The sequence below is a fragment of the Antechinus flavipes genome, chromosome 2 (genome assembly GCF_016432865.1).
Source record: "Antechinus flavipes isolate AdamAnt ecotype Samford, QLD, Australia chromosome 2, AdamAnt_v2, whole genome shotgun sequence".
Classification (NCBI taxonomy): Eukaryota; Metazoa; Chordata; class Mammalia; order Dasyuromorphia; family Dasyuridae; genus Antechinus; species Antechinus flavipes.
Window position 1 is genome coordinate 50,286,159 of NC_067399.1, and position 288,358 is coordinate 50,574,516.

Below are 288,358 nucleotides of genomic sequence, written 5' to 3' on the forward strand. Positions count from 1 at the left end.
CAGACACATATCAATTTACAGTGGGTTATTAGAAATTCTCCCAAAGAAATTAAATCCTCCTAAATGATGGTCCGCTTGACTGCTCCATAAAGAAATTTAAAAACCTCACCTCTCAGCCCACTCCCCCCCATTTCTCCTCTTCCCCCCCAAAAAGGTGGCAGAAAGTCAGCAGAAAACTGTGGAAAGGAATGAAAGAAATTAGCAGGCATCAGTGAAGATGGCTAAGGAGAGAAGTTTAATTTAAACAGCAATTTCATCTGGGGATGAGTTGCATATGGCCTGAGGCTGAACGATATAAACAGTATGGAAGATGAGCATCCCAGAGAGAGGAGGCTGGGAGCGGGGAAGGGAATGAGAGCTCTGCTCCCCCCCCAAGTTCCTACATAGGCAATGAGGAAGTTAGCTCCCCAGGAAATGAAGGTGTCAAGCCAGCTATTTACTCTGTAGTTTAATGGTGTCACCCACACTTTTGCTCCTATTGGAGGATGATACAGAAGTGACTCCTAATGGTCTGCGGGGTGGGCTGCTTAGCCCAAGAATTAACTTGCTGAGGTAATGACCACTTAGCCTATATTCTGGTTTAGGAGAAATTATCCCAGGCTTAAACTGCAAATATCTTATCACTGTACCTATTACCCTGTAAAGAGCCAAGAGTCTGGGAGACTGCATGGCCTGTCCTTAATGAAGCCCTTAATGGGCCCAGGTTTGGTGGATGGGTCAGTGGTGAGGGTGGAGCTCGAAGGGAAAACAGGGCTTTCCTCCTGTCGCTCCTGTACAGGTCAGCTTTCCATTGGTAGTGCTTGATGGGCTGGGGAGACTCCCACTGATAGGGGCACTCCACTCCAAAGCACTTGGAAACTAGCCGCCATCCCCACTAGTCAAAAGCCTCGGATGACCAGAGCCAGAGGAGGGGTGGAGAGGCATTTGAGGGGAAAAGTATCCCAGCAGCCCCTTAGCTGACTTTCCTCTTCTATAGAGAACCTTTATGCTGGAGTTCTGCTATTGACACATCGGAGGCTTATTAAAAAAGCAAGATTGATAAAACATCCTCAGATGCTGATTGGGAGGAGAACATGAAAAGTGGCCTTTTTTTCTAAGAAAGGTAGGAGGGGAAAGCATTTTGACTGCTCTGCATTTAATAAGACTGTAGAAAAAATCAGATTAAAGCTAATACTCCATTGCTTAATTCTGTTTAAGCAGCTCTGAAACAGGTGATTAAAAGAGATGTCTCTGTTCTTGCCTCTTTCCAAGGTCCAACCGTAGAAGAGCATTGTGTTATTAAAGGTACGTCATGGTGAAGAGTTGGGAAGACTTCCAAGAGCTTCAAACTCTGATGAAGAGGGCCCCGGTCATTTTGGCTTTAGCTGGAGGCCAGGCCTTGGATCTGTCAGGCAGGGTAAAACTGTTTGAGTAGATCTTTTTTGTTGATTTTCCCCATCTGGTTCCGTGGGATTTCCTTGACTAACATAATTTCAGAAGGGATGGTATAGGCCGCCATGTATCCTCTGGAAAAGACAAAAATATTTGTATTTTTAGAGGGACACTAGAAAATAAGTACTTTCTGGTTATGGATTTGGAGGAGATAGGAACATAAAAAGGAAAGAATACGATTACCATCCTTGGATTGGGTGGATGTCCTTGTGCAGACAATACAAGACAGGTTTTTAATCACTGTTTGCTCGTTATGATCAATAAATATTTATTAAACACCTACTGTGCTAAGCTCTGTTAATATAAAGAAAGAAAAAATCAATCCCTGCTTTCAAGGAGCTCACATTCTAATGGGAAGACAATATGCTAACCATTATGTATAATGATGGATGGTCCTTTTCAGGATCATCATGCATGTTCTGCTGCTCTCTAACTGTGAATGTCTCAAGGCTCTGTCCTGGGCCTTTTTTTTCAGGAATTTTTTCATCTCTATGCAGATCACACCTAGCTCTAAATATTCAGCCTGTGGGTCTCTTCTGAATTCCAGTCTCAACATCACCGAATATTATTAAATCTCTTAAACCATTCAAACTGGATATGCTATCACTTTCTCAAATTCATTGTCTACAAAGTCAAACTCATAATCTTCCCCCTTGAGTTCCCCCCTCTTTTGAACTTCTTAATCCTATCGAGGACACCTTCACCTGTCTACAGTTACCCAGGTTTGTAATCCCAAAGTCATTCCTGATTCTTCACTCTTCATTATACCCAGTAACACTCATTTCCAGAAGTCTCACTGATTCTATTTCTACATCACCTCTTGCATCCATCCCCTTCTTTCCCATAATGCAATCAGCTCTCACCCGGACGACTACAACAGCCTCCTAATGGAGCTGCCTGCCTTTAAGCTGTTGCCTTTCTATTCTATCCTCCATGGAGCTGCCCCATTGGTACTCATAAAGCACAGCAGGCTTGACAGTGTCATTCTCCTGCTCACCAATAGCTTCTTATCTTAGAAGCAAATATCAACTCTTGTTCCTCTGTCTGGTGCTCAAAGTCCTTTTCCAATCTGGATTCATTCTGCTTTTCTGGACAGATTATTTCCCATGATGCACTTTGTGTTCTGGTTAAATTGCTTTCCTTCCTATTTTCCAGCCAACATCCGATGCCTTGGAACGGGCTATTTCCCAAATCTGGAAGGCACTTCTTCCTCACCTTTGCCTTCTGGGATGCCTGGCTTGCGTTAGGGATCAGCGGAAACACTACCTCCTACCTTAGATGAGGTCTATTCCCATCGCCTTAGTTGCCAGTGTTTGTCTTAGATCCCCAAATTCTTTTACATTTATCTCCTCCCCTGTTCGTGCTTTAATTCTCCTTAGTAGAGTGTAAGCTCCTTGAGGGCAGATGCTATTTTTGTCTTTGTGTTCCCTGAACCTAGCATAGTGTCTGATATAGTAGCCAATTAATAAAGACTTATTGAATGAATGAATGAATGATTACTATATACAACCCCTTTATTTATTTATGTACACCATATACATAGAAAGAACCTGAGGCTGAGAGAGGACCAAGTTTGCCCAAAGTCACAAAGCCAGTGATAGCAGGCAGTTCCTCTGATTCAATAGTCCATAAACCCTAGCAGGGAATCAGGCAATCTACATACGAAATGCAAAGTCCTCAGACAATGTGATGTCACAAAACAAAAATATACATTGGCATTGGTTCCCATGCTTCGCCATAATAACCTTGTCTTTCTTTCCATGAAAAAAGAATCGAACCTTACCGGGGCTGGGCCAATGTGTATTTTGACAGAACTTAACCATCTTCACCAATATGAAAAGCACACTTATTCAACATCTGAAATGGGTGATGAATCCAGATTGAGCCAACAAATATTTAATGAACAGCTACTATGTACTATGCATGAACAGGCATATAAATTCCTGGGAGCTGAGTTTTGATCAGAGACCACAAGTGACAAAGACAAATACTCAAGGACATTTTGGAAGCATTTTGAAGTCATTGGAGAGTAACTTTCCTAAGAACTGTCCAGGGTCAAATCTGAGTGTTCTGGCCATCAGAACTGGCAGAGTCCTAAAAGTTCATACTGTCCCTTCTCCTGGGGGTGTGAGCAAATCTGCTTAGAGGTTCCCTGAATGAGAGCACCTGTTGAATATCCAATTCTTTGAGGTTCCCAAGAGTCATCTAGTCCATAGTCTAGGCAGATTTGTTCCAATAAAGACATAGCGGTGAGCAAAGGGGAAGGGGATCTCTCCTCTCTTGATTTCTGTCTCTCTGTCTCCGTCTGCCCCCACGTCCCCTCCCTCTCCTCTCACTAATGATTATACTTCACTTACCATGAACTGATGACACATCATTTTGAGTTGATTTTCCAGTAATGGTGATAGATTTGATTGTTTCACTTCTGGCCAATGGCCCACATTTTACAGAATCAGACTCAACCCTAGAAGGGCACTTAGAGGTCACCTAATCCAATCTCCCATCCAGTACCGGCATCCTTTCTACAGCATGTCTGACAGATGGTCACCTGACCTCAGTTTGAACATTTCTAGGAAGGAGGAATTTAATTAACTCCAATGGCAGTCCATCATTCCACCGATGGACTCAGAGTCTTGGAGCTGTAAGCAGCCTGAGAGCTTCAACACCTTCACCTTAAAGTTTGTTTTTCCTTCTGCTTAACAATATCTGCCCTTTTGTTTGGTTCCACCCATTGGCCTTAAGTTCTATCTCCATGCAGGAGACCACTCTCCCATGCGAGGGGCAACCCTTCAGAAGCTTAAATACAGTCATCATGCTTCTCCTCTGAAACTTAGGGAATCATGGGAAGGATGTCAAAAAGGATGAAAAAAAGAGCAAAACTGCTTTCTCTCTATGGGGATCAAACCCTGACTTTATGAGGACCCTGCTCTAAATCAGAGAGCTCCATAGCTCCAAGGCCTCCAAAAGCCACCCCTCCATCTACCGTGGGCTAATGCATTTTGGTAAACAAGGACCCATTATTTACCGGCTGGATTTATTTGACCATGGTCACCTTAGCCCAAGGGGCTCGGGGACGGGTAAAGGAAGTGAAATGACCATTCTTGATCGCGTGTCCAATACGAACTGTTACCCATCATGGGCAAGTGGCCATTTGCCCGGCTTGGCCCAAGCTCTGGGAAGTTGCAGGGGATTAACTCTTTGGTATTTCCAGTTGTGTCATGTTGCATCGCCAGCAATTGGATGTGGCTGAGAAATCCCCAATCGCGGCCTTAACAGATGGTGCTGTTTATGAATAAACATGAGCCTAATAGCCTTATAGGTCTGTGTACATCTGCCCACAACCAGCAAGCATCAGCGGACACGACGGAGTACATTGGTGATATGCCTTAATGGCGCCATTATCACGCAATAACATGGTGCTGTTAATGCATCCTGCTGCAAGCTGACAGGGTTACAGCCATGGCTTCCTGCAGCAACAATGGCTTACCCATCAGCACCAGGGGATCCTGGGATGGAAGCTGCAATTTATGGCCCCTCTACTATGTGCTGACTTGTGATTGGATGCAGCTGTGAAGCCCCAATTGTGGGTGACACTGTTCCTGGAAACCCCTTGGGTGGGCAACCTTACATGGGTAGGTAACATCTGTGTGCCTTTGGCAGCTGTTGGTGGGATCAGGACTATTTCTGGACTTCCTTCCTGCCACAGGCATGGGAATGGACCTGTGAGGACGTGATTGTGTGTGTGTGTGTTCGCATGTGCACAATATAAACCTACACACCTCGTTACTGCAAAAATGCTGGCCAAGGTAGCCAGTATTGCTTTCTAAAGTGGATAGGGGAGAGCTGGGCTTTTTTTTTTTGTTTGTTTAAAAGATGGGCTTAAGTATTTATGGGGAGTTCTTCTTCCTGTGAAGTTCTACTTTTTATACAGAAAATTTCTCATGTGGATATTTATTACCATGGCCAGCAGAATGTCATGATGAGAGGATTTCTACACTCAACTCAATTTTCACATCTAATTCCCCACATTTGGCTATTTGGTAGTTTGCCCTCCATTCCTACTTTGAGTGTTTAACGAATGGGAGGAGAATCACAGAAATAGAGTTGGAAGGAGTCTTAGAGGTCATTAAGTCCAGCCTTCCTCAATGCCAGCATCCCTTCTAAACTATTTACAATAAATGATCATCCAGCCTCCACTAAACACTTCCAACGACAAGAAATTCCATTTTGGGATATCTGTAATTATCCAGATATTTTCCTCATATTTAGCCAAAATCTGATGCCCTGTAACTTCTACCCATTAGTTCTAGCTCTGTTTTCAGGGAACAAAAAAACAAGATCAATCCGTCTTTACATACGTTTGTAGAAGCACTTGTGCTTCGCCAAGTCTTCTCCAGAGCAAACATTTCAGGTTCTTCAATCTACCTTTAATAGATAAGGTTTCTAGCTTTCCTGCCATCCTGGGCCACCTTCCTCTGAATGAGTGTTCAGAAAGCTTACACTGATTGTGTAAACACACCCAGTGCCAAGAATATAATTCTTCCTCATCCCTTTCTCATACAATCCCTCTCTTCCTTCCTTCAAGGTGTAGCTCTAATTTTATGAGACCATGTAGTAACTGTTTCCTGATTCCTCCTAACTACTAGAGCCCTTCCCTCCCAATGACCTTGCATTTAATTTTTTCGTATGTATTCTGATTATATAAATCGGGACATTATTGTCCCAAGCTCCTGGTGAGCAGGGTTATTTCATTCATTCTACTTGCATCATCAGCACCTAGGAGAGAACCTGTCAGATAGGAGGTGTTTAGTAAGTATCCACTGACTGATTGAATATATTTGAGATGGTCAGTATGGTCCTAAATGTGCAAAAACAGACATTTAGTCCTGGCTAGTCTGGACTGAATGTCAAGTCTTGTGAAGAGGAACCTGGGGCTGTAAAAGAACCAAAGGCATGAACCTGTTTTGGGGAGAACATGGTTTGGGAAAGGGAGACTGGGAGAGAGAGAGAGTGTGTGAGTGTGTGTGTGTGTGTGTGTGTGTGTGCGCGCGCGCACAACAAAGGGAGTAAGGAAGGTGTTTTCCTATTGTGAATGATGAGTTAAGGTTCATTCCAAGCTGCCTCACAAAACATTCGCCCCTTTTAAAAAGTGTCTTTTGGACTATTACCCTAGGAGTATCTTCTGGGATCCGCAATAACCTCAAATTTCCTCAGTCTCTGCAAGAGACGCTTCTCTTGGGTTTTGATATTGGAGGACAGAGCGGAGCCCACTTTGGACAGCGGAGGACAAAGGCAGACGTGCGCCTGAGAATTCTACTGGTTCCCAAGGTTGCCCGCCTCAAACAAATGTCCTAGTGTCAGGTGTTCTCAGCTGTGACCTCCCCTGCCCATCCAGGGACACTTGACACATGCAGTCCACTCCCAATCCCTCCTAACCAATGACCATATTCCGGTTCCCTCTGGAATTCAAAGGAATCAATAACACAAGGCCATGGCACTCAGGCATAGTTACAGCAAACCCCATTAGAATGAACAGGCAATTAAAAATGTATTACCAGCAAATAAATAATTTGCCACATTCAGTTCCTTTTGTTTTCTGATTAATGGCTGAAAATATCTGTGCCACATTCTAGCAAGCATAATGATATAGAACATTTCACTGAAGCATCATTATGATTCCTGTATTTCTTTCCCATTGTCTCATGACTCAAAAATTCTCCTACCAGCTGCTGAGGTTTCGCTCTTAGACCCAACTGGACCAGCATCCTCCCCCGCCCTGTGCTGTGTTGACAGTCCACTTATTGTTCTGTATCTGCTTAACAAGCATTCATTGTTCACGTCGGGCTACCCACTGTAATGACTGCCCTGTACCCCTCTCCTTCAGTATGGAGAACCGTGCTACGAACATCAAAGGGGCTTAATAGATGTTACCTGATTTGAATCAGCGAGTGACACAATCATTCTCCGTATCTCATACACTTCTTAACTAGACAGATTTCTGAGCGTGTCACCGACAATAATACGAATCAATATTTTATTGTTGTCATTCAGTCACGTCTGACTCTTTGTGACCCCATTCGGGGCATTCTTGACAAAGTGGTTTGCCATTTCCTTCACCAGAATCAATACCTAGCCGTCCACAAACCCCGATCCCGAGTAAATCCAAATATCCTTATTAGGGGATATATAGTAGGACCCCATGGGATTGCACAGCAGGTAGCTATAGGACCTGCTGAGGGAAGGCTTCCAGGGTATAGCATTTGACTGGGTAGAAAAATAAGAAATTGAATCTAAATTGTGCACTTTGGGTCTAGCAGGATAAGTATAATTCAGAGTAATGGGGAAGTTTACCTAGGTAGATGATTTACAAAGGAAGATGAATAGCTAGAGTCAAATGAGAGAACACACAGGGTTAGAGAATGATCACTTTAAGAGTTGCAGGTCTTACAACTCCCCCTTTTTGAGAAGCAAAGACACTGGCTTTGGAGTCACTTAGCTGCTCTAGCTCTTAGCTTTCTCATCTAAAAAACTGAGGTTTTACATAAAGACTATCCATCCATCCATCCATCCATCCATCTGTCTATCTGTCTGTCTGTCTATCTATCTATCTATCTATCTATCTATCTCCTGCTCTAATCTATCTATCTATCCATCCTTATGTGTGTATTTATATATGTAAGGACTAGGTTCTAACCGAGTGACTGCTGAAGTTCCTTCCTGAAGACCATGACCTTATGATGCTGATAAGGACTCCATGCTTTACCGAACACGACACGGAGTCTGTACATCTAACTAGCCTAGTCTCACTGGTTATGGAACATAGCTGGACTAGTCAGAATGGGAAAGGATGAGGCTGAGAATAATTTAGAGACAGAAGCTCGATTCAAGAAGATGGATGAGCTCCCAGAAGGAGTGAGTATAAAGAGAGGTACTTAGACAAGTCAGGGCAGAAATTTCCCATCTTGGTCAAGAGTCAGTGGGGAAAAAGGAATCATGTTAATGGAGATGGGAGGCAGAAGTAGACCAGGATATCTGGAAAGTGAGAGAAACAGAGAGCATGGAGCACATCTATGGCAAACTATGGATGTTGGTAATCACAATGGAGACAGGTAAAGTTGGGGAGGTTGGGGGTTTTCTAGTAGGGGAGGAACAAGCATAATAGAGGAGCTTCAAGAATAAGAGCCTTGAATTTGTACAATTCAGAATCAGAAGAGGAAGTTGAGGTGAAAAGCAAAATGAGAAATGTGCATAACAAAATTCAAGAAGAAAAATCTTCTTGAAAAGCTTCACAACCAATATTTATTCAATACGGCCGTTGGCTGGGTTCCACTCACTGTAATTCCAGTAGAACACAATAAGTGTCCTAATGTTTGCATCATTTTTAAAGAAAATCACTCGTCAGGCTATTAGAGAAATTATTAAAATGAATAAGGAACCTCATGATGGTATTGAAGACGTTGGCTTAAATATTATTAATGCTCAGAAATCCTTGAGGAAGCAGATCAGTCACTTCATTGAAAAGCGGTAGTTTCTCTGGTTTTACATACAGGGTGGCCTCTGAATATGGATTCCTGATAAATTATAAACTATCTCCTGGGATCCTTTTAAAGCAAGTCATTTTTCGAAAGTTGTTCTCATGACTGGGCTTTGGAAAGTGGAAGGAACACTGGAATGAGAGAGAGAGGACCCTCGAGGATGGTCTTTCCACACTCACTTACTAGTTGTGTTACATTGGGTAAATTCTGTGGCCTTTCTCAGTCTCAATTTCCTCATCTGTAAAATGGACTGCAGGGGCAGCTAATTGTTGTTTTACAGTGGATAGAGCACCAGCCCTGAAGACAGGAGGACCCAAGTTCAAATGTGGCCTCAGACATTTAACACTTCCCAGCTGTGTGACCCTGGGCAAGTCACTTAACCCCAATTGCCTCAGGGAAAAGAATTGAACTGGAGAAGCAAATGACAAATCACTTTAGTATCTTTGCTAAGGAAACCCCCAAAAGGAAGATGATAATCCCTGAATCGAGAAGCCAGGTGGCGCGGTGGATAGAGTGCCTAGGTCTAGAATCTAGTGTTCAAATCTGGCCTGACATTTCTTAGGTGTGTGATCCAGAACAAGTCACTTATCCCTATTTGATTCAGTTTCCTCAACTGTCGAATAAACTGGAGAAGGAAATGGCAAATCACTTCAGTATCTTTGCCAAGAAAACCCCAAATGAGTTCACAAAGAGTTGGACCTAACTGAACAACAATGAAACCTCTGAGGGAGGGAGGTGGCCCCGTGGATAGAGTGCTGAGCTTGGAGCAGTAAAACTTTGGTTAAAATTTGTGGGACCCTGGACAAATCACTAACGTTTGCCTTAATCCAATGGAGAAAGAAAGGCAAACCATCCCAGTATCTTTGCCCAGAAAACCCTCTGGACAGTATGATTCATGGGGTCATGAAGAGTTGGACATTCTTGAACAACAATTGATAGTCTTAGAGTTACAGAATTTCAGAATTAGAAGGGAGCTCAGAGGCCATGTGGTCCAATCAATATCTGAAAAATGATCCTCTCTACAGTCAACAAGATTATCCTAGACATTGGGGATATGAAGAAAGGCAAAAAAATGAACTACAACAACAACCCAAAATATGGTCTCTTAAGAAGCTGGCATTCTAATGGGAGAGCCCACAAGTGAATATCTAGGTAAATATAAGTTCCATAATAAATGGAGGATCAACTCAGAAAGGAGTTGGGGAGACCAGAACTATTGATGAAATCTTCCCATTGAAGGTGGAGCTTGAGCTGAATCTTGGAAAACTAAGAGGTAGAAGTGAGGAGAGAGCATACCATAGGTATGGAGGACAAGGCTTGTGCAAAGTCATCTAGTGTTTTAGTTATCTCTCCCAGTTTCAGGTCACCTGCCATTTTGCTGTCTATAGGATGTTCTGGGCTCTCTTTCCAAGTTGACATCAAAACACACATGATTATTTTTGTGTTTGATCTGAAGATACTAGGAAATACCACGGACCCTCCAATCCTCTGAGACCTCAGACCTTTTGTCAGTCTTTGGTACCCAAGGATACTGTTTGAACCAGATGACTGGGAGTCATCTAGGTTTGCTAGGTGATCTGTTATTACCTCCTAATTTATTTTGGATATCAATCAACTCCCTATAACCATTTTTGTTCTGTTCTTTCAAATCCAAAGATCATTTTCCTTGGGAAAATGAAGCAAAATGTGATTTCAGCAGCTTCTGTCTTCCCTCCATTGCTTATTGTCCTTAGCCCATCCATCCCAAGCAGAGATTTTTAATTTTCCCTCTTTCTCCCCAATAAACGTGAAAACAAAATCCTTCTTGCTACCCTTGACTTTTTTTTGTCAGCCTTAACTCATTCTGACGTTTAACACTAGTGACCTTCCTCTTAAAGGTCTGAGCCACATTTTTGTACTCATCTTCTGTTACCTCGTTAGAGTGGAGGGAACCCTTTACTAGAACTTAGGCCTAAATTCTAATTCCCTCTCAGACAGTTGGGCAGGATATTAAATCTCTTTAGGTCTCAGTTTCTTCATAGGCTAAATGAAAATAGCATCTCTATTTCAGGGTTGTTGTGAGGATAAATGAGATAGTGCATGTAAACTGAGTAGTAAACTTTAAAACAGTAACTAGATGTCAGCTATCATTATTATTAGCTATAAAAATGTTTTAAAAATATAAACTGGAAAGTTTTGTGGCTCTGGAGACAAAGCCAATATTGATAAATTAGTACTGAATAGGCGTGGTACACAAAATAATGGGATATTACTGTACCATAAAACATTACAAATGTAAAGAAGTCAGATTATCATGGTGAGACTATCTATAAATTGATTCAAGGTGAAGCAAGCAGAACCAGGAAAAAATATACATAAATGGCTGTGACTATGTAAACAGTAGGAACTAAAAATAGGCACTCTGTATAATTATTTATATTGATCGAAGTTGACTCTAAGGGAGAGCTCAGAAAATATATCTTCTTCCCTTCTTAACAGAAGTGAGAGAATGAGGGGTATAAAATATTGCATATGCTAAGAGATACAGTTGACTTTTCCTGAACTGCTTTTTTTTTTCTCTTTTCTTTTTAACCCTTTATATAAAAAAAATTGTATCAAGATTTGCTAGATGGGGAGTGAAGAGGGATATATTTAGAAATGAAGATTATCTAAAAACAAAAAATGTCACTGATTTTTTAAAAAACCTATACTGGATTGGAGTTTCATGTACACCCACACTGATCTCTTGAGACCATTATCCTTTTTCTTCATTAGAATTTTCTTTGTGTCTTCAAATTTCATTTTTTAGATCTTCATTTCTCCTGAGATGACTTCATTATAGTTATACTTCATGAACCCTTTAATATTGATTCTTCCTAAACTTTGGTATATATGCTAAACTATTCATATTTTTCAGAGAAGTCATTTCCTTTCAATATTCCCATAATTTTTACCCCAGTTTATTATTTCCTTGTTGGCAAGAATCGGATCCAAATTAGAATTTTTCCTTTGTTAGTTCCTTTTCCTTTTGAAGGATGAAATGATCATTTAGGAAAGTCAAGAATTATTAGCTGCTCTGTTTTTGTCAGAGAGTTCCACCAGAGTCTGGATAATAAAATCTCCTATCACTACTCTATTTCTCTGTTAGGATAGTGGTCTGTTTTTTCAAACTCTTCATCATTTCCTCTTCCTCTCCAGATAGTATATAGGAGAAACTGAATATATTGGTTTTGTTCCTACCTTCATTGATTTTTCACATCTTCCATGTCTGGTACCTGAGTTTCCTTACATGGTAAGTTTCCTTAACTTTTATTAATTAATATACAAGTACTCAATCCACTTTCCCACCATCAGTTAGTTTTATCTCTTGTTTCTTTTACCTTTCCAGAGCAACTAACCCACTATGTTTCATCGACAATTGAGATCAAAGTTGTCTCCTTAGGTTGGGATTTTTAGTTCATCTTATTTGTAATTCTGGGGTCATGGATCTATCTTCCTTCCCTCCCTTCCTCCCTTTCTCCTTTCCTTCCTTCTTTCCTTCTCTCTTTCTTTCCTTCTTTCCCTCCTTTTTTTCTTTCTGTTCCTTTCCTTCCTTTCTTCCTTTCTAGTATTTTTTCTTCTGTGTCTCAACTGACAGTCTTCCTTCATCACTATTTCCTGTGATATCTAGGATATAAATAGGCACTATTTCCCTTTCAATTTAATAGTTAGATTTGCTAAACTCCAGGCAAATCATTCTTGATCAGGCTTTTTTAGGTAGGCTCCATTCCTGGTCAGAAGCCTGTCATTTCTATATTTTAAGCCACTATTCAAATTTAGTGGGAAAGAAATGTAAGATAAAATATATCAATCAAAATCTTGGACTAGAAACTAAGAAGATTGTATAGCTGTCTTATAAATATCAAATTGTCTTCTGAAAATCCTTGTCTACAATATAGCCATTTATTTCTCAGCCACTTGTATTCTCTCTCACATCCTTTGAAAAGGATAACTGGGACAAAGAAGCAGTTTGATTAAGATATAATGCTCAATAAAGAACAAACCCAAGGTACTGAGATGTTATAGTATGTATCAGTATATAAAAGGCTAATGAAACATTAATTGGTATTGTTTTGTTGTGTTTTTTTTCAGACTTTAAAATTATTCATACTCTTCTGTTGCTTAATTCAATTTAACTCAACAAACGCTTATTAAAGCCTGTTGGATGTAAAGCAGAGGTTTCAGGCATGCAGCTCACAATACTCCTGACTGTCCTTGAAACTAGATTAAAATTTAATTGGGAAATATTTGACAAAGTAAATAAAAATGCATACATAATGTAACATAACTAACATATAATGTTAACAAGTAGTTTTCTAAGTTGATATGTGGCCTTCAGGGATGCTTATTTGTGGTTTAGTAGCTTGCATTTCTTTCTTTTTTTTCTAAATAATAGCTTTTTATTTCTTGAAATACATGCAAAGATAGATTGCAAAGATAGTTTTCAACATTCACCTTTGCAAAACCTTGTGCTTCAAAATTTTTTCTCTCCCTCCCCTCTCCTAGACACTAAGCAAACTACTGTAAGTTAAACATATGCAATTCTAAACAGATTTCCATATTCAGCGTGCTGCACAAGAAAAATCGGATCAAAAGGGAAAAAAAAAAAAGCAAACCACCACCACCACCAAAAAAAAAAAAAAAAAAAGGTGAAAATGGTATGTTTTGAATCACATTCAGTCCCCATCGTCCTCTCTCTGGATGTGAGTACCGCTCTTTCCATCACAAGTCTATTGGAATTGTCTTGGATCACCTCAATGTTGAAGAGCCAAGTCCATCACAGGTGATCATCACATAATCTTGTGCTATGAACAACATTCTCTTGGTTCTATTCATTTCACTTAGCATCATCATGTAAGTTTTTTTAGGATTTTCTGAAATCACCTTGATCGTTATTTTTTAGAGGATAATAATATTCCATTATCTTCAAATATCATAACTTATTCAGCCATTCTCCAACTGATGGGCATCCGCTCAGTTTCCAGTTCCTTGCCACTACAAAAAGGGTTGCCACAAACATTTCCCCCCTTTTTTATGATCTCTTTGGGATACAGACTTAGTAGAGATACTGCTGGCAAAGGGTATACACAGTTTAACAGACCTCTGGGCATACATAGTTCCAAACTGTTCTCCAGAATGACTGGATCAACTCTATCAGTGGTTCAGTTTTCCCACATCCCCTCCAACATTCATCATTATCTTTTCCTGTCATCTGAGATCTGTGAAGTAGTACCATAGAGCTGTCTTAATCTGCATTTCTCTAATCAATAGTGATTCAGAGCATTTTTTCATTTGGCTAAAATGGCTTTAATTTCTTTCTCTGACCACTTATCAATAGGGGAATGCTTTGTATTCTTATAAATTTAATTCAATTCTTTATATATTTTAGAAATGAGGAGTAGCTCCCATTTCTAAAGAGTTTGACATCATCATTGTAGAGCACGTTACAAGGCAGTAAGGGAAATGCAAAGAGTCAGAAAGATTTGGGTCCCCATGCTTATGAAGTTTATATTCCAGAAGAATATAGTCTAATGACTAACTTCTGTATTGTTCAAAAAGCTTTGCACATATTATTTCATTTGATAATCTTTTCCCGGGGATGCTACATGGCTAGGAATCAAGGAACAACAGATCTTGGAAGAACCAAAATTGCAGGTGACCCAGAGTACAATGGGGAGGTCTCTGGTGGATGTAAGCAAGCTGAAATATTGTCTTTAATAACCGGCTTTCTTTGGTTTGGAGATTTGGGGCAGTGGATCAGTGTCCTCAAAGCATTGAGCAGAAACTTTCAAGGGAACGGGGCGGGGGGGATGGAGAGTGGGAGCGGGTCTAATCCTAAATGACAGTCAATACTGCAAAAGGAAAGTTTAGAAGAATGCTATTCTGTACCTAAAGAAGGAGAATATTTGCATTAGTTTTGTTGGCAAAAAAACTTTTTAACGTAATATAATCAAAATTATCTACTTTGCATTCAATAATAAACTCCAGTTCTTCTTTGGCCACAAATTCCTTCCTTATCCACAGATTTGAGAGGCAAAACTATCCTTTCAAGGAGAGTATTTGCAACACACACTAATCAGAGAGGGACAGACGCTTCCCTACAAGTCAGTTTGTGTGGGAGTCTGCTTGCATATGGGAAGGAAGAGCATAGCCCTTTAATTAGAAGAATATATAGATTTTAATAGATAGTAGTCATCTCCTAAAATTAGGTAATGGAGCCCAAACAACAGACAAACAGACAGTTACATTATTAAGAAGTCAAAACCCTAAGGAACACTGCAGTCTTTCTCACTACCGGAGTACACACAATCTCGGTACGTGCACAGGGGAGGAGACCAATCCATCCATTAACCAATAGGCGCTTGTTAACTGTCCACTACATACCAGGCACTGAAGATACAAACACAGACACGCAGCAGCTCCTGCCCTCAAGAAACCCCCAAGTTAGTGACTTTATGGAGGGAACACCAAAGACCTGAGTTCAAGTCCCAGCTCAGTCAGTGCTAGTTGGTGATCTTGGGCACAGGACTTAACAGCCCTGAAATAGTATTTTCCCCTGGAAAATGAGAACAACCCTTCTTCCACAGGTCTCGCGGACTACTGCCTCTCAGATGTAATGATGTACATATGCCATGTAAATGCCAGCCGTTTCACGCGTGCTCTCCCGGGCAGAGGAGCGGTAGCTTCGCCCTTTGAGAGGAGCTTTCCTTCCCCAGCTGCCTCCGTGTCACCAGCCTGGGGCCCTGCCCAGTGCTGACAGGCGGCTCCCTGGCACGGGTTCCGGCACCACGTGCCAAGCCCACAAAGCTTCCCGACCTGCCTCCAAACCCGACAATCGACACCTCCTGCCAGATGGACGGCTCGACGCAGGATGGCGCCTGTCACCGCGGAGCTCGATCGGAGGCGAAGGCTGCAAAATGAATCACTCTGAAGAGGGACATGTGTCTCCTGCCAGGGAGCATGAAAAGTGGGGAAAACAAATGGAAGTGACATTTAAAATAAAGGAGGGAGACAGGGAGAGAGGCAAGAGGGAGAGTGAAGAGGGGAGGCAGCTGGTCTGGAGCCTGGGAGCCTGGGGGGCTGGGAGAGGTTTGGGGCGGGCATCCTCGCCAACCTGGATGCCCGAGGGTGAGGGCGCCTGGCCCCAGGAAGATCGGCTCACGAAGCCCCCACGCCAAAATTGCAGGTGACCCAGAGAATAAAGCAGATGTATGATCCTGAATAGTTGCCTTCCTTTGGCTCGGAAACCAGAAGCAGCGGATAAATGTCCTCAAAGCACCAAACAAAAAGTCTCAGAGGGATGGCAGCTGTTTGATCTTAGATGGGAGCTAGGGAGAAAGGGGGCGTTAAGGGGAACTCTACCTAATAAATTAGTTTTGTAGGTACAAAAACTTTTAACTTAATATAACCAAGATTATCTGTTTTGTGTTCAATAATAAACTCCAGTTCTTCTCTGGCCACAAATTCCTTCCTTATCCACAAATCTGAGAGGTAAACTATCCTTTACAGGAGAATATTTGCAACACACAGGGTCTAATCAAAAAGATCTGCATTGTCTGGTTAGCATCTGCCAAAGACGATGAACAGAAAATTAATAGAACGGGTTTCTAGGGACCAGCCTGTCTCTTGGGCTTATTTAGGCTAGCTCGGTGATGGGCGAGAACCTCCTCGTCCTAAGACGCCCCAGCCACACTGCTCGGTCTCTACCGGCTCCCCCTCCGGCCTGGCCCACCTCCACCTCCCGTGTTCAGCTCCCCTTATTTTTTTCTCTTTCTGTATTAGAATGTAAGCTCTGTGAGGGCAGGATCCATCTCTCTCTCTCTCTCTTTTTTTGGTATTCTTAGTTCTTGGTACACGGTAAGCCCTTAATAAACGCTCTATTTAAACCACTTGACATTTATAGTGTTTCTCTTGCAGACTGTGTTTTTATGGACTGAGAATGTAAGCTCTGTGAGGGTGGGAACCATCTCACTTTTTTTTTTTTTTCGTATTCTTAGTTCTTGATACACAGTAAGCCCTTAATAAACATTCTATTAAACCATCAGTTGACACGGGTGTTTTTTTGTGTTGCAGACTATGTTTTCATGGACTGAGGTCACTGGGGGCCTGGGAGTGTGCCTCCTAATCTATGACAGAATGGGCAACACAGTTCAGCAACAAGTATTTGCAGTCGGCCGACAACCTGGAATAGGATTGCAGGGGAGATGAAGATGTGGCCCCTCTCCTCCTACAAGAGCTTATAGGATGGCAAGCACCATAACAAAAGGAAATAAGTAACTAAAACAAACGGTGGCCAGGTGATAGATGCCACATGCGAGCCTAGAGTCAGGAGGATGAGTTGAAATTCATCTTCAGACACTCATGAGCTGCGTAAGTCACTTTACCTTGTTTGCCTCAGTTTCCTCATCTGTAAAATAAGATGAAGAAGGAAAGGAAAATACTAGAACTCTAGTATTTTCTCCAAGAAAATTCCAAAAAGGCTCATGAAGAGTTGGACATGAATGAAAATTATTAAGCAAAAATGAGAGGTACAAATAAAATGTTACGGGTGTTCACAGGAAGGCGGGGGGGGACAAGGAAGGCTTTATAAAAAAGCTGTTGTCTGGGCTGAATCTTAAAGGGTTGGATTTCCAAACTATCTAAATAAGTGGAGCTACAGGGCCAGAAGAGAATCTCAGGCAGAGGGAACAGGATTAATCTCTGCAGAAGGTCAAGTGTGGGCTGTGCTTGGAGAACCCTCAGTCACCTAACTTGACTATGTATATGTATATGTAGGGGTGCAAAGAAAAATAACCCAGAAAAGCAGGTGGAGGCCAAAGCCTTGGAAGTCCCAAGGAATTTGAGCCTTCTTTTATAGGCAGTAGTAGCCAAAGACATTTTGTGAAAGGAGAGGGAAGGGCTGTGTATGTGTACTGTTGTTGCTGGGTTGTTTCATGACCCCATTTGGGGTTTTCTTATCAAAGATAAAGGAATGGTTGCCATTTCCTTCCCCAGATCATTTTACAGATGAGGAAACTGAGGCAGACAGGGTGAAGTGACTGGCCGAGGGTCACACAGCTGGTGAGTGTCTGAGACAGATCTGAACTCACCTTGCCCAGCACTCTACCTGCTGCACCCACCTTGTTGCCCGTGTGTATGTGACATGATCAGAAATATTCTCTAGGAAGACCAAATTGGATCAAAAGAAACCAGAAGATGAGATCGAGGACCTGAGAAAGCATAAGAGGAAGGGGCAGAGACACTGGGGTTAGAATTCACAGGATTTTTGTGGCTATGGAGAAAGGGAGGGGACATGGGGGATGGGAGACTAGGAAAAGTCCAGGGCTGCGGGTTTGAGGTTTACTTACATACCGGTTAATAAAATCAAAAAACCTTCTCAACTGCCAAGTTGAAACTAGTAGATTTCCTTTCTTGAGAGATTTTTGGGCTGTGATTTAGATTACATCTAGGAAAAAAAAGTGCTCTGTGCACGTGTATTAGGGGGCTAGAAGCAAATCCACAGGGTTCAGGCAGCCCCACTAGGAAGCCAAGCTGAATTCAGATCACCTGCTGGCTTCAAGCAGCTCTGGTCCAGTAACTCAATTAGAGCACCTGAGTAATGGCATCAATCAACCGACCCACATTCATTAAACCCCTCTTGTATACTGTTCTAGAATCTGGGAGCACATACACACACAGAATAAAAATGAAAAATCTCCAAAAAAGAAATCAAGGAAAAGTTCCCTGCTACAGGGCTGTTTGGACAGGGAAACCTGCCTGACTGCCACCATCCTGAGAAAGACAAAAGGACTGTGCAAGAAAAAAAATGACCGGAGGGATTCCAGTTGTCATTGATTAATAACGCAGCACGGGGCAAAGGGAGAAGGGCACCAACCACCATTTCAGCACCTTTAAAACACAAGCTCCTCCAGCCTATTCTCCTCCCTCATTGCCTTAGCAGCAAGGGCTGAGGAGGACCCCTGGAATGAGACTTCATTGGCAGGGGGCTGCCAGGCTGGATGGACAGGCCACTGTCCAGCTTCACTCTGGGGGGCTGGTGATGACGAGCAGAAAGGCAGGGATCACAGTGAAGAGCAAAGGGGATCCAGGACACGAGGGGCAGCGGGCCCTCGGGCCCCTCCTTCCCCCCTCTCTCCGGAAGCTGGGTGGGGTCTCCGGAGGGTGATGGAGCTGTCCGTGCAGGGTGAGGGTGCTTTGGGGAGCCTCACAGAGCTCAGCTGTGACTTTACAGGACTAGGATGTGCAGAAAAGGCCTGCCATGACCTAGCACGAGCAGGAGGCCAGGCGGAAAGGCCAGGAATGAGCGATGGTTCTGTAGCCAGGCTTTTATTTTTTATGTCACTGCTAGGAGAGAAGTTTGGAATCATTACCTCCCGTCACGTACCATCAAGAGTTTAATAAATTCCTCTGGACATCAACGATGACCCCTCCTGCCACAGGGCCCCTTTTGCTGGGGATGGAAAAGTGAGTGCGAGCCCAGTGGGGACAAGCAGAGGGAGAGCTTGCGGCTCACTGCTCCGATTCAGCTTCACGTTATGTGGCGGCTCTGAAGCAAAACAAGCTAAACTGATACAGTCCCCCACCACAATGACTACCCCAAAGGAGAAGGACCCAGCCTGGGGAGCACAAGGAGCCACAGCTGCCCCACAGCCCCTTCCCCTGGACTCACTCGGACTACATGCTCTTCTTTCCCCAGCACTACCACCGCGTATAGAGCACTTCAGGATACCAAGGACCCACTGCCCTTCCTGGCTCTCTCTTAAATGTCCTGGCAGCAGTGTGGGCGCAATCATTCGCCACTGGTTTCGGCTACTCATGATAGCCCCTGCCTGAGCTCCCTTCCACCTCTGTATCCCACGGTGTCTTGTTCTTCCTGCTTTTCTGGCAGATGATAACCCCGTAGGATTCCATGCATTTGCATTGAGTTTTATGACCTGGTTAAATCCTCCTGAAAGACAAACTCAGCTGTGAGAAGTGAAAGCTCTTTTTCTTTAAAAAAAAAAAAGTCTCTTAGCCTAGGTCCTGGATTGGCCCTCCAAGTTAGAAAGTATGATTAAACCCTGGGGAGAGCTGCAGAAGGGAGACCCAAGAATCTCTATCCAGGGGGGGTGGATGACCATTTAGCTGGAGACCTTCTTAGCATTGGGGGAAGGACCAGAAGACCTCAAAGGAAGATCCTAGAGAAAGAGCCAGAAAGAACAAATTGTGCAGGACCAGGTTTGTCTTACCCCGCCGATGGGAAATACAGGCTCTCAGCCTCCTCTGGACCTTCTTTTGGGTATTAAAGGGTTAACGTGTGATTTGCCTTGAATGCTAGACAGACAGCAGAACTTTGCACCTGGGGAGCCGGACTCTGGGAAGCTGTCTCCAGGAAGGCTCTCAGCCTAGGGTGCTTGAGAAGCAGCCCACCCCCCTTCTCCCTCCAAACCAAAGTAATTGTTTAATCAAAGCAGCAACCGGCCAACCAGAATCTTCCTTGCCTTTGTTAAACTGTAGTCTTCCAACTGTGATTTTGCAAATCCAGGGGAATCTTTAATTGCCCAGCTGTGCCGCCCCTGATGAAACAAGGATTCCTACTGTTTGTGAAATCATGTTGGACGCGCCAAAAATATCTTTAGCGCTAAGGAGAAGGAGGCGAATTGGGGTGGGAAGTGATGGGGGAAGGGGGAACAGGAGGAAGGTTTCTTGGGTAAATTGGAAATGGTCTTATATTCCTATTTGACAGAGGTAAAGCTAAAATTTAATCCACTTGCCCATTTCCACTTTGCTTGAAAAATTTCCTGCCAAGATTCTCTGCTTTTAGACCCTGGACTTTGTCCAGAATTGTGACCAGTACAACCTAACAAGTAGTTGTGGGGAGACTAGTGCCTTGATCCTTAAGAGGCTACAAGAGGCCAAGAGAGAACAGAGACCATCAAGCTCTTTCTGGGGAAGAACTGGGAGAGAACATTGCTGGGGGGAGAAGGGACTAAGAACCATGGCAAGTTTAGGCAAAAAGAAGAGGGAGATGAGGAGAAGGGAGGAAGAGCAGAGTCTGCTTATCAGGCTGTCTTTAAGGAGAAGGTCTTAGGCTGTGACTGTCTGGGGAAGGCTAGTGACGATGCAGACTGACACTAAGAATGCAGATGACCTCCCCATCTCTTGGCACCGAGGTGGTGGACCAGAGGTGCAGAACGAGGCACACATTTTTAGTATTTGTGAATTCTATTTATTTATTTGTTGCAAGAGAAGGCTCTTATTTGGCAGGAGGTGGATAGGTGGGTAGGGGGAGGGCAGTTATAGTAATGCCGAAAAAGAAAAGTGTGTCCAAGAGTGCAAAGAACAGAAAGAAGCGGGGCCAAAATAATCACAATCACGTGAAATAGAATGCACTTCAATAGAAACTCATGGTCTCATATACAACTTCTTTTTTCTGTTCTTTGGAGATGGAAATGTTTGTTGATATTAACATCCAGATAAGAAAAGAGAGACATTTGAAGAATAAGTGGGCAAAAGCATCCTATGTTTTAGAGAACTTGGTCTCTTAAGAAGGTAGGAATCCGAAGAGGGCAGAGAATGTCTCCCTTTGCCAATGCTCATCAGGCAAGTGTGGTATACAGCAGGGCAGTCACATTACGGGAGGGAGGAGGGCAGGCAGCTTCAGGGGTGAGGCGCTCAGGAGTCAAATTTGCTTTCAAACAAAGACAATTGAGGTCTCCGCACTTCTGTTTTGAGGGTGAAATAGAGCATTAACTCCCCTCCTCCCCAAGAGTGTTTGCATTTTAGAGCAGGCCTTTGGAACAGAGCTAATTAACAATCTTGCTCCTGATCTGGGGGCAAGAGAGGAATAAAGAAATAAGGAATCTGTCTGCTTCTTCACAAATATTCCTTCTCTATGCCTCTCATCCTGAATAATTTATTTCTACAGCTGGATTTACTTTGCATCTCAGTTCCATCCACATGGATTTCTCTGAGAGAGTCAAACACATTTTTCCCCCTTTGGATTTCTTCTCCAGATTGAGAAAGATATCCATTACTTGTTAACCCCCAAAGGTTCTGCTTCCAGGATGGACCGCCTGATATGTTCCCATTTGTCTGCCCACAACGCTGCATTCCGTACTTCAAGTCCAGGTTCCCTGAGGTCATACTGGAGGAAATACTTTCAAATTTGGCTTAAAAGACTTCTCAGCCCTCAAAAGTGAGAATAAGGAGCAGATTTATATCTTTTTAAGTGTAACTTCTATTAGGTACTCAAGGACTAACTTTTATATCAAGAAGAGAAAATGTGGGGATAGTGGACAATGCTTGAATTTTACTCTCATTGAAATGAGGGAAAAAGAAAAAAGAGGGAAGAAGACACACACATACTCAGTTGGATATAAAAATCTATTTTTTCCAGTGGGGAAAAAGGAGGAGAAGGGGGTATAAGAAAGGTAGGGGGAGTAGATTAAGGGAGGCAGTGGTCAGAAGCAAAACAGACAGGAGGAGGGACAGGATAAAAAGAGAAAGAGAAGGATAAGCAGAAGAAAATAGGATGGAGAGAAATACACAGTTATTGATCATAACTGAAGATGAATGGAATGAGCTCACCCATAAAATGGAAGCAGATACTAGAATGGATTAGAAGCCAGAATCCAACAATATGTTGTTTACAAGAGACACACTTGAAACTGAAAAACATATACAAAGAGAAAATAAAGCGCTGGAGCAGCATCTATCATATTTCAGTAGAAGTAAAAAAGGGAGGGATAGTCACAATAGCAGACAAAAGCAAAAACAGACCTAATTAAAAGAAATAATTGGGGAAACTATATTTTGCTAAAAAGTACCATAGACAATGAAGAAATATCAAAAACATTTAAGGGTAATTTTCTCTGATAAAGGTCTCATTTCTCAAAAATACAGGGAAATGGTCAAATTTATAAAAATAAGAGCCATTCTCCAACTGATACATGGTCAATAATAAAGAAATAAAAATTATCTGTAGTTATATGAAAAATGTTCTAAATTAGTTAGATTAGATTGTTGATTAGGGAAAAGTAAATTAAAACAACTCTGAGGTACCACCTCACACCTATGAAAAAATGACAAATGATGGAGAGAATGAGGGAAAATATGTACATTAATAAACTGTTGATGTAGTTGTGAACTGGCCCAATCATTCTGCAGAACTATACCCAAAATTTGTAATTATACCCAAAGAGTTGTAAGACTGTGCATTTCCTTTGACCAGCAATACCATTATTCATTCTATATCCCAAAGAGATTTTAAAAAAGATAAAATCTATATGTACAAAAATATTTATGGCACCTTTTAGTATTGACAATGAATAAGAAATTGAGGGGATGCTCATCAGTTAAGAAATGGCTGAACAAGTTATGACACATGATTGTGATGAAGTACTTCTGAGTTACAGTGCTTTCAGAAAAAATATGGTGAGACCTATATGAACTGATGCAAAGTGAAGTGAGAAGAAATGGGAGATCATTGTGCATAGTAACAGCAATGATGGAATGATCAACTGAGAAAGATATAGCTACTCTGATTAATTCAGTGATCCAAGGCATTTCCAAAGATGTCATGATGAAAAAATCCACTTCCATAGATAGAACTGATGAGCTCTGACTGAAAATTGAAGTACAATTTTCTTGTTTTTTTTGGTGATATGGCTAATATTACCATATGTTTTGCATATATAAATGATATCATTTTTGCTTGCCTTCCCAGGGGGTAGGGAAGAGCTGGGAAGGAGCGAGAGAATTTGGAATTCAAAGTTTAAAAAGAGGGGCAGCTAAATGGTGCAGTGTCTAGAGTACCAGCCCTAGAGTTAGGAGGGCCTGAGTCCATATGTGATCTCAGACATTTAATATCTATATCACCCTGGGCAAGGCCTCTCAAAACAAACAAACAAATTTAAAAAGAAAAGAATGTTAAAAATAAGTAAAAATCTTTTTAGAAAAGTATAGACTCTATTTACCTGAGCTAGAGAGAAATGGTTGTGAGGCGGGGGAAAAGAAGGCAAAGGAGAGGTGTTTACCTAGTGAACAATCCCCAGATCATTTTGTATACTGACCCTAGATGCTCATGTAGGCTGATCTAAAACTGGTTTAGGATAGTTTAGGAGATGCCAGGAATAATGTAGCAGGTGTGGTTCTCAAATACTTTCCATACCTTGCCCATTCTTTCAGGTCCTTGCAAGAAAGTGACTGGCCTTCACGAAGCTTGACCACGGCAGCAATCCGTTGGCCCCATGTCATATCTGGAACGCCGATGACAGCCACGTCTGTGGACAAAAAGAAGTGGCCTGAAGACACTCTGAAAAACTGAGGATATAGCAAAAAATATCTAGAAGGTTCAGCTAATAAATCAAATAATGAACATGGTGGAAGGATACCTTAATACTGTGCAGACTTTTAGAAGAGTTAGCAATATAGTCAGTGTTGGAAGCCCAAGTTGAAATAATATTAGTAATAGCTAACAAGTAGTATTCATTTAGTGCTTTAAGGTCTGCAAGACACTTCATAAATATGATTTAATTTTATCTTCACAACAACCACGGAGGAGGGGAGGTATTCTTATTATTTCCATTTTAGAGATGAGGAAAATAGGATGATGTGACTTGCTGAGGGTCACACAACTAGTAAGTATCTGAGGCTGAATTTGCACTCATAAAAATGAGTCTTTCTCACTTGAGGCCTGGCCTGGAGTCCACTGTGCCACCTGGCTGCCTGTCCTTTCTTATAGAATGGTAATTAATAGTCTATTAAATTCATAATTTTTTTCACCATTCTCCCACCAATGTGCATCTGCTTTGTTTCCTGTTCTCTGCTACCACAGAAGGGGCTAAGATAAATATTTTAGTGCCTATGGGGACCTTCTCTTATCAGTGACTCCCTTGGGGTTTTACGTCTTGTAATAGAATCTCTGGAACAAAGGGTATGGGCATTGTAGCCATTTTATTTGCATAATTCCAAATTGCTTCGCAAAACGGCTGGACTAAGTCACAGCTCCATCAACAGCATCCAGTGGGCCTATGTTTCCACAAACCCTCCAATGTGGACTATTTCCATCTTCTGTCAGTTTTTACCATTTTGGTGGGTGTGAGGTTAAACCTCAGGGTTGTTTTGATTTGCACTTCTTTTATTGTTAGCAATTTGGAGCCTGCTTTTTATATGATTGGCAATAGTCTACAATTCTGTTTATTCTTTTGGTGTACTCAATTGTTCCAGTCTATAGAAACAGTCTGTTTTAACAGTTTCTTGAAGATCTAGTAAAGAATGAATATAATCTTTAAAGAAAGCAGAGGTATCTTCAAGGTCAAAAATCACCAGTCTCTTTAGTCCCACTTGTTCTTTATCAAGCCCCTGATTCTTAACCAAAATGACACCTCAAATTTTTAATTCAGTTTTTCCCCCATTATATTAAACAAAATGATCGCTGAATAATTGACCATGACTGAACCCCTTAAAGTGACTCTGCTTCATTCTCTGGTTTTTCTAGATGACTTTATGGACTTTCAGGACATTCAGGATGATGATCTAGGATCCAGATTATGACATGATCACTAATACTATAACCAAAAACTCTTCAATATTTAAATTTTGATATTAAGAGGCTATGGCACTGAATAATGGTATAGTATTGCTCAAAGAAAAATCCAGGACAGTTATCAGGGTTCTTTTTCTTTTTCTTTTTTGTGAGGTAGCAGCCCTTTACTGAAACTATGGATGTGCTGGACTTTTGGTCCCTGCAGACTGAAAACAACATAGAGATGCATTGGCCGTAGCTGGCGATATGGGGTGGAGTGAGGGATACAGGATACAGGAGCAGCATAAATACTGCATGGGGCTGAGCAGCAGGAGCTTCAGGGGAATTGCCCTCCTCTGCCCCAGGCTTTGTTTCATCCTCAGAAAATCCAAGTCTTTCTAATATAAAATGATGCACAAGGAAGTGAGGAGGATGTGTATGGTGATTAGTGATGTGCTAGCACTGCCACTGGCCATCAGGAAAGACCACAAGACTTGCCAGACACAATGGCCTGAGCTGACCGAATCCTGAGCCCTGGTGGCGAGCTGAGGCTCACAGCGGTGCTGCCGGAGAGGTCCAGGGGGTGGTCACTTCTCCCTCAGGGCTTTTTCTAATGGTAATTTTCATCCCCTCCACTGAGCCTCTTTTCCAATGTAATTTTGTTAATGGAGGCATATACTCTGCAACTTACACTTCACATTTACAATTACATACAATTTACAAATTACATGCAACTTAGGAGATATTCTTTGAGAATTTAAGCCTAATAATAATATTATTATTTTCCCAATTACATGTAAAGATGGTTTTCAACTTTCATTTTTGTAAGATTTTGAGTTCTTTGAACTTACCAAAAATCAGTGTTTAGATTATCACTGAACTTGCCAGAATTCTAATCCAGTGGACTAACCCAGGGTCCCCTCCAAGCCACAAGAAGACAGTGGAAAAGGAATTTAGTGAAGGTAAAGAAGATTACCATCAGAAGCCAATGGGGTGACCATCAAAGTGATGGAATAATATGTCCCAAGGCGATGATCACTCATTGTTGGGATTATTTTAAATGGCCAGACTTGATGAATATGTGGAATTCAGGGAACCATTAGAAGATCTGTATGAACTGATGTAAACTAAAATGAGCAGAACCAAAAGAATATAAGGACTACAACGATGTAAATGAGAGGAAGCCAGCTTCAGAATAATAAATAAAACAACGTTAGTCCTGAAGGATAGATAGAATAAGCCCTCCTTTTCTCCACAGAGAGAGTGAGCTTGTCTAGGGTGGGATTACAAATCCTGTATGTATATATAGGATCATTGTACCAGGTATTTCTGCTTAAATTTTTTTTGGGGGGTAAGTGGTTATAAAGGAGGATTCAATCTGAAAGAGTTCCCTCCCCAACTGATGATGATGCAAAGACAAATGACATTAACAAAACTTAATTTTTGGTCAAATTTGGCCATGAAGAAGTGATGAGAAAATGTACTTTTCTCCTTTTTCTGAAGAGGCACGGAATTCTGGGTATGGAAGACCAAATGTATTATTTTTGATGTGTTGGTCAATTTTGCATAACTATCTTTTGGTCTTTCTTCCATTTTATTCTTTCCTATAAGGGATGACTCTGAAGAGGTGACAGAAAAGGCTGTTAGCTGCTCCAGAAGAGAGAGTGCAGATTTTGGAGTTAGGAATCCCTAAGTTTACCTCCTTTTTCAGACATTGAATACTGGGGTGCTCATTTTCTGTCTGCCTCGGTTTATTCAACCATAAAAGGGGCTAACAATAGCAACCACCTCCCAGAATTGTCATGAACATCAAATGATACGATATAGGTAAAATGCCCAGTAACCCTAAAAGTGTTCTACATAACTATTATTATTATTTCATTTGAAAGGGAAGATGATATAAAATTTAAAAAATTTACTAAAATTAAAGATCACACATACATTTTTTTAAACTCTAAAAATGAGCCAGTATGGTGGTGCACATCTGTGACCCCTTCTATTGCACATAGTAGGTACTTAATAAATGTTTACTAATTGACTGATTACTATTGGGGGAGGTGGAGGACAGTGGGTCACTTGAGTGTGGGCCTAAAACCAATAAAGTATCTCAACTAAGTCCAGCACTCTGGAGAGAAGGGCTACCAGGCTGCCTATGGAGAGGAAAAGCAGCCCTGAATGGAAAAATGGAGCAGAGTAAAAATTCTGTATTTATCAGCTCTGGCACTGGGCCAATAAAGGGTTGCTGCATTTCTAGTCCAGGTGAAAGAGGGAGTCACTTCGGATAACTGGAGAAGAACTGGTAGAGTAGACACTTACCCAGGATACTCGGATGGCTCAGTAAGTGGCGCTCCACTTCCAGAGCACTAATTTTATATCCCCCACTCTTAATGATGTCCACAGATGTCCGGCCCATGATCCAATACCTGTTTTCCTTATATATAGCTGTATCTCCTACAAAAAAGAGGCAAACTCTGTTAGTGTTTATTCCTTGAACAACACCGCTTGTTAACTTTGTTAAACTTCGGTTTACTGGATAATTATATTATATTAAGTTGAGGTTTTCTTATCTTAAGTTTTGGGATTAAATATGACTTTAAAAAAATTTATTTTAATAGTACATTATTTTCTCAATTACATGTAAAAATGGTTTTAAACTTTCATTTTTGTAAGATTTTGAGTTCTAAATTTTTTCTCCCTCCCTTACCTCCCCCTTCTGCTCATCAACAAGCAATCTGATATAGGTTATATGTGTACATTTGCTTTTAACGTATTTCCATATGAGTCATGTTGGGAAGGAGAAATCAGAACAAAAGGGAAAAATCATGAGAAAGAAAAACAAAACAAAACAAAAGTGGAAAAAGAAGTGAAAATAGTATGATTTGATCTACATCCAGTCTCCAGTCTCCATAGTTCCCTCTGGATGTGGACGATATCTTCCATCCAAAATTTATTGGGCTTTCTTTCCTTGGATCATTGAATCGCTGAGAAGACCTAAGTCTATTACAGTTGATCATCACACAGTCTGGCTGTTACTGTACAATACTGTCCTGCTTCTGCTCACTTCCCTCAGTATCAGTTCATGTAGGTCTTTCCAGGCTTTTCTGAAATCAGCCTGTTCATCATTTCTCACAGAACAATAGTATTCCATTACATTCATATACCAAAACTTACTCAGCCTTTCCCCAAATGTGGACATATACTTCATTTCTTATTCTTTGCCATTACACAAAGGACTGCCACAAACATTTTTGCACATGTGGGTCATTTTCCCTCTTTTATGATCTCTTTGGGATTACAGACCCAGTAGTGAGAAGACTAAACATGACTTCTATTTGATTCATGAAAACTCACCGCCTGAAACAGGAGTCTTAGCTGGCCGTCCCATTAGTGACGAGAACGGGGCAAGGGGTAATGAGACCTGGATGCCTGCAGAGGCGATGTAAAAAAGACAGTGCTGATCACTCAGGTCCCACTAAAGTCCTCCTTCATGTTTCCTTGTGGTGTGGAGGGGACAGTGACCGCCAGAGCCTAGGCCAGTAAGGCACAAGCTCTGACAGATCCCGTCAATCCCAGTGTCTTCCCTCTGCTGAGTATCTCCAATTGCTTCACACAAAGTTATCTTGTCTTTTCCATTTTCCCGACATAATGATGCTTTCCCTCACCAGGCTGAAAGCTCTTGGAGGGCAGGGACATGGCTTTGCCTTTGTCACTATCCCCAATGAATGGTGAAGTGTCCAGCATCTAGGAAGCATTTAATAAGTGCTTGTTGACTTGTTGTCCACAAAACTAGAAAGCTCTGTGTAACCAGGCCAGGGATGGACTGGGTATTTATCATCTGGCAGATGGTCTTCTGCCCATTACCCAAGAAACGGCCAAATGAACATAGACTAATTATCCCCCCTCTCAAGTGGTCCCCACTTGTCTCTTTTTTTGGGTATTCCCAAAGTACCTGGCACATAGTAGGTGCTCAATAAATGCTTGACGACTGACTCTCCCCTAAAAGATCTTTCGATCTAAACACTGAGCAGAATCTAAAATTTATATATTTTTTTCCACTATTCTTCAATAGAAGAAAGACTTAGCCATGGGAGAAATTAGAAAGGAGCAACCCAAGCAGGTTTTCTCTGGGAGTATCGGTTATTACTCTCAGAATCTATCCCACCATCTTCACTGTGTCCCTGACACAGTGTCTCTGGGGCTGGCTGTCTGCAGTGGGGCACGTGAGGTTGAGATCCTCAAATTAAGGAGTCCGTAAAGGCGGCCTAAAGCCAGGAGATGTGAATCTGATGACTTCTGAGAGGAGCTGGTAGTTTTTCCAGGCGAGGGAGTGGGGGGAGCTGTAATTATGAAAGGGCATCGATGTCACTGGGGATGATAGGAGAGGAAAGTCAATTCCTTCTGCAGGTTCAGAAGGAGGGTGGGAGAATGAAAGGAAAGAGTGAAGAGTACAGCAGGCATGCTCTGGTAATTAGCCACTCTTCTGGGTCCTGGGAAGATGGAGGAGCGGGGTCATCCCAGCACAACCTGGCTAAATGCTTAACAAACTGTTGCACTTTGATGGCTGCTTAACGTGATTAGTCCCGTTCTGCTAATGTGGCCTTGGCCAACCTGTGGGCCAAGGGCGGAGGGAGGCGGGAAGGAGTCCCCTGGCCTCTGATTTAAATTTCAGATTCTTGATGGGAGCACTGGAGGGGGGCTCGGCTCTAGCCTATATGTCAATCTTTCTTCTCTCCTTAACGATGCAAAGTTCCATTGCGTCCACACGCTGAGCTTGAGTCCCCACTGGGGTTTCACTGACAGCCCTTTCTGCAATGGTCGGAGAGCTCACACACGGGAGCCGGCCGTGGTATCCAGGTAGATCAACAAGCTCAGATGTACAGAAGGAGAGCAGGATTAATGGAGCCCAGGGAGAGTTAGGCCGAGGTAAGGAAACTGGCAATGGAAAGGCCTTTTGTTCCACGGGTGATTCCATGGCAGGCAAATTCCAAGTTAACCCAGGCCATCATAGAGGCTGCCCACTTCCTTTGGAAAAGTAAACAGAAGGTGGTGCTCCATTAGGAAGGTTTCCAGTGCCAGACGCAGTGTTTACAGCCTAGCAAAGCTCATGGTATGGTAGGAGGAGAATTGCACTGGAAGCCCTGCTTTTGACTTTTCTGAGTTCCTTAGTCATATGACCAAGCCATCTAACCTTTCCTGGGCTTGGCTTCCTCATGGGTAAGTGGGCATCATTTTAAAAAATACAATTTATCAAGCTGTTGTTTTCTGTTTTACATCACCCACATTTTCAGTGTTTTTTCCTTGCCTTTCTCCCAAAGGATTTTGTCCCTTATAAGAAAGATTTTTTGAAGAAAGAAAAAGAGGAAAAACAATCTGTAAAATAGATCAATACACCAGAAAAGTCTGAAAACATATATAACACATCCATGGACTTCTGGCCTCTGCAAAGAAATGCAGGGGGGTATCTTTTCTCTCATCTATGGGACCCACGCTTATTCTTTGTAATTTTGTAAATTTTCTCTGTCCTGCTCCTGCCTTTCAAAATCCCAAACCGTATATACTTCTGCTGCTGTCTCATCCTGGAACTTCCCTCAGTCCTGGAAGAGCATCCATTTAATGGAAATTTAAATGGAAAGATTAACATATAGGTTAAAGCTAAAAGCCCCCTGCTGCCCCTATCAAGAGTCTGAAATTAAAGTTGGTGGCCAGAGGACACCTTCCCTCCTCCCTCCGCCCAAAGGTTGGCCAAGGCTGTATTAGCGGAACAGGACTCATTGATCTTCTCACCCTGGAGCATCCCTCTGCCACTTAAAACAGTGCCTGCACACAGTAATTACTTAATAAATGCTCGTTTCCTTTCTTCTTTCTGACAAACATTCATATTTAATTGCTTTGTGGCTGTTCTTTCCATTTGCACTATTGTAGTGTGAGTGTGTGTGTGTGTGTGTGTGTGTGTGTGTGTGTGTGTGTGTGTTTAGCTCTGCTGACTTCCCACTGCATCAGTTCATGTGAGTCTTTTCCATGCTTCTCTGAATTCATCATTTTTTTTTTACAGGAATATTAATGGGGGATGCAAACTGCATTGGTGAAGAAATTCCCTCACCAATCTTTCAACATACAAGTATAGTTAGTATTATCCAGGTAAATCAGGGAAATGGTGAAAAAATGATTTACTTAGATTTTAAGAAAGTTTTTTTTTTTTTTTTAGAACAACCTTTAATGCTATTGTAATGGAAAATGTAGGGAAATACATTCTAATTCAGTCTTGATAGCCATGAATGACTCTTTGTGACTCCATTTTGGGTTTTCTTGGTGAAGATACTCAAATGATCTGTCATTTCCTTCTCAGATAAGGAAACTAAGGTGAAGAAGGATAAGTAATCTGTGCATAGTAAATTTCTGAGGTCTGATCTGAATTTTGATCTTCTTGATGCCAGGTCTGGCACTCTATTCACTACACCATCTGCCAACTCCAAAGATGTGGGCTAAGAGATAATATGTTTCATATATTATATACATATGTATTATACTAGGTTATATTTATTATGTTATACTAAAGTATATTCATGTATAATATATATTATATTATGCATATTATATACATATATATAATATATATTTCAGAAAAGGTTGAATGATCCAATAAATGGTCACTAATGATTTGATGTCAACTTGGAATGAATATTCTCTTAGGAGGACCCCAGAAATCAGGTATTGTTTTTTTAAACTGTTAAACAACATTTGAATTAATGACTTGAACAAAGACATGGATGGCAGGCTTATCAAAGCTGAGCAGAGAACTAAAGTAATGGATGATGGAGGCAGAATCCAAAGAGATCATAGGAGGCTATAATGTTGGGCTGAATTCATTAATTCATTCAATGAGCATTTATTAAGTGCCAGTCCAATCAATCTTCTATTCAGTCACTAAAGTGATTTTTCTCAAAAACACGGGTCCTGACTATGGACCATTCTGGAGAGCAGTTTGGAACTATGCTCAAAAAGTTATAAAACTTTTTTTATTAAAACTTATTAAAAGTTACCATGTTAAGGACACAAAAAAATAGTTTTTTTATTTTGACCCAGCAATGTTTCTATTGGGTTTATATCCCAAAGAGATCTTAAAGGAGAGAAAGGGACTCACATGTGCAAAAATATTTGTGGCAGCCCGGTTTGTAGTGACAAGAAACTGGAAACTGAGTGGTGGCCCATCAGTTGGAGAATGGCTGAATAAATTGTGGCATATGAATATTATGGAATATTATTGTTCTGTAAGAAACAACCAACAGGATGATTCAGAGAGGACTGGAGAGATGCATGAATTGATGCTGAGTGAAAGAGCAGAACCAGGAGATCATTATACATGGCAATAAGAAGACTACACGATGATCAATTATGATGGACGTGGCTCTCTCCAACAATGAGATGATTCAAACCAGATCCAATTGTTCAGTGATGAAGAGAGCCATCTACACCCAGAGATAAAACCATGGAAACTGAGTGTGGATCACAACATAGCATTCTCACTCTCTCTGTTGTTATTTGCTTGCATTGTTTTTCTTTCTCAGTAAAAAATAGATTGCATTTCTTTTCCTTCCTTCTTGATCTGATTTTTCTTGTGCAACAAAATAACTGTATAAATATGTATACATATATTGGAGCTAATATGTATTTCAACATATTTAACATGTATTGGACTACCTGCCATCTAGGGGAGGGGGTAGGAGGAAGGAGGGGAAAATTTGGAATAAAAGGTTTTGCAAGGGTCAGTGTTGGAAAAATTACCCATGCAGATGCTATGTAAGTAAAAAGGTTTAATAAAAAAACGAAAACAAAAACAAAAACATGGGTCCTGGGTCCAATCATGTCTCTCTCTTACTCAGTAACCTCCAACACTTCCTATTGTCTTCAGGATCAAATACAAAACCCTGAACTTGGCATTCAAAGCCCTTCATAACCCAGTCCCCTCCTAGTTTCTAATCTTTTTATATCTTATTCCTTAACATATACTGACCCAGTGACATTGGCAGGTGATAGATGGCCGTTCCAGGAACAAGACACTCTTATCTCTTAGATCCAGGCATTTTTTCCTGCTTGTGCCCTATACCTAAGATCTTCACCTTTACTGCCTTGCCTGCCTCCTTTAAGTCTGAACAAAAAATCCTTTCTTCCACAGAGAGCTTTCCCCAACCTCTCTTAATTGTGATGTCTTTCCTCTTTTAATTTTTTTCTGATTTTTCCTGAATGTAGCTTATTGTCTTCTCCATTAGATTTTGATTTCCTCGAAGGTAGGCCCATGTTTCCTTCTTTTTGTATTGCTTATTGCAATTCTTGTCACATAGAAGTTTGATTAATGTTTACTAACTAAATGTTACCATGTTAAGGACACAAAAAGTAAAAAATAGCTCCTGCTTTTAAGTATGTGTATAGACTATAGAGTATAAATATATGTATCTGTGTACAGAAAAGTGGACACGGAAATATACCCAAAGTAATTTCCACTGCATCCTAGGGTATGGGTACTAGCAATCGCAGAGTTAAGAGTCCCCTAAGATGCCATTTAATAGTGATAAATGCGGTCTTATACTTGAGTTCAAAAAACCAACGTCACAAATACAAGATTCGTAGAGTATGGTTTATGGTAAAACAACTGAGGGATTTCAGCAGACTGCAAAATCTATGAGTCAGTACTGTGAGAGAGCAGCTGAAAAAGCTAATGTGATTGGAGGCTTCGGTGAGAAGCCTGGTGTTCAGGAATAGTGCCATGACAACATCACTGTCTACTCTGTTTAAGTTCATTTGTGGGCACCACATTTTAGGAAGGGCACTGATGAATGGGGCAGTGTCAGGTGGGGAGGCAGCTAGGATCATAAAGGACCTCAAGACCATGCCTTATGAAGAAATGTTGAAGAGCCAAGGATAATCAGCCTTGAGAGGAAAAGATTCAGGGTGAAGTAAGATAATTGTCTTCAAATCTCTGACAGGCCATCACATGGACAAGGGAATAAACTTTTTTTTTTTTTTTTAAATTTTGCTTGATCTCAGCAGGCAGAACTAGAAGCAAAAAGTAGAAACTTCAAAAAGTCAAATTTAGGCTTAATGCAAAGAATGAAGAAATAGAGTAAAGAATGGTTACAAAATGGAGTTGGTCTGCTGTGAGAATCAAGAGAACCAACTGGATTCCCTTTCTTGAACACTGACTCCATCTTTTGTTGCCACATGTATTATCCTCCATTTTGTTGTTTTTCTGTAATTCATTCATGAGAAAATGGAAAAAAAAACCTCTTGTTTTGTAAAATGTAGGTGGATGCAATTAATCAACATTTCCAATTCTGGAACAGGAAAAACCTACTTGCCCCCTCCCAATTCAATCGAAACTCTTTCCCCTTCCAAGTTGGAAAATCCATCATCTTTCCTTCAATTAGGAATCAGATTACCTAATTGTGTATCCTGGTTTGTATCCTTTTAATCGTTATCTTTTAATGCATAAAAGTCTGTCTACCTCTGTATTTGGGGTCCACCACCACGCTTAGAAGGCCTGGTCCCAATTTGTTATACAATTGGCATGCTTTACTTAATAAAGTGATCTACTCAGAAAACTTTGTTTCTTCAGTCATTTCAATCAATCTGTCCATTACAGGAAAACTTTCAAACAATGAGAGCTATTTCTTAAGGACTGCCCCATAGTGCAGGACTTCATATAAAAGTTGAAGAGCATCTTGTTTGATATGCTGCAGAGGGGGATTCAAAGTCTCAGACAACTAGGGTTTTTCCAAATATGAGTTTCTGCCATCCTTCTGCACCCAAGTAGGTTCTTAGCCATTTAATTAAAAATCATATTTTGACCATTTCTGATGTGTTTAATCTAGAGTCCCCCCCCTTCCCCCAGTAATAGATATGATGGAATCAAGATGCAGATTGAGACATAAATTGTTTGGACATAGTCAAGCCAAGGCAACAAGGCATACCTAAAAGGGGCAGGTCCCGTGATTGAAAGAAAGGCAATAATTTGTTTTGCTTGATTATTCATATTTGTCATGAGCATTGTTTTATTTTTAATCCAATGGGGAAGAAGTGAGAATAAAAGGAAATAGAATTTTGCTGATTTGCAACATTAAAAACAAAAACGAGGGGGTAGAACTCAATGATGTTTATGGCTCCTTCCATTTCTGGATCCAAGGATCATGGAGTGATACTAGGCTCCCTTCTTTCCCTCAAATATGACATATTCATGGGAAGATGTGGTCATGGATGAGAAAGAAGGAAGCTATTCTTTAGTAGTTCTTTTTCTCTCCTACTTCAAGATCTATAAAAAGAAAACCTTTTCCACCCCCCAAAGGATTTTGTTCTTGGAATAATTAGCCAGGTGCATTTTAACATTTTAAACTTTCCCCTAAAGTATCAAGTCTGATGTTGGCCATTAGTGGCTCTGGGATACATACATCTTATTCTTTTGTGTGTGTGTGTGTGTGATATTTGTAATGCACTTCTGTTTATACATATCCCCTGCCTTAGGTGCTCCAAGGGTTTAGGCTAAGCAAGTCTGCTCAATTTTCTTTCCTGTGGGCCCCAGAGGAGCGTCAAGCGCACACAAAGAACACTTATAATCAGAAGGCATGGTTTCTCATTCTGACTCTTTGTGACCATGGACAGGTCATTGTGCCTTTGTTTCCTCTTCTGTAAAGTAAAGGGGTCGGATCCCTACGGTTCCTTCCAGCATTAGGAGCCTGTGATATCAGCACTCAATCAATATTTAGTGGCGATGATGGTTAGGAAACGGCCCTCCCTCTTTCCCCACCCCATATGGTGCCTTCTCTTAAACTCTCACTTTGGACCCTTCTGGTTCGCCATGTGGCCACAGGCACCTATCTCTCTGCTTCAGGCAGATGCCCCTGGGAATGACTGGTAAGGAAATGTAAGTACACTCTTTCCACCACAGATGACAGACAGAAATTACCCTCTGCACCGTACCAGCTGTTACCAGACTAACAACTAGCATGTCCAGAACAATAACACACCAGGCAGCTGCCATGCCAATGAGGTTTGCCAACTCCAATGAGACTTGTTAAAAAACGTGGCTTTCTTTTAAAAAAAAATCTTGCTATTCCTTTTAAAATAATGGCAGTGCATGCGACACAGAAACCAGACCCGGCACCAGCCACGCATCCAGAGCCTGTTAGGGCATGTTTATTTCTCACTCTGGTCTCAGAACATCAACGTTATACCATGTAATTGGATCAACGATATGCCAGCAGAATGCTAAAAATGTCCCTAACAGAGACGGTCAAGTTGGTGGCCCGAAATGTTCTCCCCTCTGCCCTGAGTCTTCTGCCATGTTAGATGGTGCCTTCTGTTCTCCACATCGATGTCGATGGGCCACCGTGTCCAGTTCTGTCCAGAGGCAGGCCACACGCTCCCATCGTTGAAGATTGTCACAACCTCCAAAGACTTACAAAACAACGTCCTCGATGCAAAAGGGATGCCTGACAGGCATTAATAGCCTGTTAATCATTTCCAAAGGTTGATAACGGCATGTGCAAACATACGCTTCCATTTCTTCAGTTTGGTTTTCTTACTCAAACAGTGACACTCAACCACCTGGTATTCTATAACACTCTCTCCAAACGATTCACAGTGCATTCATACATTTTCCTGTAGCTTGTCAGTCCTCGCAAGGCAGGTAAAGGCACAGAAAGGGGAAAATAGGGCTCAAAGGAGATAAGTGACTTAGGAAACTAGAATCTGGAAAAGAGAGAGACAGGAAGGGATCTTAAAGAAGAAAACGTCAAAGATGAAAGGGGCTACTCCAATTCCTTTATTTCACAAAGTAGAAAAGGATGAGGATTTTCCTAAGATTACATAAAGGTACTAAGTAGTAGAGAGGTATTGGAACCCAAATCTCCTGGCTGAATCTAGCCCTCTGTCTGCTACAACAAGTCATACTTGGCTAGGGTCATGAAGTAAATTAAGGACACAGTTAGGATGAGACAGAAAATAGCCTTTTTGACTCCCTAGCCCCCAGTGCATGTCCCACCAAAAAATATATCCTTTGAGGTTCAGCTCAAGCCCTCCCTCATTCATATAGTTGTCCCTGGCTATTCTTGCTTGGGATGTAGCTCTCCTTTTTAGGATTCATGCCACATTAGCACCAGCTGAAGGAGGGGAATGATTCATTGCGGGAAAAGAAAAAGGGATCTTCAAATATTTGAAAGTTTGTCATGTGGAAAGAGGGATTAGCCTTGTTCTTTTTGGACTGGGAATAATGAGTGGAAACTGCTAAGAGACAAATTTAGGCCTGATGCCAGGAAAAACTTCCTACCAAGCAGAGCTATCCAAAGGTATAATGGACTATCTGGGAGGCAATGTGTTCTTCAAGTAGAGACTTGAAGATTGGAGCTGAAGCTGGGTGACTACTTTTTGGATATGTTATAGAGCAAATTTTCCAGTATAGGTTAGCCAAGATGGTCAATGAAATTTCTTTCAACCCTGAAATTCTGTGATCTGAATCTCCACCATACTAAGAATCACTGCCATAGAGTTCAGCAATGTATTCATGTGAATGTGTTCCTATTACTTCTTTAACTAAATTGTAAACCCCAAGATATACTTCATTTATACTGGCTGGCATCACTACTCATTCAATTGCCGCTTAAGACCCAATCCTCACCCTTTTACTTGCCCATTTGGGAACTTCTATGGATAATAACTATATTCATGCTGACAAAAGAACAAGACATTTATGGACACACAATTCAATTGGATGAGCATTTATTAGATACCTAATAGGTACTAGGCAGTCTGCTAAGAGCTCAGAACACAAAAATGAGCCAGTTCTTGCTCTCAAGAATTACAATCTATTTTGAGGATTGAAAAGCATTCGAGGCAAGGAGTAATGAAAGCAAAGCAGAGGTCCCAACTATCTGAGAAAGGCATAAGGACTTTTACCCATCCTAGGGAAGTGGCAGCTGAAACTGGAAACAAAGGTGGAAGGCTGAATGAAGATAATAATATCACGAATATCCATGAACGTCTGTGTCGCAGAATTCTTGTGAAAACCAAATGAGATCATCAAAATTTTGTAAGCCAAAAAGTGTTACATAAATGCTGTTGGTGATGATGATGATAATGATGAAGACAGGAGTGATGAGGAGAAGGTATATGTCAGGCATGAGAGACAGCTTAGGGAAAGGCAGGAGATGGCCAAGGAACAGTTAAAGAGTTTATGTTTGGCTGTAGCACAGAGTGTACGAAGGATAGTGATGTGAAATAAATGGCTGGAGACAGATTGTGAGGACTTTACGCCAGGCTGGTGATTTTATCTAGATGTAGTAAAGATCACTGAAAATTTCTGAACAGGGAGGTGACGTAGACCTGTGCTGTAGGATGGTTATTTTGGTGCTTGTATAAAGGATGAATTTATGGAGGACAAAGACTGGAAGCAGGGAGATCAAGTAGGAGATGATAACAGTAGTCTGGACGAGTGGTTCTGAGGTGGATTAGAGTGGTTGCAGCGTGAATGGAGAGAAGGGGAAAGATATCCTGATTTCACTTTCAAAATCAAGATGTAGTGACTGATTGAAAAAATAAATCCCAACTTCAGAATCTGGTGGTTGGGAATATGGTGAAGCTACTAATAGAAACAAAGACATCTGGAGTGGGAAAGTTGAAGGGTTGTGTTTTGGCCCAATTGAGTTTGGACATGCCAACTGGACTTCAATGTGGAGATAAGATGTAGGACTGGAGGTCAGGAAAGAGCAAGGTTTAGGATTGGATGAGATCAACATGGGAGGGAGGGAGGGAGGAAAGGAGAGAGGGAGGAAGAGAGAGGGGGGATGGAGGGAGGGGGAGGAGAGAGAGGGAAGATTAATGGATTGAAGAACTATGAGGAAGAAAGCATCATGGAAGCCAAGAGAGAAGAGACTATATAGGAGGAGAGATGGTCAAAACTATGGGAAGTGGCAAAAAAGGTCAAAAGGACCTTCCTTCCCTTACAATGGTTCATTTTAAGATATGATTTATTATGACATGAGATTTTCTCCCCCACAGCAACTGTCTCTGAGTGAGACATACTGGAAATATATCTTAATAAATATTTGTTGAAAGAGATAAGTCCATCATGTTAGCACTAGTCAGCCAACTCACGAATGTTTGCCACTGGTCATGAGGAGAGCTGGCAGAGATATATTAGCACAAGTTCATACTCCCCAAATTCATGTCTTATTGACAGTGGGTCAGTGATGCTGCCACTATATCTAAAGAACACAATTATATCCAGTCAGGTCTCCTAAGAGTCCCCCGAAGGAAGGAGAAACACAAACAAAATGGAAGCCCTTCACATCCTCTCAGTGCCTAAGCAGATGTGCTGGTTCAAACTGTAATTGGTAAATGACACTGGTATCTGTAAGATACTGATGCTCTGAATTGTAGCCAAGAAGTAATCATGGCTTTCTGATACCTAATGATCCAGCTCTTAACTGTTTATTTTACCTTTCAAGGACATGAATAAAGCCACAGAGACATTAGCTCTGAGGTAAAATGTTGCCCTCAGTTGGAGGCACAAGCCATCTAATAAGATGATATAACAACTTTTAAATGGGCCTAGGACAGTGATTCCTCCTCTTCCTTCTCCACTTCATCTTCCTCTTCCTTCTCTGATTCTTCTTCCTTCTCCTTTATCTCCAAACTTCTCTTCCCTCTTCTCCACTTCAATTTCCTTTCCTCCTTTTCCTCCCTCTCTTCTTCCTTTTCCTTCTCCATCTCTTTCTCCTTCTTTCTTTTGTTCTTCTCCTCTACTTCTTTCTCCTTCTCTTCCTCCTCCACTTATTTCCCTTCTTTGAATCCTCTTACTTCTTCTTTTCCAACTTCTTTCCTCTTCTCCTCCTCCACCTCTTCCACCTCCACTTCCTTTTCCTCTCCTTTTCCTCCCTCTCTTCTTTCTTTACCTCCTTTCTCTTACTTCTCTCCTCCTCCTCCTTTCTCTTCCTTCTCCTCTACTTCCTTCTTCTCTTCCTCCTCCCCTCTCTCATTTCCTTCTTTGACTCCTCTTCCTTCTTCTTTTCCAACTTCTTTCCTCTTCACCTTCTCTACCTCTTCCACCTCCACTTCCTTTTCCTCCCTCTCTTCTTTCTTTTCCTCCTTTCTCTTACTTCTTCTCTCCTCCTTCTCCTTTTCCTCCTCCTTTCTTTTTCTTCTCCTCTACTTCCTTCTTCTCTTCCTCTTCCCCCTCTCTCATTTCCTTCGTTGACTCCTCTTCCTTCTCCTTGTTTTCCACTACTTCCTCTACTTTCTTCTGCTCTTCTTTTTCTTTCCTCCTTTCTCTTCCCTCTTCTCTTCTTCCTCCTTTTCTTCCTTTTCCTCTCCTCCCTCTCTTCGTCCTTTTTCTTTTTCTCTCCTCCTCTCTTTTTCCTCCTCCTTTCTTTTCCTTCTTCTTCTCTACTTCCTTCTCCTCTTCCACTTCTTTCTCTTCCTCCTCCTCTTTTCCTCTACTTCCTTTTTCTCCTTCCTTCTCCTCCAGTAAATAACAAGTACCCTGCAATTCCTTTTTCAAAGTGGAAATCTTTTCCAGTATTGTTTCCTCCATAGCCTACAAGCAGCTGCCATTAAATTTCTGGCTTCCTGATAGGTAAGGACAAACTATGGGCTAAATGGATACGTGACAGTTCACTTGGTCAACACTGAAAACAAACTAGAAAGTACAGCAGCTGTCAATAAAAAGTTAAAAAAATAATAATAAAAAAAGAAAGTACATCGGAATGGGCTGGATGGATGCTGTCTTTAACAGGTCATTTGCTTCTCAAATGAAAAGAGGGTATAAAGATGGCATTCTACTTTACCCACTTGAAAAATTCCAAATTTAGTTCTTGTTCCTAATCAAACACAAGAAATCCCTGGATATACTTTTTTTCCCTTTAAAATTTTTTGATAATAGCTTTTTATTTTCAAAATACATGCAAAGATAGTTTTCAACATTCATCCTTGTAAAATCCTATGTTCCAAATTTTTCTCTTTCTCTTTCCTCCAACCCCTCCCCTAGACAACAAGTAACCTGAATATACTTTCAACTCTAGTGGTTTAAGCAATGAGAAGTTGGCTCACCAAGGCACTGTGCGACACTGTTCTGTAATGGTGGCTCTCATTCCCATTAAGTATTTTTGTGATTTGTTTAAGAATGCTGAGCTCCCTAATGAATATAGCAATGGATAAGGTAGGTGAGTGGGTGGGTGGGGTGGATAGAGAGAAGTCTGTGATGTGAATGTCAGGGAGACCATGAGAGGGGAAGGCAGAAAGTCAAAAGTAGCCATTACTCACAATGTGACAACTCATTTCATTAAAGGGACCAAATCATTCATTTTAGAGTAGCAGTCAAATAAAAGTATTAAATTATTCCTTTAAAAGAGGAATGCTAAAATGGCCAGGTCTGTTGGCTAGGTAAGGGACTAACTGCATTAAAATCTGATTAGCTTCAGCAACTCCACTATCATAAAAATGGGTGCAATGATCTCTCTGGGATTTTCAGAGTTGGAGGAAAACACTTTAAATCAACAATCCCCATTCTTTCTGATGGCTGGTTCTTTTGGCTCACCATCTATCCTTCTAATCTCTTTTCACGTCTTCTCACCAGCCCAATTTTCATCTCTATTTTTCTAATTTAATATTTCACATAGTCCTGTCTCTCAGCTCAATTCTTATCAGATCTCCAGTAAGAAGAAACTTTTCTGATTATTGTTTAACCAAGTATAGGGTAAAATCCTTGTGAGTGGTCAGCCTCCTGGGATAATTAAGGAAGTGCAAAACCTGTAAAATAAAATGTGTATCTTCCCTGGAGATAGAATGAAATCCCCAAACTTATTTCTTGGTATTCTTAGGATATTTCCTTAACAAAACAAACTACGGGGGAAAAAAAAGGAATAAGAAGGAGAGACTTTTTGTGATTGTTGGGGGCGGGAGGAGAAGGGGGATGGCTGTCAACTAAAATTGCACACTCAAGTCCCCAGACTTTGCCAAGAAAGAAGAATATAGTAGTGACAGGATGTCAATAATCTGGAGCTCTCTCTGCCAAAATCTGAGCAACTATCAATTTCTTCACGTGTTTAATGATAATCCTTCAAAGGTTAGAGGGAAAATTTCCTCTGGAGGTATTTCTCACCTTTAAGGAGATAATGGTTATTGGAGATAGGGAAGATGATGAGGATCTGGGGGGGTGATGGGGTGGACAATAATTATTCAGTTTTAGAATCTGTGATAGAGAAGAGAAAAGCTGTCTGTCTGACATGCAATGGAGATTTTAGGAGAGTAGATTTCAAAGGGTTCAAAGAAAGGACAGATGGTATCCCATGGGCTAAAAGTCTACAGAGGAAGCCAGTCCAGAATGGATGGGAAACTCCCAAGAATGAAACTATGGAGCCACAAAGAGAAATGGTAATGAAGAGGAGGAAAAGGAGGTGTCTAAATAGATTAATATGAATGTACAGAGAACTCATTAATAATCAACTTAGATTTTAAAAAGACACATACAAAAGAAGCAAGAGTAAGTAAATTCAAGTATACCTTGTTTTATTGCACTTTGAAAATATTATTTTTTATTTTTTATTTTTTTACAAAATTGAAATTTGTAAAATTTGTGGCAACCCTGTAAGCAAATCTATTGACATCTTTATTCCAATAGTGTATGCTCACATGGTGTCTCTGTATCATGTTTTGATAATTCTCACAATGTCTTAAGCTTTTTCATTATTATTATTATATGCATTATTATGTTTACTACCACTGTGATCAGTGGTCTTTGCTATTACTATTGTAATTATCTTGGGGTGCCACAAACCACACCCTTGGAAGATGGCAAATTTAACTGATAAACATTGTATGCGTTTTGACTGCTCTCCCAACTAGCCTTTCTCTCTTCTCGCTAGATCTTCTCAGGCTCTCCCTATTCCCCAAAATGCAACAATATTGAAATCAGGCCAATTAATAACCCAACAATGGCCTCTAAGTATTCAAGTAAAAGGAGGGCTTAATTGATGCAGCAAATTTTGTTTTTATCTTATTTTAAGAAATTGCCACAGCCACCTCATCCTTCAGCAACCACCACCCTGATTGGTTAGCAGCCATTAATAATCGAGGCAAGACTCTCCGCCAGCAAAAAGATTACAATTCACTGAAGGCTCAGCATTTTTTCACAATAAAATATTTTTAAATTAAGATATATACATTTTTTAAAAAGACATAATATTATCTCAGACTTAACAGACTATAGTATGGTGTCAACAATACCTTTATATGAACTTGGAAACAAAACAAAAATTCATGTGATTTGTTTTATTGTGATATTTGCATTATTGCTGAAGCCAATAGGGTGAAGTGACTTGCCAGGGTCACCTGCTAGTAAGTGTCTGAAGTCAGATTAGAATTCAGGAAGATGAGGTTTGAGGCTTCTTGACTTCAAGCCTGACACTCTATGCACTATGGTGCCTCCAGGCTGGTGTCTTTGTCCAGCCCTCCCTCGCTTGAGCTCAATTTACTTGCAAGTCATGGTATCACTTCCCCAGTGTCATGGTCCTTGAGAATGAAGAGCAAACAATATTACAGTGGTCTGGAACTGACCAGTTCCAGATTATCTCCGAGGTATGGCTGTAGTGAAGAATAGATACAAAAGCCTGGTCCCATTTTCGAAGAACACTTTCAGAAGTGCTACCTACACTCAGAGGTGCTACATAATAAGCGGAGGCTGGTCAAGCAAACTAAGGCAAAAAATCCCCCCCCCCATTTTTTTTTTTGAAAAAGCTATTTTGAAGAAGAGAGGGGAATCAAAGGAAATATAGAACTATCTGGTTAAGTGGAAAGAATGATGAGAGTGAAAAATGGAAAGAAGAAAGAACTGCTCAAATCTTACTCTACTTGTTTGTGCAGCAAAGGAGAGTCCCAAACAAAAGATGTCAGTTGGAGGTACAGGTCATTGGGACCAGATAAACTGTACCCTATGGTGCTTAAGGAAGTATGGAAGGAGAGGACTAGAGGAGGACAAATATTCTCTCTCTCTTTCTGTCTTTCCCTCTCTTCCTTTCTTCCTTCTTTCCTTCCTTCCTTCCTTCCTTCCTTCCTTCCTTCCTTCCTTCCTTCCTTCCTTCCTTCCTTCTTCCTCCTTCCTCCTCCTCCTTCCTCTCTTTCTCTCTTTCTGTCTTTTCCTTCCTTCTTCTCTTTCTGTCCCTTCCTCCCTCCCTCCCTCTCTTCCTTCCTTCCTCTCTGTCTCTCTCAAGTTACTTGCCCATGGTTACATAGCTCATAATTGTCAAGGGTCTGAGTCCAGATTTGAACTCCGGTCCTCCAGACTCGAAAACCGGTGATCTATCCACTGCACTATGCACCTGCCTTCACTTTTTGCTTTCTTAAAGCAAAGCTGAGCAAAATGATTTTTACCCTGCGAAAATTTTCCACTTGGCCTGTTGCATTTCATCTTGTTGGTTTCTGCTCAGGATTACTATCTAGAAGACCAGTAAAATGAAACTTATGAGACAGTTATAATCTACTTTTACTAAAAAAAAAATTAACTGTCCAAAGTTAAGGACAGAGCAACACCGCTCCTGGGAAGTAATGCCCTTCCCTTTCTCACCCTTCCTTAACAGAGGCAAAGTTGGGATAAATTATGCCCCCAAATCAGGAGACAGCACGCAAACAATTATATATAAATCAGCTATAGAGAGGACAAGTTGGAGATAATCTCACAGGAAAGAAATGCTCAGTATTAAAGGAGGACTGGAAAAGGCGTTTAAGTGTAAGGGACTTTAGCTTAGATTTGAGGAAAGCCAGGAAACAAGAAGAGGAAGCCTAAGGGAAGCCAGTGAAAATGATTGAAGCCAAGAGACAAAGGGTCTTAATGCCAGAAGCAGCAAGGATCTCCAAGTATGTGGGGGTGGGGAAGATATGTGAACTTGGAAGTGATAGGGAGTCATTGATTGAATGGGGGAGGGCAGGGCAAAGTGGTCAGCTTTAAGGCAGATCAATTTAACAGCTCAGTGGAAGATGGACTTGAGTGGGGAGATGGGAAGCAGGGAACCTTTGCATGCCATTGCAATAGTCCAGGCGTGAGGAATGGATACCGGCACTAGGGTGGTGGTCATATGAGAGGAGAAAAGGGGGATATATGAAAGATGTTTTGAAGTTAAAATCAATAGGGCCTTGGCAACCAATTAGATCTATGGAAGGCGAGAGAGACTGAGAAGTCATTTAGGTTGACAGGATGGATAAACGGGAGGAGAATGGTACCCAGTTCTTAAACTGTGGTTTGTGATCCCATATGGGATATTGAAACTGAATATGGGGGTTGTAAAATATGATTTCTTATCAGTAAATGTAAATGTTTTATTTGTACACCCATTTTATATACTTATATGCTTGGAATCACATAACAAAAAGAAGCCCTGGTCTAGTTAGTTACAGGACACTTAGGAGGAAGGGAGGGTTTGGGAGGAGAAATATTGAGTTCAGTTTGGGGCATATTCAGGTTAAGATGTCTATGGGATAACAAGTTTAAGATAGAAATTTGTCATTTTGCTCACAAAAGATGTTCTACTGTGTTTGTTTTTGGGTACCACATTTTAAGAGAAACATTGGTAAACTGGATGGGGTTGCATCCAGTAAAATAACCAGGGTGGAGGACTGAAACTAATACTATATGAAAAACAGATGAAGAAATCTGCTTAGCCTGGAGAAGTCAGCATTGTGGATATATGAGAGCTGTTCTCAATTCAAAGCCACTTCAAAAAGTTTTATTAAACACCTCCTGGATACAAAGTATTATTTTTGAATGTTTGAGGGGATGTGTCATGGGCATGAGGGAACAGTCTCTCTAGCTGGATCAGAACAGGACTGATCTATGAAAATTTACTACTAGACATTTTCTAACTCAATATAAGGACAAACTGATTATAATTATGGTATAAAAATAGAACAGGTTGCTGCATGATATTCTCCATCAATGAGCATGTTCAAACAGAGGCTAGTGGATGGGGTCTTGCAAGGGTAGAAACCTAGACAGAGGGAATTTAAGTTACCAGATAATTTCTGAGCACTTACTGGAAGGAAGGGGCATCTAATGTCCCTTCAGCTCTTTAAGATTCTACAAAAAGGAAACAAGTTAGGGGGAAAAAGGGAAAGCAAAGGAGAAAAACATTTCCCCCATCCCTTGTCATGTCTCCCTTCTCTGCCCTCTCCTAATTTAAACTGTAACACAGGAATGTGTATGTGCTTTGAGAGGGTGGAGGAGACTTATATGGGTGGCAGATTTTTGGGTACTTATTCATATGACTAAACCACTGTGATATTCAACTACAGTAAGTGAAGGATTGCTTCAATCTTAAGTAAATTGCTATCATCTGGTTTTTAAGTCCCGTATATAAATCGTTAACATCATTTTAAATGGGTGAATTTCTAAGGCTGGCTTTTTTTCCCCCCTCTCCTCGTTAGTTCTGAAAAGAAGATAAGCTAAAAAGATGAATGTATCTTGGATATGGAATACAATTCAAAGTCTCTTAAAAGTATGTATTTTTCTTTACTTCCTAAGTGTCTAAACCTAATGGCTTATGTATTTTTTCTGTCTACATATTGAAAAATTGTACCCCTGGTTTTGTCTTAAATAGCACACATAGAAAAATAACTGATTATGCTATCATGAAAATACAAGCCCTTTACTTTGCCTTATCTTCCTATAGCACTTAACATGGCAGTGTGATAGCCCAATTGGAAGATGAAAGTAGATTATTGAAATATATCTTCTGGGCTTTCTAATGCCTTTGGTTTTGCATGGCCTTTTGATATCATACAATAGGGAAGAAATGTAGTCAACATTCTGGGTGGTTTTGGAAAGGAGGAATGCTTTTAAACAGACCCAGGAGAAAATTTTTTTTCCTAAAAAAAAAAAAAAGAGGAGGAAGAGAGAAAGAGAGAGAAAGAGAGAGAAAGAGAGAGAGAGAGAGAGAGAGAGAGAGAGAGAGAGAGAGAGAGAGAGAGAGAGAGAGAGAGAGAGAATATTCTAGAGAATACAGAATACAACCTTCTTTGGTCTACCAGGGAGGTGTTTTGTTTCATTTTTTAAATGAAAAGACCTCGCAGGATTCTGCCAAAGTAAAGAGGATAATGGGGTTAGTGGAACTCAATTCCATCTCATTCTTCGTCCCATCAAAGACAATAGCACTAATGCTTATTCATAATGCAAGTACTTAAAGAGAACTACAAAAGTGAAGAGGCTTGTGATCAGTTTGCAGCTAGGGCCAGTGCCAGGCTCTGGGGTCTGGTCTCCTCTCAGACTGAACTCCTTTATGTCAGTCTCAGGAAAATTGCTAGAAGAGAACAAATACGACTGGGATAATGGGCAGCTGGAGGTGCCACAGTGCCAGGCTTGGAGCCAGGCAAACCTGAGTTCAATCTGGCCTCAGACACTCACTAGATGAAAGAGGCAGATTTGGGACCGATGTAAGAAAATGCCATCCCAAAATAGAATGGCCCCCTCAGGATGAGCTCCCTTCTCCTGGAGCTTTGCAAGCAAAGGACGGATGCCAGCTTAAGAGGGTGGTGAAGGGGATTCCTTTTCAGAGTGGACTCGACTCCAAGGCTTCTGAGACTCAGTTCACAGTTTCTGATGCTCTCATTCTAATTGCTGTGTCTAGAGGGTATTACGGACCACCTTCGGGGGCTGACATTCGATGGCGGATGAGAAGTTAGTAGGTGCTGGTCTGCAGAGATGGAGGCTGTAGTTGTAAGCGAAGGCCAACTAACTTCAGAGTCAAAGTGGAAGCCATCCAAGTCAGGTAGATGGGGCAGTAGAGGGGGTAGCTGCAGGTAGGGCAGCTAGAGGTGTCGATAGAGTGGATCAAGGAACCAGCAGAACTGGAATCGGGTACTGAGAGTAGTGGGGGGAAGCACTGGCCTTGAAGTCAAAGAACCTGGATTTAAATCTCTATCAGTTTATGAACTTGGGCAAGTCACAAGGTCAGAAAGGATCTCTAGGGTCCTTACCAGGACTAAATGACTCCAGTGGACCTGGGGATTTGGGTCTGGTTGTCGGGCAAGAGCCCCTGCTTGGCTTCCGTAGAGAGTGAACTGGCCACATAGTCCCTTGCTTCTTAAAAGGTCTGTATTGCCATGACTAACACTAGGACAATAGGTAGGATATTGCCAAGGCTCCCCAATCAACCACTTACTCCCTGAAGCTAAATTTAAACAATTCTTTGGTGCAAATAATTTAGATCCAAGTATTTGGGTTTTTTTGTACACAGTCACACCAGGAATTTTTCTCAACCAAAACATTGCTGAATCTTCCCTCTTACCCTCACCAGGGATGTTAAATACTAATGATGGATTTGGCACATGGGGAGAGGAGGGAAAAAAGGAGAAATAGAATGATGGAGAGATGGAGGAAGAGGAAAAGAGGGAAGGCAAAAAAGGAGAGAGAGAGGAAAAAAGAGAGGGAGAAAGGAAAAAAGAGGGAAGGAGGAAGAGGAGAAAGGAAAGAAGGAGGGAGAGAGGGAGGGAGGGAGGGAGGAAGAGAGAGAGAGAGAGAGTGAGAAAAAGAGAGAGAAACTCTGAGACTATGGGGGACATAAACCTTCCCTTCCCCCATGCACAGTGAGAGCAGCATCAATAGTTCACCCATCTGCTCACATATATCACACACTTCATTCTAGTTTATTAGCTGGAATAAATCATAAATATTTCATTATACATCAACGACGCCCAACTCTGGGAAGGCACAATCCATCACCTCGACACTCCTTGCGACCTGCCGCTACGCAATAAGCTTTCCAGTCTATTAAACAAGATTGATACAGTGTGCTTGGATGGACTGGGAGAATTTATTTATGGTGCAGTGGGAGAGGGGAGGGCATGAACGGACGGTAGACATTGAGTATCCAATGCCAGCACTCAAGCCGTGCTCCGGAGAAATGGAACACTTTTCAGAAGCGATGTAAGATGCTTCTGAGCTGAGCTTAATCCCGCACAAATGGCCATGATTTGGGGAGCTCTGAACAGTAAAATTTTGACGCCCTGCGCTGTTCACCACTAGAGGCCTCCCATCCTAAGGCTGGGATGAGCTCAGTGTCACCCAGTGACAATTTGTGTCTGGTAATGACCCAAATGCAGAATGGCAGTTCCAGGAACATCTAAATTTGATGGCCTTATTTTAGGAGAGGCTGAAGATTGGAGAAGGTGGCTGCGAGAAGAAAAATTACTTTCTTTTGATACAATTCCTTATAGAAAATATTTGCTAAATTCATAGGCAGAATAAAAAAACAAAGTACTCCCAGACTCATGGAATCTCGGAGTTGTCACCTAGAACAATCTGTCCCTGAAGAGGATTTCTTTCTATGACTCCCCAACAAGTAGACATTCGGATGCTAGAAAAACACACTGTCTCCAGAAGAGTCATTTTACTTGTGAATCGCTTGTTGGGAAATGCTTTTCCCGTATTGAGCTGGAATAGGTCTCTCTCCATTTTTCATCTGGCGCTCCAAGTGATGTCCTTTGGGGCCAGCAGAATAAAGAATCCCTCTTCTGCCCAACTATCCTTCAAGGCAGGATATCACGTTCTTCCTTCGCCTTCCCTCCATGCCCCCCAACTCAACACCGGCTTACAGATGAGGAATGCTGCATACGAGTCAGAGCTAGAGACTTTTAGGTTGTTGGTTTTGTGTGACCTTTTCACTGTTACAAGATGAGTTTTCTTTTTTTTTTTTTAATTTTTTAAATTTAATTTTATTTAATAATAACTTTGTATTGACAGAATCCATGCCAGGATAATTTTTTTACAACATTATCCCTTGCAATCACTTATGTTTCGCTTTTTCCCCTCCCTCCTCCCCCCCCCCCCCAAGATGGCAAGCAGTCCTATATATGTTAAATATGTTGCAGTATATCCTAGATACAATACATATTTGCAGAACCGAACAGTTCTCCCGCTGCACAGGGAGAATTGGATTCAGAAGGTAAAAATAACTCGGGAAGAAAATCAAAAATCAAATAGTTCACATTCATTTCCCAGTATCCCTTCTTTGGGTGTAGCTGTTTCTGTCCATCATTTATCCAATGAAACTCAGTTAAGTCTCTTTGTCAGAGAAATCCACTTCCATCAGAATACATCCTCATACAATATCGTTGACAAGATGAGTTTTCAATAGAAGTGAGAGAGCTCATTTCTGGGCAGCCTTTATTGTTAGAGATTTCTTCCTTTTATTTGACACATTCACGAATCTATGATCTCCTCCACGTGGGACATTATTCTAATAATGAAGCTCACATCTCATCTTATGTAATTCTTTTCTGTGCCTTCCCATGAATGTTCTGTAGAGGATCTCCCTATTGTTCTCTTAGGTCTTTTAACATTTCATGGAAACTGGGGAAGGATCCAGGTCAGCCCCCGGACTATATGGTCCTTGAGGGCAGGGACTATCTTAGTCTTGTCTTTCTATGTTCTGCAATTAGCACGCTACCTGGCACACTGCATGGTGGAACTGATCTGAATGATATACAAACAAGAGTTAAGTCAAGAAGCATTTAATCAGCACCTACTAGATGCCAGTTACTAAGAACTGGGGAAACAAAAAAAGGCAAACAACAATCACTGTTCTCAAAGGACTTAATCTAATGTGGAAGAAAATAAGCCAATTATGTTATTTTTTTTTAAAGGCTGTCATAATGTAGCCCCTCTTACCGTCCTAGCCTTCTTCCACCTTATTCTCTGACATGTACTCTTCAGTCTAGTGACAATGGCTTCCTGGCCATATCTCGGCCCTAGGCATTTTCTCTGACTGTCTCTCATGGGGGGACAGCATAGAATGCTCCCGCCTCTTTCTGCCGATGTCCCTGGCTTCCTTTAAAATCCCACTCTCATCTTTTATAGGAAGCTTTTTACAAGCCTCTCTTAATTCTAGTGCCTTCCCTCTGTTAATTATTTCCTATTTAGCCCATATCTAGCTTATTTATGTAGACTTATTTGCATGTTGTCTCCCCATTAGTTTGTCCACAGCACTTAGCACAGTGCTCAGAATACAGTAGGCACTTAATAAATGTTTACTGATTGACTATGTACAAAAAAGCCACATGAAGGATAAAATGACGATAACCTTAGAATAAAAGATGGATCATTGAGGGAAATGGAGAAAAGTTTCTTGTAGAAGGTGGAATTTTAGATGGTTCTTGAAGAACGTTAAGGAAGCCAGGAGGCAGAGATGAAAAGGGAGAGAGTTCCAGACATGGGAGACAACCAGTGAAAATTTTCAAAATTGCAAGATGGATTGTCTTGTGCAAGGAACAGCAAAGAGGTCAGTAGCAATGGATTGCAGAGTGCTTGGAAGGAAGAAAGGTATAAGACTGGAAAGGTGGAAAGGACCAGGGCATGAAGGCCTTTAAAAACCAAACAGAGGATTTTATATCTGATTCTAGAAGTAATAAAGAGATTCTGCAATTTGTTGAATGGGATGGTTGAATTGGTCAGACCTGCACTTTAAGAAGATCCATCTGATAGCTGAGTGAAAGATGGCCTGGAGTAGGGAGAGACTTGGGGCAGGGAGACCAAGCAGAAGACAATGATTGCAATAGTTCAGGTGTGAGGTGATGGCAAAGTGATGTCCACAATAGAAGAAAGAGTAGGGAGCACAAGAGCTGTGATGATGGTAGAATCAACAGGCCTTGTCAACTGATGGCTAGGGGGCTGTGGTGAGAGAGCAGAAAGTTGAGAATGACATGAAGCCTCTGAGTAAGCTACACGTTTTTGGTCTTAATCTCTAGGGATATTTTCCAACATGTTTTCCACCATCTGCACTGCACCCCTTTCCCCTGTCCCATCCTCTACTTTTGCACTGAAACCACCAAATACCAAGTTATATATTGACTTGATTTAGGTTATTTTGCCAAGTTCTTGATAACATTTCTCTATCTCTCCATCCTTTGCAACAGATGGTATGTAAACTGTAGCTAACTCCACACTGGTGTTTTTGCTCAGCAGAAACACCACAAAACTAGATGACTGAGAAGTGCACTAAGTAAGGCTTCTTGCTAGCCCTGGGTGGGGGTCGGTTCTAACTTTACCGAAAAGGAAGCAGAGATCATAAAAAGCCAGCAACAAAGAACAAATGTATAACCAACTAATCTCAATTCCTTTTTTAACAGGTTGGATCAGGAGGATATTAGAGGAACTTTATGTTGATTTTAAGAAACCATTAGACAAAGACTCTCCTGTTTACTTTGTGGACAAGATGGAGAGATGTTGGCTAAATGATAATTCATCTGGGTTGACCTAGAACTGGTAGAATGCCTGAAACTTACAGAGCTGTCATTCATGATTTGATACCCCTTTGGAAGGAGACCTCTAGGGAAATGATCCTGGAAGCCATGTTTAGTTCTGTGCTATTTAACTTTCTTATCAATGATTTGGAAAAAGGCATAGGGAGCAGGCATGTTAAATTTGCTGCTAAGATCCCTATTAAAAAATCAACTTCACAGGTCCAAGATGGTGGGAAAACATGACTAGATAACAGGTCATCTGAAGAGGACCTTGGGATTGAACTGAATTTCAACCACATGAGTAAATAATGTGTTCCTGAAACCCAAAACCCAAGGGCCTCTGGCCACGTTAAGAGAAGCATGATGACCAGGACTAGGGATAAAATAGTTCACTGACACATGGGGAGAACTGTGTTAGGTTCTATTTTAAGGAGAACATTAACAAGTTGAGAATGTTGAATGGAAAACAAGAAGCATGGCATGGATCTCAAAATTGTGCTGTGTGAGAAGTGAGTGATGAAAGGAGGGATGATTGGGCTAGAGAAGAGATGACTTAGGGGAGAACATAAAAGTTATCTTTAAAGTATTTATATGGTTATTATCATATGGAAGGATTAGACTGGTTTGGTATGGCTGCAAGGGCAAATCCAAAAATAAGTGGAAGTGAGAAAAAAAAAGCAAAGTTAAGATTAGAAAAAAAATCCTAACATTTAGAGCTATCCCTAACATGGTTTGAGCTACTTTGAGTGGCAATGGGCTCTCCTTCACTGGAGACCTTTAGATAAAGATGGCATGACTATCTGTCAGATATATTGTTGAGGGGAAGGATTATTATTCAGAGGAGAGTTGGACTATTGTGGCCTGGGAGGTCCCTTCCAGTTCTCATATTTTTTTGCATCTGAATATTGCTTTATTTGTCTCTCCAAGAAGAACCAGAGGACTATCCTTCCAATCAAGCTTTGTCTTGTGGGTTTGCTTATAACAAGAATGTCAATATTGAAACAGTTTGGTTCCTCCAATATATGTGGACTCACTAATTGCTGGGTAAATAGCTTACATTTAGAGTGCCAGAATTTATTGATACTCTATTGGCTTAAAAGAAGGAAGTCAAGTCAATAATTATTAAATGCCTACTAGGTGCCAAGGCTAAGCATTGGGAATACAAAGAAAGGCAAAAGATAAAGTCTGCTCTTGAGGAGCTTACAGTCTGGAGGAGGAGTTGAACACACAAATAATTATGTACATATAAGACACAGAGGATAAACTGGAGCATTTCTGATAATAAAGCTCATTCTTCCCTCCAGTTCCTTATTATAGATGATTAAAAAAAAAAACTGCCAAAAAACACCACTCTGATTTTATCATCCTCTGCCACCCCCCTTTTTTACACTATTCTATTACCACCACCATGGAAGCAAAATGAGGTCACACGGGCCTGGGGCCTAGTCAAACATTTTTCTTTGCTTCATGATATAATCATTAAAGAATTCTTCTCCTTAATTAAGGCCAGTGTGCTGGTGATAAGCCTCCTTATACTTAACCTAGGCTGAATCTCAGAAAGCAAACCTGATCTGCCGCAGGACCATAACTAAAGTTCTTCCCATTTGACAGAAATGGATTAAAGTTATATTTCTGGAACCTTTTGAGGACTTCATGCTGAAAGGAGGCATCAGGGAAGTTTTATTTTTTTTTTTTGTGGGGAAAGGTAAGAGGGACCTTTATTATCAGAAATGCCCCAATTTATCCTGTTTGCCTCCTATATGTATAATTATTTGCATCTTACCTCCAGTACTAGATTGGGAGCTCCTTGAGGGCCTTTCTTCATCTCTCTAGCACTTAGCAATCCTCTGACACATAGGAGACACTTTATGTGAATTACCTGACAATCTCTTTTTGAATCAAAATTTGCCTATCGGAAACTGTGATATATTGGGACCAGTTCTGCCTTCTGGAGCAATAGCTCCATTTTCTCCGTGACAGGCCTTTTAAGTGCTTTGAAGATGGCTTCCCTAGACCAAACATGACCAGCTCCTTCTCTGGCTTTATTCTGAATCTATAATAATAACAGTAGCAGCCACATTTTATATAGCGCTTTAAGGTTTTCAAAGCATTTTATGTATTATCTATTGATTCTCACAACTCTAAGACAGACAACATAGCATAATAGTATAATATAATATTGTTTTATTAGTAGTAGCAGTAGTAGCACTGAGGTTTGGCTGGAAGCCACTCACAGTCCTGATTCCCACTGCTGATCAGCGTAGAAACTCTGACCTTGTTGGGAATTCTGACCAGGAGGCTCATATTTTCCCTCTAAGTCATCTGTTTTGGTTTCTGCCCACTCCAGGAAGCTCACTTCCCCGATGGCAGATTTAATTCAGACACTCACTCTGACTCTTTAGCTCTTTAAAGTGACCCACCAGACTCGGTCTCTCTGGGAGTAGGGATCACAGGTGTGTACCACCGCAGTAAGTGCTTTAATTATTACCCCCATTTTATAGATGAGGAGGTAAAGTGAGGTTAAATGACTTGCCTAGGACCACACAGCTAGTAAGTGTTCGAGAACTCATTTCTTTCTGACATCAAGTCCAATCCTTTATTGTGCAATGCAGCTGCCTCTAGACTATCCACTATCCTGGTTGCTGTCCTCTAGATATATTTTACCTTTTTTTTTTTTTTTTAAATTAAAGCTTTTTATTTTCAAAACATATGCATGGATATTTTTTCAACATTAACCCTTGCAAAACTTTGTGCTCCAAATATATCCCCTTTCCTCCCTAGATGGCATGTGATCCAATATATGTTAAACATGTTAAAATATATATTAAATCCAATATAGATACATTTTATTTTAATGGTTCACATTTATTGTTTGGTCTGGATCTCTGACTTCACTGATATGGAAATTTCTGATGTGGAAATTACCTCCACTATTTCAGATAAGTATTTCATCTGTAAGTGAGTTTTAAAGAGTTAGATGGAATACAGAAAGGTTGATGTGCTTGTGATCACAGAAATATTATGAATATGGAGCTAGATATTTCTGGAGATGAGCACAACACTTGATCCACTATGGCAACTTGTTATTTATATGAGGCTTTTAAAATTTAAAGTGATTTCCTCACCACAACTTTGGAAGTAGGCTGCGACATTTCTTCTCTCCCTCCCTCTCTCCCTTTTCCTTCCTTCCTTCCCCTCCTTTTTAAAATCTCTTTTCCTTCTTTTCCTTTCTTTTCTTCCCCATCTCTCCTTCTTACTTTCTTCTCTTCCCCTTTCCTTTTTTTTCTTTCCCCCCTCCCCTTCCTCTTTCCCTTTCCCTTTTCCTCTTCCTCTCCTCTCTCCCTCCCTTCCTCCCTCCTTCTCTTTTTCCTCTACTTCTTTTCCTTTCTTCCTTATAAGATCTGGATGATCATTTTTGCCTCTGCCAAGCAGAGTTCCTGGCACACACCAGGCACTTCATAAATGCTCACCGATTAACTGATGTAAGTCTAGCTTTATTCTATGAATTTTCTTCTCCCCAAATTCTGTTCTAACAGGGGAAGTCGAATAAATACATTCAAGTAGGCTGTTGAATTTCTGAAGCTTCTCTAAGAGACAGGTCTAAAGTTTTATAAGTCACAGATGATCTGAATTAAAATCTTGAAAAGCATTAGTTTAAAAATAGTGGAAAATCATGAATATATATATATATAATCTCCAAATACTTTTTATCTAGGACTCCAAAGTGATTCATGATAAAACTAAATAGTCTTGTTCTCATTTTTCTGTTGTAGCTGGGTAGTTATTTTTTCTTCTGGAAGATATATATGTGAAACAAGGACAAAACTGGATATAGGGCAGCTAAGTGGCATTTTGGACAGAGTGACAAATTTGAAGTCAGGAAGATTTTAGTCCAAATCCAGCTTCAGACACTATCTGGATGACCCTAGTAAATCATGCAACCTCTGTTTGCCTCAGTTTCCTCATTTGTAAAATAGAGAAAATAACACCTTCCTCTCGGGGTTGTTTTGAGGATCAAATGAGATGGTATATGTAAAGTGTACTATAAACAGTAATACCATATAAATGCTAGTTATTATTATTATTAGACTGCAATTTACTGAATCTCTTATTAGTCTAAGGTGCCTCTTTATAACTAATGGTAAAGAATAATCAGTAACTGTTTCAAATTAGGATTCTATTTCCTTAACAAATGCTCACTTCTTTGACATAAGTAGGACAATGATGGAGAAACTTTTGCTAGAAATTAGTATCTGTTTTTCGTTGAGTTGGCTAATTTATTTGAGCAGCCAATGTTGCAGAAGCAACAATATGGTTGACCTGGAGTCAGGAATATCTGAGTTCAGATCTCTTCTCAGCTATTTACCAATTATACTTTTGACTCAAGGCAAGTGGAGTCATCTTTCTCAGTCTCAGTTTCCTTATATGTAATATGGGAATCATAATAGCACCTATCTCACAGATAATAATGAGATAATAAAATAAAAGTAGTTTGTAAACCTTTAAGCACTACATAAAGACTAGCTGTTAGTATTTGTGTCTCTGAAATGGCAAGGCCCTTGAAGAATGTCTTACCATGGCCTCTCAATTTAAAGTTGAGCCCTAAAATGGTCACATACTTACTTGCCCAATGTCATACAGAAGAAAAGCATGGACTTCAACCTACCCTTTGACTTCAAATTTAGTGCTCATTCCATTATACCTGGTTGCCTCATCCCTGATGAGAGAAAACACTAAGGCAAGCAGAACCAACATTGACTTTCTGAAAATCCTAGGAAATCTTAGTTCCTCATCCTGATCATTTCAGCAGGTTAAAGACTCACAGATGCATGAGTCCAAAAAGGATTGCACCAGAGTAAGGCTGCATAGGTATTCTTTAAGGGAAGAAAGATTTACATACAACTTTTATTGTAAGTCTATTATTTTCATAGGGATACTTTGAACAAGCTACAAGAACCTTGTTAAAAAAAAAAAAGGAGTCCCTCACTAATACATTGTTGATGGAGCTGTGAACTGTACAAACATTCTGGAGAGCAATATGGAATTATGGCCAAAGGGCTATCAAATTGCATATCCTTTGATCCAGGAGTGTCTCTACTGGATCTATATCCCATAGAGATCTTAAAGGAGGAAAAGGGACCCACATGTGCAAAAATGTTTGTGGCAGCCCTCTTTGTAGGAGCAAGAAACTGGAAATTGAGTTGGAGAATGGCTGAATAAATTATGGTATATGAATGTTATGGAATACGATTGTTCTATAAGAAACAATCAGCAGGATGATTTCAGAAAGACCTGGAGAGACTTAGATAAACTGATGCTAAATAAAGTGACTAGAACCAGGAGAATATTGTACACTGCAACAGCAAGATTACACAGTAATCAGTTCTGACAGATGTGGCTCTTTTCAACAATAAGGTGATTCAGGCCAATTCCAATGGTCTTGTGATGGAGAAAGCTATGTGCACCCTGAGAGAGGCTGAGTGTGGGTCACAACATAGTATTTTCACTTTTTTTGTTACTGTTTGCTTGCATTTTGTTTTCTTTCTCATTTTTTCCTTTTTAATCTGATAATTATGGAAATATGTATAGAAGAATTGCACATGTTTAATATATGTTGGATTACTTGCCATTTAGGGGAAGAGGTGGGGGAAAGGAAGGGAAAAAATTTGGAACACAAGGTTTTGCAAGGGTGAATGTTGAAAATTATCTATGCATATGTTTTGAAAATAAAAAGCTTTAATTAAAAAAAAAGCAAAAAGGGAATTCCTTCTGTGCCTCATAAAGATCTGCCCAACTCTGGATTGTGAATTTTCTTTCCTGCTTGTGAATTATAATTCTAGAATCTTAAAGCTTAATGGAGATCTTAGAAATATTCTACTCTAGTCCCTTCATCTGTCAATTCTCCTATTTTTTGGTAGCTCTAGAAAAAGTGGGGAATGGGTAAGAGAAAACTGAAACTGAAGGCTGAATTCCTAGCAATTCCTAAATTTAATATGCTTTCCTTCACAAAATGCATTTGCACAGGGTATTTCTCATGCCTCTATTATCAACTTTTCAAAATTCTTCTCTTCTATCAAGACATCTTAGATAGTACCTCTCTCATAAAGCCTTTTTTAACACCTTCACAGAGGTATTCACTTATGTCCTCCTCAAATTTTCCTAGAGAAAATGGTTTGCATATCACTCTTGGGCTCATCAAACTCTACATTGTTTTATATTTGTCTGTGTATATGTTCCCTTCCCACCCTCTGGGAGACTGTGAGCTTCTTTAGAGCATCTTTATATTTCTAGCAATAGGAATTTGGGTGATGTCTTGACTCATTCATGAACTGGAATTAAATGAGGCAGAGTTGCAAAAGTCATTGGCCAATAACCATCACCATCACCATTACCACCACCACTACCTTTGGGGCATCTTTGTATTCCCAGCATGCTCTTTTGCATTTCGTAGACCCTTAATGTTTGTTGACTTGAATGCCTACTGTCTTTGGATTATTTCCATATTTCTAATATCCATGTTACTGCCATACTCAGATCCTGCAACAGTACAGGTAAATAGGAGTTAGCTAGAAAAGAATAAGATGGACCAATCCTGTAAACCTAATATATTCACCAAAGTGGCTTTGAAGAATAAATTTTTCATACTCCAAGGAAAGGCAATGGCCGAAAATAATGAATAAGCTTTTATATTAGGAACAAATCTGTTCAAAGAATACATTTACATTTCTGTCTATCAAGGTTATGCATGTGAGTGGTTTCCACTCCAATCATTAACAGAGCATCAAAGTCTGAAAGGGAAATGCCATCTTAAAAAAAAGATAGCTGTTTTGGAACTTCTGGTTTCTTAAAGAAACCATGCTTGTTAATCATATACACAGACTCTGAAAGTATTAGCTAATTTAAAAAGTCATGGATTTGTCTTCTCTTTTGCTAGAATCTACCTTAGAAAAAGTGATTAAGCCTCTTCAATAGATTGTACCTTTAAACTAAGTGAATATGCAAGAAGAATAAGAAGAGGGGATTTAGAGCTGGAAAGGACATTATATAATATCTAATCTATTTTCCCGAAAAGAAAACTGTCCTCGAGAGGCAAAAGTGGCTTGTCCAAACTCACATAGATATTATGCAGTAGAGCCATGATTTAAATCTGGATTCAAACTCTGGGCTCTTTGAGTTATATCAGTCATACTCTTAATTCCTGAAATATAGAACCCCCACCTTGTGTTGAAATATCTGCCTTTACCTCTTATTTCCTCTGTATTACCATAACTGTTTTGTATCAGATTCTATAGATCAAATCACTGAATTCCAGGGCTATTCTACTCATGAAAAGCAGGAGTAAGAAGCCTAATTTTCCATTCAAAAATGGCAATTTCCAGTGTTCCCTCTTTTTCCTTTTTCATAATCTGAAACAAATGTTAAATACTTGTTGAATTTAAATTTCTATAATTCCAAATGAAATTGGACACTTTGAGGAGTGGAAACCAATAACAATTCTCTACCTTCATCTTCATTTCTATTTTCCCATTATCATATTTCTTTCTTTTCCTTTCTCTCTCCTGCAATTCTACATTGCTTAGGGCTCTTTTTCAAACTAAGTGATGGTTTCTCCCTCCAATTTTGGAGGGAGGAGGAACAATTTTCCTGGAATTTGAGAAATTCTCCACAGTTCCCCCACCTGGCAGCCCTACAGACCATCATCTGGCAATAACAATGGTTGTTTTCTTTAAAAGGCCAATAAACAAGTAGGTGATCCCCAGAAATTTCCCATCGTCCTGGCATGAATGAATAGTAGGTTTCTAATGCTATGGGGTTCATTCTGATTTACCAGTAATCATAAACCAGCTGTTCCTAGGTAAACTAAAGGCTGATAGAGATGACTTAAAAAAGGAGGGAGGGATCCTTTATCTAGCAGGGCTCCAAATTAGTATCTAGATGGAATCTGGAAGTGATATAATGGACTGCAGGAAAAGAAATAAATCTATTAGAACTGAATAGCTGTTTGTTTACATATCTTGCCACGAACATTACCACAAGCAGGAACAGCAGGTGTATGTGCAAGCACCATTTATTTACATAATAATATTGCTGAGTAGATTTGTAGCTTCAGGGCACACTCGCCTCTCCCCGTGTGCCTAACTCCCATTAACAGTAATGGTCGTTGCTGTGTGTGCACACGGAAGAGCAAGCCCTGCTACCCTATTATGCCGGCCCATGCTTAATTTCAACTCAAAAGGAAGAAGGCAGAATGGATGTGTGCTGAACTTCAGCACTCCTGCCAACTAACAGCTCCTGCCTCCGCCTGAAAAGCCCCTCTCAGTCACACAGAAGGGTATTAAGATGACATTTGTTTGAGTGCCTGTCTTTCTTTCTCCATCCTTTGTGGAGACTGTCAGATAACGTTTTCTGAAGGAGGAACAGCATCTCTGGGTGGGAAGGAGTTAAGAAACAGAGGCAAGCTTTCAAAACTTCTCCCAAAGACCCCTGGAGCATACAGCATTAAAATTTTTTAAAAAAAAAAAAAGGGAAAAAAATTTAAAGCTCAAAATGGAATTCTTGTCATGCTCTGAACCAGGGAGTTTGTTTGTATTCTATACACAGCAGCACCGAGCCTTCTGTCGAAGCCACGCTGTGAGAAAGGGCAAAACCCTGCCGAGATGAAAGAATGGGAGGACCTGGTATAGCCTCCCCTGGCATTTACACCTGAAAAAAAAATCACTCAAGGGCATCTTACAGAGAGCTGTGCTAATGAGCAGCTTCTCACCGGAATGGCAATGTAGCTGAGCTGATGAAAGCTGAGATGCAGCAGAATAGAAAATACTTTGGGAGTTTCTTTAAGCATCTGGGGGGCAAAAAGCCTCAGATAAGACAATGCAGATTGCAAATGGTTCCCGTCACCCCTTCTCCCTCAGATACTATGTTGTGAGCCAGCTGATTTTTAGTGTAATTCACTAAATGGACACTGATGCTTCTTTTGGCCATTCCATTTTATACATATCACAATGTATGAGGAACTGTTTCAGGTTCTGGGTTAAAATATCCTCTTTGGGCCCCCTTGACCTATTCTGTGTTCACACTTGATATACCAATGCAAAAGCACTAGAGCAGTGCATGGTGGGCAGTGCAGTATCATCCCAGCAATGTCTACAAAGCCTATATCTATTTATGGTTTAGCTTCTTTCTCCCAGCCCTGATATCTTTGCCAGTAATGAAATCCATTCAGAGTCCCTCAGAGTATATAGCTATGCTGAATGCTTAAAATTGTGCTTCAGGGTATCCATATGACCTTTTCAAAGGCTTGTGGGTCACTGGAGACCCAGGTGTCACACATCCATTCTCTAGTAGAGCTGAAAGGGATGGAAAAAGCTGGTGGATGAGCTGTGTTTCAAGATTCCTGATTGCTGGAGAATTCACTTAAGGATTATGGGATCATCATTTTAGAGAAGGGAAGAGAATTTTAGTTTGGATTATCCAAAAATAATCTAGTCCAAACATTCATTTTAGAGATGAGAAAATGGAGGCCCAGAGACATTGAGTGATTTGCTAAGGTCATAAAGCAAGTTTTTGGCAGGACAGGGATTAGAATTCAGATGTGTTGACTCCCAGGTCAGTGTTCTTCACTCACTATTCATCCCATCTTAACTCTAATGTTTATAGTGACACACAGGAGAATGTTATAAAACCATTCAAGAAATCCAATGTGAAGTCTTTTAAAGACACAAAAATTGGATACTTAATTCTTCATAGTTATTCCTAATAGGAGCTTGATACCACATTAATTCTGTCTTCCACCTTCAGTATATGTAAACTAGTGTCCTGTACGTTCAAGCTTACTATTCAGTGGCAGGGAGAAGTTCCAGTTTGGCAGAAAGCTAAGTAGTCTGAATTTCTTTAGCTCTTGTAATCTATTACAAATCATGGTAGTGTTCCTAAGCTGATATTCATATGTGGACAAAATCTATTTCTCACCAATAAGTTAAGAAACTCATAGGATTCAGAGCTGCAAAAACATCTAGTTCAAACCTTTTAACTTATACTTAGGAAACTGAGGCCCATGGGAGTGGGGCAGTGGGGAGAGATGGCTCATTCTCTAAGGTAGAAACAACATTTTTGTTGCTCTTGTTCAATTTATCATGTTTGACTCTTCATGATCCCATTTGGGATTTTTGTGGCAAAAATACTGGAGTGGCTCACCATTTCTTTTTCTATCTATTTTATAGATGAAGAAACTGAGACAGACATGATGGAATGCATTATCTAGTTCATACAGTTAAAAAGTGTCTGAGGCTGGATTTGAACTGAGGGAGATGAGTCTTCCTCACTCCAGATTTGGCACTATTCACCATTCCTAGTTGCTTGAGAAATATTTATTCATTTGTGCTTTTATTCAAAAATCCTGCTGATTCTTCTTACTGCTTTAGGAATACAGGAAAAAGATTCCAAATAATACAATGTTTGACAACTCTCAATACTCATTAGCTTTAAATTCTGTCTCTGTTTTTTCTTTTTTAAAAATTATTTTCTAGTGATAGTGCTCATGGTTGGTTTTCATTCAAAATACTGGCAAAGTAAAGGTTCTGAATGACCAACAAACTTTAAGTATTTCGTTCACGTATAAACAAGAATTGACTGAACCAAAGAAAGGTTACAAATTTTTAGGGAACTTGATCTGGGGTGGCACTAATTTGGGTACAAATCAATATTCTTCTTATTTTTAAGTCACAATTAAGTCTTTGTTATATGAAATAGAAAACCTCTTTCCCCAGCTTCTTATTGTCATTGATTCCTTCAGTGATTCATTAATTCATTCAGTCACCAAATATTAGCCTCAAAATGGTTTTTTTCAAAGGCATGGCAAAATCATGAAAAATACCAGCTCACAAAAATCAAAGACACAAATGAGTAAGACATTAAATAGGAAAAGGCAAAAATCCAAGATTGAGAATGCTTTTTCCAAATTGTCATCAACTATCTCACTTTCTCTTTTTTTTTTTTAAATTTTTTATTTAATAATTACATTATATTGACACTCATTTCTGTTCCGATTTTTTTTCCCCTCCCTCCCTCCACCCCCTCCCCTAGATGGCAAGCAGTCCTTTATATGTTGGATATGTTGCAGTATATCCTACTATCTCACTTTCTCAATGGTAACATAGTCATGGTGGCTCAAAGTGTGATGATAGCATAACAAAGGGATATAATTCAAAGATCTTTGATCTTGTTGGTTTATTTACTCTCTTCAAAGACATGGAACAAAAACCACCTTATGGAGAGACAGCCCAAGACATGCTATAGTTAGAAAATTTATCATACTTGTTGACTGATCAAACCTTTTATGGGTGGTAACTAGTATATCTGGTAATGAGCCTTTCTGAATTTATCTAAGCTGGTTCATTTACAGGCCCATAATTGAAACCTTTCAAGTGTAGTAAGATCTTTCAGAATTGGCTTTCTGTTGTCAAAGCCTTAGAAATACATAGTAGGTGCTTAATAAATGTTAAGTGACTAACTAAAGTAGATGACCATGGTGACAAATATTAAAATATCCAGATAATTTATTAGGAAAGAGATAGTAACTGTTAAGCCACCTTATCCTACTAGAGCATAACTGTTCTAATTATGGTTTTTTCCAATTTAATTTCACATCTGATTGCAGATATGTGATCCTCCTACCATTGGAAAGCAGCCAGTCATTTTTGGCCAGGTTTTTTTTTTTTTAATTTGTGGGTTAAATTTCCAAAAGTGCATTCCTTCATACTCCAAAGAAGCCATCAAAACTTGGTGATACAGGTCAATGAAGAAAAAAAATAACTTTTTTCTTACTACTTCGTACCTTTGATAAATCCTTACAAAGGGAGCTCTTCAAGGCCCTTGGTTTTGGTTTCACCTATTCTCACCCCTGTAATTTCAACTAAAATGACCAAAAATCCTCATGTAAGCAAGGAGGCAGCTGGCATCATTGTAAATAGATCTGACAATCAAAAATTTTCTTTGCCTTCTCAGTGTAGCAGAGCCCATTCAATGTCTGGGGCTATAAGGAGCTTTCTGCATCACTGACTTAACAGCCAGGTAGTTTATTTAGACATTCCAGACTGTGTGATTTACATGTAGGGCAGCATAAAAGAAATGCACTGAAATCCTATAGTATTTCCTCACCTGTTAAAATGACAAGTCCATTATTAAGTTGAATAGAAAGGTGACAAGAACACATGGTTTCTGATCATCAGTCAAGGGTGAATTGGGGCTGGTAAAAAAAAAATTATTTGTTAATGGGTATTTCCCTTTACTATTCTACTTGAAGGACCTCTCTTGAAGGAAACCTATTATTATTAATCAGTGTATTTTTGATCAGGCTCCTGGGTAGAGTTCTTGGACTTTCATAACTGGGGCCATCTGACTTTGCAAAATGCCCTCTAGTGGTCTTCCACTGGCTTTTTCCAGACCAGAGGAAGAACAAAAGGTCTAGCTGTTAGAGAGTACCATTCTTCAAAGTTAGTTTTCTTTTTATTTCATGGACAGAACATTTACTATACCAATGAAATAGGTGCTTCCTCCTCAGGCTTCCAAGGTTCTTCTGGCCTTGGTTTTTAATTATTTTGTCCTCTGTGTGCCCTAGTATTATCACCATTAATTTTTTTTTTTTTTTGCCTGCAGGTTAACTGATAGAAAAAACTCTCCTGCCATTTTCAAGGAAATCAGCCCAGTGAGCCATGGAGAATCAGCAACAAAGAAAAACACTTCCCTCTTCTCTATGCCCACCTTTGCTAACCTCTTGCCTACCAAGTCAGCTTTCTGAGGCTGAACAGTTCTTACTGACTGCTTTAGACACACCACAAAGATACTTATAAACCAGTTTTGTCTCAGAGGGGCCTTGGAACACAGCTAACTGGCAGCTAGCATTATTATGTTCCTATACCCTTAGAACCATCACAAAGCAGGTTTTCACTTTTATAATTTAAGGGGAAAATGTATATTACTTCTAAATAAAATTTTCTGCCATTAGAAAGCAATAGAGCTAAAAGATTTTCTGTTTGTTGTATTATCTCTTTTTAAGAGATTTGAGCTTAAGTGTTTGTTCCCATTAGGAACTCTAACACTCTCTCTATTTCTGTTTCTCTCTGTCTGTCTCTGTCTCTTTTTATTTCTCTTCCTTTTACCTTCCCCCATCCCATTTATAACTCATGCTCTAGAGTGAGATTTGGTAAATGCTCAAGGGTAGCTTGCCCTTTTTACTCTAAAGAGAAGGCAACACAGTTTCTGATATCAGCGGGAATCTTGAATTCATGGAGTATCAGTGTTAGATGGAGCCACAGAAGCCACTTACATCTCAATACTTAAGTGGGACTTGAAGTTGAGACAGGAGAAAGGACTTGCCTGGGATACTATAGGCAGAATTAGGACTAGAACCTATCTTCCAATTTCTGGTCTCAAACTTTTTTTAGGATATACCTGAGAAGTTATATCATCTTCCCAGGGATGCTTTTTTCCCCTGAAGACTTCTATCCTAGGACTCAGTTTTAGGGTTTTTATAAAAATCATAAAGGCTTCCTAGACCCTGGACAATGGGGTTATGGGGTGTTTCCCTCTGAAAGCCCTCAAGTATACTATGTCTAAACATCACTGTTTTCACGGGATGGAGGCAATCAGGTGGTGCTACAAGTGCTGTGGAATTACTATGCATCCTAAGGAGTCCTTCAGTATGAGCTTCCATGAGAGAATGCTAATAGCTCTCCTGGGACCATTAGTAGCTTTGCTTTCCAGTAATTCACATATTAGGAACCCCTGAGTTACTGAGTGGGATTACATCATGGACTTGGTTCAGTGGTGTTTTGATTCAGTGCTATGGCTGCATTAAAAGTTGCCCACATAATTGGAAGGGCTTCCTTTGGCCCCCTGGAGGAAGTTGTTCTTGACCTTGCTGGTATAGGGGACAGAAAGACTCTGGGAGCTCTAGTGCAACCTTTTTTCTTACCTTTCTAGGAAGAAAAGAACAAAGGGATTTCTGCTGACAATACTGATTCTTGCCTCTGCCCAAGCATTAAATGCTTTTTTTTTTCCCTAAAGAAAAGTGGCCCCAGAGCTAGAAGAGAAGCTTTAAAAACCACTGCTTACTGACAACAACACTTATCTCTTTGGGGGAACGAATGAATTATTCCCCCAAATGAATGCAGGGTTTTTATTGGCTCAGAGTTGGGAGGAACTCCAGAAATCACTTCATGTTCTTCATTTTATAACAAAAAAATTGAAGTACAGACTATTAGTTCCTTGAGGGTAGAGTTTGTGTCTCCAGAACCTAGGATAGCGCTGAGTGTTCATTCAATGCCTGTTACTGCCTCTCTCTCCTTCCTGACCTCTCTACTTCCTTGTGTTTCAAGACTCAGCCCAAGTCCCAGGTCTCACCTTCTGCAGGAAGCCTTTTTTTTTCCCCATCCCTGCCCCCACTAGTACTTGTTCCCTATCCCTGCCTTCTATTAGTACCTTCTCTATGATTCAATTTATCCTGCCTATATCTTACATGTACCAGTTGTTTGAATGTTTTTTCCCCCATTAGAGCTTAAGTCTGTTTCTTTGTATTCCCAGCACTTCCCTGCATATAGTAACTGCTTAACAAATACTTATTGACTGATCAAACATAACTAGCAAAGTCAGGATTCAAATTCAAGTATTCTGCTGCCAAATCCAGTGTTCATCCTCATCCTTGTCCTCCTCATTATAACAAATGATGAGAGCTAGCATTGATATGGCACCTACAATATGGCAGATAGTGTGCTAAGCACTTAACAAATACTAATCGTTTGATCCTTAAAATAACTCTGGGAGATGGATGTTATTATTATCCCCATTTCATAAATGAGGAAATGGGAGGCAGACAAAAGTGACTCGCAGAGGGTCAGACACTAGTTAGTATGTCCCGACAGCTGGACACTAGAGCCTAGATGCATAATTCCACAGGACTTTCACCAATATCCCACCATTTTGTGAGGCAGGTAGGAAGAGATGATTATCCCTATAACAACTTAAGGCACAGAACGGGAAGGTGAACCCATAACAGGCTAAATGGTAGAGCCAGGCTTAGAAACCAGCCTTGTCATCTATCTCTAAGCTCCAGACCACACTACCTGTACTGGGCAAACATTATCAGGGAAGGAGGAGAGGGTGCTAAGAATGGGGTGGATACAGTGCTAGGCAGGAGAATCAGGAAGATTGGGATACGAGGATTCGAACACTGCCTCTGATATTTATTAGCTGTGTGATCTGGGCAAGTCATCTAACTTTTCTCAAGTCTCACTTTTTTCATCTGTAAAAGGAATAATAATGTCTGCTTTATAGACTTGTCAGATGGATCAGGAGATAACATAAAGCACTGGCAAACTTTAAAGAATATTATTTTAGTCTTTTGTACATTCTTTGTCTTTCTTGGGGGAATACTATTTCTTTGTAGAGGTAAAGGAATTAAGACCTCTATCTTCCGCTCAGATTTCTTATTTTGATAATACACTGTCACCTCCATCAAATCCTAGTATCCCAATGTCAGATCTAGCATCAGGTTATTTGGAAAATGACTCCTTCCAAGAGAAAGCGTGGCTCAAGAGTTTCCAGCAATATGTTTCTTTATGTACTTCTTTATAATCTGTTTTAAGAAAGCCTGAGCTGACGATGTCTCAGATATAAAAATATTGGCAGAGTAGTACCATAAAAATGTATATTTTTAGCCAAAATACTTTTATCTGGTCCAATTAGCTTACTGGTTAGTGTGGTGCTGATGAAGTCATAGTGACAAGCATTACTTCTAGCTAGGCTTCACTGCCACAAACTGGAGAGGTGCTACGCAAGCTATGATGGACAGAGCATTAGAATCCAGCATGAGAAGACTCACTGTGGAATCTTGAGGCAAATAACCTAACCTTTTAGAGATAAGATCCTTACCTGTATGGAGAGTGCAATACTACTACCTACTTCACAGGACTGTTGTGAGAAAATTGCTTGGTTGACTATTAAGGGCTAGTCAAGTCTCAGATATTATTATTATTCCTTGCCCAATGCAATCATTTTGCAAAAGTTCACACTGTTGGTCATGAGGACTAGGAACACCAAGCAAAAAAAATATGTGGGGATCACTGTAAGTTCACTCCCATGTGGAAAAAATAATGTAGAGCATATGCTTTAACAATGGTAAATGTACAGCAATGGAGAATAAATGAGAACAAACTCAGCAAATGGTAAATGGACATAAATTATTTGTGATCCATAGCACCTTTGGCAAGTTACTTTAATCAACTCATTAACCACCTACCACAAACTTTAAGTACTAGGTAAATATCAGTTACTATAATCACTGTGATTATTTTATTCTGGTAATTTCTGATAGAATTCAGATTGCTTTTGCTCTTATGTACTTGCTGTTGAATGAAGGTAGAGATAATTATGTTTACCAGGTCCACTACAAGTTATATTACTTGACCTCAATTGGCAGAGGCTCTCATCACCTCAAGCCTAGACTATCTGCTGGAAGGAGGAGGTATCTATTTCTCTGCCTCAAGTCTCTCCCCATTCCTCAATTCAAAAGATTCTCTATTCAGTTATCAAAGTAAAAACAGATCCAATCATGTCACTTCTTCTCTTCAATAATTTCCATTGGATCCCTATTGTCTTCAGGATCAAATATAAAATGTTTTGTTTGGCTTTCACAGATCTTTATAACATATCCCCCTCCCACCTTTCCACTCACTCACACTCTCTCACTCTCTCTTTCTCTCTCTCTCTTTTTCTTTCATTGGGATTAACTGACTTGCTCAGGGTCACACAGCTAGGAAGTATTAAGTGTCTGATTTGAACTTAGGTCCTCCTACTTCAGGGCTGGTGCTCCATCTACTGTACCAACTAGCTGCCCCCTTTTCCAGTTTTCTTACAACTTACTTCCCAACTGTATTCACTCTTTGATCCAATGACACAGACTTCTGGCTATTCCACAAACAAGATACCCCATCTCTAAGTTTGGGGCATTTTCTCTTGCTATTGCCCATGCCTGGAATACTCTCCCTTTTTTTGCTCTAATTACTGACTTCTCTGGCTTCCTTTAAATGCCAACTAAAACCTACCTTCTACAGGAAGCCTTTCCCAACTTCTCTTAATTCTAGTACCTTCTTTTTTTAATTTCCTATTTATGATGTAGCAAGCTTTGTATATATTTCTCTGCTTGTTATCTCCCGCATAATAATAGATTGTAAACTCCTCGAGGGCAGGGACTGTCTTTTGCCTCTTCTTGTATCTCCAGCACTTAGCACACATAGAGTAGATGTCTGATAAATATGGCTTGATGGATACTTCTCAGACAAGTCATTATTATTGTTATTTTGAAGAGTGATTTTGTTGGGATATATCTGTGTAATGGCTCATCTCAGGAGGTAATGACTTGCCTCACACTCAGGACCTTTTACAAAAGTTGACCTACCACTTGTCAAGTGAGCTATAGAAGAAATTCTTGTTGGGCACAGGCTGGCCTAGATTAAGCTTGGTCACTTCTGAAGTTCTTCCCATTTCAAACATTTTGTGATTCTGTTTGATTGAAAACCAATTCAAAGATGAGCCTGATTCCAAACAGTCCAACAAACTGAATAATTTAAAGAGTTTTTTTTTTTTTAAGAGAAAGAGCAAGAGAATGATTCCAATGAGATAAATGGAAAGAACATACACAATAAAGCAATTAAAATGGAATACGTGAAATTATATTGACTAAACTTGGTTCAAAAAAAGACGAGTCAGAATCTCCCTCCCCTGTTTTCTTTCTTTCTATTTTCCTTTTTTTCTTCCTTCTTTCACTCCCCCTCCTCCAGAGATGGTGTCTCATGCTGTATATTAATGATAGATTTTGTCTAATATTTGTTTCTTTTGCTAAACTATTCATGTCTTCTCTTTTTTCCTTTTCTCTCTCATTCTAATCAGAAGGATCTTATCAGTTGCTATGGAGTCAATGATTCCTTCTAGGCAAATGATCCCTAAATCTATATATCCAGACCTGATTACAATCCTGAGATCTAGACCCACATCACCAAGTGCCTGATGGACATCTGTTTCTATGCTCATGTCCTATTAGCATCTAAAATTCATCATGTACAAAGCAGACCTTATCTTCTGGCCCACAAAACACATTTGTCCTCTCAATTTTGTAATTTCTAATGAAGGTCACCACACCAAGTTGCACAACCTCAGATTCATCCTTGATTCTTCATTCTTCTTTATCCTCTATATCGAGTCTGCTGCCAGGACTACCTTCATGAAATCCCTATGATCTGTCCCTTGTTCTCTCCTGACATAGACACCATTCCAGTTCAGATCCTCTTCCCCTCCTGCCTGCACAATGCTATAATCTATGGGTTGCTTTCTGAGTTTGCAGTCTTGTCTCTTTACAATCTCTACATAGAATCATCTTCCTAAAGTACTGGTCTGGCCATCTCATCCTCCACCTTCTTTCTGCTTAAGTATCCTCAGCTTTTTATTTAAAACTCTTCACAATTTTGCTTTCACATTACCTTTCTGGACTTATTTCACATTACCTCCTTTTACAGAATCTGTTTCAGTAAAATTGGCTTGCCTGCTGTTTCCAAAGCTGAATATTCCGACTATGGCATTTATCTGGGCTCTCCTTCATGCCTGGAGTTCACTCCCTCTTCCTTAATTTGTTTCAAGATCCAACTCAGTTGCCCCTTGCTATGGGAAACTTTTCCTGATCCCTATTACTGATAAATTCTCTCTTCCTTTTCAGATTATCTCGTATTGATTTGCTTGTTTACTTGGTATGTAACCCTAGCAGAAAGGAAGCTTTTTGTGAGCAAGGACTACTTCACATTTTTATTTTGAATCCCTAGTGTCTATCATGGGGCAGCTAGGTAGTGCAATGGATAGTTCTACTTAGGGGAAGACTCATCTTCTAGAGTTCAAATCCAATCTCAGACACTTATTAGCTTTATGATTCTGGACAAGTTATTTAATCCTCTTTGCCTCAGTTCCCTATCTATAAAATGAACTAGAGAAAGAAATGGCAACATGTCAGTATTTTTCCAAGAAAATCCTAAATGGGGCCACAAAGAATCAGACATAGCTGAACAAGTGTTTATCACAGTGTTTTGCACAAAGTTATTGTTCATCCTTTGTTTTGGAAGAAGACCAAGGACATCAAGGAGTGATTCTTGACTTGTGTGTGAACTGGATTTAAGTGAGGCAGAGTTACATTCTCTTCCAGCAACACTAACGTCCAGTGTCAGGGCAAAAGGCAAGTTGATTAGCGAAGGCCCAGGATTCAGTGGATGACTCTGGTGGCTTCACAGCACCCGTTTTAGCTGCCTTCATGGCTGTTGGAACAAACTGTTCTCATCTACCTATTCCACGGGTGGGGATGTCTTCATGTTTGGGGTACACATCTCCCTAACTCATCAGTGGGTTTGAGGCCTTTTGGTTCCCCTCAACCATCTGCTGAAATGGTTAACTAGGGTGTGGCCACTGAACCAGCTTCATGGAGCCACAGGTGAGATTTTGGGGGGCAGGTAGATATCAAAGGTGAGTAAGTTAGCTCAAAACTGGGCTCAGTAAGCCATTTTCTGCACACAGTAATTGCTTGATAAATGTTTGATGGAATATTTTCCCCTCTAAATCAATGACAATTTCTTTGTTTGAGAAAGATTTTTCCAGCATTCACCAAGAAAGTTAGTATCTAGTGGAGATACAAGAAGGAGTGGCTGGTAAGAGAGAGACCTGATCAAATCATTGGTTTAATTGCAAGGGAATCCCATTCTTTCTCTGATAATAGCAATAAAATACTATACTCAAGTAAATACATTCCTCCCTTGTCTGGAGGGAAATCTACAGAGATTGGCTTTCCAAAGTTAAGAGCTTTGGGGTTACCACTTCCTTTCACATTATCTACTTAATAATGTAATGGAAGCAAGTTTTCACCTTGGGTCTCAAAAATTAGAAGCATTTTTCTTCACATAACCACCACTCACAACTATCTAGTCTTGTTTTGTGTACATTAGGAAACAAAAGCCTCTGCTTCCTTAGAGTATTTAGGGTTAGAAAAGAAAAAAGACTAAGACAATCTACTTCTCTAACATCTAAAAAATGTTTACTATAGTTTTATGCTACTAAATTCAGTTATACTTGTCAAATCCTGTTGTGACAAACGTCATTACAAATGAAATTCTCTATAGAACAATAAGATTTCAATGTCTCTGGTAGTCTAGCCTGGTTAAAGCAATATTTAGTTTAGCAAAATTAATAGGACCATAGGTTTATAGTTGGAAGTTTTGTCATAGATTATTTAGCTTATTTTATATTCTTTCATTTCATATTCAAGAAATCTAAGGTAGAGAGAGCAGTGATTTGCTAGAGAATGCTGGTAGACTAGAGGACAGAACCCTGGCTTACAGAAGCCATTCCCTGACTTGTTCTATTTTTTTTCTCATAGTCCTAGCATTTGTAATGGAGATAAACTGGAAGCCTTTCCAATAAGATCAGAGGTGAAGCAAAGAAGGTTATTATCATAAGATAAGAAACAGAAATTGAAGGAAATAACATAGATAATGAATAAACAAAATTAAATATTTTTGCACATGATATGACAGTTTATAGGAAGAACCCTGAGTCAACTGAAAAGTTACCTGAAACAATAAACAATTTCAATAAAGTTACACATAAACCCACACAAATCATCAGTATTTTTGTATCTTAACAACAAAATTCCACAGGGAGAGAGATTCCACTTAAAATAAATGCAGTATAAAATACTTGGGAGTCTACCTGTCAAGACACACACAGGAATTATATGAACACAATTACTAAACATTCATCACATAAATATAGCTATAAATAGCTGGTAAAATAATAATTGTTCATGTATAGGCCAAGGCAATATAATAAAAATGATAATATTACCTAAATCAACTTACTCAATGTCATATTAATCAAACTATAAAAGAATTACTTTACAGAAAAATTTAAAAAATAGAATATTAAAATACATAATATTAGACTAGAAAAAATAACAATTCATTTGGAAAAAAAAATCAAGGATATCAAGGGATTCATTGAAAAAAATGGGAAGGAAAGGGATCCAGAAATACCAGATTTCAAAGTATCATAAAAATATGTACTTGCCAAAACAATTTGGTGCTGGGTAAGAAATAGAGGGATTGATCAGTATAAGAGATTAAGTATACAATATATAGAAGCAGATGAGCACAGTAACCTTAGTGTATGATAAAACCAAAGATCCCAGTTATAGTGAAGCAAGAACTTGCTAGTCAAAAAGCAAACAAAACACAAACACTCCTGGGAAAACTGAAGATTAGTCTGTTAGAAAGTAGGCATAGTCTAACATTTTATGCCATATACCAAGATAAGGGTTACATGACTCAAATCTAAAGGGTAATTAGCAAATTAGCAGAGCATAAAAGAAGTTGCATGTCAGATTTATGGGAAGGGGAAGTGTTTGTGACAAAACAAGACATAAATAGGTTCACAGAAAGTAAAATGGTTAATTTTGCTTATATAAAATTTTAAATTTTTTGCATAAACAAAACCAATGCAGCTAAAATTATAAGAAAAGCAGGAAAGTGGGAGGAAAAACTTTTGCAGTAAGTTTCTCTAATAAAGGTCTCATTTCTCAAATATATAGGGAACTAAGTCATATTTACCTGAGTAAGAAACAGTCCCTAATTTTTAAATGGTTAAAGGATATGAATAGGCAATTTTCAGAGAAATACTCTAAAGAAATACTCTAATACTTTAAAAAATTGCATCTTAGAGAGATACACTACTGGAGGGGAAGCTGAAAAAGAAGTACAGTGATGCACTCCCAATAGAGCTGTAAACTAGTCTAACCATAATGGTAAGTAATTTGGAAACATGCTCAAAAAGTTATTATACTGTGTATACTCTTTAATTCAATGATATCACTATTAGATATGTACCACAAAGAGATCAAAGAAAGAGGAAATGGACCCAAAATATTTATAACATGTTTTAATAGTGGATAAAGAACTGGAAACTGAGGGGATCTCCATCCACTAGGGAGAACAAGCTGTGATTTATGATTGTGATGGAATACTATTATGCTATAAGAAATGATGAGCAAGATGGTTATAAAAAAAAAACAAACTTGGGAAGACTTATATGAACTGATGCAAAGTGAAGCAGAATTAGGAGAGCAATCTACACATTGACCGAAGTATTATAGGGACATCAACTGTGAAAGACTTGGTAACTCTAGTCAATACAATGACCAATCACATGTTAGAAGGATTTCTGATGAAGCAAGCTATCTACCACTATAGAGAGAGAACACTGATGGATTCAGAGCACAAACAAAGCATATTTTCTTCTCTTTCTTTCTTCTTCTTCTTCTTCTTTTTTTTTTTTTTTTTGACATGGCTAATGGGCAAATTTGTTTTGAATGATTAAACATAATTGTAGGGGTTTTGATGATTTTTTTCCTTTTCAATGCACATAGTAAAGGGGGAGGAGGAACGAGAAGATTTGGAATTGAAAATAAAACAAAACTGAAATAAGAAAACAAAACCAAAATATGTTGAAATATTTCCTACTTCTCTAAAACAAATATTAGAAGACCGCAATAAATACTGAAACCATTAACCTGATTTTGTACATTCCAAAAGAATACAACAATGTGGACAGTCTCTTGGAGTTCATTATGGCAAAATCTGACTAATGTCATTATTTCCTTGAGGGCTTTTCCAATTTTGTTCCAGATCTTTTGCTTGATTAATCAAGTGTTTGTTTGTTTTGTTTTGTTTTTTATTTTCTCTCTTTTTTTTTCCCTAAACATATTGACTCAGCATTTGCCAGAAGGAGTTTACTAAACCCTGTGTAGAAGCCTTAAGTTCCCAATTTCACATCATTGATTTTCATCTTGGAATGAACTTCTCTCTTCTGAGTTTTCAATCCAGTTGAGGGCATTTTCCCTGGAGATAGAGAGAAGAACTTAACTCTTAAAATTCCTATTATATAGGAAATTCAGTGCCTAAAACTTGAATGGATTAACACCATAGTACTTTGAGATAGTGTTCTATATTAAAGAGAAAGGTACAGGAAGATGGTAATTGATGCTCAAATAGAGGCACTGGAAAGGTCGGGGTATCTTCAAACTTTTAGTACACTGTCATGATTGATCTTTACCCCATTGCTCAGCTTCTTTTTTAGAATATGGAGATTGATTGGGACATAGCAGTGGAGAATGAGTTCTACCCACCCTGCTATACCTATCAAACCAAACAAAAACATGTATATGCACATAAACACACACCAGCATAAGATACAGCGTCTTATATATACATGCAAACACAACAAACATACCAAATATTCTCCCTTTATACTCTATCAGAGATATCTCCATTGCCTCTACTACCTCAGTGGCAAAAACCTAAGCAGAAGAGACAAGAAAACCTAGGACACTACAACATATCAAGAACATGTTTCTGACCTACTAAACTGAGAGAGCACATAATTTGTAGAGCAATGATCAGAAGCCAGAGAGGGAGAGGGCAGAAAGGAGCTGAGGGTATCAAAACGTTTTTCACTGTCCATCACCTGCCCTTTGCTTTAAGCTGTTGGACCCAATTTTCCTCTTGGAGCAGTTAAGGCCAAGGGCACATTTGTTGAGACAACAGCTGATTACCAGGGATAAAATAGAAGGGGATGGTTTCTATGTGTGTGTATGCAGGGATTAAAGGACAAATGAATAGAAGGGATCCACTAGTAACTAATTGTACCGGTGCTGAATGCTACAGACCAACCAAGCCTAAGTCGGAGTTATCCAAAGTGGTGTTATATAATTAGAATTCAGCTTTATTGCACATTAAGGGCTAAAGAGCTCAGCCCGATTATAGAGGTAATTTTGGTATCCAATTAAGGGAGCATTCTGCTTTCAACTCTACCGTGTTTCAGTGAACTTGAAACAACCATGCCAACGTGACAGGCTATCTTATTGCAACTTTCTATTTATAATAATGAATATCTAGGCAATAAGGGCAGGAAAAATGACTGCGCTTTTGGAAGCTGCTTACTTGTCCAAAGGAAACTGGCATACTTTATGACCACTGGAAATGCTCTAAGCTAGGAACCATAAATGGCAGTTCCTCAACAACTTGAAGGTCATTTTTTATAATGAGCCAATTTTTAAAAAATGCCAATTGGCAAACATATGTTAACCTATCTTTAAATTTAGATTGCTGGATCCTTATTACAAAACACACAAGAAAATTATTACTTTAAAACTGCTGCCATGACATATTCCAAAATTTGGGCAATATAAGAACTGAGATAGATTATTAAATCTGATTAAATTAGGATTCTCTATGGAGAGTAAATGTGTGTTTTTAGTTTAAAACAAGACAAAATTTAGTTTTTGGAAAGATGTGCTTGTGAAGACTTAATTCTGGAACTTCTTGTTTTCAGATTTTTTTATTGTGTGCTTTGTCCATTAGAATAGCTACTTGAGGACAGTTATTGCCTCACTTGCTTGTATCTGAATCCCCAGCATTTAGTATAGTTCCTGAATCATAGTAAGTACCTGATAAATTATCTATCTGCCTATCTGTCCATCTGTTCATCTATCCATTGACTTATCATATCTCTTTCTTCCTTCTTTCCTCTCTCCTCTTCCCCTCTCTTCCTTCCCCCTTTCCTCCCTCCTTCCCTTTATCTCTCTCCCTCCCTTCATCTCTCTTCCTCCCTTTCTCTCTCTCACATAAAGCCCATATTTATAGTAACTTATTTTCAGTTCCATTCCTTGCTAAAAGGCTTTAATTCACTTCAATCAACATTAGAGACTTGGTATATGTTGAATATTATGCTAAATACTTGGTATACAAGTATAAAACTGTACAGTCTTTGCTCTTGAACTTAAAATGTAAGTGATAGAAGAAAGACAGGAATAAGATATATACCTAAATGATCATGATACACATATACTTATCATCACCCCCAATAACATGCAAGAACATCAATAAAATAGGGATTGGGATTGTTTCATTCTTTGCACTTGTCTTTTCAGTTCCTATCAGAATGCTTGGTGTATATATATATAGTTAGCATTTAATAGACAATCAGATAAGATATAAAGCATGTATTAAGTTCTTATATATGTGCCTGGTACTCTATTAAGCAAAGGACACACATGTGAGGAAGCAAGATAGTTCCTATTTATTACTGACTGATTAAAGTACATTGGAGCAGTTAAACAGAGGACTGAGGCATTGAGGGAAAGAAGGATCCCTTCTATTGGCAAATAAGGGTGGTAGTGGTGATAGGGATTAGGTTTTGTGGTGGAGGCAGCCATGGAAGTGGATCTTGAAAGAAGAGAAGGATTTTAACCAGCAGAAAAGACAAAGGAATTTGCACAGTTTCAGAAGAAGTCAGGACAAAACCAGGGAAAGGCTCTTCACACATAAGAAGGTGAATATCATGAAATCAGGCTGGGGTCATAAATGGCTCAACCTTAAACAGCACAGTGTAAAGAAGGAGCTCTTGGATCAAGACCAAGGAGATCTTGGTTCTTCCGTATTATCTTAGGTAATCCATCTACACTTTCTAGGCCTACATGTGAAATAAAATAGGTAAATGGCATGGTTTCTAAGGTCACTCACTACCAGATACAAAGTTCTCTGATTCTAGGATAGGCGGTTTATATTTTGTCTGATGGACAATAGGAAGCTATTCAAGGCTTTGGAGCAGAGAAGTGAGGTAGTCAGACTTCTGCATTCAGAAGTTTACTTTCACAATACAAAGTGGGAAATAGTTGGTATAAGAAACATCATTATTCTCTTAGATACATTTTCACATGGCATAATTTTCTCACAAGTTAAAATCACTGTTAATTTTTAGGCTGGAATTATCAGGGGGCTGTTGTCAGAATAAAATTAAAGAGGGAGAAAGAGCTCATCTAGTTCAGGACTACACTAAGTCTAGCTTTGGCCAATGTCCTTAACAGCCAAAAAAATTGACTTAGGAAAAAATCCCCCTCCTCAAACTCCAGGAGATCTAATCTTTCCAAATATGGGTTTACCAAAACGGTAAGTCACTCATAACATCTGCAAGAGATTATAATTAAGCAATAATTTTTTTAAGAAAGAATTTGTATTAACCAAATTTATGACTATGAGAAACAAATGTAGCAAACAAACACAGAAAAATTGCATATTAGGATGCTAATTAGATGCATTTCTATTTATAAGCTGCCTTGATCAGGCTAAAGCATTTTCCGTTTCAGGTGTCAGTGTTACGCCCACAAATGTAAACAATTCCCTTGACTGGAAAACACCTGCTTGTCTCCGGAGATAGGGAATGTGCTAAGGAAAGACTATTCCCAATCACTTGGAAGGAAGGAGATTGTGTGTCTCTTCAAGCAAGATTACTGACTTTTTTGCCAGCAGATAAGGCTGAACTTTATTGTGATTTGTCCACGTTTAGAAGAATGAGTAGAAATGGGCATTCCTGCACATACAACACTCAGTTCTTCAAGAGTGCTAACTTGCTGAAGAGCAGCTAGTCTGCATTTGTCTAGGAAGTTTCCTTTATCACCAGGAACTCCTTTGCACAGGGCTGGATCACTCCACTCAATGGCTTTTTTCTGGCAGAACATTCAGTAATTCTTTATTAAAGGGTGACTCATACATCATAACTTTGTGACCTGAGGCTAGGCTCTCAAAAGTTATACCACTACAGAGCTAATTCTGGTTTATCTCCCCCAGACTGAAAGGCTTTGAGGACAGGCCCCGTGACAAAATGTTTATTACCAGAAGACAAGCTGAGCTGGCTCAATAATCTCATTTCTTCTTTGGAAGGGGCTGATAAATGTCTTAGCCATAGCAGTTCCTGAAAGCCATTCACCAGGGCCTAGTGGGGTGATAATCTGCTTCAGTAGACCAACCCCAGTGAAAGTATGTCTTGGGAGTAGTAGAATATGGTACACATTAATGAAATATAGATCCTATCACCAGGAAAGACAATGCTTTCCAGATTTAACTGTGGGTTCAAAATCAGCATTTTTTTTTCACCTTCAATTCTTGTCCCTTCAGACTAAGCCCTTTTGCATATCAAGGAAAAACAATACCTTATCCCAGAACCACAGATGACAAGGTCTACAATAGTTCTCTGACCTGAGGGGAGATATATGTTCATGATCTGTTCTCTGAGGTCTTTACTCATTTTAAAATTTTCTGAGATTACTATTCTTTTTTATTAACTTTGTTATGCTATTATAGTGGACACAAACCACGTATGTGTACATATATACATATAGACACACACTGTTCTCTTAGTTCTGCTTATTGTGCCCTATATTATGTCATTTACACTTTCTTATGATTCTTTGAATTCCTCTGCTTCTAATATTATAATGTTCTATTATATTCATTCATATATCATTGTTTTTCTGAAGTTATATGAAAAGGTAAATGAGTTTAAGATTAAACTGCATACATTCAAATATGGGGAGATCATAATATGGTTTTCTATCATGTACAGGGATCATAGAGAAATTTCAATTAGACATAATCTGGGAGGGCTTTTTTTGTCTTGGTGATCTTAAGAAAAGAATTAAGGGATGAAAAGACCCAGGGGGAGGAAAAGGAAGGTTAGGGAAAATTATCTCACATAATGAGGGTTTATGGTGAAGTAACACAAAGAGGTGAGGAAAAACAGCTGATGCTTGGACCTCCCTCTCAACCAAACTGGCCAAAACAAGAAAAAACACACACACATTTGAGGATAGAGATCCATTTCATTCGGTGGGGAAATAGGAAGAAAGGGAAAGAAAGAGGGAAAGAAAGCATTAAAGTACATTATAAAAACCTATGAGAATTACTTTGTTATAAATTTTTTGGTAATACAGTGTTTATTAAGTGAAATATTTTACGTACAGTGGATAGAGCACCGAGGCTGAAGTCAAGAAGTACTGAATTCAAATTTGACCTCATTGATCCAAGCATTTTAGAGAGCAATTTGGAACCATGCCCAAAGGGCTTTCAAACGGGGGCGGGTTGTACACTTTGAGCCAGCAGTGCTACTATCAAAGAGATCTTATAGGAGGGAAAAGGACCCACGTGTACAAAAATGTTTGTGGCAGCTCTTTGTATAGTGACCTGAAACTGGAAACTGAGTGGATGCCCATCAGTTGGGGAATGGCTGAATAAGTTATGGTATATGAATGGTGTAGAATATTATTGTTCTATAAGAAACTATTGGCAGGGTGATTTCAAAGAAGCCTGGAGAGACTTACGTGAACTGATGCTGAGTGAAGTGAGCAGAACCAGAAGGTCATTGTATGTGGGAACAATAAAACTATACGAGGATCAATTCTGATGGATGTGGCTCTTTTCAACACTGATTTGATCCAGGCCAGTTCCAATGGTCTTGTGATGAAGAGAGCCATCAACACCCAGAGGGAGGATTGTGGGAACTGAATGTGGATCACAACATAACATTCTCACTCTTTTTGTTGTTGTTTGCTTACATTTTGTTTTCTTTCTTATTTTTTTCCTTTTTGATCTGATTTTCTTGTGCAGGAAGATAATTGTATAAATATATATACAATATTGGATTTAACATAAAACAAAAAAGGAACTACATATAGAAGAATTGCACATGTTTGACATATATTGAATTACTTGCTGTCTAGGGGAGGGAGGAAGGGAGGGAAAATTTTTGAAACATAAAGTTTTGCAAGGGTGAATATTGAAAATTATCTACACGTTTTGAAAATAAAAAGCTTTAAAATAATGGTTTAGTCATGTATACTTATTTTGTATCTAATTTATACTTTAATATATTTAACATCTACTGGTCATCCTGCCATGTAGGGGAGGGAATGGGGGGAAGGAGGGGAAAAATTGGAACAAAAGGTTTGGCAATTGTCAATGCTGTAAAATTACCCATACATATAACTTGTAAATAAAAAGCTATTAAAAAAAATAAACTAAGTATTAAGACTGAAAAAAAGAAAATAAAAAATAAATAATATTCCATCATAAGAAAAGTCTAGCCTGAGATCCTTATGAGCTGTATGATGTTGAGCAAGTCATTATTTAAACTCCATTTACCTTAGTTTCCTCAACTGTAAGAGGATACTAAAAGCACCCACCTCCCAGAGTTAATGTAAGGATCAAATGAGATAATATTGTAAAGCACTTAGCACTGTGCCTGGCACACAGTGGGCACTATTATAAATGCTAACTATTATAAAAGGAATAATCTGGGATTATTTGACCTTTGTGTCTTTAACTTCTTTGAGTTATATGCTTAGTTGTGGGATAATCATCTTTTTGAACAGGAGATAGGCTTGGCTAAAAATGAATAATAACTACTCACATTTTTATACAACAATTTTATATTTTTCTCTCATTCTTGATTTTTTCCTTTTCATTATTATGAACTATACTAACATTAACACATAGGAACATTTTCTTATGCAAAGAAGAATGGAAAAAGTAATCAATTGTCACAATAAACTTTTAGCTGACTCACTAAGTTTCTCTAAGTAAACTATCATGTCATTTGCAAAAAGCAATAATTTTTCTTCTTTGCTTTTGCTGATTCCTACAATTTCTTTTTCTTATCTTATTGCTATAGTAATGGGCATTTCTAGAACCATTGGAAATAGTAGTGACAATGGATATCCTTGCTTCATCCTTGATCTTACTGGAAAGGCCTATAGCATTTCACTATCACTACTACATCTAGCTCTTGGTTTTAAATAGATATTATTTTTCATTTTAAGGAACAATCCATTTGTGCCATATTCACATTTTTTTATATAAAAGGGTATTGTATTTTCTTAAAAAGCCTTTTCTATGTCTCTTGTGATATGACTGTAATTTTTTTCTTTTTATTATGATCTATTATGTTTATAGTTCTCTAACATTAAATCAAAACTGCATTCCTAGTCACACAGCATACATTTTTTTAAAAAGACATATTATTGTAGTCTCTTTGCCAATACTTTATCTAATATTTTTGCGTCAGTATTCATTATAGAAACTGACATATAGTTTTCTTTCTCTGGTTTCTGTTGTTATCTGTAACAATCACAGAAGTGCCTCTTTCTTAGTCATTGACAGCAAGATTCTTGCCGAGTCCTCTTTAATAGACTGATCCTACACCTGGAAGATGGTCATCTACCCAAGAACCAGTGTGGATTCTGAGAGGGCTGAGGAATGATCAATATGCTATTTTCTGTTCAACAACTTCAGGAGAAATGCCAGGAGAAGAACAGAGATCTGTACCCATTTCTTAATTTGACCAAAGCCTTTGATCTGTCATTTGTGAGGGTTTATGGAAATTCGTGGCAAAATTTGTTTGCCTAGAAAAGTTCATCAGTATCGTATATCAGTTCCATGATGGCAAGTTTATGTGGGCTTTGGATAATGGATAATGCTCTTATGCTTCAGCCCTTTTCCTAGAGTTTTCTTTGGGGTGAAACAGGGCTATGTGCTTGCTCCAGTAGTTTCTAGCATTATGTTTTCAGTAATATTGTCAGATGCCTTCAACAAGGACAAATATAGCATTGAGATCAGCTACCTCACTAATGATAAATTATTTAATTTGAAAAGGCTACAAGCCAAGACTAAAGTGGAGGGAGAGTTGGTTTGACTTTTGATTTGAAGATAATTGTGAATTCAATGCAGCATCTGAGGCTGAGGTGCAACAGAGTATGGTTTGACTCTTTGATACCTGTGTTAACTTTGTCCTGACAATCAACACCAAGGAAACAGGTTCTCCACTAGTCAGCACCATACCATTCATACATAGGACCATCAGCTATGATATATGGAGAAATTCTGAATGCTGTGGATAAGTTCACTTGGCAGTATATTTTCCAAGGATGCCCACTAGATAATGAGGTTGATATACCCATTGCCAGAGCTAGTTCAGTGTTTGGGAGGCTCTGAAGGAAAGTGTGGGAGGAAAGGTATTAGGCTGCCTACCAAACTGTACACCTGTGAAACCTGGATGGTAAACCAGCACCAGGCCAAGAAATTGAATCACTGCCATTTGAATTGTGTTAGGAAGATTCTGAAGATCTCCTGGCAAGATAAGGTCCCAAGACACTGAGGTCCTTTCTTGAGCTGAACTGCCAAACGCTCAAATGCTACTGCAGAGCGCACAACACCGATGGGATAGCAATGCTGTTTGAATGCCAAATGTATGTTGCCTAAAAGACTGTTTTATGGAGGACTCACGCAGGGCAAGCATTTCCCTGAAGGACACTCTCAGGATCTCTCTAAAAAAACTTTAAAATTGATTGTGAGATGTGAGAGGCACACACAAGACACCACATACCCATTGTGGAGTGCCCACATCAAAGAAGCCATTGGCTCTATGAGCAAAACAGAATTTTAGTAGCTCAAAAGAAACATGAGATGTGCAAATTAAGATATCCCCATTCCAAAGATTCCTATGGATTATTTGTGCCCTATTTACATTCTGAGTTTCTATTGGTCTGATCAGCCACAGTCAGACACACTATACCTTGACCCAGACATAATGATGTTATTTTGGACGTCTTTGAGCCTAAAGGACAACAACCAGTTAGCTCTACCTGGTTTAGGTATCAAGAACTTATTTTCTCACAAAAAGAACCTGATTATCTCCTATTTTCTCATTTTGGCAAATAATTTATATATAATACTGTAATTGATTAGTCTTTAAAATATTTGATAGAATTCACTTATAAATCTAGCTAGTCCTGGGTTTTCTTTTCCCTTAGAAATTCCTTTATACCTTGTTCATTTTTTCCCTTCTGGTATTGGATAATTTAAATTCTTACTTCTCATTCTGTTAATCTTGGCATTTTGATTTTTTTAAAAAAAAATAATGCATTTCCTTCAAGTTATCAGTTTTATTGGCATACAATTGAGCAAAATAATTTTAAATAACTTCCCTTATTTCCTCTTTATTTCTTATGAATGTTCTTTTTTCATTTTTTATACTGAAAATTTGTTTTCCCCCTCTCTTTTAAATTATCTGATTAGTTAACTATTTGTCTATTTTTACTAGCTTTTCCCTCTCTCCTTTTGGTCAATCTCACACTTTAAAAAATTGTTTCTTTTTTGATTTTCATAAGTTCAATGTTTGTGTTTAGTTGGGGTTTTTTGATTTGTTGCTTTACAATTTGTTTTGATTGCATGCCCAATTCACTAATCTGTTCTTTTTCTCTTTTGTTTATGAAAATATATAGAGATTATAAATTTTTCCCTAAGGGCTTTTTAAAACTACATCTCCAAAGTGTTGGTTTTATGTTTCATTGTTATTTTCTTTGATTAAATTATTATTTTAAGATTTGTTATTTAGAATTATTTAATTTACTCATGATTTATATTTGAATTTTTTCTTCAAATGCTTTTTATTGATAAATTTAATTGGTTGTAGTCTATAATAGATATGCTTAATAGTTCATAGTAATAGTTAATAGTAATAGATATGTTTAATAATTCATAAACAAATAGCATTTGTTTATGAGGTTTTTATACCCCTGACACACAGTCAACTTTAGTAAAGATATCTTGCACAGCTCAGATATATGCATATTCCTTTCCCATTTGTTAATCACCATAAATAGATAATTTTTAACTTTAAAAAAAATCTCATCCTTAAATTCTTTCCTCTCTCTCTCTCTCTCTCTCTCTCTCTCTCTCTCTCTCTCTCTCTCTCTCTCTCTCTCTCTCTCTCTGAAATTTGTCTAGGTCTGGACCTCACATTGAGGTCCTCAATTATTAACCATTTTGCTATCTATTTTTCCTTCTATTTTGATTAAGTTTTCCTTTGAGTAATTAGATGCCATGCTAGTAGATAAAATATTTATAACTAATATTAGCTCTTATTTATGATATCCTTAAGTATAATGAAATTTCCTTGCTCTCCTCTTTTAACTATTTTTAGTATTGCCTTGCTTGAGATCATAACTCCTTGGTTTTTTATATTCTCCTGATGCATAATAAATCTTATTCCAGACTTGTGTGAATCTTTGTTTCACATAAAAACATATCATAGGATCCTATTTTAAAATCCAATGTTAGGGCAGCTAGATGGTACAGTGGGTAGAGTACCAGTCCTGGAGCCAAGACGATCCGAGTTCAAATTTGACCTCAGACATTTCACGTTTCTTAGTTGTGTGACTCTGGGCAAGTCACTTAACCCCAATTGTCTAAGAAAAAAAAAATCCAATCTGTTCACCTCTTCCACTTTATAGGTGAATTTATTCCATTCATATTCACTATTAGGACTATTTAAAAAAAACATATTTCATTTAATCAGCACCTCTTGTACTTTCCTCCTATCTTCTCCCCTTTACATTTTCAAAGAAGTAAGAGATAGAGATAGAAAAAGAATCTGATTAATACTAGTTAACAAAACTTTCAGTTTTACCAAATTACCTTATTCATGTAACCTTATGAAATGAGCAATGTATTATTTGCCCTCTTTGACAGACAGTAAGATAGAGAGTTAGAAGGGAATCTTTATGAGTCATAGAGCTAGTAAAGTTCACCATATCTGAACCTACTGCCCTATCTCTATACCATGCCTGTCTCTTTTCCATTATTCTATGGGTATCTTCTTTCTGAAAGAAAACATACCAATAGTTTCCAACCTCTTCCTCTATCATTTTTACCTTTCCCCATCAATCTCTTTTCAGTCTTCTTCCCCTTTCCTGAAGGGATGTGCTGAAAATGAAGTACTAACGGGGGAACACTTCAGAGGTTGCCTCTTGAGCAGGTGGGAAGGCCTTCATCTCACTCCCAGCTGTGGGAGCTGGAGGTAGTAAAGTAAAGAAGGAAAAAAGTTAAGTTAAGTGGATGCCTAAGCCTTGACACTTGAGACTAATTTTTGGAACCATTTTTCAAGCCTTGATGCACACGGTTAGAACAGAGTTGAGTTGTGGAATTTTTGCATCACAGCTAACCTACTCCCAGGGTAAGGTAGACATGTCCTGGAAAGAAGGAGCAGAATGCAGTTGTTGAAGAGCATTAGGAATAACATTTCACTGTGGTGAGTTCAGCTATTATTTAGCATTTTTATCTGCAGTGCACTCTGGCATCATTTCTATTATTTATTCCTTTCTACAATACTGTAAAGGAGATTTGTATAAGAAAGGGCAGGGAGATCATGGCTTACTTTCTAAGAGTCACACAGAGGTTGTTTCTACATTACCAGGGTGTTCCTGCAAAACTACCTCTGTGCCTTGGTCAGTAATAACTGATCTGGACGTAATCTCCACCGTGGATGAGAATACAATGAATGAATGGTAAGGCAAAAGTAAAGCTACAGCCATTCAGAACCAGCTCATATTAAATCAGTCAAAACATTTAACACTCAGGGTCAGCAGCATAGAATGCCACTGCAGTGGATCTGAAGGGCATTTCTCATCATCATTTTCCACATAATAATAGCTAGCATTTACATGGTGCTTTAAGGTCTGCAAAGTACTTTTCATGTTATCTTATTTGAGCCTCAAAACAACCCTGAGAGGTAAGTGCTGTTATTATGTTCATCTTATAAAATAAGGAAACTGAGACTCTTGTAGGTTAAGTGGATTACTCTATCACACAGCTACTAAGTATGTGAGATCATATTTGACAAGGATTACCTGTCTACAAGTTCGGTGCTTGGTGCATGGTGCCACTGACTGGGCTTATCACATGCAAATTAAAACATTTTAAATCTGTCTATATTTGTCTATATTTCAGCCTATTCACTCACTTCTCCACCCCTTATAGACTGACTTCTGAGTCTTTTGCTTGACTGAAACTCCTTTCTCTAATTTCTTTATTCCCAAGTAGATGGTTTTTCTCAATCCTCATTCTTCTTGCTATATCTACAGTTTCCAAAGCTACTGATCATCTCCTCTGCTTAAATATTTTCTCCTCCCTGGATTTCTCCCAGTTTTTCTCTTAGTTCTTTGACTTAATCAGTTTTTCAGTTTTCTTTTCCAGATATTCACCTTTGTCCCCACTCCTACCTCTGGGTGTATCCAACAACTTAGTCCTAGATGGCACAGTAGACAGTGTTGGGCCTGGAATAAGAAAAAACTGAATTCAAATCTAGTCTATAACAATAGTGGCCAATAACTTAACTGTTACCTGCTTCAGTTTCTTCAACTGTATAATGCACATAAGAATAATACCTACTTTACAGGTTTGTTCTGAGAGAATATTTATAAAGCTTAGCATGTTGCCTCACATATAGTAGACTCTAAATGAGTTCTTCCCTCTTTCTTTTTTCCTCCCTCCCTCCCTCTCTTCCTTCTTTCCTTCCTTCCTTTTCATGGCTTGAGTTCATTATACCATAATGAATTTCTTAAAGGTTTTAACTAGCCTAATAACCTGAATACTCTTAATCATTTCCAAACATCAGGCCTCAAATCCTCAAGATCAAATTGATTTTAATTACATATACATATATATATATATGTATGTATATGTAATATACAAATATACATATATGTATATATATCTTTATATATCTACACACACACACACATAGACACAGATACACAATACACATATAATAAATGTACACCTATATAAGTTTGGAGATAGAGTAGAGAAGAGATGAATTTTCACATTTCCACTAACAGTCTCTTAACAAAGTTCCAAATATTCTACAGCTTCTTAGCATTCTCTCCTGTGTTTTTTCTTCCCCTCTATTGGGAAGAGCTTTGAGTTTGCCAGATGTTTGGGAATTCTGTTTAGGGAGGAAAGGAGAAAGATGATTTGTGTATGAGGAAAGAGGTTGGATAAATGATAATCTTGAAGGAACCCTTCCAACTCAAATATTCTATGATTCTCTATTCATCTGGGCTCTAACCCCTCAATCAAGTGAATTAGGGTCTTCAGAATAAGTTTTCATCCCAGTTCATGAGAGCTGCAGTATAATCTCAGAAAGATCTGCAAAGGACTCAAGAAAGAAAGGTTTAAAAATATGAAATTGTTCCAGGGTTTCTCTGTCGAGCCCAAGTAGGAAGCTTCAAAGACATGAGTCATCGTTTTGAAATGCACATCAAACAAGTTAAATAACTCTTACTTTCTTAACAACATATTAATCAAAGGGCATTGATTCCTGAATCAGATTCTCCTACCAATGAGCCTCCTATCTTCCCAGCTTGGATGCATGCATTAAGTGAGTTTTATTCTGACAGATACAATATAGCAATCAATAAAATCTTATTATATGGGGCTGAGATACAGGGATTTAGAGCAGGATTTATGCACTGCTTTCAAATCCAGTGCTATTTCATGTCTCTGCCTTAACCTGTAATTGAAAATAAATCTCCCCCAATACACCAGATTCTAATTTTCTGGATGTATGGGCAAATTTTAACAGCAGCCCGTGTTCCCTCAGGGAAACCATGCTTGTGTGATCTTATCGTCAACTCTCAATGCAGTCCCTTGGGGTACTAGATTCCTTAGGACGAGGCTGCTGTGCCCTGTTCTGGCCTTTAAGATAAAAGCTTACTTGGGGAAAGAGCTGAGATTTCTATTTCTATACATATTTTTAGAAGAGAAGTGACAAGCTAGAGGCTCAGCCAGCAAAACTCAGCCCCAACCAGATTAAAATGTAATTGGGAAATGTTTAAGAAAACTAAAAGCATGCTGTAACATAGATAATGCTACTTTGTGGTTTTCTAAGTGAATCTGCAAGCCATTTTCTATGGGAGGTGGACACAGGGCTGGACTCACGAGTCAGGTTCATCTGCCTTAGATACTTATTAACTGAAGTTGACATTAGCTCGACCTCATAGGGTTGTTGTGAAAAGTGAATGATCCTCACAAAAAATTTAAAAGGTGACACAAATAGAGCTATTGTCAAGGCAACTTATCACAGTCAAGACAGAAAGTTGATCTCTGTCCTTTTTTCCTAGGTGTCCCAGCCAGGTGGTAATATCCATCCATCCATTCCTCCTCTTACAAGTAGACACATCCAGTCTTATCTCTGTCTCTCCTTCCCTTCTACCCACAGGGACAAACCATAGCTCTGGGAGGAATCTAATTAAATTCTAAAATAAGCAAAACAAAAGAGAGTATTATTACTCTCCCTATTTCAATCAAATAACAATTCACTACCCGTTGGGGGCTGAGGATAGGTAGGGAAACAATGAAGGTGATGTGAAAAAGTATGAGAAAAGGGAGAACACTGACAAAACAGGTTAAGTGCTTGCCAGATAGATGGCCTTGACTTCAAATTCCAGCGTGTCCAGCACTTCCAGGAGGAGCAGAGGCAGGGAGCCCAGAGGCCTGGGGAGCTTGTGGAACTCGGGATGTACAAAGAATCTCAACAAGTTGAATGACTCTATAAGTCTTGTGCTGGATGTAGATGGGACAAGGAAGGCAGGGAATACAGAACTACATTAAAGCATGCTTCCTATCTTCAAAGATTTACACACAGAACAGAGAGCATGGATTTAGTTCCCAAATGAGTGATCTAGACAAAAGAGTTTGGGGAAGCTCTCCAGGTGTAGGGTGAGGAGCCAAATGAAGTAAAATGGGAAACCACGGGTCTGCATTACCTACTGGGAAGGACTCTTTATTAGGAGGTGATTAGAGAGAATAACAACTGTCTTTGGTGGAGGCAGCTTGGCAATCACATGGAAGGTTTCTGATACCAGTTCTCCTCTTGTGCTGGGAATCTCAGATCATTTGCCAAGGGGTTGGCAAGAAAAATGCTAGTAATGAAGTTCTTTAAAGAGGTACTGTCAAAACTTACGCAAATGGCTGGCTTCTCTTGACCAAATGTGCTTTCAACATGCCTCTTGGCCTTTCCCCTTTCTGTGAGTCAGGGGTTCTTAACCTGGGGTCTATGAATTTGGTTTTTAAAAATAATAGTCAACAATAGCAAACACAGCAATTTAAGGTTTACCAAGAATTTTACACCTATTATCCCTCTTGATCCTCATAATAACTCTGGGAGGCAGGTGTAAATATTAGCCTAACCATTTTGCTTTATGCCTTTAAAAACAAGATTCTGAGGAGAGGTCCATTGATTTCACCAGATTGCCTGAGGGGTCTGTGATACACAGAAACCTTAAGGATTCCTGCTCTAAATGTTTCAGCTATGTTCCATTTCACACTCCAGACCTCTTAAATCTTTTGAGAGGAAGGGCCAAATATGCATGCTTTGATAAGACATGAGGCACAATGTACTTTTGGCAAAGTACATTATGTTGTTATTTAAACACATTGACACTGCTGATCACGTCTCTGATACTCTCTTTTTAATCACTAGTGATTTTCCTAAGACACAGTCCAATCAAACTTTCCTCCCTGTCCCCTGCCAAAAAACCCCACAACAAAACTCCAGTGACTCCTTAATGAATCCAAAATATTTTGTATTTGAAGCCTTTCATAAGCTAGTCTCTATCTTTTCAGTCTTCTTATACTTTATTTCTCTCTATGTCCATGTGACACTGGCTTCCTAACTGTTTATAAACAAGACACTCCATTTCTCTGCTCTAGATATTCTCTCTGGTTGTTCCTCACGCCTGTAATGCTCTTCTTCTTCCCTACATACTGCCTTCCTTGACTTCCTTAAGCCCCAATTAAAATCCCATCTTTTACAAAAAGCCTTTTCCCTCCCTCTGTACTCATGCTATTTTCTATTTGATATGGTTTGCTTTGTATATATTTATTTGCATGTTATCTCCCCAACTAGATTGTAAGCTCCTTGAGGACAAGGACTGATTTTTACCTCCTTTTTTGTATCCCTAGCTCTTAGCACAATACTTGGCACAAAGTCTTTTAATAAATGTTCATTTATTATTATTATTGATATTAAATCATTTCAATGAAACAAAATTGCCATTACCTGTTAAAGTAAACTGGTAGCAGAAAAAATTTTCTTAATCAGATTCTTCCTTATTTGAAATGCCTAAGAGAAAGTTATATCCTTTGCAAATTATATTTACTTTCTAAAAATACTCTCATTTATGCCTTTTGTCTTTTTATAATTTCCCATTTTTCTTGACTGCTCACTCTGTGACATTTTGGCAAAAAATATCCAATACTGCGATCCAATCTGACAATGAATGCAACAATATTCTGTACTAGTAGTTCTTTAACAATCATGAAAAACAAAATTTCAATAACTGTTCTCCTAAGAATTACCCTGACTTTTTAATACTTCAAGCTGAACTTCCTTTGGTGATCTTTTCTTTAACACTGTTGAAGTCATTTTATAGATTGTTCCTTTGTTTCTCCTTTCTCCTTCTCCAACCCTCCCCCCCCCAATCATTTAATATAAAATCTCCCAAACTTCTCTATATTCTTCTTATAAGTAATTTCTTACTGAACAATAATATTCCACTAAATGCATATATTGCAGTTCTCCTTCCCCCAGGCATAGATCAATCAGTGGGCATATTTTTTTCCCAGTTCTTTATTGTACCACAATATATTGCTAGAAGGAGTTTAATAAATAGTTATTGATTGACTGGTTCAGTCACATATTGTGATCTTTGTTTCTGTCTTTGACTTTTAGCAGGTATGTCTGTTCCTAGATGAGATCAGTAGATCAAAGGTTAAGAATAAAGTTAGTCATTTTTTGGAGTATAATTCCAAACTGAAATCCAGAATAATTTAACTACTTTCTATTTGTACCAGTAGGCATAGATGGTCCTATCTTCCCACAGGCTCACCAACATCTTACATGAAATCTTTAGGATCATGAGAACATCAATGAATAACAACTATAGGTCCCACATTAAAAAACTGAACAAATAGATTTCCTTACAACAATCATGCAAAGTAGTCAGTACAAGTATGACTATATCCAACTTAAAGATGATAAAACTAGAGCTCAGAAGGGAAATGTACCCAAGGATACATACCTGGTAAATCTTTGAGTCAGGATTCAAATCCAGAGCTCTCCTGACTCCAGTGCAGCCTTTCTCCCCTCTATCACATTGCTACCCCAGCATGCTATTCTATGGCTGGGGAGTTGCCAATAACAACAACAGATGTCTCATATTCCATCTGACTTGCTTGGTCTATTAAGTGGTCACCCGGGCATATAGGTGTCTATGGATTTGCATGGCCAATCTGACTGGACCAGTTGCACTCATTAATACCTCATGAAGGTGCTTCACCAAATGTAACAGAACACAGCACCTTCCACTGCCTACTCTGTTTCCCGAGGCTAAAGGCAAAAGAGTAAGTCCCACTGTCATTAATCAGTGACTGCCTTGCATAGTACCTCTCTGAAACATTAAAGGTAACAACTTCCATTTCTTTACAAATCACTTTCCTTACCATTACCCTTTGAGGTCAGCACTACAAGAATTATCATCCCATTTTAAAGACAATGAAACTGAGGGTCAGGGAGATTACATGACTTGCCTAGGGTTACACAACTAGCAAGAGTCCAAGTCAGGATTTAAATTATGGCTTTTACTAATTTCAAGTCAAACATGTTTTCCATCAGGCCACATTGCCTCTAAACTGTATCCTGGTAAAGATCTCTAGAAACCCTCTTTCTTCTTGAATTTTCTTCTCTAGAAACCTTCTTTCTTCTCAAACTTTCTTCTCTAGAAACTTTCTTCTCCAAATTTTCTTTTCTAGAAACCCTCTTTCTTCTTGAACTTTCTTCTCTAGAAACTTTTCTTCTTGTTTTTTGAATTTCTTTTTATGTTAATTGGTTCAATGGTCAGAGTACTTACTTGACTCTGGAGTCAGGAGGACCAGAGTTCAAATTTAGTCTCATCCTGGGAAAGTCACTTAAACTGTTTTCCTCAGTTGCCTAATTCACAAAATGGGGATAATAATGACATCTACTTCCCAGGGTTATTGTGAAACTAAGATAATAGTTGTGGAACACTTTGCGAATCCTAAAGAGCTATATAAATGTTAGCTGTTACAACAATCTCTAATGTACATTTTCAGGGATAAAGAAAAAGGTTTAGTGCTGAGGACAAATAAAAACGAAGACAGTGAAAAGATCAAGAAATGGAAATTTCAGGGGAACAAAAATTCAACTTCACATTTGAAAACTGTCTGAGATTAGGCTGCACAGTCTAAAGGTGTATGTGGATTCCTACCCCCCTATCCCCCGCCCCACATGTCCATGAATTTCATACACCTACATGTGCACCTTGGGAAAGTCCCAGCAGATACCACTTGCCTACAGGAATTGTGAAGGCAGTTTATGAATTTGTACTGAATGGGAGGAGGAAATGCTGCTTTTTTTTTCATAATAACTTTTTATTGATAGAACCCATGCCTGGGTAATTTTTTTACAACATTAATCCTTGCAGTCACTTCTGTTCCGATTTTTCCCCTTCCTCCCTCTATCCCTTCCCCCAGATGGCAAGCTGTACTATACATGTTAAATAGGTCGCAGTATATCCTAGATACAATATATGTGTACAGAACCAAACAGTCCTCTTGTTGCATAGAAAGAATTGGATTCAGAAGGTAAAAATAACCCGGGAAGAAAAACAAAAATGCAAGCAGTTTACACTCATTTATTTCCCAGTATTCTTTCTTTGGGTGTAGCTGCTTCTGAACATTATTGATCAGTTGAAACTGAGTTAGATCTTCTCTTTGTCAAAGAAATCCATTTCCATCAGAATACATCCTCATACAGTATCGTTGTTGAAGTATATAATGATCTCCTGGTTCTGCTTATTTCACTCAGCATCAGTTCATGTAAGTCTTTCCAGTCCTCTCTGTATTCATCCTGTTAATCATTTCTTACAGAACAATAATATTCCATAACATTCATATACCACAATTTACTCAACCATTCTCCAATTGATGGGCATCCATTCATTTTCCACTTTCTAGTCACTGCAGAAAGGGCTGCCACAAACATTTTGGCACATACAGGTTCCTTTACCTTCTTTAGTGTTTCTTTAGGGTAGAAGCCCAGTAATAACACTGCTAGATCAAAGGGTATGCACAGTTTGATAATTTTTTGAGCATAATTCCAGCAAATGCTGCTTTCAAAGCTATCTGGTTGGAGATATGTACAAAAGCAGACAACAGAACTGATGAAGAATTGATCAATAAGCATTTATTAAATACTTACTATATACCAGGCTTCTATCTAATGCATGTTCCCTGCCTTAATGCCTTGAGAATAACAATGGGCAGAGATCTATCTGATGCTGCCCAACAAGGGGGTGGGCTATTAATGAGGTTGGAGGAGCACCATCAGAAAGATTCTGCAGTCACCTCTAATTCTGAGTTCTTACAAGTGGAGCCAAGATGTAGAAATTCTAAGTGAATTTCAAAAGAGACATGAAAGTCTTCAGGACTAAAGGGGTTTGAAATGAAGGATGTTATTACTAAGTAGTCCTGAGTCTTCAGAGACCAAAGAATGAAGGATCTGTTTCAGATGCATTAATTTCCCATGCTCTTCCTTGTTATGAGGGAAGGCTCCCGGGGAAGTGAGTGGTAAGAATCATCTAGGTTTGTGACTTGGAAAGCTCAAAGGAAGATCCCTAGGAAAACCCTCACTTATCTACAGGATGTCAGCAGAGATGAACCACAACTAAAAGGCAAGAGAAGATACTGGACATAATGGGCTCTTAAACAAAAGGAAAAAGGATTCCCTCTGCCAATGCAAATGGAATTTTATCTACTAGCACTCTCCACTAAGATTGTTAGATGAGGAAACATCATGGAGCAGCCAATTCTTAACGAGGCAGGGACCAGACTCTGAAGCTGGTCCAGGTCTGTTGGCTTAACTTCCCACTCTACATTTGGGGGAATCAGGCTTGTGTGACAGTGTGTGACTCTGGACACGTCCCTTAATATCTCAGGCCACTGGGGAACTCTCCAAGGTTCTAAGTTGCAGAAAAGATGCTGACCTGTGCTGGTAAGATGTCCTTCCCGCAGCTATTTATACCAGCAAAATCACAGGTTTCTGTCCTTACCACTTTCCCTGTGTGACTGACTCTCTAGTGCCTTCATAGGTTAGGCAGAGGCCAAAAACTCCCCTCACTTCACTGAACTATTAGTTAGTGTCTCTAAGATGAAATTTTATGGGCAGGTCAAACCTACCTACTAAAAAGGAGGAATGGGGATTGATTTCTAACATATAGGCTTCCTGTTACATAGATGATCTCACTTCTGTATTTTTGCTAAATTCCTGAATTACAACTTATTGTCCAAAGGAATACTCCTTGCAAGGAAAGGGCAAAATTCCCTACTTAAACTGAATAATGATAAGTGACTCCTGCCTCCTCACTGGCTAAATTCTGAGTGAAAGTCACAAACCATCTGAGGTTTCTGAGGGCTTCTACAAGATTCTGGCTTAAAACTGTAGGTAAAATTTAAGTCCCCACTTTCATCTGAATAAAGTTCTTACTTTGCACAGTACCAACTGAGTTGTAGAATTTGAATAGTCAGAAAGAGTAAGTTTAGAGAGAAATAAGTTTGCACTTATTAAAATAAGTTGGAATGATGGGTGAGATGTCACTCCGTTTTCTCATTTTTCTGTGACTGATCTTTTAAATGAAGAGGATGATACATTAAACATGGAAAAAGCCCCTGAAAGTTGCAGAGTTTTCTCTTCCACTTTTGCTTCTATTGGCTGCTTCCCATTTCTTAGCCTCCTCTTCATTCATCCTGTCATTAATATCCTGACTTTTGGAGAATGGCCGTACTCCCAAAGCCAGTGAAGGTCCAACTTGAAATGGATCAAGGGAAACACTCCTAAGGTTTTTCATTCAGTAATTACTTGTCAGTCCAAAGCATCTTGACCTCTGAATGCTTGTAAGTGATCCCAAGTATGCTAAAACATGGCTACGGAGATAGTGACCACATCCTATGCTGGTCCCAAATTTATTCCTCTCTCATTCTTTCACTAGCTGAGTGCTGGCTTCCACATGTTCCTGAAGGGTTCTCAACAAATGCTGTCAATGGCCCACCATGATCCCACTGGTTGGGCTGGATGTCAGCATGGAACCACAGACTGACGCAGATGAAGGTCTTGCTGTGATCATGCTCAAATTGCCTCTCATCAGCAGTAGGGACACATTAAAACAGTTTGGCACCTGCAGAATCGGAAATAAAGCCACTTCTCTGCTTCAAGAGCTGGCAGTGGGTGCATGGATGAGGGGAAGAGGGGGATGGTGGTAAGTATAAAAACAGCAACAAAACAAAATGGGCTATTATAAAAGTCATCACTGTCATCCCAAGTCACAATTTGAACCTCTTCTTCATGAACCTCAGTTAATAATAGATTTTTGTTTTTTAACCAGCAAGTTCTTGTCCCAATGTCCCAAGTAGGAAGGATCAAGGACTGACAAGAGACTCAGACATAGGGTATAGAAGAGCAGAATGCACATGACTTAGCCCCTATAAAAATGACCAAAGATTGAGGAAAGCCCCATTGAATGAGTAGTGATGAAGCCAAGGGATAAATGCACTTCACTTAGCTTTCCCATCCCCTTCACCAGGGAAAACTGCAAATCAAGCTTTGGGCTGGCTCTGTAACCTTAAGGTTCAATAAATAATAATACCCATCTTTGAGAAGGAAAAGTGAATGTCACAAGGACTTTTGTCCCACAGTGCCTGCCTTAATCCTTCCGGATGGTCTACTTTGAAACTTGGAGGTGATTCTGAAGGGGACACCTGCAGAGTATAAACCTAGTTGTGGAGCCTTTCAGGCCAAGCCTCGCAATGGTGTGGGGCTGGGGTCTGAAGGCTAGTCAGTGGGACTCAGACGGGCTCCTCCCCAGCGCTGGCCAACAGAGAATGAGTATGTTTGGCCCCAGCCATTCACGAAGATTGTCCATCAAGCATGCTGATGAAAATATGGCTCTACTGAAGTGAATGTCTTGTTAGAGGCCTTCCAAAGGACGCTGCTAGGGCTGCCCAGCATATGGGACTGCTCCACAGGAGCTGGATACGGAAGCATTCATCCTGGAGTCAGTAACTTCTGGGAAGCTACAGCCAAAAAGACTGAGAGCCTTCAATGGATCATGAGGTTGTTTCTCCATTTTGCTCATGGAATCCACCCAGGAACTCAGAGGAGGCAGGAAGGAAAGATGTTAAAAAGCTCTGTATGGAAAGTTAAGTGAACAAAGACCCTACAGCTGTCTGCTGCAGGTACAGGAGATTCATAAATTCCAAAAGGCTGCATTTTGCTCTCATCATGGTCTAGTATCTGTATTGATGGGTTGGTCAGCTATTACTTCACCTTATGGAATTTCTAGCTTATTATGGCATTGCATCTGGGGCCATCTTCATCCCTTGGATGTACTGCATTAAATTAGAGGTCCTTAACCTGGGGTCCATGAACTTGCTTTATTTTTCCCCCTAAATTTTGATAACTGTATTTCAATGATATTGGTTTTCTTTGTAACCCCTTTTATTTTATTTTATGCAAGAAGACTTCACCAGAGTGCCAAGAGCCCATGGTACAAAAAAAAGGTTAAGACTTCGTCACCTGGCCTTTGTTCCCCATGTCCATTTCTTCCCTTCCCTACTCCCAACCCCATGTTTTTCCCCTAAAGTAACTCCTGGTGATTTTTCCTGAGATTTTCTGTGATAATTTTTTAGCATATATTATATAGGTTAGCTTCCTTGGGGAGGGGGGGTGGAGAACAGACTTTTCTGGCTGATTTGCTGGACTCTGCCACTCCTACAAAGTCTAGTAACTTTAGTCCCAGCAAATTATTTATTATCTATTCCAAATGAGAGCTTAAAGAACCCCTTCAAGCCAAGGGTTCCACTTACACTCGGTGGGCCAAGATTCCTAGAAAGCAGGGGATTATTAATACATTGAATGGCCAGTGTTCCAGAAGACGGTCAGCATCTTAAGAGCAAGACTCCCTACTCGTTCTGAATTGATGGGGAGCACATGAATACTCCTAGGAATGGAACGACAGGGAAGTAGAGTCAGATACCAAATTGAATGGTTGATTTTCAGACAACGAGAGGTTGGGGAAAGGAAATAACTTGCTGAGCCTAAAGTCTGAAGAAACAGTACTGAGTCCAGAAAGGCAGTAGGACAGGTTTCATTGCTGAGGAAGAGAATGAGGCTAAGCTGGAATCTGGAGGCAAGGACAGAGTTAATGAAAGCACAGTCCAACTCTTCAACTCGAAATTTCTAAAAATAGGTGGCAGATGGAAGGAGCCGGGCAGAAAGGTGGGGAAGCTAGCCGGTGGTCCTGACCCCTCTTAGGAGCCACTCTTTCCACAGTTCTCTGACTCCCTTCAGCCCTTCTGAATCACAAGTTTGATTTGGACAGGGAAAGGGTTAAGTTTAATTTATACTGATTCCTATTTAATATCATTCTCTCCCCGTCGGAGCCAGCAGCTGTGAGCTGATTGTACTCTCTCATTATGCAGTCTGTATCGCTAATGGCCTGTGACAAAGGCATGCCATCTTCCAGGCCTCACCCCCGAGAGCCAATTAAACACACATACTCCCTTCCTGTTTGCAGCGCATTACAATGAAATTAAACTGAATTTCAAAATCATTTTCTCCTAAAGACATCTCTTTACAATAATTAATGCATGCTATTCCTTTTCAACTGAAATATTCATCAGGAGTGTTGACTAAAAAAAAATTTTTTTTTTAAAGCTGACTGCCCCACATTTCCCATTGCGTGCTGCCATCATCAACTCACTGAACCTCGCTGTTGGCAAAATTCACAGGGTTTCAGTTCCAGTGTTTTAAAGGAAGGGGAAAAATATTTGCAGGTTTTTTTTTTTTAATGTGAAGTTAAAAATAAAGGAAGATGGCCACAAAGGGAGTCTCACCAGAAAGTCAGGATTCCAATTCTGGGCTGTTTGGGATGCTGCAGCAGTGATATATAAGATGAAAATGGGAAGTGGTTTCAATGCTCTGGTTCTTATATATGGAATGAAAATCATAATAAAAGCAGAATTCTGTATCTACTAGATTAGCTTGCTTTAATGAGGTAGAATGAACAAAAGAAAAACAGGACATATGAAGAGGATGCATGTCAATAAGCTAACAGTGTACCACCATGGACAGAGGCATCAGGGAATAAATTAATGCAAAGGTATTTATTTACCAGAGGTTTTCAAGTACTGGAGTGAATCTATTAGGAATGGAGCTATCTTATCTGTGTTTTTATTTTGCCATATGTGACATTCTTTTTTTTTTAGACACTTCAGAGTAGCATATGTATGCACAGGCATATGTGTGTGTCTATATTATATGTATGACACAAATTTGTAATATACATATTACACACATATGTACATGAAATACATTTTTGGGGTGATAGGTGAGAAGGTCTTGAACCCACTTTCTCTGGGGATTAGTCATAAACATTCATCCTCTAAACCCTAAGGAACTCTACAAATAATCCTCTCCCAGTTCAGTAAACCCCAATCCCCTCTGCTTCAATTCAATAAGAAATGGGAGGCCAGACCCTTTTAGAGAGAGGGCAGATGCATTCATCCCTTCTCACCAAGCAGGTGAACTTAGGTTTCTTTGACCACAGCTGCTGAGCTGGAGAGGAGAAGGAGAGGAATGATGGGAAGGGAATCTGTGTATGAACCCCATCCCACTTCCCTTCTCAGGGGACTTCATCAAGGGAAGGCAGGGCACGACACATGTGGGAGCTCTGAGAGTTACCAAGGCCTTGGGAGTAGTGGAGAGTCTCTGCTGTCCCAGAGGAGCCTCCTGGCTCTCACTCTCCTGCCCTTGCATTCATTCATTGGCCTTTACTAAGAGCTCTAGGCATTCAGGAGGAAGAATTTTGGCCATAGTAACCATGTAATCTAGCTCCCTGAGAGATTTGAACACTGGGAGCCATTTCTTCCAAGGAGGTCATAGGAACTATATTATTTATTATTTAAAAAAACCAAACAATTCCCCCCTCTCTCATCCACATATGCACCTTTATCACTGGGAGATCCCAATCCCTCTTTAGCTTTAAAGTGGGGCCAAACAGCTTGTTTGAGGGCAGAATAGTGAGGTGGAAGAAAAACCACATCTGGGTAGGAAGCATGGATTTACTGCAGTGGGTGGGAGGGTCTGATTTGCAGAATTCCCTTTTTTAAGGAGTGAGGTGGTTTTGTGTTTACAGAACCCTTCTTGAGTCTAAAATTTTTAAAAATGGATTCTTTTCTGTGCATAAAGAACATGTAGCATTTAAGAGTAAAGATTGCTCCTTTTCCTTGCAAACTTCTGCAGGTATCCCTGTAAAGTGAATCCCAGGAGTATCCCTTTCTTGTTCCCTTGCTCTAGATTCTGATGTAAAATCTCTAAGAAATGATTCCAAGTTGGAATGGATTTGGGGTTCAGCTTAAAGCATTAACCCATCCTCCCATGAGGATGTCTCTTTATGTGTAATGGCAGTAGCAGGGTGAGATCAGCTCTGGGGTAAGGGTACATTAGGCAGGGCTTTCTAAACTGTTTTTGTGCCATGGACTCCCTATCAATCTGATAAAGGCCCTTCTTGGAACTATGTTTTAAAACATGAAAAATAAAATACATAGAACTACAGAGTAAATCAATCAAGTTATCAAAATATTCTTTTAAAAAATCCACAGACATCAGGTTAATTCTCACCAACTTCCCCTTACCCCCTGCCTCAGGGAGGAATGGGTTTTGTTCTAAATGGTGGCTCTTCTTCCTATTTGTGACCATTTTTTTGTAAGAGTGTAGTGGGTCAGTGGGATCAACAATTGTTGGCAAAAGGGCTTGGGACATTAAGACTTGATGTCAGGAAAAAAGCGTAATTATTAGCCCTCTATAAATGAGCTAGGACATAGTGGGTTACGCCTCATGGGAAGACTAGATAACCATTTTAACAAATAGATTGTAAGTTGAGATTTCTTTTGGGGTATAGGTTGGACTAAGTGGCCATACAGCTGGGATCTTTCCAGTGTGAAAATTCTGGGACTCAATTTATTAAACTTGCATTTCCCTGATTATGGCACTGGTAAGTTACAAATAGGAAAAAAACTAGATCTCTCTCCCAATTTCTGACATCTCTCTTCCATTCTCATTGATGAAGGGACTAGACCCCAACAGCTTCTTGCATAGTGTGAAGTTTGGAGGCAAGGGTGAGGGGGGCAAAAAAGAGGAGGCACCTTCATAAAATTCTGCTCTGGGAGCCAGGCTGGAAGCAGATGTTTCTCAAATGCTCCAAGTTGAAAGGATGCACTGACATAGCAGGAATGAGACCTGCATGTAAATTCCAGAGGTGCTGTGACATCTTTAAATGAACAAAACAAACAGCCTCCGAGATCCTATGGAAATTAATTCTGGGTTCTCTTTGACTCTTGCTGACAAGTGTTGCATGAAGTACCTTCATCCTTCATTACTTTAAATAATGGATCAGGTTTGGCTCTGCCAGGCTATATAGAAGAAGCTTTAATGTATGGAAAAGAGTTAAGTAAAATAAAGAAGAATGATAGCCAGCATTTATATAGGCTTCAAGGTTTGCCAAGTATGTTACATGAATTATCTCAGTTGATTTTCACAACAATCCCGTGAGGTAGGTGTTATTATTAACCCCATTTTATAAATGAGGAAAGGATAAATCACTTGTTCAGGATCACAAGGCTAATAAGTGATTGAAATAGGGTTTGAACTCGGAGCTTATTATTTTCAGGACAGCTGGTGGGTATCATAATACCATAGATTTCTGGGCCAGCCTCAGACACCTACTAGCTGGGCAACCCTAAGCAAGTCACTCAACTCTGCCTGCCATAGTTTCCTCATCTGTAAAATGAGCTGGAGAAAGAAACAGCAAACAACTCTAATGTTTTTGCCAAGAAAATCCCAAATGGGGCCATGGAAAGTTGGAAATGACTGAAAAACAGCAACTTACTATCTCCAAGTCCTCTGGGCTATCCAGATAAAATTTGCTTTAGATCTTAGTTAGTGACGGAAAGAGTCAGAGGGAATGAATGAATGGCATTCTTAATAATGTGAGGTTTTTGATATTATGAAGAACTAGACCTAAAACTTATACCACTGGGATTAGGGGTCAGTGGGAAGGAAAGACTCTTGAAATGATCCACAAAGACCAAGATGATCTCATTGATTTGATCTCTGTGATAAACAACAAGCCCCTATAGTCCAAAATGACCCATAAAGGGGACACCAACACTTCACGCAGATCTGCCTCTCTTTTAAAAGAAAAATTAAAAAACAGCACTGATGTAAGAAAGGACCAATTTACAACACAAGTCAGTTAGGGTGTTCATCATTCAGGATGACCATTTGCATTTCAAGAGGATTTTTCGTAGTACATGAAAATGGCTGAATTTCTATACACCTTTTCAGAAAGCATGTCCATTATGGAAAGTGAGTTATGTTCTCAGGTACCAGAAGGGCTAGTGTTCCTAGAGTAGTTTCCATTTTGAATCAAGTATCAAGAGAAAACCCACAGATAGGACTCACATGAGTCAATCACAGGCCCTTTCATTTTATCTTGCTCCATGAAATTAGATCTTCTCATTTCATCTGGTCATCATTTTTCCATTAAATGCCTATGTTCTTCAGGGATGCTCTGGGAGGGAATCTAAGACTGATCCCCAATAAAGAATGCAAAAGATGCAAGACAATATCTAGGATCTTCCTTTTTCTTCATTATCATCAGAATATATTAACACTTGTGTGTGTGTGTGTGTGTGTGTGTGTGTGTGTGTGTGTGTGTGTGTGTATGCATGCATGTATCTGTATATATATACACAAGATTTTAAGCTTAAAACTAAACTTATATTTTCCGGATACCTTGTGTATATATGTGCACTTATATATACCTATATGTCTTTTTAAAATTTATTCAATTTTATTTTTTTATATATGTCTTAATAGCTTAAAATGGCACTAAGACTTTGGGACTTAAAAAAAAAAAAAGATGAAAAAACCCCACACTGTGTGTATGCATGTGTACGTGTTTAAAATCTTTCCTCCCAACCTTGTTAGTGAGGTAGGATAAGTACTATTGTGTCCATTTTATGAATGGGGAAACAGTCACAGAGAAATAGGGCACTTGTCCAGAATCACACACCCAATACATTTCATCACCACATTCATGTGGTGTTTTCTGAACACAGAGTCAGTGCCCCTTACACTCTGCCTGAACCAACCCTCAGTGAATCTCTTTTTCAGTTTAAGTATATGAAAAGAATAACAGGATCATACCTGTTTTAAACCAGCCATCAGCTGTGAAAGCATTCTTGGTTTCTTCAGGCTTGTTCCAATATTCTCGAAACACCGTTGGACCTTTCACCAAAAGTTCCCCTTCTTTGTCTTCCAAGCCCACAGTCACCTATAGAAAAACAGGGGAAAGAACACTTTGTAAAGACAGGCAATAAGCTCTGGATGGTTGATTGACTATAAACTACTTGAGGACAGGGTACAAGTGTCCTATGTGTCTGGAAGAGGTCCTTCAGCAGCCTTTCTCTACATCCTTGCTTTGCTAGATTTTGAATGAAATGAAGAAAACAAAAGTTACTCTAAGTCTTTTCTTTCCTTGAATGCTTTTCCAATATAGATGGACTTTTATAGTCCCTGATTCATTTTGATAGACTAGGGGTCTGGCTACCACCATTTCTACCCTGCAACTTGATCCTGGACAGTTAATATCAGAGAACTGATTTTCCTTATACTGCAGGAATTATGGAACTTCAGTGATGAAGTCATATGTTGCTCTGAGCACACAGCAAATACTTGCCCCCAAACTGGAATTTGGATGGCAGCTTTTAACTCAAACTTGCACAGAGGAGATGAAATCAAGGGTCTGTTCTAGCCAGTAGGAAGCAGTTGTGCCATGGAGGGGGTTGGGGCTAAGAATAGAAAGTGAATGAGGGAAAAATTGTTACAATAGGTGAAAACTGGGCCAATGAATAGAAGAGACAGAATGAGAATAAGGAATTATAAAACTATCCATTAATTAATTACACTTATATTAAACAACTACTTGGAAGCAAAATACTACATTAGCTAGAGTAAATACAAAAATACAGACAAAATAGGTCTTGTTCTAGAGGAATTTATAATCTAATAGGAGAAAAGAAAAATACGTATACAAATAATTATGGTACTTGGATAGAACTCTGGGTCTAGACTTAAGAAGAGCTGAGTTCAAATCTGGCCTCATAGACTTACTAGTTATATGACTCTAAGCAAACCTCTGTTTACCTCGGTAACAATTGCACCCAATTTTTAGGGTTGCTGTAAGAATCAGATGAGAGATGATATTTGTAAAGCATATTGTCTGATACATAAATGTTAATTATCATCATCACCCTTATCCTCATCATTACCATCATCAAGGGATTAAAATGGTATGAAGAGGGAGAATCCCTTCACCTGAAGAGGGTTGCATCTGACTTAAGCTTTGAAGGGAATGACTCCGATAGATGAATATGGGATGGGTGATGAGGTTGAGAAAGGAGGATTCATTCTAGCCATGTAGAATGCCATAAGCAAAGGAATGGGGAGTGTGTAAAGAAGGAGATATAAGAATCTGGGGCACTAAAAACAATAACAGGATATCTTACAAAAGGAAAAAATAGATATTGAGAAGCTGGGGTTAGAGGATATTTAGAGCTGATAATTTTCCTAGCTGTGGGAATCTGCTTCTCATTCTTAAAACCATGGACTGATAGACTCTAGATAAAAATCTCTTTAATTCCGCTTAGCAAATGATCTTGTAGTGCCTCCAATTACAAAATTACTCAAGGCCAGGACAATCTACATTATGACTGGAGTGATACTCTGTGACTCTTTCTAGTTGGAATATTAATAAGATACGTAGCTCTGAACTTCCAAGTATTGCCTTTAATTGGTTGGTTTTTCCCTAAGAAAGCTCATATTCAAGGTCTTGTCCTGTTTTGTATTCTGCAATAGTCCACAACAATTTGGATTAAAGGATCTTTCTGTCATCTTCAATTAATTTCCCAGGACTTTTAAACTGTTTTTTGTTGAAATTTAGGATATACACTTCCAGGTCATGTGAGTAACAAACCAGGGGGAAAGTCTGAAATTAACAAAAATCTTTGGAAGAAAAAAACTCAAAAATCTCAAACATAAGTAGGTAAATCAATAGGTAACATTAGCAACAGAAGAAACTGTCTTGCAGATTTAGTAAACAAGTTCAGGCATCTATGAATAATGTAAAATAAAGGAAAATGATACAGCACTAGATGAAAGAGAGGACCATGTGGAAAGTGAGAACATAAAGAATCCTAACAAGTTGTCCCTGAGAGGTTAAAAAGAGAAATGAGAAATATGAGAACAAATTTGCGGCCTGCATAGCAAAAATAATGGGCAGAATAGAAAAACTAGAAATAATAGAAAACAATAGATATGGAATGCAAATATATAGACGTGAAGGACAATCTAAAAGAAAAGAAGCAAAAAACAATAACATTAAAAGAAAATATGCTCACTATGCAAGGAAAATATACTCTTTTTGACCATTCATAAAGACAAAATAACCATCAATGGTTTCACAGAAGATGAGTGGACAAAACAAACAAACAAACAAACAAAAAACCTCTTAACACCATAATGCAGGATATAATAGAAGAAAACTGTCCAGGACTTCTGAATATAAAATATGAAATACCAATGGAAAAAATCCATAAGTCATTTCCAGAAAAAAAAAGCCCAAGGTTGTGAATTCTAAGATATACAGTGGTTAAATTAAACAATTCAATTCAGAAACAACAAATTCTGCAAAAGATCAGAAGGACTTTCAAATATATTTTTAAAAATTTAAATAATGCATCCTGTACATTCCAGAAAACATAGGGAGAATGGAAACTTAAGATACCATAAGATTATTATGTATGGTTATACCAACACCTAACAGAACAAGAAATCCAACTCTTCCTACTTCTCTGTAAGATAGCTCTATGGATCTTATAGGTATAAAATTTTTATTATAGGTTTGTTTTTTTTTTTTTTGTAGTGGCAAACAACTAGAAACTAATGGAGTGTCCATCAAACAAGGAAAGACTGATTGCTTACTATGGAATATGAATGTAATGGAATCCTATTGTGATATAAGAAATGACAAAAGGAATGGCTTTAGAGAAAGCTGGAAGACCTATATGGACTGATGCAAAGTAAAGTGAGCAGAACCAGGAGAACTTATACTATAATATCAATATTGTAAAATTAACAATTTTGCTAATGATAAATTATGATTCCAGAGGACTGATGATGAAGGATAATACCCCATTTACCAATGGAAAGGGTATAGACTAATATGCAAAGTGAAACACATTTGTGCACATGGCTAATGTGTACAATGTGATTATGTGCACAATGTTTAGTTGTTACAAAGTTTTTTTGTTTTCTTTTTCTTTCCTCCCACCCCCCAGTGGTAGAGGATGGAGAAAAAAAATGATTAATATTTGAAAAAAAGTTTAATTCTAAAAAAAATATAGAGGGGAACATAGGGAAGTCACTTATGTTCATAGAGAAACCAGAGGGCTTATGGGATTCTCCAGGAGGCACATTGTCCAAGATAATTAGTCTTCTTTGTAGTATATGGAGGTCAAAACAAACATAATACATGCTACTTTCAACAGAGGAACCTCAGTTGAAGGTTATATTGCTGGTCTATTTATAAAGTGATATTATCTTCTACAATCTTGCTGGCTTGCTTCTCAAAGAGAAATACTTTTCTCTAGTGGACCCTATTAGCAAAAATCCTGGTAAATATAACAAAAATAACAACACTATAATAGCCCTTTTTTTTCCCTTCTGGAACAATATTGATTCTCTTCTATGTTCCTTCTGCCCCCTCTCTCTCTTTCCCTTTCTCCCTCTCTCTTTTCACCCATCTCCAAATTTAGCAGCAATATTTCCAAAATCTCAATTCCCTGCTAATATGGGTAGAAAAACATTCTGTCTTTCTGAGATCAGCCTAACAATGAAGTGAAGACTGCTGCTAGGGATCTTATTGCTAGGTGAGGTGACCAATGGAACAAATCTGGTGAGAGATATTGCTTGTTTTCCATGTCTTTTTCAAATATACCTTGGACTCAGTGGGCAAAATAAGTTCTGCCAAGTTTCCCACTCAATGGCCACAAAGGTCACTGGATCTAATATTCTCCTTCCCGGAAAGGGGTTTATTCAGCCTTAAGGTGTCTGCCAAGAAACCACACTGGCCTTTTCAGCGTTCAGGTTTACATGTTCAGTGGGGACTGGCTGACTTAATTGGAATAATTTTGTCAGTTGGGAAAAGGCCCAGCCTTTAAAATGACAGCTGGAGCGGACACCAGCTGCCAGGTGTGGCACTCGGTACTAACAGCTCCAAATGTCCATCTAGTGGGAAAAGTAGCATTCCCCCTCTGCCCAGGGAAACCAACTGAGGAGCAGTCCCAGAGGAAAACATCTGATATCTCCTTTCCAAATCCTAAAGTTATTACTGAAAATATTAAGAAATGCACTTTAAAATAAGTTGATTAAAATAGACAATACCTGAAGAAAAAGTAACCATCTCTTATCACCTTTTGTGCCACTTTTAAGGACTGAACTGCTCCTGGGGCAGTTCATTCATGGACCTTAAAGTGACTCCAGCTTCAGGGACTGTAACTATCACCACGCTGGCAGCCCTGAGACAACCTCCAACCCGGTGTTAACTCTTCCAGGCTTTGGGCAATGAGTCACAGTCCACTGGACAAAGGGGCAGGCAGTACCCCACAGATAGCAGCAGGTGGCACCTGTGGTCCTTGACCATTCAAGCCTTGATAGTACCTATAATTAAATGTAGGAGGCAAGGTGAACAATAGTCTCAAATCTGGCTCTGTGGAAAGGACCTTCAGTGGGAAAACTATATAAAGTCTTAAGTAGATTTAATAGATGTGTCTTGTTGGGTTGCAGTCATACCAATTCAAGCCACAAGGTTATGTGGATCAGTCATATAACAGGCAAACTGGACTCAGCAAACAAAATACAGACTAGAGATCCAAAGAGGGAACCGAGAAACTGTTCCTGCTCTCAAAGAACTTCCCATCTACTGTGCTTATTGATATCGGCCCCAGATCTCACTCCCTAAACTACAGGCAAGGAAGAAAACAAAAAGGACAATATTTGCATGCCATTTCCATATATGACACGAGTTAAATCTGAACAGCTGGTAAGAATGTCATGGGCTACAAACATTCTTGCAGTTCTTAACACTGACTGATCCTGTCTGAGAAGTTTCTTTCCACCTAATGCTTCCTGTTCCATGGGCTTCTTCATTGCTCTTTAGCTACTAAAGAAATTAATTGATAGCTAAGTACTTGCTAGACTTCATTTATGAGTTCCATCTGGTAAAGAGTTGTCTCTGCCCTCTGCCCATCTAAGGACTTTCCCTCCCCTCATATACATATGCATATATGTGCATGTGCACAAATGTATCTACAAGTGCATCTATATATTATATGCAAATATTTTGCATGCATACACATGTGTGCCTTCCATGCGGCATTTCAGACTCAGAGGATTTTCTCAGTCTGTCCCCAATGCCTGAAACTGTCTCCCTCCTCATCTCTACCTCCTGGCTTTCCTCGAATCTCTGCTGAAGACACATTGTTTTTGAAAGGAGTCTTTCTTGGTCTCCTTAACCTTAGTGCCTCCCCTCTGTGATTACGTCTAGTTTATCCCATCTGTAGCTTGTTTGTACATTGTCATTGGATGCTGCTTCCCCCACTAGACAGGGAACTTCCTGGGACCAGGGACTGGAGTTTGTTGATTTGTTTTGGCTTTCTTTGTATTTCCAGTGCTTAGCACAAACCTAAAAAATACTATCTGACTACTAGACTGTGATTTGTGTGTATCTGAATAAAATCGATGCAAACCTAATAACAATAGCCTCAAAGCCTCCCCTTACCATGCTTCAAAACACAAACCCTGCTTTATAACTGCACATGCAGTAAGACCTAAGACTTAAAAACATACTCTCTCTCTCCCCCCATGGTCTCTCTCTCTCTCCCCTATACAGTCACACATGTACGTCTGTACACACACACACACACGTATACATACACACATATATGTACATGTGTACACACAAATACGTATAGGTATACATATATATTTGTTTGCACATAGCAACACTAACCGTAAACAGGTTTCCCTGCCAGCATGTGTCTGGCTCCCTGTCTGAACTGGCCCAATCAATAGTAACGTATAGAGAAACCAAGGGTAGTTCTGGCCTTGAGCCCCAGCAGTGTCTCTGTGCCACAGAACACAATCTAAACAGAATCTCAGTCTTTCTTGAGTTTGGACTGATGTTTAGCAAACCCCTTCATGTTCTTCCTCGGGTCCTTGAAAGTCTGGCCAAAATCTCAGTGCCTCCTCCAGAGGTGAACTGCCTGGTGCTTTAGAGAGAAGACCTGCCTCCCTCCTGGACAGAAATACGACCCGTTCTTTCTGCCTGCAGCTTCCAAAGATCGATACAGAATTCTTGACATGCCCCCAAAGGAGGCAGGGTGTTGATCTTTGGGAAATACTGCACCCAGAGCCTTTACCTGCCTGCTGCTCCATCTCAGAGGAATCGTACGCTGAATGAACTCCAAATTTCTCGTCATATCTACTCAGATTTTGGCAGAGGCTCAATCCACATCTTATCTAGAGTGGAACTCCTTGGCAGCAGGCACCTCCCTGTTGTGTAATTTAATGATGTTATGGCTGGCTTGCAAACAGTAAAACAGAAAGGCCGTGACGTTATCTTAATAGGATTTTGCTCACAGAACGCAGAATGTCACTGGCACCATTCCCTGGTGTCCAAAGAGGATGCCACCAGTTTGGTGCCAGAATTCCCTGTTCCTTGAAGTGGCATAAATTAAAATATAAGTTTAAGGCTTTGCAAACCGACAAATCATTCACACCTGATTCACAAGGTCTGCACACTAATGTTCCCGGCCTTCATGGAGATCTAAATTCAAAACTAAACAACGTGACTTATTTCAATAATAGCACAAAGCCTATTGGTCATAAGGGAGACTGAAGGTGGATTAGAATATATCCATCACCTTTAATGATATACGTGCCTTTCTGACAATGGAGCAGCCAAGTCATTTCTCTGCCGCTTTTAAAAGAAAAATGGCTGTTTTATTTTGCAAAATCTTGAAGGTCTCTCCCTCCTTGCTCCTTGTTGATCCCGCTGATCTAAATTATGAGTGTATATTGAATCAACTAAATAAGCCATTGAACTAAAACGACAAATTCCACAGATAAAGTCAAATTTTAATGATTTAAAAAATGCATGCTCTATAGGCCTTGATTTTACCCCTTAATTAGAGGGCAACAAAAATGAATTATATATATATATATATATATATATATATATGTACACACACACACACACACACACACACACACACACACACACACACATATGAGAATCCTTATCTAGCAAAAAAGAACCTTGCTTGATTGAGGATACAGTTGTTATTGTTGTTGTTCACTTATTTCAGTCTTGTCCAACTCTTTGTGACCCCATTTGGGGTTTTCTTGGCAAAGATGCTGGAGTGGTTTGCCATTTCTTTCTCCAGCTCATCCTATAGAGGAGGAAACTGAGGTAAAATATAGATGTCATATAAAAATGGCCTCTAAAGTATTCTTGAGAAAGAAAGAAGCAATTGATGGAGTTCAGAGAATTCCTGTGCTGTGGCATCAAGATAGGGCAACTAGTTATCATATTGGTGGGGAGGGAAGTCCAGAATCCATTGGTACTCTTAAGGAACACTCAGAAACAGATTTTTCCAGGGCTTTAAGTTCAACTTCAGACATTGTAATATCCTTTGAGGTGGCTACAGAACAAGGTAGGCCCCTGAAATGTGATAAATTTTGGGTGAATCTTTGATGCTGAAGGCATTGGGCTAGTTATTTAGTAACCTAACTAAGGTTGCTAATGATAAAGAGCTTGGAATAAAGGTAGCTTATGGGATAGCTCAAAGAAGTCTTGAGTTTCTCAAGGCCAAAAAAAAAAAAGAGTTGTCTAGTACAGAATTTCTTAGTTAATCTTTGCTTCCAGAAGCAAGGGATAGGGCTCCCTGTTATTAATAGAAATGCAATCTAAACATGAAAAAAATTATATTTCTATAGGTGATTGAAGTATGGTACTCTGGAGGCAACATAAAGCTTAGGGGATGTATTAGTTTTCTAGGCAAAAAGGGAACTTACACAAAAAGGGGGACTCTGGTGATGACAATACATTAGTAACTATACTTTTACTTTTGAATTCTCTAATAGTAAACCTGGAGTTTTTATTCACAATATAGAAATGATATTATAATAAATAAAGAGAATATGTTAATAAGGATAACCATATATCATGATTATGTGGCAACATGGTATCGTGGAAGGAGCTTTGAACTTGGAAGCTGGAAGAGGTCTGGGTCTGAATCATACCATTGAACACTTAAAAGCTGTATGATCATGAACCCATCAATCTGTAAATATTTATTAATCACCTTCTATGTACCAGGCACTATGCTAAATGCTAGAGAAACAAAAAAGAAATAGTCCTTGCTTTTGAGGAGCTGACAATATAATGAAAGAGATAAAATGCAAGCAAATATATACAAAGCAAGCTAGATACAGTCTTGATCAGAAATAATTAACAAAGGGAAGGCACAAGAATTAAGAGGGGTTAGGGAAAGCTTCCTGTAGAAAGTGGGTTTTAGTTGGGACTTAGAGGAAGCGAGGGATGCCAATAGTCAGAGCAGAGGGAAGGCATGTTGGGAATGTAGAACAGCCAGAGAAAATGCCCAGAGCCGAGAGATGGAGTGTCTGATTTGCAGAACAGGTAGGAGGCCACTGACACAGGATAGAAGAGTCCATGATGAGGTGTAAGAAACCTGGAAAGACAGTGAAGGACTTTGAATGTCAAACAAAGCATTTGTATTTAAATGATCCTGAAGGTGAAAGGAAGCCATGGGAGTTTACTGAGTAGGGGAATGTCTTGAGGCAGGCAGACTCCCCTAGCAGGCTAGAGTCATAGTTCAGGTATAAGGTGAGGAGGCCTGAACCAGAGTGAGGGCAGTAGCAGATCTGAGAATGGAGTGTGTTTGAGAGATGGTGCAAAGGTGGAATCTCTGGATCCTCGTTATCAATTTCTGAAATGGGGATATCTGTTGCATTTAACTTTTTGCAAAGATCAAAAGAAATCAATAACTAATAATAACAAGCAAAGCACTTTACCTGCATGGTGTCCCAAAAGTTTTGGTGCAGTCTTAAGTTTTAATAGCTTATAGTATTTAAGATAGCTTTTAAGCTATTAAAGCTTAAAATGACACCAAAACTTTGTGTGTGTGTGTGTGTGCGTGTATAAAATTTCATTTGAGCTTCTTTTACAGATGAGGAAACAAAAAGAAGGGCAAGCAAACTCAGATCTTCCTGACCACTTCCCACACTCCATTCCCCATGTCAACTAGCTGCCTCTGAGATTAGGTATGCAACATGCTTTGCAAAGCTTAAGGCATCTTATAAATGTCAGTTATTATTATGAGGAAAAAAAAAGTCTGGGTTTATAAGACAGTTTGCAAAATAGAGTTTGCAAAGTTACTAGCTAAAGTACAATGTGTGGGAGATGATCTGTTTCTAACATAAAAAAAAATGCAGGCACAATTTAGTTTCCTAATAATGGGACAAATACCATAATGATACTAAATGTGACCTCCACATTCACCAACAACTTAGGGGAAAGAAAATGGAGAGAAGAGGAAAAAGATCACTGAATTAAAAAAGAACATTCTTGTAGTAATTTATAACCAAGCTTGTAACCATTTCATCATACTGGGCTAATAAAAATGATGCATTTTGATCCAAGTAATCAATTTAATGATTTCTATCACTTTTGATTCACTCTAATAGTAATTTGAAATAGATTTACCTTTTTAAAAATAATTTATTTTGAGACTGCATTAAAAAAAAAAAAAGGACAGGACTTTTCAAATAGGCTGTAAAAATTTCTAGCTATTTTATCTATACTGGAAGAGAAAGTTCAAATCTCCCCAGTGCAGCATAGACCACATGGCAGGGTTGTATGTTACTGTCCACATCGCAGCCTCTATTCACTGTGTTACGCCGAAGACTAATTAGCCATATGCTACTATAAGAAAGGAGTTAATTCAGTCACCCAGAGGAGAAATAAGAAATTCTTCTTTCTGAAGTAGTCACTGGCTAATGGATGTCCAAATGGAGTGGCCAGCTTGGCAAGTTTAGATCATGTCAACTTGCCTTCCTGAGGCCTATTTTGTCCAGTTACGATGGACATCATCCTCCTCCTCGCCCTCTCACCTTTTAACTTTAATATCTTCTCACTCAAACTTTGCCTAGTCAATTTGGAATCTAATCCCATTTTCTCTAGAGTTCACCATCCTATCAAAATGATGATGTCATCTGTAGACTTCACAGGGGAAATAAAGACTGAGCCTTAAAAAAAATTAACACAATCAATCAAAAAAATTATTAAATGTCCTCTATGTGCCAAGCATTGTGTTAAGTACAACCTAAACTTAACCCTTTAATGGTAGAATCTTCATTTCCTACTTGGGAAGCCTACATTTGTCACCATCTTGGGTGAAATGGGTAACATCAGAGACAATGGAATGAGATTCCAAATTAACTAGGCAAAGATTGTAAAAGTGATAAGATCTTAATTACAGTTAACAAGGATAGAAAAAAAATAATTTGCTGGAAGTAAGATAGAACATTCCTATAGAAGTACAAGGTTGAAATGAGATTAGCTTTTCACAAGTATTGAAAAAATATTGGGATATAGGTCACTGCAGATAGTAAATTAAATGTATATAAATATATATGTATGAATGTACCATGTATCAGTCATGCTGTTAAAAGAAAATTAAAAAACATTGGGACAGCTAGGTGATGCAGTAGATAGAGCGGTGATTCTGAAGTCAGAAGGACCTGAATTCAAATTGAGTTTCAGACACTTTATTTTATACTTACTAGCTCTGTGATGTTGGCCAAATCACTTGACTGCCTCACTAAAAAAATTTAAATTAAATAAAATTTAAAGAAACAAAAAATCCCATCAACTATCATATTGCTTACTTTCTCAGTGAACAGAGAGGGTGGAGAGGAGGGGGAGAATTTGAAACTAAAAATTTTAAAAGAAAAGAATGCTAATAAAAAAGTAAATAATAAAATAAAATAAAAATAAACTTTAAAAAATTGAGAAGTACACACAGAAGAATGTGAGAAGTATGCAGAAATTCTCTATTGATAGTTAGTCCTGGTTAGTCCTTAATGCAATACTATGTTTACTGTCGGTTCAATTTAGGGGATCTGTAAAAAATTTAAAGGGCCTAGAGAAAGACAAGTATGATGAAAGCATTTTAAAAAGAAATCTTATAAGAAAATGGGATACTATTACAACTAATAAAAATAGCAAGCATATACTTAGCCTTTTACATATGTTATCTCCTTCCAAATGAGAGTAGTGCACAACAGATACTATTTAAACGCTTATCACATAAATGCTTATATATATTGATACTATATAAATGCCTATTTCCTATTCCCTTCTCTATTCCTCCCTGCACCAATGAGGTAGGTGCTATTGTTACCTCATATTACAGATAAGGAAATGGAAGTGGAGAGAAATGTATAGTGATTTTCAGAGGGTCATTCATCTAAAAAGTATCTTAGGAGAATCCAAACTCAGAGATAACCTGAGTCCAAGACCAGCACTCTAACTATTATATCACACAGAGATTTTTACATAAAGCTAAGTAGAAAGAGGACTGACAAAGAGGGATAGAATAATGGTGACTCTATTACAATTAAACACACAAAAGGTAATTATAAGAGGGGGCAATGGATGGCTAGACTTTTTTCACTAAAAAAAAAAAAAAAAGAAATGGGTTACTGTTACATTAGATAGAATTTAGATGATAGACTTGGCTCTTCTCAACAATACAATGATCCAAAACAATTTCAATAGATCTGAGACAGAAAATACCATCTGCAATCAGAAAAAAAAAACAAAACAAAACAAAACCAAAAAACAACTATAGAGTCTGGATGCAGATCAAAGCATCCTATTTATTTTCACCTTTTTTGTTTGTTTGCTTTTTCTTTGGTATTGCTTTTTTCCCTTTTGGTCTGATTTTTCTTTCCCAACATGCTAAATATGGGAATATGTCTAAAATGATTATGCACATATAACCTATATCAGACTGCTGGCTGCCTTGAGGAGGAGGGAGGTAAGGGAAGGAAGGACAATTTTCCTTCTCTTTGGAAATTTGGAAGAACTCAAAAATCCTACAAAAATGAATGTTGAAAACTATCTTGTAATTGGAAAAAAAAACCCAACAAAGATGTTAGAAATTGGTTTTGGGTAGATAAGTGGTGCTATAGTACATAGAGCATGAGGTCTGAAGTCAGGAAGATTCATCTGAGAGTGTTCAAATATAGCTTCAGATATTTACTAGCTATGTGACCCTAAACAAGTCAACTTAAGTCTGTCTGCCTCAGTTTCTATAAAATGAATTGGAGAAGGAAATGGCAAACCACTGTAGTAGGGTCACAAAGAGTTGGCTGTGACTCAAACAGTTGAACAACAAGGTCCTAAAAAAGATTACTAAGGGAAACTACAATGTTTCCTTGTGAAATGGTTTAGGTGAAATCTCTGCAATGGATTGGATGACCCTTTGATTCGCCTTTGAGCACCATGATCACAAATCTATGATTATTTTTTCTCACATATACACCCCTTACTCCTTAAATCTCCTAGATCAGTGATTAGAGTTTTTTTTTTAAAATTATTGTTTTATAGATAAAGTTGAGTTTTAAAATGATTGAGAGAAAAAAACTTCTTAGCTATTCAGCTTATCAGTTGAATCAAATTAGAAGCCTGTCTCCTACTTCCTGAGTTGACCTAACATCAAACAATGTGCTCTGAGGGCCCTTGAGTATTGCCATATCCTCTCTAGGGATCTATAATAATATTAATACATTTTAATTTCTAAAGTAGCAGACAATAATAAATATAATCTGCATAAACAAATGCTCTTTGGGGTCTAAGATAATTTTAAGAGTATAAAGGAATAAAAAACAAAATTTAAAAAAACAACAACCTTTTTATCATTGTCTTATATTATGCAAGATATAGGTACTTTAAAAGTCTGTGAATGGAATTTTTGTTAATGAAAGTCATATTTTAAATAAACTATGGAAGGCAAAAAAACAAACAAACAAAAAAACAACAACAATGTAAAGAGACCAAAGACCATGTGCGAGAACCACTATCATAGGCAATGCTACAAAGGACAAGTTTCACAAGAATGAAAAATTCTAAATGTTAAACACTCCTGCCTTGTGCCCAATGAACTTGGGTAAAATTTCCATAAGGTGACCTACCACTATTTTGTCCACAGTTTCAATTTTTCTCATCAATAATCTTAATTGATTTTTAAGGAATATAAGGTATAAAAGACATATATCACAATGTAGATAACCAGCAGGGATAAAGGAAAGAGTCTATTTGATGTTAGGGCAAAGCAAGAATTAAGAGGTGAGTTTTTAATTTGCTTCAGCCAATCAGCTGAGAAGTTTTTTCTCAATCACTTTAAAACTCAACTTCATCTATAAAACAATGATTTAAAAAAAACTAATCTACTCATCAAGTTGTAAGGAGAGATGAGATGAGATTCATAAGGTGCTTTGAGTCCCTCAGAGGGCAGTTCCCCAGAACCACAACACACAGTAATCATCAGAGAATACAATCATCATTTATGACCCCATCCTGGTACGTGCTGATCAGCAGCTGAATACAAACAGCTGTCTAATCAATCCACAGACAGGCACTCTTCTGGGGAATTGATTTTCATTGCTGATAGGCACAGTTACTGGACTTCTGGACTGGAAACAAAGATATACAAATACTGCCTGGACAATTCAATTCAAATCTCAAAAAGCCCCATCCAATTTATTCTTAATTGGTTTATGGACACATAGAACTTGACCTAATTCTTCCATTACCATAAAAACTCTCACCAATAAATCCTACTGTTTGTATAAATGTTCATCTTGCCAGAGGCAAGCTCTCTGTTTGGAAGAAGGTTAGTGTGAAGTAATTTAGAAAGACTGCTATTTCCCTCTTCCTGAAAAAATGACAAGTTTTACTTTGTTTTAAAGGGTTTGGAAGGGAGAGGGAGAGGGAGAAAAGAACTCTCCAAATCCAGCCCCATCCATGCCACATGGTTTTTTAGGGAATTCTAGTATAGAATATTCACTTTAATAAAGGGTTCTGAATGATAAGATCCATTTATTTTACACCTGAGAAGACTTCCAATTATAAGATGAAAGGCCTGGAAGATACTAAGAAATGTTACCCCAATAGAAGATGTTGATCTGAAGAGAACAATCTTGAAAAAAAAATGCATACACACACATACACATTCTGTCTGTCTTTTTCTTTCTGTGTATGTGTGTATCTCTCTCTCTCTCTCTCTCTTTCTCTCTCTCTGTGTGTGTGTGTGTGTGTGTATCTGTCTGTCTGTTTCTGCCCATGACAAAGTTAGCCTAGACAAGAACGTGGATGCTTGGCCATACCAGTTGTAAAGGAATTCCACCGAGCTTTTCAGAATGCTACCTTTTTTTAAGACAGATTCCAACATCATAAATCAGGATTGAGTCACCATCTAGTCGACAACTTTGTACTCCAGAGTTCAAGTTTTTCTTGTTAGCGAGCTTGGGGAGGCAATAAATACAGTGAGCTATCGGATCGTTTTCCTACTTTCCAGACCCTGCTCATTAAAGATGTGTAAAAGGGCACTTGAGAAGGCACATCTCAACTCCTGTGGCAGCCAGCCAGAACTGGGCAAGGATACAAAAATTTTCATGCCATTGTCTTCTTTACCTGCTCCCTATTTAGAAACTTAGGTTGTCTTAATAAAGGTTGTTTTGCTGGGGGACACAATCAATCTACAAGTATTTATTAAGCATCTACCACTATGTACTACTGGCATGGTGCTGGTTGTTGGGAATAAAAAAAAATGCATCAATTTGCACAAAGGGGGACTTTCAAATTTCAGAGTACTTATATTTCCCCATAGTCCACTGTCAGATACTGGTCCTTAATACACTGTTTCGATCACAAAATTTCCTTTTAAATGTTTCTACTAAAATGAACAGAAGGCAACAAAGTGGCACCAAGTGGCCCCCTAGTTCATTGAGCACAGGATCCGAAGTCAGAAAGTCCTGAGTTCAAATTGAGCTTCAGACACCATCTGTATGACTTTGGGCATTTTGGCAAATCCCTTAGTTGCTGCAAAATGGAGATAATAATGGCACCTAACTCAAAGGATTCCTATGAAGATCAAATGAGATAGTATTTGTAACATGCTCAGAACAGTACCTGGCACACAATGGGTGCTAAATAAATGCTAGTTATGATGATGAAGAAGAAGAACCAGGAGAACAAGTTTTATTATAACAGCAACATGTAAAAAGTGAACAGTTTTGAAAGACTTAAAGATACTGATTGATTTGATGAGAGAGAAAATAAATGCTTTTTAAATTTGAAAACAAAATTCAAAAAAATCCCTCATGAATGAAATGGTGAATACTAAACTATGATGTGAGTTGTCAGTGAGACAACAGAGGCCAAAAAAAGTAAATTTAAGCTTCATTAAAAGAGGTAAAATGGCTAACACTGTTATTATTGTTCATTCATTCGGTCACATGCAACTCTTTATGGACCACAGCACACCAATACTGGTCCATGAGGTTTTCTTGGCAAGGATATAGGAGTGGTTTGCCATTTCCTTCTCCAGTGGATTAAGGCAAACAGACATTAAGTGACTTGTTCAGCATCACAGAGTAAGTAAGTGTCTGAGGCCCGATCTGAATTCATGTATTCCTGATTCCAGACCCAGTGCTCTATCCACCTAGCTGCCCTTATATAAAGAGGCTTCTATAAGGAGGTGATAATCCTCGTTTTCTGGCTAGTGAGACTCCTTCTGGACCCTTGCATTGAGTTCTGGGCATTACATGTGAGAAAAATCACCCACAACACTTCCTTAAGAAGGTATCTAAGATGTTGAAGGGATTGGAGGCCATGCTCTCAAGAGATCAACCAAATGGAATGTTGAAGAAGAGAATCTGAAGAAGAGAAAAGTTGGGCAGAACATGACAGCAATCTCCAAATATCTGAAAATTGACCACGTGCAAGAGATGAGACTTGCCATGGTGATCCCCGAGGGCAGAACCAGACCATGAGTGGAAAAAACAGAGAGGCTGTTGGCTCAGGAGGCAGTGAGCTGGGTCCCCATTTCTTGAAATGGAAATGGGAAGACTGCTTGCCAGGGACACCATATGAGGGATCCTTGGTTGGATAAGAGTTGGATCAGATGAACTCTGACGTTTCTTCTATCTCTGTGATTCTGTAAAATTGGATTATTATTTTTAAGGCCTGTATTCTTTCCTTCCTTCCTTCCTTCCTTCCTTCCTTCCTTCCTTCCTTCCTTCCTTCCTTCCTTCCTTCCTTCCTTCCTTCCTTCTTCCTTCCTTCTTTCTTCCTTCCTTCTTTCCTCCCTCCCTCCTTCCCTCCCTCCCTTCCTTCCTTCCTTCCTTCCTTCCTTCCTTCCTTCCTTCCTTCCTTCCTTCCTTCCTTCCTTCCTTCCTTCCTTCCTCCCTCCCTCCCTCCCTCTCACTTTTCTTGGAAAAAAAAGCGGACAAGATCAACATATGCTATGTGACCCTAAGCCTTTCTCCCCCATACCTATGATAGTGCTGCCCACTCATATTGTAGCGCTCATGTGCCCTTTCCAGATGATATCTGGGCAATACATTCGGGAGAAATATCTTTTTGACATTTCTTTGGCATTGTCCATAACCACTGAAAGTTCTACTGCCATTAAGAGATGGAAGATAGACTCATCCCCAACCTGATACTGATTTTTGTTTTTACTAAAAACTTAATATTAAATATCAATACAACCAGCTAAAGCTGCTAATATGATATGAGATAATGAACATTTACAATAGTTAATTATGAAGAATAAAGTATCATAACATTTTTTTCAATTCTCTCCTGTAAGTCCTCATCAATGTCCTTTGACCATTCATTCTTGGTCACTTTTCCTTTTCTATGGTTGAAAGGCTACCCTCCATTCTTCTGCTTCTGCTTTTTTCTTCCTTTGTATTAATTCACAAAAGTTTTTCCATATTTCTTTGTATTTCTCATACACAGTGGTCTTAATGGCATGTCAAGACTCCATTGATTTAATGTCCCATAGTTAACTATTTCCCTACTGTTGCAGATTTAGGTTATTTCCAGTTTGGGGAGCTATTTTTGTTTTTTGTGGTCATGGATAATGTTATGCTGAAAATCTTCAAACAAAAAGCTCTTTAAAAACCCACAAGACTTTCAGGATAATGGAATTATTGGGTCGAGGCATATGTTAATTTTTATATCTTTTATTGTGTATAAGCACTGGCAAAAAATAACCAGTTAATAATTTTTCCTTACTGATAGATTTTAAATCTGCTCATTTTCTAGTGTCATAAGAGAAATAAATTGCCCAGGTAGGGGCTTAGCCCTTTCCTTTTTTAGAGATATTGTATTGTAGTTGTGATTGAAAAGTTTGACTTACTTCTTTAACCACCATTTACTTCAAGCAAAATGCCCTAAGGTGCCCTAGGTATACAGGGAAGAAAGCCACTGACAAAGCTACTAAGAATTTCATGAAAATGTGCTATATATGTGATTGCAATAGGAATGAGAAATGTCATTAGTTTTGCAGGACTGTTTTTCCCCCCTTCTTTTTTTATTCTTTGTTATAATAGGATAGTTCTTGTGGGGCATGAGGAGGAAAGGATTTATTGGGAAATGTAGGATTTTTAAAAACCACTTCAAACCATGTCAATGAAAATATATATATTTATATATATTTTAAAAAATGAATGAGTTAGTCACAGCCTGGGTGATTCTCACAATTCCCAGAATTTTTGGACAGTGTCCTCACAGAGGACCCACAGTGTCATGGACACTAGGACAGAGAAAGACATTATTACATCTGTTTTGTACATAAAAAAAAAAAAGCCCGGAGAAATTAAGTGATATACCAAGTCAACAGCAAAATGAGGATTGTAACCCCTTTTTGCAGAGATTGTACAGATAAGATAAATATAAAGACTTGAAGCAGTCAAGAGGTTACCTTTATACTTCTAAATCAGGAGAAGAGGAGAACTGAATTGTAGCCATAGAGATGGAATGACTTTAGATATAGGTTTTTTTTGGATTCCTAACTCAATGTCTGAGCTGTCTCCTGGTCATATTTTTTTTTCATATGGATGGTAAATCTACCACACCCCCAAAGTCAAGGTACACAGTCAAGTTTATGGTTCCCAGTGTGTATTGGAGTGGGTGCCTTCTGTTCTTTCCTAGCACCGTCCGGCCCCTGCTGGGCTCTCTTCCCAGTATCTCATGTCCTCCCCCCAATCTCCCTTACCACTTCCCTCTGCATGTATTCCAAGGTACAGCAGTTGGTCACACTCAACCAAGTAACAGATGGTGGCGATATTGGGAGGTGGGGGATGGGGAAGGGAAGGAAAGGAAGGGAAGGAGAGGATGGGAGGTACTGGTGGCTGTAGAAAGGAGAAGCAATAACAGAGCAGTTTGCTGTCCAGAATGACAGCTTGCATATGGATAAACAACAAGATAATTAATTTTTTTTAAAAGGGAAGAAATAGAGAGAGAAGCAGAGACCCCATCCTGGCAGTGTCCTCCTGCTGCCAGCCCCTGTGATCTACACATCCTGTGTGGATCTCTTTGCATCCTCAGCACGAGAAAATTATTTCATATAAAAGCTCTGGTTATAGTGTAGCATTATATACAGCTGTGAAACCATTTATCTATTGATAGACCCCTATTGTCAATGACTGGTGTTTGGCTCTCGTGTAAGTGAGCGATTTGGGGGAAAAAAATAAAAAATAAATAAATAAAGAGACAATACCCGATATGCTTACAAGGTTTACAGGCTTCTGCCAGCTGGGAAGCTACAGCATATGAAATATGCATCATACCAAACAAAGCAAACAAATATTCGATGCAGGGGAAAGTTAACCCCCTCCTGCATAGAACCCAGAGAGAAGATGCAAAGATCAGCGCTAGCCAAGTAGTTAGCCATTGGCAGTCCTGGGTGGGTGGAAAAGGAAATGTGAGTGGGAGCCACGAGGACAGGATGACTTCGGATTCAAAGCCCCCATACTTCATTTTATGTAGGGAGAAAGAAGAAAGGGTCTCGGGAGCAGTCTTTCTCCAGGATTTAGGGATGTGTTCAGAGAAGGATATTAAGACTTCTAAACCAAATAATGAGAGTGAGATTCAGGCCTTACAGGCACCATCTTAGAAAGGGAAGGAAACTCTTGGAAGAAGTTTGCTGAGGAAGCTGTAGCATCATATCCCTGAAAGAATGGCTGCAGTCTCTTAAGAGAAAAAGCAGCTAGCTGGAGGATCCAAAATTTGGTGAATAGGTATGAGGATGAAAATGGTCTCAGTTGATTGAGGGTCCAAATAAACAAATCAGTAAGCAATCAAATAAAATGTCTTAATATTTGTCCTTTTCCACCACTATCCCTCCCACCTCTCCCCATCCTTTTTTTTTTTTTTTTTAAATCAAGAGTTCTGTTCATTTTATTTCAGAAACAATCAAACCCAGCTGGGTCACTTTTAAGAGAAGATGGACTCAATTTACAGCTCATGTACATACCCCATTAACTCCATCCCCTAATTCCAGGAAGAAACTTCCATTAGCCTAGAGTGCCTGAGATTATAAAAGGCTATCTGGCTAAGGATGAGTAAGGAGATAAACTGAAGTATATCTCAGAAACTTAAGAGTCTGGAGCATTTTGCTGGTTGACGATTCACCAGAAGGTTAAGATAAAGAAATGCTTTCAGGGCCCCTATCCTGTCTAACATGAGCAATGGGTGAATAATGAATTAGGAAAACCAATACACAATACCAATCCCAAAGGGAGACTTTTTAAAGCTTTTCAGCTTCAGGTGAAAGGATGCTGTATTTAGGTTACCTTACAGAAGGAGTTTTTAACCTGAGATTCATAAACTTTTTTTTTTGATAACCACATGTTAATCTAATTGGTTTTCCTTATGATCTTATGAATTTAATTGTATGTACTCAAAAATATGATTCTGAGAAGGGCTTCAGAGACTTCACTAGACTGCCAACAGGGTTCAAGATACAAAAAATTTGAAGAGTCTCCTGCTTTAACATGAGAATGAGAATGGAAAGTTTATATAGACTATTATCCCCTTCTCTGTTCTCCTGCAACACCATCAAGTTATCTTATTTCAGAATCTCTTCCAACTACTTCAACTCCAACTTCAATAGGCTAAATACACAGCTAAGCAAATCATTGGCAAAGAAAAGCCTGGAGGATCGGTTCTGTCATGTCTCTAAGAACAAGGGCTTCCTGGTCCTTTACAAAAATGCCTGGCATTCCTTTTTCCCATTCTTTTTAAACAAATTAATGCTTTACTAAAAACTTATTATTGAACATCGATATAATCAACCAAACTTAGTTAGTAGCTATTTAAATTCAAATTAATTAATTCCAATGCATAAAGTATTGCAACAATTTTTCAGTTACTCCCTCTAAGTCTTCATTAGGATTCTTTGTTTATCAATTCATTCCCATTTATTTTTACTGTTCTATAGTTAAAGTTCATCTGTATTCCATTTTAAAAAAGATTTGCATTATTTCATAAAGGTCTTTCTAGCTTTCTTTCTTTACCTCATACTTTTTGGTCTTAATGATGTTATTATATTTCATTATATTAATGTACCACATTTTATTTAATCATTCTTTTGTTGTTGGATTTTAAGTTGTTGCCATTTTTTGATTCCAATTACATATAATGCCATTATCTTTCCACAAATAATTTTCTTTTGTCATTGTTTTTAAATAACACTTAAAAAATAATAATCCTTTGGGGGCATATTTCCAACAGTAGAATCACTGGATCAAAGAGAAATGTTTTTGTCTTTTTAAAAAATAACTTTACTTTATTCTGTCATATTGTTCTTCAAAGCTTCTCCAAGTTTTTATCCTATCAGCAATGACTGAGCTTCCCTGCATCTTCATAATCCTAATGTTGAATTTGGGCTGTGATTCTACACTGTAAAAATCATATTGGGGCTACTTATGCCTAAGCATGTATTGCTTCCAAAGGGTAATCTTCACCTCCTGGGTGTGTCTGAGGAGTGAGCTGGAAATGACTGTTGTATCATTTTCTCCTTTGGCCCATGTACACAAGGCAGTGCCATGGCAATGGGCCTCAACCCCTTACTCAAATACATACATCCTTTCCCAAACACCATCTGTGTCAGATTATGTATTATAGACCTACTTGGGAAAAGTATTTTAAGCTCTTCTTATATCCTTGACTCTACCAGAGAGAAAAAAGTAGAAGAAAAACAACTTGTGATTGAATGAGAAAATGGAAAGTGTTCATGGGCCTGGTGATATATTGCTAAGATAATGTTGATATCTTATTTTTTAGGATGTGACAGTAGGGAATAAATTTTAAAATCACTGCAAAGCACAAGCAGGACAGAAAAATGATCTTGCATCATTTTTAAGTGTTTTATATAAAAAGCATCCTGTAAACCTTAAAGCCCTATGTAAATGTCAGCTGTTATTATTGTTTTGTGAATAAGAAAAGCAGACATTTTATGAAATGATATTTTAACACTACGGTGTGCTAACCCTCGACAAATACTGGTATGCTTCCTTGGGAATCCAGGTACTTAAACACTGATTAGCATTAAATTCCCTGTTATAAACAACCTAGACTGGGAGCACTGGGATCTTTCAATACACACACTATATTAAGAGTACTTTATTATGATCTGAAGTCACAATCCTAATTAGAAGAATAAAGTGGAAAGAGCACAGATGCCATCCAAAAGGTCTAGTGCTACAGACCCAATTTTTTTAGAGGATGCATTGGCAGAAGATCATGTCAAAACTCAGTTATCTTTAAAGTGAAGTTTCAACGAGGTGTCCAAAGCTATAGAAACATGGGCTGAAATCTATAAGGGACCTTAGAAACCATCTAATCTTATACTTTTGTTTTATAGATGAGGGAAATTGAGGTTCAGGGAAATTAAGGGACTTGCCCAAGACTGTACAGGTGGTGAAATGTCAGAGGAGGGATTTGTACCCCTTGGTCCCCTGGCTCCAAACCCAATGCTCCTCATACTTGTGCTATATTGCTTCATTCATTTGTTTCTGTGTTACTTTCAAGTGAGACTTGATTTCCTAGAGTTATAGATATTTGGGGAAGTATTTAGATAATCAATGTTTTAAAGATGTATGCTAATTTCTAAGCCATTGATGAATACTATCTAGCTATATAATATTTAAGATTAAGATTCCTGGCTAATAGGCCATTATTAGACATTATCTGCTGGTTTGGGTCTATTGGAAAATCCTATATCCCCAACTGTCTCTGTCCTTATTTTATCCCAATAACACATGTCAAGAATAGAGAGAATCCAAAAATGAAGGGTCTTAAAAGCCACTGAAATAATCTGAAATTTACTTTATAAGCAACAGAATCATTCAGGATTTTTAAGCAAGAGAGTGTTGAGTGTCCTCATCACACCTTATAGAATAAGCAACTCATCTCCTTGATTTTTTAGTCAGTAGTTGCCTATTACTTTTTTGACCCATTTCCCCCTTTCCTTCTTTATAATCACTGATAGAGAATTATTTTAATTGCTTTGGAACTCCAACATAGAACCAGGATGAGGTTCCCATAGACTCTAGACAAATCTGGAAATTGCAAAATCTTTAGGATTGAAAATGTGCCTCCTTTGCATAACTGTACACTTGAGGCTTTGAATGTTTACTGTAATAGCCCAGTGACTTAACCTATCACAAAATCAACACCTAGAAGGGCATATAGAGTAGAATTTCTATAAAAACTTCAGTTTTAAAATAAAAAACAATATCAAAAAGTTCCACTGTCATTATGTTACAATCTAGACAGCTATCTATCTTGATAACCTCAGATTCTGGTGCTTTTACAGCTCTGCCAGAATATCCTTCTCTCCTCTGTTTTTTTTTTTCCATTGTCTTGATTCCTGTAAACACAGCCAGTGTGTTTTGATCCCAACAAAACTATCTCATAATCCTTCTATTTCCTCTATCAATAGGGTTTATTCTAGAGTCTTTTCTTTTTAGTTTCATGGTTTGTGCTCTACCCTTTGCTCCCATAGTTTAGCAGTAGGTGGAGACTGGTCTTTGCATTAAAGGTGAGAACCCTGACGGCTCATCTACCATCTTCCTTGCAATATGACCTATACTTTTTTTTTAAGTATTCAGGATTATTTTTAGTAATGAGGTCTCAGGAGTAGGTTGGGACCATGCCTGGAGATGACAACCAGTCATGGTTTCTGCGTATGTTCAGTTGTAAGCGCAGAATTATAGTGAAGGCTTCAGACATTACAAGTCAGTTCATTTACATATTACTGTCCAATTGGCTCAAAAAAGTCTTTGGCAGTTCATTTGCTTACTGCTGTATAATGCATTTTTGCATCTGCATATTCCAGTCCAGGGGGTTGTTTATTGGCAAGCTGAGAATAATGATGAGGCTCTCACGTGTTCAGAGTGATTCTTAGCAAACCAGGATTTTAAGCTTTAACATTGCAACACTAGAAAAACCTTCTTAATCAGTACTTCAGGAAGAGAGTGGGAAAGAAGTTTAACTTTGTTCATCAAATCTTTTCTCTAGATACAATACATATTAAGTGTGCAAAGAAGATTAGGAAAGTGGGTTACTTTAAATTATTTAAAAGAACAAATTATTTTCAAGTATTATTTGGTTCGCTACTAAAGTCTTACTTGGGTAACTCATCCTAACATGAAGGTCATGTAGGGTTCTCTAGTTCTATGTAGGAAGAACAGATCCTTCAGCATGTTCTACCAAAGTGATAGATCTGGTGATGGGTGCCTTTGTTTGGCTTTTAAAACACTGAGTAACCTGACCCCATCTCATCTTTCTAGCTATCTTAATACCTCTAAAATGCTCTACAATTCCATTGACATGGGCCTCATTACTATTCCTTATATAAAACACTCCTTTCATTGGCTGACCTCCACTCCCTCATCTCTGCCTCCTAGAAAGCCTCTCTTTTCCTTCAAGATCCAACTAAATTTCTTCCTTAATCATAATGCCTTCCCTCTGAGATTATTTCCAATTAGTCCCGTCTGTATCTTATTTGTTCATAGTTGTTTGCATATGGTCTCTCCCATTAGATTGTGAATTCTTGGGAAGCAGGGACAGTCTTTTTTGCCTTTTTAAAAAATCTTTAGCATTTAGCACAGTGTTTGGCACATAGCGGGTACTTAACTTAAGGAATGATTGCTGTCAGTGAAGGCAGCCTAACTGTACCAGACCTAAAACTATTATAAAGCAGTGGTTATCAAAACCATTTGATGCTGGCTAAGAAATAGAGTAGTTGATTAGTGGAATAGGTTAGGTTCACAAGATACAATAGTTAATGATCATAGTAATCTAGTGTTTGATAAGCCCAAAGACTCCAGCTTTTGGGATAAAAACTCCCTATTTGACAAAAATTGCTGGGAAAATTGGAAATTAAGTGTGGCAGAAGCTAGGCCTTAAACCAAACTTAACACCCTATACCAAGATAAAGTCAAAATGGATTCATGATTTAGACATAAAAAGTGATACTAGCAGCAATTTAGAAGAACAAAGGATAGTTTATCTCTCAGATCTGTGGAGAAAGAAGGAATTTGTGGCCAAAGAAGAACTAGAGTACATTGTGAAATACAAAATGGATAATTTTGATGATATTAAGTTTAAAAGTTTTTGTACAAACAAAACCAATGCAGATAAGATTAAGAAGGGAAACAATACTAAGAAAAAATTTTTACATCCAAGGGATAAAGATCTCATTTCTAAAACATATAGAAAATTGACTCAAATTTGTAAGAATTCAACTCATTCTCCAATTGATAGTCATAGGATCTGAACAGATAATTCTCAGATGAAGAAAATGAAACCATATATAGTCATATGAAAAAAAATGCAAATTAAGAAAACTCTAAGGTATCATCATATACCTTTCAGATTGCCTAAGATGACAAGAAAAGATAATGATGTATATTGGAGGGGATGTGGAAAAACTAGAACACTAATATAGTGTTGGTGGAGTTGTGAACTGAACTAATTTTTTGGAAAGCAATTTGGAATTATGCCCAAAGGGCTATCAAACAGTGCATACCCTTTGATCCAGCAGTGTTTCTACTGAGTTTATATCCTAAAGAGTATACTATATTATATTAGCTTTTTTATATCTCTTTTAATATCCCAGACTTTTTAAAAAAAAAGGGAAAGGACCCACATGTGCAAAAATGTTTGTGGCAGTCCTTTTTGTAGTGGCAAGGAACTGGAAACTGAGTTGGAGAATGGCTGAATAAGTTATGGTATATGAATATTATGGAATATTATTGTTCTATAAGAAATGATCAGCAGGATGATTTCTTTTTTTTTTTAGGTTTTTTTTTAAATTTTTATTTAATAATTACTATATATTGACACTCGTTTCTGTTCCGATTTTTTTTCCCTCCCTCCCTCCACCCCCTCCCCTAGATGGCAAGCAGTCCTTTATATGTTGGATATGTCAAGCAGTCCTTTATATGTTGGATATGTTGCAGTATATCCTAGATACAATATATGTTTGCAGAACCGAACAGTTCTCTTGTTGCATAGGGAGAATTGGATTCAGAAGGTATAAATAACCCGGGAAGAAAAACAAAAATGCAGATAGTTCACATTCGTTTCCCAGTGTTCTTTCTTTGGGTGTAGCTGCTTTTGTCCATCATTTATCAATTGAAACTCAGGTCTCTTTGTCAAAGAAATCCACTTCCATCAAAATATGTCCTCATACAATATTGTTGTCGAAGTATATAATGATCTCCTGGTTCTGCTCATTTCACTTAGCATCAGTTCATGTAAGTCTTGCCAGTCCTCTCTGTATTCATCCCAGCAGGATGATTTCAAAGAGGTCTGGAGAGACTAATATGAACTGATGCTGAATGAAGTGAGCAGAACCAGAAGATCATTGTATTCATCAACAACAAAACTATATGATGATCAACTCTGATGGACATGGCTCTTTTCAACAATTAGAGAATTCAGACCAGTTCCAATAGTCTTGTGATGGAGAGAGTCATCTATACCCAGAAAGAGAACTATGGGGACAGAATGTGGATCATTATATATATAGTATTTTCAATTTTTTTGTTGTCGTTGTTTGCATTTTGTTTTCTTTCTCATTTTTTCCCTTTTTGATATGATTTTTCTTAAGCAGCATGATAACTGTGGAAATATGTAGAGAAGAATTGCACATGTTTAGCATGTATTGGATTACTTGCCATCTAGGGGAAGGGAATATGGAGGAAAGGAGGGAAAAAAAATTTGGAACACAAGGTTTTTCAAGGAACCTATGCACATGTTTTGAAAAGAAAAAGCTTTAATTAAAAAAAAAGACAGAATGCTTGCTGTCCAAGGACCAGCTTAATTAAGTTCAGAGAAATGCATCATATGATTAGCTGTAGGGTAATGCATGTTTAATCCATAACCAAGTTGACAGAGTTTGGGAGGGAGGAGTATTGACCTGGCAATAACCATAGAACCCTAAAGTATTGAGACAGGTCTTTGGTCTTTAAGAATGTCTTATTTACTCATTAACAATTGTTGGCTTAATTACAAATTAAAGGGGCAGCCACAGGATGCAAAGGATAAATCAGAAAGATCTGAATTCACATCCTGTGTCAGACACTTACTATCTGTATGACACTGGAAAAAGTCCCTTAACTTTTGTCTCCCTTTGTTTCATCAGCTGTAAAATGAGGATAATAATGGTTCCTGCCTCTCCCCCTCCCCAACATTATCATGAGGATAAAATGAGATAATATATTTAAAACTCCTTACAAACATTAAAACATTAAGGGAAGTCTCCTTACAAACATTCCTAGACCACACTTTGTTGGCCTAACTTTGGTTACCAGATATCTCTAGAAATGAAAAAAACCAATTCCACTCTCCCCTTACCACTCCTGCCCCCAAATAATCTAGAATTCAGGTTTTTTTTTTTTTTTTTTAAATTACTTCAGGTCTAATTCCTTTCCCCAGCTTGTCTGGCCTAGTGAGGTTTTACTGTATACTTAATAATAATATGATGGTGATGGCAAGAGAGTGAGGAGGCTTTCTGGGAAACATGGGAAATATGAAAAAGCCTGAAGCATGAATATATAACACACTCACAAGCTGTTATTTTATCTCTGAAAAATAATACCCGTTTCTGAAGCATGTGGAAATGCCCAAATGGATGGTGAGATTGTATTAATTTGCTGTTATCAGTTCCATTTTCCCTTCTCAAAAGGCCAGGGTGATTGTGGCACAAATATTTTAGCAGCTCCTTTCTTATGGTGTATGGTGATGGGTTTGGCAAACATTGACAAAGACTAGCTAGTCAATGGGCCGCCATTTTTCAGAGAGGACAAAGCCCCGAAATAGACTAGAAAGAAAAGGAAAAGTCCTGTTTTGAAAAGTCCTTCAAAATAGGAAAGTAGTATTCTCAATTCTAGATGATACTAATACACTGTGACCATCATCCTGTGCTCTACTCTACAAAGCTGTGCTCAAACATCTTCCACTAAACCCTGGTATTCCTTATGATTGGATTAGAAAAATTCTATGCTAGTGATCTTTTTTTCCCCTCTGAAATATTACATATGAACTCATGTATCAAGACCTATGGCTTTTTTCTTTTTTTGCTTGAAAATGGATTTAATTTCTTCTATTTTGGTCCAAAATTTCTACTTTAACTCTGGAGGAGTCCATATGCCTTTGGCCCCTGGCAGCAGCACCGATAGGTTCTTTCAATACATTTCAGATCCAAGTCTTCTGTCATCAAGTGACTTTGGGAAATGTTGCCCTGGTCCATTTGATCCTAGAATCAAATGCACCAGGTTAGGAGCCTTGATATTTTGATCTTCAAGTGAAACCAATGTGATAAAAACACATATTAGCTCCCATGCCTTCAAATACAACCTGTACATTCTAAAACATCGGGCAGCACCAAAGCCCTTGACTAATGTACAAGTTGTAGCAGAAAGACCCACAGGTAGACTTCAAATTAAAAAAGTGAGCATACTCTAATTCTTACAAGCTTATGGATGTGTGACTCGGGCACTTGGTCCAAGGGCCAGCCTATGTTCTATGAGTTACGTTCTTTAACTGTGATGCTACCCTGGAGAAGAAATTAGCATCCTTTATTTTATTTCACATTAATTAAGTGAAGTCCTTAGCTTTTGGGTAAGATGCCAGAGTGGCTATCACCAAAGCAGTCTTTGGGGCTATCTTGTAATTCTCCTGGGTCAACATGTGGGCTTTCTAAAAGCAGCTGTCACTGGTTCAATATCCATAGTGTTTTAATATTTAAATACCAAGAATCTTGTCTTTAAGGCAGGTGTCTGAGCCAGGAATATGACAATAAATTTCCATTTCTTTATTTCCTCCTATTTTTACAAATAAGGAGGGATAGAAGAGCCCATGAGTACCAATCAATATACCCAACACCATCTTTACCAGCCAAATGGATTCCTCTTTTCATCTGAGCTATTTCATCATGTGGAAATAAGTGTAGGCTTATTTCCCTTTGATTGTGAAGACGATAAGGGGATTGGGACTGCCAGGTTTTTCCTATTTTAAGCATGTTTCAGGGAAGAACTCTCTGTAGATATAAATGATTAAAGAAACGCAGGCAAACAGGAAGAAGACCGCAGAAAAAATAATCAGGTGGGGGCTTTAGCTTGCCACTGCAGGTGTGAAGTAGTTAAATTTTATTTTTAATTTAAAACTAGAAAACATACTCCCTTCCCCCACTCTCACCCCCACCCCCTTCCTGCTTTCTTTCTGGCAATGTTACAGTCATCTCCAGGAGAACAGGTGCACAATGAGAGCCCCTGAGCTCATCAGGTGACTAGCACCTGGCGGACGGGACAAATACAGAATATGAAGTTATATTGTTTGTGTTATTAACATCTTATTTATTTAATGAACTAGGCACTTAAATAAATCACTCACCATTTCTATCTCTGTTAGTGATATTCCTGACTAAATAGTACCATCAGAACCTAGCACCATGGAACATTCTGCCTTTTGTCAAGATTGGATCAGTTAAATCTGATCAGAATAACTTGTGAGGTAAGCCTTATTTCCAGCGTCCCTCCTGTCCTCCTCCATTCCTTTCCTCAGAGGGCACAAGACAGGATGGCACAAAGCAAAGGGTTCTGGATTTCATAGGATGTGGAATCCCAGAGGTAGGGTGGGAAGGAGCCCAAAGAATCCTCCAGTTTAACCTCCAATTCCACAGAGGAAGAAAATGAGGTGAGGGGTTATGCCCTTGTGCAAGGCCACACTTCTTAAACTTCATAAACCTCAAAATCAAGGTCTGAACTTGGGTCTTTTAATACAATCAGCTTCCTTTCCACTGGTAACTGGATGGTGCAGTAGACTACTGGATATGGAGTCAGGAAAGCTCATCTTCCCGAGTTCAAATCCAACCTCAAACATGTCTAGCTGTGTGACCCTAGGCAAGTCACCAAACCCTGTTTCCTCAGTTTCCTCATCTGTAAAATGCTAGAGAAGGAAATGGCAAAGTTCTCCAGTATTTTTGCCAAGAAAACTCCAATCGGATTACCAAGAATTGGACAAGATTGAAAAATGATTAGACAACATTTTTTCCAGTGCTCCCCATCATCCTTCATGGGCGTGAATGTAGCTTTGCTACTTCATCACTGAATGACCTTGAGTAAATTGCTTCAGATGTATGGATCCCTTCCTTCATTTGTGTAGCGAGTGGTTTATCAGTATGGCCCATAAACCACCACAGTATCATAGATGAACCCAGGTATATTCTACCACACTCACTACTCATGAATCACATCAGACTCCTTATCAGGCAAATTCTATATGCAGGAATGGCTGCTACAGCTGCCCCATGTGCACTCTCAGCTCTTGAGGTTCCTGGACTCAGACAGAGAGTGAAAGGATGTATTTATAGTTTTCACCAGCAAGGAGATGTTCAGGACCAAAGGTTCTGGGATGTCTCGGACAGTAAAAAGGTCAGTGAATATTAGTGAGGGAATTTTACAAATTGGCTAGCACAAAGATGTCAATCAGTTAGAAAACTCTAAGCCTGTATTCATTCAGAGGAAACAAACTTGAGCCAGATACACACATAGTTCTATGCCCAATCTGTCCTAAACAGAAAGGAACCTTTATAGACTAGCTAAAGTCATTACAAGGAGGCTGAATTAGATAATCTATGTGACCCCTTTCAGTTCTAAATATATGCTCAATTCTATTGCATTTCTAAATCATTGTGCAGTCTTTTGATTTTTAGCAATTATTTTTATTTTATTTACATTCTACCATTCAGCTCCTAGCTATTTGGTAAGAATGATTCTTTGCTCCTGACTGTGGATGGATATCAAGATGGCTGAAAAGATCCATTTTACTGTCCATTTCCCTCCTGAAGTTCTCCTGTGATACTTCCTCATGTGATGGAGATGACTATGGGGTCCCAAAGACTATGCTAGCAGCATATTAAATCTGGCAGGGTCTCCCAAGCCAGAAAAGCCTGGCTATTCTTTGAGGAGCAATTCAGCTAAGTTCAGAGACTGACCTCCTCAGAGTGAAGTTTTTGGCCACATCAGCCCAGGAAGACTGTTTGTGTACTACGGTGCAGAAGGATTGTGATAATCTTCTATTGACATTGTAAATCCTGGCTGAACATAGGTCTTTGCATATTGGCTCTCCCATTAGACATGAGGACAAGGATTATGCTTTTGACTCTCTGTATCTCCAGTATTTAGCACATGGGAGGTATTTAATAAATGCTCGGTGGTAAAGACGATATATCAATAGAGTGAGTATCCAAACTGACAAAATCACAGATTCTTGAATGACTGGTGTGTAAGTGTCCCCATGGACCAGTCACACCAGTTCCAAGGACAGAAAACATCTAAGCTACCAACAAATGAATGGTTAGTTTGAAATAAGGGCAAATAATTTTAACAATGACAAGATAGTGAGCACAAACTCAGATTAAAAAAAAACTGCAAGATCAGGACTTATTAGCGGAAGCAATAAGAAAAACACAAAATTCTTATCAGAGAGGAAAAAATGACATTCATCTAATATGTTAATCACCAAGGAGCAGATGTCCCTTATACAATGATAACTGATAAAGTTTTTCAAAACAAAGCTGTACCACAGCTAGATTTCTTTTGCTTTTATATTTTCTCCAGCAAATAATATCTTTTCCTGAAGTATTGAAATGTAAATAATGTTCTCAGAGAGCTTGCAAGTAGTGCCAAAATTTAACTAGTCCTCAAAAGCGTATAGCAGCTCCCTAACCTCCTGAAAGGTGCAAGAGAAGGAAATTTAACAAAATAGCCTCAATGTTACCAGCTAAGAATAAATAATTACTTGCTCTGGGACAAGCAGAATTACATTTCACTCTCTCCTGCCCTCCACAGCTCATAAAAGAAAACTACTGACTCTTCTGTCATAATCAACAATTATTTCCTCTAAACAAGACAACAGAATATATACTCTGGTTGTTGTTCTTCCTTCTCAAAAAGGACCAATGATATCGGGGAGTGATGTCTTGACTTAAGAGTGAATTGGATTTAAGTGAGGCAGAGACATATAAAGTCATCAGCCCCACTCTCTCCAGAGGGTCATGGGCTCCTAGTAAGCGGTAGATCATGAATTGCATCAATGATAAAAGTCACATTATTGTGAAGAACCAGATATACTCATATTCCTTGATAGAACATAAACTCCTTGGGGGCAAGAATCATTTCATTTTTGTCTTTGTTTTCCTAGGGCATTACACAAAACTTGGTACATAGTATATTTAATATATATTTGTTGATTGACAGGTAATGGAATTGCAAATTGGCAGAATCATTTATGGAGAAAAATCTGGCAGTATGCAACAAGAATCACAATGATAATCAGGCCTTTTGACCCAATGACTAAATTATTCAAAATATGCCAAGATATCCTGAATATTAGCAAAAAGAAAAAAAAGAGAAATATCTGTTATATATGAATGCATTTATACATACAGCAATATGTAGATATATATAAGCATTATTAGTAGTTGCAAAGAATTGATAACAACTTAACTTAAATGTCCAACAGTTGGTAAATGGCTGAATAAACCATGGTAAATTAATGTAATGGAATGCTACAATGCCATTAAAATGATAAAAAGAAGGACAATAAAGAAATGGGAAAAAATTTATATGAAGTAAAATGAAGCAGAGGTAACAGACCAGAACAATATACACACTACATTTATGTTAAAATAAAAATATATCCAAATTTGAAATGAATTAACAAACAGAAAATAGGAAGGAGACAGAGGGCTTTTATAGCCATACTATGTAGAAATTAATTTTTTTACATGAAAATAATTGTAAATGTATGGCTTTTTTTGGTTCTTGATTTTTTTTTTTATGTCCATGATAAAGAACTGTATTAAAAATAAAGGCAGTACCCGACCATCAGTCTTTGAGTTCTCTAAATCAGTGGCTTTAAACTTTTGAGTTTTTGTATTTATATGTACATATATACCTATGTGTATATGTATGCATACATATATATGTGTATGGGGTGTGTGTATGTATATGTATATATACACATACATATAAATGGATTATTCTATATGTGCCACTATTAAACTTTTGTTTCTCATCAAAATCTTATTTTAAAAAATTGTATATTTGTATGAACATGGTTATGCAATATGACTGAAGGAGGCAAGTTAGCTTAATGTCTTGTTTTCTGATCTCTGCTCAGGAACTCTCCCATTTGTAAATGTAACAGTAACCTTTGGCAATTTGCCCAGATAAGTTTCATACTCAAAGCTTGTAACTATTGTTGTTCTAAGGTGAGTTTATTTTAAAGATAATCGTATTTAACTTTAAACAATCGGGCAGCTAGGTGGTGCCATGGTAGATAGAATACTGGATCTAGAATCAGGAAGACTCACTTTCCAATTTGACCTCAGACACTAACTACCTGGGTGAACTTGGGCAAGTCATTTAACCCTGTTTGCCTCAGTTTATTATTTGTAAAATGAGCTGGAGAAGGAAATAGCAAAACCACTTAAGTATCTTTGCCAAGAAAATCCTCAATAGTGTCACAGACACCACCAAAAAATGACACAACTTTAAACAATAAAATTAATTCAATGTATGTTTCCAAATATTTACATTTAAAAATTAATTCTTATATATCCATGAAAAATGATTACTTTCTATACTTTCTTTTCCATCCCCTATTTGTCAATTCACCTCTAAAACTTGTATACAATTTTTAAAAAATGAAAGTATCCTATTATGCCAGGGACCAAGATAGTGACACTAAATATGAATTAATGCATGATTTATCTCTCTTCTCCATACTCTAGCAACATTTGGACCAATGGCCTTCACCATCAGCCCAGCAGTGCTTGACCACTCGGTCCTACTTAGCACCTATTCTATAGCTTCTCCTTAAGGACCACTGGACGTTGTCATGTCTTACTGCTAGGCCTTCTGTATACCCCGCAGTGAGACTCATAAATAGAGAGATCTAGATATTTATATATGTAAATATCACTACATCCATATCTAGATGATCTACCTATATATATATCAAACTATGTCTATATACAGATCATTTTATACAGATAGTGATATAAATAGATCATCTATAGATAAAGTGATATCTAGTTATGGATATCTATATTTGTATCTATCCATATCTATCTATCTATCTAGTCTTCCTTTATTAGACTGTGAGTAGCTTCAGAGTTGGGATTGTTTTTGGTATCTCTAGTGCACTGCCCATATGAAGAATCAAAAACATTTATTCATCCATTTATTTGTATGTGTGCCTTTCATCTATAAAAGGCCTTTCTTAGCCTTTTCCAGGTAAAGGAAGACCTAGACATTAATAATTTGCTGAATTTCCTCTCAGAAAATGACAAATAAATGCAATTCAATTCCCCCTCTTTTTTCCTTACATAAATCCAACTCATCCCAAGAGGTTCAGCTTGACCAAATCTACCTACTCTAACAAGCATTTTTCAGTTACTTTGGTCATACTAATATTTCTCTTCCTGATAGACAGACAGACAGATAGACAGCAGATGAATGGACAAGTAGATAGTACCTTTCTCTACATGTATCTTAAATCTCACATCTCCAACTGTCTATCATACATTTCAAAATGAATGTCCTGTGGTAAACTCAACATGTTCAAAACTGAACTAATTAATTATCTTTCACAATTAATTAGTGTCAACTAATTAATTAGTTGCCAATCGCCAACCCTCTCCTCTTCCTCATTTCCCTAGGATTGATAAAGGCATTACCATTCTACCAGTCACTCCAGTTTACAACTTTGGTGTGAAAGTGGACTCCTTACTCTTCTCATCCTTCATTTCCAATACATTGCCAAATCCTCTTGATCGTTCCTTTGAAACATTTCTTCTAAGAATCCCCTTTTCTCCTCTGGATTTCCAGCACCAGAACTAGTCAGCCATGTCAAGGTAACCTACTGCATCCCAGACCACCACGAGTTGTCCTGACTTATGTCCTGCCCCTGGAATTCCATGACTTGGTAAAACAAGGAGACTAATGACTTTGGGCAACTCTATCTTACTTAAATTCAATTCATGCAAAAGTCAAGTATCATTGGTCCTCTTTGAAAATGAAGGATGAACAACAGTTAGTCAGTCAATAAACATTTATTAAGTGCCTACTGTATACCCGGAACTACACTAAGTTCTGAAGATACAAAAAAGAGAAAAGACAGTCCTTGATTTCACTCACAATCTACTGAGGAAGACAGCAAGCAAACAAATACATGCCAACAAGATATATATAGGATAAATAGGAAACAATTAAAAGAGGGAAGACACTAGAATTAGAGGGGCTGAGAAAAGCTTCTTGTAGAAGATGAGCTTTTGGGGAGACTAGAAGGAAGTCAAGGAAGTCAGTATTATTACATTATAATAATAATAATTGTAATTATTATTATTAATGTTGGTATAGTACTTTGGTCAAGGCATTGTGCTTTACTAATACTTAATCCTTACAACAATCCTGAGAGGTAGATGCTATTATGATCCTATTTTATAGTTAAGGAAACTAAGGCAAGTATTAAATGATTTTCCCAAAGTCACATAGCCAGTATGTGTCTGAGGCTGAATTTGAACTCAGATCTCCATGATTCGGGGCCCATTGTTCTATGTACTATGGTGCCAGCTAGATGCCCAAGTAAGAATTTATTTACATTGGAATTGTTTTTTTATTTTGACATGTATGTTAATCTTATCTTCCTGATCAGATGGAACATTCCTTACTGTCAAGAATTGGGTTTGACAATAATCCTAGAAAAAGCATTTCAATAACAGGCTTCCCAACATACTCTGTAGTACCTTAGTTCCATTCTGGTCTCCTTGGGCATGAATGAGGTACGGGTAGTCTTCATTCCTGGAGTTCTCAGAGACAATGCACACCTCCACTCCAGGTAATGGAGTACCCACAGCACCTATTAGGAAAAAGAAGAGAAAAGGGAAAAACAAAGAAAATCATGTTAAATAGAAAAGACTAGGGGAAAATCTTAACCCCAAAGCTTCATGAGCTACACTTATAAAGGGGAAACCTACCTATTTATCCATCTATTGGAAATTTCACAACATTGGGATTTTAAGTGGCTTTAACATCACACCCTCACATATTAGTAAAATCATGCTCTTACAGCCTGAACCTAAGTATTTCTGGAACAGTGGAGATGCTTTTCACCATGTACTCACATCAGAAATACAATTCTACAAGCTGATCTCAAGCGCCCATGTGGGCTGATATGTGAACAAGAAAAAAAGAAATGATTGCTACATAGTTTGTCACTTCTGGACCACCCTGAATTGACAGGAAAGGCAAGGCTGAACAATGTAAGAACTGCAAAGAATTATCTTGGTTTTATATTACATCAATACATTGTGTATAAAACACAATAGGAGCAAACCAGAGTTCAAAATACTCATTAATCCTATAGGTTTCATTTTTCAAAGCAAGAGAAATCTGACAGTGTCAAGAACAATTGCCTATTAAGTTGCAAGATAGTCCATTGATCTGGCGTTTCCCAAGTCTGCAGCAACCAAGACTCTAATGGTCCGCTTTAATAAGCATCCTTCATGGATAAGAATGAGTAACCCTGAAGAAAATCAGGGACCAGAGGTTGGCTTTATTTAGAAAGCTGGAGACTGGGAAAAAACCATCTGGAAACTTATTTTAAGCATTCAGTAGGATACATATAAGGACTAGATCCATGATTTCAGTGGTATAATGAACTCTCAGACAAGGGAATTCCCTCTACAAATGCTGGTCCATCTTTTTGGCAACTGCCTGTTTTAGAGAGCTGCCTAGAGAATGGAGAAGTTCAGGGTCTTAGGCAGGATCATACAGCTAATAAGTCTCAGAGGCTGGATTTGAAGTTAGGTTTCCATGGCTTTGAGACCAGTTTTCATTCCACTATACTATGCTGCCTCTCATAAGCATTCATGGTCTATGGAAATTCACTTCCATATTTAAGCACTTCATTTAAATAATTTCCAATAATGGAGAAGGAAAAAAAAAGAAAAAGAAAAAGAAGAAAAAGGGAAGAGAAACAAGGAGCAAGAAGACAATTCTACAGCTTCCCTAGATAATCTGTTCTAGGACTTAATAACACTCACTCTGGGTAAGTTCTTTATATAGAATTCCAATTCCTCTGGCTAAAATTAGAGTCTATTTCTTTTTGCTTTGTCCTCTTTGTGACCAGTTTGTTCCTAAAAAGGAGAAAGCTAATGAAGTTTAGAGTTTGATTCCTTTAAATTCCAGTTTGTTGCACTCAGTTCCAACACCTGCCCTCTCCCCCCAGAAGTTATTTTGCAAATTTATGTTACTGATGCTAAGAGAAATGGAAAAACGGCACACATCCATCATCACTTTGAAAAGGATGCAAAGGTGCTGGTCAGTAGCAACATCTTAACATAGAAAACAAAGTACAAGATATCTTTTTCTTTTCCTAAGAAATTCCAGTGGTTCTTCCCAAATCCTACTTTTGGGACCTCCACCCCCCAAATTAACAACCATTTATTAAATATACATTATGTGTGAAGCACTCTCCTAGGTGCTGAGACAAGAAAGAAAATCTAGATAAGACACAATTGCTGTCCTCATAGAGGGAATCATCAGTTTAGAAGGCTGAAGACATTTGTTATTGTTATGCGCCTTAGTGCATAGAGTGCTGGGCTTGAAGTCAAGAAGACTCATCTTCCTGAGTTCAAATCTGGCTTCAAACACTCACTAGCAGTGTAACTGTGGATACATTAGCAGTGTGACTGTTTGCCTCACTTTCCTCATCTGTAAAATGAGCTGGAGAAGAAAAGGACAAACCATATCTCTACCCCAGGAAACCTCAAATGGGATCACAAAGAGTCAGACATAACTGAAACAACTGAACAACAAAAAATATTATTAGGGAATCAGAGAGTTATAAAAAGTATTATGAGAGCCCTAAGAGAAAAGATCATTTTCAACCAGGGAATCAAGAAAGACCATGGAAATTATCTATGGTTTTTGAATGTCACGTTCCTAAGTATACTTGCAATATACTTACTTCCATAATAATAGTGCTATAATGCTGATATATACTTGGGTTAAGGTATACTATGATATTCTTTTATTTTTCTACCGTACATATGATTATACATACATATATTATTATGTATGATTACACATACATAGAATTAAAATTTAGCAGAACTGATCTTTTTTTCTTCTTTGATCATCAGTATCTGAGGTCTACTGCTTTATTTTTAAAGTATGGGAAAATGTTTTGAGAAAAGAAAAAAAAACAGATAGAAAAAACCTATAGGATATGGCTTCTGAAAACTGTGACAATCTATCATCTCAACATTTGTGTGTTAAAATGAAGAAGAGTACTTTGGCAAGCTAAGCTTACTAGATTTCAAGTCCAATGTTCACTGATACTATTAACAAATTTTACATGGTTGATATCTACTCGTTTATTTTATAGCCAGAAGTCTCTTTCTTGTTGTCTAAAAGAGGCAGGATGCAGAAGCTGGTGGGGGATTTTATGAGCCTGAATATTGAGAAACCATCAAACACTGGAAATTGATTTATTATCTTTGGGAATGGGTTAGATATACCTGAAATACCTGTCAAAGAAAAAGAATTCTAGAAACCCAAGTTATCAAACAGAATATAATTATTCCAATGGGAAGCTCCTGATCGGTTTACACAAAATTTTACCCTAACTTTAACCATCTACTACTTGGGAAATAAAATTCATTCTGCTTTCTGCTTTCTTCTGAGTATATTCTTTAACACTGATAGAGCATGTACTCTTTTCCTGAGCCATGGTAGAAAATACTCAGAGGGGATAAGGCCAAGAAGGGCAATAACCTATATCAAAATGGAGATATTTCCTCCAGAAGTTAATTCAGTAGCATTCATCAGTGGACATCCTTCCAACAGGGATGGATTAACTGTATTGATAGCCCAAAGGAACTATGGTGAAAAGGGCACTGGAGGGAGCAAAGGGGAACTTTGGTAGCCATCAAAAACAATCCGAGGCATCTATTCCCTACATACCAGATGAGTCAGCAGTGAAAGTAATTTTGTATTAAGGGTGCTTCTATTTCCTTAAGACAATGCAGCATCTAGAAGGGTGACCCACAGGGTTGTCAGATTGGGTCCAGCCCCAACCAAATGGATTTTTTCTGTTTTCTATAAAGAGATTACCCCCAGTCCACTAAATGCTCCTTATATATTCTTCCCTTCCCTAAAGACTCCAGTAAAACATAAAAGGCATTCAAAGCTGTGATGATCATGGGACCCAGACACTAACAGGAATCAAAATGACAAAAAAATGTCCCAACCCACCATTAGTTTCTGGCTCCACTGTTTTAGCTTCCCCCTTTATCTATTATTGAGAAAGGAAATGAGTAGAAATAATGCAGTCTCCCAGAACTGATGCCCCAGTTGTATCAAGATATAGACACTCATTTATAGCAGGTGCCCCCAATTCCTTTCACTGAAGATACTTCTGTCATTACTGACACTGACCATTTGGGTTCTTTTATATCTAAACATTCACTATCTTGTCCATGGCCAAAGTATATCTTTCCTACTCGCCCCCTCACCAATTTTTTTTCCTTCCTCCCTCCTTCCTTCCTCTCTTTCTCTCTCCTTCCTTCCTTCCTCCTTTCCTCTTTTCTTTCTTCCTTTCTTCCTTTTTTCCTTTCTTTCCTTTTTTCTTCCTTCCTTCCTTCCTTTTTTCCTTTCTTTCCTTCTTTCTTTCCTTCTTTCTTCCTTCCTTCCTTCCTTCCTTCCTTCCTCCTTTCCTCTTTTCTTTCTTCCTTTCTTCCTTTTTTCCTTTCTTTCCTTCTTTCTTCCTTCCTTCCTTCTTTTTTCCTTTCTCTCTCTCTCTCTCTCTCTCTCTCTCTCTCTCTCTTTCTCTCTCTCTCTTTCAATCTCCCCTTCCTTCTTCTCTCTCTTTTTAAACACAACAAACCAGACACACCCATAAAATTCCTTCCTTGGCTCTGAACAACCTTCTTTCCAGCTTTGTTCAGAAAGGGTGTTTTTCCCCCTCTTCCAAAAGCAAAAGTTACAAACCGTTGAGAAACGAGATCTATAATGAAAGTGCTGACAGAATCTTAATTATAGCATCACAAATGCAACAATATAATTAAAATCTCCAGGCAAAGATAATGACTTGAGTTTCACAGGCCCTGTGATATTTTAAAATAAAGTTCACACTGGTAACTAACGGCTCAGACCTCAAGCAGATGGTAAGCACAAACCAGGCCCAGAGTCTCCCTCCCAGCCCCCTCCACTATGGGGCACATTTCGGGCTGAAGCCGAGACCAGTCCACCTTCTTCCCTCTTTTCCACCCTAGTCCAAGGCTCATGAATCTTAAGAAATGTTGGCAGCCTGCCCACCTTGTGTCAAACTCCAGGCAGCAGTCAGGAAGAAGTGACACTATTATTCTTCCAACAGTTCTCCTCTCTTTAAAAAAGTTGTCAGCTCTTCCCAGATAAATTTAATTGGCCCTGCGGTCTCTGTCCCTTGGTATCTGGGGACCTTGATGCGGTTATATGTGGTTGTGTCCTGGGAGAATTGAAACAGGCCAACGATAAGGTACTCAGCGAGCTCACTGTCAACAATACACGGAGTCCCGCAGTAGGAGCTATTAGCTGCCTCTGATCTAAGCCTCCAATTAAAGTGGTGATTAGGCCCAGTGAGGCATTCGGACCATGAATTATTCATCTCCCTTCACAGTAATAGCACCAGGGGGATTAGAAGGAGAATTGGTGAAAACAGAGGCATTTTAAACAGGGCTTTAACCATATACAAGCAAACATTGCTTTCACATCTTTTCTCCTCCCCCCCCCCCTTTTTTAACCTCACTCCTAGAACCTGGATTTTTTTGAAAAAAAGATTTCAGAAAATTATGTGATAATCTCAGGGACGTTAGAAATCATCAGTGGTAACAATCCAAGAATTCTGATGTGGGAGGAACGCTGGATGTGGAGAAAGATGCATTGGATTCGAATCCTAACTCAGTTACTTATTCATGGGTGATTTCAGGCAGATCAACTTTCCACTCTGAAGATGCTCAAATGGTCTCTTAGACCTTAGATCCATATATCCATATTATATATATAACATATATATATACATATAATATTTATACCACTTATCTGATGGGGAAAGGCTTCAGAGCTTGCATTATTTCTTGCATAATATAAGACAAAGATATAAACTAACTAGATCTTCATGAGCTAGCCAAAGCTGCAGGGGTACAAGGCGAAGAGCATATTAACTGACCAAAGGAAGGCAGCCAAAAAAAAAAAAAAAAAAAAAAAAAAAAAGGTTAGAAGCCCCAGGAAGTGGAAGAAGGGACTGTTTTTGTTTACAAAAGAAAGGCAGAGTCCAGGAAAGAGCCTAGTTCAAGGAGATTTGCTTTTCAATTATGGTATAAATCTCTTTCTGTTAGATTTGGGATAATATATATTTCTACCATGTTTAACATATATTGGACTACTTGCCACCTAGCGGAGGGGTTGGAGGAAGGGGGGAAATTGGAACACAAGATTTCACAAGGGCTAATGTTGAAAAATTATCCATGCATATGTTTTGAAAAAGCTTTAATTAAAAAAAATTCTAAGGAGAATAAAAGTCATTCGATGTAAAAAAACAAAAAAACAAAAAAACTATTGGGATGACAATGTGTGAGGAGACAACAATGCACTGACTCCAAATGATCAGGAAGTAGGATTTTGGATCCCTCAAGCCTCCAAGAAATCTCATGATATTGGGGGGAAGGGCAAAAGCATATTTTAAAAAACTAGAAGTGAGGGAGAAGACAATGACATCAACAATAACAAAGAGAAAAGAGTACTTGAGATGGGTGTCTCTGAAAAACCATCTCTTTCTGTCGATGAAAGCAATATAGGATCTTGGATGGAATCTTATGTTTTCCCTTAAAACCAAAGAACTAACATAGAAATTAACTTTGTGGCAAGGCCAATTTTGTCATTCTGGTGGTTTAAGGTAAAAGGACAAACAATTAGAATTTAATTCACAATTCTAGGAGCCAGCGTACATTCCCCATTCCTTCCCCGCGTTTTCCACTTACTGTCTTTGTGTCTTTGGGTAAATGCTTAAAGCCAGTAATTTAGGATTTCAAGAATTTCTGCACTATAATTTCTTTCCAGATAAACTTTCCATTTCCAGAAGTGTATAATCACTTGCCTTGTCTCAATTAGTGGAGAGTTACAACGATCATTTTGCAATGAAGGTGATAATGGCGGCAGAGGATGATCACTGAGTCCAGTGAACTCAGCTTCTGTCTAACGTTCATCCCCAGTAGTGGTTTCTTTCTTTAAGTGCCTGTGTAATTCTGATTTGAATATGCCTGAGGTTGCAGCTCCCACATTTGCCATGGGGAATCTGTTCTATACTTTAATTACCCTTTTTATAAAGAACTTTCTCTTTGGCTCCCTCAGTGCCTGCTCCTTTCAATCTCAGCCTCTTATCTTTTCTAATAATTATGGCCCATGAGGCCCCTCACAACCCTCTTCGTCTTTTTCAAATTCTGGATATGCTGCAGGTGCCTAGGGTTGTATAAACTACCCTCAATGTGATCTTTCTAACAGTATGTTCTAATATATATTCTGTCCCAATACAGATATTATTGTTTCAATAGGACTTTTACTCCAATAAGCTCAAGACTGAAGGAAGAAGCAAAGGGTGAATACGTTACTTAAGGAGATTCTCCAAGTCAAGTGAGACAAGAAGTTGATGGTCTTACTCTTTCAAACTTCATCAAACAGTTTAATAATGCTTTTCTAAAGAACTCTGATTATTGGGAGTTGGATCCTTTCACAGAAGGGAAAAAAATAGAGTAATGAACAAAGGATTGGTCTGGATATTGAGAGACCCAAGGTTCTGCCCAACTGGGCGAGGCAATTCACCTTTCTTGCCTCCATTTCCTTGTCTGTATAAAAATGGAGTTAAAAAAAAAAACTTAGGGGTTTTTAATCTAGAGTCTACAAATTAAGTATGCTGGTAAATTTATTTCAACTTAATTGGTTCCCTATATAGTTCCACATATTTTATTTTTTGCATTTAAAAATATGATTCTGAGCAGGAGGCTTTGCTGGGCTGGCTGAAGGAACTCAGGACACAAAAAAGGATAAGAAGCCCTGTAAAAAATAATCTTTAAGGTCTATTTTTACTCTAAAAATCTCTAACTCAATGGATGTATTCGAATTTTGATCTGCAAACTATAACTTGCCATATATGAACTAGACAAAGGTATGGAGTCTTGGCAATGGGATACATACTCCAGTTTAGACATGAAGAGAGCTAAAATTCACAAATAATCTAACAGAAAATTCTTCACCCCACCAAAACTTATTGAAGATTTTGTAAGATAGAAAGATGAACTGATTCAAGGTACCTTCCCATATATTGAAGGCAACCCAATAACATATAGTAAAACAGACTAAAAACTTGAGAAAAAGGAATCAGAAGCTTCCGCAATAATCCATAACCTGGATAATCAGTCACTTAATAATAAAAAGCTAAATGTTCTTTGAAGTAGAATGATGCTAAAATCCAATTTTAGCCAGTGACACAATCTTTCTTTCTATGATTTAGTCTTGGCTGGTTAGTCTAAGTGAACCTGACTATAATTTTGCCCAAAGGCCATATTTCCCTACTCAACCGATGTTATATGAATAAACAAGTTCAGTGCTTACATACCCTGTTACTGCCCCATTTTCTGTTCTAAAATGGCTAATTCCAATTCCTTGGCTCTTGTTTACATCTAGTTCTTAACATGTCAAAGTTTAACTACTGACACTGTGTATCTATGGATTAGACTTTGAAAGGCAGTAAAAGTAAATTATCACAATGGTCTCACCTTTGCCTAATTCTTTTGAGCACATGTCAATGGAGCTAACCAAGTTCATCAAGCATGACCTCCTAATCAGTAAATCCATGCAAACTAAATAATGGGCACTTGTCCAAGAAGGGAGTGAGAGAAATGTGAACAATTCAGTGTGGCCTCATAAGCAAAGGATACCATGATAGATGCAAGATTTGTGATTGTAAAGGAAATAGATGGAGGAAATCTCATATTACCTGTGCAAGGTTTTACCTTTTGGGAAGCAACTGACTGGGGAAAAAATCTTTGTATCAATTTTCTGGGATAAGGATTTAATATCTATGATATATGACTAACAGAAATATATACAAAGGCCAAATGCCATTTCCCATCAGATAAGTGGTCAAGGGATATAAACAAATAATTCTCAAAAGAAGAATTGCAAACTACTTATAATCATACAAAAGAATGATCCAAATCACTAATAAGCAAAACATAAGTCAAAATGACACTGAAGTTTCACTTCACATTCAACAAATTGGAAAAGATAAAAATACGATTTGTTGGAAGAGTTGTGGAAAGACAGAAACATGCATTGTGAGGGAATCTATGAAAGAGCACAACCATTCTAGAAACAAATAAAATGATTAAAATTTCTATATATCCTTTGATCCAGAGATTCCATAGACGCAAAAGACATCAGTGATAAAAAGAAAGGCTCCATTTATACTAAGACATTTATGGCAATACTTTTTTTTTTTTTTTTTGGCAGCAAAGAACTGGAAACAAGGTAGATGACCATCAGATGGAGAATGGCTAAATCAATTGTGGTACATGAATGTAATGGAATAATACCGGGCTGTAAGATGACAACAAATATGATGAATTTGGCAAACCATGAAAGAATTAAACGAACTGATGCAAAGTGAAAGAAGCAGAGCCAGTAAAACAATAATGACTACAATGATGTGAATGAGAAAGAATTTCCACAAAAGAATAAAAAAAAATGTCACAAAATTACAAGATTAGCCTCCAAAAGGAGATATGACAAAATACTTGCCCCCACATCTTTGAAAAGGAGCACATGTGTAAGGGGAGGGCGGTATTGTATGGAACCTTGCTGGTTAATCAGATTTTCTTTTTTTTTGGATGAATTAATTGGATTTTCTGAATTTTTCTGCTCTTCCTTTTTTTCACTGAAAAAAATTCTGTTATAAATTTGGCTTTCTAGGATGAGAAAAGGAATAATACACAGAAGAAACTTAGATGATAATGACAGCTAGTGTTTACATAATATTTCAAGATTTGCAGTGTTTTACATATGTTTTCACATGTGTTCACAATAACTACGAGATAAGTGCTATTGTAGTCCTTCTTTGTTCTGACCCTCCCTGCTCTAAGTATTAAGATCATACTTGTATTTTTGGAGGAATTTGGTGGGACTCCTTTTTCTACTATTTAAAACAGATTATATAATATTAGAACTTATTGTTCTTTGTATATTTGATAAAATTCACTTTAAAATCCACCTGATAAAAAATTAAACAAAACAAAACAAATTTTTAAAAAACTAAAAAGAAAAAAGGCCACATAGTAATAGGGCTTTTAAAAAAAATTATGGCTAAAAAAAAAAAAAAGAAGAAGAAAAAAATTATGGCTCTCCAACAGTCTCTGCTGGGTCTATATTTCAAAGAGATCATAAAAAAGGGAAAAGGACTTACATGTGCAAAAATGTTTATAGCAGTCTTTTTTTGTAGTGGCAAGGAATTGGAAACTGAGTGGATCCTCATCAACTGTTATGGAATATTATTGTTCTATAGCATTGTTAGCTAATTAGAAGATTACAATAACAGAACTACAGCCTCCTCCTTAGTCTGAGCTCCCTGCTCTCTGGTTATTCATCTATAAGCTTCACATTGGGTTAAGGAATGAATCCAAGAATTTGTACAGGGATCTGTGACAAATTGCTGCCTCTTTCCATTCTTGTTCTTTGCCTACTCAGATGTGTGACTACTCTTTGTCTTAGTCCACCACACTAGATACAAGTCTCCTACACAGTCTGCACTGGATTTGCAGCTCAGTTCTAACATATGAGCAAAAGAACTGACCATTAGCACATGTTCCTGCTCCTAGCACAGCATCAGACCCTTCATCCTGAAACTGGGATCTCTTCATACCCTTATGCTTGGCCTCTGACCCCATTTCATTCTTGTAATCAAAAGCTCAACATGTCACCCTTCTGGCTAGAATCATTCCTAATCTTTGGGAGTTTCTTGGGTTGGGAGGGAGAATGGTGAATTGTCTTTTTATTATTAAATATTTCCCAATTACATTTTTAAAAATTGAGCTACAAGTTCTCTCTCTTCTTCTTGCCACACCACACTCTTTGAGAGGTACACAATTTGATATTGATTATACATGGAGGCAGCTAGATGGAGCAATGAATAGAGCACCAGGTCTAGAACCAGGAAGACCTGAGTTTAAATCCAGACTCAGACACTTACTAACTGTGTGATTCTGGGTAAGTTACCAGCTAACCCTGTTTCGCTCAGTTTCCTCATTGATAAAATGAGCTAGAGACATGGCAAATCACTCCAGTATCTTTCCCCATCCAAATGGGGTCATTAAGAGTTGGACATGACAGAACAACAACATACATGCAGAATATACTTTGATATTAGCCATGTTATAAAATAAGACATAAACAAAATAAAAAAATAAAAATAAAGTGAAAAAGAATATACTTTGATCTGCAGTTAGACTCCATCAATTCTTTGTCTGAATACCATTTTTCATCATGAATCCTTTGGAATTGTCTTAGTCGTACTGCTGGGAATGGCTAAGTTAATTCACAGTTGATCAGCTTTATAACACAGTTATTACTATGTACAATGTTCTCTTAGTTCTGTTAACTTCACTTTGTATCTGATGTTCATATAGGTCTTTCCAGCTTTTTCTGAAGGCATCCTACTCACCATTTTTAAAAAATAACAATACAGTATTCTATCACAATTATATATCACAATTTATTCAGTCATTCACCTTTGATTTCCAATTCTTTGTCATCACAAAAAAATAAGCTGTGTTCCCTTTTCTTTGACTACTCTTCTGGGTCAAAAGGTATTCAAAGTTGTGTAGTCTTTTAGGCAGGGTTCCAAATTTTTCTCCAGAAATTTGGTGGACTACTCTACCAACAGGACAGCAGCATCCCACTTTTTGTACATTCACTCCAGCATCCCCTCCTTTTCTGTCACTTTAGCTAATCTGAGAGAAGAGAGATAGCATCTTGGTTTATTTCATTTACATTTCTCTAATCAACAGTCATTTAGAGCATTTTTTCATTTGATTTCATGTTGACAACTTTGATTTCTTCTTCCAAAAATTGCTTATTTTTTTTGATCATGTATTAACTGTGAAATGGCTCTTATTTTTTATCAATTTGGTTTAGTTTTCTACATATTTAGAAATGAGGCTTATCAGAGAAATTTACAATAAAATTTTGCCCAGTTTCTTGTTTTCCTTATAATTTTGGCTGCTTAGTTGTGTTGCAAAATTTTTTTTAAATTTCATGTAATTATGTTTTACTTCCCCAAATCCTCTCTATCTCATACTGTTAAATTGATTATCTGAAATAAAAAAAAGAAACTGAGATCAAAGTAACTGAGCTATCTATGATTTAATTTGCAAGGGTAGCATTTGTACACCAAATTAGGTCACCTAACCCCACAAGGAGTGATTTACAGAGATGGTGTTTACAATAAAAAAAAAAAAAGGAATTGGAAAAATTACAGAAATTGTTTTAATTACAATTCTATGGACAAGGCAATTCAACTGACTAATTAGCTTTTCCCAGACTTTCCTAATCCTATGCCAGAAGTTCTTTCCTGCCAGGTGGTGCTTTTTGTAACCAGAAAGTGTACTGGCAGAGAAGAACTTTTGGTCAGTAGTTATCATCTTCCTTAGAATATTCATTAGAATTTAGCTCAAGCTAAAAAAAGGGGGAGCTTGTTCACTAATACCAGAAAGAGGAATTTAACGTCTAGCTAACTTTTCTCCAGCTGCCAGAAAATAAACCTTCTTTTCTGCCAGAAAGGAAAACCTAGCTTTTTAACAGAGTAATCTTGTTATTTTACTATGTGTTATTCTAAATTATCTGCTACTAAATGACAAAGTCTTCTTAATCTATTGATTCACTAAATTTCTAGGTAACCCAGATTTAAGAGATCATGTTAGTCTGTCTTAATTTAGGATTAGCTCTTCCTAAAGAAGGGAATGTAGTTCAATAATCAAACTAAAAATAAATCAAATAATCAAAAAATAACTGATGTCCTTTTTAATATCTAATCACCAACTCCTCCTTTATCCATAAATCTAACAGGTATGTTTTCCTAAGTTCCCTTATTATGATAACACTTTTATGTCTAAATTATTTATCCATGTTTGTCTATGCTTAGTTTCTGCCAAACTACTTTCTCATTTTCCTAGAGATTTTTGTCAAATGATGAATTATTGACCCAAAGATTTGGATTTTGGGGTTTATCAAACATTAGATTACTATTTCAAGACCACCAAAGGGGTTAACCTTGACAAGAGAGTCCACCTCTGAATCAGATATGGAAGTAAATAATCAGAGTTATGGAGAATGATGAGTAGTTTTGAACTCTATTTACACCTCTGAACCACATTTGAATTGGCACTATTTATTAAGATTGACTTAAGAAAAATGTTTAAAAAATAGAAACCCTTATAAATCTAGAAAAATGGGGAAATACCATCTGAATGAGAGAAGTAAAAATAATATTATTTTAAAAGAAAGACAACTTTATAAATGAATTATATACAATAATATAAACAGATGAGTTGAGTTATATGCTGAGATTCTGGCATACTTTAATTGAGCAAGTGGCATCTGTGATTTATACAATGCTTATAGCCAATTGGTGCTGAAAAAATGATTTTAAGGCAATAATATATTGGGAAGTGAAGGTAATCTAAAAACAAAATGTGTCAATAAAGTTATTTTTTAAAAAGAAAATATACATAATACATAAATACATTTGTTATTATATATAATAAATTATATAAAATAGAAATAGAAATATAAAGTTTGAATATAGGATAAATATCCCTCTTAATTTAGCTTTAAAAAATGATCTTTGGATACACAGTGAAAATCAGTCAACAAATATTTGCATGAGTGAAAATGTAAACTTCAGCTCAGTTCATGTCCAAAATTATTATGAATTCCATAATAGCAAAGTTCAAATTTAATAATATGAAATCAGCCATTCTCTAGGCTGTATTTGTTCAGTGTTGCCATTTTCATCATCCCAGTTAAAGGACAAATAAAGCAGAGTTCTGACACTTAAAATAAGGAATTTGTCTTACTGGTGAGAGCAAGGTTCTTCCTCTCATTGGTCTATCTTTATGAATGAACACCTCTGTAAGTGAGCTGGCATGGCTATGAGGAATTAGGGTCTGCTGGTAAAGGAAAACTCATTTTTTTTTATTGTGGATAAAAACAGTACCAACTCAAGAAATAAAGCAAATGAAACATGAAGAGCCTCATAAAAAGTAGCTAAAATATCAAGAGCAACAGCAAGAAACTAATGATACTGAACCCTGTGCATCTGATCATTAGTATTCTTATGTATAAATGGATATATAAATCCCAATGAATGTATATAGCTCCATGGCTCCATAAGTTCCAATGATTATACAAATCCAATGACTATATAAATCTCCATGGCTGTATGACTACCAATGGATAAATGAACCTCCAACAAGATCTAGATCCTACATAGTGATACTTGATTATATATTACTATCCAATTATCATAGTCTCATTATAACATGATAATAATAATAATAGTTAACTATTATATAGCACTTTAAGAATTGAAAACTATTTTGATCTTATTAGTGTACAGAATGATACAGTTGCAATTAGTGAGAGAAGAAGAGAAAACAGGTTTCAGAGATGTGAAATGATTGTCATTTTGAGACCAGGATGGAAGCCTTCCAGTTTAGTCCTTTTTCTACTATATCATGCTGCCTTCCATAGAATTCTTAATAATTAATCAATTTTCAATTTAAATGCTACCAGGAAGGTTCCCTCTTTTCCCCTAAGCCCTCTCACAGAGCACTCTGTTTTGTAATTCTTGGGAATGTGTCTAATATTCTAAACTTTATATCACACTAACAGAGTTCTGTAGACATTTGATAAATATTTATTGTATTATGTTGTATTTGTTTTATTGTTTCATGGTTCCTCTTCCATGATACCAACAATTATAGCCACATGCTAGGTGTTAGAGAAATGTAGTTAAACTGAATTACTGTAACAAAATAATGGCACTATATCTTAAACATTTTTTAAAAAAATGTTTCTGGGTTTTTTTGTGTGTATATGGTTTCTTTTGCAACATGGCTAATATGGAAATATGTTTCGTGTGATTTCACGTGTATAAACGATATTATATTGTTTACCTTCTCAAGAGATAGAAGAAGGGAAGGGAGGGAAATTTGGAACACAAAATTTTTTAAAACGAATGTTAAAAATTTTTTATATGTAATTGGGAAATATTTAATGAAATATACATATATGTATTTATATATACATATAAATATATGTATATAAATAAAGTAATGGTTTTCTATTACTTTCATAGATGTCCCTATATGAAACTGATAGGGACAGTTAGATAGTACAGTGAATAGCATATCAGGACTGAGGGAAACAAAAGCCATCTTTGTGAATTAAGATCTGGTCTCAGACACTTACTAATTGTGAGATCCTAGGCAAGTCATTTAATTCTGTTTGCTTCAGTTTCCTCCTCATCACCATCATTCACCATCAAATGAGCTGGAGAAGGAAGTGCTAAACTACTCCAGTATCTACCATATTTCCATTTCTAAATGATGAGAATAGTCAGATAATGACTCTAATTTGAAATTTTTTAATACATAGTTCTCACTTTTTCAGATGACTTCCCTTCTTTCCAAGGAATGAGGGATCTGGAACAGTTGAGGACTATGTATTAGAAGGATGTTGAGTATAATTTTTCTTAGGAAAACAAATGCACTCCATTCCTGTAGAATTAAATGCAAGGACCACTTCTTAAAGAAACTGTCCAAATCAACCTTGATCTGATGTTTCCAGAGACTTGTGGGACTGAGGAGGTAATAGTCCTCAGAATGAAAATCTCTCTCTTTCTCCAAAATTTTTAATGTATCTTCTCCTTGAAATTATTCTATCACTGAACTGACCCCTGTGAAAATACTTAGGAAAAACATTTACACAGAGGCAAATGACTTATTAGAGCATTTAAAATATTTTAATATATAGCTCCCTTTTTCATATGACCTCCCTTCTTTCCAAGGAATACAGCATTGTCTCACATTCTTCTGAGCTCTTATTAACTACAAAGCATTTTAATACTGCAAAGTCCATAAGGACCTGGAACAGTTGAAGACCATGTATTAGAAGGGTGCTGAGTATAGTTTTCTTAGGAAAATAAATGTGCTCCATTCCTGTAGAATTAAATGCAAGGGCCACCTCTTAAAGAAACTGTCTAATTTAACTTTGGTCTGATGTTCCCAGAGACTGTGGGACTGAGGAGGTAATAATCCTCAGAATGAAAATGTCTGTCTGTCTCACTGTCTCTGTCTCTGTCTTTGTCTCTTTCCCTCTCTGCAAAGTTTCGCTGCTTTTATTTTTATTACCATTCTCCTTGAAATTATTCTATCGTTGCATTGTTGGTGGAGTTGTGAACGAATCCAGCCATTCTGGAGAGCGATCTGGAATTATGCCCAAAAAGTTATCAAACTGTGCATACCCTTTGATCCAGCAGTGTTTCTATTGGGCTTATACCCCAAAGAGATACTAAAAAAGGGAAGGGGACCTGTATGTGCCAAAATGTTTGTAGCAGCCCTGTTTGTAGTGGCCAGAAACTGGAAAATGAATGGATGCCCATCAATTGGAGAATGGCTGGGTAAATTGTGGTATATGAATGTTATGGAATATTATTGCTCTGTAAGGAATGACCAGCAGGATGAATACAGAGAGGCTTGGAGAGACCTACATGGACTGATGCTAAGTGAGATGAGCAGAACCAGGAGATCATTATACACTTCGACAACGATATTGTATGAGGATGTATTCTGATGGAAGTGGATTTCTCTGACAAAGAGACTTAACTGAGTTTCATTGGAGAAATGATGGACAGAAACAGCTACACCCAAAGAAGGAATACTGGGAAATGAATGTGAACTATTTGCATTTTTGATTTTCTTCCCGAGTTATTTTTACCTTCTGAATCCAATTCTCCCTGTGCAACAAGAGAACTGTTCGGTTCTGCAAATATGTATTGTATCTAGGATATACTGCAACATGTTTAGCATATATAGGACTGCTTGTCATCCTGGGGGGGGGGGGGGGGGAGGAGGGAGGGAGGGGAAAAAACGAAACATAAGTGATTGCAAGGGATAATGTCGTGTAGAAATTATCCTGGCATGGATTCTGTCAATGCGAAGTTATTATTAAATAAAATAAAATTTATTAAAAAAAAAAAAAAAAGAAATTATTCTATCGTTGAACTGTCCTTTATAAAACACTTAAGAAAAACATTTACATTTACAGGACTTAGCAGAGCATCTAACATTTTCCATTGAATGTCTTTTTAAAATATTAGTAGAAAGATTTCAAAAGAGAAATTTTTTTTTCAAAAAAGGGAAAAATTCTTTTCAATTGTTTTGTCCAATCTTTTTCTTGGGCAAGAAAATGCTTTTTTAATTTTTTTCCCAGAAAATTCTTATAGCATTTTTGGTCAGTGTAGACAGCTCCTAGCATGATAATTCTTCTATAATTTCTAGTCTTAAGTATCTGGAGCATCAAATTTGAATCTAGGTCTAACTAATTCCCAATTTGGCCATCTATCTGCAAGGCCACAATGCTTCTCACCTTCCAACACAAAGCTCTTTAAACAAAAGAACTAGGCAGCAGTCAACCCAAGTCAACAACAACAACAACATATTGTGTTTTTAGCAAATTAGTCAACAGTTGACGCAATGCTATATATGTGGCATTTTTAGGTAATCAGACACACAATGATATATACTGTGTTTTTAGTTTATAAACTATGAATTTAACAGAATTAAACTTCTGGAATGGAAGGAGTGAACTTTCTTTAAATGCAATCTTCCAATGATGAATTCTAGATTATGACAATGGTCTAATTATTAACTTGTCATAATCTTAACTAGTTTTACAATTGTATCTAGAAAATAAGAGGCAGGACTTTGTAGTTAAATGAAAAAGTGAAAAAGGAATTCTTATTGGTTAGTTTTGCATAAATCTACAAACAAGAGTTCAAGGGACTCTAACTTCAGTAAGGAACAGGAAATATCATTAGTATAAGCAACATTTGATTATATTAAGACTCAACATCGAAGACTTTAGGCACATGAAAAATATATAGATTAAAAAACTGATGCAATTTGACCTTATCTAGGATTAGAATTCTAAAAGATAAAAGCAGGAATCCACAAGGGCTAAGATCCAGGCATTCACAACGGCCCAGAAAGAACAAATTAAGGCTGTTTCTTGGTTTCCAGATTTAGTGCAAACCTCTGTAGCTCAGAATTTATAGGTCAAGAAAAGCAGTGAAAAGAATGTGCAAATATGGAGCAAATATAGAGTAACAAAGAGAAAAAATAAAAGATCCAGAATAGGAAGCAACTGAGATATAGGTGGTTTAATAGCAAGAGAAATATTGCCTCCTGGATTTATTACAACTATTATAATGCTGCTGCTATTGATTTATTATTCAGGAGAGTAGCAGCTAGAATTCCAGTGAAGATGTAAGGTTCACCACTGTCATATGATCCAAACCAAGAGAGTGAAACTTCTCCCAGGGTTACCAGGCCATATGCACTTTTGAAATGCTGTGACATATGGTACTATGGTGGCCACTAATTTTTCCATTCCTTTATTCTATCCTAGAAGCACAGAAAAACCACTGGTACAAGGAGCATCTCTCCACTCAATCATCAATATTATCACTACAGACACCCAGGGAAAAAGAAGTAGAGCAAGAACGTTTGACAGATGGCTTATTTCTTCTCTGGTGTCATAGCAACACAAAGCTTGGGCTTCTGGGAGAATTGCAATCAGCACCTTGGCTGGCAGGTCTGCCATCTTGCCATGGGTTACTTTCACTTAAAGCCCTAGTCTAATAGCTAGAACACATTATTAGTCCTGTTTTCATGAAAGCTCCATATCATATAAAGAAGAGAATAGAAAAGCAAATGGAAAGAGCCCTCCCTAGTTTCAAAGTGATCATACCTGGGACACGAGTACCCTTCAGGGGGTTGGACAGTGCCATTCCAATCTCTGTCATTCCATATCTCTCTAGCAAAGTGTGCCCCGTAAGATTCTTCCACCTCTGTAGGACAGGTACCGGTAAGGCAGCAGATCCCGACACCATTAACCTAAGGAATGAGAACCAAAGAGGAAAAGAAAAGTACTTAAATCCTAACAGATCTTGATATTCTACAAGATTTTAAAGAAAGAATCAACAATTCCTTCCAAGTGCAACAAAAACACACGGGGGATTGTTAATTTGGACCTCACTATTTTAAAATTCATGATCAAGCTTGCAGGTTAGCCTGGAGTTTACCTTGGTGTGTGTGTGTGTGTGTGTGTGTGTGTGTGTGTGTGTGTGTGTTTAAAAGCTTTATTCTGCAGATTATAAGAGTGTAAACAAGAAGGAAAGGGGCCTGTTTAGCCAGCTCATAAGAGCAAATTATTTTCAGGAGTACCCATTTGCATGTACTAATTACAAACGATTCCTCAAGCGTGCTAATTACAAACGATTCCTTAAATATACTAACTACAAATCATTCCTGATTCTCAATCTTAATTCTTTAAAGTAGGTCCAACAGAAACTCTACTAAAGAATGCTTATTTAGCTATTTGTCTTAGTGACTGCTGAAACTTGCAAGTAGTTAAGTACTGCATTTTCTTAAATAAAATCTATAATTCTGATTGGCTTTCTCCAACTAGTATAAATTAGTGAGGTTTTAGAGTATATTTCAGTATCACATTTATTTCTTTCCTTTCCTCTGATCTGATTTCTATCTATGGTTATTCAGGTTTCAGTAGGCCCTGATACCTATTCCTCATTCATATCTCTAGCACAGAAAATGTGACATCTCCATCAATAGCCATACAATGCCAGTCTGTCACAAAAGAGCGCAAGTTCAGGTAAATGATAAGCAACAGGAAATGTCAGAAACAGGGACTCTATTTTCACTGAAAAATCTATACAAAATAAAAAGCAAAGAAATAGGAAAATATGAGCAAAGTCTAATGGATTTCTTTTGACCAGTTCCAATTTTAACTGGTAAAATGAGGGTCAAGTTAATCAATCTATTACCCTATCCTTTCTAAGATCATCAATTAAGTTATATGAAATAGAATACAGATATGTATATAAATGTGCTTAAAATTTAAGTATGCCCAAGTTATGCCTTCTGCACTTTCAGAGGTTTAGATTTTCAAAAATCTTATTATTGCATTTAAAAAGACTCCATTTTTTTCTATCTTCTTACCCCAAATTTGCTCCATATGAGACACAAAATTCCACATACAGGGCAGTCCTTAAGCAGTAAACATAACATAAAGTTCCTATAAACTACCTTGATCTGGAAGTAATATAAGGGGAGAGGGGAAAGGATAATTATAACAACATTTATAATAACAGTTGAATACAGTATCTCACTGGAGTCTTGTAAGAGCCCTGTAAGACAGGTGCTATTATCCCCATTTTAAGGATGAGAACCTTTTGAGAGAGGCTCAGAGGGATGATCAGTAGCATTTGTGCCCAGATTCCCAGATAATCAGGATTGAAGGCCTTCCCTGATTCAGCTGGTGGCTCAGGGCATAGAGAACTGAACCTAGAGGCAGAAAAACTTGAGTTTCAGTCTGGCCTCAGACACTAACTAGTTGTATGACCCTGAGCAGGCCACTTGATGTTTTTTGCCTCAGTTACCTAAACAATAAAATGGGGGAAATAATAGCATCTGCCTCCCAGGATCAATGAGATGATATTTCAATTGCTTGGAACATACTTGGTACTTAATAAATGCTTATTCCCTTCCCCTTTCCATTACACTATACTGACTCTCATCATGTCATTTAATTTAAATTAATTTATGCAATTATTTAAATTTAAATTTAAATTCAATTAATTTAAAGTTGCCATAGGAGATAAAATATTAGTCCAGAAGGGAGACAGAAAGGTTGAAAAGCAGAAAAAGAAAAGGAAAATATAGACGCCAAGGTTGGATACATGCAGAAACAAACTGAAACTAGGACCAGCAAATCAATTAAGTACATGGGTGAAAAGGATAACAGCTAAAACAGATTTAGTACTAATGATGGGCCAAAAAAAGAAAGGATGGATAAACTAAGTTACCACTCTTCTTTACTAATTCAATCAACTTCCTCATAACTTTCCACAAAATTAAATTTTAAAAAAAATTGTTTTTTAAGATTTTCAACTGGCAATACAGAAACACAAAACTCAAGAAGTTTTTCATGGACAGAGTCTCATAATTAAGGCAGGTTTCTTTGCTTACTTTTTGTCCTTGCTTACATTCATTTGCTTTTTAAACTGGAGAATATCAGAAGGGGGAAAAATCAACACAGCTACTAGGGGTTCTCTTTAGCAAAGCCCTTTGATGTAGACTTTTTTGGAACATTAAACAGGATTTATGAAAAATTGCTAACCTTAATTCAGATAGTTCATTAGGAAATTAAACTTTAAAAAAAGCACCAGACACAGTCAAAAGAACAAATTCAATCTTAGCCTGAGGGCACACTGGCTGGCATTTGACCAGTCAACCTTAGCTGAGTATGGTGATTTGTATCCTACCTTATGGACTAAAGGCTGTTAGCCTGCATGGTCTGGAAAGGGTTTTCTAATCCCTATACCTTAGCAGATGGAAGATGGGATAACCAGCATCTGACCACGAAAAGGCAAAACCCAGAAGATGCAGTAAAAAAGAAAAAGCTTGGCTACAATTAGGCCACTGAAGTAAGAGGCAGAAGAGACAACACATTCAGAAAAGAAATATGACTTTTAGTAGAAAGTAGCAGCAGATAGCATAATGATATCATCATAGGGGTAGCAGAAATCATAGAATAATGAAATTATGAGTTGTTTGGACCATGCATGAATTCCTTGATGAATATGACCTGCTCACAGGTATTGCCTACATATATGCTCTCCATGTATGTTACCTGGTCATTTGTGCTCTCTGAATGCATCTTCTCCAACTTGCAGATATTAAGTGCCCTAACTGTAGGTGTCCTGCAGAGTTCTATCCTGGACCCTCATTTCTTCTCCCTTTATGCTATTTCATTTGGTGATCTCATCAGCTGACATGGATTTAATCACCATCCTTATTTCTCTGGTGACCTCCAGTCTCACATATCCAACTGCCTTTTAGACATCTCAAACCCAATGTCCAATAGACATCTTAAAATTCAACACATCAAAGATAGAACTTACCATGTTTTCCCTTAAACCCTCCCCTTCTCCTACCTTCTCTATTGCTGTAGAGGGCAAATCCAACCTGCCATTCCCTCACATTCACCACCTAGGGTCCCCTTGGACTCCTCACTATCTCTCTCCTCCCCCCTCCCCCCCAACACACACACATCTAAGCTGTTTCCAAGGTCTGTCAACCTTCCCCTTATATAGTTTGATTAGATGTCTTTTATTTTAAATTAATGTCTCTTGGCCAGGTGGTGAAAGTGATGCAGATACATCCCCTGACTCCTCCAACACTGCCCCGCCCTGGTGTAGGTCCTTATCACCTCATGGTTGGACTATTGTAATTACTGCTGGTGAGCAGCCTGTCCTAAGTCTCTCCACTCCAATCCATTCTACATTTGGCCAATTTTCCTATAGAATAGGTTTGATCATGTCATAAACTCCAGTCCAATCACCTTTACAATCAAATACAAAATTCTCAGTTTGTCATTTAAAGCTCTTCACAGTCTAATTTCCTTTTATCTTTCTTATATCTTAATTTTTGCTATAATGATACTGACCTTGCAGCTTTTTCTATGACCTCAGTTCTGAGAATTTTGTCTGGCTGTCCCCCAGGCTCTCTCCATTTCTGCCTACTACTTTTCCTGGCTTCCTTCAAATCTTAGCTAAACTCCCGCCTTTTACAGGAAGCCTATCCCAATCCCCTTTAATTCTAATGCCTTCCTTCTGTTAATTATTTACTATTTTGTGTGTGTTTATACACATATATGTGTACATGTATGTGTACATATATGTATACACACAAGAATATATAATTTGTCGGTTTCTTGTCTCCTCTATTAGAATGTGAGCTCGGTGGGGTCACAGATTATCTTTTGCCTCTTTTTATATTCCAAATTCTTTGTACAGTGCCTGACAACACAATAGGCATTAAATAAATATTTATTGACTGACTAGTAATGCAGTAATGGGAAAGACATACCATTTTTGCATGTAGGAATCTTTGTGTTTAAATTAATTTTCTATGTGCTTCGAATAAATGTCTTGTTTTAAATTAATGTCTCTTGACCATCTGATAAAAGTAAACATACTGGTGGGGGCTCATGAACTACAGTTTTTGAATGGCATGACTGAACCAAAGGGCAATTTTCTGAGTACTCCATATGCTATATTCAAGTTAAATGGGAAATAAAGTCTCTAAACATAGAACAGAACTAATATTCTCAAGAACAAACCATAGCCTCAAAGAATCAGAGTATTTAGAAATGGAAGGAACATAAAAATTATTTAAGAGATCATTTTATAGAAAACTAGGAAAACTGAGACCTGGGCAAGCTGGGCAACTGCACTGAGGTCCTCGAATTACTTACTGATAGAGTAACTCAAACTCAAGTTTTCTGATCCCAGAATTGATTCAGTTCATATTTGGTTTCTTCAGTTACCTGATTTTCTCTTTACAGACTGCACGTATAAAATCCTGGACATGAGGCTGGGTAAAATGTTTATCATAATAATCCATCAATTTGGAATAAATGGTAGGCACTGCCATGAAAACATTGATCCGTGGCTTTTCAGAACTTAGAAATTTTTCCCAAACCTAGCAAGAAAAGAAAATTATTTGAATAAAAAAGAAAACAGATGAATCACAGATATCATTGTTCTCTATCTTTAAATCTTTCTTTAAGCATGAAAATCCTAATAAGCATATTCCAAAAAATTGTAGCTCATTTGAAAATAATCAAATAATCACCTCATCTATCACCAAAATGGGTCAGTATATACTAAATCAATAATTAGCATTTGACTCTGATGATTATGGAGAATCAAAGGTTAGTCCATGTTGTTTGTAAGGAAAATACCAACAAAGCATATTAAACAATCTGTTTTTTTTAAAAAAGCATTACAGAACTTTATTTAGATTAATACCATTACTGTCTTCCTGCTGTGACTGAAGAGACAAGAAATATGTGTTTGGGAGAAGCCAATCAAAATGAAATTCACTGAAAGACCTATATATTATAATGCATTTGCAATCTATATACATAGAATGAAGTGTAGTAATTTACTGAAAGGTATGATATATATGTACACACACATATACCCATGCACATGTGCCTATACAATGACACTGACATACATGTTAATGTATGTCTGTATATTTAAGCTTGGACTCAATATAACAAAATATTATAGCTATGACTGAATATAGAAAGTCAGTGCTTTCCTGATAATCTAAAGCATAATTTCCAAATGTTATCTTCTAATCTCCTAACTTATTAAAGAAATTAGAAGGTATGTCAACACCTTATGGTCTGTTAGTATTTGTTTCTGGACAGTACAAGTAATTCACTATCATCAAGGGGCTGACTGACTTCCTAGCTAACACTACTTCTGTCTCTCATTGCACAACTAATTTAAAATAAAGAATCCTCATGATTGCTTCAGAGTATCAAACCTTTCTTAGAACATGTTTTCTCCTAGTCCAATGGTTCCAGGACCACTGAATCAGATGAAGAAATTGTGGCTAAGACTGTCAATGCTGAGCAAACCAATAACAGAACCAGAAAGTTTAAGAACCAACAAGGACTTCCTTGCTAGTGAATTCAAGAAACTGCTCTGGACTATGCCTAAAGGACTATCAAACTGTGCACTCTTTGATCCAGTAGTGTCTCTACTGGGTCTGTATCCCAAAGAGATCATAAAATAGGGAAAAGGACCCACATATTCAAAAACGTTTGTGGCAGCCCTCTTTCTAGTGGCCAGAAACTGGAAACTGAGTGGATGCCCATCGGTAGGGGAATGGCTGAATAAGTTATGGTATATGAATGTTGTGGAATATTATTGCTCTATAAGAAATGATTAGCAAGATGATTCCAGAAAAGTCTGGAAAGACTTGATATGAACTGATGCTGAATGAATTGAAGAAAACCAGGAGAACATTGTACATAAAAACAAGAAGACTATGTGATGATCATGATTCAAGGGAATTTCAATAGACTTGTGATGGAAAGAGCAATCTGCGCCCATGGAGAATGAATGTGGATCACAGCATGGTATTTTCACCTTTTGATGTGGTGGTGTTGTTTGTTTGCTTGTGTTTTTCTTTCTCCTTTTGATTTGATTTTTCTTGTGCAGCATGAAAAAATGTGTAAATACATTTAGAAAAATTGTATATTGTTGGGATATTGGATGACTTGCTGTCTAGGGGAGGGGGGAAGTAGGGAAAGGAATTTGGAACACAAGGTTTTGCAAAGTGAATATTGAAACCTATCTTTGCATGTATTTTGAAAAGTAAAAAGCTTTTATTATTTTTTTTAAAAGAAAGGAAAAAACCCTTCTTGGTTCCTAAACTTTTTTTATTCTAGTATCAATTTTGTTCAACATTGATAATTTTACCCACAAGATATTATGGATGTTACTTAGCTTTTCAATCTGGATAGTTTACCCAGCATCATTACTTTGCCCTTAATAAACACATGATTGACTTTTCCTTTTAATTTCTTCTCTATACCCAACTAGTTCTTTCCCACCCCAAAGGACCACCCACTTCTAGCTTTTTTGAGGAGGGGATTGATTTTTTTTATCTTTTTCTTCCCAATGCCCACCTCAGTCCACAGTGGACATCCCCTAACACCACCTTCACCCACTCTCAGAGCAGAACATGATATGGGGGGGAAAGCCAAAATGTAAATTTATCAAAAGTGAAGAAGAGATTGTCCTTCATGCTGTCACTGTTGGCCAATTATTCTACTACTTTCCCCTCAATCCTGCTCCCTGGCTCAGTTTCATTACTTTCTACTTTAGTGAAGCCCCCACCTTCTCCTGCTCTCCCTCACTTGCTTTGTCTTTCGTTTCACTGCCTGAGAACAATCAGCTCTCTTTTGAAATGTTGTCACCCTTAATACAGGAAGACACATTTAACAAAGGCACTTTTCCTGTGGGAGGGGGAGCTCTGAAATTTGGCTCCTTTCCTCCCTCTACTCATCAAGGGATTGTTTCCTGCCATCAAGGTTTGGTAAAGAGGATGCAAAAAAGGCACAGGCTTAAATGGTACTATGGATCATGCACTGAATTATGATAGGGAATATTTTTCCTCTAGATGCCTCCCATGCAGGGAGGAAAAGGAAAGGAAGGCATCAGCTATGGGATCAGCAGAAATTAGAAATGAGACCAATGAAAGTAATTGGTGGCTCCCACTCTGGATGACCTTTGATCCAGATCAGGGGACCTCCTCTGACCTGACCTGCTTCAGGGGAGCATGCTTTTCAGCAGGAAACACAAAAAGACAAAGATGTAACTGAGAATAAAAAGCAAAGAGTGACTGGGATTTGATATTTGACCTACAAGCAGCAGAAGTCAGCTCTCCTCTGGAAAGGTTTAATAAAGCAGATCAGTAATATAAAAAAAATGTAGACAAAAGCTTTGTTTGCTTCCCTTCAATCAATTCATCTTCAATAACTTCAAGGATCATGGGTAAATCAATAGGTAGAGATGAGAGGACCCACGGTTTATCCATTTGACTACAAGCTCTTCAAAAACAGGAGTTGTTTTCACCTTTTTTAGCATCCCTAATGTCTAACTTTTTTGAGGGGGGACTAATTTTTTTTACCTTTTTCTTCCCAATGCCCACCTCAGTCCACAGTGGATATCCCCTACCACCACCTTCTCAGATAAAGATAGAGCAGGTAGAGCAGAACATGAGGATATGGGGGAGAAAAGCCAAAATATAAATTTATCAAAGGTGAAGAAGAGGTTCTCCTTCATGCTGTCACTGTTGGCCAATTATTCTATTACTTTCCCCTCAATCCTGCTCCCTGGCTCAGTTTCATTACTTTCTACTTTAGTGAAGCCCCCCTCCCCCCTTTCTTGATGAAAGTTAATTTGGCATTAAATAATCAGTAATAATGACAACAACCACAGTAGTAAGAAGAACACTTCCGATATTTTAAAAGTGCCTTCCTAAAACAACCCTGTGCAATAGGGAATGTAAGAAGTGTTATTGGAATTTTACAGATGAAGACAGCAAAGCTCCGAGAGATTAAATAATTGGCCCGCAATCTCACCATAAGTAACCATCAGAGCAAGGTTTTGAAGCCAGCTAGCCAAACACTAAATTACATGTTCTTTCTACTATCCCCTGCTGCCACAACAATCCTTGTTGACAGAAACAAAGGAAAAAGTTTAGGTCAAATCATAAGATGACAAACATTTTTTAATCAGCCAATTTCAATAAACACTTATTAAATACCTACAATGTGCCAGGTTCTTTGTTACGTTCAGGGCCCACAAAAAGAGGCAAAAGTCAGTCCCTGCCCTCAAGGAGTTCAAATTATAAAAAACATTCTTAGTTGGCAACAGACTGTAGAGCCAAATCATATGTTTTCCATTCATCTGGGGTTTATTCAGAAATAGGTTTACAAAGTACTTTTAAGAAACTGCACCACGAGTTTTTAAAAATAATATCTTGCTATTTTTAAAATATAATCCCCCTAACAGAAACCAAAATTTCTTGTGACTTGGCATAAATTTTCTAATGACCACCAAGTAAGAAACATCTATGATGTTACCTTTTCTTAAACAATTCACATACAACTTTAATTGCCTGAAAATATCTCTTCCAAAAGGTCAAGGAGCTGACAAATTTCTGCAGTAAAAACATGCCCCCCCGCTTTGCAAATGAATCCCCTCCTTAGAGATTCCTTGTGAATTCTCTTTGAAAGAGCTGGAAGAAATTTCTTTCTGTCTCTGTCTTCTTGATGATTTCAAAGGCTTGTTTCCATTCTGGCTCCATGGAAATGTATTTTTTGGCACAGCTACATGCAAAGGCCATCTAGGGGCCATGATCTGCAAGGAAAGGGAGCACTCTCAAGGTTCAAATCACTAATCCTGGATATTTTTAAGCATAAAAATAGAATCCCAGCTTTTACTTCATCAGTACTAAAGAAATGGAATTTTAATTAATAACCACATTTCAAAGTATCTAGGGAAATAACCATTTTTAACTAACGATGGATCAGGACTCCAAGTTCCAAAGGCTTAACAAATACTAAGCTACCAACAGAATGACTACATCATATGGACAATCTGTGTCCTCCGTCTGTACCCTTACAACATTCAAGAGAACACAAAAAAGATTCCTGAGCACAGGTTCCTCAGCGGACTCTCCTATAGCAAATTTATGGAAGAATATGAATCAGTCAGTCAATTAATAAATATTTTTAAGAATCTACTATCTAGCAGGCATTATGCTAAGTGCTAGAGATCCAAAAAAAAAGGGTGGTGGGGAGAAGACAGATCCTGCCCTTAAGATGCTTACAAGATTCACAAACTACTATGAACAAACAAACTACAGACAGGATAAATTATAGATACTCAACAGAGGGAAAGCTCTAGTGTCAAGGGAGATCAGGAAAGGCTTCTTATAAGAAGGTGGTATTTTAGTTAAGACTCAAAGGAAAAACAGACAAAACAGGAGACAGATAACAAAAGAATTCCAGAGTTGGGAGATGAATATTGTACAAGGAAAAGCAAGAACAATCTCTTTTTTTTTTTTTTTTTTTTTTTTGAAATAGTAATTTTTCTTTTTTTTTTTTTTTTATATATTTTTTTTTAAGTTTTTTTATTTAATAATTACATTATATTGACACTCATTTCTGTTCCGATTTTTTTCCCCTCCCTCCCTCCACCCCCTCCCCTAGATGGCAAGCAGTCCTTTATATGTTGGATATGTTGCAGTATATCCTAGATACAATATATGTTTGCAGAACCGAACAGTTCTCTTGTTGCGTAGGGAGAATTGGATTCAGAAGGTATAAATAATCCGGGAAGAAAAACAAAAATGCAGATAGTTCACATTCGTTTCCCAGTGTTCTTTCTTTGGGTGTAGCTGCTTTTGTCCGTCATTTATCAATTGAAACTCAGGTCTCTTTGTCAAAGAAATCCACTTCCATCAAAATATGTCCTCATACAATATCGTTGTCGAAGTGTATAATGATCTCCTGGTTCTGCTCATTTCACTTAGCATCAGTTCATGAAGGTCTCTCCAAGCCTCTCTGTATTCATCCTGCTGGTCATTTCTTACAGAACAATAATATTCCATAACATTCATATACCACAATTTACCCAGCCATTCTCCAATTGATGGGCATCCATTCATTTTCCAGTTTCTAGCCACTACAAACAGGGCTGCTACAAACATTTTGGCACATACAGGTCCCTTTCCCTTCTTTAGTATTTCTTTGGGATATAAGCCCAATAGAAACACTGCTGGATCAAAGGATATGCACATTTTGATAATTTTTTGGGCATAATTCCAGATTGCTCTCCAGAATGGTTGGATTCGTTCACAACTCCACCAACAATGCATTAGTGTCCCAGTTTTCCCGCATCCCCTCCAACATTCATCATTATTTTTTCCTGTCATCTTAGCCAATCTGACAGGTGTGTAGTGGTATCTCAGAGTTGTCTTAATTTGCATTTCTCTGATCAATAATGATTTGGAACACTCTTTCATATGAGTGGTAATAGTTTCAATCTCATCCTCTGAAAATTGTCTGTTCATATCCTTTGACCATTTATCAATTGGAGAATGGCTTGATTTCTTATAAATTTGAGTCAGTTCTCTATATATTTTGGAAATGAGGCCTTTATCAGAACCTTTAACTGTGAAAATGTTTTCCCAGTTTGTTGCTTCCCTTCTAATCTTGTTTGCATTAGTTTTATTTGTACAAAGGCTTTTTAATTTGATGTAATCGAAATTTTCTATTCTGTGATCAGTAATGGTCTCTAGTTCATCTTTGGTCACAAATTTCTTTCTCCTCCACAAGTCTGAGAGATAAACTATTCTATGTTCCTCTAATTTATTTATAGTCTCGTTCTTTATGCCTAGGTCATAGACCCATTTTGATCTTATCTTGGTATATGGTGTTAAGTGTGGGTCCATGCCTAATTTCTGCCATACTAATTTCCAATTATCCCAGCAGTTTTTATCAAATATTGAATTCTTTTCCCAGAAGTTAGGGCTTTGGGTTTGTCAAACACTAGATTGCTATAATTGACTATTCTGTCTTGTGAGCCTAGCCTTTTCCACTGATCCACTAATCTATTTCTTAGCCAATACCAAATGGTTTTGGTGACTGCTGCTTTATAATATAATTTTAGATCAGGTACAGCTAGGCCACCTTCATTTGATTTTTTTTTCATTAGTTCCCTTGAGATTCTCGACTTTTTATTGTTCCATATGAATTTTGTTGTTATTTTTTCTAGATCAATAAAATATTTTCTTGGAAGTCTGATTGGTATAGCACTAAATAAATAGATTAGTTTAGGGAGTATTGTCATCTTTATTATGTTCGCTCGGCCAATCCAAGAGCACTTAATATTTTTCCAATTATTTAAGTCTGACTTTATTTGTGTGGAGACTTTTTTATAATTTTGCTCATATAATTCCTGACTTTCCTTTGGTAGATAGATTCCCAAATATTTTATGGTATCAACAGTTATTCTGAATGGAATTTCTCTTTGTATCTCAAGCAAGAACAATCTCATTGGATTACAGAGTACATGGGTATTTATTTGGGAGTGGGTTAAGGTGTAAAGTGAAAGGGTGAGGGTGTAAGAAGATTGGAAAGATTAGGATTTGGAATGCCAGAGGATTTAATATTTGATCTTCAAGGTGTTAGGGAATCACTAGTTTACTGAGTAGAGCAGAGTGCACATATGTCATGGTCAAACCTGCCCTATCACTGATAGCTGAGTGGATGGATGGGAAGAGACTTGTGTGTCATACAGGATGGATGGGTTATGGTGTGCATCACTGGAAGGAATATTTAAACTGTTAATAGATGCACTGTGGGTACTGTACTACATACAGTTCCACTGTACTACAATGCTACAATACAACAGTAATTAAACTTGTAAACTTATTTTTATGACCAAGCCTTGCAGATGCAATAAAAGCCTGACCCAAAGATGAGTCTTGTTTCATGAGTGTTAGTCTTGCTTCTGACACTAGTTTAATATAAAAGATCCTACAGTTATCATGTCTTTAAGCTTTGCATTTCACAAGGAAGAGCATTAAACTTTGCTTTACATTATCTCCCATGTCTGCACATAAGACTGCTGTAAGGCAAGCAAAGGGCAGATATCAAAGTTGAATAATTTTCCCAGGGTCATCCGGTGAGTCAGTCAGTAGAGGAACTGAGAATGAATTCAGGTCATCTGTCTCTGACTCAGGGCCCAATCCACTAGAAATTTTTTCCTCTCAATTAAATGCCTCCAATCCAAAGAAATCAAGGAGTGGAATTACCTGAGGCAATTAATTGATCCTGGACTTTGGATAATCTAATAAACTGCCAGATTTTGCTTTTCAGAGGAGGACATCACTAGTGGCTTTCCTCTGATTTAGAACAACACAATTTATCTCTCTTGGTCTATTCTCCTGCCTGTCACTGTCAACTCATCAATCACAAGTGCAGAATATCGACAACCCATCATTCTGTTTTTATTATTTTGTTCTCTTTGGCTGGATAACATGCTGAAGCCCAGGGGCTCTAAAAACAGCTAAATGCAACAACAGATTTCTGGTCATCTAATAATACTGTGAGAGGGTTTTTATTTTTAGGTTTGGATTTTGTATTTAAGATACATCAATCACATGCAAGAGACTGTATGGCCAATGAACACTGGAAGAACCAAGGTCTAACATGCCCTTGAACTCACCTGGAGACTTCAAGGATTATTCTTGGTGAGTTATGGTTGTCAGTACAATATCAGAAAAAAAAAAAAAGCAAATCACTCCCACAAGTCCTCATATAAATGGCAGCATCCCTTTCTAAACCTAAATGCAGTTATTAATTAAAATCTCATTTCTCTGGGGAGAAATACATGTTCCCAGTTACTCTATACTTAACTGATACAGTTACATAGCAGTAGGGATGACAGGTAATTAAAAAGCAAACAAACAGCAATAACAACAACAAAAAGAAACAACCAAAAAACCCTAACCCTTCACCACATTTTAAAGTTGGAAAACCTAGTCCCTAGTTAGAGATGTTTAAAATTAGAAAATCTTAGTTAAATATATGCAAAGAGCTTCTTAAGCAACTATGAGAGTCAGTGAGTGTGGAAACCAGTTTTTGCACTTGTCTTAATGGCTTCCCAACAATTCGCCATGGTACTTTCAGCCTCATTTGAGATACAGGATTTCTGGCAACTATGCTGCAAAATAGCATATTGGTCCACGACTGATTCAGAAGGACGATCACTAATGAATCACCAACGTCATGACTCCTGGCAATGTCTTTGTGTATTGCTTGGAAATCAAAATACTGATTCAGCCCATTTAGGTCTGTTTACTTGTTGCATTTAATGGATTATCATACAAGATGATAAAAGTATAGGCATAAATAAGCCACAATGGTAAAAACAGGATTATTCAGCCAAGAAAAAAAAATGAAAGGAATTTAGTTGACATGTTAAAAATTGATGGAGACAACAGTAAAAATTAATCAGTCTTGCTTTCATTCTGTTTTATAATATGAGAGCAAGGGAATTTACAATGAAATTAATGGACAGAAAAATTTAGGCTGCGTTTGCAATTCACTGCTATAGGAGGTCATCGAGTAAATCATGGAGGGAAATTTTCACTTCTCTAAAAGGATGGATAACTTCATAACTATTAACAGTACCTAAAGTTAGGACTGGAAGAGTCAGTATGATCAATCATCACAAATCTAGGGAAACCAACCACTGTCCTCTCAAGGTAGAGAAAGATGTTTCCTGAAAGTCTAATGACTTCCTTTAGGTATCAACACATCAGCCACTGACTTATAACTTGGAAAAAGAATACAATTTTCCTTTGACCCAAGATCTGACAAAGCCCTTTGGTTTGGCTGAAAAGTAACTATGGCTTTCCAGTGACTAGCTCTGTGCATGTTTTAGTTTAAGCTCCTACATTCATAATGCATTTGTGCATTTGATTTAGCTTGGTTTATTTGTGTGCTCACAGGAGTACTAGAATCAACTTCATAGTTTCAACCCAAATGCTGGTTCTGTGATTACCTTTCTCATGTGTCTATCAAAAGTAGCTTTCAGTAAAAATTGAGACACCACCAAACTGTTGGTGAAGGTGTTAATTAACTGATCCAACCATTCTACATGGTAATTTGGAACTATGCCCAAATGGCTCTAAAACTCTGCATACCCTCTGACCAAGCAGTACCACTATTAGGTCTGTATCACAGAGATTTTTTAAAAAGAGGGAAAGGGAGAAAAATAACCTACTCATACAAAAATATTTTTGGCAGCTCTTTTTGTGGTGGCAAAGAATTGGAAATTGAGAAGATATCATCAATGGAAGAATACTGAACAAGTTGTATATGACTGTAATGGAATATTATTGTGCTATATGAAACGATGAACAGGATGATTTGAGAAAAATCTAAAAAGACTTACATGAAAGGAAAAAAAAAATAAAGTGAGCAGAACCACGAGAACACTGTATATCGTAACAGCAACATTGTGTGATGATCAAATGTAAACGATTTAGTTCTTTTCAGTAAGACAATGAGTCAATGGGAAACGAATGTGAACCTTCTGCATTTTTGTTTTTCTTCCCGGATTATTTATACCTTCTGAATCCAATTCTCCCTACGCAACAAGAGAACTGTTCGGTTCTGCAAACATATATTGTATCTAGGATATACTGCAACATATCCAACATATAAAGGACTGCTTGCCATCTAGGGGAGGGGGTGGAGGGAGGGAGGGGAAAAAAAAATCGGAACAGAAATGAGTGTCAATATAATGTAATTATTAAATAAAAAATTAAAAAAAAATAAAAAAATAAAAATAAAAAAAAAAGAATTGGAAAAAAAAAAAAAAAAAAAAAAGACAATGAGTCAAATAATTCCAAAGGACTTATAATGAAAAATACTACCCATATCCAGAGAAACAATTGAATCTGAATCTGCATCTAATCTGCTGATATGAATCTGAATCTGAATGCTGATTAAGATATATTATTTTTCACTTTATTTTTTTCATTTTGGGAGGAGACTGTCTTTTTTCAAATTATGACTAATAAGAAAATGTGTGTGTATCTGTGTGTGTGTGTGTGTGTGTGTGTGTGTGTGTGTGTGTGTGTTTTAACCTAGAGGAAGATCTCTACTGTACTGGGAGAATTTTCTGAGGAAGACATATGAGAACATGAATGAGAAGGTGATGAGCCTGGGATGAGCAATTGTCACCAAATGCTGGGGTTTGGTAGCAATGTGAAAAATTCACAATGGCCTTTCTCTTTGTCAAAAGGTATTTTTATTTATGAAAGATTTTAGGACAAATGAAGAGATAAAATACACACCAGGAGTGGTAAATATAAAATAGATTTGGAAGAGCATTTAGTTAGTAAGAAAAGGTGTTTTTTTTTTTTTTTTAAACAATTAACAGTGGAAAAGACAAGTTCCACAGTGGAGGTGACAACCAGGAAACAGGGAATACCTCATACCATGAGGTAGGTATCAATCAGGTACACTGATTGACAAGCTAAATTCATAGGAGTTTAACACCCTAAGAGTTCCTTACCTATAAGAAGTAGAAAGACATCATGCGTCAGAACATCATGGTAGACTAACTCAAAAGAGATTCAGCAAATGTAAGCTATGGGAAGATTTATAGGGGAAATTTAAGCTTGAGGGTTTGCTTTCTGATTGGATATAATAAAGTGGGGTTACCAAAGACTTCCACGGAGGAGGAACTGTAAAATTGAGCTGATTCCTATCAATGCCCTTCTCTGCTTGCCTCAGGGAAATAATCTTACCTTATTTCAGGCTTTCTCTGCCAACCCCATTTGGTTACCCAGGACCTAATCGAAGACATGGATGAATTGTGATCACTACTGAAGAAGGCAATATCCAAAATATTAAGATGGGAAATCTGCTTAAATATTAAATTATTATTATGGGCAAGATAGGCCTGATTGAATCAGGGAATCATGAAGGGTCAACTTCACTTTCAAAGTAGGTCTTTCTCTAGTGGAAAGTCCTTTCCTTGGCCTGACTACTTTTCAATATAAACATGATGCTATAGTTAATTTTATTACCACCATACCTAAAATTTATGTGCTTTAAGAGGAACTTCAATGGACATTTATTAAATACTAAAAAGCAAAATAAACAAACAAAAAAGCACTATATAAAAATGTGCTAAATAACAAACTCTTAAAATGAGAAGGTTGGCAAAAGGATAACAAGAAACCAAAATGAAAGGATGGGAGAGAGGGAGAAACTGATTTGAAAAAAGGTCCATCTAACTCAAACAACAAATTTTTTAAAAATTCCAAATTCCACTTGCTTGGTTTCTACTCAGAGCACAGCACTTAAAGAAAAGACAAATACTTTCCTTTCAAATGGATTGCAGAGTCTGGTGTCAAAGACAAGTTCAGAAGAGGTCAAGAAAAATTAATTTGTAGACAGCCTAACCAATCCCAAGATCAAAATTACTCAGGGATTGGGGTGAGGAGGAAATGTGGCTAAAGTGAAAAATCACACTGAAAATGACAAATAGTAATGTTTCCCATTGAGTTTACATATAAAAGGCAGGAAAAAATAAAAGCAAATTGGAAGGAAGCGATGATCCCATCAAAACTGGCTCCAGCCTGCAGAGAGGCAATCTGAAGGCATCTTCCATGCAACCAAGGAGACCAAATCAGCCAAATGATATTGGCAAAACAATTTCATTGCAAAAAATGAACTTTCCTGGTTTGTTCAAATGAAAATTAGTTTCAACTTTGCTGAAAATCACTAAGGAAAAAGATGTTGATCTTTGTCGAATAACCCACAGTAGGATCCTACAAAAGCTAAGAAATGATGCCATGTAGCACCAGAGTTGAGGTAGAAGACTTACTTTTCATTGAGAATTCACTAGAAAGCAGATAATGATGTGTTTTGGGAGAAAGTTAGATAATAAGGTTCCCTGAATGTTCCTAAATCAGGGCTTAAGTTTTTTCTACTTGTGACCTCTTTTTACCCAAGAAATTTTTATGTGACCCCAGATAATAGGTATATAAAAAATAAACAAAATTTATTGATAATAAATCATAATTTTGCAACCCCTACATTCAGTTTTCAGTCCCTGTAGGGGTCATAACCCTACAGTTTAAGAAGCTTTGCTCAAAATAACTGCATGAGAAGATATTCTAGCAGGGTTTGGTGCTTTTATTTATCCCGAGTACTTAAATTATTTTTCATTCCTTAATTAATAAAGGAGAAACAATACCCTTTTCTTAAATAGCAGTTTCACTAATAAGCAGCTAGATGGTAGAGTGGATATGGCACTGGACCTGGAGTCAGGAAGACACAAATTCAAATATTTACTAGCTAGGTGATCCTGGAAAATTACTTAACCTCTATCTGCCTCAGTTTCCAAAAACCAATAATAATCCCAGAATAGTTGTAGGGATAAAATGAGATAACATATCTAAGTTTTGTAAACTTTAAAGCACTATACAAATGATTTCTATTATTGTTGTTATTCATACAGGCTAAGTTGTATCCTTAATCTCTTCAAGCCTTTCCTTTTCATTACTATCAAGTGCTCATGTCACACCTCTGCTTGAAAATCTCCAGTAGTTCCCTACTATCTTCTGAACAAAGTTCCAGTCTTTTTTTCTTAGCATTTAAAACTTTTTCACAAACTGGTGCTACTTTATCTCTTATGGTTTCATACCTAAAACTTTCCCCTCACAATTTAATCTTGTAATTAAATCATCAGTGCTCTACAATGGTCTCTCTACATTCAGTCAGTCATTCAGTCTCTCAAGATTTATTACTATGTGACAGGCACTCTAAGCCCTGGGAATACAAAAAGAGGCAAGAGTCAGTCTTTTGTAAGCTCCTTAAGAAGCTTACAATCTAATACAGAAAACAACAAGCAAACAATATGTACAAACAAGTTATGTTCAGAATAAACAGGAAATAATTAACATAGGGAAAGCATTCCAAATAAGAGCATTAGGAAAGGCTTCCTGTAAAAGGTGCGATTTTAGTTGTAACTTAAAAGGAAACCAGTGGGAACGGGAAGAGGAAGAGCATTTCAGGCATGGAGTAGAACCAGAGAAAATGCCCAGAGATTTCAGTCTGATGTTACTTTTATCTCAGTTAATTTTATCTCATTATTATTTCCCTCCTTGCACTTCATACTCTGATCCCAAATATGTCTAGCTCTTTCTTGCTCCTGTCTTTGCTCATGCAGTTCCCTATACTTAGAATATCATATCACTTCATCTGTCCTTGTAGAATTCCCCTCCTATAAAGCCCAACTCAAATGGTATCTCCTCCATGAACATGCTCAATGATTCCCCTCAATTCCCCCAATTAAACAGTGCCTTTTTTTAGATCTTGATGTGTGTAGCATGTATTTCCACACTTGCAATGGATCCATCCACCCATCTGTGGGAAGGTGCTTTACCCTTATAGGTCCATAAGCTTCAAAAGTGTCTTTTCTAAACTTGAATCTTCTCCATCACTTAGCACACAAAAAATTATCGAATATTTGTTGAAATGATCTACATTGAACAATAACATGCTATTGTGGGAAGGACACGACTTTGGAGTCAGAGTAGCATAGACTGAGCCTCAGTAATAGGACCTAACACAAGCCACTTAGTCCTCAGTTTCCTTTTCTAAAAACTGAGTATTGGACTAGATCATTTCTCAGGTGCCTTCAAGCTCTAAATTTTATTAATTGGTATTAATAAAAATAAATTTACAAATTAAATAATTCCTGTGAAATTAATCGAATTGAAAACTGGAAGTCCTTTTCTCTCCTCCCCATACCCCTTCTCTCTCTCCTGGATTTCAAAAGGTTTGCAGTTTTCAGAGAAACAATACTGTTTGTTAATAGGCCATGTAGGATCCCGAGGTTGTAGTCAACATGGCTGTAAGATGGAAATCAATTTTCAGAAAATCACAAGATCTAGAGGACTCCCAGATATGCAGCAATTCTAGCACACTGCCTAACACTGATGAACACGCAGAAGAGAATGGTACAATTTCTACACTGCCCTATTAAATTTATTTTTCTATTCACATGAGAACCGCAGTGCTCAAAGAACTCTGCTCTCTCTTAAACGGTGGAAATCCCAGTGGTTAGCTCAACACAAGCTGTTCGCAGCAATATGTGAGACAGAAACAGTCTTTTTTTCAAAAGGAAATCAGGTCATCTGTGGCTTCATTCTCATGTCTGTTAGAACCTGAAACTGTTTGTGCTCCCCATGACTTGGGTTTTTATCATTTATTCATCAGTGTTACTTGATGGTCCCTCTGCATTCCAGGCTGAAGCTTTTAAACTCCTTACTATGCTTCAGGCATGCTGAAAGAAGCAAATGCTTTTTCCCTGGGACCTAGAAATATAAATGCACATGACAGGCTCTGGCTTTCATTTTTTATTTTATATCCACACATCAAAAGACATTACTTTGGAAAGAAAGCTAAGGGCTAAAGACAGATTTACAGAAAAGGAAAACTTTATCACTTGTTTGATTCAAGGTTTCCAAGAAATTATCAAACCCAATCCATACATCTATTACTTGCTGTCCTCCAAATTTCCTTTTCTGACTTTCAACCAAATCATCTTACAATCAGGTCACAGATAACTAGCTCAATATTGCCTGGAAATAGTACCCAGTGTTCTTGTGGGCAATAAATCCAGGGATTGAAATTTTTACTACTGGAAAGATAACAAATGCTTCTGAGGAAGGAACTGATTCTTCACTCAGCAAAACTCTGGCAAATATGAGAACCAATACACAATTTGTGCTTTCTTCTGGCACCCAAAATAAAAATTCGGTATTTCACCTTATAATGTTTCTTTATCCTGCTCTTCACATGGTCAGTATGCCAACCAAGATCAAAAAAACAAAACAAAACAAAACACAAACCTATAAAAATAAAACCAAACTAACTGTAAATGAGGCCCAGATGAAAAGTAAATATACTAATCCATTCTCCACGTGGATGGTAATGTGGTTTAGTGGAAATGGCACAAGATTTCTTTTTTTTTTTTTTTTGGTTGCTTTTGGTGGTCACCTTTAATTTATAATTCATTAACATATACATATTAATTTCATATGTATGACTAAATCATACATACAAAGTGTTTCTTCTTCTTCTTTTTTTTTTAAGTAACTTTTTATTGACAGAACCCATGCCAGGGTAATTTTTTACAACATTATCCCTTGCACTCACTTGTGTTCCAACTTTTCCCTCCCCCCCACGAGATGGCAAGTAGTCCTACACATGTTAAATATGTCACAGTATATCCTAGATACAATATATGTGCAGAACTGAACAGTTCTCTTGTTGCACAGGAAGAATTGGATTCAGAAGGTAAAAAGAAAAAAAATTTCTTTTGTTCAAGAAAAACAAAAATGCAAACAGTTTACATTCATTTCCCAGTGTTCTTTCTTTGGGTTTAGCTGCTTCTGTCCATCATTGATCAACTGAAACTGAATTAGCTCTCTTTATCGAAGAGATCCACTTCCATCAGAATACATCCTCATACAATATCGTTGTTGAGGTATATAATGATGCTCATTTCACTTAGCTTCAGTTCATGTTAGTCTCTCCAAGCTGCTCTGTATTCATCTTGCTGGTCATTTCTTACAGAACAATAATATTCCATAACATTCATATACCACAGTTTACCTAACCATTCTCCAATTGATGGGCATCCATTCATTTTCCAGTTTCTAGTCACTACAAACAGGGCTATGGCACAAGATTTCTTTTTCTTTTTTTTTATTAACTTTTTATTGATAGAACTCATGCCAGGGTAATTTTTTTTACAGCATTATCCCTTGCATTCACTTCTGTTCCGATTTTTCCCCTCCCTCCCTCCACCCCTTCCCCCAGATGGCAAGCAGTCCTTTACATGTTGAATGGGTTACAGTATATCCTAGATACAATATATGTGTGCAGAACCGAACAGTTTTCTTGTTGCACAGGGAGAATTGAATTCAGAAGGTATAAATAACCCGGGAAGAAAAACAGAAATGCAAGCAGTTTATATTCATTTCCCAGTGTTCTTTCTCTGGGTGTAGCTGCTTCTGTCCATCTGTGATCAATTAAGGCTCTCTTTATCGAAGAGATCCACTTCCATCAGAATACATCCTCAAACAGTATCGTTGTTGAGGTATATAATGATCTCCTGGTTCTGCTCATTTCACTTAGCATCAATTCATGTAAATCTTGTGCCAGATTTCAAAGGAGAGCACCTGATTTTACATTCCAGTGCTATTACTTATGTGACTTTGGTTAATTCTGGGTTTTTTTTTTGGGGGGGGGAATCACTTTACTACATAGAATCTCAGTTTCCCTATCTATAAAATGAGGTCAGAGTAAGTGACCTTATAAGTTCCCTTTTATCCCTAAACTCTATATTCCTATAATGGAAACAGTCATAAAGATTTCACCATGGAAAACCATTTGGTACTGGCTAAGAAATAGAATAGTCGATCAGTGGAATAGATTAGGTTCACAGAACAAAATAGTCAATAACTATAGCAATCTAGTGTTTGACAAACCCAAAGACCCAGCTTTTGAGATAAGAATTCACTGTTTGATAAAAACTGCTGAGAAAATTGGAAATTAGTATGGCAAAAACTAGGCATTGACCCACACTTAACACCGTATATCAAGATAAGATTAAAATGGGTCCACGATCTAGACATAAAGAATGACATTATAAACAAATTAGAAGAACATAGGATAGTTTATCTCTCAGATCTGTGGAGAAGGAAGGAATTTGTGACCAAAGAAGAACTAGAGATCATTATTGATCACAAAATAGGTAATTTTGATTATATTAAGTTCAAAAGTTTTTGTACAAACTAATGCAGACAAGATTAGAAGGGATGCAATAAATTAGGAAAACATTTTTACATTCAAAGGTTCTGATAAAGGCCTCATTTCTAAAATATATAGAGAAGTGACTCAAATTTATAAGAATTCAAGCCATTCTCCAATTGATAAATGGTCAAAGGATATGAACAGACAATTTTCAGATGAAGAAATTGAAACTATTTCTAGTCATATGAAAAGATGCTCTAAATCACTATTGATCAGAGAAATGCAAATTAAGACAACTCTAAGAAACTACTACACACTTCTCAGATTGGCTAAGATGACAGGAAAAGATAATGAATGTTGGAGGGGATGCGGGAAAACTGGCTCACTGATACATTGTTGGTGAAACTGTGAATAGATCCAACCATTCTGGAGAGCAATTTGGAACTATGCTCAAAAGACTATTAAACTGTGCATACCCTTTGATCCAGCAGTGATTCTATAGGGCTTATATCCCAAAGGAGGGAAAGGGACTCACATGTGCAAAAATGTTTGCGGCAGCCCTCTTTGTAGTGGCTAGAAACTGGAAACTGGGGGGATGCCCATCAGTTGGAGAACGGCTGAAAAAGTTATGGTATATGAATGTTTTGGAATATTATTGTTCTGTAAGAAATGACCCAGCAGGATGATTTCAGAGAATTTGCATGAACTGATGCTAAGTGAAATGAGCAGAACCAGGAGATCATATACACGGCAACAACAAGATACGATGATCAGTTCTGATGGACGTGGTTCTCTTCAACAATGAGATGATTCAAACCAGTTCCAATTATTTAGTGATAAAGAGAACCATCTACACCCAGAGAGAGGACTATGGGAACTGAGTGTGGTTCACAAAATAGCATTTTCATGCTTTCTGTTGTTTGCTTGCATTTCATTTTGCTTCTCTTTTTCTCTTGTGTGGCACAATAATTGTACAAATATATATATAGGATTTAACATATATTTCTACCAAGTTTAACATATATTGGACTCCTTGCTATCTAGGGAAGGGGGCGGGAGAAGGGGGGAAATTGGAACACAGGGTTTTGTAAGAGCTAATGTTGAAGAATTGTCCATACATATGTTTTGAAAAATAAAAAGCTTTAATTAAAAAAAAAAGATTTCAGTATGGAAACAAAGTACATTTATTACCATCAAGATATAGACACTGGATGACTTGCTTCAATATATTAGATAGATCCTTGGTTTCCAAAGAAACAAATAGAAACAATTGGGGGAAATGGGAGCAAAATTTCTAAAATTTCGCTTCAAAATAGCAAATACAAGAATTATGATAACAGCCAATTAGGACATGTGGAATAATGGGCAGAAGGCAGGAAGTGAAGCTTGAAAGACCTGCAAACAAATCTCAGTTCTAACATTCACTAGGCATGTGACCAGGGATGGTTATTTCCCTGATCTTTGATAAAATGAGGGTAAGACTTCCAAAGTCCCTACTGAACAGGGCTCTTCTAAAGTTCAAGTGACATGTTGCACAGAAAGTACTTTGCAAGCTTTCAAGTGCTATGTAAATTTCAGCCAGTGCTATTATCAGGCATACGAAATGATATGAACCCTTAAAGTTAACGAGAATCCTTTTGTACTCTGGCCCACATAGAAATCAGATAGGACTATAATTAGTAGCAAGGAAGGTAATCTTACATGCGCAGGCACACATACATACACACACACCCCACATACAGGGTGAAATTCCAGTTTTTCAGCTGCTGCAATCTCACGATCAACACTAAAAAATCGACAGGATGTGTCCTCCTCTCTCTCCCTCTCCTCCTCCCTGCTTCTTCCCTTTCCTTCCCTTCTTCCCTTTTCCACCTTACTCTCTGTCTCTATCCCTTCTATCTCCATCCTTTCTCTCTGTCCCTCTCCCCTGCTCTTCTCTCTCTTACTGTTTTCCTTCCTTCCCTTTCCCATTCCTTCTCCTTCTCTTTCCCTTTCCCTCCTTCTGTCTCCCTCTTTCTCCTCTGTCCTCTCTAAAACAGGAATGAGGCTCATAAATAGGAACAGGGTGAATAAGGAAAGCCTGCCCAGTCAAGATCTCTACTACAGGTGTTTAGTGAATACACATACCTTACTCCACAGTATAAACAGGTTCTGGAAAATTGTGTGCAAATCAAATTATAGTTTTAAAGTATGAAGACAGCTGGCTGTTTAAAGGAATCCTACAGGAAATCATTTTACAAAACGAAGAGTAAATAAGTCCCACAAAACTTATCTTTTGTATAAATCCAGATGGCAGGTCTGGGCCTGCTTCTTGGATACTTGGCTGAATCCAACCTCAATAACATGGGGACTTTTCTTCTATCAGTACCTATTGCCAATCTTCAGAGTCTTCTCATTCTGCAGAAGTCTTGTCTCCTATTTCTGTGGAAAATCCACTCACCTAGAAGTCTCTAATATTTTGTAGATATGCACAGGGATACTTAAGGAAGGTCCAAATGGAAGAGGAATCCCTGATAGTGAAATTCACTAGAAATACTTACTGATGGATGATACTGTGCTAGGTGCATCAAGCCTTGAAATACTATGGAGCTTTCACAAGGAGATCCGTGATTATTCAAAAGAAATAAACATCATACTGGAATAATGAATGAAAAAGCACTTATTAAGCACTTGCTATACTAACGAATAAATGAATAAGCATTTCTTAAGCACTTACTATATGTGAATGAATAAGTACTTATTAAGCAATTCTTCTATGTGTTAAGCACTATGCTAAACACTAGGGATACAAAGATAAGTCTCAGTCTGTATCCCAAAGAGATCACTAAAAAAAGGGAAAAGAAGCCACATGTGCAAAAATGTTTGTTACAGACTTTTCTATAGTGTCAAGGAACTGAAAAGTGAGTGGATGGATGCCCATCAGCTGAAGAATGGCTGAATAAGTTATGGTATATGAATGTTATGGAATATTATTGTTCTATAAGAAACGATCAATATCTTGAGGCCTGGAGAGACTTACATGAATTGATGCTGAGTGAAGTGAGTAGAACCAAGGGAACACTGTACACAGCAACAAGATTATGTGATAATCAACTGTGATGGGCTTGGTTCTTTTCAACATGAGGTGATTCAGGCCAATTCCAATAGATTAGTGATGGAGAGAACCATCTGCATCCAGAGAAAGGACTATGGGGACTGAATGTGGATCACAACATAGTATTATCACTTTTTTTTTTTAATTGTCATTTGCTTTTTTTCTTTTTCTTTTTCTTTTTTGACCTGATTTTTCTTGTACAGCATGATAAATGTGGAAATATATTTAGAAGAATTGCACATGTTTAACCTTTATTGGATTATTTACTTTTTTTAGGGAGGGGAGGAGGAGGAAGGGAAGGAGAAAAACTTGGAACACAAGGTTTTGCAAGGGTGAACGTAGAAAACTATCTTTGCATGTATCTTGAAAACAAAAAGCCATCATTTAAAAACAAAACAAAACAAAGGCATTCCAGTCCTTAAAGAGTTTATATTTTAATTGGAGGAAGAAGACAACATACATAGGGGAGTGGTAGTCAAGGAAGGGGGAAGAAAGGCTGCTGGTGAGGCTATTGAGCAGATGGCCTGTGGATTAGAAAGTAAAAAAACTAAATGAATGAAAACTAAATATCTATCCTCCAGATTATGACAAGCAGCTGGAGGGCCAGTCTGTTGAATTCATATGTGCATCAATACATATATTGATGACAGGCAATGTAAGTGAACAATGAGGTAATCACAGAATTGAATAGGAGGAAGAAAGTTTGCTGGAATGCTCTTGGGAAAATGGGCAGTATCTTTAATGATTCTCCCACTGATCCTCAGTGCAAAGACCCAACTTTTCAACATAAATGTTTTCTGTGCAATATTGAACAGCTGACAGTTGTACAGTATCGCAATCTCAAGAATCACAGTGCTAGTGATGCAAAGGTCAGGGAAGCTATGCATAGCGAATGTAAGGAGGCCACAGTGGATTAGTAGTGATCAAGAAATCACAGAAGAAAATTCATCAAGCTGTATAACTTGTCAATGAGAATGGAGTCATGTGGTAAGTACAAAAAATAACAGATAGGCTGAGTGCTACCTATAAACTTTAACATGACCTAGAAGAAACCTTCAAACATATTTGGTAACTAGTCTGTAGAGGGTCTATAGAACATGAATGAGACTAACATGAGATGGTCAAATAGCATGTATTGATAAATCTCAAGACTTCTGGTGAAGACAGAGGTCTGAACTGGGGTAGACCATCCAGTTCTCATGTGCCAATTCCAGTAAAAAGTTGAAAATCATTAGAGACTGACTAATGATCAAGAAATCCACTTAGAAACTACAGTAAATGACTTCTTCCACACTAGAATTGTATAAAAAGCTAGTCATAAATCCATGAGCAATAGGAAAGGAGGCTGCCAACAAAACTAACCCTGTATTAGCACAGACATATAAACGGCCAGCTTCCCAGAGAGACCAGAATCAAGCGAGAGACACATGATTTCTATAGGGTTCTGTGTCTGGAAGCAGCAATAGGCAAGGAAACTCCATCCACTATGGCTTAGGAAAGTCAAAAAGCCTTTATCAGTCAGAATCATCAGAAAGCTCGCTGGTAAGGACGATAGAAGCATTCACGAAGTAGAAGTGACCAATACAGAACAGCATTGAGACAGGGACAGCCCAGGCTAAGATCCTGCGATGCCACAGAGAACTCTGAAGATCTGAGAACATAGTTGTAGGGAATTCAAAGATTCTTAAGTTATCTCTTTTTGATTCATTTTCTAGGTCAGTTGTTTTTAAATTAAATTAAAAATCATATATTAAATTTAAATATATTAAAATATTATATTCTATATTTAAATTAAACACTAGATTTTCTTCTATTTTTCAATCCTTTTCATTTTGTTCTAATATTTCTTGCTGTCTCTTGGAGCCATTGATTCCTGTTTGTTCAATTTTAGTTTTCAAGGAATCTATTTCTTGTATATGTTTATCATATCTGTTCTAAATTATTTCTTCTTTGAAGGCTTTTATTTCATTTTTAAAAATCTGGTTTCATTTCTTCAAGATATTCATGTAGTTCTTCTTTAAATCTGTACCTTCAGTTGTTACAAAATTACTTCCTATTCGTGTGTGTGTGTGTGTGTGTGTGTGTGCTCTTAAATCTAGTCTTCCTTACAAAATAGTGTTTTCTTTGACTTACTCATGTTTCTAGCTTTAGTTCCACAATTGGGACTTTGTGCACAGTTCAAGATCTGTCCCTTGCTGGCCTTTTAAAAGGTAAGGTAATCAACTCCTTTTGGTCTGGCCCTGGATGTAGTGGGTTTCTGAATAGAAACCTATCCCGGAACCTCTTATCCCCCTCCCAAGAGATTGTTATGAAAACAAAATAATATTTATAAAGTGCTTTGCAAATCTTAAGGAGTCTCATGAATGTTTTTATTGTTATTATTATTATTTCAACTAAATTTGAAGGATCTTACTCAATTTCCTTATTAAATTATTCTACTTCATACTTTGTAACTAATGCTGGTATATTATTGCCATTATCTTTGAGGTAATGGTACTTAAGTCCTGCAAAATGAGATAATCCCATATTCCAAAGAAATAACAATTTCTACTACCTAAAAATATATGATTAAACCAGCTCTGCCAATTCTTTTCGTCACTTTATTAAGAAGAATCTATGGTACATTCTTCCCTTTAAAGGAGAGAAAAGCTGAAAATGAAAACATCTTGATATCTTCCAATTTCACTTCCAGTGAAAAATCCAATTTGGATGCTGTTTAGTTTTTCTATTGGTATAGCGTAATTATTTTTTGGTCACTTGACAAAAATTTGATATTTAAAGTATCAAATTGGAGGTGACCTAAAAATGGTGTGAAAAAGTTTCCTTTTTTTAGTAGAAAAGTAGAAGATTAAAGGTATAGAATGTTGTGTACATGATCAGATTCATTAGCTACGTAGGTTGATTTGTCTTTAGTGTTTTTCTTACTTCGTGGGAAGATTTGAGAAGGAGGAGGTTTATTGAAAAAAGATTGCAATATAAAAAAAAACTGCACTAAGCCATTGATTTGGGAATAGCTAAACAAACTGTGGTACCCAGAGGAAGAAAGAATGGGTCAGTATGGAAGGGATGAAAGAATAGCGCAGATAATATCGTGGACCAGAAGCCCAGCCAGAAAGGACTGTGCCTGTGTGAGGTTTCCTGCTAAGTAAAATAGCTGGCCTGGGAAACAGTTAGAATTGATAAACTAGGACTATATTTTAAGCACCACCAAACTGAATACTTGTAATTTACCTTCCTGCACCTACTTTATATTTTTATTTCCCAATTCTTCTCATTGTAGTAAAAAAGTTTTTGTACCCTGAATATTTGACTAAGAATATAGAATTTCAGTTCTTATACCTAAGTGAAGCTCCAAGAGAGGACAAAGACTTAAAAGAAAATTCTCAATCTCCTGAGTGGCAGAAAAAGTACTAATCATGAGATATTCCTTATATTCTTTCTCATGTAATCACTGCTATTTGTCTACTCATGGAACAAGTGGCAAAGTGAGAGAAGGTGATGGCCATCAGTAACCTTCCTGGACTACTAAAATTCCAGAACTCACGGCTTACAAAATGCTGGTTTTTAGACTGAGAATTTATCTTAATTGAAGAGGAAAATTAGCCATGCTTACTTTCATTTTTAATCTATTATTTTCCTGTGATATTGTAGCACTTGATTCTACCAGCACTCCGCTAGAAACACAAATCCTACCTATGTGTTATTCTAAAGGACACTATCCTGTAGAATGCATTCCCTTCACCTTTCTAGGTATGAATGTAGTTCAGTCCAGCAGAATCTCATAGATACCAAGCAGACATCAGATCTGGCCTGTGCCATCCATATTTGTTTTTGATAAAGAACAACTGATTTGATATAATAACATGTCACAAATTAAGACTCAACCCATCATTACTTTCTTGATCCACCTTCACATAAGGCCATATGTGTCTAATGTGGGCTAGTCCTTTACCCCTTTTCAGTCCACCTGTCAAGTGATTTAGCTCCCATCCTACTTTTAAACCTAAAGTAGTAAAACTCCCACTCCTTCTGAGAAAACCTCAATTGAAATTGTGTTTCTTTTTTGGAAGTTGATTTCAGTAGCAAAGGGCATTCTGTAAACAGCTGGTGAAAATAGGCTCAAACTGAATGGTGGCTTGCATTAAATTACACAAGAAAGTCTGATTTACCCTTGTGGGCTTCTTTGTAGTGCCAATCAAACCACTCCACTCCCAGGGGAGACCCTCAAAACAGGGGGAAAGGAGGCAAGGGGGAAGAGGGCAATTTACATCCTTCAGAGACCCAACAGCACAGCAGAACTCTGGGGACCAAGCTGCCCGTGGCGTCTGCATCGCAAACAGCTCTTTGGCAAACCCTCACCTGCACAAGGTCAGCTTTCAGGGTCAATATAAAATGTCCTCAATTGCTGTCCTCTCTTGCCCTTAGCTGTCAATCCCTGCTGAGTGCTGCGAGCAGCCTCAGGTGCCCCTCTTCCCTCCCTCCTCCAGAACCCATTCTTCAACGTCAGCTCATTGATCCAAGGATGTCGGGAGAGCAGCACAGAGAAACACGAGTGTGGAAGGGGCCATCAATCACTAAATGCCACAGGACGTAAAGAAGTGTGCATACAGTTTTGGTCCATCTCATCTCTGAGCCTAACACTTCCTCTTCCCTCCATTAATTACTCCAACACATCATTTAGGCTGAAGTGGCTCATCACTGGGATGGAATATGGTAGGAAGAGACATAAAGGCGGAGCTCACCAAAGACATCAGAAGCACTGGGAATTGAGAGCACTGGAATCCCAACTATTCAGAAATCTCTAATAGTTTAGTCAATATTTATTTGATTTGGATTGTTTTATAATACTTTAATGTATCTTTTTAAAAAATGAAAATATTTCCATTGGCATCAAGAAATATTCAAACTAGTGATTGACTTTAGTGAGCCTTTTACATATATACAGCTTCTAGACAGCCTCAAAAAGCTGATTTGACCCACAGCTGGGATGAACAGTTGGCTGGAAGCAACGAGTGAATGAATGCTGGACTCAGGAAGGCCAGTTTTAAATATAGGCTCTAACACTTATGAACCAAGTGACTAAGAAGATCAATCCATTTCTCTGAACCTCCCTTTTTTCATTTGTGAAATGTATATAATACACTATGTACACCACAAAGTTGCTGTGAGCCAAGTACTTTGGAAACCTTGAAATAATATATATGTGAGTTGTTATTATGATGAAGATTATCACACAAATAGCTCCAGGAAAGGGCATACTGTATACTGTTCAACACAGTTGTGTGATGAAATGAAGAAAAATTACAATATCCTGTACAAAGAACTTTACTGGAGCGTGATTTATTTTTATCCATCATTAAGGGATAGGGATCAAAGCTTTTGGCCACAAAAATAAAGTTTAAGACTATTAGCTTTTTCTTTTTATAAATGGTATGAGGGAGAAAAAAAAAAGGAAAAAGGTAAGTCTTCTCCTGATTCATGAATTTTCCAACACAGACACTTGAAAGAAATTTACTGTGATCTCACTTCCATTCATGCCTTTTTTTTCCCCCATGCAATTATCAATATCCTTCCATATATCTTTATCCAACATGGCATAGACCTACCTCTATGTGATACCAGCATAAATTTGGGGCAGTTGACTAGCAATTATCCCTCATATTTAGTCCAAATCCAAACATCTTAGACGATATCTTTGCACCAGTTCTAACCCACAAATTATCACTGGAAACAGCCTCATAATATCTAACATGATATTATTCATTGCCCTCCAGATCAATGGCACCCAAGATAGTATTTATTCATTGCCTTCTGGCACTAATCATGGCAACATTCATGCCTCTAGTCCCTGGTGCCCAACAGGACATCACTTTTTGCCATCTAGATCACTGGAGTCCAACATGACGTCATTTATTGCCCTGTGGAGCTTTCCCCCACAACATGACATCATTCATTGCTTTCTGGATTTCTCTCATCCAATATGTCATCATTCATTTCCCTTTGGATCACTGGCACCCAACATGACATCATTCATTCCCCTTTGGGTTGCCTATAATTTTTGGTTCTTATGAACTTTAAGGTATTCCATAATTCACAGTTATCTAGCACTGTTGGAATAAGAGTCATATCAAAAAGATCTGATGTAAAAAAATAATGGGATAAATCCTCCCCAAGTGAAGCAGGACATGTAAAGTAAATCAGATCTTTTCAAATAAATCATGTACTTTAAAGAAATCCTAGTGGTTTTTTTTTTTTTAATCCCATAACAAAATAAACAGGGCAGCTGGCAATGTAGACGTAGTATTAGGCCTGAAAGCAGAAAGATTGGCTCAAGATACTTCCTAGCTACATGGGCCTGGGCAACTTATGTAATCCTTTTTGCCTCAGTTTCCTCATCTGTAAAATGAGATAGAAAAGAAAATGCAAACCACTCCAGAATCTTTGCCATGAAAACTCCAAATGGGAATCACAGAGTCAGACATAACATAACTACAACAAAAACAAACACAAAATAAATATCACTTTTTATATTTTTAAAGAAAAAAGTTACTTTGGTCAGAGAAATCCACTTTATCCTTATAGGCTCTCAAGTCCAATCAAGCCAAAAAGCATTTAAGTGCCTACTATGTGCCAGACATTGAGCTAAGTGCAACTAGGAAGCAGAGATGTCCTTCCTTAGTAGACAGTCTCTAAAGAGACAGGCAGTCCGTTAGACCTCTTTGGCCCACATCAATTTAGCCAAATGTCAATAGAATTTCAGGTATAAAAATGTCAAAATGAGATAGTTTTCGTATTTTGTAATTTATTTTGAGAACTGCTGTTAATGTTTGGTCATAAAATTAGGATTTTTCTTCAAAAATGTCAAACTTTTTTTTCACGAATGAGACTCTTTTGAGGTGGTATAACATTATAATGCTAATCAATCAGAAAATATGATCCTCTTAACATCACATAAATGTGCTTCAGGGCCATTTGTTCTGGTAAGGGCAATCTACCTTTACTTGACAGCACATTCAATTATTCCGGTTACCTCAGCCTTCCTCTTGTCTCACTCCAGAAAGCATAAACTCTAAGACCTACAGAGTACATTTTATTCTACACTGCAACCAAATTCATACATAATGTCACTGGAGAACTATCGGCTTTCCTTGATGAAGGATAGGACTATTGTGAGTAAATGACAGGCTCGTAGCATCATCGACTTAAGAGTTAGAAGAGATCAACTGGTCATCTAGTCCAGCCTCCCTCACTTACAGGGGAATAAACTGAGGCTGAGAGAGGTTGTATGTCTGACTCAAAGTCATGTAAGAAATATATCAAAGAGCTAATACAATTCAGACCCTGAGAGTACAAATCCAGGGCTCTCTCTGCCCACAGACAAATTAGAAATCCTCGCGTAAACAGATCATCTCAACAATCTATTCTTTAATCAGGCATCACAGTGGGGAGAGCTCACGGACCACAGACTGTAGATTTAGAACTAAAAGAATCTCAGAGACCATCAAAACCAACCCTTTCATTTTACAGATGAGGAAACTGAGGCTTGGAGAGAGTAAACCACTTGCCCAGGGTCTGAGGCAGCATTTAAACTTGTCTTCCTAATTCGTCTATATCTTTACCCACTACATTCCTCATGCTAGTAAAAACGCAGATGGGAATTTCCTCTCCTCTCTTTGATCTTCCTCCTCTTCTGAATGAAATCCTAAGAAGTTGCAAAATGCCCAAAAGATAGAAAACAAGGAGAGAAAGACCTATCCCTCAATAATTCACATACAAGAGCTAGCACCCGACCTGTGAATTCTGTAAGCTAGAATATCATCACACTTACCACTTTGGCATTGAATTCAGGCAGCATGACACAGGTAGCCCCTACCCAGAATGGACAAAGCATCTTGTTGACCACACCATGGACATGGTGCAATGGAAGCACATGAAGGATCACATCATCTTTTGTCCATGCCCATTTGTCAACAAGTCCCGTTATCTGAAAGGAAGCAAACACAAGGCCTTAGAAAACATAGAATGACAGGCAGGTGTCAATGAATATTGCTGTGACTTAAATAAAGGAAGTTCTAGGATAGGTCCTTGTGGAAAGCTTTCTTATTTTTTAACACGATTGATTATTGTTTGCTTTTCAATCTAAAATACACATAGTATATAATAAAAGTTTCCAGAGAAATCACCAAAGACAATCAAAGAAAGAATAATGACTTATTTTAAAATATTTTCTTAATTTAAAAAAATACACATAAATGAGAAATGTTAGTGCTTGAAGGAACTTCAGCAGATAGCTAAAGCAACCTTTCATTTTACAGACGAGAAAAACAATATCCAGGAAGTCACGGCTAACAAATCCAGAGACAGGATTTGAATTCAGGTCTTTCTGACTCCAAATTCAGTACTCTTTCCATATTGCCTCTCATAGAATCACTATTTATTTGAAATAAGTTTCTGACAATTAATACATTTATTGTCTAAATCATTTTCCCTTGTTAATCTTCAAAAAAGTTATTTAGCTAATGAAAAGTGATACATAACTCTTTTAATCAATGAGGAAGCATTTATTAATTATTAAATTTCTAGCATGAATGTGCCAGGCACTGAATTAGTGTGTGAGGAAATAAAGACAAACATGAGATAATCCCTTCTCTCAGGAGGAGACATGTACATGTATAGATCTAGACAAAATTGATCTAAGTAAATTTGGGATTCTGGAGACACAGACAGTGTCAGGAAAGACTTCACTTAAAAGGTGATTCCTGATCTGAATCTGAATGGAAGAGAATGACTCGTTCAGGTTAAGGGAAGTATGCAAGATGGCCAGAACAAAGGCAATGTGAGGAGGGTGACCCACTTGTGAAGAACAGAGAGAAGACCAGTTTGGTTGGACTAGAGAAGGCAGACGTGTAGGTGAGGTGCAATGAGGCTGATAAGATAGGTTGAGGCCAGGCTTTGAACAGCTTTAAAAGCCAGACAAAGGAGTTTATATTTTATTTTTAGAGAAAGTAAGAAAGCAATTGGAATTTATGAAGTGGGAAGAAGTGGGGGAGACATGGTCAGATCTATGCTTAAAGAAAATCATCAGAAACTGTGTGGAGGGTTAGGCAGAAAAGGAAGGGATTATTTAACTAAATGACATAAGATCTTTACATGCTCAAATCAGCCAAGATTAATTCAGCTAAGGAGGCACCTTAGGTGGTACAGGGGGTAGAATGTCAGGTCAAGAAGACGAGTTCAAATCCAGCCTCAGACACTTACTAGTTATGTGACCCTGGGCAAGTAGGAAATACAGAAAAAACTATATTTGCCTCAGTTTCTTCATCTATGAGCTAGAGAAAGAAATGGCAAACTATTCCAGTATCTTTGCCAAGAAAACCCCAACTGGGGTCACAAAGATTTGAATACAACTTAAAAACAATTGAACAATAATTCAGCTAAGATAGTGATACCTTCTAATTATCCTACAGAAAATTAAATGAATGGACCTCCAAATTTTACCTCAGGTTATTAGCTCCTAACTCTAGAGTCTAAACCAGGAAACTCTGAGACAATAATTAGTTAATTATGAACCCCTTCCCGAGCATTTCCCATCAGAGGCAGATACTCTAGAAGAACACCAACAAGTTAACTCACCACTGCTTTTAGATTCTGGTGTGTACTTAGGACTCCTTTAGGTCTGCCCGTCGTCCCACTTGTGTAGATGATCATGGCCCCCCTATCTTTCCACTCCAATTGAGGGGCACACTCTTGGGTTAGTTCATCTGCTACTCCTTCATAGACTGTGGATGTAAGGGGCAAAAACGATACCCTTATCTTGTTAACAATGGGAGTTAAAAGATCCACATACTCACTGCCCGCAATGACCAAAGAGCTCTGGGAATCCCGAATGACATATTCCAGCTCAGATGCTGGATGCTTCTTATACAAAGGAACAGCAATACCTCCACTCATCCAGGATGCCCACTGGGCAATGACATAAGACACATCATTGGAGCAGATGAAGGAGATCCTTTCTCCCTTAATGTCTCCGCTGGGGCAGTTGTGAATCTTGCATATTTCCTGGGACAAACGAAGACTTTTGTAGTAAAGGTCTTTGTATGTATACTGTCCACGGTGGTCAACCAGGGCGATTTTGTCCCCATATGCCAAAGCTCTGGTGAACACTGGAGCAATCTTTTCTGAATAGGTTGCTCTGGTTGTGTGCAGATGGTTTCTGAGATGGCCATGCTTTCTGAGTCTTAAGGAACCCTGCCGATAATAGGTCAGGGCATGAACTAGACGCTGGAATGACAAGCTCATATGGAGAGGCTTCAAGCTGATAAACATTTCATCTATATTTATCTAGGTTCAAGGCTGCAAAAAAGGAATTATGAACAAACATGTTACAAGCTATGTTACTATTTATATAAACATAAACATTTTCCTTACCACATAAAAGAGGTAAATTTGAGTCAGAATCCTCATAATTTTTAAAGCCTTACAAATAAAATCAAAATGAAATTTAGCTTACTTTTCAAAGCTTAAAGTAACACACACAAATGGACTACTAATACTTTTGCAATACACTATTTTTGAGTATTTAAAAATTCATGGATCAATTCTTAGTACTCTCTCACTTTCCACCAAATGGACAATGAACCAGGTCTGGAGATGAAGAAGAGAAGATTAGGCAAACGTTTTCAATGAGCCCAATTTATTCTCTACCACAAAAGCCCACTTTGTTTCAATATTCTTTTTATACTGCTTACATGCCTATGTATAAAGGTCATAACAAGAGCTTAGTAGAATTAAAGTCTCAAGAGAACCCTCAAAACACTGGGGAGATTCATGGTAGGTGCAGGCAGACTATAACATATTACTGACAATGGCCTGAACACAAGAAATGGGGAGAAAACCATCATAAAGGACATGGATAACTAGAAAAGTAGACAGATCAGTTGTATAGTATGAAGGATGGATGGCATAGTATCTATAACCAGTGACTAACAAACATTTATTAAGCACTGGCTACATGGGAGGCACTGTGCTAAGTGCTAAGGATACAAAGAAAAGTAAAAAATAATGCCTGCTCTTAAGAAATTTACAATCATATGAGGGAAACAATATGCAAATAACTATGTATAAATAAGATATATACAGGATCAGTTGGAAATAATCAATAGAGGAAAGGCACTAGAAGAAGGGGAATCAAGAAAAACTTCTTGTAAAAGGTGGGATTATACAAGACCATGGAAAAGTTAGGAGGCAGAAGTAAGGCAGGAGAGAATTTCAAGTATATGACAGTCAATAAAAATGCCTAGGAGAAGGTGGTAGTTTAAGAAGATGGACTGTCTTATGTTAAGTACAGCAAGGAGACCAGTCGCTGGATTGCAGATGTTGGGGGAAGAGAGGTAACGTGTAAGAAAGATAAGAGGAAGGGTAGGGAGGGTTAGACTATAAAAGGCTTTAAATTCAGTTTTGGTTGTTTCTCTTTTTCATTTTCTCTCTCTCTCACTCTCTCTCTTTTTTTAAACCTCTTTGTTATAATAGATGGTTATGAGAAAAGTGAGAAATACAGGGGGAAAATTAGGTGATATCAAAAAGGAGGATGTCAATTAATTAAAAAAAAACAAAAAGCTTTTGCATGAAAAAATTAACACATTTAGAATAAGAAGGGAAGTACTCTATTATGGAGAAAATCTTTGGATTAATTATTTCTGTAAGGTTCTGACACTCAAACTATAGGTTTAACAAACAGAAATGTATAAGACCAAGTGCCACTCACCAAAGGAAAACAGTGTTCAAGAAAAAGAACAGCAAAAGATTAATAATCATTTGAAAGAATACTCCAAATTACTAATAATAGAACATCCTGAGGTTGTATCTCACACTCAGCAAATTGCCGAAGATGAGAAAAGATATGAGTAGTCAATTGGAGAAATTATGGAAGACAGGTACACTAAATGCACCACTGGTGGAGTTATGAATTGTTCTGATCATTTTGAAAAACAACTTGGAATTATACCAGGAAAGTGACTGGAATATTTATGTTTGATTCAGAAGTCCTGTTAGAGATCAATGATAAAAAAGAAAAGTCCCACATATACCAAAATAATTATAATAGTGCTATTCTGTTAAAGTAAAGAACTAGATAAAGTAGATACTCATCAGTTGGAAAACGGATAGGCAAATTGGAGTACATAAATTTAATGGAATATTATTAACCTACAGTGGAACAATAAATATAATATAGAAAAACATGAAAAAATTCTATAAACTGATAAAAACTGAAGTAAGCAAAACCAGGAAAACAATATATATATATGAAGACCACAACAGTGGAAATGGAAAAATACCAACAAAATAATCATAACTGAATGTTGTGAAATCATAATGACCAAGCTTGGGCTCCAAAAAAGAAATATGAATAACATCTCCCTCTGCTTCTATGCAGAAGTGTGAATCCATGGGTGTGAGACTCTACACAGTATGTAGGACTTTTTTTGATAAGTTGATTTATTGTTCAGTCATTTTCAGTCATGTCTGACTCTTTGGGACCCTCTCTGGGGTTTTCTTGGCAAAAGAAACCGGAGTATTTTGCCATTTCCTTCTCTAGCTCATTTTATAGATGAAAAAACCGAGGCAAACAGGATTGAGTGACTTGTCCAGGGTCACACAGCTATTAAGTATCTGAAGCCAGATTTGACTTCAGGAAGAGGAAAGTCTTCCTGACTTCGGACCCAGCATTATATCCACTTCAACATCTAATTGTTTTGATAAAATGATTTGTTTTGGTGGGTTTTTTCTTCCATTTTTTTCTTCTGAAGTTATAAGAGAGGGTTTTCAAGGAGAGATAAGAATACTTTGGGAAATGGAGGTAATATATTTTTAAAAACCCATAAATGTAATAAAACTGCTAAGTAACAAAACAGATCTTAATAATGTAAAACATACTAGAGATAAGTTTTGAATGATTAAAACAAAAGCAAAAATAAAACCTTGTTGGAAAATATGAATAACCTGGCTAAGAAAAGCTAACTTCTTCTCATCAAGGGACTCAAATGAGCAGATGAAGAAAGATGAAGAAATTTGACTGTTTTCATCTTCAGCATTTCAGGAATTATCGTGCTTCCTGTGTGTCACATGATCACACTGTAAATGGCAATTTAAAAAAATCATGTGAATTTTTATGCTAGAAGGGTGGCATTTGCTTTTTAAAAGTTCAAATGCCATGCCAAATGATAGCTTGATATCCTCCTCCCAATACTTAACAAACCTCCTGCCCTTTACAACCTGATTGCAACCAACCATTTCCATTTCATGATACATCATTTCTGTTTTCATTCTCTGTAGTCCAACTTCTTACTCCTCCTCATATGTGACACTTGATTTCCCAGCCTCAAGTCTGTGCATCAGCTATTACTCTCTGCCTGGAATGGCCTCCTACCTTACTGTCGTCATTTGAGATCTTTGGTTTTCTTCATGGCTAAGGATGGACAACAACTTCTCCATAAAACATTTCCTCATCTCCCCAACGGGTCACAGTTTTGCCCATACAAACACATACACACACACACACACACACACACACACACACACACACACACACGTGTATATGGGAATATGGGAAGGGAGGAAGTTTCATTCTCACTCTTTGCCTGGTACCTTTAAAAGGTTTCTTGGTTGACCCATTGGCTACTCTAAGTTCATCAGTGTGAGGACTCTGTGTTAAAGTATTACAATACATTTGTTCCTTCTTGATCTATATGACCCAAATCCAGATCTTTCTGTAAATCACCTAACAAGAACTATTCTCTGCCCCTTCTCCTCTTTCCCCATATACACATTGGAGGTCTTCTTCAGGTTCTTTAATATTACAACACTTATGTTGTCCATTTGTTATCCCACCGAAGAGTAACCTAATTAATCTGGCAAGTGAACAGCACAAGTGAGGGCTCACCAGGAGGGCAGAAGAGTTGGCTGCTTTTCAACTGGAGTCCTTTGGTGAGCCAGAGAGAACGCTGACCTAGGAATGCTTCCCCCCAAAGCCTCCTACAGTTCCTTCCAATTTTCCCCATTAGCCAAATTTAACCTGATGACTTGAGTGTAATTTGTGCACGTACCACTGGACACAGGATCCTGCCACAGGGCAATTCTTCCCACTGAGAATGCTAAGCTAGAAGGTAATTAAGTGGATATGTATAAGTCTCTTTTCAAAGTACTTAAGGAGAAGGTGGGAGTGGAGGACTTTTCCTAATTACTTATGCACCAACAACAGTTTACAAATGAAGTTTAACTTAAAAGTTCAAAAAATCAAGCTGGTCATGACAATTGTGGAAATATGTTTAGAAGACTTGCACATGTTTAACCTATATTGGATCACTTGCAATTTAGGGGATGGGGGGGGGGCGGGGAAGAGGGAGAAAAATTTGGAACACAAGGTTTTACAAGAGTGAATGCTGAAAATTATCTGCATGTATTTTGAAAATAAAAAGCTATTATTAAAATTCTTTTTTAAAAAAATCAAGCCAGTCTCTTGTTATCTAAAGAACATTAAAACCTTATTTTCAAAGAGAGCAAAACTGAAAACATTTCATTCTCAATGTGAATAGCTTAACTTTTCCAGGCCCTATTTGGATACCCCAATCCCTAATTCTAACCCTTATAGGAATCCCTTCCTCTTTCCAGATTGTCTCTCACAGGAAAAAGGAAAAGTACATTCACCATCCCAAGCCTTCAGAGAAGACTTAGGTACCTTCTGTTCATTATCTGAACTAATTCTGAGGATAATCTGTTCCCTCTCTGGCCCACCCCACCACCCCATCTTTTAGGCTGAAGTCAATCAACAAGTCCTTACTAAATGTCTATTATGTGTTAGGCATTGTGCTAAGTGAAGGGATACACAGAAAGGCAAAAATTGGTTCCTGCCCTCAAGGATCTTAGAGTGTAAAGGGGAGATAAGAGGCAAACAACTACAGACGAACAAAATATATAGAGAAAAAAACATGGAGAAAGTAATCATATAGAAAGCACTAGCATTAAGGGGGATCAAAAGAACCTTTTGGTGAGATGTGGGTTGAGGCTTGACAAGCCAAAAGGTAGAGGAATGGAGAGAGAGAATTCCAGACATCCAGCTGTGATGTTTAACCTATTTGTTCCTGAAAGGGTCTCATACTGCCTACCCTCACCTCCACACTGGGTTTGGGACTCATTGTTATTAGACCAAAAATAGGACAAAGAGAGGACAAACAGACAGCCCTAGAAGGGGAAAGAAACTGGCCTTTGAGAAGGAAGAAGTTGACCCAGATCTCTCAAGTTCCAAATTAAATTTCTAAAAATCTAAATAGTTCCTTCACATATATGTCAGACCTTCTAAATCCCATCAAGAAGGTCAAAAATCAGAGAAAGACAGAAATCAGGGAGAGACAGGTAAGGGACACCTTCAGGTCATGTCTTCCTCTCCTGGACTTTCTCTAACAAAGTTCCAGAAACCTCTTGACCAGGGAAGCTCACTTCAACTTTGGAATTCATACACTGGAAGTGCCTTCCTCTCCTTTGATTGGATAGTTCCTTCCTGACACTCCTCCCTACCCCCCATTTTAAGGAGGTCCAGGTTAGCCATATGTTTATGGCTGCACTCAACTCTATCAGACATTCTCATATGGTACCTTCATCTATGCATTTTTCTTCCTATTCAGCTCACTCTGATGTGTGGTCTTCCTGTATCAGAACACTAAATTCCCTGAAGGGAGAAACTGTCTTTCTTTTGATTTGTATTTGTATTGCCAGCACTTGGTATATTGTATAGCAATAGTAAGCACTTAATAAATGTTTGTTGATTTGAAGGGTTGAACACTCAAGTTTGTAAACATAATTCCTATTTTAAAACAGAAAATCTGGTTCCTAGTTCAGAAAGATCTAGGAAAAAAAATCACTTACAAAGAGAGAAATATAAACCAAAACATCTATGAGGTTCTATTTCATATGCAGTAAATTAGCAAAGATGACAACAAATTTAGAAATAGTCCTTGTTGGAGGAAATGCAGAAAATAGGCACACAAATACTTTGTTGGTGGACCTGCAAAATAACCCAACTATTTTGGAAAGCAATTGGGAATTATGATTTTTAAAAGTAAATAAGATCACTGGAGTGGAAAGGGTAGGAACTCACCTGAAGTTGAGTTCCCCCATGTTTTCAACAACTTTAAATAACACTCAGGAACAGCAGAACCCATAAAAGGATAGAGTGAAACAATTTTCCAGCCCAAAACAATGTAAAAATTGAGTAGGAAAGTCTAGCACAGGGGATGAGAATGGAGCACAGTCTGTACCCCAGCAAACTAGTAATAGATCTTGGAGATAACTGAATCAATAGCAGCACTGGCTGCTTCCATGTCTCTCAGCCCACAGATAATAAGAGGGTTGGATAACTGGTCAGAAGGAGATTATAGGGGCTCCTTTGTAAGAAATAAATACAACTCCAAATGCCTCAGGAAAAAAAAAAGAAAGAAATGGGTACAAGACTGTTGCATTGCCCCTATTCAGATCCAAGTTACAGTCCTAGGTCAAAATCCCAGGGAAAGGAGCATGAATCCTGATCACTGTTCCCAAGCAGAAAAGTATTTGTGATCACCTAAAGGCCAAAGCATAGGCCAGGAGACACACTTAGATCATATCACCTTGGAAGAACTGAAAGCTCACAAACCCCCACAATTAGTTACAAAAAACATCTGAAGCTTGAGACAATATCCCCTCTACCTCAGGAGCAGAGCCCTGTTATGGGCCAGAACTCTGAACTTGAAACAAAGGATTCTTACAAGGTGCTAAGTCAGTGGAATTGATAGAGACAATGGTTATCTTGTTTAGCGGTTCAGTATGATTGATTTAATCCTACAACAAATAATGGTTTCCCAGTGATATAATGATTGTTGTATACTCAGTGTGGAGCATATAAGCAGGGACTGAGAGCCACAGAGGGGAAGCTCTCAGAACCAGAGAAGACAAGCGCACTAGAAGCTCTCGGAGGCTGAGAGAGATTCAGCCCATCGTCCACCTTTTTGGTAGCTGGAGACTGAAGCACAAACTTTTGGATTCGGGGAGATTCAGCGGACAGAGGAGACAGGCAAGAACTCAAGCTCTCAGAACTAAGGAGAGAGATAGGCCTCCAGAAAACTAGCCGAGCCCTAAGTGAAGGAGATAGGACTTTGAAGGAGACAATAAAGGATTTGGACTTTTAACATCTGGCTGCACTTGTGGTGATTACTGAACTGAAATGAAGGCTGCTCCCAGAGACCCTAAGGAAACCAAACCAGAGAACATTACATTTGGGCACCCAATTAAATAACCATTGCCTCTATCAATTCCACTGACTTAGCAAACTGTAAGAATCCTTTGTTTCAAGTTCAGAATTTTGGCCCATAGCATCTCCTGCTTTCTTTTATAACAGTCTTAACAATTTTTTATCTTAGGAAATCCAATGATTTCTGCAGGTTTTGAAGTTCTGTAACAGTCTCATTTTCAGCCATGCTCTTTCAGCATCAGATGTTTCTTAGGTCTTCTCCTTTTTTCTCTTTTTCTGTCTCTCTCTGATGGACAAGGCAAATACAGCTCATTGGCACCCATTTGATTCCTTCCTTCCTAAATTCCTAATTCTGGATCCTTCTCCATCCTAATTTCTGGGTCTCAGATGAAAGTTCTTGGTCCCATGTTCAGGTACCAAATTTGTAATGTTCTCTGGTTCAGTTTCTTGGGGGGTCTCTAGGCAGCCTTCATTTCCGTTCAGTAATCACCACATGAGTAGCCAGGGATTACATTCCAAATCCTTTATTATCTCCTTCAAAGTCCTATCTCCTTCACTTGGGACTCAGCTAGTTTTTTGGAGGCCTACCTCTCTCCTTGGTTCCGAGAGCTTGAACTCTCACCTGTCTTCTCTGCCCGCTAAATCTCCCCAAATCCAAAGGTTTGTGCTTCAGCCTGCAGCCACCAAAAAGGTGGACAATGGACTGAATCTCTCTCAGCCTCCGAGAGCTTCTAGTGCGCTTGTCTTCTCTGGTTCTGAGAACTTCCCCTCTGTGGCTCTCAGTCCCTGCTTATATGCTCCACACTGAGTATACAACAATCATTATATCACTGGGAAACTATTATTTGTTGTAAGATTAAATCAATCATACTGAACTATGCTAAACTAGATAACCATTGCCTCTATCAATTCCACTGAGTTAGTACCTTATAAGAATCTTTTGTTACAAGTTCAGAGTTCTGGCCTATAACAGAGCCCAACTTTAAAACATAAAATTCAGAATCAAGAAGTATGCTGAAAAAAATTACTAACCAATGATAACAAAAAGAACTTGACCATAAAAAGTTAGTACAGTAACATGGAAAATCAAAACACAAACTCAGAAGAATACAATAAGACCAATGCAGCTAGATTCAAAGTCTCAAAGAAAAATATGAATTGGCCTCAAGTCCAAAAAGAATTTCTGGAAGAGCTCAAAAAGAATTTTAAAACTCAAACAAGAAAAGTAGAGGAAAAATAGGAAAAAAAATGACAGAGTTGCCAGAAAATCATGGGGGGAAAAGTCAGCACCTTAGTAAAGGAGGCACAAAAAAACACTGAAGAAAATGACACCTTAAAAAACAAAATAAGCCAAATGGTAAAAGAGGCGCAAAAATCCAATAAAGAGAAGAATGCCCTAAAATGCAGAATTGGTTAAATGGGAATATATTTGTGTGTGTGTACACACACACACACACACACACACACACACACACACACAAATTCACTGAAGAAGAGAACTCCTTAAAAAGTAGAATTGGCCAAAGGGAAAAGGAGGACAAAAGCTCACTGAAGAAAATTATTCCTTAAAAATTAGAATTGAGTAAATAGAAGCAAATGATGTCATAATCAAAATACAATAAAACCAAATAAAAAAAAATAATAGAAGAAAATGTGAAATGTTTCATTGGAAAATATATCAAGGAGAGATAATTTAAGAATTACTAAAGTAACTGAAAATCATGAAAAAGAGCCCGCACATCATCTTTTAAGAAATTATAAGGCAAATATTCTAGAATCAGAAAGTAAAATAGAAATTGAGAGAATTTGCCATTTATCTCCTAAAAGAGAACCTCAAATGAAAAGTGCTAGGAATATAACACCCAAATTCCAGAGCTCCAAGATAAAGGAGAAAATATGTAAAGCAGTCAGAAAGAAACAATAAAAATAGCATAGAGCTACATTAAGGATAATACAAAATCTAGCAACTTCTACATCAAAGACTGGAAGGCTTGGAATATGAGGGACTATTATTACAAAGAATCACCTACCCAGCAAAATTGAGTATTATTCTTCAGAGGAAAAAATAGACATTAAATGAAATAGAAGACTTTCAAGCATTCCTGATGAAAATACCAGAGCTTTGCCTTTCAAAGCTAAGACTCAAGAGAAATATGAAAAGGTGAACATCATAAGGGATTCAATAACATTAAACTGTTTATATTACCCATAGGAAAATGATACTTGTAACTCCTAAGAACTTTATCATTATTAGATCAGATAGAAAGAGGAAACAAGGAAAACAAGTGAGTTGAATATGATACCTAAAAAAAGTGAAATGAAGAAATGATAAAGAGGAATGCAGTGGGAGAAAGGGAAAAGGAGAGGTAGAATGAGAGAAATTATCTCACATAAAAGAGGTATAAAAGTTTTTACAAGGAAGAAGTTGGGGAAAGTAGGAGGAGCACATGAATCTTACTCTCATTGGAACTGGTTCAAAGAGGGAATAACATGCACACTCAGTTAGGTATAGAAATCTACATTACCCTACAGGAAAGCAGAGAAGGAAGGAAATTAAAGAAGAGAGATTGGGGGTAGACAGAAGAGAGGCTAAATTGGAAGAAGTAATAGTTGGAAGTTAAAACACAAAAGCTAAACACTTTTCATGATGGACAGGGTAAGAGGTAAGAAAGTAGGATAAATGAGGGAAATACACAAAAATTATAAACCATAAAATAGTTTATTATTATATTATTTTATTTTATAATAAACCATAAAATGGTAACCACAAAAAGTCAAAATTATAATAAGAGCCATACCCCAATTGATAAATGGTCATAGGATATGAACAGGCATTTTTCAGAAAAAAGACATCAAAGTTATCTATAGTAACATAAAAAAATGCTCTATTTTTTTCTGAGGGCAAAGAATTGGAAATTGAGGGAAAGCCTATCAACTGAGGAATGGCTGAACAAATTGTGTTCTATGATTATGATAAAATATTATTGGGCTACAAGAAAAGAGGAGCAAGGTACTCTCAGAAAAACCTGGATAGACTTAGATGATGCAAAGTGAAATGTACCATATACAAAGTAACAGCAATGATACAAGATGATCAGCTCTGAACTATTTAGCTATTCTTAACAATACAGTAATTTAAGACAATTCTAAAGGAGTGAAAACTGTTAACATCCCCAAAGAAAGAATTGATGACATTTTAATACAGATTGAAGCAGACTTTTTTTTTAAACTTTATTTTTCTTGAAGTTTTTTGTTTTTGTTTTCTTTTGCAACATGACTATTATGGAAATGTTTTACATAACTACACATATATATTACAATTATAGCAAACTGCTTGTCTTCACAATGATGGGGGGGAAGAAGGAAGAAGAGAAAGAATTTGCAACTCAAAGTTTTAAAAATGAATATAAAAATTGTTTTTATGTGTAATTGGGGAAAATAAAATACTAAGTATTTTTAAAAGAAAAAAATACTCAAAATCACTGATTAGAGAACTGCAAATTAAAATAACTGAGGTACTATCCTATCCTTATCAGATAAGCTAATATGAGAGAAAAGGAAAATGACAAATGTTGAAATGGATTTGGGAAAATTGAAAGACTAAGGCATTGTGGGTAGAGTTGTGAACTAATTCAACTATTCTGTAAGATAATTTGGAACTATGCCTAAAGGGCTATCAAACTATACATACCCTTTGACCAAACAATACCACCACTAAGTATTTCAAAGAGATTTCTTTTAAAAAGGGAAAGGACCTATATGTACAAAAATATTAGAATTGGAAATTGAGGGGATGGCCATCAATCTGTGATATGGTTGTGATGGAATAATATAGGACGCTCAGAAGAAACTATGCTCAGAAAACCTGGAAAGACTTACATGGGCTAATGCACAGTGAATTGAGCAGAACCAGAAAAGCACTGCACACAGTAATAGTGATATTGTGCAATGGTCAATTGTAAATGACTTAGCTATTCTATAGCAATCCAAAGATCCAAGATAATTCCTGAAGAACACATGATGAAAACTACTACCTACCCCTAGAGAAAGAAGAGATAGAAAGTGAATGCAGATTAAAACATACTTTTTCGTAAACTTTTATTTTTCTTGGGTTTTTTTTTTTTGGTCTGAGTTTTTGTTCAGAACATGACTAATGTGGAAATATGTTTTACATGACTGTATATGTATAACCTCTATCAAATTGTTTGCCTTCTCAATGAGGGAGGAAAAAAGGGGGGGAAGAAGAGAATTTAGATTCAATTTTTTTTAATGTTTAAAATTGTTTTTATATGTAACTGGGGAAAAACAAAATATTAACTTAAAAAAATAAAATGTCTATGACCTTCATTCCATTGCAAGGGATATACCCCATAGAGGTCATAAACAGAAAGACAGGTTTTCTATATACTAAATTATCAATAGAATTTAAGAACTTTACATGGTAGCAAAGAATTGAAAACAAAAGTAGGACTCAGTCAATTGTATGAAGACTACAAAAATTCAGAGAAGCATGAGAAAACTTATATGAAATGATACAGACTGAAGTAAGCAGAACAGGAAAACAATATAAAAATGATTACAACAATGTAAAAAGAAAGAACAAAATGTGTCACTGACACTGAGTAATTATACTGATTGGGCTTGGCCCTGGAGTTGAGAAAATGCACTTTTCCCCCTTCACTGAAGCAACAGAACTATGGGTGTGAAATAGTGCATATCTTGTTGAACATGGTTGACATGTTGACATCACTGATCTGTTTTTTTTTCCTTCTTTTATATTTTTCAACTTGATGGATAGGGAAAAAGGGATAGATATATTTGGAAATGAATGTGATGTCAAAGCAAAATGCATCAACAAAAATAATATAGAATTTTTTTGAATAAATAAAAAGCTGGTGATTTTTTAGAAAGCTCAGCATAATTTCAAAGGACAATGATAATGCATGATAACTTATTCTGCTCCCTACAGCTCAAGAACAAGATGTCACCTAAGCAATTTACCTTCACCCTTAACTCACCTGTCTCTTTGTCTTCTCACTATGTCTATCTCTGACTTTCTCTATGTGGAGCTCTCTCCTGTTCTGTAACTATATCTCTGATGTCTGGTGTTTACTTACAGTGTTTTTTCCCTCTATTTCTTTATAGCACGTTTGTCTTTCTTGCCTATATACGTTCTCATACTATAGAACTGAAATACATGTTATTTGCCATGTAGATGCTGAGCAGTTTTTATGTTCTTAATTTTTAAAGCCAGTAAGTAGAACCAATTCTATTAAGTTCTCTATCTAAAACTCTTGCCCACCTCATGAAGTAAATTAAATTGCTTTTTGCTTATCTATAGCCTTCTCCTGAATTTTTTTCTCTGGGTCAGTGGGCCTTGATAGAAAAAAAGAATTCCCATTCCTGACCTAACCAGGAGTAACTGCTACCTCTAGCCTCCTAGAGAGGTTGGGAGAAAATGAATAGTTTAGATGCTCTATTCTTTCCTTTGCCCAAAGGCAGTCCAGATGACTTAAGGCAGAATTTTGGTAAAAAGCAAAAGTACACTTATGCAAACCTTAAGTCTAACTTCCACAATGCTGCTTTAAACCTTTCACGGGATTCTTACTTGTTACAGCTAAAGTCCCATTATCTCACCAAGCTCAACCAAGTAAGTATACAGTTACTGAAATAGGCAACATTTAAATAAATGAGACTCTGACGCCAAATTATGTCTAAGGTTTAATAGAGTAATGGGTCTATTGAAAGGGGAAAAATACTATAATTTTTTTAGAATCACATTAACATATCTGGTTTGCCTATAAAAAAGTTCTAAAATGAATTGCTACTTTCCACATACTTCTTGAATTTTTTTTTTTTATAAAGAAAATCTTCATATGATAAGGAAACATCTGGGGTAAAGTACAGAAAAGAAGAAGGCAAGAAAAGCAATAAACACATAGGATATTTTTGTGGAAAGAAAATAATAGTGAAAACCAAACCATGATAGCTTAACATGTTTTCCTTTCTCACGCCTAACAAATTCTTACAAATCCTTTGGTATTTGCTTTACAAACTGGAGAGAAATATAAAAATAAAGCGAGCCTGCAAATAGAAAAGGGACTACTACAGTCTTTGAGGTTATGGCTTCAAGGACAGATTCTTGCTGATGAAAGAGAAAGAGAGATGTTAACAGGGGTGTTAATTGGAAGAAACTACACTTATCAGAGGGAAGCTAAAAAGCCCAGCATTCCTGGCAGCCAGTTCACTATTCAAACGGAAGGTCTGTACTGTGGACTGAAATCCTATCAGATTATTCATTTTTTTCCTTGTAAGGCACAAAGAGCAGGTGTTGGCTGCAATGTCACAACTCAGAGGCTCCAAAAATTACATTATCCTCTTTGCACCATGGAAGCCTTCCAGATTAACTAGAACAAGGAGTTTCAACATGACCTGGTCCAGTGCACTTAAAAGACTTCAGAGAATTGGCTTGGTATACACTCATGGCAGCATCAGTACTATCACCATAAGAGAAAAGGCACTTTGCCCATTATTTAATCCTACTGTCACAGAAGCTAAAATGAGCTAACTGGCCAGGAATGAACTGGAACTGTAGATTGCCTTGGGGGCAATTTATCTGAAAGTATCAATCTCAACAAGAGTTCTCTCTGAAAAATAAGGACTTGGAGTTGTTTGTCTTCATTCTCAAAAAAGGATCATGACACCATGAAGGTGCTGCTGATATCCAAATGAGTTGGATTGAAGTGAAGGAGGGCTATGCAAAGTCACTCATTTTCTCCTCTAGAGCCATCTGGATCCAGTGGCAAGATATAGACCAGGATGATTGGGAATCACCCGTGGGCTTTGAGCTAGATTCTCTCTAAAGTCCTTTACAATGCTAAATTCTGATGAGCCTCCAACTCAGAGAAATCTGTGTTCTAATCCTAGGTCTGGCATTAATGATTATGTGATCTGCATGTTTCTTGGTAAATCAAATGAGAGGGGTAGACTAGCTGAGTACCTTACACTTTAATCCTGTATTTTCCTATTACTATAGTAGGCTCTTAACACTAGCTTCCTTTGTGACTCTTAGTAAATCTTGAAAGTAAAAATATCCTAGATGAATTTCTCTATTAAAAAAATTAAAACAACATCAATAACTTTTCAAAGTAGCTATGATGGGGAATTAAGTGCTAATAAAGAACTCTTAAAAGTGATGATATAAATGATCAGGCATTTCATAAATAGCATTCAGACCTCAAGAGTAAATTAAAGTGATACCCTCAGAAAGGGGTGAAGTGCAGATTCAAATTCAGACTTACTGGAACAAATGACATAAATTCCACAGTTCCCACTCCATCTTGAGTGGATACTGCAAAAATCACTTGAAAAACATCAAAACTGGCACAGTGAAGGTTTTGTGGTGACAGCTAAGATCCAAGTTTGTACAAAGTAAGATAAAGCAAATACTAAGCTAGGGGAATGAATACAAAACTTTAGGAGGCAAACATCATGATAAAGCAAAACAAAAAAAAATATGTCATGTTGGTGGTGCTAGGATATTAAATACCACATCTTCAAATATGCCCTTGGACAACTCTGCTCTGCAGAGATATGATCTATTGCCGTAGGAAAATGAACAGAATCATTAACAGCAAAGTTTGAGTGTCAGATATTAATTTAGACACAAAACAAGGCAAAACTACTATTACTATTCCAGGTTAAGCACTTACTAGCTGCATGAGCATGGACAAGTCAATTTACCTTTTAGAGATTATTTCTATATTTGTAAAATGGGAATAACATTTCTACTATCTACCTCACAGGGTGATGAAGAAAGAAGTTCGTAAATCTTCAATAGCTAGAGAGCTGTGTGTCAGTGCTATTAAGTATTAGTGGGGGAAAACTTCATTTTGGTCTGTTTGGCCCCAGAGAGCAGAAGGAGAAGCGAGAGGTTGCAATTGAAAAGAACAAAATTAGGCTTGGTGTCAGGAAAAACTTCCTACTAATTAGAGCTGCCAAAGAAAAGAGCATCAATAAAACACGAAAACACAGAGAAAGAAATTTTTTAAAAAAAGCTTTCTCCTCTTAAGAGGGTGACATAAACATAACAAGCAATTTTGTTACTACTTTGTTAAATTTAATATAAACTTATTTAAAAAACTACAGAAGAGAAAATGATGTTTCATATACATTCCCCTTCTTTGTATATTGGAATTTTGTGTTTATTTGATGTTTTTTAGATTCGTAATTAAAAAGAAATCAAAGAGAATAATCAACTAGAACTACAGAAATTGGTAATGGTGGCCTCCCACTGGAGGTCTGAACAAAGGCAGGATTATCATTTATCAGTAATGTTGAAGAGAAGAATCCTGTCCTATTAAAGCAGATGTTACTTGAGGTCTTTTATAATTCTGAGATTATCATCATCATTATCATTACTCGAAAGGTGGGGACACCAGTGGCAGTCAGCACCTTCTCTACAACTTAGAGAGTTGCCTGAAATATGGAAAAGCTAAGTGTCTTGGTCAGGATCACATAGCCAGAGTTTGTTGGGACAGACTTCCTGACTCTGATTCTGGCTCTCTGACAATGACAATGGTGATAAAAAAGACAACAAAGAGACATTTTATTTAAACTGACGGATCAGCAGAATGCTGCAGATATAGCACACTTGGATTTCAGGAAGGCAACTGACCGAGTTTTTCAAGACATCCTTGTAGATGTTTATATAGATGATAGTATGGTTGGGAGAATTTAGAACAAATTGCATGTCCTGACCAAAACAGTCATAATTAATGGATTGATATTAACCTGGAAGGGGCTGGGATTTCTAGTGGATTGTTCTAAAAGAAAGAAAGGAGGTAGAAATTCTAGGAAAGTAGATTTGGGGACAACTTGAGGCAAGTAGACAGCATAATGGTTAGAGTGCTGGGCCTGGAGTCATGAAGATTCACCTTCCTGAATTCAAATCTGGCCTCAGACACTTACAAGCTATCTGATGCTGGGCAAGTCACTTATCTTGTTTGTCTCAATTTTCTCTTCTGTAAAATGAACTGGAAAAGGAAATGGCAAACCACTCCAGTATCTCTGCCAAGAAAGCCCCAAACAGGATCATGAGGAGCTAGATATAGTTGGAAAAAAAATGACTGAACAACAACAACAAAGGGAAAATTTTTAATAAGAAGAATCCAACATGTATTTTGTATTTAATTTATACTTTAACATATTTAATATGTATTGGTCATCCTGCCATCTAGGGGAGGGGGTGGGGAAAGGAGGGGAAAAATTGGAACAAAAGGTTTGGCAATTGTCAATGCTGTAAAATTATCCATGCATATAACTTGTAAATAAAAAGCTATTAAAAAAAAAAGAAAAGAAAATTATAATGTTTACATTAAAAGAGTGCCATCAAAAAAAAAAAAAAAAAAAAAAAAAAAGAACAGTCCAAAGTAGATTGGGAATGAGCTTCTTCAGAGAGCTTCCTCTAAAAAGCTTCAAAAAGACTGGACAAGAGACCAGGTAAAATGGTGGACTAGGAGGAAGAAATATAGCCAAGTTCTCCTCTATAACTTTCCCAATACACATCCAAAGAGAACCAGACTAAGTCATAATCAAGAAAGCCAAAGACAAATCAGTCATATTTCCAGCCAAGGCCAGAATAGGGAGATAGGAAGAGTTCTGAAGGCCTGGGGAACCAGAACTATCTGGGAAGAAGCTATGTATTGAGACTCCAGTGAGGGCTGTAGATATGTACTAATCTAGAAACAATCACTGATCCAGGAGGGACAGGCCTGATGCTGTGGATGGAATAGGAATAGCAGCCAATAGGCAGCTATGTCTCACTGACTGTAGTTAGATCATAAATCTATACTGGAGAGGGAACCAGCACCAAGGCCATCTGAGTTTAGGGACAGAGGACGGCTGTATACTCGAGAGAGGGATGGCTATGAATCAGGAAAGATAGAAGCAAGCAGCATTTGTATCTGTGATTCTAGAGTACCATAGTGAGTTTGGCTTCCATCCTAATCTGAGACTTACAGCTGAGAAATTAGGGCACAGAGCTGAAAACAAAAGGGATTCGATAGTTTTATTACTCTGAGCCTGAAAAGTTTTCCAGCTAAATGACAGGATACTGGGCTAGCAGCATTCAACTAAGTACATCTACCAGACTCAACTGGGTTTAGAATACGGCAAAGTTTGGCCCACGACAGTAATCAAACTTTACTCTAGGTCAGACCACTTGAGGTACATATTGGCAAGTCTCTGCTCAGAGATGCTCCTGAGATTCTGAAAGAAAATGTGTTGAGAAAGCGGTAGCAGGACTCCAGACCAACAAATCAGGATCAAACAAGGCCCAAACATTCCTTCTAGAAGTGTAAAGAAATTGGCCCAATAAAAAGAATGAATAAACAAAGATTCCCAACATAAAGGGGTATATGTGGCGCCAGGGATATCCCAGAGAAAACTACCTCCAAAATCTTTAAAAGCAAAGCCTAACAGGCAGCTAGGTGATTCAACGAATAGAGTGCTGGGAATGGGGTTAGTAAGATCTAAGTTCAAATGAAGCCTTGGATACTTATTTTGCCATCTGTAAATCATTTCACTTTTGTCTGTTGCAATCTCTTCAATTGAAAAATAGATAACAGTAAGTACCTATTTCCCAGTGTCAGTAAGGAACAAAGGAGACAATTATTTGTAAAGTATTTAGTTCAATTATCTGGTAGATTTTAATCACTTAGAAGATGGTTATTCCCCTTCCTAACCCCCAAGAAAAATAGCTTGAACATAAGGTCAACTTGGATTGCTAGAAAAAAAAAAATCAAGACTTAAAAAATGATTTTGTAGATGAAATAGGAATCCTAGAAGAAAGAATGGGAAAAGAATGACTATTTGGGAGGAAAGACTTAGAAGGTAAGTTATCATCTTTGTAATAATAGCTACAAACTCTTGCCTATGTAACTGACTCGTTGAAAATTAGAGTGAAACAAACAGATATTATTAACTCCACAGGATGACAAGAAATATTTAAACAAAGTCAAAAGATTGAAAATATAGGAGAAAATATAAGGCATCTCATTTCAAAAACAATTGACCTGAAAAACAAGTCAAGAAGAGATTATTTAAGAATCACTGAACTATCTGAGAGCCATGACTAAGAAAAAAACAAAAACAAAACAACTTGAGCATATTTCAGAAAATCATAAAAGGAAGTAGCTCATATCCATTGGAACCAGAGGACAGAGTGAAAATGGAATGAATTCACCAGTCACTTCCTGAAAGAAACCCCTAAGTGAAAACTCCTGGGAATGTCACAGCCAAAATTGAGAGTTTCCAAGTCAATGAAAAAATACTGCAAGCAGCTGGAAAGAAAGGATTCAGGTACAAAAGAGCTATGGTGGGAGAAAAAAAGAATACATTATTGAAAGGATGGGGAGGAAGGTTGGGGGAACACATCTCACATAACTGGGATATGTAAGAAAAAGACTATTCAGATGTGGAGGAAGGGGTAGAAGGAATAGGCAGCACTTGAACCTTCCTTTCAACTAATTAAGGAAAAATAGAACATACACATATATACATACATAAAGAAGTGGCATATAAATACAATTAACAGAGAAATGGAAGGAAAAGAGGAAAGAGAAATAGGAATAAAATGGAGAACAAATTCAGAGAAGTATTCATCATAAGCAAAACAGACTCTGACTATAGAGAATAAAGCAGAGTTTGAGAGGGTAAAAAACTATGATTATAATGTGTGGGGGGGCAGAGAGGGGGAGAGGGAAGGAAAAGCATAGGAGCATAAGGTGATTGCCTCAAGCAAAGATAACTGGTACTAAGTGTACTACTCCATCAGTACACTTTTTTTGGGGGGAGGGTAAATAGTCAGTAGAGAACAAAGAACAGGATGGAGAAAAATACACAGTTAACAATCATAACTGTTAATGGGATAAATTTACCTAGAAAATAGATGAACCTAATAGAATGATTTGGAAAACATCATGCTATTCCCAAGAAACATAAAGATTCAAAACACATTAATACCAGATAAATTAATAAGCAAATTCTATCAGACATTCAAAGAATGATTAATTTAAAAAATTATCTCAATGGTTTGAAAAAATAGGATGAAAAGAATTCTACCAACCAAAATCCTTGTATGATACAAATATGATCTTGATACCTATGCCAAGAGGTATCAAAGGTGAGAAAGAAAAGTATAAATCAATATAACTAATGAACACTGATGCAAAAAACCTCCACCAAATATAAATAAAATACTAGCAAAAAGGCTACAGCAACATATTACAAGGAGTACATACCATGAACATATTAGGTTTACATAAAAATGTAGGGTTGGTTCAGTGTCAGGACTGTATTAATAACCAAAAAAAAAATCTAAAGCAATAGCTATAGAAAAAGTTTTTTTTAAAACCCATTCCCCTAACATCCATTAAAAGCATTAGAAAATAAAAAAATAAATGGACCTTTTTAAAATATAAGTATCATATATCTAAACCCAAGAGATAGTACTATATTTTGGTTGTTACTGAGTCATATCAGGTATTTCTGACTCCATTTGGGACTTTCTTGGCAAAAATACTGGAGAGGTTTCCCATTTCTGGAAAATGGGAAATTTCTTCCTCCAGCTTCTTTTATAGATGAAGAAACTGAGGCAAACAGGGTGAAGTGACTTGCCCAGGATTATATGGCTAGTAAGTATTTGACGTCACATTTGAACTCAGGATGATGAATCTTCCTGATTCTAGCCCTCTATCCATAGATGCCACATATAATAGGAAAATTACAGTTCTTACAATGAGATCAGGGGTAAAATAATGATTTCCACTTTTGCCACTCCTATTTGATAAAAAAAATAGAAAATCTAACTAGAGCAATATGACAAGAAAAAGAAATTGAGGGAACAAGCATATGAAGATAAAACAAAATTACTACTTTTACAAATGATGTAATTATTTTTCTTAAAAGCCCTAGAAAGTTAAAAAAAATTAATTATAGTAAGTTAACAATAAGATTTTACTTTTAAGATAGAAACTTAATCAAATCTATAGGAATGTCATTACCTAATTGCTAAATGTTAAGAGATATATGAATGGGCAGTTCTCAAGAGAAGAAATCTGACTTATATAGAGCCATATTAAATGCTCCAAATATCTAATGAATTAAAGTAACTCTAAGGTTTTACTTTACAACTATCTGATAGGCAAACCTGACCAAAAAAAAAAAGTATATATATATAAAATGCAAATGTTGGAAAGTCTATGGGAAGACAAACACATTAATGCTCTGTTGGTGGAACTGTGAACTGGTACAGCTATTCTAGAGAGCAACTGGGAACTATATCCTCAAAACCCTTTGACCCAATAATACTACTCCAAGGCATGTACACCAAAGAAATCAAAGAAAAAGGAAAAGGTCTTATATGCACAAATATTTATAGCAGCTTTTTTTGTGGAGTAAAGTATTGGAAACAAAAGGGGTTCACAAATTAGAAAATGATTCACTAAATTATGGTATATGAATACAATGAAATTTTACTGCAATATAAAAAATTATGAAGGGGGTGATTTCATCAAAACCTGGGAAGATTTGTGTAAAATGGTACAGAATGAAGTTAGCAGAAACAAAAGAACAATTTATACAATAACGACACTGAAAAAGCAAACAACTTTAAAGGCTTAAGAATTCTGTTCATTGCATTGATCAATTATGATATGAGGGGACTTGAATAGCATGTTATCTATCTCCTGACAAAAAATAATGAAATAAGGTTAAAGAATAAAATACAATTTTTGGATGTAGCCAATGTGGAAATTTGTTGTGTTTGATGCCTGTGTGTTGTTTTTTTAATATTTTATTTTCTATTTTTCCCCACAATGGAACTAGAGGCAATAGGAAAAAATGTTTAAAATTGAAAAAATGTTTCAAAAATTGAAAAAATAAAAATTATGGCAAATAAATGAAATAGAATACTATTATTCTGTAAGAAATGGTGAAGAAGACAGTTTGGGATAAAACTAGGGCGATATATAGGAAGTGATGCAGAGTGAAGTAAATAAAATCAAAAGAGCAATTTATTTAATAACAAACCTGTAAAGACAAACAATTTTGAAAGATTTACGAAGTCTGATCAACTCCAAGATGAACTCCAATTTAAAGGAATTAGAATGAAGTATATTACTCACTTCTTGACAAAAAGTAATGAAGTCAGGGTTAAGAATAAGACTTTTTTTTTTAACATAGTAATATAAAGATTTGTTTTTCTTGACATTTGCATATTTGTTACAACAGCTTTTTTCTTTTTTTTTTTTTTCACAAATTAGGAAGAGGTGAGGGAGAAAAATAGATTTTTTTTAAATCAAAAAATAAAACTTTCTTTAAAAAGGAGAGGGGAAAGAATTAGAGAGAGGAAAGAGAGAGAAGAAAAAAGAAGGAAGAAGCAGAAGAAGAAAGAAGAAGGAGGAGAAGGAGGAGGAAGGAAGGAAGGAAGAAGGAAGAGGAAAGGGGGAAAAGGATATATTAGAAGTAATACTTGTTCCCAGGGATAGGCTAGAGAAGATGAACTCTGAAGACTTAATTCTAGGTTTGTCCTTAGTTCTCGAATAATCAGCATTTTTATCAAATGTCCAGAAAAAAGGTACACATGACTTACCAAGTTTTCAAGTGACAGGCATACTTAACATATTAGATAATGGAATCATTATCAGAGATCAGAATAGAATGATGTAAAATATAATAAGATAAAATTTAAAATGGTCAAAGGATATGAACAGACAATTCTCAGACGAAGAAATTGAAACTATTTCTAGCCATATGAAAAGATGCTCCAAGTCATTATTAATCAGAGAAATGCAAATTAAGACAACTCTGAGATACCACTACACACCTGTCAGACTGACTGGAATGACAGGGAAAGATAATGCGGAATATTGGAGGGGATGTGGGTAAACAGGGACACTGATACATTGTTGGTGGAATTGTGAACACATCCAGCCATTCTGGAGAGCAATTTGGAACTATGCTCAAAAAGTTATCAAACTGTGTATACCCTTTGATCCAACAGTGTTTCTATTGGGCTTATAGTCCAAAGAGATCTTAAAGAAGGGAAAGGGACCTGTATGTGCCAAAATGTTTGTGGCAGCCCTGTTTGTAGTGGCTAGAAGCTGGAAAATGAATGGATGCCCATCAATTGGAGAATGGCTGGGTAAATTGTGGTACATGAATATTATGTAATATTATTGTTCGGTAAGAAATGAACAGCAGGATGATTTCAGAACGGCCTAGAGAGACTTACATGAACTGATGCTGAGTGAAACGAGCAGGGCCAGGAGATCATTATATACTTCAACAACAATACATATGATGATCAATTCTGATGGACGTGACCCTCTTCAGCAATGAGATGAACCAAATCAGTTCCAATAGAGCAGTAATGAACTGAACCAGCTACACCCAATGAAAGAACTCTGGAAGATGACTAAGAGCCATTACATAGAATTCCCAATACCTATATTTTTGTCTGCCTACATTATGGATTTCCTTCACAGGCTAATTGTACACTATTTCAGAGTCCGATTCTTTTTGTACAGCAAAATAACGGTTTGGTCATGTTAAAAAAAAAAAAAGATAAAATTTAACAGAAATGAGTATAAAATCCTATAGTTACTTTCAAAAACCAACTACACAAAACTGCAAAACTAGCAGGAGTCAACTAACACATAAGTCAATGAAACAGCATCAATTATTAATTAATTTTTCTGGGTAAATCACTATGCCACATAAGGCAAAAAAAAAGTTAATTTTAATAGAAGCAAAGCATCTAAAATGAGAGTGATAAGAATCCTATTGTACATGGAACACTGTACTGGATTCCAGGCTCCATATTTTAGGAAGACATTGACAAACCAGAACATCCAGAAAAGAGAATCTAGGAAAATAAGATGACCAGAGATCATTTGGGGAATTGATGAGTTCCTTCATTCCAAACTGTTTTCTACTAGCAGTACAGAAGAAATTTGCACTATCCCCCCCAGAATATATATATGCTATATTTACATATACACATCTTATATTCACACATACATAAAAAAATTTTGAATTATGTATATATTCCAACATAAGGAAAAACTTCCTAATAATTAGAAATGCCCCCAAACTAGCTATCTCAGAATAATAGGAATATCCATGAAGGGAATACTTTAAGTTTTATACATTCTTTCCTCACAAAACCTTATATTGTAGATAGTTTAAGTGTCATCATTCTCATTTTACAAAACAAAAAATGAAGGCCAGAAGAGAATGGTGCCTAATTCAAGGTCATTAAGTCATCCATTAAGGGAATGAGCTCCCCATAACTAGAGATTTTCAAGTGGAGACTGAATGACTGATTTCCAGGGACATCAAAGATGATTATGGTAGAGGTTGAAATAAATGTTTTCTAAGATCCTTTCTAACTTAAAAGACTGCAATTTTGCAACATTTATGTATCAATTATTATTCCCTTACCAATTTGGATATACATCAGAAAATTCAACATAAAGAACTCATATTTACATTTAACTAGTCTAATAAAAAAAAAGTCTCATAAACAATCATTTTTTGAAATGGCTAGTTAAAAAAAATCATAATACAAAACACCTACATTATTTTCTTCCAAAGTTTCATAAATATATCTCACTTACTTACTTACTTAGGATATTTTCCTTTATGCTTCCAGAGCCCACATGGGAATTGTACTCAATTCACAACCAAATGCAGCTATTATAGAGAAAGAATGACTCCAAGACTATTATACCAAAGGGGACTCATGAAACATTTACTTTATAGTTTAAACCATCAAACATGTCCCACCTTCCACCTTCATCTTCCCGATTTCAAGTGACTGAACAATACAGACTAGCCCCAAGTACTGCTAACCCAGTTCCTCCATTCCCATGGGACTAACTAGGCAGAAAGCAGATCTCTCTGCTGGTTAAATGCCCTTTATGACTTTTTTTCCTTTGATTTTTCTCCTTGTATTCCGGTTTTAACCACCATAAATAATTCGTCTTTGGTCTTAATTAGTATTTAATATCCTAGCACCAACAATGCACTAAATATTTACAGACAGTTATTAAATTCTTCTCAATTATGCAATTTAAGTGTTCAGTGGTAAGTGAAGAAAAAAATCACTAAATGCTTTTTAGAGACATCCTCACACATTAACCAATTTCCAGTGTCATGCTGTTGGTTGAGCTGTGCATTGGTTTAATCACTCTGGAAAGCAATTTGTGGGTGTATGCATGGATGTGGGTGTGTGACTAAAATGTCTATGTCCTCTGACAAAAAGAGATTACTCATAGGCACATATGTCCCAAGCAGATCAACGATAAAAGGAAATGTCCAATATATAGGAAGAAATTAATAATAGCACCTTTTGTGATGGTGAAAATCTGGAAACAAAGTAGATGATCACTGTTTGGGAAAGAACAAAATAAAAATTGTGGGATACGAATATTTTGCATCCCCCAAAAAATAATGAATAGGAGGAATTCAAAGAAACCTAGGAAAATATACAAAATGAGACAGCCTGAAGGAAGAGAAAAGAAGGAAGGAAGGAAGAAAAGGAGGGAGGAAAAAAAAGAGGGAGGAAGAAAGAGGAGAAGGAAGGAAGGGGGAAAAGAAGGGAGGGAGGAAGGAAAGGGGGAGAAAGAAAGAAAGGGAGGGAGGGAGAGATGGAAAGGGAGGAAGGAAGAAACAAGAGTTAGGTAGTTCTTGAAAAATCATAAGAAATATAATTTCTTGGTCATCTCATTTGCAGTACTGATGTTGTTATTTAGTCATATCAGTCATATCCAACGCTTCATGATCTCATTTGAGATTTTTTGGCAGAGATATTACAGTGGTTTGCCATTTCCCTCTCCAGCTCATTTGATAGGTGAGGAAAGTGAGGGAAACAGGGTAAAGTGACTTGCCCAGGGTCACATAGCTAGTGTCTGAGGCCAGATTTGAACTCAGGGAGATGAGTTCTTCCTGACTCCAGGCCCACTACTCTATCCAATACAATACCTTCTAGCTCATAGGCATAAACCAAAAAAAAAAAAAAAAAAAAAAACCATCAGGAAGTCAAGTATCGATAATTTGTTGCACAGAAGGTAGAGAGATTTTTTAACAAGCTTGAGAAGATCTTCCAAATTGAGAAAAAAAAAATGTACTTTGATATTTAGTGACTTCAGAGCAAACACTGGCAAAGAGGAGTCAAAAAATTATTTATTTATGTATCCATATATGTGATCTAACATGTATTTTAACATATTTAACATGTATTGGACTACCTGCCAGCTAGGGGAGAAGGTGGGGGGAAGGAGGGGAAAATTTAGAACAAAAAGTTTTGCAAGGGTCAATGTTAGGAAAATTACCCATGCATATGTTTGGCAAATAAAAAGCTTTAATAATAAAACATATATATTTATTAAGCTTCTACTATGTGCTAGGGCAGGGGTCCTCAAACTATGGCCCGCGGGCCAGATGCAGCAGCTGAGGACGTTTATCCCCCTCACCCAGGGCTATGAAGTTTTTTTATTTAAAGGTCCACAAAACAAAGTTTTTGTTTTTACTATAGTCCTGCCTTCCAACAGTCTGAGGGACAGTGAACTGGCCCCCTATTTTAAAAGTTTGAGGACCCCTGTGCTAGGCACTGTGCTAAGGATTAGGATGGTAAAGAAGGATCCTGAAAATTATGTTGGAAACTCTGGTCCAAAATGACCAATCATGATCTCAGAAAACGGGAAGAAAATACATTTTTCTTAGTAAAGAAGTAGGGAAGTGCAGAACCTTCCATACTGTCAGACATAGTTACACTGTTAGTCACTTTTGTTTCACTATTTTTCTTTATTATAAGGTAGAAAACATATTGTGAGTTGGAATTTTTGTTTAATGAGTTTATTGCTATTAAAAAACATATGAGTTATTAACTGATGCACCTATTCTAGAGAGCAATTTAGAACTATGTCCAAAGGGCTATAAAACAATGTATACTCTTTGGTCCAGCAGTGCCAATCCTGGGTCTGTATACCAAAAGATCATTAAAAAAGGAAAAGGACTTGTAAATACAAAAATGATTGTAGTACTTCTTTTTGTGGTGGTAAGGTGGTAAGGTGGAAACTGAAGGAATGCCCATTGGCTGGGGAATAGCTAAATAATTTATAGTATATGAATGTAATAGAATACTATTGTTCTATGAAAAATGATGAACAGGCTGATTTCAAAAGTGTCTAGAAAGCCCTATATGAATTGATGCTGAGTGAAGTGAGCAGAACCAAAACACCGTATACAGTAACAGCAAAATTGTGTGATGATAAGCTATAACAGATGTAGCTCTTCTCAGGAATACACTGATCTAAGACAATTCCCAGAGACTTGGGATGAAAAATGTTATTTGCATCCAGAGAAATAACTATGGAAACTGAATGTGGATCAAAACCATAATATTTTCACTTTTTGCTGTTGTTGTTTCTTCTTTCTCAAAATCTGAATGTTGAAAACCAAAACTAAATAAATAAATGAAAGGAAAAAAAGAAATGTGTGATTTTTTTTAAAAAAGCACCAATAATAGCATCTATTTAAAACTATAAACAACCATCATATGTAATGGGGATAAACTAGAAACATTCTCAATAAGATCAGTGGTGAAACAGGATTGCCCACTATCACCATTACTATTCAATATTATATTAGAAATGTTAACTTTAGCAATAAGAGAAGAAAAAGAAATTAAAGGAAATAGCCAACACAAAGGCACAAAGATAAGAGATGAAGTACTTTATGCTTTCCTGAAAAGAGTTAGAAGGCACAGGTATCAAATATCACAACAGAGATCAGCTGGTTTTCTGTGTGGCCAAGGCATCAACTAATAAAGCGGAGGTCAAAATAAGCATCAAATAAGACAGAAGGATAAATATGAGAAAACACACATTGCATTCAATTGTAATAATTTTAACCTGACCTATTCAAATAATGTTGTTGGGGGAAAAGGAAATAATAAAGGCAAAGACCTTGATTATCATCACTTTCTGCCTACATTTAACCAATGTGAAGCAGCCTGACACAACAAAGAGACCAAGAATCCCCCAATCTGCTTCAGCCACCAAATCTGTGAATTACCTTTAGAATGGAATGACAGTCTAGAGCAAATATTGAAATACAAACTTATTTATGAAACACTAAAGAAAAAGAATGATGAGAAATTAGGAGTAGTATCACCTCAACAAACACTGAAAAGCAGAAGGAAAATCAAGTGTACTTCATGCTTGGTGTAATACCAAAATAAATGAGCCACATTGTCCCCAAAGCATTCAAAGATAAAACCAGAAGGTAAGTAACAAATTGGTGGAAAATGGCACAAATTTAATAATATATTTCACAATTGTTAATGGCTGTAAAATCACCAACTTTCCAACAAAAGAAATTTGAAGTCAAACTTAGAGTGACAGTCAAAAAACTCAGCCAGACCAGAACCACTTGAGAACAAGAATTATTTAGAGGAAATCCATGCTAAGGTTTTTAATCTTAAAAACACTGAGGGATCATTTTTTAAGACTTCTCAGAAAGGGGAAAATACCAAAAGATTGGGGAAAAAAGCACAGACTATCATTCCCTCCAAAAAGGACTAGAAATTGATAACTCTCAAATCATATGCTTACTTTCTCATCTTTAGGGAGCTACACACATAATTCCTTGATGGCAAAAGAATAGGAAGAAACAGGGTGACTTTTAGAGAATACAAGATTCTTTTTTTTTTTAACCTCCAAAATTTTTTTTTTAATTTTTATTTAATAATTACTTTATATTGACAGAATCCATGCCAGGGTAATTTTTTTTACAACATTATCCCTTGCACTCATTTCTGTTCCGATTTTTTCCCTTCCTTCCTCCACCCCCTCCCCTAGATGGCAAGCAGTTTTATATATGTTAGATATGTTGCAGTATATCCTAGATACAATATATGTTTGCAGAACCGAACAGTTCTCTTGTTGCACAGGGAGAATTGGATTCAGAAGGTAAAAATAACCCGGGAAGAAAAACAAAAATGCAGATAGTTCACATTCATTTCCCAGTGTTCTTTCTTTGGGTGTAGCTGCTTCTGTCCATCATTTATCAATTGAAACTCAGTTAGGTCTCTTTGTCAAAGAAATCTACTTCCATCAAAATATGTCCTCATACAATATCGTTGTCGAAGTGTATAATGATCTCCTGGTTCTGCTCAGTTTCACTTAGCATCAGTTCATGTAAGTCTCGCCAGTCCTCTCTGGAGAATACAAGATTCTACTGTGTTTATTTTTTGTTCAAAAAAAAAAATCCAATTGACTCTGTGGAGTAAAATGCAATCTTAAAAATACTTTCCTAATGGAAATCTTTCATGTACATTTTAAAATTATAAAAGATTCTCTGAAAAATGAAACAGAAATAATCGTTCAATGCTTCTCAGATTATTTACATCAAGTAAGACAAAGCAGAGGAGGTGTGCTCACTAAAGATGTGTGTCACTGAAATGGAGATACAAAGAAAAGCAAAAAGACAAACAAACAAAACAGTTTCATCTCTCAAAAAGTTTAATCAAATGGGGAAGACAACATGTAAAGAGCTCTTTACAGTAACAAGACATATTCAAGATAAACTGGAAAAAATCTCAAGGAAGACACAAACATTAAGGAAAGACTTCTTGCAGAAGGTGGGATATTAATTGAGGATTGAAAGAAATCTAGGGAAACAAAGAAGTGAATAAAAAAAAGGAGAGCATTCCAGTCTTGGAGTATAGCAAGGAAAAATGCATAAAGTGAAGAGATAAAGATCATATAGGAAGAACAGTAAGAAGAGCAAAGAGTAAAATTAAGTCAAAGAGTACATGGGAAACTTGAAAAAAGCACAAAAGTACAAAGGGATTAGATTATCAAGGACTAAGAAAATTTTATATCTGATCCTGAAGGAACAGTGAGTCACTGAAATTTATTGTACAGGGGGATATGGCCAGATCTGCACTTTAGGAAAATAGGTTGATAGCTGAGTTATTATTGAATTATGGAAGAGAATTATGGTGGGAGACCAACCACAAGGCTACTGTGTTACTTCAGGTATGAGGTAATATGGCCTTCCCCAGGGTGGTAGTATCAGATGAAAGAAAGGGCAATGTATGAGAAATGTTATGAAGAATCCAGAGAATGAGAGTGAAGGAAGAATCGAGCCAAAGGACTGGGAGGATAGCGGTGCATTTGATAGCAGTAGAAAAGTTAGGAAGAAGGGAGGTCTTGGAGGGAAAGGCAATGAATTCAGGTTTCATACTCAAGTTCTAAATGGAAGAGGGGTTCTTTATAGATGGTGATTTAGTCTTGATGTTGTTTCTTATGGATATTGTGCTAACCTGAATCTCAAGCTCTGGAACATTCAGTGTAATCCACGATTAAAGAAGTAAACTAACAATTTGGAGAGGTGTGACATTTTAAAAGTTTGAGAGACATAATTTCTGGGTAATCACTCGTTTTATTACTGTTACGGTCAGTGACACTCTTGAATGCCAAAGACCCATCATAGGAGAGGGCTCACAGTTTACATGCTGTTGGAAAAGTGGGTGCTCTCAGGGATGGCAATCAACTCTGATTAGTGAACAAGTAACGAAAAAAATGAATATTACAATGAGGGATTGAAGGAATATAACTTTGATTATATTATTTCCTCTAAATTTCACAAATTTTGGGGAAAATTAATTCAACCTTCAGAGACTGAACTTTGAAATGAGGATTTTGATTTCCCCAAATCAATGGTTAGCATAATAATTTCTCTAAGAGGAAAAACAAAACTGGACCTATGATACATAATGGACTAGTCAATCTATTGAGTTGGCAGAGTGATACAAATAATTCCATAAAGTCCTGGTCCAATGCCTCTTAATGGTGTGAAGCTGACCCTAGGCTTCTCAAATGCTACAATAATGGAACACAGTCTTTGGCAGGTTCTAATATGGTGGTCCAGCAACAAGTTACATTAGTTTTCCAAGCCTGGCTAATTACACAGAGACTAATCATCCATAGCCACTGGTTGATCAATTTTTTTATCCATGTCAATCTATGAACAGCCATCACAAAAAAATGAAATTTTTTTCAGCAGAGAGTAATCAACTTGTTACTAATATAGGAGTTATTACAAATCAGCTTTGCAGAATTACACTATTATTTTAATAGAGCAAGATGAATTTTTTTTATCTTTTCTCACCTGGTTGTACTACTTTAGGACTTCTCCAGGAAGTTCTACACCATGTTGCAGGAAGCTCATTATTAGGAAAATATCACCAGCTTTGGGACTCCACCTTATCACTATTTTCTGCCTCTCTTTTTGAAGGTACAGCCATGAACTACAAACCTCTATTTAAGGAGGAGGCTCAGCTCAGACATTTCATTTCTCAATTGGCTGCACTTCTTTGGGACTTCTTATACTGATTACTCCACCATGGCCTTTGAGTCAGATGCCTTCTCCCATCCCCGCCTTTTCAGGTTCCTTTTATGTATTATCTTCTGCATCAAAAAAAAAAATTGATATAAATTCCTTGAGGACTTTTTTTTTTTTTTAATTTGGATCTGCAGCACTTAGCACAGTGCCTGGTACGTAGTAGATGCTTAAAAAAATATTTATTTGACTAAAATCAATGTCCCCCCCCCCAAAAAAAAAAGAATAAAAATGATACAAAATTAAGGCGACTTTAACCTGAATTATTTAAATATGTTATTGATGTTGAAATATGTGGAATGAAAAAATACTATTGTGCATAGAGTCATTTTTTTCTTAAGGAAGTTTAACTCAATTGTCACAATGAGAAGATCAAAAGTACTAACTAAATGCTTTAACAGCCAATATCTCAACTTGATGTATAGAAAGAAATACCAGCTAAGAGAAACATCATTTTCTATTATAAACTCATTTGGTAAGATCTTGCAGAAGAAGATGGTGAAAGATTATGAGCAATATAATCTCATAAAACAGCAAGCAGTGAAGGAAAAAAAGTTTAAAGAAAACTTGGCAAGATACCTATCTAAGTTATATTAATCTGAGGGCATTTAAGGATGAAGTTGGAAAGAAGCCAAGGGATACTACATTTGGAGTCTAAGATCATAGCCTCATGGGTTTTATATGAGGAAGCAGAAACAAAACTAAAGAAAACAAAGGCAGAAAGGCAGATGGACAAGACTAAGTATACACAGAGGAAATCTATGGAGGAGATGACATAATTTTGAGGGATTTGAGAAGAGTCTTCAAGATAGGATATCAGATTTCTTGGGGAAAAAAATAGTTCTTATTACTATCCAAAAAGGCAACTGAGAATGTGCTAGTAAATACCAACTCAAATAACTACTTTCCCATCTCTATAAAATCTTTATGAAAATGATTTACACAATTTATGAAGATATAATAATACAAGTGAACAGGCAAGTTTTCACAAATAGTATTTTACAGCAAATGACATCTTTACAATTAGCTGATAGAAATGCTACTGTTTATACATGACACTGTACGGATTACACAAAGCCCCACAACAATAGAACTTTATAAATGAGGTGCACAATTGTTCAAAAAAGAACTGATTTAACTATTCACACAATAAAAACCAAGCGGATGATGAATGCCTACTGTTAAACCATGTTGGATAGATAGCCCCAAAAGTTAGAAAACATATTTTGGATAGCCACTGCAAATGGATCATGAACTGAGCTTAAATGTAAAAAGCAAGAGCATAGAGTAGACTGGCTTTAGGAAATTTTATAGTGCTTTTAATGACTCTAAGCTTCTCCCTGAAACAAAGGCTCATCTTTCAACATCAATATTGTTCTGGTGATGCTCTATGGCTAAGGATCATGGAATACTATGCTCTCCAAAGAATTAAAATTGAGTCATCCAAAGGGCAATGGACTAGTGCACAGTGGGCTTTAATGGGCTACAACATATTATTGACTAAGAATTGCTCAGAAGAGTAAAAAAGCTATCAGAGAATTATACACTATAAAACAAGGTGAGCTTGTCACGTAGTAAGAGCAAAGGCTAGCCAAAGGATGGCCTGTGTTCCCAGAGCATGCTGATGGGTTCCCTGGGGAGGATTTACTGAAGAACAAGGAGCAGAGAGGGGCGTGATGAGAAGGCGAGCTTGTGTTGTAATCTACACTGTCGGAGGGAGCACCAGCATCAGTGAGATCAGGCACATCAAAGAATTAACTTCAAACTGTCATCTTTGAAGCCCTCCATGTGGAATCCATTTCTCTCACTTCAAGAATGTAAGTCCTGTTGCTGGAACAGTTGTTCTAACAAATGTGAACATTTGGTCAGTAAAGGGATTGGGAGAGAGGGTAGATGTTTAGTAACATCATCTTCACATATGAAAGACAGCAAATGATATTTTAAACTTTATTGTCACTCCTTATTCTGAATGAACCAACTACCTATTCAAACTAGTCTTTGAGTTCTCTGAGAATGCAAACCTCATTCATTCCCCTGTCAGAGGACTAGAAGGAATCCACAAAGAGTCTCAGGAAAGTAAATAATAACAGCTTGCTTTCATATAGCACTTTAAGGTTAGAAAGACATATCATATGTTATCTCATTTGATCACAAGAATAACCCTGGGAGGAAAGTACTATTATTATCATTCTCATTTTAAAGGGGAAGAAACTGGGTCTGAAAAGGGTCATACTGTTGTATGAAGATTCAATCACAACTCTTCCTGATTCAAAGTTCAGTAATGTATCTGCTTTGTGATCATGCTTCTCAGTAAATACCTAAACCAACAAGGTCAATGATTATCTGTTGCTTTCCTTAATACTACTATATATACATACTATGTGTGTAGTACTAAGTATAGAAACTCTATGACCTACTTAAGTAAAAATATTATGAAAGTTTTTTTTTTTTTTAACTAACAAAAACACCTCTTTCTTGTACTAAACTCTACCCTGTCTTAGCTTAAACCTATTTTTTAAAAAAATTTCCTCAGAGAAAACTGATCCAACAAACATTAAGTGCTTACTAACTAGGTGCAAAACATATGTGCTAGATACTGGAAACACAAAGACAACAAGAAAACAGTCCCTGCCTTCAGAAAGCTTATAATCTACTCGGGATAAAAATTTTACAAAGGAGTGGGGAGAGCACTAGCACCTGGGGAAATCAGAAAAGGCTTGATGAAGGTAGCATCTGAACTAAGCCCTCAAAGTCTCTCTTGATAGCTTGTTTTTGATATCCTTTGCTCAAGGTGCCAGCTATACATCTGGGGGATGGAGGGCTCAGTAAAAGTGAAGCAAAATAGAAATGCCTGAATATGCTAATAAAAATAGAAAAATGCATGTTGTTTGCTAATAATACCTTCCAAACAAAAATAGAATGGTTTCTAAATGAATGGAAAGACACCTGATTTACTTGATACCACACCCAAACTTCAACCAAATTATTATTTAAAATGGATCTCAAGAATGTTTCCCCTCAGTTACATCCTATTTACATAATGATGAGATTTTTTTTTTTTTTTTTTTGGTGCTGTTACTACAGCAGCCAGATATTACTATCAGCCTGATATCTGTGGGGGAAGGTTAAAATTTTATTTTTAAGTAGCAGACATCTACACAGCACTTATAGTCACTACATGGGGTACGTAGAAAATCAAGAGGAAAAACACATTTGAAACCCAGTTATTGCTAATGCTAATCAGCTCATCATTAAGGAAGTAAAATAATGTTATTTCTATTGACCAAATAGTTTAAACTTTGTGTTTAGCTTCATTCAAACCCACCAACTTAATGTACCAATCCACTAATCCAGTCATGGTCACTCCCTATTTGACCATGAGAAAATTACTTTTGTGATCCTCAATTTCCTGATTTGTAAAATGAGGGGGTTGACTAGGTGGCTTCTATATTTTCTTCTAGTTTAAAAATCTTTCCCTCTCTTCCACTCTGCTCTCAAGCAAAGCCATGAAATACATTTTTATATACAAATATACAAAGCCCCACAAGAATAGAACTTTTCTAACTGCAGTGTACAATTGTTCAAAAAAATTGGCCTAATTATTCACACAATAAAAACCAAGTGGATGATGAGTGTCTAATGTTAAGACTATGATATGGTGTTAGATAGACAACCCAAAAAGTTGATCTAAATATACAACACATTTATAAAGTCCTGAATGCATAGGATTACAGCTACAGACCTGGAAGGGGCTTCAGGGATCATCTAGTACAATTTCTTCATTTTGCAGATAAAGAGACTAAGGATCAAGAAATTGAAGTGTTTTCCAAAGTTGTGCAGGTAGAAAATTTTGAAGATGGGAAGATGCAAACCTGGCCCCTCTGACTTCATAACTAATGCCCTTTCTACTACCCTATGGGAGTTATGGATTGCCTAATCTAGAAAAAGAAAAAAGAAAAGGCCAGTGGATGCATACCATTCACACAATATTACAGCATAAATACCAATGTATTTGTAGGCAGAAGACCAGGACTTAGATATTAGCATTTTTCTAGTAGTAGTGGTGGTAGTTGTAGAAATAACTAATATTTATATAGCATCTACTCTACACTAAGTATTTTTAAAATATCTCATTTGATACAACAACTCTGTCAAGTTGATGCTGTTATCATCCCAATTTATAGTTAAGGAAATTGAGGCAGACTTGACATTAAATTACTTGTCCAGAATCACACACCTAATTAAGTGTCTGAGACTGGATTGGAACTCATCTTTTTTTACTTTAGGCTGAGTGCTCTATCCACTTTGACATACAGCCTTGTGATTGGTGAAGTCACTTATCAGAGCCATCTTTGTTTCTCTCCCTAGCAAATGAGTCAAACCTTAGATATGATTTGGCTTCTGACAGCTTGGAGATGACCCACAAGGGCATTCAAAATTACTAGTTTGGGACTTGCTAAATTCTACCTCTAAAATTCCAAGTGAAGGATTAATTAGGAAAGGTGTTTACCAGCTCTTCTGTCTCAGTAGAAGGTAAAACTTGAAAGAAATATCCCTAAATTATTAAAAGGAATATTTAACTTAGTAATCAGGAAAAAACTTTCTAATGAGAAAAAAGAAAAGAACTATGAAATAAAATTCTGTAGGAAAATATGGAGATCTTTAATAACAAGACAATTTGGATGCAAGGCCAGCATAGGATAACAGGAAGAAGAAAAAAAAAAAAAATCAGCTAATTAAGAATCCAGTCCTGATTTTACCACTCACCATTTGAATGATTTTTTTGGCAAATCACTGGACATCAGTTTCCTTTTCTATAAGAGATTGAACTCAATGACATCCCAAGTCAATCCAACAAACATTTATTAAATACCCTCTCTGTGTAAGGATTCTACATCAGGCACTGAAACCATAAAGACAACACTAAAAAGTTGTCTTAAGAACCCTAGATTCAACTGAGGAGTTGGTACAGGATAGGAGTTGGAGGAATGTGTTCACATAATAGCATGTAAAGTGGGCAGGGGTCCTCAAACTTTTTAAATAGGGGACCAGTTCACTGTCCCTCAGACTTTGGAGGGCCGGAATATAATAAAAACAAAAACTTTGTTTTGTGGGCCTTTAAATAAAGAAACTTCATAGCCCTGGGTGAGGGGGATAATCAACCTCAGCTGCTGCATCTGGCCCGCAGGCTGTAGTTTGAGGACCCCTGAAATTTGTAAATCCATGTATATACATGGTGGTTTGAGAAAGAGGACTAAAAGCTAGAGGGGGTCAGAAAAGATTTCCTTATTGTAGAAGATGGCATCACAGGATAAGTCCTGAGGGGAAATGAGCAATTTTTAAGAGACTGAAGGGAGGGAGGAATACATTTCAAGCAAAGTATACAACCTATCAAAAATGGAAGAGAAAATAAGCCAGTCTAGTTAGGAGGTCGTTTGTCTGAAGGGGAATAAACTGAAATAGAAATGAAAAGTAGCCTAAAAATGGATTATGAAGAGCTTTAAGTGGTATAAGATTTGTGTTTTATCCCAAAGGCAAGTGGGCAATAGGGAACCACAGAATATACTTGAGCTGGGGGATGACATGATCAGAGTTATTTCTTAGAAAAGTTATTTTCATAATTTCAGGAATGGATTGGAAAGGTGAGGGACTAGAAGTCAGAAACCTAATTATGGGGTCATGACCTTCTAGATGTAGAGAACAGAGAAGAACAAAGAAAATAAGAGATCATGGTTTAGAGTTGAGAGTATATAGTCCAACCCTTTCAATTTACAGACTGAGGAGACGAGGAACAGTTTATGTAATTACTTAATTTACACAAGGCCTCAGAGTTCAGTTGAGATATGAGGTTAAGTGCGTTTTGTCTCTAATGGTAAGGACTTGGCAATTGATTGGATGAAGTGAGTAATGAAGCAGACAGGATTGCCACCAAGGGTTCTTCACCCTTCTTGTGTATGACAATCTATACAGGTCTATGGACAATGCTTTCAAGACATAAAATAAAACATTGAATTATGAAAGAAATCAAAGGTTAGACAAAATAAAGTATCCTGGAAATTGCTCCTGCAAGTGAGAAAGGAAAAATCCTAATTCCACAATCAGCAAAACATTAGAGAGAAGGCATCTAACGTCCACTTAGAGGAAGCACCCTAAAGACAATGGGACCTCCCCATTTGACTTGCAGCTGAAACCTTCCATGTGTTCTCTCCTATTGCTCCTCGTGAGCAAGACTGTTTCATTTGTATCTTCAGAGATTAACACGTGTTGTGTACAGTAGGAGTTTAATAAATGCTTTATTCATGCATCCGTGGGATTTTTTTTCCTATCCAAATTCAGAACCCCTCTAGAATCTATCGGGTCCACGGACCCCAGGTTAGGAGCCCCCATTGTAGGTAGGATGGTTCCCAGAAAGTGAAAACTAGTGGTTTGGGAGGGTGATCGCACCTCCAATAGAAAGAGGGAGATTTTTAGGGGGGGGGGGTTAGGGAGGACACTTGTCTATTTCTGTACTGGACAAATAGAATTTGAGCTCTGTCTATGGAGCAGCAGCTGGAGGAAGTGTGCATGAAGTTCTAAAGAGAGGTGAGGGCTGGCTAGATGGCAGGAGAGAAAATCTAACAAATAGCAAAGAAAGAAGGGATTTCTGGTATCCTCTGGCGAGGGGGGAGGAAGGGGGTGTCCATTTTACAGAGGAGTAAACTGAAGCCCAGATGAAGTGAGGGCTCAAAGGTCATAAGCCTAAGTCGCAACAAGGGATAGACTTCAAACCCGGCTCCGCTAACTCCAAAGCCAGGGCTTTTTCTACTAGAACCCCGCGCAGTTTGCTTGAGAACAGTCCACGCTAAGACGAAAAAAAGCACCTCCTTTCAACCCCACGGAAGGTCAGGCGGAACAGGAAGCGTCCTTGGGACGCGAGCCGCCACCATTCCCCAAGCCTCTTCCTGTCCCCAGACGCCCCAGCCCGCGGCTGCGCAGACCCGCCTCACCTGCAGCCCCCGCCGTCGCCGCCCGCTGCCTCGGCTGCTAAAAAGAGAAGTACGTTACGTTCGGCCGCCGAGGGGAGGGGATACGCAGCGGGCACTGACGTCACGCCCCGACCGGTCAGGGACTAGGCGCCGGGAAGTCCTGGCGGGACCCTCACCTGGGCAAGGGCGAGTGCGCGTGCGTTCAAAAACTTGTTCCCCACGCCCCGGGCGCCCGGCTCTTGAGGTTCCGCTGCGGAAACGTCCCCTTCTGCTTTTTGCCGGGGGAATGCTGGGACCGGCCTCTTATTTGACATTAAGGGGAAACTGAGACTCCAAGTAGGGAAGGAAGAGCTGAAGTTCACACTCGGGATGGGAGATTTAGAGCTGGAGGAGCCCCGGTCTACCCATTGTACAGGATTGCATGGCGTGTTCAGGAGAACTGACTTGGTGGGAGCCCTTCCCGGGGCTGCCCTCCACCTTTGGTACCCAGCTAACCCCAGCTCTTATCTGTGGCTCCAAGAAGGGAGCATGCGCACCAGACGCACTGGCCATTGGCCAGACATGACGTCATTCTGGTCCTCCTCAAGCACGAACAAACTACAGCAGCCCATTTTACAGATGGGGAAACTAAATCACCCCTAGAGTCGGTGATATACCCAAAGTCGTACAAACCACAGGTGATAGAGCTGGGATTTGAACTCAGGTCTCTGACTCCACCCTGACTTCCTAAGCTTCCAGTGAAACCCTATTCCTCTGTCTTAAAAACTACCAGGAGATGGATGCATAAATGGAAGGATTGATGGATGGATGGACAGTTAGATAGAGGAGATAGATGAATGGATGGATGGATAGATAGAAGAATAGATAAATGAGTATGTGGAAGGATTGATGGATGGATAAATAGAAAGAAAAATAGGATAGATGGATAGAAAAATAAATAGATGGATGTATGGAAGGATTGATGGATGGATAGATAGAAAAATAGGATAGATGGATAGAAAAATAAATAGATGGATGTATGGAAGGATTGATGGATGGATAGATAGAAAAATAGGATAGATGGATAGAAAAATAAATAGATGGATGTATGGAAGGATTGATGGATGGATAGATAGAAAAATAGGATAGATGGATAGAAAAATAAATAGATGGATGTATGGAAGGATTGATGGATGGATAGATAGAAAGAAAAATAGGATAGATGGATAGAAAAATAAATAGATGGATGTATGGAAGGATTGATGGATGGATAGATAGATTAGATAGATAGAAGGATAGATGATAAATGGACAGGATCAAAAGATGAATGGAAGGATAGTGATACTTATAATATATGTATATGCGTACGTGTGTACATATATACATATAACTCAAAAATATGTTATTGTTCATTCCTCTCAGACTGTTTCTGAGTACAGAAAGCAGGCCATTGGATAACCCCAGAATCAGACCTCTCCAAGTAGTTTGTAATGTGTATGTGTATATACACACATATAAGCATGTATATATGTAAGTATTCATAGATTATGTGCACGGTGTATATGGCGTGTGCGTATACATGGTTTTGTTTCTATGGCTACACACTTATATTCATGTACACGTGTGGGTATAGATCAATCATTCAGTAAACATTTATTAAGCACCAACTGCATTCCTCCTGATCTTTACCTTGGCTCTGGACCCAGGTGGTTCTGGAGAAAAAGGGGCACCCGGTGACTTTGCACTTTATCGCCTTCCTTCACGCAAACCATTTCACTTGGTTCTCTTTGAGAATGAAGGACAAAACAACAACCAAACACCTGCGTTGTGCCAGCACTGGGCTGGGCGCCAAGGATACAAAAAGTCAAAAGGTTAGTCTGCCCTCAAGGCAGGGGAGACATAACAAACAAACGCATTTGTACAAATGAGTTATTAAGAATAAATGTAAAGTAAATAAAGGAAGACAAGAGCCTATTAATATGTCATGCATGTTATATAGTATATCACATATCATGTGTATCATATCTAGGATTAATCTGCTTCATTTTTTCAAGGGTGGAATAAAAAAGGAATTTTTTTAACTGTGAGTAAAACGTGTTATTATTATTGTATATGTAAATTATTGATGTATTTTAAAGTTTGAAATTAAAATTCTCAACCAGGATCCATCAATTTGCATGTACCACCCCTTGGCCAGTCCCAAGAATTGGATCCCTAGAGACCATCTGTGGCAAGGCATCCTGGGGGGCTAAATTGTATCTCTCAGGAACCCCTCCCAGTGGGTTTCATCTTAACCAGTTAGCCAATTGATATATGTGTGTGTGTCTGTGTGTGTGTCTGTGTGTGCTACATGTTATGTATGTAGGTGTTTGTATTTATGTGTGTATGTATATATACAGACATATATATGTGCTGTGTATATTGTCTGATCTAAATGGATCATAAGTTCTTTGAAGCCAAGAATTGCTTCATGTTTCTCTTGGTGTCCCAGTATCTAGCACATAGTAGGTGCTTACTAAAGCTGATTTTTTTTTTGCTTTGATCAGACCTTTGATCTGTGGAAGGAACTTCTAGGTGAGGTAATTCCCTCTATTAGTGCAGACTGGCAACTGTTCTGTAATTTATTATCTTAGAGCTCTGCCAAGTTAGTGAAATAACTGCCCAGGTCACACAACCAGTATGAGTCAGAAACTATAACCAGATCTTCCTGACTCTGAGAATGGCTTTTTGTCCATCCCACTACACAGTCATGCAGATCTTGTTAAAGTTCAGTAATAATTTTGATACCATTTCCTTCAACCATTCCGACAATCCAGGAAACCTAGATAAGAAAGGCAGCAGAAACTGATCGATGATTGCTTTTATCTTGTTTATCTTCAAGTCACCATTATTTTTTAACTTTCAACCCCAAATTTCTGCCTCAAGTTTATGAAATTGGGCCTAGGTCACATAGTTGGAGCATGAGGGTGATGGAGTGTGATGCTAGATGAGGCCACAAAGAACATGGGACAACTTTCTGATATTTCCTTATATACATAAAGCTTTTTATTTTCAAAACATGGTATTTCCTTTTTAAATTCATGTTCTATAACCTTTAAAGTTTGAAAAGTGTTTTCCTCATAATATCTCTCTGAGGTAGGTGAGACAGGTATCTTTTTGTTTTTCTTTTTCTTTTGATGAGGCAATTGGGGCTTGCTCAGGGTCATGCAACTAGTACATGGTAAGTGTCTGAGGCCGTATTTAAACTAAGGTCCTGATCTTTTTTATCTTCATCATTATTTTTTAACTTTCAACCCCAAATTTCTGTCTCAAGTTTATGAAATTGGACTTAGGTCACATAGTTGCAGCATGAAGGTGATGGTATTAAATATATTGCATCATCTCACTGCCCATACGCCACTTTTTAAGATAAGGAAAATAGAGCTAAAGAGATATATTATATATTCATTATAAGATATAGCTAGAACTCAAACACAGGCCTTCTGTGTGTTAAAGTACCCCCCTCCACACACACACACAACTATACTATTCTGCCTTTTTACCTTCTTGCCTGTTTCCTACCTAGATTAAACATTGGGCACTTAATAAATGCTAGGTTTATAGCTGGCATTATACTGAACAAGCAACTGCCAATGACAGTCCAAACCTTGGGGAGGGAAATAACCTTTCCATAGCTCTCTGCAGAAAGCCTTTGATCCAAACTCCATTGGTATCCTATATGGGTTCTCACAAATTAAATACATTTCTCCTTAACTATAGATTCAGATTGGCTTAGGTATAATGTGGGAGTATTAAAAATGACAATAATATAATCTTATTTAGCTCAAGTCTCCATTCAGTTTTCTGAAAACTTCTGAAGGTTATTTGAGTTTAGCTCTACTATTGGGTGGAAAATAGATTTAGAGCAGCATCTTACATGATGTAGCACAATAAATTCCAAGTATATAGTCATGTAAGTGTATATATGTGTGTGTTTGTACTTATTTGTATATGCACACACACATGTACATGTGTATATATTTGCATATGTGTGTATGCATATATATTATATATGTGTTTTTATGTGCCATGAAAATTTTTTAAATGGGAAAAATTTTAAAATTTTACAGTTTTGGATAGAAAAAAAAAGCAACTCATAAACATCAAATAGAAGAACCCTGTAAAAGAACAAAAAATGTTATTTTGCTTAATTAAGATTTGATAAACTTTTATTTTAAAAATTATGAATTAGAAAAAAGGGCAGAAATTAAGAAAAATATTTCATCAAAGATCACCAATAAATATCTGAAATCCTAAATCAAAAGGAAATAAGACTAATGGGCAGTCAAAGGATATGAACATTTTTCTAAAAGAAGAATGTAAACTATTATTATAGTATGTTGTATTCTAGTCTTTCTTCACCCAGAAAAGTTGTCCACATCCTACTCACACACATACCCTTTCTTCCCATTTTCCAGTCTTCCTTCCTTCTGTCTCTGTTTTGAAATGTGTATCCCCTTCTCCCATATCTGTATCTCCTATGTCTAAAAGGTTCTAGTTTCCCAGCCAACCTGGGATCTCAGAGGTCAAGAACCAGAATCCCCCATCGGAACAGGCCCACATTTCTCCCTATGAAATAGCTAAGCTGCCCTTGACCTTGGAACTTCTTTTGTTCTCTGAGCTGCCCTGAATCATGAAGTGAAGATAGATCCAGGAATCCTCCCAAGAGCATCCTATACCGGTGGAAGAATGGTCCATGGCAGGAAGCATTGTCTCTGGTGTCAAAAAATCTGGGTTCAAATGTTTGGAAAAGTCATTCAGCCTCCCTGGGCCTCAGTTTGCTCATTTATCAAATGAGAAGTTAACCTCTGAAGTCCATCCCAGCCTTAGGTCTAGATCCTTTGAGATATGTGCTAGATCCTAAGAGTAGCTTCTTGGGAGATCATCAGACTCCTTCCTGCCATGGCCTAGTGATATCCTTCCCTGATTAGGCCTTGGAGGTTATCCCTTACTCTCCACATGAAAGATCCTACTTCGGTTTGGTTCTGATGTGGTTGATATACTGCCCTTTGTTGCTTTTGCTTCCTTCTGGAAGCCATGCATCCTTTCCCTCCATATGGCAAATAAAAGGGCCCATTTCAACAAATCCCTTTTAATCCTGGAAACGACCCCATAACTGTCAGCCATTTTTTGAAAAAGTGCTCCAAATCACTAATAATTAGAGAAATGCAAATTAAAACAACTCTTAAGGCATCACCTCATACCCATCAAATTGAAAAAAATAATTAAAGATGAAAAAAATCTGCTGTTAATGGGGATGTGGGAAAACAGGCATATTCATTCACTGACAATAAAACAATTCAAGAATTAATCTGACCATTATAATATTTTATTTTTCCCCCATTACATGTAAAAAAATTTAACTTGTTTTTTTAAAATGAGTTCCAAATCCTTTTCCCTTCCTTTCCCTGCCCCCTCATTGAGAAGGCAAGTAATTTAATGTACGTTATACATATGCAGTCTTGCAAAATGTATTTCCATATCAATAATGTTATAAAAGAAAACACTAACCAAAAAAACAAACAAGAAAAAATGTTAAAAGTTTTTTTTTAAAATATGCTACATTCTGTATTAAAACTTCATCAATTCTTTCTCTGGAGGTGGATAGCATTTTTCATCTTAAGTCTTTTGAAATTGTCTTAGTCTGGAAACTATTCTGGAGAAGAATTTGGAATTATGAGATAAAAGTTACTGAATTGTCCATACTATTGTCCATCCAATAATCTGACTACTGGGCATATGCTTCAAGGAAGTTGACAGAAAAAATGTACATACTAAAATATTCATATCAACACTTTGCAAAAGGAAAAAAGCTAGAAACAAACTATGTGCTTTGACAAATGAAGAATACCCAACTAAATTGTGGCTATAACTGTAATGGAATTTTTTTCTGCATTTTAAGAAACAAGGAATGTGGAAATTTTTTTAAAAACATGGAAGAATTGTATGAATTGATATAGAGTGAAGGAAGACAAAAATGTATATTTCATGGCTATAACTGTAAATGAAGAAACACAAAAAGTACAGTAAAATTCAAGTCAAATACAATGGATAGTATTGATTCCAAATTAGAAAGGTTATTAATAGTATTATTAGACGTAAACTACAAAAAATAGAAAAAACAAGCAAACCATACACTATTGAGTTGGTTTTGCTTACCTCTTTTAAATAGGAAAGTACTCTGAAAGATATTGGAAAATTATTGATGTATCAGAATGAAATCTATCAATCCATTAAAAATAATAATAAAAGAAATATATAGGGGCAGCTAGGTGGTGCAATGGATAGAGCACCAGCCCTGAAGTCAGGAGGACCTGAGTTCAAATCTGGTCTCAGACACTGTCTAGCTGTGTGACCCTGGGCAAGTCACTTAACCCCAATTGCCTCAGCAAAAAAAAAAGAAGAAATATATAAATAAATTCATTTTATGCTCTACTTAACAGACCAGGTAGGCTTTATACATTGAAATAGTAAAATATTTAATTGGACCAGAAGAACAAAGCAAAGTAATAGAAAAACATATCCAAGTCCACTCCCAGATAAATGCAACCTTATCCTCAGTTCCCACCAGCTTCTTTAAGACTTACATCTGTGACATGCTCTTATAATCTGTAGAAGTCAGGGACCCTCTGGGATATAGTGCTTCATGATCTACTCCTTCAATGGCTTCTTCACTAAATTAAATCCAAGAGGAGGAAAGAGTGCCTTTCCCATTAGCTCCAAGTTTTGGGGCCATCTCCGAGGGGAAAAGCTTTAGGAGAGCCAGATGACTGAAGCTATGGCACGTGGGACTATTGTCTATACCAAACATGGGGTACATAAAGGATCCTGGGTGACAAGCTTCTTTTAACTTGATTTTCATACTATGTAACTGTATCAAACCTGGCTGCTTTTATTTCCCAGAATTGTCTTGACCCAGAGTCATCTGGGTCATGGAGGAACTTCGTGGGACTCCATTCCCCTAGGAACACAGCAGCCAGTTTTTGCACCTCTGGTTTTAAGTCAATAAAGGTACCTACTATGTGCCAGACACTCTTCTAAGTGCTGGGGATTCAAAGAAAGACAGTCCCTATTCACAAGAAGCTCATGGTCTAATGTAGAGAGCAGGAAAGAAGGTAGCATTGAAACAACTATAGAAAAATAAGAAAAATAAGGATGAGTTGGAGATAATCTTAAGAGTACAAGCATTAATATTAAGAAGGATTGAGATGCTTGTAGAAAGTTGGATTTTAAATGAGACATGAAAAAAGCTGGAATGCAGAGATGATAAGGGAGATAGACATAGGGGGAAAACACCTAGTTGTGAGTTGGAGAAAAAGCCAAATAATCTGTTTGTAAAATGATCTCTTTAGAATATTATAATAGTGTATATTTCCATATCCTTCAAGATTTACAAAATAAACATTCTTTATAATAAATTTGCACTTAGTACATAGTAAGTACTTAATAAATGCACTTCATTGTTGATTGAGCAATTTGCTTGATTTAAAACAAACAAACCTAAATAACTAAGGTTTAGAGAGACATTAGCAAGTTTCCAAGCAGTATTCCAATTCAGGTTTCCTGATTTTCTATCTAGGGTTCACTCCACCAAAGTCCTGCTATCGCAAAGGAAAACATCCCCTCCTTGGAAAGTTCATCCAACTGTGTAGGAAGTCAGAGATGTGCCCTTGGCTGACAAAAGTGACGTTTTCTCATCTCTGTTCCAGTATCACTGGGGTCTTGTAATGCCGGAGAAACTGAGGCAAGATAGAGATTAGAGAGTTTTTAATATTTTATTTGAGTTTTGGAGAAGGAGAGATTATCTGGGGCAGAAGAGAACCCATTCTGCTCCCAGGGCTGAATTAGACTTTCGTCTCGAAGAACTCAGCATCAAATGTGAGATTCCAAGGATTTTTATATGGCTCTAGCCATCAGGGAAGACAAAAGCAAGGAGTGAAGTCTGAACGTTGGTGAGCGGGGAATTTCCAGGAACAGACCATGAGTTCGGTTCTGACAGGTTGGGGGGTGAGGACCATAAATTCTGATAAATTGGGAATGAAGGAGGTAGTCAACCTAGAGACAGAAATTCTGAAACAAAAGATATGCTTACATATCTCTAAGTAATTAATCTTCAATTTATGACTCTCTGGAATACTAATGATCAGGGCTCCCAGTCCTAATTATCTCAGTCCTAATGGTCAGGAAGTGGGGTTCCAACCAGGGGAACTGAGGCAGAACAACTCAAGGAACTGAGGTAAAACAAGGAAACTGAGGCAGGACAATTCAGGGAAACTGAGGCAGAACAATTTAGAGAAACTGAGCAGAAAAAAAGGAAACTGTGGCACAATACTCTGTCTCATCCAGACCACTTTCCCAAGAGAGTTTTTAATTAATGAGAATCAAAGCAAAAAGGAAGAGGTGAGAACTATAGTAGGATCTTAGCAATTGGGAGGAGAACTGCAGTTAGAACTGAGCTTGTGGTAGAGTTAGGCAGCTGGGATTATAAAGACAAAAACTGCAAGTCTGGAGGAGTAAATAATCACATTGTGGCTTTGGCCACTGGGCTGGGCTATTCTTAGAGATTTCAAGACACCCTCTGGTACAGGGAATTGGGTTAGTATGGAAGGTCTCCAGGTACTCCTTAGTTGTTGGGGGTCAGAATGAACCAGTCTGAGTGGGTTCTATGGCCGCTGGAAAAGCAGATGGGATTCCAGGTTCAGCAGGAGGATTTTTGCCATGTCCAACCTGAGGGATGATCAGTCTGCCTCCCGGTTGGGTGGTTCTGATTCCCAGGTCAATCCAGCCCAGCTGCATAGGAGGGAGCTCAAGCAAATCAAGGTGGTTAGTAAAGTCATTAATTGATCCATTTTCACACATTCTAAACCCAATCCATCTTCCCCTTATATGCTAAAGATATTTTCTTAAAGAGCAGGTCTGATGTCACTACTCAATCAACTTTTGTGATTTCCTAGTGCCTTCGGGAACAAATAGAAAATCCTCTGGGGTTCAAAGTCCTTCACAGCTTGGCCCCTTCCTACTTTGCCAGTCTTCTTATACCTTCTTTATTCCTCACTCTACACTATGATTCAGCTTCCCTGTCCTGCTTGCTGATCCTCACATACAATACTCCATTTTCCAGCTACAGACATTTTCACTGGCTGCCCTCCCCCATGCCTGGAATGCTCTATCTTTGCCTCCTAGCTTCCCTGTCCTTTTCCAAGTATATGTGCTAATGAGCATATATATAATATATATTTCTTTATGATTTTGTTTCTCTTCTAGATTGTCCTTCACATCTGTGTATTTGCATTACTAATATATTGTTTTTCCTTTTGTTTCTTTGATGGGGTTTCCGTTATTCTATTCTGCTCATTATTAAGGGGGTACAGGCCATAAATTCTGCTCTCCTAATTCTCATTTTTCTTTTAAACCAGTGAAGAATGGTAGTTCTGAGGTAGTTCCACGTTCTCAAATTCCACAGGGTCTTCTCTCTCAAGTGCTGGATCATTTTCCTTTGTTTTGCAGCATTTGCTCATAGATGCCTGAACACATTTACCAAATCTGGAGCCATATTTCTTTCTGCCATTAATGTTTCCCCTGTTGATTTATCTTCTTCCTGAGATCTTTGATAATTTATCTTTCCTCCTTATTTTCCTCTGTTCGTGTTTTGACTGAGACAGCCTCCCCTTTTGATGGGGTGCAACTTCTAGGAGAAAGAGAGCAGTAATCCTGAGGCCCCCTGACCTTAGAAATGCTTTTGTTCTAATAATCTGTCACCGATCCTAAATCTCCTGGCCTTAGGAATACTAAAGTATAGTCCTACTGTTATGCCATAGTTTTCTTTAATTGTTCTGCTTCAGATTCCCTGAATTTTCTGCCTCAGTTTCCTTGAATTTTCTGCCTCAGTTTCTCTAAATTGTCCTACTTCAGTTTCCCTGAATTGTTCTGCCTTAATTCCCCTGGTTGCAACCCCCCACTTCCTAACCATTAGAGTGGAAGTAAATTAGGACAGAGATAATTAGCTCTGATCATTAGCTTCCATAGGGCCATAAATAGTAGACAGGTTATTTAGAGATAGGTAAGCATGTCTCCTATCGCAGACTCAGTGGCTCCTAGCCCTTTCCTCTTATCAGAATTTATGGTCCTCACCCCCAGAACGGAATTTACAATCCATCCTGAAAATTCCCACTCACCAGGGCTCTACACCTCCTTACCTCCCCCACCTTTATCTCTCCTGATTGCTGGAGCCCTATAAAAAATCCCTGAAATTCTTCATATGTTGCTGAATGCTTTGAGACTCAAGTCCCATTCAGTCTGCTAGGGTCAACATGGATCTTCTTTTGGCCCCAGACAATCTTTCCCTTTCAAATGAAATATTAAAAACTCTCTAATCTCTATCTTGCCTCGGTTTCTCCAGCATTATACTCCAAACATTGCTAACTGCCAGGTAACAATCTGTGGGTTACTGATAACACAGTTTCTAAGACACATACTAGAGCCCTCCTCATTTCTACCTTTAAGCTATAAAGTTAGCAAATCAGTGACATGAAGAACCAGATCTTTCTGTCTTTTCCTACAAATTTATCTTCTTGCTCCTGGTTTTTTGCTAAAGCCTTTGGGAACTTACCCCGCTTTGATTGGCATTACAATTATAATTATGATAAACTTTGCCCCTTGATTTGGAGATGGGTTCAAGCCTGCAAATCCTTTTGAGATACTTTGTGACACCGGTCTGCAACCCCAATTTTTTGGAGTCTCTTTTGAACCTCAACACACTGATTCAGCCCTAAAGGGCTGAAACTCAAAGCATCTCAGCCTCCTCCCACTAGGCAATTCACCTGACCAGCAGCCTAAAACAGTCTCTGCCGGAGGTTTAGGTGTAGCTCCAGGTGGGTACTGCATACTTTCAGGTTTAGTGGAGTATCTCCCCCACTCAAGTCTTCTCTTTTCGTGGGTCCCACTCCCAGTGTTCCTCGGGTCTCTGGCCCAGCACCCCCAATTCAGAGAGCTGTCTCGCTGGTGCAATGATCGTTGTAGTTGGTTCTCTGAGGCTCTGGGAGGAGACTTGGTCCTACCCTTTCCCTCCATTCCTGGCTCTCCTGCAGAGATGTTTGGCAGAATAGAACACTGTTGGAGCTTCCACCGCCTGCTGGCTGATCTCCATGACGTTGCAAAGAGGGACAGGAGACCGGAGCATGAGTATGAGCCTGGGTTTTGTGAGCCCTATGTGGTCTGGCTGGTTCTGCTTCCATGCTGGTGGGGAGGGATGCTGAGCGAGCTCCATTAGATGTCATTTCATAGATTGGTTGGTTAGTTTTTGAATCTTTAATTTTGGATTCCAGATGCCCTAAAACATGGAAATAACTCAAGTTTCTTTATCTTTGGTTCCTAATTTCTATTTTGGAGAGATCTGAGAAATTCAGGGGCTGGAGAAAATGTTTAGTTCTCTGTTTATCACATGACCTGGAAGTTCTTCCCCTATTAGAATGAAAGCTCCCTGAAGGCAAGAACCATGTTTTTTTGCCCTTTCTTTATATTCCCAGCACTTCCCGCGGTGCCTGACTCTCAGTAAATGCTTCTCAGTAACTGCTTGTTGACTGACGGTGCTCCTGAACCCCCTACCCTGAGAATAAAGCCAGGAGGTCTTTTCTCACAGATGGGGGGGGCCCAGAAAACATTTAGCTGTGTCTGAGTCACACGTTCCGGCCTCGTTTCTGAAGCCTACATTTCCACCCAGAAGTGACTGAGGAGTCCAGAGCCCCGCTCCAGCTCCCGGTTCCAGCCAGGGGCCTTCCCAAGCCTCCATCCCTTCAGCAGCCGGCATTGACAAGGACAGGCTGGGGAGCTGGCAGTGAACTGGGTTGGAATTATCTCATTCTTTCCTTCTCATTTCGTTTCACACCTCCAGCTTAATGAGCCCAAACTGCCGGGGGCGTCTGGGTCACACCTTTTCACTAGATTAAAGCAAAACCCAGATCTGGCTGCCAGCAGTTTGCTCACAAAGGGAACTCCAGCAAACTGTGAACGCTTTACCTTTCAACTGCAATCTATTTGAATTGCTAACAGCCTCAGCAGGCTCCCCTCCCCCCACTGGCTTTCCCCAAGGTGCTCCCAGATTCGCTGCAGCGCTCATCTCCCATCCCCACTTTGGAGGGTAGACCCGGACCCCAACCCTGCACATCAACTCGATTTATCAGTCAGGGAGAAGGAAACAAGGGTAAAATGTCACTTGGCTCATACGCTCCTCCTCCTCTCCCACTCACTGCCCCTGCCCTCCCCACCCCCTGCCTTCTATCCCTGCCAGATTTTGGCAGGACCAGCTGTCAGATTGTGGGGCCCCAGTCCGTGCTCCCAGCTAGCCACTGTCACAGCAGTAACAACAGCTCCATCAGTGATGGCTGCTGGGAGAACGGCGGTCCCCGTGGCCATAGTGCCCACCTCCATTTAATAAGACCTCTCTGGCTAGCCAAGGCCTTCCTGGCCCAATTTTTGGTCAATAGCTATCTGCTTTGTCCCTGACCCAGAGTTTGGGGCTGTGGTGTGCACAGGAGAAAGGAATACCTGCTTTCGGGAAGTTTATAGTTTCTCTAGGATGAGAAGGAAATGAAGGTTGGACTAGCAGGCAATAGCCAAATCACTTAATCTCCCTGATCCTCAGTTTCCTTATTTAAAATAAAGAACTCGATACCAGTTATTATTACCATGGATCCCGAGAGATAATAGATGGGTATGAACCTGAGCACTCAATATAAATGTCAGATGTTCTAAATATAACTAAACTAAATAAGACAATGAGAGAATAATTAAAAGATACACTGTCTGGTACTTAGACACATCACACTGTGGGTCCCTGGAGGAGTGAAAACAGCACTTAATTTGGAGTCTGAAGACATGAATTTGAATCCTGACCCAGATTCTCACTCCCTCTGCCACACTGGGTAAGATCCTTCCCTTCTCTGAGCCCCAGTGTTCTCAGAGCTAGAGAACTCAGATCCATTCCTTTTCTATAGCCACACTATGTAATCCCCATTCTAGCTTTTCAGTATATTCATAGCTACCAAATACAATTGCAATAGTTCAGAAAAAACAAAAGAGCTCAGTTTGGGCTTGAAAAAAGACTTCTCAATAGTTAGAATTTGCTAGGCTGAAAAGGGAAACAAATCTCTATGTGTCTGTGCCAAGAAATGGGGTCAAGAGGAGTTAGCCATGATTGAACAGCAAAACAAAAAGAATGGAAAAGAAGGAACATTTGCAACAACTCTTCCTTCTCCCTCATCTGCTATCTTCAGCCAGTTAAGCTCTACCCATCCTAAAGGCAGTATCTTTTATATTCTCTCCTTCCTGTCTGCTGCCATTGCAAAAACTCCACTTCTTACTTGGACAATTTTGGACTCGCCCCCTATGTGGCATCCCTAGTTCTAGATTCCCTCCTCTCTAATTCTTCCTTTAGCCCCTAGCTGGAGTCATCTTTCTGATATATAGCTCTGACGCTGAAATGATTCAGCAGCTAACCTTGCCGGCCTTCAAAGCCCATCACAGTTTAGGCTGGAATCTTCTCATGATGGTACCTTAAGTCTTCCACATACTTTTAAGTTCAAAGCCTGTTTTTCCTACTCCCACCATTCTCCTTCTTTGTAGCTTTATCCATCCCATTCCTTTATACCATGATGGATTCTCCACCTTGAGTTTCTAATCATAAAAATCCCTCTTCTCCTTCAAGGTCCATCTTTGGTGCCATTTTATCCATGAAGCCTTCCTGAACCTCCTAGCCCTTCTCCTCAAATTTCTCATAGCATTACATCTGGATCTTTCCTTTGCATTCTATCTTGTATCATTCTGATTTGTGGACTTGTTCTATCTATACTTCTAGATTATGAACCCCTTGAAGACTGGAGCTTTGTCTTCTTTCATTTTGGTATCACCACTATTTAATATAGTATTTTCAATCAGTCAACAAACATTTACCGTATACCAGGAACTGCTTATTAAAATCTGCATATTAAAAGTTTGTTGAGTTGAAGTTAACTGAATTTTAAGGGGGAAAAGACATAGGCAAGAGTTAGGAATGAACTGCTCTGCTCCACTGGGTAGTAAGTAACTGGGTCAGATTTCAGGATCTGACTCTTAAGGTTATGTGTTAAGCACTTATAGAGTGAAAAATCTTGAACAGCAGGTCAATGTGGTAAGCCACAATGTCTCTTTAACTGTCCTGACTCAGTTTCCCTGCACTAGTTTCCTTTGTCTCAGTTTCCTTAACTGTTCTGTCTCAATCCCCTAAGCTGTAAAACTTCCCCTCTGGTCCATTAAGACTGAGGACTATTTGCTCTAAGGTTACAAATTGTTAGCAAGATAAACAAGAGAGTAGAACTCTTGATTCTTTTCTGTCCTCAAGAATTTACAATATCCCTCTAAAATATTCCAAGATATCTCACTAATATCTTATTTCTGTGTATTCAGACATCCTGTCTCTGGGTTTTTAGGATTTATGACCTCCCCCCTGACAGAAGTTTCCCGGGCTTCTTACCCTTTCCTTTGTTTAGAAAAAAGGTATTCAAGAAGTTGGGATTCTCCCATTCATTGCTGGAGGCTGGAGGCTGGATGCTGGATGCTGGATGCTTTGGGATGACAGTCTCCTCCAGCCCTGGGACCAACATGGATCCCTTGGTCCCAGTATACTTATCTCTGTCTGACTGGATAATTTGAGATGAGAGTCCTGTCCAGTCAATTATGCTCTCCAATTAATAAAATATTAAAAACTCTCTAATCTCTCTCCTGTATCAGTTTCTCCGGCATTACAAAGGATGATAGATTTAGAGTTGGAAGAATATTAGAAGTCACTGAGCCCAACCTATGGTCCTGTAGGTAATCAACAGGGAGCCACTTTATAGAAAAAGGATTAACTAACATTCTACTAGGCAAATAATGAGCAAACATAAATACATAAGTGATCATTTGAGTCAGGTAGAAAGGATGCAGCATAATGCATTGGAGCCTGAGGTCTGGGTACAAATATTGACTATTTAATTCTGTCATTCACTTTTCTGGACTTCAGTTTTCCTCATCTGAAAAATGGGAGGGAATTGGACTATTTTTAAGGTGACCTATAACTCTAAATTTATGATTTAAAACAGTGGAATTACAAATCAGATATTGCTAAATCATCAATACTTCTGCAAATACATACATTTTAATCGGATGTTTTTCTTATTTGTACATATTTAAGATGAATTCTGTGAGAATAGAAAAGCAAAGAAGGAAGAGGTCTTTGAAAAATGGTTTCCAAATGGAGTCCTTATGCCATATTGTTTATGAAATGGCTTCAATTTCAATATAAACTTAGTTTACTTATCTGTAAAATGAGAGGGTTAGATTTTATGGTTACCAAGGTCCCTTCTCTAAATCCATAAATTTTGATCTGGGTTTTGGAGTGACAGAATCCTACTGTTCTAAACTGAAAGATCTGATTTAAGATGAAAATGTCTTTCCTATTGCTAATAGAGTAATACTTTTGGGATCTCTTGCATGATATTAAGGACTAAGGTATACGACATAATGAAACACATTGATATCTGTCACTTAAGTGATGGGTGTCATCAAAACTAATTAGTCCACAGTTCCCAACTCCAAAAAGGAGGTTATAAAATAAAGGTGGACTACCTAGCAGAGTGGGAGAGAAGGCAATTACAAAGGGAAATAAGCACAACTTTAAGCTCTGAGAGTAGGGATGAAAGGGCACCTAGGAGAACTAATAATAACAATGTAATCAATGGCCAAGTTTCCCCTAAGTTTTCAACTTTCATGCATTAGGCCAGATTTCAGGAGCTGATGCTAAAGGATCAGTATCTCTCTTTAGCTTATAAAGCCCATAAAGCTTTCCTTTAGGAAATCTCCAAATATAGTGTCTAGGTTTCCATAAATGTGGATAGCAAGGCCTGCAAAAATTATTTAAGCACCCCTGATAAATGGCACTTATAGATATAGGGCAGCTTTTATTTTATCCTACCAGAAATGCAGAAGGCATAAAGAATATCCAGGAGCCCATAAACAGATATAGAAAACATATAAAGCACCCATTGTAGTTCATAAGCTCTCCTGAAAATAGAGTTAAACTTGAGGTTAGCAACAAGACAAGACCATGAAATTGTGGAAAAATACTCTTTTTCCCTCAAAGTCTTATATGTTCTTTTTAAAACTTATGTTATTACTCCGTGGTGTGAACTCCCTTCAGAAGATGAGGGCGTGCGCGCGCACACACACACACACACACACACACACACACACACACTTTGGGATTCCTGGATAGCCAAGTCTGAATTGATGGAATAACGAGATGTTGGGTGGCCGGAAAATTGACAATCTCCATTTCTCTGGCTTCCCTATCTTTAGTCCTTTTTTTACTTCAGCCACATGGATGATTCACTTCTTTCTCTAAGAGTTACCATGCTCAGAAATTTCTCTCTTCTCTCTAGGTCAGCTTCTTTTTTTCAAATGGCATTTTCCCCCCCAATTACATGTCAAGACAATTTTTAGCATTCATTTTTACAAGATTTTGAGTTCCAAATTTTTCTCTTTCCTGTCCCTTCTTCCAAAAATGATAGGCAATTTGATACAGATTATATGTGTGCTATCATGTAAAACACATTTCCATATTAGTCACAGTTGTGAAAGAAGAAACAGATCAAAAGGAAAAAAAACACTTGAAAAAGGATAAAGTAAGTGAAAAAATATGCTTCAGATTTACAATGGGTATACATCAGTTCTCTATCTGGATGTGGGCAGCATTTTCCTTCATGAATCCTTTGTACTTTCTTGGCTCATTGCGTTGCTGAGAAGAGCTGAGTCATTCATAGTTGATCATCACATGGTATTATTGATAACGTGTACAATATTTTTCTGGTTTTGCTCATTTAATTTTGCATCAGTTGATACAAGTCTTTCCATTGCATTCCTATACTACAGCCTGTTCAACCATTCTTCAATTGATGGACATCACTTCAAATTTCAATATTTCCACCACAAAAAGGGCTGCTATAAATGTTTTTGCCCATGTAGGTCCTTCCCCTTTTTTATGATCTCTTTGGGATACAGACTTAGTAGTGGGATTGTTGTATCAAAGGGTCTACGCACAATTTTATAACCTTTTGGGCATTGTTTCAAATTGCTTTCCAGAATGATTGGATCAATTCACAACTCCACTAATAGTACATTAGTTTACCAGTTTTCCCAAATCCTGCCTAACATTTATGATTTTCCTTTTTTATCATGTTAGGCAATCTGATTGGTGTGAAGTAGTATCTTAGAATTGTTTTAGAGCACTTTTTCATATATTTATAGATAGCTTTGATTTTTTCATTTGAAAAGTGCTTGTTCATATCCTTTGGTCATTTATCAATTGGGGAATCAGCTCCTCAGATCTCTGACCTGAAAACCATCCTTGGTTTTGGATAGAGAAGACTTCTCTATCTGGCACTGACCTAAGAATCTACTTTCTCTGGTTAAACCTCAGGCCAAGATGCCTAGGATATACCTCCTTCTTTAACTAAGAGATAAGGGTTTTATAGGGACTAACAATGTGAATGAATTCTTCTCTTGTTTGCATCTTAGTCAAACTCATCTATTTCCTTATCCTTCTTCATGTTGCCCCTCCTTAACCCAACACTTGCAGCACTTAGAAAGAAAGATACAAGGAAAAAGGTCCAGAAGTGGTAAGAGTCCTAGCCAACCAAATATCCAGTGGCCATCTGAGCCTAGGAGATGTCAAGGGGCGACTCCAAACCAGCCAATTCTTCTTGGGGCAGCTTGAGTCCTCGAGACCTCATCACAAGTTGCCTTTGTCCTTTCACAAGGTACAATGGACATGTCCAACCTCTTTTGAGGGAAGTGCATCCAAAAGTCCCAGACAAAGGGCAACCATCTTCTAAAGTTGATTTGGGAATTCCCCCAATCAATCTCCCTTGTGATAAGATAGAACATAGGAATGAAATGGGGGAGTGGGATTCTTGTCTCTAGCATTGAAAAGGACATTAAAGGTTATCTAGTTTTACAGAGGAGAAAGCCAGGGGCTAGAGAGCTAAGGTTGCTTGTCTACGTGAGGCATATCAATAAGACATTTTTCCGTCATAGAACAAAGCTCAGGGAAATTTGATTCAATTTTCTGCTACTTTGTTCTATGACTGGAAAATGTCTTAACAATCAGAACTGTCCAAAGGGGAACAGTAGGAAGTGGGTTCCCCCTCGCTGGAGATCTTCAGGCGGAGACTGAATGACCACTTGTTGATGATGCTGTTGGATTTTCAACGCGTTGGATGACGCCGTTTCTGAGAATTCTTCCCTCCCCAATTCTGAGACTCTGTAATGACAAACCCAGCATTCCTTCTTAACCGAGACCACCTTCCAGGGCTACAGGGCGGGTCAGCCTCGGCCCCTGTGACCTGGTTTTAAAGCCAAAGTTATTCTTCCAGGGGCCCGGTGCTGCCATATAACCACGAAGAAGCAGGCGGTGGGATTCCCCAGGGCTGGCAGTGAGGCAGATATGGGGGAAAAGGTGGTACAAGCAAACTTCCCTTCCCAGAAGGTGTAAACAAACAAACAGCAAACCCCTTGGAGGAGAGAGGAAACAGCAGAGGTGGGGGAGCTGGGTGCTAATTGCGCGACGTGTCCCAGTTGGGCAGCCCCCCTCCCCCACCTCATGGCAACAGCAGCGGGTTCCCCCAGCCTCCTGTTTGGGAACACCTTCTTCTGCTGAGCAGGGAGAGGCAAGCCTAATAGGGCGAAATTGTTTGAGTACCAGAACATGTCTCCCAGCAGATGAGCTCCGACTTGGCACGGGCCCCTGCTTTCGAGACTCCGGCTCTGCTTCCACACACATGGCACGTCGTCGGGGCGCATCTGCCAGCTTTGCAAAGCAGCTGCCAGAGGGTGGGCTTCCTGCCCCTCCTCCTCCCCCAGCGCCAGTTGGGATGCCAAGCATTGCTACTTTGTCAACTACCTGTGGCTACGGACGCCTTTCCTCGCAGCTGGAAATTTGATTTGTTTCCAAATATTACAGATGATGGAAAAGTCTGCCTCTCCCCTCCTTCTTTCTCCTCTTCCTCCTCCTCCTTGATCGCTCCTCCTTCTCTTTCCCCTCTTTCTCCTCCTCCTCCTTCTCCTGTCTCCATCATCCCTAGCCCATCGCTACTCCCTCCGCCTTGCCCGCAGAGCCCATGAGCTCTGCATCCCTCCGCCATCTGCGCCTCCCGAGGATTGACGCCTTCCCATTTCTCACGCCAAATTGTCGCCCGCTTGGCTTCAGTAGGCAGCAACAGCTCCTAGCCAGTGCCGTGGGCGGGGATGCCGGTGGCCCAGGTCCTGTCTGTTGCATGGCTGCTCCACACCTCAGTCTCTCCCTCTACTCGAATGAGCCAGATGGCGCTTCTTGGCAGAAGCAGCCTCTGAAGCCCTCTGAGATACTCAGACCCTGGGCATGAAGCCCTGGCACACATGGGTTAGAGCTGTCAGCCCTCCTAGAGGGAGAGCTCTCCAAGGTGTAGTGACAGGGAGAGCTGTGACACCTTTGTCATATCTCTGAGCCAAGGGAAGCGTAGAAGCAAGGGATGCATAGAGAGACATTTCCCTCTCAACGCAGAAATATAAAAAAAGAGGGGAAATCATTTCAGATAATCTGAGAGATAGACAGGACCCTGGGGACCAGTGATTCCAAACCTCTTGTTTTATATATAAGGAAATTGAGACCCATGGAGGTTAAGCAGTTTGCCTGGAGCTTTGAGACTTTAACTTGGGTGTCCCTTTTCTCCATCTTGTTGGGTCCTGCCATTCCTGTCTGATGCCATTAGGGGTTTTCTTGGCAGAGATATGGCATTTCCTTCTCCATTTGACAGATGGGGAAACTGAGGCAAACAGAGTTGAATGACTCCCCAAGTCAGTAGTTACATAGACTAGTAAGTGTCTGAGATCACCTTTGAACTCAGTTCTTTACTCCAGGCCAGTGGCTATACATTGTACCACCTAGCTGCTCTCTTTCTAAATCTGGAGTTCTACTCTATCAGTGGTTCTCAAAGTGTGGTCCAGAGAATACTGGTGGTCTCTGAAACCCTTTCAGAGGGTCCACAAATTCAAAATTAGTCTTTATTTTTAACATCGTAAATATCTATAAATATAACCCACATAAATAAAAAAAAATCTTTGGAACATCCTCAGCAATTTTTATAGTTATAAAGGGAGACTGAGAACAAAAGTTTGAGAACCACTGTACTATACAACTCCCTCTCTATTTCTAGTACTGGGTATCTACAAAGACAAAAACAGTCCTCTCTCTCAAAGAGTTTACATTCTATTGGAGAGAAACAAAATGTGGGCAAATAAATATGTGCAAACCACATCTAGCTGGAGGGATCACAAAGAGCCTTTTGTAGGAGGTGGCATTTGAGCTGAGCCTAGGAGAAAGTTAAGGCTTTCAAGACATCCCAACAGGTATGTGCTAGAGCCAGCTTATACTGGCTAAACAGAGCCTATTTTCAGCATTTATACCTTGGAAAATAGCAAACACTACAGATCAGAACTTGATTTATTATTTTTTTTTTTAGTTTTTAGGCTTTAGAAAATTTTAATAATGAAGATTAAATTTAAAAATGTGTCATGAATACATTTTCCCCCCTTAGAGAACATTGCCAGTTCAATCATAGGGTGGGGAAATAGAATCTGTCTGGATAGAGGAGAGTTTTTACAAAACCATAGAGCCAGGAGACAGAACATCATGTACAGGGGGCATCAAGGAGGCCCATTTGGCCAGAACATGGCATTTCTGGCAGTCATAGGAAGTAAGTGGTGATTCTTGGGTGGTTTCTCCCTCTGCACAAGAAGGCTAAGCTTCCCATGGGTAGAGCAATGCATTCAATTTAGTGATTCAAGAATGTTTGTGTGGGGGATCTTGGGCATAATTTATCACAACCCTTCTGGCCCTGGGATTCCTCACCTGTGAAATGGGAATAATAAAGTCCAAAGGGCTGGGATTGACTAGAAATCGCTAGGTTCTATCAATCTCCACAGTCCATGATCCTACAAACTCTGCCATTGTTGGAACATTTCTTCCTTCCTTCCTTCCTTCCTTCCTTCCTTCCTTCCTTCCTTCCTTCCTTCCTTCCTTCCTTCCTTCCTTCCTTCCTTCCTTCCTTCCTTCCTTCCTTCCTTCTTCCTTCCTTCCTTCTTCCTTCCTTCCTTCTTCCTTTCTTTCTTTCTTTCTTTCTTTCTTTCTTTCTTTCTTTCTTTCTTTCTTTCTTTCTTTCTTTCTTTCTTTCTTTCTTTCTTTCTTTCTTTCTTTCTTTCTTTCTTTCTTTCTTTCTTTCTTTCTTTCTTTCTTTCTTTCTTTCTTTCTTTTCCCTGAGGCAATTAAGGTGATGTGACTTGGCCAGGGTCACACAGCTAGGGAGTGTCAAGTGCCTGAGACCAAATTCAAATTCAGGTCCTCCTGACCTCAGGGCTGATACTTTATCCACTGAGTCATCTAGCTGCCTGGGAACATAGATATCTTAATGTAGCACAACTTTGTTGCCTGAAGTTTTTATTTTAGGCTAGTGAGCCCACAGCAGTGAGACATCTAGGAACATCTTCACCATTCACTGATTTACCCATTGCTCAAACACATGCTATTTAATCCAGCCCTTATGCACACATGCTTGCACACCCGTGCACAAACATAGCTTACCTCACCCCCTACCCCTACACGTGTGCAGCACAAAAGGCAAAATTAGCTCGGAGGCAGCAGAGGGGAACAATAGCGTGGATTGGCAATAATGCATTTGTCAGCTGGGAGACATAACATTTCAATCAAAAGTCACTGGTGTCAGTGGGAGATGCCAAACCTTGGAATTCCTCTTCCGCACTGCTTGTTGCTGCATATTAATGAGCCTGGGCTCAATCACTTTCAGAGTTCTAATATAGGCACTGATGAGAGACTAGTCATGGGGAGGAAGGAGTGCTTGGAAACTTTTCTCTCTGTCTCTGTTATTGGCCACAGTGGATTCATTGTCACTCTTTCAAAAGACTATGGATTATGGTTTTCCTTATTGACCAGTAGGCTTGTGGGTGTTTATGCAACTGATGTTTTAAGAGGTCCCCAGGCATCCTGACTGATTGATCAAATTACTTAGCTTAAAAGCTAGATCCTAGACCTGAAATGAAGTGTTATTTAGGCCATTTCCCTGCTATCCAAAAGGAAGAAGATATCAGAGACTTGTAGGATTTGGAATTCAAATTCCAGAACTTGGTTTAAATTCCAGATTTGCCTCTATAAAATGAAAATATTAAGGTTCTTTTCACCTCTAAATGTATCACCTGGATTTGAATCCCACCTTTGCTCTGGTAAGGTACCTAATATCTCTTCATCCAACCCAAGTTTGCTCTTTGTAAAAATGTGGGTATTGGGTAATCTCTAAGGACTTCTAAGAACCTTTCTAGTCCTTTGTAACTGAATAAACACTATATACACAGATATGCCAGGATTCTGTAATGAGAGATAGTAGCAATTATAGCCCAGAGTTCAGAAGAAGAGAGATTATCATGGAAGATGAGACTCCAGCTTGTAACATCATAGGATTGAGAGTTGGGATGCAAAGACATCTTAAAGGAAGGGAAAGGGATCCACATGTGCAAAAATGTTTGTGGCAGCCCTTTTTGTAGTGGCTAGAAACTGGAAACTGAGTGGATGCTCATCAATTAGAGAATGGTTGAATATATTATGGTATATGAATGTTATGGAATATTATTGTTCTGTAAGAAATGATCAGGAGGATGATTTCAGAAAGGCCTGGAGAGACTTACATGAACTGATGCTGAGTGAAATGAGCAGAACCAGGACATCATTGTACATGGCAACAAGATTATACAAAAGTTAATTCTGATGGACGTGACTGTTTCCAGCAATGAGATGATTGAGGCCAGTTCCAATGATCTTGTGATGGAAGAGAACCATCTGCACCCAGAGAGAGGATTGTGGGGACTGAGTGTGGATCACAACATAGTATTCACTCTTTTTATTATTGTTTGCTTGCATTTTGTATTCTTTCTCATTTTTTTCTTTGATCTGATTTTTCTTGTGCAGCAAAATAATTTTATAAATATGTATACATATATTGAATTTAATGTATGTTTTAACATGTATAACATATATTGGATTACCTGCCATCTAGGAGAGGGGGTGGAGGGAAGAAGGGGAAAATTTGGAGCACAAGGTTTTGCAGGGGTCAATGTTGAAAAATTATCCATGATTTGAAAATAAAAAGCCTTAATAAAAATTTTTTTAAAAGAGAGTTGGGATGGACTTTTGGGATTGTTCAGTCAGGTATTTCTCAAACCTACAAGGAACCATGATAAACATCAAGTTCATTGTCATTTTTGTTGTTTTCATGAAGCATTAGGCATTAAAAATAAAAATTTTAGAGAATTTTCTTATAAGAGTTCTACCAAAGTTTTGTTTTAACTGAAGGGTTTTACCACTGTGGAAATGTTTGAGAACTACTCATCTCATGGAACTTCTGAGGAAACTGAGGCCGTTGGAGAGAAGATAATTGTCCAAAGATATCTAAGTTGCAAGTTCTGCAGTCAGTATTGGAATCTAAGTCATAGAATGATGTATATGACTTAGTCCTAAAAATTTGGAACTGAGGGAACATCTGGATCATGGGTTCTTAAACATTTTTGTATCCTGGATTCCTGACGTGACAGCTTGGTCAAGTCTATGAACCATCTCAGAGTTGTGTTTCTAAATGTATAGTATAGAATACACAGGAATAGAAAAGAAACAAGTAATACTGAAATATAGTTAATTGGGAAATGTGGTCACTGTTGGGTCTTTCTAGAGGGAAAACTAGGGGGCAGAGATCAATGGGGGCCAGTTTGTAGATAGCAAAAAGACAGAGAGAACAGGGAAGGGTACATGTTGAGAAGGCTAGGTAAGATAAGATCAGATTAGGAATCAACCCTATCCTCATAGATAAAAAATATCAAGCACTTGAGAGTTATTTTATTTGTGAGATAGTGAAGGAAGCAATCCTAAGTGCCTACTATGTGCCAAGTAATTTGCAAACATCTCATTTTTATCCTTACAACAACCTTGGGAAGTAGATGCTATTATTATCCTCATTTTATGAATGAGAAAACTGAGGCAGGCAGATAAAATGACATCCTAGAGTCACTAGTAAGTGGACAAGACTGGATTTGAACTTGGGTATCTAGGCTCAGATTCTATTCACTCTGCCACCTGTGTCTAAGAAAGCAATGACTAATTTTTGTGTAATAGGAGCTCACCAGGTTAAGATCATACACAGGGAGCCAGAAGGGACCTTAGATATCTTAGCCAGAGAGTCTTCATCTTTTGGTATTAGTGACCCCTTTGGCAGTTAGGACAGGTAGTACCATAATGGATAGAGCACCAAGCCCAGAATCAGGAGGACATGAGTTCAGACACTTACCAGCTGTGTGACATTGGGCAAGTCATAGTATATGAGTATATGAGGTCTTCCGGACTCAAGTACAGCACTGCATCCACTGTACTACCCAGCATGTCTCGTTAGCATGTCAGGGGGTCGTAAGCAGAGGTCAGAAGGGTAGACTAAAACAGAGTTTTAAAGAGACACTTCTAACTTCTTTTCTGAACTGCCAAAATAGAAAAGGGTGAACAGTTAGAAGCAGTCTAATCAACCCTGAGGACCAAAGATGTGAGATGTCCCAACATTGACTGATGGAAAGGGAATCTGATGGCCATTGGCCATTCATTCGATTCAAAGTAACAAGTATTTCTTGAGTAAATACATGTATCAGGCACTAGAGTTACAATATCAGATTGAAATCCTCCTTTCCTTCAATGAGCTTACATTCAGTAGGGGAGAAAGTTACACGTAGGTATATGAATAAATATAAGATATATGCAAATAATTTGTAGAGAGAGGGCATGAAAAATTAATCTAGTGCTGATTTATCGCACTGGCTAACTTCTGAGGTGTAACATGAAGAGCAGTTTGTCAACAATAGAATAAGGATTCCAAAGGACACAGTGGATGGGTGGGGTAGAGTGAGATAAGAAAACAGAGGCTATGACATAGATAGGAAGGAGGGGGGAACCGTGGGAGCTTTGTCCTAGACGGCACAACATTGTCCTTAGATATGAAGGATGGCCACTTGAGGTCTTTAACAAAAGCACCCGACTGCTAGCCTCCTCTTAGAAATAGAGTTATAGAAAGTGAGCACTTGGAAGGAAATTTGAAGATGAGAAAATTGAGTCTCAGGGAAGTGAAATGCCTGAAAGTCACATGGATCATAAGGGACAGAGTTGAGTTTAGGACCTGGTTTGCTGTCAGGTATGGTTTGCAGCAAGTCTTTTTAAGCCCAAATCCTCTCTGATTAGACTGCATAATCTATCGACTGGAGCCTGCTCAATCTGGATCTTGAGTACTGATTATTAAATTTTCAGCATAAGCATTTACACCACAGAAGTTGGCCAGTGTACAAGTCAGTGCTAGATTTACTTTTTTATTGATTGTCTAGACTTGAGAAAGTAATGAAGAAAATGTTGAAAATGCATATTAAGTTTAAAAGCGTGTTGTGTAGCATTTGGATGGGAGGGGGAGGGGGGCGTGCCAGTTGTTAAACATTTATAGGAATACCTCTGAGCAGCCATTAGGTAACTTCCAGCTCCAGTTCTATGATCCCATGCATAACCTCATAAACCTAAGTCCTCTGGCTCCAAACCCAGTGTGCGACATAGCCCATTTCCAGACATCAGCACAAGACAGCTGGCAGTGAATGTCCCCTACTCCTTATGATTTTACCCCAAGCTTTACCATCCATGGCAAGAGAAGGATGTAATCTTAACCAGGCCTGAAGGAGTGGGCAGTGCCCAAGGTGAAATCCTTTCCCCATGTAGGTCCATTGATTATGTATTTAGAACCCTGGTGATCTGAGATCAACCTTCCCTGAAGCTCTTGTCTTCCCATACCTGGGCATCTGAAGCAGGGGAATTAGAACAGGTGTGTGTACACACAGTGAGAGATGGGGAGAGAACTGCGGTACAGATTCCCAGAAGATGTGGTTTGGGGAGGGAGGCGAGAGCAACGAAACTCACCAGGTGGCTGTAGTTCTCTGTCCACTGGGGACCCTGTCACCCTCCCCCGTCCACCCACCCTACTAAGCCAGCTCCATCTGCCGAGGAGCCGACTTCCCTGGTCCCTGCTGTTGCATCTCTGGCTCCCTGCAATTCCATTTTGCCAGGAACACTTCTCTGTTTCTTGTGTTTTTAATTTAAATGTTCCCTAGAGCACATTTGCCTTGTGTAGTAAGGGGGCATCTGGATTTAATCAAAACGACAGCTGAACAATCCTGCCCCCCCTACCCTCTCCTCCTCTCCCCCCTGTGGCTCTGCTCCCTTCACTGAGCAAAATCGGCACAGTGCCATTCTTTCTGCACAGACTGCCTTGTCCTTGTCCCAGCCTCCTCCCGCCCGCTCTGTCACAGCTCCCCACTGCCCCTCCCTCTCATTGTCTCTCTTTCAGCCTCAGTTTCCTAATCTGTCAAATGAAGGGACTGGACCCGATGATCTTTTCCAGCTCTAATAAACCACATAGTTCTAGGATGTTATCATTTCTTCTTTGAGGGGCTTTCCCTCCCCAAGAATCAGGGCCAAATTCTGGCCAGGGGCACCTCCTGCTTTTGCCCCCACACTATTCCCTGGAGCTAAAAGTACAACACCTCTCCTAGCCATAGAAATAAGGAAACTGAATGAGAGCAGAGATGAAAAGAAGAGGAAGAAGAGTAAAACGCCAGAGATGTCGGCCTTGACACTGTCCAGCACCCAGTGCTGACAGGATTGGGATAGAGCATCTAACACAAGAGTTTAGAAGGGGTGGGATGGATTCAAGCACCATCTTGGGGAGTATCCAATCTAGAGGTGAGATGAAGTGGAAAAACCTATTGATTACCTAAGACGAAGGCAGCAATTACATAGGCTGCAGACAAAGAATTCACGGGCCACTCAGAGAAATTACCATGAATTAGTACAGTTCCATGCAACAAACAAGTCAATATTTTTACAGACGAGGCTAAGGTGCTGGCAATACAAATATGAAAGCCAATATCCTCTCTGCCCACAAGTAGTTTACAATTTAGTAGCGGGCAAGGCAGCAGAACCAGACATTGTATAAAGTGTTGGGAACACAAAAACATGGAAAAAAGGCCTGTCCTTAAGAAGCTTACATTCTGGAGAATAAAGATAATAAATAAGAGGGAGCTGAAAGGAAGCAGGAGAGAAGATACCTATTTGGGAAGACAGCAAGGTGGTTCAGTGGATAGAGTGCCAGGCAGTTCATTCGGACCTCAGCCACTTAATAGCTGTGTGATACTTAGCTCTGTTTGCCTCAGTTTTCCCATTTGTAAAATGAGCTGGAAAAGGAAACATCTAATATCTTTGCCATGAAAATCCCAAAGGGAGAGGAACAGCAACAACTTCCTCAGGAATATAGTGGCAAAGTCCAAAGAGTAAGAAATCTAGCTGCAAGGAAAATGAAATATGGCCAAAGTGAGAGTGAAAATTGAGGTTCTTAACTTTTTTTTTTTTGTAACCCTTAGGTTGTTCCCTGAAGCTGAAAGTTTCCTGTCTCTGCGTCATGTTTTTAAATACATGAAATAAAAGATATAGGATTGCAAAGGAAATTCATTATATTGAAATACAAACATAAAAATATTTTTTAATTCTTCACAGAATGTTGTTCTTGAACAAATATGTGGAGGCAGAGATGACATTTAGTTGGGGACAGTTAAGGAAGGCTTACTGGAGAAAGAGGCACTTGAGCTGAGCCTTGAAGGCAGAGAAGGATTTCGGCAGGTGGTGATAAAGAAGGAATATATTGCAGGCAGGAAGAACAGTTGGAGAGAATGAACAGAAGCAGGAGAGGTCAGGATGGGATTCAAAAACAGCAAGTAATTCAGTTTGGCTGAAACACAGAATATATGAAGGAGAGAAATATGGAATAAAGCCGGAAAAGTAGATAGGAAACCTTGGCAAGGGTAGTTTCACTCTACTGGGGTGGGGGGTGGGTGGGTTTCAAGTCCAGACAAAGAATCTGGATTCTGCCATATACACAATGGGCTACCCAAGGAGCAGGATTTTTAACTAGGAATTTTTGTACTTGGAACAAGAAAAAAGGCACCTATTTCCAGTTGGTGGTAGAGGGAACCAAAGACCCTGGGTGGGTTTGGGGATGAAGCAGGAAAGAGCTCATCTTTGAAAATCATCTGGTAGTTTTCAATTCAATCCAATTAAGTGTCTAAGTGCTTGCCAGGCACCCGGATAAGTGCTAAAGATACAAACTATGGGCAACTATCAACAACAAACCAGTCAAGGAGTTTACGGACCCCTGAGGATGTAACCTGTTGATAAGTAAATATTAACATGATAATTTGAGGATATAGAAAGCACAAAGACCTAGCATGATCAGGAAAGGCTTCTTAGAGGAGGCTGAGAGTGAGTGGAGCCTTGAAGAGAGCGAGAAACTGAGGCAGAAGTACTTTCTACGCATGGACATGAAACATTGAATCCAGGAAAGAAAAGAAAGGCCTGTCTATCTGAGACATGGTCTGTGAAGACATTGAAGAACCCAGGAAAGGTAGAGTAGAGCCGCATTGTGAAGAGCTTTACTTGTTAAGGTGAGGAGACTACCTGGCAATAGGGAGTCATTAAAGATCCTTGAGCAGGGAAGGATATAAACTAGACATGCTTTAGGAAGATGTTTTTAGCAGCTGGTAAGGATGGATTGGAAAGGGAAGAGATTAGAAATTGAATTCAATTAGGAGGCTGTGGTAGGTGAGAGAAAATGAGAATTTAAACTAGGATGATAACCAGGGAGTGGAAAGGAATCAGATGTAAGAGATGTTATAGAGCTTAAAATCTACTGATTGAATATGGTGGGATGAAGGAGACAGAAGTGTGGAGAATAATGCTGAGGTTATTAATTTGAGTGACTAAAAAGATAGTGGTGTCCTTCATAGAAATAAAACAACATGGAGGTAAAGTAGTTTTAGGAGAGAAGATGAGTTTTGTTTGAATGAATTGGATTTGATACAGGACAATCACATGGAGATAGTCAATAAGTAATTGTTGATACAGGATTAGAATTCAGGAGAAAAAAATCTGGGCTGGATATAGGGTCTGGTAATCCTCTGCAAAGAGATACTAGTTGAAACTCTGAATTACCAAGAAAAATAATATAGAGAGAAAAGAGAAGACGGACCAGTTCAGAACCCTGGAGCTGTCAATGTGAAATAAAGGGAACCACCAAAGTAGCAACAATAAGGGCCTTTAATTGCGGCAAGGGAATTGCAATTTAGGACAGCCGTGAAGTACTGGAATACCCAAGAGGGGCAGAAGTGGCAGGATTTAAATATACTTCAACAGGAAAGGAGTCTCAGGGAAGGCAGAGCCTCCTGAAGCAGTTACATAAGTTGTTTTGCAAAACAGCCAGAAGTTCACAGAAAAAGCCGGGGAGGCTCAGAGAGTGGTGACGTCTGGTCAGAAGAGCAGGCTCCAGGTGCAGAGAAAACACAAGACCAGCTACAACTGATTTGAACCTGCTCCAACCATGGAATAAGGGTCAGGTTGCCCCTCTGAGGACTGCATTCAACAGGGCACACCAGTGCTCAAGGGACAGAAGATGACTGACTATTCTGCAAAAAAGGTCAGTCATGTAGCAGAACTGGGAGAAATCAGTGTCTTAAAAGCTTGCAGGGGTGAGAGTATTCAGCTGAAAAGGCATTCAACAGCATCAAAAGCTACAGAGGGGTCAAGGAGGTTGAGGACTGAAAAAAGGCCATCGGATTTAGCGATTAATTGATTGTTAGTAACTTTGGAGAGAACAATTTCACTTGACTGACCATATTGAAAGCCAGATTGCAAGGGAATAAAAAGTGAGTAGGAGAGGAAGTGCAAGCAAAACTGGCTTTTTCTAGGGGTTTGGCTAGGAAAGAGAGAGGAAAAAAATGATAGAATCAAAAGATCTATAAGAGCTGAAAGGAACTGTCAGAGATCATCTAATCCAACTCCCTCATTTTACAGATAAGGAAACTAAGATTAACTAGAAATTCGTGATTGCCTAGGGAGGTGATATTAGTAAGTCTCTCTTGCTTAGGGACTTCCATATGAAATCAATGTCTACTTTTTCCATCCCTTGTTGTAGTCCCAGGCTCTTAGGCTGAGACAAGCAGAATTGTATATCCCATCTCTCTAAAGACAACTTCTCATTTTTCTGTCTAAGTCAGCTTTAATCACACTAGATTTGATGGCAACACTGAGTTTTCTTTGTTTAAAATCAGATATAGGATGACAATGCAAGGGTGTATAGAACCCTGTCAGGTAAATACCATAAATGTCCACTTATTGCTTTGTCTTCAGCCTGGGGTCAAACCTTCCTCTCTCTCTCTGTCTCTCTGTCTCTCTGTTTCTTCCTCCTTTAATCAAGCAGGAAATAGGGTAGAGACAGTAGCAAGAATCCGAAGAGCTACTACCTTGCTGGGTCCCACAAGGGACCTGGAAGAAGGGGACAGGAGAGCTGACCTCTAGAACTCAGATATGGCTTGACCCCACCCCCATCTGCTTGTATAAAATGGATGATCAGACTCTTCTGGTTTCCTCTTCCCCCAGACTTCCCAAGCTTTTCAAAGCTGAGTTCAAAGACATCAACAAAATTGTGAACTTGGGGGCAAAGTCTATTCTCTATTTTTGGAGTCTGGCATCTCTATAGCAACACTCACCAGGTGGGAAGCTAGGGAAGTCAGGATTACATGTACAGAAACTCAGAACCGGAAAGAATTTCAGAGAGTATCTGGTCTAACCTGTACTGGAGAAACTCCCCTTACTCCCTGATCATGGTCACCTAGCCTTTTCTTTAGGATGTCCAGTGATGGGGAATTCACTGTTTACCAAAGAACTCATTTGGGTTTAATTATTTATATTAAGATAGTGGTTGGTTTGGGATTTCTCAATGCCACAGACTATTCCATCTGCCTGAAGTTCACTGGTCATCAACCCTATTCTCTGCCAACTTGCAGAAAGCCTTCATTCTCATACACCTTGGTGTCTATCTCTCACCACATTCTTTGTGAACATGCCATTGGCTGCGTCTCATGAGAATTCAGCACATCATATGTGGCCTGACAAACTGCAATAAGGAGGTCTTCTTAGCAGTCTGCTGTGTTGTATAATTGTAAATAGGGTTGACTATCCTCAAATCCTGTTTGGTGTAAGGAACTACAAACCACCAGTGAGTCTCAGGATGACTCATTTAACTCCTCCAAGCTCTACCTGTGTGCCTTTGGGGAAATTAGTTTTCTTCCATCTGAAAATTTTAAGTGGACTAGATAATCTCTCATTTCTGAATTTGATTTTCAGGTCCCTTCCAGCTCTATATTCAATATTCAATAGTCTCTCCTAGCACTGACATGCTATGACCTGATGCCCCTTCCAGCTCTGATTACCTGTGTTTTAAAGTTTCTTCCAGTTTTGACATTCTATTCTCTCCAATGCCTTCCCTATCTAAGTAAGAAAATGCTTTGACATCTCTTACCCACCAGAGAGTACCAGGAGAGCAAGAGACATGCTCTTTTCCCAGATCCCAGTAGACATAAAACACATTGATATTTAAAAGATGGTGGTCACACTCCTGGCTATTGATTCTGAGCTAGAAAGGATCTTTTGCCTTTAGCCTGAATTTCATTCCATTCTCTTACTATTTTCCTCATTTACATCTTGATCTACCTAAAAGCCAGTGCATAATCTAGCCTGAGGGACTCCAGAGGCACACACTGTTTGATTCTGATTTTTATTGAATTGTTTTTTATTTATTTTTCTATTTGGTTTGTGGTTTTCCAATTTCCCCTTCCATTCAGCTGTTTTCAGGTAAAATACCAAACTGAATTCAAAATATTTCACAAAATAGTCTGATTAAAAAATATATGATACCAAACATCAAAGAACGTCCAGAATAAAAAAGCTGCCATGAGACCTAAGCTCAAAAATTACTCAAAAAGTCATTTTCATGACTTTAAATGCATATTGAGATTTAATTTTCCCACTTCCAAAGCACATTCATGTATCAATCCATTTATCCATCCTTATATCCATACCACCATACAGACACCCTTACATAATCTATCCATCTACCCACCATCCATCTATCTATCCATTCAGACATCTGTTTTTCTATCCATCCCTCCATGTACCCAACTATTCATCCATCCATCCCTGTTCATTCATTCATTCATTCATTCATTTAACAGTATTTATTGAATACCACTATTTGCTCAGTAACATTCTGATGTCTAAAGCAAACTGGGTTCTTTTTGGGGTTAATCTTGCAAAGTGCCTAAATCAATTTATAAACATTTATTAAGCACCTGCTAGGTTTCAGAAAAATGAACTGATAAACAGCTGCCCTCCTTTTCAGTCTGCTCTCTGTTGTATCAGATAGCTTCCCTAACTTTTTCTTGACCAGTCAGTTCTCATAGCAACACTACCCAGGAGAATGTAAGTTCCCTGAGGGAAAGGACCAGTTCATTTTTTTCTTCATATCTCTAATTTCTAGTACATCCTGGCAAATGAGTGCCCAAGAAATATTCATTGGCCTGTAATGGAATCGAGCTGTTGCTCACTTACTGAAACATAATGTGGATAGAATGCTCTGTTTTCAATTCCTTTCATTTACTAACTTAATTATCTTTTACAAGGCACAATACTCTGAGCCCCAATTTCATCACAGAGTTATTGCAGGGTTCGAGTGAAATATTCACTTTACAAATACTAAATCTTTATAGAAATGCCAGTGATTAATATTACAATGTCAAGGGCAGCTTGGTGGTGCAGTGGATAGAGCACCAGCCCTGAAATCAGGAGGACTTGAGTTCAAATCTGGTCTCAGACACTTCACACTTCCTAGCTGTGTGACCCTGGGCAAGTCACTTAACCCCAGTAGTCTTGGCAAAAAAAAATTATAGTGTCCTATTTCTCTAATGCTAACCTTAATATGATGATTTGGAGTCAGAAGTCACAGGTTCAAATCCCAGGATGGTGGAAAGTACCCTAGAACGGATGTCAGGGACTCAGGCTTCATTCCTGGCTAATTAACTAGTTGTGTGACATTGGGTAAGTTATTTTATTCTCTGTTCCTCATTTTTTTTTCCTCATCTGTACAATGAAGGAAATGGCTAGAAGACTTCTATAATCTTAGCTCTAAATGATCCTATTTCTTACAAGTGGGGTCCAGCCACTCTGTTCTTTGGTGCCCCCTGCTGATCTACCCAGAGAACAGCAGCAGAGAGAACCCCACTGGATGGATGGTCAGACACCTCCGACCCTAGCATGAAGGGCGGATGAATACACAGCTGACTCTGGAGCCAAGAGGCGACTTTAACCATGTCCTTCTGACTCAAGGACACAAGTAGTCATGGAGAGATTGGACTGGGAGAAATGAGAGTAAGGGAAGACAATAAGTGTTCCTTCCTGAACTGCTTCCCCATCCCTTCCCTGGATGCCCTGGGAATGTGCTTCTCAAAGGTACCAGTGATATGCATTGATGGAGTCCTTGGAGCTCTTCTTGCTCATTTTTATCTCTTCAGTCTAGGAAGAAGAGCTCCAACATTGCATCTAAAGAGCAGTTCTGCAGACCCTCAGTCAATACAGGTATATTTGTAGCCCAAGGACCTGGTTCAAATCCCAATTCTGTCACCTAGGCGTATCATTTAGACAAGAAATTTCTTCTGTAAAATGAGGGATTTGGACTAGTTGAATTCAAAGGTCTTTTTTTTAGCTTCAAATATGTAATCTTATGATATGCCTCAGCCCAAAGAGCTATTTCCTGACTTAAATCAGTTTTTGTCTGCATTATTATTTGGACACAAAATCTTAGTTAAATTAGATTGATGAATAAAGAGAGAGTGATAGATGGCCAGAAACAGGTAGAAAAATGATGGATAGATAGATGGATAGGTGTAAAGATGAGTTATCTATTATATGGTCATTATGTCGGATACTCTGACAAGTAAATAAGACAGATCTTACCCTCGAGTTGCTTACATTCTAAGAGCAAAAGAGAACACATTAAGGAGAGCTAGAAAAAAAGAGAAAAAACAATTTAGAAGTTGAAATCAGGAGAGAGAAGAGTGGAGTAAACATGACTGGAGGCTCTCGAGAAATGATGATACCCAGGATTCAGCACTCTGGAGAACAGACCCCAGTTTAGAAGCCTCTGGTGGGGATGGGACAAAGCTTCTGGCAAAGAGATAGAGAATTCAGGATCATAAATGGATGGATAGATAGATAAATGAATATCTGTATTTATATGTGTGTATGTGTATATATATATATATATATGTGTGTGTGTATACACACAACTTTATTTGTAGCTATATCTATCTAGATATCAATCTGTATATGTATACATGCAAACATTTACATATAGGTATCTATACATATACAGGCAGGTAAACCACATATATACACACACATATAAAGTTACATATATGTAGATAGACATGTATGTATCTCCATAGAGATAGAGATGCTTCCAATGCAGAGTTACATATATACCTCCCTGTTAGTCTATAGAAAGCTCCTTGATGTCAGGAATCATGCTTTGCTCATCCTTCTTAGTGTTTCCTCCATAGTAACCTGCTGAAAATGATGGAGTAGAGATTCCATCAATGCTTGTTGATGGGTTGGCTAAGGGTTTGAATGAACACATGTTGGCCACCCATGTTGTTTGTGACTGGAGTATCCACCTGGGATGAAGACCAGCTATCCTAAGGAAACCTGGCTCTTCCCTTGTGATTGGATGCATTACTAACACAGAGACCCAAATATCAGCAAGAGCAGACCAGTAGGGACAGGATGACTTCTTTTCTCCTTCACTCCTGTCATCTGGCTCTGGAGACTCCAGGTACTGTACGGGTGCCATACCTTGCAAACAAGAGCCCCAGCTGCTGAGCAGAGCTGGTGTGTGTGTGTGTGTGCTCAGTGTCCCCACGGCCGCCCGCCACATGTCTGCCCGGCCCCAAGAGCTGCCAGAGATTACAACGCTGTCAGCAGAGTGAATTGTCTTCAAATACTAAGGACAAGGATGTGTGTACACATGGAGTCCCTCTGAGATAACACAGGAACAGCTGCTGACTCTGAGCTTCTGGGACCCCTGAAGGGGCTTTGGGATGAGTTGCTCAGTGCCCACCTTGGCACCTCCTCACAGTTCAATTCACTTCACTCACTCACATTTAATTAACATTTATCATGGACCTGGCATTAAAGACAAGACAAAGCAATTCCTGCCCGTAAGAAGCTTACGTTCTATTAGAGCAAGGAAGGGTTCCTAACCATTTTTGCTTATCAGAGACCTCTGTGGTAGTCTGAGGAGCCTATGGGCCTCTTCTCAAAATGACAGTATCTGTCATAATAGGCACTTAATCTTATTGACTGACTGACTAATTGCAGGAAATGCTGAATTTCAGTGAGAGGTTAGTGAAAATTAGGGTGCAATTTTTTTCCCTATTAAAGTTCATAACTCCCCTCCAAAATTCTCCATTGACTCCTTGCAGGGTGAGGTCTGTGTATTGAAAGGAAATAACAGTAAATAAAACTATATGAAGCTTATGTTATGATAATGAAATTAATTACAATAACTACCTCTTATATAGCATTTATTCTGTGGCAGGTTCAATGCTAAATGCTTTACAAATACTGTTTTATTTTATTCTCACAATAAACTAAGGAGTAGGTGATAGGATATCTCCATTTTACAATCGAGGAAAATGAGGCAAACAGAAATTAAGTAATTTGCCTCAAATTGCTGTTAGTAAGGGCTGAAGGCAAGATTTGATTTCCAGATCTAATAGGAAAGACAGTTTGTTGACAGAACAAGGGTTCCAAAGGGCACAATGGTTGAATATGAAAGAATATGAGAAAAAGGATGTTGTGGATGGGAATGAGGCAACAACACAGCGAAGATCTTTGAACTAAGTAGCATCCCAAGAATTGTGAGTGGGATTTCAGGGGCTGTAGGTTGTCACACTATCCATCCTAGTAGAGGTGATATTGATTTGGTGATCAGTCCTTGAGAAAGAGCGAAAAAAAGGAGCATGGGAGACATTTTCTGCACGTGGCAATAATTAAGGCGGTTGGCCAGTCCCTGGTCCTTGCCTGGTAGTCAAGGTAGGAGTAGATGTCATCTTGGGTTCAGGCTTGTATTAGGTACATCTGTCCCATCACTCTCTCCAATGTGGAGGAGATGAACTCCCTTGGGAGCTTCCAGAAGGAACTTTGTTTCTGCAATAGTGGGAAGGCTGGAAGCTGGTTCTGTCTGACACGGGATCAGTTGAAGATTGGTGGAGACCAAGGGCCAAGATGCTTAAATATGATGAAGCATATTAAAGGTCTCTTTCAACCAGATCAGCCCAGCTCCTTGACCTCAGCCAGATCACTCTGATTTAGTGTTCCTTCCTCTGAGTAGTCAGTTCCTTCCAGAACTACTAAGGAAAATATGCAGTACTAAGGAAAGTCTTCACTGCTCTCTGGATTCTATTCTTAATTATCTGAACTTTCTACATGTATATCCCATCTCTACATGAAATGCTGTCTCCTACCCCCTTTTCAGCTTCCTCTTAAATGTTATCTTCCCTAATTGGAACGTAAGCTCCTTGAGCTCAGGCACTATCCCTTTTTGCTTTTATTTGTATTTCCGGCACTTAGATTATGGCTATCATTTATTATTATTAATTGCTTAATAAATATTTGATTTGACTTGTCTTCTTGCACTTTTGCTGTCTGGTCCTTCTGAATTCATTATGCATTTGTTGGTACAAGTAAATTCCCATCTTTCTCTGAATCTGCTAAGTTCATCATAATTCCATTTCATTAATATTCCACAATACTTTCAGCCATTTCCTAGTGGATGAGGACCTACCTGGTTTCCATTTCTTTGCTATTACAAAAAAAATCTGGTTCTCAATATTCTTACACATCTGGGTCCTTTCCTTTCTCTCTATTTTCAATCTCCTTGGCTAACTTGCCTAAGAATAGCATCACTGGATTTAAAAAAGGCATAAATAGTTTAGTGATTGCATTTCTTTATGTAAAGACCTATGAATCTAATGAAAACATAGAATTAGGAGAGTCTAAATAGATGTTCAACAAATATTTGTTGGCAACAAAGGAAGATACTTTATTTTCCAATTGTGAGGAGAGAATAAAGAGTCTCAGAGTCATCCACTGGAGTTAGATCTTCCAGCCTCGCATTTGAATGTTCTCTACCATCATCCTATTGTCCTAAACATAGGTAGAGGCTAAAGAGAGAAATATGCAAGAGTGGCATCAGAGGCTTGATGTTCAGCCTGGTTCCCATAGGAACTTGCGGTACCCATGGCAGTCAGTACTCCAGGAGACATGAAGCCTTAGTACCTCCAGCACTGTCAGTCTGTCTTTGACTTCTCGGCCCCAGAAAGGGAAAGTACACATTGCCCCACTTCATGTATTTGTTCATCTTTCATTTTCTAAGAGGACCAATGACATCATGATGTTGGGGTAAAATAGTGGATGATGGGTAATGCCTTGATTTGCCTATAAATTGAATTAAGGAAGGCAGAGTTGCACAAAGTCCCCAGTCTCACTTTCTCTTCTGGAGTCATCAAAGTCCAATGTTAAGACTAAAGTCAGTACAATGGACAATGGACCAGAATGCAATGTTACCTTTAATTCTGATCATGCTGTAAGTGATTGCTTTAGCCATCTTCATGGCCATTGAACAGATTGTTCTCTTCCACACATTTCACCAAGAGAAGTCTTCATATGCTTCACATTTTGCTAATTTGCCAACAGATTTTTTCCCTCAACTTTGTGTAGCTTTTCCTCAGAGTCGGTTTTTATCATGGTGTGGCTGCTGTGCATACCTTCCATTACTTAACACAGTTTCTGGCATATAGTAGGGTTTAATAAAGGTTTGTTTGTGCCATGGACCTCTCTGGCAGACTGGTGAAACCTATGACCTTCTTCTTAGAATCATATTTTTAAGGCATAGTGTAAAATGCAGAAGTAATTCAATTATATTAAATATATACATTTATATATAAATATATAAAAATAAATATTAAAATATAAAAATATTTTGAAAGTAAGATTGCAGGTTAAAAACTCCTACTTTGGGTCTATAATCCTATATGGCCTTTAGTGTCTACCTTACAGTATTATTGTAAGACCTTGGTAGACTTGGTATTATTATTGTTATTTTTAGTTTTTAAGTCAACTGCCAGCTGCAGGATTTTCCAAACAGTTAGCACCCCATAAATATTTTCTGATTGGCTGGGTGAAAAGAAGCACTCCCTCCTTGCAATTTTGATCTTGCTAGAACAGCAGATGTAGGTGGGAGGTAGGTGGGGTGTTAAGGGAATGTGATCTTATTCCTACCCTATCTACTCTAGATAATAAACAGCTCACTCCAGGTTGCTAGTGAGGAGTTTTGAGGATTGGATGCCCCAAATAAGTGAGAATTTGGGCCCACCTCTGACACTGGGTAATTCTGACAGGTTGGTCCACAGCCTTCTTGCTCTGATCATAACCAGGATTCTGTTTCCCCCAATTTCACTCCAAATATTCAGTCTCAGAGATTTCAGTTCCTGTGAGCTGAGGCAAACCGAGTCTGGCGGATTGATGGTGGAACATTCCACCACCTACTCACTGCACGCATCAGCACCGATGAATCGGGGTTGGGGCCCATGGGGCCTGGCTGGGAAAGTTGAGCCCCTCTGGGGTGAAGGCCCTGGCTCATTGGTGATGGGATGTTCAGCTGTGGAGGCATGTGGCCGTCCCTGGCAGAGGGACAGCTCCCAAGGCTAAAGTTTCCTTCTGCCATCAGTGGTCCCAGCCCACAGCTGGAGCCACAGATGTCTGGCAGAGCTGCAGTAGGGAAAATGCTTAAAATCTGCAAGGGGAAATTATGGGGGGGGGTCCTAGCTAGGACAACTTTTCTACCAATGTGGGCAACTCCTTCTAATCTGGGCCAGCAAATTCCCAGGATGCCAGGTCTCTAGGCAGAGAGAAATTGCTTTTCCATAGTGTTACAGTATTTAGAACTGGAAGGAAAATGTGAGTTCATTTAGTCTAGCCCTCTCATTTTATAGATAAGGAAACTAAGTCTCAGAGACAGGAAGGGACCAGCCACTTGGTTGATTTATCCTGTGGGCAAAGTAAAATATTCTTCCTGGGTGCAGGTTTCTATTTCTGGGAGGGAAATTCAGAAGACACAGAAGGATGTCATTCTTGCCTGGCCCATTTTCATAAGCAGGAAACAGCCTGGAGTAGTGAGAAAAGCACAGAATTTTTGAGTGCAGAGCCAGAACTCAAATCCCCAAATTAGGAAGGCAGAATAACACAGTAGAAAGAACATTGGCTTTGGATTCAGGGGATCAGGCTTCAAACTTGACTTCAGATCCTTATTTCCTGTGTGACTTTGGCCAAATGAAGTCAAAGCTTCATCATCTGTAAAATGAAGGGGTTGGACTATGGCCTAGTATGACTCTTCCCAATCTAAATCTGTGATCTTATGTCCTTGTCATGTACATGCTTGCTAAAAGAAATGACAGAAGGGACGGTTTCAAAGAAACCTGTTAAAACTTGTATGAACTGATGTAGAATGAAATAAGCAGAACCAGGCAATTTATGCAGAAACAACAATATCAAAAAGATAAATGGCTTTGTAAAACTTGAACTCTCATCAATGCAGTGATCAGTTATGATTCCAGAAAACTAATTGAAGATATCAATTACCCACCTCCTAACATAGAACTGATGGACCCAGGACATATATTTTTGGACATGGACTATATGGGAATTCATTTTACTTAACAATGTTTATTTATTAAAAGGATTTTGTTTTTGTTTTTCCTCCCAGTTTGGGGGAGGGATGAAGTGTGAGGCAAGAAAAATTAAATGTTTAATAACTGAAAAAAGGTAATTTTAAAAATAAATAGAATATACAACATTGAAAAATATATACAAGACCTTACACAGATTTTCTCTGAGCCTCAATTTCTCTATCTATAAAAATGAAAGGATTAGGAGAGATGGTTTCTAAGATCAATTTCTAGCTCTAAATTCTAGATTTTGTGACTTTGAGAGGTAGAATAAACAACAATAAATACTGTTGACTTTATTTTTGCTTATGGGATGGGTCAGGGATCCCCAGGCTCAGTGAGAAGAGCCATATGTCAGGTGGCACAGAGAATATTTTCTAAGATCTTCAGGTTCCTAGAAGTGCAGAGATTCAATTGTTCTGGTCTCTTAGAAGAGATGCTATTGCTGAACTAAACTGATATTGGCTGAGCAGTTATTAATAGGACAGCTTGGAGAAAAGAGTCCCCAAACTCTATACCTGCTCATTTGTGTATGCAAACTGATGTTTCATGTAGCGATAATGAATGTTGCTGGTATGAAACAGCTCTGTGAGCTATGTGCACACTTGTAGCTTCTTCTCACCCCAAGCTCAGAAACATAAGCAATGGGGTAGATTCTGACCTATTTGTGGACACCCGGACCCCCCACAGGAAACACTTCCTCTCCCCTTTCTTCTATTTGCATTGTTCTATAACTATTTCTGGGGCTCTCTTAGTAGAGGAGGCAGGGTGGGGAAAATAGCACTAGATTTGGCAAGGGAAGACCCAGATTGAGTTCTGGTTCTATTATTCATTAGTTGGATCCTTAAACTAGCCGTCTCCCTTTTTATGGCCTCAGTTTTTTCTTCTGTCAAATGAGGGAATTGGACTGGATGATCCCTCTGGATCATTTTAGTTCCAGGTCTCAGGATTTAGATAAAACTTTTTGCAGACAACCCCAAGTGAAGGTTTCTGACCTGATGTTGGTGAACAGAGCCCAGGAGTATCTGTCCTTTGAGCTGGCTCAGGTCACATTGTGGCCTTTATCTCTCGAACCTCCCTGAACCATCACAGGCAGCTGATAAATATTGTTGACTTTATTTTTGCTTGTGGGATGGGGCAGGGATCCCCAGGCTCAGTGAGAAGAGCCATATGTCAGGTGGCACAGTGGATCTGTCCCAGATCTGGGGATTGAATGAACAGCTTGACTGTTACTCTGTTATCCATCCTTTTCTCTTTAGAGACCAAATATCAACCTTTTGGTGGCTACCTGGAAACAAGAATGTGACCCCAAGGTGAGGGAGACATCATGGTATATTAGAAAGAGGCTGGGCCTGGGAATTAGGAAATGGGGGTTTCAAGCCTCAGATCGGGGGTCTTGGACAGGTAATGTCCCCCTCATCATGTGTCATGTTCCTTATCTGTAAATTGAAGAGCCCCCTTTCAATTCTAAATCCTGTGATTCTAACTCAATGACACCCATCCAAAGGCTCAAGTTGTCTCTGTTCCTCCCTCAGTTTTTCAGAACATTGGTTGCCTGCTCACGGAGCCCTGCATCCTGTACACAGGTCAATGTAATGGCTACTGGGGAAGTATGAGCTTGAAGTAGGCAGGAGGAAGCTGACTTTGACTCCTTTGTGTCTGTACAACCTACTTTCCTGTTATCTCTTCACACTTACCATCTGTCATTCTCCTCCCCTACACGGGCCAGTGCCAGAGAAAGCAGGAGGGACAAGGATGAACCAATATTTGCTGGGTGAGGGAGGAAGCCAGAACTCCATCAAACTCTTTCCAAAGGGCTACATTTACTAGAACTGGAAAGGATTTCAGAGATTATCTTACATATAGGGAAACGGAGGCATAGGGAAAGAAATGACTTAGTCATAATAACAAAACTATTTAGTGGGGTAGGTAAAACTAAAAGTCCAGAGCTCCTGATACTCACTCCTGTACTTTAATATGACCTTGGAAAAGTCACTTAATTTCCCTGTTAAACTCTCTGTTAAAACTCCTTGTAAATCTATAAAATGAGGGCATTGATCTATGACCTCTAAAGTCCTGTGATCCACATGCATCAATTCTAGAACAACCTTACTATACAGAACCCCAAATTTTGCTTAGAATAGTTTAGGGAATGTAATATTTGGAGGCAGGAGGCTGAACATGGTAACTTTTCAGAACCATTCTTGGTCCTGGGAGTCTGTCACATTCTGGATAACATCCAAAATATTAAGATTGTTATTTTTTGACTTGTTGTTCTATTCTTCCTCCTCTAGGTTTTGTTTTTATTTTTGCCAAGAGACAAGCCATTCTGGCAGCTGCCTTGAAGGACTTGTAGCCTTATGAAATTGCAGGATGGCTTAATGGTTAGCTTCCTCTCTCTCTCTTTTTTTAAAGAACCTAAACTCTGAACCCAAGTCTCCAACTTGGTTACCATCTTCTCTAGTATAGTTCCAAGTGGCCACTCCTTTAGCTGGAAGGCTCTCATTCTCCTGAGCCTCTGGCTTCCCTAGTTTCCTTTAAGACTCAGATCAAATCATACCTTCTTCAGGTCTTTCCAAGTTTTCCCCATCCTCATCCCATTTAGAGCCTTTCCTCTGAAGCTGTCTTTTGTTGACATTATATATATCATGGCATTGTATGTATTCCATTGACGTTGTATATATCATGAAATCGTATGTATTCCATTGATATTGTATATCTCATGACATTGTATGTATCCGATCGACATTGTATGTATTCCATTGATATTGTACATATCATGACATTGTATGTATTCCATTGACATTGTATGTATCATGACATTGTATGTATTCCAGTAACATTGTATATGTCATGATATTGTATGTATTTCATTGACATTGTATTTATCATGGCATTTTATGTATTCCATTGACATTGAATACATCATGACGTATATATTCATTGACATTGAATATATCATGACTTTGTATGTATGCCATTGACATTGACTATATCATGGCATTGTATATATCATGACATTTTTCTATTGACACTGTGTATATATATATATGTATATGTATGTATAGATATATCATGACATTGTATGTATTCCATTGACATTGTACATATCATGACATTTCATGCATTCCCATTGACATGGTATAATGGACCTAGTTATTTTCATGTTGTCTCCCTCATTAGAATGAGAATCTCTTGAGATCAAGGGTCATTTTTACTTTACTTTGTATTTCCAGTGCTTAGCACGGTGCTTGGTATAGTAAGTACATAATTAATACTTGGTGACTGACTGGTCATCTTCCATCCTCAGCTCAATGGAGTTGTGAGTCAATGTAATGGCTGGTAGAAAGGATATGGGTCCCAAAGTGGTCAGGAGGAGCCTGAGTTGACTCCTTAGTGTTTGTAGCAGCTATCCCTTCCTATTCTCCAAGTAGAATGTGATCAATTATTCCAGGTCCTTCTGCTCTAACCAAATAGGTCACTAAGAATACTATTCACATTCTTGTCTCTAAACTCCCATTGTTTTTAGTTTCTAGAATGACTTTTCCCTCTTCTCCAAAGGCCTAGCTATCTTTTAAGGACTAGCTTTAGTTCCATTTTCTCCAGAGAGCCTTCCCTGACCACTCTAGCTCAGAGTAACTGTCCATTTTACTCACTAATTTCCCACATTCTAGATGAACCATTTCCTAATCCCTTTAGTTGCTCATGTACTCCTCACTAAACAACCCAGTAGTCATCTTATAGGTGCTATTTATATACTTTATCTGGCATGAAGTCTAGAGGCAACTTCTTTTGGAACTCTTGGAGACTGAGGTCTTCCTTTTCACAGTTCTGAAACCAGTCATGATATCACATACCCAATTCAGTGCTAGGGAAATTTGACCCTTCCTCAAGTGAATCTTCTCTTAATCTCACTTTAATTGTTTCATCACCCCCATCTTGGCTATTCTAGAGGAAATCATATTTTTGACTCTAATCCCCAAAGAGGGAATTAGCAAAAAATGTACCTAACATACAAACATGAATAGGATTTGGGACAGGTATTTTATTCCTACACAGAAAAAGAAATCTTAAGCATAAAAGGATCATTGTGTGCATTAAAAATGATTTAAACAAGATTTAGAAACAATTTATAGCCAGTCTACAATTGGTTGGGAGGTCTATACTACTATACAACTACTATATCAAGCCTCATCAAGACATAATATAGTTGGGCAGTTCAGCTAATTAGCCATTTTATATTTTGCCCTTTTCTAGGAATCATTGAATCAAACAGCCAGTCTTGATCTTTTAGATGTTCCCTTCATATATTCATTCTTCCACTGGCTCTAACCTCCTCTGTTTCTACTTAAGCAGTCTCTTCTGATGGTGGTCAATGTAGATTCTTCCTCAAGATATCAGGCATTGACTCTTTGAAATAAGTTGCTATTGCCATTTTGCTCGTGGGAGGCAAGTTTGTAGATATTTCAAGTGGTTATAAAGTCCTATGCCAAAGGCAAGAAGAGACAAAAGGGAGATGGCCCCATCCTACTCCTCAGATTGCTTAGGCAGGATATGTTTTAATGACTTGTGACTAGGTAGAGGGAAGGGCATCTCCCACCTAACCTTTGGACAATTTAGCAAGTTATATGAGAGAGAGAGAGAGAGAGAGAGAGAGAGAGAGAGAGAGAGAGAGAGAGAGAGAGAGAGAGAGAATGGGGACAAGAAAGAGAATGGGGGCAAGAGAGAGAATGTGCATCAGAAGAGTGTATGTTCCATCCTTTCTTACCTCAAGGCTTATAAAATTTTTTTTTCTATCAATGAAAATCTGCCTTCTCTCCCTCCCAATTCTTTCACCTTACATCAAGAAATCAACAAAAATTCCAATTCCTATTACTAACAAGCATAATCAGGCAAAACAAATTTTCATGCTGACCATATCTCCCAAATATGCCCCAACTACTCCACTACCTCTCCATCAGGTAGGCACTATGATTCATCATGCATCCTTTGAAATCCTGGGTGTATTGACCACAGTTTCTAAAATTTTTTGTGTTCACAATATTGTTATCTATAAATTGTTCTCCTGGTTTTGCTTACTTAACTTTGCATCAGTTCATATAAGTCTTCCTAAGCTCCTTTATCATTTCTTACAATACAATATTATTGTATTGTACAATAGTATTCCATCACATTCATATGCTATAACAAGTTCCTATCCTTTCTTTTCTTTTAACTCCCTTTCAAGATCCATCCTTCTTGGAATTTGTTTTGCTTAGGACTTATTTATCCCATCTCCTCTCTCATCCCTTCTCACTTTCCTCCTTTTCCTTCTATTTTCCTGTTGAATAAATGTATTTTTGTACTTAACGATGTATGTATATATGCTTTCCACTTTTGACACAAGTTAAGAACAAGATTCAAATGTTATCCATTCCCCTATCTCTTCCTCCTATATAGACTTCTACTTTCACAACCCAATTTTGGGATATAATATTCCTCATTCTCCCTTTTCTATTTCTCACATAGATATTCTTCTTCCCTTCCTTTTCTATTCTTCTTTTAAGCTAACCAAAACATAATAGAACAATGCCAAGTCCTTTGTAGAATTAGCTTTCTTCTTTTACTCTGATGTTAATAGGATTCTGAGGGGACCCATTTATTATTTCCTTTTTAGAATTTAAATAGTTTATTTTTATTTAGCCCTTATGATTACTTTCATGTGTTTATTTTTTTATGTTTGTCATGACTTCTATGTTTATTTTTCAGAGTTTTTACTCAGTCATGGGCTTTTACAACAGGAATGATTTGAAATCTTTATCTCATTAGATTCATTTTTCTTTGTAGGATGATACTCTGTTTTGCTGGACAAATGATACATAGCTATAAACCAATATTCTGTGCCTTTCAGAATATCTTATTCCAACCTCTCTGTTTCTGTATAGTAATTACTCATAAATCGTGATTGATCCTGATTGTGACTACTCAGTATTTGGACATTTTCTTCCTGCCTGCTTGCAGTATTTTTTCTTTAACCTGGAAGCCTAGATTTGGGCTATAATGTTCTTAGGAGTCATATTTCTTCATTTCTTTTTTGAGAAAAAAACCCATGAATACTTTTTGCATTGTCATCTATTTCCAAAAGATCTGGGGTTAAATAACTTGCCCAAGATCACACAGTTAGTAAGTATCTGAGGACAGATCTGAATTCAGATTCTTTTGAATCTAGGTATCAGTACTATATCCACTGTGCCACCTACCTGCCCACTTTCCTGTTCATTTTTAAAAAAGATTAAAAAAAATTTATGTAAAAAAAGAATAAGAAAAAAATTAGAAAAAGAATACAAAACAAAACAAAACAAAAGGGAACATTGTTATGTGCCCAGAAGAAAATCAGAGAGGATTCAAAATATATAATAAATTGCCAGATCAAGAAAGTATATGTGTGTGTGTGTATATATATCTATCTATCTATATATCTATATATATATATGCATATATACATATATAGATAGAAGAAATTATATTCATGAATATCTTCTTTTTGCTTCCTTGTAAAATGTTCTTTTGTTCTCTGTTGTGCACCTTTTTTATTTTATTCTTTTTCTCCCTTTCACCCCCTCCCATCCTCAAGCAGACTATAGTTAAGAAAGGATATATTTATGTGTACCTATATAGATATAGACATAGGCATTCTTCTTGTCTCTCCCCATATACACATACATATATCTTTCCTATCCCTACTGACTCTTTGCTTTAATTCTGCTCCTTAACTTGCTTTGCTATTACTTAACCTCCTTCCCCTACCTATAGATCCCTCTCTTGTCTTCTTCCCTCACTCTTTATTTCCTTGGCTGCCTGTCCCTCTTCTCTTATTTCTTGTTAGATTTTGGAGGACCTATAACCTTCATGCTATATATGGAATATGGCCTATTCAACCTATTCTCAAGGTGAATAGGTTTTCAGGACTTTGAGCCCTCCACCCTCCTCTAATGCCTCTGTGTCTATTTTTCTTCTTTTCCTCATTTGTATACCATATTTACTGTTTTTGCCTTAACTCAGCCCCAATCTTTCTTTTCAACTACTGTGTTTTTGATGTTAATCTTAAATATATGTTATACATTTCCCATGTAAAAAAATATAAACAATTTGTCCATGTTGTATTCCTTGAAATTGATCTTTGATATTGGCTCTTATATGTTAAATTTTCTATTAAGTTCAGGTTTGGTTGATAGAAAGTTCTGAAAATCTCCAAGTTCATTGAATGTTAATTTTTATTATTGAATATTATAGATAATTTTGCTAGATAGAATATTTTTGGCTTCAGGCCTAGTTCTTTTGACTGTTAGATTTGACTCTAGAACCTGCAATCTTTTATTGTGGCTGCTGCTAAGTCCTGTACATTTTGAATTGTAGCTCCAATGTATCTGAATTGTTTTGTTTTCCTTGTTTCTTGCCAAATGTTCTCTTTGATCTGAGAATTTCAAAATTTGGCACTAATATTCCTATGTATTTTCCACAAAGGATCTTGTTGAGGTAATAATTGGTAGGCTTTTTTCTATTTCTACTTTCCCCTCATGTTCTATCCTCTCAGGACAATTTTCTTGGATTATTTCTTGTATTATTGTGTCAAAGTTCTTTTTTTGATCACAACTTTCAGTCAGTCCAATTATTCTTATATTTTCTCTTCTTGATTGTTTCTCCATATCTGTTGTTTTCTTATAAGATGTTTCATATTCTGTTCCATTTTTTCATTCTTTAGAATCTGTTTTGTTATTTTTTGGTCTCTCATAGTTTCACTGGCTTCCTCTTGCCCAATTCTAATTTTGAAAGAGTTATTATCATCTTTGAGACTCTATATCTCCTTTTCTAGTTGGTTGACTTTTTTTTGTAATATTCTTGTTTTTCTTGAATGATTTTTACTTTTATTTTTTTAGTTGTTTCTTAATGTCTCTCATTTGATTTTTAAATTATTTTTTAGTTCTTCTATAAACCCTCTCTGGGTCATCATTTCACATTACTTTTTGGGATAGAAGAAGTTCTTTTCATTTCAATGTCCTTCTCTGAAGATGAACCCTTAGTCTTCCCTGTTCTTATAGTAAGTTTCTATAATGAGGTTCTTTCTTCTTTGCTGGTTCATTTTTTTTTTTTAAATAAGAGGTATTAGTGTAAGCACCTCTAACCCTGGAATGAGGGATTGATGCCTCTAGCTTCACTTCAGCTCTCCCCTCTGACCAGAAACCCCAAATCAAGAGTCCAGCAAGTGCCCACAGCTAGCAGCGTCCTTGCCCCCTCTCCCCCCCACTCTCTGGACTCATGGATGTGAGGGTTCCTTTTTGTCCAGGTCTGTGTCCTTGCAGCACAGCTGGACCTGGTATTCCTAATCAGATGAAGTTCCAGCAGTTTGCTCAGACACAAACCTTGATTTCACATACTGTTCGGGAGGTGAAAATTGATGTTTCTCTGGAGCTAGTTTGGAGGTCTTTGTACTTCATGTGGGTTAATCCTGGCTTGGGGTCTTTCTTTAGATCTTCTCGGGATGTACCTGGAGAATCTTTGTTCTGCCCTAATTCTTAGTTTTTCACCAGTCTATGTTTTCCCTGAGGTGCACATTTGTTTTATTTGTGGGGGAAATCTGAAGAGGTTGAAATTTATTAACCTACTCTGCCATCTTCCCAGAATCTTCCTTTTTCCCCTTCACTTTAATTTGCATCAGCTCCGGTAAGTCTTCCCAGAATTTTTCTGCCTTTAAAGAGCATGATAATCATATTCATATACCGCAACTTGTTCAGCCATTTCCCAATTGGTGTATATTGTCATCACAAAAAAGTTATTATAAATATTTTTTGTACATATGGCTCTTTTTCCTTTTCCTTTGATATATTTAGGATACAGTCTTAATAGTGGTATGGCTGGATCAAATGGTTTGGACAGTTTGGGCAATAAAAATTCCAAATTTATTTTTTCCAGAAAGATTGAACCATTACTGTGTGCATCTTGGCAACTCTAGTCACAATGTAATAGTACATATTTTCCCATATCTCTTTCAGCTTTCTTTCTGATTTTCTATCATGTTAGACAATCTAGGGGCTATAAGTCTTTAAGAAGGTAACTCAGAATTATTGTAATTTGAATTTCTCTAATTATTAATGACTTAGGACATTTTATATGACTATTGATACCTTTGATTTCGCCTTCTGAAAACTGTTCATATATTTTAACCAGTTATCAATGAGAAATGATTTTCAGAGGCTTTTCCTTGTATATCTGAGAAATGAAACATATCAAAAAGATTTGTTCTAAAAATATTTCCCCCAGTTTTTTACTTTTGTTCTAATTTTGGCTGCATTGGTTTTATTTGTGCAAAACATTTTGAATATAACATGATTAAAACTGTCTACTTAATCTCTTAAAATTCCCTTTATCTCTTATTTAGTCATGAATTCTTTATCCACAAATCAGACAGGTAATTTTTTCCATGTTTCTGTAATTTATTTATGCCATCCTTTATGTTTAACTCATTAGCCCATTTTGAATTTATTTAATGTAAGGTGTGAGATATTGGTCTATGCCTTGTTTCTTCCAGATTGCTTTCCAGTTTCCTCAGAAGTTTTTGTTTTATAGTGAGTTTTTGCCCAATAACTTGTATCTTTGAGCTTATTAAATAGTAGATCATTTACTTCTGCATGCTTTCACATCTACATATCACTTTATTTCTTATCTAGTACCAGATTCTTTTGATGATTATGACTTTGTAGTAAGTTTGAGATCTCTTACTGCTAGATTGTCTTCCTTCACTTTTCCCCTTATTGATTCCCTTGATATTATTGACTTTTTGTTCCACAAGATGAACTTTATAGAATTCTATAAAATCTATAGAATTATAGAATCTATAATTCTATAGATTTGAATAAATAAATTAATTTAGAAAGTATTGTTGTTTTTATTATATTGGATCATTTTACCGATGGGCAATTAATATTTCTCCAATTGTTTATATATGCATTTATGTGAAATATGTTTTGTAATTATTTACATATATTTCCTGTGTGTATCTTGCCAGGAAGTTTCTCAAGTATTGTATATTTTTCAGTTATTTTAAATGGAATTTCCCTTTCTATCTCTTCCCATTGTTTTGTTGACAATATTTAGAAATGTAGATGATTTAAAATGGGTCTATATTATATACTATAACTTTGCTAAAGTTAATTATCTCAATTAGTTTTTAAGTGATTTCTTGGATTCTCTTATTATATTATATTATTATATTATCTGCAAAAGAGAATAGCTCCGTTTTCTCATTGCCTATTCTTGGTTCTTCATTTTATTTTCCTGTCTTATTTTTAGAGTTATCATTTCTAAATCAATATTAAATAATAGTGGTGATAATGTACATCCTTGCTTCATTCTTGATCTGGTTTATAACTCACAGTGCTTGTTCTTGATCATAGAGAGATACCATTTATCATTTTAAGAAAAAGCTCCATTTATTCCTATGTTTTCCACTATTTGTAATGGGAATGTTAAATTTTCTCAAAAGCTTTTTCTGTGTCATTTGATATAATAACATGACTTTTTGATTTATTGATTAATTATTTTTCTAGTTTTCCTAATAATAAATCAGCTCCCATTTCTGGTATAAATTCCACCTGGTCATCATATTATGATTTTTGTGATCTATAACTACATTCTCCTTGCTAGTATTTTTAAAAATTCTTTTGCATCAATATATATTAGGGAAATTTGTCTATAATTGTCTTTCTCTGTTTTTGCTCTCCTGGATTAGGAATCAAAACCATATTTGTGAAATAAAAAAAAATGGTAGGACTCCTTTACCTATTTTTAAAAACACTTTATACAGTATTAAAATTAATTGATCTGTAAATATTTAGTAGAATTCACTTGTAAATCCACCAGTCCTGGGGTTTTTTCCTTAGGGAGCTTATTTATGGTTTTGTTCACTTTCTTTTTCTAAGATAGAGACTATGAAGGTCATCTGACCCAGTCTGTAAAATTTATAACATAAAAATCCTTATGTAATCATTCCCCTAAAGATCTCCCAAAGCAGCCTATCCCACTTTGGGGTAGCTCCAATAGCTAGCAATATTTCCTTAATTCATACTGAAACCAGACTCTTTACATTATACTTCTTGCTTCTGGCTTCTGCCCTCAGGTCTAGATGAATAAATCCAATCCTTCTTCATTATACCAGTCTTTCAAATACCCGCATACCTACTTCAAATCTTTTTTTCCTCCATGTTAAAAATTCTCAGTTATTCACCTAGTCTTTATATGCCATGGTCTTAAGATCATGAATATCTAATTGTTTTCTGGGCAATTGGTCTGGGGCTACCAATTTGAGAGCTCTGTAGATAATCCCTACATGGCAACTAGGTGGTGCAGCAGATAAAGTCTCAGACTGGAGGACCTGAATTAAAATTTGGTCTCAGATACCTACTAGCCTTGTATCCTATTTGCCTCAGTTTTCTCATCTGTAGAATGAGATGGAGAAGGAAAAGGCAAACCTCTCTAGTATTTTTACCAATAAAACATGGGATCATGGTGAGTCAGATGCAACTTGAAAATGACTACACGACAACACAACAGAATACTGCCAGGTAAATTTGGTTCAAGTACAATCTATCCCAAGGAGGGGGAAGGGGAAGAGCTTTGCACCAAGCCCCAATAATGACTCTTCTTTCTTCATCATTTTGTCTGTCTCATATTTAGTGCAGTAATAAGAGATTAAGGCAGCTTGGTGACACAATGGATGGAACACTGGACTTGGAGACAGAAAGACAATTTCCAAGTCCAGGTTCAGACATTTACTAGCTGTATATTGCTGGTCAAGTCACTTAACTCAGGTCTACCTCAATTTTCTCAACTATAAAATGGGGATAATAATAGCACCTGCTTCTTTGGGTTGTTGTGAGGACCAAATGAGATATTTGTAAAGTGTTTTTTGAACCTTGTTTTTTAATTTTAATAGTATTTTATTTTTCCAAATACATGCAAAGATAGTTTTCAGCATTTATCTTTGCAAAACATTGTGTTCCAAATTTTCCTCCCTCCTCCTCCCCAAGACAGTAAGCAATCTGATATAAATTAAATATGTGCAATTCTTCTAAACATATTTCCATATTTGTCATGCTGTGCAAAAAAATCTGATCAAATTGAAAAAAAAACATGAGAAAGGAAAAAAAAACAAGCAAACAAATAACATCTGTGAATCTTAAAATTCTATAAAAATGCTAGCTATTATTATTCGGGGGGGAGAGAAGAAAAGGACATTCTGAGGAGGGTAAGCAGTTATGATAAATGTGATTTCTAACATAATCACATTGCTGAGTTGAGGAAGTAGAAGGTAGGTATAAAAGCTACTTGCTGCCTGATCCTGGCAAGACAGGAGAGGGTGGGAGGGGTGGAGGTGAAGATTGAAGGTAAAGTCTTCTTTTTACATTTAAAGCAAGAGAGATAGAAAAAAAAAATCTCCCTGTTATCCTCTAAAGAGGAAAGCAGGGTAATTGATAGATAGATGGATAGATAGATAGATAGATAGATGATAGATAGATAGATAAATGAACATATTCATACATACACAGACATATAAATAGATAGATAAAAATTAATAAAAGATGGATTAATTGAGAAAACATTTATTAAGCAATTGCTATATAGCAGACACTGTGCTAAGCACTGGGTAAAAAAATTAAAGTAAATAAAATAGTACCCACCCTCAAGAGGCTTACATTCTTTTTTTTTCTTCATTAAAAAACTTTATTTTTACTAAGTGCTTAGTTAATTAATAACAATGTATTTAGCACTTTAAGGTTTTCAAGGCATTTTATGTACATTATCTAATTTTATTTTATTTAAAAAAATTTTTTTTCATTACATTCAAAACAACATTTTTTAACATTTGTTTTTAAATTTTTTGAGTTCTAGGTTCTTTCCCTTGTTCCCACGCACAATTAAGAAACCACATGTGAAGTTATGCAAAAATAGTTCCATAAAAGTCAAGTTGTAAAAATATTCATAGATCTCCCCCCCTTTGAAAATAAAAACCCTCAATAAAAATTAATTTAAAAAGAAAGAGAGAGATAGAAAAAGAGAGAAAGCTTCAATCTGTATTCAGAAACAATCATTCACTTCTCTGGATGGGATTTTTCATCAAAAATCCTTCAAAGTAATTGTGGATGATTGTACTGAGAATAGCAAAGTCATTTACAGCTGGTCATCCCAGAACATTGCTATCACTTTGTGTATAGTACATTTCACTTTGCTTGAGTTCATGGGAGATTTTCCAGGTTTTTTTTTTTTCTAAGAGCATCCTGCTCATCATTTCCCATAGAACAATAATATTCCATCACAAAAACATATCACAGTTTATTGAGCCATTCCCCAATTGATGGACATCCCCTCAAATTCCAATTTTTTTGCCCTTAGAAGAGAGCTGCTATGAATATTTTTTGGTACATATATGTTATTTTTCTTATATTTTTTCCAAATCTCTTTTGATATTCATGCCTAGTAGTGGTGTTGTTAGGTCAAAGGATATGCATGAATTTATAGACCTTTATGCATGATCATATCTTTTGATCATTAATAAATTGGGAAATAGCTCTTATTTTCTTTTAATTTGAATTAGTTCCCTCTATGTTTGAGAAATGAAGCCTTATCAGAAAAACTTGCTTTGAATTTTTTTTTTACAATTACTATAGCTAACTGTATTTTCTCCTATTTATTCTCTCTCCCCTTTCCCCTTGTCCCTCCTCAAAAGAGTTTTGGTACTGACTGCTCCCTTTCCCAATACACCCTCTCTTTTATCACCCTCCCCTCTTCCCATATCTCCTTCCCTTCCTATTTTCCTGCAGGATAAAATAAATTTCTATACTTCTATTGAGTATGTATATTATTTCCTCTTGGAGCTAATTCTGATGAGAGTAAGGTTCACTTATTCACTAAGAAGCTTACATTCTAATGGGTGAAGACAACACATTAAGACAATACTGGAAAAAAAATAGGCAGAGGACCCATGTAGGGATGTGGTGAGGAGACATTAGGAAATAGAAGTAATGCGGAGTGCCAGTACCTGGCAAGAGAAAACTCTAGGAGAAATAACTTAAAATAAAATATATTTTAAAAGGCTCTTAAAGTTTTCACAATACTTAATTTGCTTTACTTCAGGTCAATAAGCCAATCAATCAATATTTATTAAATATCTCTAATCAATTAATATTTATTAAATATCTCCTATGTTGCAGGCACTGTGCTAGTTGCTGGAGATATAAATACAAAAGTGCAATGACAATTCCTGCCCTCAAGAGGCTTACATTCTATTAGGTCTCTATTTGATCTTTAAAACAGCCCAATGAGAGAATATTGGTCCCAGTTTCAAAATATGGAAGTAAGTTATGTGATCTGCCAATAATCACAAGCTAATAAATGGGTATGTGGGGTGTTCAGGGAGGGATTATCAAACACCTCTGATGTGAGAGTTGCTGAGCCCTTTTTAGGGCTGCTCATCCACCTTTGGTGTCCATCTGTCACTCAACTCTCATGTGTAGCTTCAAGAAGTTATAGCACACACAGTGGCTGCACCCCAGTAAAACTGTCTCAGTAAATGGATTAAACCAGGTGGAGAGTAACTGACAGACCTCAACCAGTCAGTGAGTTAGGGGCATGTCTACCCCAAGCATGTGGAAACTTCCCTGGCAGAATGGGCAGATGGGAACAATTTGTTCCAATGGCCATAAAGGGGGCAGAAGAAGGTACTGCAGAGTGCTTAGGGCTCAGTGGGACGTTGAAGACATCAAGGTCATCCATTGCATTCTGGGCCATTGCCAGTCATCTTGCCTTTTGTCCTGCTACTGGATTTCTATAGCTCAAGAAGAGAGAGTGTGAGGCTGACTTGAACTTGACCGGCTCTGTCTCACTTAAATCCAATTCATCTGCAAATCAAGACCTTATCCTTGATATTATGGATCCTCTTTTAAAATAAAGGGCAACAAATATAAAAATAACAAATATTTTAAAAGCATCAAAAATAAAGGACACCACCATGCTCTGAAGACAATTTTCTCTTGAATGTAAGGCTAATTTGGTAGTTAGTAAGACTAATGAGGTGGGAAAAAATGAGTGAAAGGAAAGGAAGGGAAAGAAAGTAGGGTCAGAAGGAACTGGAAGCTTAGAAACAGCCCCAGAATCAACCTTAGAACACAACATCTCAGAGAAAAAAGGCACCTTACTAAGTAGGTCAGAGCTTGGAAGTACTGATGAGAGGTGTGATGGTTAAATGATGGCTAAGGCCATTCTAGCTCTTAATTTTATGATTCTTTATGACCTCAGGACATAGAATATTGATGCTGGAAATATCTGAGAACATACAATGTGGGGCAGCTAGGTGGTGCAGTGGATAGAGCACCAGCCCTGAAGTCAGGAGGACCTGAGTCCAAATCTGGTCTCAGACACCTAACACTTCCTGGCTGTGTGACCCTGGGCAAGTCATTTAATCTCAATTGCCTCAGCCAAAAAAACCCCAAAAAACAAAAAAAAAAACATACATTAGAGCTGGAAGAGGCCTTTTTCTATAGAATGTGAGAGCTAGACAGAATCTTAGAATACAACATTAGAGCTGGAAAAGGCCTTAGAACATAAAACATAGAACTTGGAACATACAATATTAGAGTTAAAAGACATCTTAATCCAGTCCAATCCAGTAATTTTATAGAGTAGAAAAATGAAATTGCCAGGACAGTCAAAGAGAAGCATATGGATAGGTCAGAACCATCCAGAAAATGGGAAAGCCTAAAGCTGGCCAGTAGCATATTGAAAACCTTTTTTTCTTGGCTTGGTTGGAAGAAAGTAGCCCAAAACATGGGCCGGCCTGCTGACAAATTGTTTCCACTCTTTAGGTCATTGGTTGGTTCTTCTGCACTGAGGACCCCTCATCCTCATCCCAAGAACCATGTTGGTTACCAAAATGAGCTAGGAACTTTAAGGAAGCCTTAAGGACCCAAGGGGAGACATGCTCCCCATACCATGATCTCGGTACCACTTGGATACTTCCAGACCAAGTGGATGAGGATGCTCTAACACCTAGAAAACAGCTTCTATTTTATATTATTTGAGTCACAGTATCCCTTGAAGCAGGTTGGATATTTCCACAAAAATGAGACAACTAGGCCCAGGGTATCTAAGTGTCCGGGTCACCTCACAAACGAGTGACAGAATCAAGATTAAAATCTGGACCTCCTGATTTCCATTCTGGACACTTCCCATCATGTTACACTAAAATCCCCCATCTGATAATGTAACTCAGAAGTCCAGAATGCGTTTGCTCCCATCAAGGATTAGGCAATGTCCAGCTCCTCTGAGCTTCTGGACCCCAACCTAGTCCTGGATCCCAACCCCTTTCTTGACAAGTGGCAAACATCAGGCCTATTCGGTGCTCTGACCTCCACACTGCTCCCTGCCAAGCTCCAGCCCTGATGCAGTGTAGGTGGGATGGGAGGGAAGGGATCTTCCGGCCCTTCTTTCCCTGAAAGCTCCGGGGACTGTGGTGAGACAGAAGGATGGCAGGCTTCACGTAGGAGCCATATGTCAGGCAGGGTGCGTGGCTCAGGCTGGGGGTTGGATGGGAGGGAGGTCAGTGTCACTGGCTTGTTAAAGCTCAGATCACATTTCCGGGGCTCAGGGCTTCTAGACTGATGAGACAGCTGGCTGTGTGCACAGCAGATGTGAGGCTGGGAAACTCCCCCCACCCCTCTAGTTCCCCATCCCTCCCTCCCCACCCAAGGCTTCCTTCCTCTTTCCTGGTTCCTCTGGGGCTTGACCAGCCCACACCTGTTGGATGAACATCTTCTGCAGCCTTTGAGAAGTGTGCACACCCCACACCTGCTCTGATCGGCCCTCGCCCCTTCCCACCACATCTTCCCTTGTTCTGCCTCAAGAGTTACTGCTTAGAACCTCCAGAACAATCAGGAATCAAGGGAGATCTGACAAACCTTCCCCTCACTCCGGCACCTCTCAGCCTGGCGCAGCCCAGATACCCACGTCCAACCAAAGTTCTTTTAAAGCCTCGGGGAGGAGGCTCTGGAAATCCTCCCTGCCCTGTGGGAAATAGAGATTTAATCAGTAATTCCAGCATCCAGGGCAAGCGACTGGCAGAGCATGGGCAGAGTAGGGTGGAAAGTGGGGCTAGGACAGAAGCCTCAAGGAAAGACATCTGACGGAAAAATCAGGAGGAGAGACTCTGGGGCATTACCTCATGGGGGAGACAGAGACCCTGGGACCCTGGTCCCTGGGATTGGGGCACTGAGTGGCTGCTTCTGGGAGACTACCCCTAGGGGAGGGAACACAGGAAATGGGGAGGGACTTATTTAGGATGTGGTCAATGTGCCATCTGAATGCTACTACTTTGGCTAATTATTCTTGCCAATTAGATCCTAATCTTGTTTTTACCTAATAAAAATTTCCAATTACTGCTATTAGCATTGTCTAAATTTGAGAATTTGGCATAAGACCCTGGTTTCTCCCTATTAGTTATGAGCCCTGGGAACTTTCTCCCAAATCATAGTTTAACTCTTTGGGGCAACCATAAATAGAATCATAGACTGCTAGAAACCATACAGATAATCTAATCTAGGAGTTTTTTTTTTTCCTGAGGCATTTGGGGTTAAGTGACTTGCCCAGGGTCACACAACAACTAGGAAGCTTAAATGTCTGAGACCAGATTTGAATTTAAGTCCTCCTGACTTCAGGGCTCGTGCTCTATCCACTGGAACACCCAGCTGCCCCAAATCTAAGAGTTCTTAACATTGGGGGATTCTCAAGCAGTCTGTAGATAGATTTCAGGAAGTTCATAAATTTAAATGGGAAAGAATTACATCTTTA

General features: G+C 38.1%; 1 protein-coding gene across 2 annotated transcripts; it reads right to left on the minus strand.

Moving 5' to 3' along the window:
* Positions 1–212: 212 nt before the first annotated feature.
* ACSF3 (acyl-CoA synthetase family member 3) lies at positions 213–232,624 on the minus strand. 2 transcript variants are annotated; one of them, XM_051974771.1, is made up of 10 exons: positions 230,582–232,623; positions 192,476–193,195; positions 190,671–190,826; positions 162,346–162,500; positions 157,687–157,832; positions 139,311–139,423; positions 103,909–104,035; positions 27,808–27,942; positions 24,136–24,247; positions 213–1,505 (listed from the first exon to the last, which is right to left on the minus strand). In XM_051974771.1, exons 2-10 carry the CDS (start codon positions 193,166–193,168, stop codon positions 1,388–1,390), a joined length of 1,755 nt encoding a protein of 584 aa, XP_051830731.1. In that variant the 5' UTR covers positions 193,169–193,195; positions 230,582–232,623; the 3' UTR covers positions 213–1,387. The 2 variants fall into 2 exon arrangements, with proteins under 2 accessions (XP_051830731.1, XP_051830732.1); XM_051974772.1 differs by lacking the exon at positions 213–1,505 and adding an exon at positions 21,208–21,688 and having other exon boundaries at positions 230,582–232,624.
* Positions 232,625–288,358: the final 55,734 nt, after the last annotated feature.

Bases quoted from the DNA above. Each gene is read 5' to 3' on its own strand.
- ACSF3 (XM_051974771.1), bottom strand. From the start codon at position 193,168: ATGTTTATCAGCTTGAAGCCTCTCCATATGAGCTTGTCATTCCAGCGT. The intron at 157,833-162,345 runs GTAACTGAAGAA...CTCATTCCTTAG, and splicing joins GTCTGTAAAGAGAAAATCAG to GTTAATGGTGTCGGGATCTG. The intron at 24,248-27,807 runs GTAAGTGTCTAC...TTTTGTCCACAG, and splicing joins GAGCCATCCGAGTATCCTGG to ACGTGGCTGTCATCGGCGTT.